This window comes from Hemicordylus capensis, chromosome 3 (genome assembly GCF_027244095.1).
Source record: "Hemicordylus capensis ecotype Gifberg chromosome 3, rHemCap1.1.pri, whole genome shotgun sequence".
Classification (NCBI taxonomy): Eukaryota; Metazoa; Chordata; class Lepidosauria; order Squamata; family Cordylidae; genus Hemicordylus; species Hemicordylus capensis.
In genome coordinates this window covers 302,185,432-302,473,789 of record NC_069659.1, presented here as the reverse complement: position 1 = coordinate 302,473,789, position 288,358 = coordinate 302,185,432, and the positions used below count along the sequence as shown (strand labels likewise).

At 43.2% G+C, this 288,358-nt stretch overlaps 2 protein-coding genes and 1 long non-coding RNA gene across 9 annotated transcripts; all 3 read left to right on the top strand.

Moving 5' to 3' along the window:
- Nucleotides 1–43,224: 43,224 nt before the first annotated feature.
- Nucleotides 43,225–47,074, top strand: FOXL2 (forkhead box L2). The gene has a single exon (XM_053304749.1). The coding sequence runs from the start codon at nucleotides 43,657–43,659 to the stop codon at nucleotides 44,851–44,853; it is 1,197 nt and encodes a 398-aa protein (XP_053160724.1). The 5' UTR covers nucleotides 43,225–43,656; the 3' UTR covers nucleotides 44,854–47,074.
- Nucleotides 47,075–121,925: 74,851 nt separating this feature from the next.
- On the top strand, nucleotides 121,926–122,478 carry LOC128349035 (uncharacterized). The gene is made up of 2 exons (XR_008318509.1): nucleotides 121,926–122,147; nucleotides 122,286–122,478. It is a non-coding gene; the product is annotated as an uncharacterized LOC128349035 (long non-coding RNA).
- A 38,341-nt stretch (nucleotides 122,479–160,819) lies between these two features.
- Nucleotides 160,820–287,368, top strand: PIK3CB (phosphatidylinositol-4,5-bisphosphate 3-kinase catalytic subunit beta). 7 transcript variants are annotated; one of them, XM_053309549.1, is made up of 24 exons: nucleotides 160,820–160,841; nucleotides 196,768–196,884; nucleotides 210,778–210,961; nucleotides 211,940–212,165; nucleotides 221,985–222,208; nucleotides 226,218–226,400; nucleotides 230,415–230,585; nucleotides 230,845–230,922; nucleotides 235,703–235,954; nucleotides 239,139–239,235; nucleotides 240,483–240,613; nucleotides 244,170–244,223; nucleotides 245,406–245,594; nucleotides 254,930–255,051; nucleotides 256,574–256,717; nucleotides 259,183–259,282; nucleotides 262,129–262,307; nucleotides 263,208–263,317; nucleotides 264,438–264,516; nucleotides 275,750–275,917; nucleotides 276,088–276,211; nucleotides 278,154–278,299; nucleotides 281,440–281,572; nucleotides 283,588–287,368. In XM_053309549.1, the coding sequence occupies exons 3-24, from the start codon at nucleotides 210,806–210,808 to the stop codon at nucleotides 283,723–283,725; spliced, it is 3,204 nt and encodes a 1,067-aa protein (XP_053165524.1). In that variant the 5' UTR covers nucleotides 160,820–160,841; nucleotides 196,768–196,884; nucleotides 210,778–210,805; the 3' UTR covers nucleotides 283,726–287,368. The 7 variants fall into 7 exon arrangements, with proteins under 7 accessions (XP_053165524.1, XP_053165521.1, XP_053165525.1 ...); XM_053309546.1 differs by lacking the exon at nucleotides 160,820–160,841 and adding an exon at nucleotides 160,855–161,117; XM_053309547.1 differs by lacking the exon at nucleotides 160,820–160,841 and adding an exon at nucleotides 161,224–161,293.
- Nucleotides 287,369–288,358: the final 990 nt, after the last annotated feature.

The window sequence follows — 288,358 nt, the reverse complement described above, 5'->3', positions numbered from 1 at the left end:
ACCAGCATCTCAAGTCTCCTAGCAAAAAGATATGACCAGCAGCATTGGTGCCTCTAGGTGAAGTGTGCCTCAACCAAAACATTTTCAACAGGAAAGGAACCACATCCATCACCTTGACTGAAATTTCTAATGGAAAAAAATATGACAGTACCTTGTCATAGTGTAGCAACACTATAGAAAAATTATACTTACAGTATGTATCACATGGCTCTGTGGTCGCCAGGAGTCAATACCGACTCGATGACACAACTTTACCTTTATGTATGTTTACTATTGTACTTCTTGTACAAGATGTCTGAACACTTACTATGATGAAGATGGAAAATAAAAACTTCCCTTAATTGCTCAGGCATTTAACCTTAATATTTGATACTTGAAAACACCAAACATTAATTTGCTTATGGGGGCACTCATAAGCCCTGTTCAGGCCTCATAGAAAGTGGAGGCACTGTACTCACATATAGCATCCCCAAGAGCCGTGATCATCACTATTTAACAAGCTGAAGCCACTTTGACAATAATAATTTTTAAAAAGTCTCTTCAATGTGAGAGCCATTTCCCACTGCATTCACCTCTGTACTGTGCTGTGCTTTCCCCAGTGGCAAACTGGGCCTTTAAAAGAAGTAGAGCCTTTTTGAGTCCCAACAACATCTGGAAATAAAGTGTAGTCCTTTGCATTACTTTCCCCACACAGCTCTATGGGGAAAGTGCTGGGCAAGACTATACTTATCAGCATTCCTTGCATGCCTTGCAAGATGGCACTGCAGCTTCAGAGGGCTCTGTTTCCCTGAAAGGAGCCCCATTGGATCTTGGCAAAGTTCAGCAGTGCACAGTGGTAACAGTCACCTCCATGTGGTGTCAGGGGAGCTGTGTGGAGTATTCAGCTTTGGCTGAGGCTTCACACAGACCTAAGAAACAATTGGTTGGGGAACCACACTTAGGGTCATTGGGGACTGTCAATAGCTTCTGGGCCTTGCAATGAAGAACACTGCCCAGGAGAAGCCCTTCCCATGCACTTATATGCTCCGAAACCCCATTCTTCTTGTTATTATAACACTGGGCTCTTCACATAAACACTGTAAGCATGAGGAGTTGAAGAAGTGGGGTCTCAGAATACACCAGTGTGGGGCTTCCAAGCTTGCTCTTGGAAGTAGGGGTGTGCAAACTGGCTTGAGCCATTTCACTATTGAACTGGGCCATCCTCGAGCCTGACCGGGCCCTGTTCAGCTTGATCTTGACACACACACACACACACACACACACACACACACGGGCTTGCTTGGAGCCAGTCTGGGGTTTGCAAAGTTAAAAATAATAATAATCACTCACTGCCGGGCCTGGGGTAATTATGCTGCCTTCGCAACATGCTGCCATAGCCACGGGGGTGTGTGTGTATCTGAAGCTTTCCCCCACCCCCCGCTGGCCTCCTCCCAGTTTTTTCGGGGCTGGTTCGGTGGGCACGCAAATAGCCCATGTGAATGTGTGGCAGCCTTCAAAATGGCCACAGTGAGCTGGGAGAGGGCCAGAAAGGCCCCAAAATGAGCCAGACTGGCCCAGAAAAGACATGGGGGAGGCCAGCAGCAGAAGGGGGAAGCTTCAGATAAGCACACCCTGGGGATGGGGCAGGACCCCACGAGAGGTGGCAAAATTACCCTGGGCCTGGCAGTGAGTTGTTGTTGTTGTTGTTGTTGTTGTTGTTGTTGTTGTTGTTGTTGTTATTATTATTATTATTATTATTATTCGCTTTTTGAACCTAGACTGGTTCGAACTTGAGCTGAACTGGGGGGGGGGCAGTTTGGGGGTACACAAGATTGAACATGCCCAGTCCGGTTCAAGTCCGGTTCAGACTCGAACTGAACCAGACAAGCTCGTTTTGTGCACACCCCTACTTGGAGGTGCTCTGTGTAAGTATAATATCCCCACTTCCTATCATGCCTGAACAGGGCTATGACAGTGGTTCTTTGGGTTCTTCTCCTGTAGTAGTATATCTGAGGTCATGCTGCTTGGCAAGCATTCTTCATATTCATTCAAGATTTTACAGCAATCTACATCCTTTTCAACTTATTGTAATAAGTATCATCAGATTATTTAACATATTTTCCTGCATGGCCTTTTCCTGATCATCCATGTCTATCACACCAACTTCACTGGTTAACTATAACCAGGGAGAGGAGAGCTGGTCTTGTGGTAGCAAGCATGACTTGTCCCCATAGCTAAGCAGGGTCTGCCCTGGTTGCATATGAATGGGAGACTTGATGTGTGAGCACTGCAAGATATTCCCCCCAGGGGATGGAGCCGCTCTGGGAAGAGCAGAAGGTTTCAAGTTCCCTCTCTGGCTTCTCCAAGATAGGGCTGAGAGAGATTTCTTCCTGCAACCTTGGAGAAGCTGCTGCCAGTCTATGAAGACAATACTGAGCTAGATAGACCAATGGTCTGACTCAGTATATGGCAGTTTCCTATGTTTCCTATGTTTCACAGAGCCTGGCCTTGCTCCTCTGCAATGCCAGGTGAGTTCAGAATAAGACTGAAATTGTCCACAATTTGATCATGGATGAGGGAGCTGACTTGGCATGTATAACTGAGACCTGGTTGCGGGAGGTGAGTGCTCCAGTGTGGGCTCACACACTGCTTCTCCCACCAGGTTACTCTGTCATGGAGCAGGCTAGGGGAAGTGGCAGTGGGGGTGGAGTGGCTGTGGTCATAAGAATACTATTTCCCTTACCAGGGCCCCTGTGAGACACTTGACTTATACTGAGTACATATTTTTGAAGTTGGGAACTAGGGATAGATTGGGGATTCTGTTGGTGTACCATCCACCCCGCTGCCCAACTGACTGCCTAACTGAGCCGACGGAGCTGGTTGCGGAGTTGATGTTGGACTCCTAGACTTTTGGTGCTGGGGGACTTCAATATCTACTTTGGGGCTGGCTTATCTGGTGCGGCTCAGGAGTTCATAGCAGCCATGACAACTATGGGCCTATCCCAATTAGTTTCTGAACCAACTCATGTTGCCGGCCACACACTCAATTTGGTCTTTTGTTTGGATCAGGGGGTGATCCGTGGGTGGGAGTTTCCCCATTGTCGTGGATGGACCACTACCTGGTTAAGGTTGGTTTCACAGCTGCAATCCACCCCTGCAGGGGTGATGGACCTATTAGGATGGTCCATCCAAAAAGGCTGCTGGACCCAGTAGGATTTCAAAAGGCCTTGGAGGATTTTGATGTTGGTGTGGCCAGTTATTTTGTTGATGCCCTGGTGGGAACCTTGAACAGGGAACTCATCAGGGCAGTAGACATGATTGCTCCTAAGCACCCTTCTGACCTGCTTCAAAAATGGCCCCTTGGTATACTGAGGAGTTGTGGGGGCTGAAGCAGTTGGGTAGGTGACTAGAGCGCAAGTGGAGGAGAACTTGGATCGAATTTGACAGGATGCAGTATGTGACTTATGCAATGGCCATGCATGAAGCGAAAAAGAGATTCTGGTCTGCGCACATTGCGACTGCAGGTTCACACTCAGCAGAGCTATCCCAGGTTGTGAGGAGTTTAGTTTCTGCTCCTTCTGCTTCAAATCAGTCCCCAGGGTCGTTCTGCTGTGATGCTTTTAATGGGTTCTTTGCGAACACGATCGCCTGTATTTGGGCCAACTTGGACTCTACTATTTCTGCAAGGTCTATGGAGGAGGTGTCCAGTGATCCCTCTTGCAGTATTAGATTGGATCAGTTTCAATCTGTGACTCCTGAGGATGTGGACAAGCTCCTTGGGACAGTGCAGCCTACCACCTGTTCTCTGGATCCTTGCCCGACATGGCTGCTTCTATCTAGCAGTGGGACATTGTTGGAGGTGGCCTAGTTAATATCATAAATGCATCGCTGAGGGAGGGTAGGGTGCTTCCTTGTCTGAAGGAGGCAATGGTTAGACCGCTTCTTAAGAAGCCTTTCCTGGCCCCCTTAGTGATGGATAATTACAGGCCAATCTCCCTTGGCTGGGCAAGGTGATTGAGAGGGTGGTGGCCAACCAGCTCCAGGCAGTCTTGGAGGAAACTGATTATCTAGACTCATTTCAAACTGGCTTTAGAGCGGGCTATGGGGTTGAGACAGCCTTGGTCAGCCTGATGGATTACCTTTACCAGGGAACCGACAGAGGGAGCGTGATTCTGCTGGTTCTTCTGGGTCTCTCGGCAGCATTCGATACCATCGACCAGGGTATCCTTCTGGATCGCCTGGGAGAGTTGGGGATAGGGGGCACTGCTTTGCAGTGGTTCTGCTCCTATCTCTTGGGTAGATTCCAGACAGTGGAGCTTGATGACAGTTGCTCCTCAAAACGGGAGCTGTTGTATGGAGTCCCTCAGGGCTCCATTCTGTCACCAATGCTTTTCAATATCTACATGAAACCGCTGGGTGAGGTCATCAGGAGATTTGATGGTGTGTGTTACCAGTATGCTTATGATACCCAAATCTACTTCTCCTTTTCATCTTCAGGAAATGGCACTCATTCTCTAAATGAATGCCTACAGGCAGTAATGGGCTGAATAAGAGATAACAAACTGAAGCAGAATCTAAACAAAACAGAGGTGCTCATTGTGGGGGCTCAGAATCTGAGGGGTGAGTTAGATCTTCTTGTGCTGGATGGGGTTAAACTCCCCTAGAAGGAGTAGGTGCACAGCCTGGGAGTACTCCTGGACCCAGGCCTCACCCTGGTATCTCAGGTGGAGGCCATGGCCAGGAGTGCTTTCTATCAGCTTCGGCTGATTCAACAGCTGCACCCATTCCTTGAAGAGAATGACCTCAAAACTGTGGTGCATCAATAGTCAAGCTAACCTCCTAGCTTGACTAATGCAATGCACTCTATGTGGGGCTGCCTTTGTATGCAGCTCAGAAACTTCAGTTAGTTCTAAATGTGGTAGCCAGACTGGTCTCTGGGGCAACCTGGAGAGACCATATTATGCCTGTTTTGAAACAGTTACACTGGCTGCCAATATGCTTCTGGGCAAAATACAAAGTGCTGGTTATTACTTTTTAAAGCCCTGAATGGCTTAGGTTTGAGTTGTTGTTGTTGTTGTTATTATTTCGATTTCTATACCGCCCTTCCAAAATAGCTCAGGGCTGTTTACACAGAGAAATAATAAATAAGTAAGATGGCTCCCTGTCCCCAAAGGGCTCTAAAACGAAACATAAGATAGACACGAAAACGAAACATAAGATAGACACCAGCAACAGTCACTGGAAGGACTGTGCTGGGGGTGGATAGGGCCAGTTGCTCCCCCCCCGCTAAATAAAGAGAATCACCACGGTAAAAGGTGCCTCTTTGCCCAGTTAGCAGGGGTCTTATCTTAGAGAGTGCCTCCTTCTGCATGATCCCCACCGCACGTTAAGGTCACCTGAGGAGGTCCATCTCCAGTTACCACCGGTTTGTCTGGTGGTGACTCAGAGGCTGGCCTTCTCTGTAGCTGCTCCTAGGCTATGGAATGCACTCCCAGCAGAAATCTGTAATTTGAGTTCATTAATATCCTTCAAGAGAGCCCTTAAAACATATCTGTTTGGCCTGGCCTTCCAGGGTTTTTAAACTACTGTAAACAGTCTTAAATTTTTTAAATGGTTGCCCTGGTTTTCCAGGGATTTTAGCTGTTTGAATGTTTAAACTGGTTTTATTCTGCTTTTATAGTTTTGATTTTAATTGTTAACTGGTTTAAATTGTTTTTATCTTGTTGTAAACTGCCCTGAACCATTTTGGAAGGGCAGTATATAAACTGAATTAATAAATAAAAATAATAACTAAATAACATAGTAGAGTACATTTTTTCCTTCTATATCAGAAACTTCAGCATCCTTCCTAACACATTTCCTGTGGACATTATTTTTCATTCAAACATTCTGTTGTTGGAAGACTTCTCATTTTGTGTATCCAGCTACCATATCTTTACAACCTAAGTGGATGTAATATTCTTCTGTACAATTGGACACTTCTCATATATGGACTCTCAAGTGTTAGTACTAATAGTCTATATAACTATCAGTGTCCCTCATTCTTCACTGGAAGCATTGGTTCCAGTCATACAGATGACTTGCTTCTGTAACACTTATATCTCTTCTGTAAAACAGTTGTACAGAAGCATCACTTCCACAAATATGCCTCAAAAGATTTCCTTTTTAATTATATAACTCCTGAGTCAACACACACTGAAGTCACACTGTAGTCCTTCCAAGATGTTAATAAGTCCAGTCTCAGCTTCCCGGAACATCCGAAATGTGTTTAGCAACTACTTATTTGCATATGATAATTCATTTGTAAGTGCATTTCACCGTTCCATAACAGTTAGATCAGACCGAAATAAAAAGAACCAGATGCATAGCAACACTTGTGAATGTTACTAGCAGAAGGGAAAGGGAAAATTGGATGGGATACATTGGCACATGTCCACCTAAGCTCTGGGGTTTCCAGAAGTGACAGGATAGTGTGGTAGCTAAGCAACCACTCCACGTGTTTTTTCAGTTTTTCCATATCCAGCTGGCATTCTCTGTATCAGCATGGAATTAGGAGAAACATTTTCTCTAATACATGTGTTCTAAAATCCAGGTGGACTGTGTGAGTGATGGAATACACAGGGTAAAAAGAATAGCAGGATGGTGGAAGGGACTTTGGTCCACTGGTAAAGCAGATAATTTGCCAAGTTAACATCCTCTGCCACTCTGCCAGTAGCAACAAGTCACTGTTGAGAAGTTTGTGTAAGTATAGTGACACAGTGATAAGCAGAGACTGAGGAGATCCTGATGCAAATTTCCACACATCCTTTTTCAAGCTGCTCCCTCTCAGTCACTCCTATTTCATTGGGCTGCTGTGAGAATGGAATGGAATAATCTTGGCCATCTACATGGAACAACATAGAGGAAGGATAAAGATGTAATAAACAAAATATAAGCATGGGGAGGGAACATGGGGGGACTTCACCAGCTAAATTTGCTCTCCTCTAAACACTTCTTTGTAGTCTTGGATCATGAGTGTGGGTACAAGCCTTGTACACATAGTGGCTTGTACACATAGCCACCAGGAATTGCTCTTCCACCATCTAGCAATTCACACTTGATTAACTAGGTGCAAACTCGCTTTCACCACCTTGCCTTGGTGAAATCTGACTGACTAAAATCCACTTCTGAGTATAACAGGAGCTAGTAATTTCCATTATGTGAAGAAGCAGAATGTGTCTGGAGTTGCTAAGCAGCAGTACCCATGAAAGGCAGAATAAATGCAGGAAGGGGTTGCATGGGCTTGGGAGGAGGAAGTCCACTGTGACTGACCCTATGGTGAAGGTGAGGTGCTGTTAGAGTGCTCACAATCGAAGCTTTTGAACACCAACCTAACTGGGTCATAGTTCAGTGGCTGAGCATCTGCTTTGCATGTAGAAGGTCCCAGGTTCAACAGGTAGGGCTGAAAAAGACTGAAACCTTGAAAACCCACTGACAGTCAGTGCAGACAATACTGAGCTACATGGACTTTGTATAAGGCCGCTCTCTATTTTCTACTGGGAACTTGAAAGTTTACTCAGATTTTATAGATCAAGTTGTTTCAATCTGGACTTTACAAATAATTTGCTCTGTCTAAACTATTTTTCTTCAGGTATGGGCCCTAACAAGTCTTGAAGCTTAGTGGAAGTTTCAGACCAATCTGAAACATGTTTTCTCAGAAATATTTCCCATTGGGTTCTGTAAAAGCACCCCACAAATATCCAATGGAACACTCTACAATCTCCCCACTGCCAATAATCTGTGTACCCCTCAGACACCTAATCACCCTTATGAATTCTACCATTGTGGAAGCTGGTATTTTGACAAAGGCATGGTACTGTCTCCAGAAATATTAAATGCTGCCGCTGCAACTACAAGCTATTGTTTATTAAGGGAATAATTAAAGAGACTAAAGATTTAAACAGGGTGATTTGAAATATTGGGAGGGTGAAGAAGAAGAAACAATAATTATTATTTCTTGTTTACACAGTCAGACAGGTGTTATTGACTGGTTTGTTTTATCCAGACATCAAGTCCTTCCCAAGGACCTGGGATGGCTGAATTTTATTGTCAATTGTTATAGATATCGTCGCAGAATATAGGCTGTTCCCAGTAAAGCTGCTTTTTGTAACTGGCATATGGTGATTTCTGTGGCCCCTATGGTATTGAGGTGCTCTTCAAGGTCTTTTGGAACTGCACCCAGGGCGCCAATTACCACTGGGATTATTTTGGTCTTTTTCTGCCACAGCCTTTCAATTTCAATTTGTAGATCTTTGTATTTGGTGATTTTTTCTATTTCTTTTTCTTCTATTCTGCTATCCCCTGGTATTGCTATGTCGATTATTTTCACTTGTTTTTCTTTCTTCTCGACTACAGTTATATCTGGTTTATTGTGTGGCAGATGTTTGTCTGTTTGTAGTCGGAAGTCCCATAATATTTTTACATCTTCATTTTCTTCAACTTTTTCAATTTTATGGTCCCACCAATTTTTGGCTACAGGTAGCTTGTATTTTTTGCAGATGTTCCAGTGTATCATCCCTGCTACTTGGTCATGCCTTTGTTTGTAGTCAGTCTGTGCGATCTTTTTACAACAGCTGATTAGGTGGTCCACGGTTTCATCTGCTTCTTTACAAAGGCGGCACTTGCTGTTTGTTGTTGACTTTTCTACTTTGGCTCTTATTGCATTTGTTCTTAGTGCCTGTTCTTGTGCAGCCAGTATTAAACCAGTATTAAATAGTGGTTTAACCAGTAGTGCAGCCAGTATTAAATTTCTTCAAGTTGCCATTCTTAAGCCATTGCCAGGTCTTGGTGATGTCTGATTTTCCACTTATATTGTGCAAATATTGACCATGCAGGGGCTTATTTCTCCATTTTTCTGCTTGGTTCTTGACTTGTTCTTTCTTGTAGGCCTGCTTTGTTTCATTGGTGTTGAATAGTTTCGCATTATTGACCATTTGAAGTGCATCTTCTTCACTGTCCTTGATATATTCTTCAAGGCCTCTTTTCTCCTCCTCTACTGTTTGATGCACTTGCAGCATTCCTCTTCCACCTGAGCTGCGAGGGAGGTATAGCCTATCGACATCACTGCGGGGGTGCAGAGGATGATTGATGGTCATGATTTTCCTGGTCTTACAATCTAGCGTCTCTAGCTCTGCCTGGGTCCAGTCTATTATTCCTGCAGTGTATCTGATAATAGGTATAGCCCAGGTGTTTATGTCTTGTATGGTGTTCCTGCCATTGAGTTTGGACTTGAGGATTTTTCTAACTCTCCTGATGTATTCACTTCCAATTTTTCTTTTAACTTCAGTTTGTGCGATGTTATCAGCCTGGAGAATGCCCAAGTATCTGTAATGTTCTTTCTCTTCCAGGTTCTTGATCTTGCTTCCATTGGGCAGTTCCATTCCTTCTGTTTTTCTTATTTTCCCTCTGTTCATTATTAATGCAGCACACTTGTCTAGTCCAGACTCCATTGCTATATCGCTACTGAATATACGGACAGTGTTTAGCAGTTATTCGATTTCTGACTGGGACTTTCCATACAACTTCAGATTGTCCATGTACAGCAGATGGTTGATTTTACTTGATGTTTTAGATGTTTGGTATCCAAGGCCTGTTTTGTTTAGTATTTGTAAAAGTGGGGTCATGGCGAATACAAACAACAGAGGGGATAGTGAGTCCCCTTGGAAAATACCTCTTCTAATGCTAACCTGTCCAAGTGTCTCGCCATTGATTGTTAACTGTGTACTCCACATGCTCATTGCTTTTTTAATAAATATCTGAATGTTTTTACTGACACCAGTTGTTGCTAAACATTTTATAATCCATGTGTGAGGCAATGAATCGAAGGCTTTCTTGTAGTCAATCCATGCAACACTTAGATTGGTTGTTCTTCTCTTGCAGTTTTCTAAAATCATTTTGTCAATCAGCAGCTGGTCTTTTGTGCCTCTGGTGTTCGGGCAATTTCCTTTCTGTTCAACTGGAAGCTGTTTGTTAGTTAATAAGTGTTGCATCACTTCATCTGCTATTATTCCAGTTAATAATTTGAACATGGTTGGCAGACAGGTTATCGGTCTATCATTACTTGGAACTGCACCTTTTGCTGGGTCTTTCCTGATGAGATGAGTTTTCCCAGTTGTTAGCCATTGTTCAATATCACCTCCTTGTAAAATGTGATTGAACTGTTTTGATAGTTGTTTATGAAGGCTTGTTAGGTGTTTAAGCCAAAAGCCATGCAGTTCATCGTCGCCTGGAGCAGTCCAATTTTTAATTTTCTTTGCTCTTTCACTTATTAATTCTGGTGTTATTATTAGATCTTGCATTTGTTGGTTACATTTTTTGACCTCTTTCATCCAGCCTGCTTTTTTATTATAGTCTATTGGATTGTCCCATAATTTTCCCCAGAATTTCACTGTTTCTTCTTTATTTGATGTTTCTATGTTTCTTGCAGTTTCTCCTTCTATGCTTTGGTAGAAACGTCTCTGATTCGACTGGAATTGGAGATTCTGCCTGTGTTGTGTAATTCTGGCTTCATACCTGCTAATCTTCTTTGACACTGCTGTTATTTGCTGCTTTATTATTTCCAGGACTTCTCTAATTTTCCTTGAATCTAGGTGGTATTTTTGGATCAGATACTGTTTGGTGTTTTCATTCTTCAGCTTCTTGTCTTTCATATCTTTCAGTTTACTAGCATCTGATCTAAGTCTGGAGATTTTATTTTCTAATCTAATCTTCCATTTAGGTGATGTACTACGTTCTTTTTTGTCAGGTCCACTGATCTTATATCCGAGCACTTGTGTTGTTATTGTTGCTGCACTGTACATTAGTTGGTTTGTTTCTTGCAAATTATTGGTTGTTATTTCTGCAAGTGCAGCACTGACATCTTTTAATACATGAGCAAGTTGTTTTTTGGCAACTGTTTTTAGAGCTGGAAGTCGAACCCTGGTGGTTGCTTGGTTCATGTGCTCAGTTATTTTTTGCTTTAGTTCTTGTTGCTTTTCTGTTAAATGGCATTTGGGTTTTTGAGGTGAAGGCAAAGGGAAGGTTGCCTGGTTTTGATTTTGAAACAGTTCAGCAATGGTGGTATCCTCTATTTCCAACACCTCCTCCACCTGCGCCTGAGCAACTGCTTCAGTTGGTGGTAATTCTTCTTCCATATCTTGAGCCTGTGTTGCTCTTTGCAGTTCTTCCAGCTCAACTTCTGTGAATACTTTATTTCTTATTATGAATCTTCTCTGGTCTGCTAGCCTTTTTTCTGTTATTTCTGTATCTGGATGCTTCTCTTTCCAAATTTGGTACATTCTTTTTAAATAACCTCTTCTAGTTGGACTAGACTTGTTATAGCAGATCATTATTTCCTTGTTGGCATTTTTCGTATATTTTTTTCGGTTAAGCGACATTTCTTCCAGTAACTTTGCTGTCTTCAGCCCTGGTTGCTCAACTGAAGATCCTGAGTCCTGTTGCCCACTTGCCACCAGATGTCCAGGGACTCCAGCACCTGGCGCGATCCTTGTTGACCTGGGCAACGACCGATCCGGTATAGATTTATTAAAGTTACGTCTCACCATATTGTTGATGGGAGAGGCACTCTTTGTCTGGCTCCTCTGATGAGACCTGTCCAGTATGGTTGGACCTCTGGCATAGCTCTCACCTTCCTCAGAGCACGCAAGCCCCACCACCACGCCAAGGTAGTGCCTCACTGGAGGCAATATTATTATTATTATTATTATTATTATTATTATTATTATTATTATTAAATCTTTTATACCACCCTTCCAAAAGGCTCAGGGTGGTTTACATTAAAACAACATTAAAATCAATTAATTAAAACAAAAATTATAAAACAGCATAAAACAATAATTAACAATTAAAAACATCATAAAACAACAATTAAATAATCAGAACAATTTAAAAACAAGTTTTAGAAAGCTGAGAAAGCTTGGTTGAAGAGATGTGTTTTCAGAAGTTTTTTAAAAGTTGCCAGAGATGGGGAGGCTCGTATCCTAGCAGGGAGCGCATTCCACAATCTCAGGGCAGCAACCGAGAAGGCCCGTCTCTGTGTAGCCATCATACGAGTTGGCGGCAACTGGAGACGGACCTCCTCAGATCACCTCAATGGGTGGAGGGGCTCATAATGAAGAAGACTCTCTCTTAAATACCCAGGGCCTAAGCCGTTTAGGGCTTTATAAGTTATAACTAGCACTTTGTATTTTGCCCGGAAACCTATCGGCAGCCAGTGTAGCTTCAACAACAGAGGAGTAATGTGATCTTTCCAAGATGACCCAGAGACCAACCTGGCTGCCGCATTCTGAACCAATTGAAGTTTCTGGACTATGTACAAAGGCAGCCCCATGTAGAGCGCATTACAGAAGTCTAGTCTGGAGGTTACCAACAAAAGTACCACTGTTTTGAGGTCATTAATCTCGAGAAATGGGCGCATCTGGTGTATCAGCCGAAGCTGATAGAAAGCACCACTGGCCACCTCCTCAACTTGAGAAACCAGGGAGAGGTGTGGATCCAGAAGTACTCCCAGACTGCAAACCTGTTCCTTTTGGGGAAGTGTGACCCCATCTAGAACAGGCAGATCAAAATCGTCTCTAGAGTTCTGACACCTCACAATAAGTACCTCCATCTTATCTGGGTTCAGCTTCAGTTTATTCTCCCTCATCCAGCCCATTACTGCTTCCAGGCAGGCATTTAGGGAGGATATGCCAACGCCTGAAGAAGCTGACATGGAGAAGTAGATCTGGGTGTCATCAGCATACTGGTAACACCCAGCTCCAAATCCCCTGATGATCTCTCCCAACAGTTTCATGTAGATGTTAAAAAGCATTGGAGAAAGTAGGGAGCCTTGAGGGACACCATACTTAAGCTCAGATTTTGAAGAGCAACAATCTCCAATCGACACCATCTGGAATCTGTCCGAGAGGTAGGAGCGGAACCACCATAAAACAGTGCCTCCCACCCCCAGCCCCCTCAGACATTCCAGAAGGATACTATGTTCAATAGTATCGAAAGCCGCTGAGAGATCCAAGAGGACCAACAGAGTCACACTTCCTCCATCAATTGCCAATTGGAGATCATCCATCAGGCCGAGCAAGGCAGTCTCCACCCCATGGCCCGCCCAAAAACCAGATAATCAATTTCTAGATAAATAGATAAATTTCTAGATAAATTTCTAGATAAAGTCTAGATAATCAATTTCCTCCAAGACCGTCTGGAGCTGAGAGGCAACCACCCTCTCAATTACCTTGCCCAGCCATGGGATTTTGGAAACTGGCCTATAATTGCTCAACTCTGAGGGATCTAATGCAGGCTTCTTTAGAAGAGGTCTAATAATTGCCTCCTTGAGACAAGGAGGCATCCTGCCTTCCCTCAGAGAAGCATTTATGATTTATACCAGGCCGCTTCCCTGCTAGATTGAACAAGCCATGTTGGACAAGGGTCAAGAGAACAAGTGGTAGGCCTCACTAATCCAAGCAGCTTGTCCACATCCTCAGGAGTCATAAACTGAAATTGATCCAGTTGAATTGTATAAGAGGAGTTGTTGGACACCTCCAGTTCAGACATCAAATTAATTGTGGAGTCTCCATCTAAGTCGGCCCGAATCCGAGAGATGATATTATTATTAAATCATCAGTTTTAATGTAAACTGCCGTGAGCCTTTTGGAAAGGCGGTATAAAAGTTTTAATAATAATAATAATAATAATAATAATAATAATAATAATAATTTTATATATATATATATATATAAATAATTATTATTATTATTATAATTATTATTTCTTGTTTACACAGTCAGACAGGTGTTATTGACTGGTTTGTTTTATCCAGACATCAAGTCCTTCCCAAGGACCTGGGATGCCAGAATTTTATTGTCAATGTTGTTGCTGTTGTTATAGATATTGTCACAGAATATAGGCTGTTCCCAGTAAAGCTGCTTTTTGTAATTGGCTGATGGTGATTTCTGTGGCCCCTATGGTGTTGAGGTGCTCTTCAAGGTCTTTTGGAACTGCACCCAGGGCACCAATTACCACTGGGATTATTTTGGTCTTTTTCTGCCACAGCCTTTCAATTTCAATTTGTAGATCTTTGTATTTTGTGGTTTTTTCTATTTCCTTTTCTCCTATTCTGCTATCCGCTGGTATTACTATGTCGATTATTTTGACTTGTTTTTCTTTCTTCTCGACTACAGTTATATCTGGTGTATTGTGTGGCAGATGTTTGTCTGTTTGTAGTCGGAAGTCCCATAATATTTTTACATCTTCATTTTCTTAAACTTTTTCAATTTTATGGTCCCACCAATTTAATAATAATAATAATAATAATAATAATAATAATAATAATAAACAACTTACCAGGGGACAGCAGAATAGAAGAAAAAGAAATAGAAAAAATCACCAAATACAAAGATCTACAAATTGAAATTGAAAGGCTGTTGCAGAAAAAGACCAAAATAATCCCAGTGGTAATTGGCGCCCTGGGTGCAGTTCCAAAAGACCTTGAAGAGCACCTCAACACCATAGGGGCCACAGAAATCACCATCAGCCAATTACAAAAAGCAACTTTACTGGGAACAGCCTATATTCTGCGACGATATCTATAACAATTGACAATAAAATTCAGCCATCCCAGGCCCCTGGGAACAACTCAATGTCTGGATAAAACAAACCGGTCAATAACACCTGTCTGACTGCGTAAACAAGAGATAATAATAATAATAAACTTAAATTAACTTAATAATAAACTTAACTTAACTGTTAAGTTAATGTTAACACATGCTCATTGCTTTTTTTTATAAATATCTGAATATTTTTGCTGACACCAGTTGTTTATTATTATTCTTGTTTACATAGTCAGTCAATAACACCTGTCTGATTGTGTAAACAATAATAATAATAAACAACTGGTGTCAGCAAAAACATTCAGATATTTATTTTAAAAAGCAATGAGCATGTGGAGTAGACAGTTAACAATCAATGATGAGACACTTGGACAGGTTAGCATTAAAAGAGGCATTTTCCAAGGGGACTCACTATCCCCTCTGTTGTTTGTAATCGCCATGAACCCACTTTCACAAATACTCAACAAAACAGTCCTCGGATACCAAACATCTAAAACATCAAGTAAAATCAACCATCTGCTGTAAAAATGGAAAAATAAGCCCCTGCATGGTCAATATTTGCACAATATGAGTGGAAAATCAGACATCACCAAGACCTGGCAATGGCTTAAGAATAATTAACTTGAAGAAAGAAACAGAGGGTTTAATACTGGCTGCGCAAGAACAGGCACTAAGAACAAATGCAATAAGAGCAAAAGTAGAAAAGTCAACAACAAACAGCAAGTGCCGCCTTTGTAAAGAAGCAGATGAAACAGTGGACCACCTAATCAGCTGTTGTAAAAAGATCACACAGACTGACTACAAACAAAGGCATGACAAGGTAGCAGGGATGATACACTGTGACATCTGCAAAAAACACAAGCTACCTGTAGCCAAAAATTGGTGGGACCATAAAATTGAAAAAGTGGTAGAAAATGAAGATGTAAAAATATTATGGGACTTCCAACTACAAACAGACAAACATCTGCCACACAATACACCAGATATAACTGTAGTCGAGAAGAAAGAAAAACAAGTGAAAATAATCGACATAGCAATACCAGGGGATAGCAGAATAGAAGAAAAAGAAATAGAAAAAATCACCAAATACAAAGATCTACAAATTGAAATTGAAAGGCTGTGGCAGAAAAAGACCAAAATAATCCCAGAAATTGGCGCCCTAGGTGCAATTCCAAAACAACTTGAAGAGTACCTCAACATCATAGGGGCCACAGAAATCACCATCAGCCAGTTACAAAAAGCAACTTTACTGGGAACAGCCTATATTCTCCGACGATATCTATAATAACAACAAGAAAAATACTGATAACAAAATTCAGCCATCCCAGGTCCTTGGAAAGGACTCGATGTCTGTATAAAACAAACCAGTCAATAACACCTGTCTGACTGTGTAAACCACAACAACAATAACAATAACAACAACAACCCACAAAGGCTGGAGAGTGTGTCTTATTAGCCCAAATTCCTACCAAAATCTTCTAGATTCCACCTGGTAACACAAAAACTGGGTGACACAAGCCTCAAAATGAAAGGGGCCGTTTTTCCTTCACTGGCCTCTGGTAGCTCTCAAGACAGTAGCCTTGAAATACTGGGTCGTAAGAGTCTCACAGCTGATATCCAACTCATCTTCTGGGTCTTTGCCTTGATTGTTGTCTGAGGCTCAAAGTTTTCAATATGCTCCTCCACTCTGTTGCTGGCCAGATAACTTTTTATCTGCTGGGCTAAGACTAGGTATCTTTTTTAGCCAGCTGTTACCTCAGCTGCTAAGCTCCCTTAATGTGCAGTAAATAACATAGGAAGGGTAGACCCTTGATACATCTAGTTCAGCATTGTCTACATTGACTGGCAGCAGTTCTTCAAGGTTTCAGGCAGGAATCTTTCCCAGCCCTCCTGGGAGATGCCAGGGATAGAACCTGGGCTGGGACCTTCTGCATGCAGAGCATATGACTGAGCTACAGTCCCAGCTTCCTTGGGTGAGTTGCTCAGGCCAGATACTCAGATCTTTGGAAGGTATCTAAGGCAAAAGAGATCTTGAGGAGCACATAGCTAGAAGTGTCAAGGGGAATAACAAAAACTTATTTAAATATATCAGAATCAGAAAACCTGTCAGCGAGGTGGTTGGACTCTTAGATGATGAGGGTGTGAAAGGGATTATTAAGGAAGGTAAGGAGATTACAGAGAAGCCGAATGAGTTCTTTGCAGCTGTTTTCATGGCGGAGGATACTGAACATATACCTGTTCTGGAACTGCGGTTCTCAGACTTGGAGGCTGAAGAACTGGGCCAATTTGAGGTGATGAGAGAGGATGTTCTAAACTGTCCTGCAAAACTAAAAATTAACAAATTGCCAAAGCCAGATGGCATCCACCCAAGAGTTCTGAAGGAACTCAGAAGTGAAATTGCTGGTCTGCTAGGGGAAAAAAACATGTAACTTATAACAATCTGGCTCTGTACCAGAGGACTTGAAAGTAGCTAATGTAATACTGATTTTCAAAAAGGGATCTAGTGGGGGTCTGAGAAACTACAGGCTGGTTATCTTAACTTCTGTGCTGGGTAAATTGATGGAAAGCATACCTAAAGGACAAAATTGTTAACATATAGTAGTAGTAGTAGTAGTAGTAGTAATTTATAATTGGTCTGAACAGCAAAAATTCAGATTAAACATATAGAAGAACAGGACTTGGTGAAGGAGAACCAGCATGGCTTCTGAAAGGGCAAGTCTTCCCTCACTAACCTTTTGGAGTTCTTTGAGGGTGTCAACAGGCATGTGGATAAAGGTGATCCGGTTGACATACAGGTGAAACTCGGAAAATTAGAATATCGTGCAAAAGTCCATTAATTTCAGTAATGCAAATTAAAAGGTGAAACTGATATATGAGACAGACGCATTACATGCAAAGCGAGATAAGTCAAGCCTTAATTTGTTATAATTGTGATGATCATGGTGTACAGCTCATGAAAACCCCAAATCCACAATCCCAGAAAATTAGAATATTACATGGAACCAAGAAGACAGGGATTGCAGAATAGAACAATATCGGACCTCTGAAAAGTATACAGTGTACTGTGCTTGATTGGCCAGCAAACTCGCCTGACCTGACCCCATAGAGAATCTATGGGGCATTGCCAAGAGAAGGATGAGAGACATGAGACCAAACAATGCAGAAGAGCTGAAGGGCGCTAATGAAGCATCCTGGTCTTCCATAACACCTCATCAGTGCCACAGGCTGATAGCATCCATGCCACGCCGCATTGAGGCAGTAATTGCTGCAAAAGAGGCCCAAACCAAGTACTGAATACATATGCATGCTTATACTTTTCAGAGGTCCGATATTGTTCTATTCTACAATCCCTGTCTTCTTGGTTCCATGTAATATTCTAATTTTCTGGGATTGTGGATTTGGGGTTTTCATGAGCTGTACGCCATGATCATCACAATTATAACAAATTAAGGCTTGACTTATCTCGCTTTGCATGTAATGCATCTGTCTCATATATCAGTTTCACCTTTTAATTTGCATTACTGAAATTAATGGACTTTTGCACGATATTCTAATTTTCCGAGTTTCACCTGTAGTATACTTGGACTTCTAAAAAGCTTTGGACAAAATTCCCCAACAAAGGCTCTTGTGTGAATTTAGCAATCATGGGATAAGGGGACAGGTTCATGTGTGGACTGGTAACTGCTTGAAGGACAGGAAACAGAAGGACAGGAATAAATTGACAGTTTTCACAATGAGGGAAGTAAGAAGTGGGGTCCCTCAGGAATCTGTACTGAGACCAGTGATCTTTAACTTGTTCATAAATGATCTAGAAGTTGGGGTAAGCAGCGATGTGGCCAAATTTGCAGATGACACAACAGATGGTGAGGAGCTCCAAATGGATCTCTCCAAACTGGGTGAGTGGGTGACACAATGGCAAATGCAGTTCAATGTAAGCAAGTGCAAAGTGAGGTGAATTGGTGCAAAAAATACCCCACACCAGTTTCACATATACACTGAAAGCGTGTGAGCTGTCAGTAACTGACCAGGAGCGAGATCTTGGGGTTCTGGGGGACAGTTCGTTGAATGTGTCCTCAGTGAGCGACAGCTGTGAAAAAGGCCAATTCCATGCTGGGGGTCATTAGGAAGGGGATTGAAAATAAGAATGAGAATATTATCATACCCTTATACACATCTATTGTGTGGCCACATTTGGAGTACTGTGTACAGTTCTGAACACTATATCTTAAGAAGGACAATGTAGAACTGGAAAAGGTACAGAAGAGGGCAACCAAGATTATCATGCTCCCGGAGCACCTTCATTGTGAGGAAAGGCTGTAGCATCTGGGGCTTTTTAGTTTGGAAAAGAGGCGACTATGGGAAGAGATGATAAAGGTGCATAAAATTATGCATGGAGTTGTGGACAGAAAGCCATTTTTTCCCCTCTCACAACACTAGAACCAGGGGTCACCCCATGAAACTGAAGGCCTGGAAATTAAGGACCAACAAAAGGAACTACTTTTTCACACAGCACATAATGATCTATGGAATTCTCTGCCACAGGATGTGGTGATGGCCACTAGCTTGGATGGCTATAAAAGGGGCTTAAATTCATAGAGGACAGGTCTATCAATGGATACTAATCTGAGGGCTATAGGCTACATTCAGCTTCATCCTCTAAGGAAAGCTGGTCTTGTGATAGCAAGCATAAATTGTCCCCTTTACTAAGCAGGATTCACTCTGGTTTGCATTTGAATGGGGGACCTCATGTGAGCACTGTAATATATTCCCCTCAGGTGATGGGGCCGCTTTGGGAAGAGTATCTGCATGCTTGCATGCAGAAAATTCAAAGTTCCCTACCTGGCATCTCCAAGACAGGGCTGAAAGAGACTCCTGCCTTCAACCTTGGAGAAGCCGTTGCCAATCTGTGTAGACAATAGGGATGTGCAAACTGGCTCGACGTCAAATGGGTTTGATGTCGAACTGGTTCACTTCGAAGATTCAGGGTTGAGCCAAACCACCCCCAGTTCAATTCAACCCCGGAATGGGGGGGTGGCAGCCATTCAGGGGGTTCATGAGTCATTTTGAATTTTAAAAATTACTTACCCCCTCTGAGGGGCTTCTTCAAGGCCATGGGGTGGGGGTCCATGGAGGTTCCCCCTCCCCCCACCAGCCTTCCTTATGCCAAAAACCACCACCCATTCCAGGCTTTCCCACATCATGGTGGCCATTTTGGAGGCTGCCGCACATGCACAATGGACCCCTGCATGGCCGGGTCATGATCCAGGCCACACAGAGGCCCATTGTGCATTCACAGCAGCCTCCAAAATGGCCACTGTGAGGGGGAAAGGCCCAGAATGGGACGAAGAATGCCCAAACTGAGCTGGTTTTGGCATAAAAGAAGGCTAGTGGGGGAGGGGAAACCTCCATGGACCCCTCCCCCAACGGCTTTGGAAAAGTTAAATTTTTTTAACTCAAAGTGGCTTACAAACCCTCCAAATGGCTGGGGGGTTTTCATTCAGGGGTCAAACCTCCACCGCCGCCCACCCCCATGGCCTCGGAGAAGACTCCCAGAGAGGGTAAGTACTAAAAAAAAATTTTTTTAACTCAAAATTGCTCGTGAGCACACACCCCAAAAAACTGAATCAGTGGGGTTCGATGGGGGGCAAAAGCAGACTGACCTGGTCCTGTTCGGATCCAGTTTGGACTTGAACTGAACCGGGCCAGCAGGTTTTGTGCACACCCCTAGTAGACAATACTGAGCTAGATGGGCCAATGGTCTGGCTTGCTATGAGGCCATGTTCTATGATTCCATATTCTTATGTAACAGTTACAGAGGAGCAACAGCAGGAGAGAGGGCATGCCCTCACCTCTTGCCTGTGGGCTTGTCAGAAGCATCTGGTGGGCCACTGTGTAAAACAGGATGCTGGACAAGGTAGGCCTTGGGCTTGATCCAGTAGAACTGTTCTTATGTTATTTCTCTCCTTCAAACTCCCTAGTGACCAGTTCTTCAGTGTCTTCCCTCCTTTTCTACTCCCTAGGCTGCCTTCTCTCTTTTCTCTTCAGCTTTTCCTACAGAATTCCCACATCTGACACGCCAATTAACTCTCTCTGTGACCCCTCTGTTTGTACTCTACCCCCCAGATTGTTCAGGTAGACTCTGCATTTCCCCTTTTAAATTTATTGGCCAAAACTTTCACCTACAGAGCTCTTACCACTTTAATTTGAGTTTTTAGGACCATCCTCTGTGGATCCCTTCTATGTGGACCATGTTTCAATGCCACCAAAACCTGTGAGCTTTATCAAACTACTCTTTACTACTGTAAAAAAAATTAGACAAAAGTAGAATCAGCCAATCAAGTTAAACTTCATTGTAACCTTCACTGGTTACGAAGTAACTACCTCAATGCACATCACTTATTCTAATACACACCAACATTGTTATATAAAACAAACAAAAACTGATTAATTATTTACAAGTTCGATATTATTTACTATTCAGAATTGCGGCCTGATTCTGCCATCCTAGGCATATCTGAAACACGGTCCATTGAAAGCAGTGGAACCTCAGCCCTAGGAAATATGCTCTAGAAAAACACAGCAAGCTTTGTGTGTGAGAATTTTGCGGGAGAACTTTGTTGGCAGACTGTAATGTGCACATTGACATTTCTATTTTGTCAGTCATTTGATTCTTAGACTGCTGGAATGTATATGTTTTAGAACTGCCTTCTGCGTTGGTAATTTCTTATAATGGAAGAGATTGGGTGTTTTGTTTTTAATTGATTTTAAGATAATGTTTTCATGTGAATTGCATTTTATTGCTTTGATTGTAAATCTCCTTAGGGATATGTTACTGAAAGTGGTGAAAATCTAAAAATACATCAGTCAATAGATAAAAGCTGATCATCCACGTTAGAGGTGTCTTTTGTATAACCTGTGCTGACTGCTTTTTTAAAAAAATATGCTGCTTTCACAGTTGTTTAGGATTCCTATAAATATCAGTGTTTTCTCATAATCAGAATTGGAGTGTTCTGTATAGCTGCCATGTTGTGATTTAATTTATTCCAAAATAATTGTTTGGTTCCACTGAGATTCTAATTTAACTTGCTCTAGTTAAATGAATCACATCAGTTTTTAAAACACACACACACAGAGAGTTGAAACTACATCAAATATGTAATGGCAACATTACAATTAGTCTTCCCCACCCCCACTTAAGCAATTTGGCTGTGTAAAAGGCCTTACTGTTTTCTTTCTTTGAAGTCTGAAAAAATCTGGCTTGTGTTTCTATACTTGGGGGAAGCGGGTTTTGCTGTGTGCAACAATTGTTCCCATAACACCATGGGACACTTAAGGCACATTGTGTTGTCCTAATCCAAACACTTAGCTCATGTATTGTTTTACACCAAGTACTACTCAGTTGAGGCCTGTAACATTTGCAAAGGAAACCAAAGGCACAGTTAATAAAGGATTGTCCCTTCTGTAGACCTACTGCTTTCCCAAAAGCTGTCTGCTTTATGTAATGCATTATAATTATATGACAGGAGACCAGTAGAGAATATGGCATACAATTTCCCATAGGTTTCCTTTTTCAGATAAGAAAGATAAACATTCTGCTTAACTTCACCACAACAATTTTTTTAAAGTCCGTCTGAAGTTTCCTGAGAAGCAATAGAATGCTAGATAATCTTTGTAGCTCTTGTCTTTTAAGCATTGAGACAATGATCTCTGTCATACGGGGGAACTGGATGCACAAAGTAAGGAAATCCCCTGCACTGAGGTGCATGTCCTATGCTTCCTGTCAATGCAGAGTTTTATCTGAGAAAGCTACCAGAGAAAGCTTCCTCGCCAATTTATCAGCAAAGATCAATGCAAAAAAAAAAAAGAGGGGAGATGGTGCTGCTATTGTTTTTGCTGACATCACTCTTCTGTGGAAATCAAGGAATGCTTCTTACTGAGGTTTCCACTGAAACCAGTGGTGATGCTGTTGGTTGGTTGGTTGGTTGGTTGGTTGGTTGGATAGCTGGTTGAGTTCAGGACTTGGCAAATCCCAAGTGCCAGGGAGCCATGGTGCCTAGAAATGTATTTGTGGTGCCTAGACATGTTGGAGATGCAGTTCTTGAGGGCATCGACTCTTAGCACCAGCAACCCTACTGACCACTAGGGGCATTAGGGATAGAGCTAAGAGTTGATGCCCTCAGGAGCTGCATCTACAGTACCCCTTCTCATCGTCCCGTGCACCAGTCTATGGCTCCCATCTTATCTAGAAGAATCTGGAACCGGTCTCTTGGTAGCGGCTTGGTCAGCCCATCTGCTATCATGTATGAGCTGGGTAATATTTCAGCTTAACCTACCCACTCTCTTGTGCCTCTTGAACATAGTGCTGCTTTGCATCTATGTGCTTCATTCAAGACATAGTCCTTTCCATCAGAGAGAATTGGATGGACCCTTGGTTACCCTAAAACATCTCACCAATTCCAAATTTGAACAGTAACTTGCACAGCCATGTGGCTTCTTGAAATGCTTGGCCAACTGATATGTACTCCGCTTCTGTGGATGAAAGTGCAATAGAGGCAGAGTTATTTAATAAAATATTTGTCTCAGGCAGCCCTGTTTCTGTTCTAATTATTTTTAAGGGGAGAAAAAGAAGCCCATTTACCCTCCATTAACAATATCAGTCACTAAGTCTGGTAATTTTGTCAAGTGTCCATTGTCTGGATCCTACATTTTGGAACTGTCTCCTAGATCCAAAGAACATTTGCCAAGGCCTGGTATATTTATTTAGTATGTTTTTAGACCAGCTTTCAAGAAGTTTCTCAAGTTGATTACAAGCGAAAGCATAAACCCATCATAACAATGTTAAAACAGAAGCAAAATTCAGATATTTATTATTATTAATAGTAGTAGTAGTAGTAGTAGTAGTAATTCGATTTCTATACCACCCTTCCAAAAATGGCTCAGGGCAGTTTACCCAGAGAAATAACAAACAAATAAGATGGATCCCTGTCCCCAAAGGGCTCACAATCTAAAAGAAACATCAGATAGACACCAGCAACAGTCACTAGAGGTACTGTGCTGGGGGTGGATAGGGCCAGTTACTCTCCCCCTGATAAATAAAGAGAATCACCACGTTAAAAGGTGCCTCTTTGCCAAGTTAGCAGGGGTTAAAAAGGCCTATTAAAAGGCCTGGAAGATCATTGCCTGGCACCAAAAGTTTGGCAGCACACAGGGCGTAGCAAGGTTGGAGTGGGCCCAGAGACAAGATTTTAAAATGTCCCCCCCCACACACACACACTGAAGCTCAGCTCATGCAGTAAAGAAATCTTAAGTGAGGCTGAATAGTAGTAACAAAAAGCAGAGCGAGAGAGAGAGAGAGAGAGATCTCCTATGTGCCACAATAGAACATCATCTTAAATTATTTTTTAAAGGGTTTTGTAAATTGTGGACGATGCAAGTCATTTAATGGTACTAGAGAAAGACATGCTGTTCTGGTAGCTCCAGGTCTTAACACTGACATCTATTTTGAAGGATGGATACAACTGCAGAAAGCCTGGGCGGGTGTGTGGCTGGGGGAGTCAGTCATGTGACTTGCCTTTGCAGGGGGGGCCAAGGCAGTGGGCCCCGAGACAACTGTCTCCCCTTGCCCTATTATAGTTATGCCCCTGGCAGCACAGGTGGCAGGCAAGTCTATCTGGGAAGGGATGCACAAATGGAGTGCCACAACTGAAAAGGCCTTCTCTCTATGTGCTGTTTCACCTCAGAGAGCAGGAGCATCCAGAGGAAAATATCCAAGGATGATTTTAATGTACAAAGAGTTTGATGTGGCAGCAGGCATTCAGGTTAAAGTGAGCAGGAAAACCAGCATAACGTTTAGCAGTGTGGTACAAAAACAGCACTATACGATATTTTGCTTTTAAAGTAACGTGTTCATGTGGGGGGGGGGGACATACCTTAAATATCCTTTTCATAAGATTTGTAGTTTCAGCCTTCCTCCTCACATATATTTAGTGCCACTCTTTGCCTAGCTACCACAAGAGCTGGTCTTGTGGCAGCAAACATGAATTGTCCTCTTTGCTGAGCAGGGTCTGTGTTGGTTTCCATTTGAATGGGAGACTACATGTGAGCACTGTAAGACATTCCACTTAGGGCAGAGGTTCCCAACCTGTGGTCCTCCAGTTGTGGCTGGAAATAAATTGTGGCTGGGGATGATGGGAGTTGTAGTCTGAAGGACCGCAGGTTGGGAACCCCTGCCTTAGGGGATGGGGCTGCTGTGGGAAGAGCATCTGCATGTTTGTATACAAAAGTTCCAAGTTCCCTCACTGGTATCTCCAAGATAGGGCTGAGAGACTCTCCTGTCTGCAACCTTGGAGAAGCCACTACCAGTCTGTGTAGACAATACTGAGCTACATGGGCCAAGGGTCAGTCTCCATATAAAGCAGCTTCCTGTGTTCCTATGACCTTCCTACTGATTTTGCACCCATTGCAAGAAGCATGAGGAGAGGAGAGGAGACTGCTAGCAACCTTCCTTCCTCCCCACCCACTTGAGCAACTTTCAAAGTTTGCAAGGGTCCATTTTGAAAAGGGGGCTGGCCTCCACTAGGGACGTGGGGCAAGGCAGCATTTGGCGCCTGCCCTCAGGTGCCACAGCACCTATGTCCACCCCACCTTCTCAGCTTCTGTAATGGTGACCAGATCAGCGAGCACTGATTGGGGGGAGGGTGGGAGGGAGCCTCTCTCACAGCCAAATGAGTCAGGAAGGAGGATGAAAAGACTTTGAAAACAGCCTGGCACCCCCTCCCATTGGCTATCCAAGGACACCAGATAGGGCTGGAAGAAGTTGGCTCCAACCCTGACACATGAGACGAGGCCTGTTTGCCTCACCTTCTCCTCAGCACTAGCCACAGGGCTAGATTAACCTATAGGCTGATGAAGCTCTAGCCTTAGGCCCTCACATACTTAGGCCCTACTTTAAACCTCTGTGCCTGAAATGTAGGCTCTCCGTTCTGTCCCTTCTCTTCCATTAGCTTTAAGACCAGTGTTCCCTGTAACAGGGATCAACGTTCCCTCTAAGGCATGTGCACGTGCACGCACTCACAAGTTTGCTGATGTCTGCTCAGTTAATTTTGGATCCCACTCAGGTTGAACCAGGGAGGCCCCACTCTGAATGCACACTGCCTTCACAATGCATACATGCTCAGTGCCTTGATATTGCTGCCCAGAACAAAACTCATTTCGCCCAAAGATGAAAAAAATTAGAGACATCACGGACAGGGATTCTCAGATGTTGTGGACTACAATTCCCATAATCCCCAGCCAAAGGCCATTGCCACTGGGGATTATGGGAGATGTAGCCAACAACATCTGGGAATTCCTTTTACTGCTTAAGACCTTCATAACCAGAGCTGCACAACATTGGCAGTCCAGCATTGGCAGTCCATCATTCCCAGCCAGAGTGGCCAATCATCAGACATGATGGGAGTTGTAGTTCAAGAGCAGCTGGAGTGCTGAAGTTGTTCCGCCCTGCTCATGACCTTAATCCAGCCCTGGCTGGCCACAATGCTGGCCCCCTCAGTCATTCAAGCAGAAATGGAGCATTATTCTCATTGAGGAAATATATAACTTGACACTGGATGATCCAGCTGTGCTTTACAACTGACATCCTAGTCAGGGAAGTATTTGCCTTAGGTTGGCTTCCCAATCTAGAGAGAGTATCTCTGGTTTCAGCAGGACAAAGAAAAAGTCATGCTACATACTGGCTTGTTCCCCTCTGTGAATTGCTTTTAATTATTGTGTGAATTGTGGCCAAGGGAAAAGGCTCTTTCATTAGATTCCTAAAAGGATATTCCAGTCCTTTAAAGATTGCCTGGGGAGAAATGTTACATTTTAGCTAGGCAATATTTCCACAAGGAGAGTTTGGAAAAGTAACTGAGGTGCAAGATTCCATATATTGAAAACACTTTAATGAGAGAGGCAGGTTTCCCATTACTGTCAGTGTATTGCAGTTGCCAGCATTTAACTTGTGTTATTGGTACTTTTCCATTTATAATCTATATATGACAGCCTCCCCAATATATGTAATGTACTGACATCTGCTGTGTGTTTGAACAATACAGTATTAAGATTAAAAAGTCCAAGTGAGCGTTGCTGGCTAAATGAAATAGGCATGTAAAATCAGGCTAGTAAACTGTCTATTACCAGCATATATTGAAGTGTTATTATTGCTTAGAATAGATAAAGCTTTAGAGAACAAATAAGAAACAGGTAACCAACTCGATGGCACACTTTACCTTTTACTCTGCCCCAAAGGATCTTACAGTCTAATTATGCATATTGTATTGAAAGAAACCACAATAATGTGGTTCACATTCTAGCGATGTATTTTACTGGATGAACAGAAGGAAAAGAGCATCTTTTAATTACATTTTCACTGTGCTTTACCATAAGCAACTGTTAGCTTACAAGCTGTATAATATAAACTGTTGTCTTAATGAGAAAGTTTATGGTCAGATAACAAGAACATACAGCAGAGTCAAACACATGCTTACTTAGAAGTTAGTTCCATTGAATTCAATCAGCCTTACTCTGAATGAGTGTGCACATGATTGCAACCAATGCCAAACATTGGTAGAATTGTATTATCTTGGTTAGTTATATAGGGAAAAATCACCCCATAAGAGCTATTCTGAAAACAAACATCAGTCTATAATTTAATAATAATCAATTACTTGGTGCTGTATTATTCATTCATTCATTCATTCATTCATTATCATCCTTATTGTTACTGATGTATAGGGATGTTAGTGAGCAAAGCATCCCTTCTTCTACAAATCTTATAATTTCATGCCAACTTTTCATTTACATTTATTGTTCACAGCAGCAATTGTGTATGTAGTTTTACCTGAAGAATTACAGTATATATTTGATCTAATCCATCACAATAATGACCTGACATCAACATGAAAGATCAATCACACGGCACTAGTATAACTTCCTATTTTAAATCTGTTGATATGTTTTTACCATTCCCCAAGGCATGGGGACAAACTAAATAGGACTGTAGAGTTATGCAATGATTCTGGAAGTGACCATAGCTATAAGGATTAGCTATTTCCTTGCATAAACAAGATGGACGGTAGAATTTCAAATTGTATCCATTATGACAATGGTCCCAGGTCTGCATCTGCTTCCTCTAACCTTCTGGGCAGAAAATAACTCTTATCACATGAATATCTCAGTAGCTTAGACACTACGTAGCCAAGAGACTGCTTCCCTCTGTACATTCTGACCATCAGCGCTAACATTAACAATGTGTTCCATGTTAAGTTAGCAAGACGCTCATGCTGGTTGCTTCATAGCTATGGAACTCCTTACTTACATGCCAGATTTCACATTCAAAAATATCACATGGCATAGTCCTTGTAGGATCATACCATGTCAGAACATGGGTCACAGGTTGTATGTTATAATGTTACCTTGTATCTGTTTTCTGTACATAGTTAATTCCCATGTTGCCTTTTCACAGATTTAGAAATCTATTTATTTTTTGCTAACACAACACAGAATATGTTATAGCTATTGTTTTATGTATGCATAGAAGATTCAGTTTGGTTCTGAATGTCATTAAATCCTACATTTCCAATGACTATATGGTGAGGCAGTATTTGTTGCGTTGATGCTGATAAATGAGAGGCATTATATAGTTCTTGAATATTTACATATCCTGAAAACATTCTCACTATACAGATTCTTTGTAAGATACAGGTTCAAAGCAACACTGGCATATATTATTTTAAACTTTTTTACTAGCTTATTCTGTTCATGGTCTTTCAGAAATTCTGCTACATTCAAATGAAGCTAGCATTTTCCTTTACTTAGATAATACTTCTAAGCATACTAACTTGCAAGTTCAACAAAATAAATGTAATTCCACTTACTTCCTTTTTATGGGAGTAAATTCATTTAGGAACTAAAGAAAACAAAAAATTGTTTTCTTTGCAGTATAGTTGTCACAACCCTAAATAATTTCTTCCCTGTGTAAACCAACATGGACTTTACTACACTAATTAAGATAACCTAAAGGTAAAGGTAAAGTGTGCCGTCAAATTGATTTCTACTCCTGGCAACCACAGAGCCCTGTGGTTTTCTTTGTTAGAATACAGGAGGGGGTTACCATTGCCTCCTCCCACACAGTATGAGATGATGCCCTTTGGCATCTTCCTATATCGCTGCTGGTATATATAGTACCAGCAGGGATTCGAACCGGCAACCTTCTGCTTGGAGCCATATTGCAGAACAAGCAGAATTTCAGCCTTGTAAAATATCTTTAAAATGTGTATTTGGAACAGTCTTTACCTAGCCCACCTCTTTGAATGTATGCATCATGACAGTATGTTAAATGACAGCATACTAAACATATGTAAGCTGTCGTTCATTGATACAAGTTTATAAAAGCTAAACAAAATGTTTTATATTACTTATCACTACTATTTGTAAACCAATTTTCAACAAAGTTTCCAAAGCAGTTTACAAAGAAAAATAAAGAATAAATAAATAAGATGGTTCCTTGTGCTCAAAGGCCTCACAATCTAAAAGAGAAATATAAGGTAAACACCAACAGCACCCACTGGATGAATGCTGTGCTTAGGTTGGATAGAGCTAATTGCTCTCCCCCTGCTAAGTATCAGAGAATCACGATGTTGAAAGGTGCCTCTTTGCTCAGTTAGCCGGGGTCATATAATCTATATATACATTTCTCTAAGGCATACCAGTCACCAATCTCATGCGTGGCGGCTCTCGCGAGGGTTCTCAAGTGAGCTGCCAGCAGGGGGAGAGGAAAGCGGCAATGCCAAACAGGCTTACGGGCCAGGTGGGGGGGAGAAACCGGCAGTGGCCTGGTGGGCAGAGGAAGAAAATGGTGGCGGCAGTGGTGGCAAATGGGTGGGTGGAAAAGAAAATGGTGGTGGTGGGCGGGCAGAAGAAAACATCAGTAGCAGCAGGGGAGCAGGGAGGGGAAATGGTGGCAGTGGGTGGGCAATGAAAACAGCAGCGGGGGCCCCGCCGAGTTGCCATATTTGGGGTTTTTAAAGCCAAATTCTGGGTTACAGCGCCTGTTTCACACGGGTATACCCCTCAGGTTCTGGCAACCGTGATTTTTTTTCCCCCTGTGCCTGGTCCAGCTAGTCTCATATAATCTGAATGGGAAACTTGGCCAAAGCTTTGCTCATTCCATCAAGATTATTTACCTCCTTTGGAATGCTGTAGGATAGATTACCACAGAACAGAACCTTCAGTTTTCTAAGGCTGCAGTCTTATGCACAGCGGCTAGGAAATAAGAGCAGATTGCAACTTACTTTGGAGTAAACATGTTTAGCTTAGCAGTACACAGGAAGTAGATAACACTGATACATTTTTTAAACTAACAGTTTGGGCTCTGAGGGCATATCTATGATATAAATCTTTATTGGTATCTATGCCCCTTAAACTATCATGGCTTCCTCCAAAGAACTCTGGCAACTGTAGCTTTGTTAGGGAGTGAGAATTCTTTAGAGTTCCTAATCTCTGCATCCAGAACCATCCCTCAAGTTCTCTGGCAAGAGAGAATGACTATTGAGCTGTTCTTTAGTGTAGATACTGTATATACCTTGAAAGTTATTTTTCTTTCTCTCTTAACCTTTCCTGTAGCATGTAGTTCAGTTCATTGTCTTGAGTAACCTGTGTTTGTTTTATTAAGCATATTCTACTGGCATCTCTCCCATGGGATGTCACAGCCGCCCATTCTCCTGCTAATGCCACACTAACATCTGGATGATCATAGGTTATTGCAATCTCTTCTCCCTTAGGGAAGATTACAGTGCTCTATGAATACTTTAAGCCATTGATAAGGTCATTCACACAATCAAAAACTGTGTTCTATCCAGGTTTGGGAGCTGTGTGTGCTCCCAATTTTCAGTTCTGTACACCTAATGGCACAGTGGGAAGTAACTTGCCTAGGAAGCAAGAGGTTACCAGTTCAAATCCCTGCTGGTATGTTTCTCAGACTATGGAAAACACCTATATCGGGCAGCAGTGATATAGGACGATGCTGAAAGGCATCATCTCATACTGTGCTGGAGATGGCAATGGTAAAACCCTCCTGTATTCTACCAAAGACAACCACAGGGCTCTGTGGTCTCCAGGAGTCAACACTGGCTCAATGGCACAACTTTAGAAGCTAGCTAGGAGAAAAACCTGGGTAGAAGTGATTGGGTGGAAGCAAGGAAAACCCAGGTTTTCCTCCTATTTTGCTTCCACACAACCAAATAATGGGTGAATGACCTCAATGTATCATTGAAAAGTGCTTGAAATCAAAGAGGAGAGAATTAATAGTTGTCAGAGTAGTCACTGAGTTCAACATCTGAATATAACTGACAAGTAGGATGCTGACATGGGCCATTATGGACCACCCTATTATTTTAATTCTAGAATGCTGCCAAATTTGAATGCATGTACAATTTCGTTCCAGCACATGATAGAAGAAGATGCCCTCAGCGGAGCTGAATTCCTGTTCATTGCCTTTGAACTGTCAGGCTGTCTTTGTTTACAGCTTCCTAAAGGGACATCATTCCTCTTTTGTTCCAAATGGGGAGGCCAGTTTGTTTGTTTTCCTTTGCAATGTTCAGTAGCCTTGCTGTAGGCCAGTGACGGTAGGATGGCGGTAACACAGGATTATCCTGCAGAGCTGTAACCAGCAAACCCATAACAGCCAACTGGACTGCCATCCAACACCACAAAAACACTGTTTACATTTTGTCACATGACCAATTGTGTAACTCCAGCCAAACTAGATGTTCAGATTAAAGCTTTCCCACTTCCCATCGTCTGTGATTTCAGTGAGAATAATTTCAAAAGTTTATTCTTTTACACTGAGGGATGGCAAATACACTTCTTCAGAATATCTACATTTTAATATGAATACAGAATCACGATATGTGTGTTGGAAACATGATGTGAAAATACGTCTGAAGCTTTGGAATTGTCATCATTATATTATTAAGGGGAAAGTAATCCTACTATAAGCCATCTAATGGCACAGTGGGGAAATGACTTGAATAGCAAGCCAGAGGTTGCCAGTTCGAATCCCCACTGGTATGTTTCCCAGACACCTATATCGGGCAGCAGCAATATAGGAAGATGCTGAAAGGCATCATCTCACACTGCATGGAATATGGCAATGCTAAACCCCGCCTGTATTCTACCAAAGAAAACAGGAGGCGACACTGACTCGATGGCACACTTTACCTTTAATCCTATCATAGATCACACATTCAACTTCTTCACTCTTTTCATGCCGGAGAGGACACTGTGATTAAGAATATTATATTAAACTAATATGCCTGTCTTTATTATATTTTTAGAAGTAAAAACAAACTCAAAGAATTATGTACAAATTGGCTAACTAATGGTCTATCTCAACGAGCACAGCAGGAGCTTAGAAAGGATTAGAGAGCTTTTTAATAAGATTTTGATGAATATCTTATTTGTTTGGGATACTGTGAGTTATTTTTTCTATGCTTATTCCTATGGGTTTGTTTGGGATACTGTGAGTTGTTATTCCTATGTTTATTTACTAGATTTCTATCCTGCTCTTCCTCCAGGGAGCTCAGAGCAGTGTCCATAGTTATATTTATCCTCACAACAACCCTGTAAGGGACAAGATCACAACTATATTATAGGTCAGGCAAATGGTATCATAGCTTAGTTTGTGGGGGTGGGGAGACAGCAACTGTTACCATACCACCGTAGGGAATTTGTCAAAAAGCGTGGGCTGTAGTGCACAACCCTTTGAAGTCAATAGCAAAACACTGATTTTAAAGGATCAGAGGCATAATATAACAGGAAACTCTTCTATGCAAAACCTAATGAATGGAATGGCTCTCACTTCAATCAGGTGTGCCTGGGGAAACTTTACACCTTACACCCCCAAGGTTGCAAACATTAGGATCTAATTCATGTAGGGGGTTTGAAATTCCCTCACACTGAAGTACTGTGATCTGCAGTCCAATTAAAAATCCAATTAAACCATGTTCTTAGACGACTTGAGACCATTTAAGTCTATTAAAAACTGAGAGTGGGGAATATCACATCCTAAGCATATATTTGTCTTATTCCAGTGATGATCAATCTGAGTTGCCACTGGATGCAACTGGCTGTTGATATGAGCATTTGGGATTCTAACTATCCCCATGTGACAAATTACTAGGACTGTATTGCAAGCAAATCCCACAGAAGCTGTCTGTACAGCTGCAGTCTGCAGCACATGTATATGGAAGAAAACTCTGTTAGAATCAATGGAACTAACTCCCTAGTAAATTGTAGGGTTTTAATAATCTAAAATGCATATATTTGGGTTTAGCTGTGATGTGGAATAGGCTATGTAGCTCTGATATAATTTTCTAGGCTTGAGGAATTTGAAAATAAATTTGTCCCTGTTCAAGTAATTTTTTTTTTAAGTTCAGCCAAAAATAGGACTATTATTAGGAGCCAGATCTGGTGAGTGATATGTGTTGGGCTTGTTCATAGATGATGCAAGTGCTAGAAAAGAATTATAGGCTCGCTATTTAAGGAAACCTTCAAGTTCTTTGTTTGTATTGTTTGTTCTTGTTCATTTGTTGGGGTGAGGAAGTTGTAAATAGACACTGTAATGAAGAAGTGATTCACTTGTACTGGATGAGCTATATTTATTAATTAACAGAGGTTCTGCAACAAGATTGATTGATTGATTGATTGATTGACTGATCGATTGATCCAACCCAAACTGGGACAGATAGCTAACTAGTTTGAGATGGCATAGTTCACTAACAACTCACTAACAACTCATTAACAACTCACACCCCCAAACATAGGACAAGTACAACCTGGCTCCATTCAGGGGATACCAAAACTACTACATGTCTAAGCCATACCTACTAAGATGCAGTGAAGGATTCTTGCCTTCCTCACCAACACCTGAGCAGGTGAGGAGAAGGCCAGTTTTCAGAGGATCCCAGTCCTATTTCTCCAAGTCCAATGACCCTGAAGGCGTCAAAGGAAACTCCTTCATCAGATAATGTCTGTGTCTGTCTACACTTATATAGACTCTACATGCACCTCTACTAGCTGTGGCCAAAGTCTGTCTCAGATTAAACAAGGGGTTTCTGGTTTTTGACCTATAAAACTCCAATCTCCTGAATAGGCAGTTCAGGGTAGGTGAAAAAACGCCAAGCCAATCTGAGCTGGCGGGGTGGGGGGGAGATCCTACTTGGCCGCTTAAAAGCAACCAGCTATGCCTGCACTGTCTCCTGGATAGGCAGGAAAGTGTAGCCTAGATGTGAAACCTTCTACACCATCCAGATCCCGCCCACAATTGGCCCTCTTATTGTACATGCTGTGTGCTTTACTTGGAGGAGCCACTGGCTCCTCTCAACGTCACCTTGCACCAGCCCAAGAACTTGTTGAGTGGTGCACAAAGATGCATACAGACCAAATCACATCAAGTTACTCAGAATTCCCTACCCCAAATGTGGGTAGAGAGAAGGAGCCAGTTGGTCTGTAAGCACCTCTTATGCAGCACGCCTGTTCTTTGCCTGTCCAGACACACTGAACATATGAAGTTGCCTTATACTATGTCAGAACATTGATCCAACATGGACCAGTATTTTCTGTGCTGACTTGCAGTGGCTCTCCAGGACTTCAGACTGGGGTTTTCCCCAACTCTTCTTAGGGATGGCGGGAGTTGAAACTAGGACCTTCTCCATGCAAAGCTTGGGCTCAAATTGCTGCTTAGATTGCATGGCTTGATCTTGGAGAGACTGTAAGAGCAGTAGGAGGTTTGTTGCAGTAGGAGGTTTGCTTGATTGGATTTTTATAACCATTTAGCCTCATACTCTGTGATTCTACGTGTGTGTATAATATGTGTGTGTATGTATGTATATATATTGTGTGTGTGTGTGTGTGTGTGTACACACACACACATACACACCCCACGACCATAGATAACTTACAGAATTGAAGTTGTCTACGGAACTGATCTGAAAACCCCTTTCTGATTGTAAGTCAGTTTTAAAGCATCCCCATTTCTTCCTTTAAAAAAAAAAAAGATTAAATAGATATGCCATCAGGTATAAGTATAAGTGCTGTATGAGTCAGGCTGCACTGATATATGTTTGGGATGCCCTCCATGCCTCTTTGGAATAATACATCCTAAATACAGATTATACATAGGATTCTCAACTGATTACAGATTTTAATCTGGTTAATTAACGTCACATATATTTCCATATTGAAAATCCCTTCTGAGACACCAGAAAGAGAACAGAATTGCTTTAGAATGAAATAATATACAATTTCAAACTGCTTGGTAGAAAAGAAAGAGCTATGTTTGAATAGTGCACCACCAAGCATACATTCAGAAACGGCTGTTCAGGGGGTGGCTTGCTGTGTCCCTGACTTCAGTGGAGCTTCCTCCCATTACAAGGGTGTAGTGGAGCGGGGGACGCGCAGGGACAGAGCGCCGGTACTTCTCGGCTTCTTTGGCTGTTGGGATGGCCATGGGGGCTGTCATGGAGAGCGCCGGCACTTCTGAATTCGCCATTACATCAAATTCAGCTACAAATTTGCAACTACATCAAATTCAACTACATCAAATTCGCACTGCTTCCAAGTAAGGGTGCACAGAACTGCAGCCTGAGCATAATATATGCAAGGTCTGTAACGAAATGTGCCCACCCGCCCAAACACTGTTTTCAGCATGCGGGCGCACACTCTGATTGTGTGCCCATACGCCCCTTCTATTTATCCCATAAACTACCCATTAGTCTCCTGCTATACATATACACATATATGCTGCTATTTTTCTGAGTTCATGTAACTAATTATATTCCGCTACACAGGATCCTCCATTCAAGGTGAGAGCACCCACTTGTATTACATCACCAAGCTCAGCTTTTTAGGAGAACCCCCCAGATCCTGCAAACAATCTAAACCTGATGCACATTCTCTCTCTCAGGAACAGCCACCCCGTGTATTTCCCACACTGTATTTCCTTTGTTCTCATTACTTTTGGAGTCAGGAACAGTGCCTAAAATGTGATGTTTATATGCACCGTGTGTATTTCCCCCGTTGTTATTGGAACAAATAATCCAGGGCTCTTAAAATAAAGCCTGGCAAATTTATAGGAGAAAGAAACAGAAGAACTCAATAAAGCCAATAAGCAGCCCATTCTCAACAAGCAGGCTGAAAATAGGAAGCGGAGGGAGGGGGCGAGGTGCCCCACCAACGGCTACCCCACGGCTTCTCTTCTTGGGAACGAAGGAGGCCACATTCTCTGTCTTTTCCTCTTGCTGGGGGTCAATCTGTGTAAGATTCGGTTCCTTCTTAGCCGAGCGAGGTAGGAAACAAGGGCTTTAGGTCGCTCTCCTTGCTTGGAATTGGTGTGAAATTGACAAGTTGCAAGAGAGCAGGCCTGAAAGTGGCAAGGACAGGAGAAGTAACTGATCGTCGGGTCTGCAAACAAGTTTCACTGAAAAACAGTTGCCCGGTAGTTGGTCGCTTCTCAACCCTACCTCACCTCTCCCCACCCCCCACCCCCTTCTGAAATTTACGGAGGAGATCTTGTGTTGTAATTTGTAACCACCCTTTCTCGGTCCTTCTCCAAAAAGGATGTGTTGTTGACCCTCCTGTGTGCCTGGGGAAAGTTAATGCTCCTCTTCTCTGCCTACCTTTGAGTCGGGACACTTGAGGACGACACAAATTCCTTAGGAGCGTCCCCAAAACTGAGCAAACAAACCGGTTTTAGAGTGGCCTCCCAAGCGAGTGGCGTAGCTTTCAAGGAGGTGTTCTCTGTGGATCCTTCTGAGATTATTTCGTTGGAGTCAGAATAACCTCTAAGTGGAATTTGGGGAGAACTGACTGGCCCAGAAACCCCTCACTTAGGGCAGACAAAAGCTGCAACCCCCACCATTCAAAGGTCACATTTGCACTGACTGTCTCTCTAGAAACCAAATGATGGTGGTGAGTATGATAAGGCGCAGAATTTACCAAATACCTTTTCATCTCGTTATATTTACCAATACTGGTAAATTCTGATTAAGATTTATTTTTAGAGCAACAATGATAATTTGTAGGACTGTTTTCTCTGTTTTGGTAAGTCCCATCTTCCGTTCTTATAGGGATAGCTTGAACTATAAGAACAAAAGGGGGAAATTCTTACGGCACCGTGAATATTATTAGATGATCCGATTGCCCAGCTGCTTGTTTTGGACTTTTCTTTTTTCTTTCGCCTCCTAACTATGAATCCCAGACTTGTCAAGTGCGTTCTGGAGGACTGAAGGCATCCGACAATATCTTTATTATATTCTCGGTGTCTGACAAATTGTACAATAAGTATACAAATTGTTACTAGAGGAGGGGGCTTTTTGCAGGGTTTTTTTTAAAAAGTCCTCGGTTGCTTTTCAGGCGAATCAATAATTAGATTTTACTATTTTACATGGCAGGGGATGCGCAGCTGTAATTTTAAGGTTGTGAAAAGAGATAGCTTCCTCCTTTTTCTCTTGTCACTGATTTCAGTATTTGCTTCGTGTTATATGAGCCACGATTCGCTCTGAATATTTGAATGAAAGACATGGGAGCGTTTGAAGAACTTGCGTGGTGCGCTAGTGGTCAAAGTGTGAGAAACTTAATCTGCATGGCCCAGATTCGTTTGTTACCTTGGGAGCCACCGTGAAAACTTTTCAAGACAATAGCCCCAGTCCAGCCGAAAATGGATTTGAATGGATTTCATGGACGCTTCATTGTGGGGTGTGTGTGTGTGTGTGTGTGTGTGTGTGTGTGTGTGTGTGTGTGTAGCCTTGAGGCAAGTTCTAGCCAAAGTTAAGCACATCTTCCATCATTCCATTATTGTTGATAGTGTTAATATGAACTAAACATATTTTTAAGACATGTATTGAAATCAGTGCAATTTATAAGTACCTAACACTCTCTGGATTGTGCCCAGAGGGTGATAGAGTTCCCCAGTTAATTAAATTAAGCAATAATTGGGCTCCTTTTAATTATTCGAAGAGTTGGTTTTAAAGTCCCCATTAAAATTGTTTATTTATTTAGGTCAGTTATATTTATTTTAAGGCTCTCTGCTAGTAAATAGCTTTCTTCCTTTTCCTAAATTTTGTTTCTGTGGATATCCCGTGACAACATAATGCTTAGTCATCACCTTGCGTCAATCTGCGTGATTGAAAGCAATTAATATTTCCTGAGCCAGGGTCATTTAAATGAAATGAAACTGATTTTCCCCTTTCGCTGCTTCCTGAATTGCCCAGGAACTTGGAGAATATCATTCCCGAGCCTTCACACCTGTATATTTATAATTGGAAGTGCCATTTCGCCTTTAGTAATACAATCATAATTAATCGGCAGGAGATTCGCTCTTGTTTTAGTAGGATGATCAGGAATGCAACCTTTCATACTAAAATATGATTCCCTTTAGACGGAAATTCCATATGAGGAGACTTATTCCCTGGGATAGTAATAAAGTCATAGCAGGTTTCCATCGCTTAGACAAAAAGATCTTCCAAAATATGGTTCCCCTGCTAGTCTGATTCCAGTTAAATCGCAGTACTAGTTGACAAGACAAGCCAGTCTGTTCATTTCGAGTGCTGGTATTTTGGGGGATGCCAAGCTGATTTCAAAAGAAATTCCTCAGGTCCATATTAAAAATATCCCAGCACTCAGTTCCATATAAACCTGCATATGTGAATTTAACTCGACTGGATCCTGGCACAACGATGGGTCGAATTCTATTATTTCAGATGAATCTGAATATTGGACAGGTTAGACCATCGCGACCATATCAACACCCGAATCTTCCGTGTGGATTTCAGTTGACCTGGGCTTAGAAGATATACCTTAGGAAACAGAATCCCCAAAGTAATAAAATGATAAATTTCTATTGGGATCAAGGAGATTGCTTCCAAGCATGTGTGCTTTAGAATTGATTGAGCTTAATTGATTAACTGACCTGGATTCCATTTTTACTGGTTTCACAACTCTTGCGTCCTTTGCCGATCAAGGAAATTACTGTATCTGAACAGTGCAAATATCTTTTGATCCTATTTTTATCGCTGTTTGGGGCAAAAGATAGGGACGTGGAATCCCTAGCCGCATCTACAAGAAATCGATTGTAGATTACTTGTAGATGCCCCTTTGCAACCCTGACTTCATTTTGTATATTTAAGAACTGACGCATAGAAAAAATAACTGAGAATATCCTCACATTTGAAGAATGGCTTCAAACTCCTTCTCATTCCATATGTATACGTATACATATGCATATGTATATGGTATGTATGTGTATGCGTGTGTGTGTGTGTGTGTGTGTGTGTGTGTATATATTCATATATATATATTCATATATATATTATATAAATATATATAAATTCGGAAGATGCTAAGGTTCTGCTAACTATACAGTGACTCTCCAGGGGGAGAAGATCTCGATTCCGGAATGCTAAAGATATATTGCTGGAAGCGCTGAGCCAAATGAGTCCTATCATGTTTGTATTGAAGATGCTTATGCGGGGTTGCCAAGCAGCCTCTGACCGATCGTGGGAGTGGAGACAGACGGAGGACCGAAAGGGGAATCGCCACAGCAGCCCAGCCACCCCCTCCAGCAACTGCGTGCCCGGCAGCCGTGCGCTCTAGGAAGCCCCCGGGTGCGCCCTCGTCTTCTCTGCCGCGCGCGCTGGCCTGCGTTTGATTTCGCTTGAAATCTCACTGGGGGAGACTGTCAGAAACCAGCCGCCGGTCTTGCGCGCTAGGCTTTGCCTTTCCCTCCACAGAAGGAGCCCTTGCGGCTCAGAGCTGCTGCTGCCGCCGCCGCTCGCTCTCCAGACTAGGGAAGGGAGGCATCTCAAGTTTGGCGGAGGTGATGACACACACAACAATGCTGCTACACCTGCGGAAGGAAATGCCTGCGAGGACGCGGGGGGGAGCAGCCCCGCGGCCAGCCTGGGTGGTCAGGGGAAGGAACTGGCGCTGACTCGCTAACGCCGCCACCGACCTCCAAGGAGCGGCGGCGGCTCCGGCTCCCAGCGGGCGCCTCCTTTGGTTTCCGTTGGGGCCAGAACCTGGGCACCTTCGGATCCAGGGGCAGGCCGGGACCGCAGCTGGAGGCCCCCTTTGATTAGCAAAGGGCGGCTCCTCCGTGAGGCCGAGGCTGCCACTGCCAGCCACCAGCTGCTTCCTCACTTCGCTGGCCCTCTCCCGATCCTGACTCGGAAGGGCGATCCAGCCACCCTGGTACTTACTTCTTAGTTTCTAGGAAGCGCACTTACGACGGCAGCCTCCGCTGAACTCCCAGTAAACAGCTCCCTTGGGCACGTTGAGCAGTGTACGAGTGTGGGCAAGTCCTCGCTTTGTGCTCCTATTGATTGCAGCTGAGGCGGGAAACTTCTTTGCCTGCATCTGCTCAGGAAGGCGCTAAGCGGAGACTGGAATCCAGACCCATAACCAAAGCAGTGCTGCTGATCGAGGGGCTTCACTGGGATGGTATAGGGGTTGCTTCTCAACATCTCGATTGTAAACGTTCTCTGACTTCTTGTGGCACCTTAAAGACTCACACATTTATTGTAGCACTGACTTTCATTGACCAAAGCCCACTTCATCAAGCCTCCCCGAAAGCATATGCTACAATTCTTATGGCTGTAAGGAGACAGAAGTCTCAGTGTTGGGTTGGCTGCAACAGAGTAGCGAGACTACCTTAGTGGAAGCTTCAGGTCTATATCTCTGGATAATGTGAACTGTGGTTTTCAACTTTAAAAAAAATTAAAACCGTTTTGTGTCTTTTATGTACATCTCCTTGAGAGCTTTTAGCTAAAAAGGCAACTCAAAGGTTTGGCAAATAAACAGATATTTACCAGTGAGTAAGTCATTCCGTTAAATAGAACTTTCAGCATAGTGTATTCTTAAAATACTTTTATTTCATGGCTTTAGGCCCAGGCATTGCTCAGGGGTACAAATCCCACCATCCCTCAAGCATCTGGGGAGTGGCCCCCTCACTGAACTCCCTCCGCAGCAAGCCTAATAACCCATATCTCCCCCCCCAAAAGTGTCTTTCCTCCTCCAATATATATATATATATATATATATATATATATATATATATATATGTATGTATGTATGTATATATATAAGCCATGCCTGCATCTCTGAGCGTGCTTTCTTGGAAGGAAATCATATTAAAATCAAAGGGCCTATTCTTTGTAAAGATTTCATACTCGAACTACACAAATCCTGAAATTGTTTTATATTCCTGTTAGGTAACTTCATATATCTGAATATGTAACTTTTTAAGGCTGAGATCAACAGTCACACTTACTGGAAAGCAAGTTTCATTGAACTGGATGTACTTGGAAGTAAACAGTCCGAGGTTTATCATTTTTATATCATACTAGCTCTTTAAAATCCTAATCCTCAACATATTTAATTTTGAAGTAAGCAAACACAACTGGTTTTATTGATCCCCACTAAGAGAATGCAAATATTGTCAGATGTATTTATCAGTATCTACAGTTCCGTATGTATCAAATATCCTGCAGTGAAAACGAAGTATCATATAGGCGCAGAACTATCATTCTTTTAAAAAAAACACGACTCAACTATTGTGCATAAAAACAAAAACAAAAAAGTCTCATAAATTATGCCAGAGAGAGGGGGGTGGGCTCAGACAAGGTGCAATTCTGACCCCATTGATATCAGTGGCGTTTTGTTGCTAAGTGATGTCAGTGACATTTCGGAGGTGTTGAGGAGCGTGGCCACGCTTCCAAGTACTGAGTTGATTGCTTTTATTTTCCAGTTTAAAAAACAACAAAAAACCGAACCTTTTGGGATACAGCCATATAAACAGTGCTAAAAAGACTAGTTTACTCTCTTTCAGGCCTTAAACTTCAAAAGCATTTTTCACATTTCATATTGTTAAAAGAGCCAACTGCATGACGAAAAGATTCATGGATGGGGTTATCGTGCAGCCGTTTTCAAGCCCGAAAATCATAAGCAGATTCCTTGTGAGTAAAGACTGCGCGCTGACAAACCCACTCTGGATTCGCATTTGGAAGCGGAAATGGGGAGCAAGGAAGGAATTAGCCGCTGCGAGAACTGTTCCGAGGCGTCCATTCCGCTTTCTCCCTTCCCTGCAGGGATCAGAACGCAAGTACAGGTAGATCTCATAGCTGATGTGTATTGCTTGTCTTTCATCAATAAAAGCCTCCACCTCAGGAACTGTGGTGATCAAGATGAGCAATTCTAATGGTCATGCAGGAACATGGAGATGAGATGACCCATCTAACTTTGCTGGGGAAACTTCAAAAAGTGGAGGCCCAGTAGCGACCTGGCTGATAGGCTTCAGTCCAATGCTTTGCAGAGTCCTCTGTCTCAAGGCCGCTCTTAGCGTGAGATTTCCCAGAAAGGACTTTAGCACCTGGAGGCTTGTGGGGGAGAGATACTGTCCTAGGAAGGCAGAACATCGCAGTTTACCCGGGTAAACAATGTCTTTGCCTAACCTCTGGGAGTTTGTTGGGGGTGTGTGTGTTTTTTCCAGAATTCTGGAAAACATTACAATTCTCCTCCCTTAATGTTATTTCTTTTGCTGATTGCCTTTTTATTCACACCTGTGAGGGCGTCTTTGAATTCTAGAAATCAGTGCTGCCTAGGTGGCATATTTTTAAAGATCTTGTCTGGGGCAAGGAACCGGGCAAAATGTTAGAGGGCTTTGGGAGAAGCTGTTGTTGAAATTCTGAGGTGAATGAGATTTCAAGGACAGAGCCAGGTCTTCCGCCTGGTTAGGGAACATTGTTTTGAGGGCGGGGCTTTGCTATGCAAAATAAAATACGTTAATTAAGCAGACGCCCCGAATCTATCGATCATGAGTGGAAATCGTGTCTGTACATTTATCAAGAATAAAAGGATTATCTGCCACTCCCCATCACACAAGTTATTTTGAAGGGTGACGTATAATGTTTGATTTGCCAGTGCAATGATGTACAAGGTTACAATGCAAGCAATTATTCTTCTGAAGAAACGTTCTGCAGGAAGATTGTGTGATCTCTTTTAGCTCTTGATACCCAGTGCAGTTACTCAACGCTCTGAGCAGTCCCAGTGGTTGACAGCCGGACTAACATACTGAATAATATTACTCAGGGACTGGTCTAAAGACCTACTTAGTTTCAACAGAGTTACTCAGGAGCAATTTAGTCTGGATGCCGGCTACTGCCTTTCCTGAGGCTGTTGTTGCCCAGTTCCAGAGGTGTCCCATTTAGCGATTATTTCTGGCTCCCCTTTGTAATCACCTTGCACAGTGAGGAACCCATACCTCCACAGATGAGCTCACAATCGCCACATGAAGTCGGTTGGCTGAGTGTCCCTCACCCCCCGCCCGCGGCCCTCACTGTTTCCTTCCTAGGTCGCCTCGTGCATTCGTTGTTGCATCGTGCATCGTTTCGCTGTGAAGAAGTTTGAATGTTTTGTTGGCTTGCCACCCCAAACTCCCACCCCTGCACTTCTCTTTGCTTCGGGACCCACCCACCAACCCTTTGGCTGAAGCATCTGATTTCCTCGCTGGGATGTACTTGTGCAATGTGACTTCGCCATGAACTCGCCCGTGCCCAGCTGGCTCCTAGGTTTGTTGTTGGGGCGGGGGGAGCGGCGGGGGGAGAGAAAGGGATCCTGACGAAAGCGGAACTCGGTGGAGCCCATACAAATCAGAAAAGGGCTAGTCCAGAAGAGCAGTGAGTGGATATCTGAGCCTGCTGATCAGAGACGACGCTGGGCTGGCTGCCTCTTGAAAGCGAGAGACGGAAAGGGGGGGACCACAAGCCCACCAGGCACAGGCAGGGCTTAAAGCAGGCAGGCGCGAGAGGCAGTTTGAGCAGATCCTCCTGCGAGATCTGGGGGAGCCACCGCTGGGATCCTGTGGGCGAGGGGGAGGGGAGGAGCTGATCCCCTCCAGCCAGCCGAGTCTTCGAAAGGAGCCGCAGCAGGTGGTGGCGGTGGCGCTGCCATGATGGCCACCAGCTACCCAGACCCCCCGCCCGAGGACACGGTGGCCCTGCTGCATCAGGCCAAGGAGCCGGGCATCGGCGGCGGCGAGGCGGGGGCCAAATGCGAGCTGAGCCCGGCTTCCAGCAAGACGGCGTCGTCGGCAGCGGCGGCGGCAGCGTCGTCGGAGAAGGGCGACCCGTCGCAGAAGCCGCCTTTCTCGTACGTGGCGCTGATCGCCATGGCCATCCGCGAGAGCGCCGAGAAGCGCCTGACGCTGTCGGGCATCTACCAGTACATCATCAGCAAGTTCCCCTTCTACGAGAAGAACAAGAAGGGCTGGCAGAACAGCATCCGCCACAACCTGAGCCTCAACGAGTGCTTCATCAAGGTGCCGCGAGAGGGCGGCGGCGAGCGCAAAGGCAACTACTGGACGCTCGACCCGGCCTGCGAGGACATGTTCGAGAAGGGCAACTACCGCCGCCGCCGCCGCATGAAGAGGCCCTTCCGCCCGCCGGCCGGCCACTTCCAGCCCGGGAAGAGCCTCTTCGGGGCCGCGGCCGAGGCGGCGGGCTACGGCTACCTCACGGCGCCGCCCGCCAAGTACCTGCAGGCGCCTTTCCTCAACGCCGCGGCCGCAGCCGCCGCCTCGTGGTCCCTGGCGCAGCCCGCGCCTCCGCCGCCGCCCCAGGCGCCCTCCGCGGGCTCCTACGCGGCCTGTCAGATGGCGGCCGTGGACGGAGGCGCGGGCGGCGCGGGCGGCGGAGGAGGCGGCGGCGGGAACGGCAGCGCCACGGGCGCCCTCAGCCCGGTCAGCGCCAAGGGAGTGGGACTCTCGGCCGGGCCCGGCGTGTCCGCGGCCGGCTCCGCCTACGGCCCTTACTCGCGCCTGCCCGCCATGGTGAACTCGTACAACGGCATGGGCCACCACCACCCGCACCACCACCCGCACGCCCACCACCACCACCCGCACGCCCACCACCATCACCACCACCACCACCACGCGGCGCAGCAGCTGGGCGCAGCTGCCGTGGCGGCCGCCGCCGCAGCCGCCGCCGCTGCCTCGGCGGGCAGCCCCACGCCCCAAGCGGCGCCCAACGGAGCCGGCGGCCTGCAGTTCGCCTGCGCGCGGCAGCCGCCGGAGCTGGCCATGATGCACTGCTCCTATTGGGACCACGACAGCAAACACAGCGCCTTGCACTCCAGGATAGACATCTGAGGGGCCCCGGCCAGCGAGCCTCGGGCTGGGAAGGGAGCCTCGGCCCTCCTCCCCTCCCCAAAAGCCTCTTGGATTTTCTCCTCGTCCCCGAGCCATAAAGTGACTTTTAGTGCCAAAACAAGAGAGCCCCGGCCAACAATCTCTCCCACCCCCACCCCCCCGCGCCCTCCTCTTTCTCTCTCTGAAACGATAACGCTCTGATCCGGGTGTGCGTGAAGGCAGCGTAAGTGCAGAGAAACTTTCGTCCTCACCCTTCTTGCTTCCGCAGCTTCGCCGCTCGTTTTCCCGGCTGTCACTGGCTTTTGGGATTTGCAGCTGTATCTTTGACAAAATGACAGTGCCTGTACACAAGCCCACGGACGGTGAAACATCTCACTTGGCGTTGTTTCTTTTCTGTGCGTTGTTTACACGGGTCACGATCCTAAATGCATTTCCTTGAAATTAGGACCCCTTCCTTAAACATTATTAGGCCAAAGTAAGTGTTGCTGGCTTACTTTTAGCTAATATGTTTGAGATCGGGATGTTGGTGTCATTCATTACTGTGGGATTTATTTTCCACCGAGAGTGTATAGGGTGAGGTTTGAAGTCACCGAAAAGGAGGGAAAATTCCAAATTTATGAAGATAAACTGAAGGAGGGCTAATGTACACTACACTTGGGAGAAAGTCCCACTGAAATCAGTGGAACGTTCTTCCATGGCTGCAGAAGAAATGGTAATTGGTACAGATAGATGAAAAGCAACGAAGCAATAACCTGATCTGCAGCCTCGTTAAACTACACCACTAAAATGTAATCCTTATGGGTGCCATCTAGGGAAAAAACCAAATACCTTTACTTCATAGACTATCCCGTTAAAATAAACCTGACTCGCTTTCCCCAAGTCCCAGTGAATTGACTGTAAATCCTATTGAAATGAATGGATGTTTTATCATGTAAGTCCCGAGCTGTTTACATCCCAATGATTTCAATAGCATTTATCTGCCCAGTTTGAGGTGCAAAGCTCAACCATCTCATTGATATCAATAGACTAGGACTGCATCTGTTGTCTGGAATGAAACTGTCCACCTTCAATTTAAAATGCAAATTTCAGGGGAATTTATTTCCAAGTAAATTGGAGGATCCCAAACACTCTTCTGTGGAGGTAAATTCAATTGAAAAGCGGCACAATTTAATTCTACAGGAGTGGTTTCTAGGGAGTTCGAAAGCTCAATGGATTGTCCGTTTCATTCTGATTCTAAATACACACGTACTTGGAAATTCAGTCCCATCAGTGTCAGTGAGATTTAGATCTATATATATTTAGGGTTGAAAGGGGAACCGGTTTCTTAGGAAATGAATTTAGGATGGGGTGTAAATGTAGAAGTGAAAATTAAAGCGCTTCGAATTAATAAAACTGTAAGTTCTAATCACTGAGAAAACTGCTATAAAACTATCTGTGTCTTGAAAGGATTGACTGATGCGTAATAAAATAAGCGAAAGGCGCTAGTTCTTTCCCAGCCTGTTTTCGGCATAGGCCTGTCCACTGTGATATCAGAAGATTTTTATGCGGGGGCGGGGGGAGAATTGCACTTCTTCTTCAAAGCTGTATGTTTCTGTCCAAACTAGTTCTTATTTGGACTGTTCTTTCTTATTTGGGGAGCAGCACCCATTTTAAGGGTGTCCGGTAGCCATATCGATTTGATCGTTGACACACGAAGGAGATTTGAGAACAATTTTGGGAGCAATAGGTATATATAGATATATATATATTATTTTTTAAAAATAGAAAATGTTCTCGTGAGATAGAGTAATTTTATGCAAGTCTAAATTTATATTTGGACGTAAGTCTGTTTCCCGAAATTATTATTAATAGTAATAATTGAGACTATTTTTTCCAAGTATATTATTATTATATTGTTTTTCAATTGATGTTAAGAGTGATTTATTTGTCATTTTCGACTCACATTATCTTGGCTCCAAACAAATCTTTATTAGGCTCTTCTCAGACTCTTTTTTTTTTTTTAAGCAAAGTTTTGATCCTCAGACCTTAGATAATATGGGAGGAAATGTGTTTATAAATTTGGGGGGGCAGTTCATGGCAATTTCCTAAATGCCTGTGTAAACGGATAGCTATTTTGGTATTGTACCATTCTGGGACCAACTTTTCTAGAATAACCTAGCACTTTTATTGTATATCGTAGCTTTGTATAGTCTCCAATAAAATGTTTTCTTTTCTCTTTTAATAGCGTTTGAATTTTTCCTTCAGTCCAGCATTACTAAAATACTGACCAGAGGGAAAGTTTATTTTTAATTAGCTTATCCTCTTGCTGAAATGTCTAAACGTGATGTTTTGGTAATTAACATGTGAAAGACTGTTAAGAGCATGCAAAATGTTTTTACAGGCATGTTTAGAATTCTTAGGCATGGTCGGCGAGGAGATTATTTCTGGGGGTCTTGTTTTTGGTTTTCTGTCATGTGGTCACCGTTCAAAAGCGACTGACTGGTAGAATAGGGAGACTTTAAAAACGGAACTTTTGGTTTTCTCTTTCTATTCTAAGTGGAAAGGTTAGCTGTTCCTTTTCTCATCGAGTGGATGCTATCTGTTTGTGGACTGGTGGCATTAAGGAGGTCTTAACAAAACTGCTTTATCTTAAACATCTTTATTTGGAGTATCACTAAAACTGGCCTCCAGGTAAGTTCCGCTGAAATCGATGGGATTCCTTCCCAAATACGGGGAGCAAATCTCATGGATTTCAGCGGGGCCTAAGCAAGCCTGTATGAAGCCTGCAGACGATTCTATGATAGGCCGTTTCTAACTCTGTCAAACCCCACTGAAATCAGTAGGGCCGAGGCAACGCGACTAGAGTAGACCTGCAGAAGCCCACTGACTGGCTTAGAGCAGTCAGCGCCGGGCAGCGCTCATCAAATCATGATGAGGGCTCCTCCAGAGGCGTTCCTCAGCCGAGCAGATTGGTTTGCCTGGATTCAGGGCGATTAAGCGCTCCGTTTGCTGCTGGCGCCGCAATAAGGCTCTTCGGGCTCCTGTATTAATGTGGGGCGGCAGTGGGGAGTGGAGAGGGCCTGTGGCATTTTAGAACCTAGCGATATGTTTGCGGCGTGAGCTTCGTTTCCCCCCCAACCCCGCCCATTTCTTAAAAGAAAACCGTGTTGCCTGCAGAATTGCAAATGGCTGGGATGTCTTCTTCCCGGCTTTGACTGCAGGCAGAGATGGTCTGGATCAGAAAGGGATGGTCACGGCCCCTGAGTATGAGCCTTAAAGGAAACGGAGATCTTCGCGTTGTTCCTTCCTTTTTATTTCGGGGGACCAAAACCATCCGGGGAAATGTCTTTTTTGCCTAAGCACGGCCCCTTGTTTTGCTGCTGAGTTGTTGTTGTTTTCCTTTTCCTTTTCAAAAATTTTCTCATATGCTGCGATTCCTGGACGCTTGCCACCCGGCGTATAGTACAGCCCGATCCTAAACATGTTTACTCGGAAGTAAATTCCAGTGAGTTCAGTGGGACTTACTTCCTGGTAAGTTTCCTAAAGAGTTCAATTTTTTAAAAGGCTGCTTAAGAGCTGTGGCCTTATTTGGAGGTAAATTCTACAGGGGTGACTAGGGCTCGCCGTGTTTCGGGCGGAGATGCGAACCACCCTGCTTCAGTCTCCTCTTTAGGGGAAGTTCTTGTTTTCTCTACCCCGGGTGATTTTTTTCTTTTTCTTAATTGTGCTACTTTTGTGGGCCCCTTCCCGCCTGGGTCTGCGTCACGACCACTTTCTCTGCTTCTTTGCCACAAGCCTTTCCTTACACCTCGATCCTAAGGGCATTTATTTGGTGCCAAGTCCCATTGAGCTCAGCTGGTTAGTGAATAAGCTTTGGAGCTCCCCAAAACGTTTTACCTTTTAGTTGGCCCTATAAAAGTGTTGCCCTACCGTACTTTTAGGACGTTCTTTTTACTCATGAACCAAGCCCGCTATTTTTGTTTTTATTTTAATCTCAAAGGAGTTTATTTTCAAGAAGGTGCATTTAAGATCAGAGGCAGAGGATTACAGGATCCTGAGAGAAGTTTACATGAGGAAGGGAAATGAAGGCTGCTTGCTTTTGTCAATGCTGACTGTTGTGAGGAAGAGTATTAAACTGACCAGTGTGGAGCAGTTTGTATCGGATCTGTTTGGACTTGCCAGTAGCACTCGGGGCATAAGGGAGAGCCCGAGAGACCGGCCGCCCGATCCTCGCTCAAATCAAGCCCAAGCCCTTGAATGGGTGCCATTCATTCATTTATCCATTCAGGTCCTTCGGAGCAAATACATTGTGGCTGTGTCAGTGCTGCGATCCTCAGGCCGCTTCACGCTGGCCCAGCCTGCGGGCCTACACAGGAGGAAGGAGACGGGGAGTGTTTTTCGCAGTCGTGATAAACTTTCTCCTAATAAAACTTTAAAAAAATATTTATTATATTACTAACAGCCCGACCCACAGTTAAGGTATGAAGCTTGCAAACAAGCCGGTTTATGGAGTGGGTTGTTACTCGCTCCCTTACAAGTCTGTCCCACTGAAGCACGCTGGCCTTCTGTGTGCCCAGGATCCGGGAGGTCACTGTCAACCGACTTCCATCTAAGAACTTTGATTTCACTGGCTGGCAGATATCGCTGGTTTCCCTTCCCTCTCCTCTTCCCACGTGCAGGGAGAGATGGCATCTGTAGAGTTGAGATATGTCAAGATCAGATTGAGAATGGCATCTCAATCTGTAGAAAATCCATAAAATGAATCGGTGCAAGAAAGGGAGAGTTGGCACTGAAAAGGAGCGGGGGGAGGGTTGCCTTGCCCGGGGCAGGATCCACCCCGAACAAGCACATTCATTACAATGAGACTTGCGCAGGAGCACTTCCGGCCATTGCTTGGCTATGAGGCCCAGTGAATTAAACTCAGCCGTTTCCATGTTCAGAGTGGGAGCTTATCCACCGTCTGCTAGCAGCCTGGTAGAATTACTCTGAGTAGGGAAATTCGGCTCCCGCTGCCCCAATCCACGAGGCTGTGAAATCAGCCTTCCCGCTGAGTGCCTGTTGTTGTTGTTTGTTTAAAATATAAAATGTTTCTCTGCCGTCCACGTTGTCCTTGGGCAGTCTGGGAGGTATCCCGCCTGCTTATTGAATTCTGTGCGACTTACTTCCGAGTAAATGTCTTCCCAACAGTTCGAGGCTCCTGAGGTTTACTCCGGAGTCAATTCGATAGGCATTACTCTCAGTAAGTGTGCTTGGGATTGTGCGTAGGACCAGTGGAAGAAGGGCCCCCTTCTTCCTCAACACAAATGCGAAAAGCAAGCAAAGTGGGTATTTAAGGGGGCAGCCGCTAGGAATAGCTGTTCCAGTTGTGTGAGGTGCGATAAGCAAGTGTAAGACTGGGCTAGACGTGCAATAGGTTTTGGTTTTCCCAATTGTTAGACTCGGTTCCACGGAAGATTAGGTTGTAGCAGGCAAGGCGCTGGCTTTGGGCATTCTTCTCTTAAGATCAAACCTGTTTGCATTTTGTTGTTGTTTGTTTGTTAATAATAATTCTGATTTTCAACAAAAAGTTCACAAAGTGGTCCAGGAATGAGAAAAAGAATGAGAACATAATAGGAGCCCCCCCCCCCCCTAAGAAGAGCTCACAATCTAAAAACAAACACAAGGGAGACACCAGCAACAACCACTGGAAAGATGTAGTGCTGAGTTCAATAGGGATACTTGTCCCTGTTACTAACTACAATGCAATAAATCCGTTTAACAGGTGCCTCTGGTTAGTAGTACTAACTAGTTAGTAGTACTAGTTAGTAACAGGAATCACAGAGCACTAGATTCTGTCCTGGTGATATAACAAAGAATATTGTGGCATCTTAAAGACGTAAGGGATTTACTGTAGCATAAGCTTTCCTGAATGATAGCTCGTCGGATTCATGCAAGGTAACCCTAAGTTGGCAGATATATAGGGGTATGAAAAAGAAAAATGTAAACAGGGTAAACTAGTCATAAAATGCCAAAGGCATCGTTTGTAACAATTCTGTGTATAGCTATGTGTAAAGCTTAAGGTCCCGTGGAAGTGAGTTTCGCCGAGAATTGTTTTGGATTCCTGATAGTTGCTTGAAGCAGAAGCTCTGGCTTTAGATGGATGGCTCGTTTTCCCAACCTTCATCATTGAGGGACAATTACTTGAGTCCCTGAAGGTCAATATCGCTCCCCGCCCGCCTTTCAAGAACAAAGGTCCAGAATCCAAGAACCCTTGGATTGTGCACAGAACGCACTGTGACCTCTGGTCCTTCTCAGCTTATACCATCACAATCAGTTAGTTTCTAAAGGTGCCACAAAGCTTTTTGTCAATAGAACAAGGTATAGAGAGGGGTGCTTCTGTGTATGGGGCACTCGGATTCTGGGCCCTTTTTCTTGATGAAAGAAAGCCCTAAAATTTGCCCGCCGAATTCTGTTCCTGTGGCTTTCTCCAGAAGAGGAAACCACTGCTTTTTAGTTCTGAGAACATCCTAAACCAGGACTGCCCAACTTCAGCCCTCCTGGAGATGTTGGACTACAACCCCCATAATCCCTAACTATTAAGCATTGTGGCTAGGGATGGTGGGAGTGAGAACTGTAGTCCAACAACAGCTGAGCTGGAGGGTCAAAGTTGTGCAGTCCTGCTGTCCTCAGCCCACTTTTAGGTTGTTGCGAGCCACGCTGAAGATAGTACAAATGCTTCCTTCCAAGAGGTCTGAAAATCTTAACCTGTGCAGTCAGTGGGGGATTCAGGTAAATGCATGGTGATGAAATGTGGGTTCAAAGGCCACTACCCTGATTTTAAACTACTCAGACGCGTAGCCCCCCGAATTTCCCCAGGCATGTCATGGCTAGCTGGATTGATTTCCTTCCTTGCCTTCCTAAAAATTCTGCCTTCAAGTACGGAGACTCTGGGGTTGATGAAGAAGGCGAGTGTGGGGGTTAAATTGTTGATATGGGGTTTGGGGACCTGATCTTGCAGCCCTTAAAATCAAGCAAAAGTGTAATGGATGTCAATTTGCCGGTCCACCTATTCCAGTGATGTTCTAAGGCGTCTGTATGGATCCAATAAGGAAGTTCTCGCTGTTGTGTGAGGAAGATCCGGGTGTGTGTTTGTGTGTGTGTGTTGTAAACCCGCTGACGAATTATGATGGATTGCCCAGGGAGGACTCATCACACGGTCCTAAATGCCTGGGGAAGTCAATATACTTCTCCTACATGTCAGTGGGAGTCGGGGACAACAGAAAGGGAAATTTTCCTGGCGTTCCATGTGTAGAAAACTCTTGGCGTTTTCCAAGTCTGACCTAATAAATTGTTCACCCTGCTGACTGCTCTCCAGGTTGCAAATAACCTTGCTCTCACTCATGAAGGAGGACCAAACATTCCCCTATCAAGGGCTTTGGAGGGTCGGGGGTGGGGGAGAGGAGCGGCTGCGGCACTGATCCCGGTAGTTGCGTTTTAAAAATCAGCATCCCTGGAAGACTTTAAAAATGCAACTCTTGTTATTTAGGTTATTTATATGCCGTTTCCAGCAACAACAAGTTCTGAAAGCAATTTACATAGCAAAGTTTACACGTTGCCCACTGTCCAGCCGAAGTCAAATTAAGCTGGAATCGATGAAAGAATTGAGCATGCCTGCCTAAATAATTCTCAGTGAAATCCACAGGAACTTCAACGACTTAACCTTGGCTAAACTTGGCCCTTTAAAAAAAAGTCTTTATTTCTCTCATTCTACCCAATATATATGATAATGCAGTAGGGCTAGATTTGTAAAATGTTTGTTTAAAACAATAATAATCAGAAAAGCAAAACGCCTTTTCCACTGAGAAGAATTCAGACTGGAGCCCAGCTCCGTTTAAAAGAAGCTGGGTAGTAATCGAACTGAGTTAGACGGTGGTAACAGAAGGAGAAGGATAAAGGCGTTCCACAGATGGATAAAGGCACTGGCTGACATGATGTGGAAAATTATTCCAAGTAGCCCCATTGAAATTAAAAGGACAAGTTAGTTGTTGCCTGATTTGTCCTTTTTATTTCAGTGAGACTACTTAGGGTGGTTTTCCTTATGTGTCAGCCACTTAGGCGAGGAGGCAAATAAACGCGAGTGATTCTTCCTAGTACCCCACTGCATATGCATTTGAAAAGGCTCTCTAACATTCATAAATGTAAAAGGCAATTTTGAAATAGACTGGATTCTTTTTGGCCGTGTTGATTTAAAAAACAAACAAACCCCTTTTCCTTTTCCTGAGTCCATTCCAAGTCGACTGCCACACAGGCCGCCCCATCCTCCGCATGTTTACTCGTAAGTAAATCTCATTGTGTTCAGTGAGGTTCCAGCCCCCAGGAACTTACATCTAGGCTGCACCTCCCGGTGATTTCCGTGGGAAATCTAAGCACATGCTTAAGACTGCAACTGGATTTGAAATAAAGCTAAATGCTCTAACACCAGAGCCACAACCAAGCATGAAGTTAAGCCTGATGTCAAACCCATGGCATTGTGGCCAAAAATCCTCAACACCGGGGTGACTTATCAATAATATTTCTAGATGCGTGAAAACATCTGGCAGCGAGGGAGGTGGTGCGGGTATAGATAAGCACACGACGTGCTTGTGGATCTTACTTCATTTGTTTATTTTTATTTAGTACATTTCTATACCGCCCCATTAAAAAAAATTAAAAATCCCTGGCTGGAAGTAAATCATTCACACTGCCTTGACGCTGGTACTAGTAGCATATGCTGCTGTCAGTCTGATCTATGGAAAGGCGGTTAAGCAAGGTGTGTGCGTGTGTAGGGATAGGGATAGATATACATATAATTTAAAAAAACCAAAAAAAGCTGAGATGAGAACGTGTGTTTCCCTCTCATAGCAAGCCTCCTTTTTAAACAAGAAAACCAAAAAGCAAAATCTGGAAGATAGACCCACCCAGTTTAATGTTCCTAAATCCGCAGGGACAGCCGCTTTGAGGGCCATGATAGAACATTCAGACAATATATTTAGATATATCTTTATTAATTATTATTACTTGTATGCTTCCCGCTAGCTGTATTATTCTTTTTGTTGTTGTTATACAACCGCACCATTTTACTCAGGATTAAAATCGCCCTGGTGTGCATATAATTGTGCATTGCAAGTTTAGGGAGAAATCCGCCTTTTCGAAGATAGTGGGTTAAAATATGTGACAGAAGAAGCAACATTTTGCGCATGCGCCACTAGCACCGGTGTCAAAGCAGGTATAGAGCCACAGGCCTTACAGCATGCCTGACCTGCGGTTCTCCTGCTTTGGGATTTCTCAGACTTTGTAGTTCATATAAGATTTTTTTAAAAAAAAAGTTCAGGGCACTTCTTTCTTGTGTTGTCAGGAAGGACTTATTATGAGCTTGTTAAAGTAGCCAATGCAAACCTGTTGGCATTTATTAACCCGAGTTTCCCCCCTTCCCAAAGAGGAGATGAAGCCCTCTTCGAGATTCAAGATTTATTTTCCTGTTGAGATCAGGATTAATTTCAGAATAAACATGCATACTAGGATGGAGCTGCGCAACTTGTTTCTTTCTTCTGATTCCAGACCATTTGAGCCTCCATTCCAGAAATAATTGCATTGACACCCTAAAATCAAAATGAGTGGATATTTCGTGTGCCAGTACTAGTTGCACTTATATCCACTCCAGTGTGGTTTTGGATCACAGCTTTCAGAACCTGTCAGTTTTACTGAACTCATTGAGACCCAGGTTGCAATCCCAGGCATACTTGCTTGGGGGTAAGTCCCTTTGATCTCAGTGGGATTTCTTTCCAAGTCACATAATATGGGACTGGGGTGCAGATCAATTTAAAGGCAAGGCATTCGGTTCCACTGCGTTATGGATCTAGCTGTCAGCTTTTCTGATGACAAACGGACTTCTCGCCTTATTGCCATATATTGACCCGAAAGGAAATCCCATTGAAATCGATTTGTTCTTCCTAAGCATATGTTGCCGCTTTGATCTGGGTGGGACTCGATTCGGCGGAAGTGCTTTTAGGTCGGGGTGTCCAGATTAAGTCCAGATCTTTTTGAATTGTGTTGTGTGGATAGGTTTGGAAAGGACACAGGAGCATTTACTTCCCTAAAGGGAAAAAAATTCTTTCCTCCAGAGAGATTTAAGTTGGGGAAAAGATACAAGCAAGAGACCAATTGTTTCTTCCTTGTCTTAACGTGTGAAGCGCAGTGCTGCTCTAAATCAGATGCTTTCAATCCTCCTTATTGTTTATTTTTGAACGGGAGTTTTCCGGTGGTTTCCTCGTCCCCCCACCTCTCAGGTCACATCGTGACTTCAGTGTGTACACAAAGAGTCCCCAATTAACCAAGCTGAGATTCTGGAGCTGTTTGCCGGACACGAGAATGGCGCTGGCCACTAGTATTCTAAAACAAAACGAGCGGGGCGGGAATGATGGATAAACCAGGCTCCGTGAGGGCAGCATCTGATCAGCTCTGGCCATAATATGACCTCAGGCTTTATCTCACAATTACTGGGAGATACGGCAACTGAACTCAGTAAGCATTTGTATGTATTTCAGACGCATCGCTGACCAATTCACCTACACAGAGCTCTCAGGGTGGCTTTCACTTCCCAGTCGCCATGTCTAAAGTTGCAACCCTCTTCACACTTTCTTGGGAGTAAGCTCTGTGGGATGTACTTTCGAGTGGGATGTGCTTTCAGATAGGGATATAAAAGCTGGCATTGCACGTCCACAACAGTCCAATTGTGCTTTTACTATTACGTACTGATTGTTGTTATTAATAATGATGATGATGATGATGATGATGATGTCGCTTTTCAGCAAATAAATAATTAAACCTCAAAGCGATTTGCTTAGCAAAAGGGAGGAGAATTTGCTTTCTGGTCCCAAAGGGTTCTCACTCTTAAAGGAGACACCCGCAGCACTCGCTGGAGAGTGCTAGGACTGGATAGGGACTCTGGCTCTCCCCCTGCTGAATATAAGGCGGTTATCATTTTACCAGGTGTCTCTTTGCTCATTTAGCACGGGTTTCGGCGTCCTAATCTGGGTAGGCGTCTCTGAAATGAAGAGGGTTGGGGGAACATGCTGCAAAGCACCAGTCTTCAATTTACAAGTGCCTTCTGGTGCCGAAGAGTTAGTTACGCCTGTTGCCTTGGGTGTCTCGTGGACTTTAATGGGCTGTGCTTCCCAAATCCCTGCCTGCAGGCAGCTGCCTTCTGCTTTGCTTTAAAGGGTGCGGGGGCGGTGCGGTGGAGAGAGAAATGCCCTGCCCAGCTGATATCCTCTTGGTGGCATCTCTCTCTGTCGTCTGGCTTCCTTGCGTGATAACTGTGGGACAGATTACTCTGGGGTAGAATCAAACGGCTGATCTGTTCCTGAGCATTGCATCGATGCTGTGAACCGTAATGTCCTTTTATATTTAAATTCCCTCCATCTGCTTTCTGTATTCCTCTCTTCTGCAGTGGAGCCAGAATTGGAGCAATGCAAGGAAGACCGCCTGTATTATGCATTCTGGGGCATTTATTATTAAAACACGGCGGGCGCATCAGGAAAAAGGCTTGATATGGCTCCAAAATGTTCCAGCGAGGCTTCAGCTGGTCCCAATCAGGTCTTCGCTCGATCCTCTCCATCATGCCTGATGGTTCCTTTTGAAATATGTCAATGCGATTACCGATGTGAAAACAACAATCGAATGCCTATTTGAAGGGGAACAAGCTTCACCATGCCCATATAATTCTCCTGGGTATTTCTAGGATGCCACAGAACTGGCTGGTTGCAAAACGCTGGGAAAAGTCAGGAGATCAAGGCTTCAAGTCCCGAGTAATGTAGGAAGGAAAAGTAAACCCCACTGAAAGCAATGGGATTGTTGGGTAGACGTGATTAGTACTCCTCAGAGAGTACTCCTCAAACGCTTGGGGTGGTGGTGGTGGTGGTGGGATCTGCAGAGATATGGAAGGAAGGTTGTTAGTGCGGATTAAATCCAAGTACCTACACACACAAGGCAGCAGAAAGAGCAGGCGGACACATTTCTGTGAGACATTAATTTTCGGAGCTAGCAGAGCCTTCGGGCGCTTTGCAAAAGAAAAGAAAACAAACCCGCCTCCTTCTTTTCTCAGAAGCCTGAAATTCTCCGCGCCAGGTTTGTTTTTATTTATAGAAAGGCTGGCCAGGGAAAGAAGAGAAAACCTGCCTGCTTTGTCAGTTTTCTGAGTAAACCAAGGGTTCTTCTGATCCTTTTAAAGCGATACATTCATAACTAGGTAAAGTGGTTCGGGGGGCGGTTTGGGGAAAAGAGACACTCCTAACGTCATTTGGGGTATTTTTGCTCAGAGTTCCAAGAGCCGTGATAACGTCTGCCCAGGGCAAAGGGATGCAGATTTCCCCCGCCCCCAGCTTTTGAGGAGTTCCCCCTTTATTTTACTTAACCCCTAACCTAATAATTCATAACTGGGGTGCTGCGGCGGGTGCGGCCTCCCCAAACTGCCCCCCCCTAAATTTTTGCAAGTCTGTGTCCCAGCCCGGAAGCTGTCTCTCCCCGCCCTACTTTTTTGTGGTCCCCCGAACTTTTAGAATGGCTAAACTGGCTTATGGGCCTGTTCCCCCCCTCAAAAAAGTGAGGAACTTGCTCCTCCAATCTTTCGCTCTGGCTGCACCTTTCTCAAGGCGCCTGTGAAATTGACAAACTCAGATTTCCAGCCCGATCTCAAGCCTCCGCAAACCTAAATCCCATATAGTTCCATGGGATTGACCAAGTAAGTGTGTATAGCGTTAAAGCATTAGAGTAGAAGGGCAAAGACAACCGGCATTCCAGACGTGGTTACTCAGAAGCAAGTCCTACAGAGATATTTCCCAAGTAAAGTGGTATGTTTGCCGTGAATCCTAGACAGGTGCGCGCAACTAAGTCTCACTATTCTCGACTCCCTGGCTAAGTGTACATAGGATTGCAGACTCTTAGTCAGGACTGTCCTCCGTTTAAACTTTCTAACCTCGAAGCTGGGAGGCTTCCTCATCATGGTGTTCCACAGAACGGAAGTTTTAGGTGGGGCTGTGTGTGGATTTGGGCAGGCAGAGGTTGCTTCCTATGAATTGTACAAGCCAGAGCGCTTGGATCTTCTGGGGCGAAGTATTGACGGGATGGAGTGACTGGCGATCTCCAGCCATTAAACATTATTAACATCAACATCAGCAGTCACTGACATAAAACATCAACTAGGCAAGGAATTGGGGTTTATGGGTTATATTAGTCACGGTTGCAAAAACTCTCCTTCCTCATACATGAATTAGGAAATGGGTTTCTTTGCCACGAATTGGGATTTACTTTAGAGTAGCACTGAGGTGCCTGTTTAACCAAAGTAGTTCCTTTGGGATCCTCAAAGCAAACTGACAATTCAAACGGGGCAAATTCAAAGATCATCTGTGACTTTCAGTGCGAGGAGCAGATGAGCGGGCCTCTGAACATGTGCAGAGAATGTTTCGCAAATCATTGATCAGCTGTCCCAGCCCATGTAGAATTAGGGCGATATTAGGTCAAAGGGCAGGACTTGGAAGCAGGAGCCCCAACACCGTTTGGAAATTAAGCACAGATAGGTAAAGGAGCTCCAGTCACTCTTCACTGCTGCTGTGAAGGATGTGAGGAAAGAGACAGGCTGGGATTCTTGCTGCCCAGTGCCCTGATCCTCAAGTGGGGACGTCCCAATGATTTCAATTTAGTTATACGTTTGCCGAAAACAAGGATTCCCAAAAGTGACTCCCTTTGGACTACAACTCCCATCATCCTTTTGGATTGGCTAGGGATGATGGGAGTAGTAGTCCAACAACATCTGGCAGAACTGCAGACAGAGGGAAAGCTTGAGGAGAACTTCTCATTCAAATTTTTTTCGGGGGGTCGGGGAGGAAAGACACGTTTTGGGGGGGGGAAGGAGATACGGATTATTAGGACTGGCGGGGGGGGGGGAGGAGAAATACCCTTGTTGGGTGTGACAAGAGTTATTAGGTTTGGCGGGAGAAAAAAGACACAGCGGTGGGGGAGAGCTAGGTGTTCTTAGGTTGGGGAAACTCTTTTGGGGGCTAGATATGCTTATTAGATTGTATTTTATTTTTCCGTGTAGGGGGCGGTATTTAGGTATGACAGGAGGCTGGCAAAGGGCTGGCAAGCCAAGAAACCCACCCAAAGCCCAACCTCGGACGGTTCAGCTGGGCGAAGCAAAATGAGCGAGGAACTCCTCACAAATCTTTGGGGAGATTTGCACCCCTGACATGATCGATCAGGAGTTCAGGACTTGGATGGAAGCTGCCGGGAGGCTCGCAGCCCGGCGTCGGCCCATCCAAAGCCCAACCTCGCTTCCAGGCGTGATATCGTAGCCCTTGAAAGCGGATCTCTCCCACGGGGTGCGTGGACGCGGCTTGCGCTCGGCGCAGGGAAGCAGCCCGGGCTGAACTGCTGCGGTCCGTGGTAAACCAGGAGGTCAGCCCAGCAGGAGCGTAATCCTGGCTCCTGCCGGCGCTGGGCAGCCGCGATCTCTCTCCCCAGCCGCCCAGTGAGGGCTCGGCGGCCCATTTCCCAGGGCGTCTTTATTCCAGAACACCCACAGGACAGTCATGCATTTTCTCCCTAACGCTGCCAAGAAAGTTGGGGTTCGTTTATTTGCCCGTTTCGGAACTCCTTCTACGTCGTCGTCGTTGTTTGTTGTTGTTAATTAATGACCCACACAATAATACAGGCTTTAAAAAACACACCCAGCTGAGCCACGTGATATTAAAGCTTGCAAAATAATCAAGAAGCCCGGAAACGGCAAGGCGAGCTTGACGCCGTGCCCCTAATCGGGCTGCTTTTGTAGGCTAAAGGGGGGGGGGGGGAGAGAGAGAGAGCCTCAGCTTCGCCCTCTGGGCTCCTGGAAAGCCAACTCTGCTCGGTGCAGCTCCGGCTTCTCTTTTTGTGTTGCATCCCGGAGATGCCACCGCAGCGCGGGCCCCATCTGCAGCGAATTAAGATAAGCCGTGGCAGGGGCTTTGCTCTGGGGGGAGCGGGGGGGGCCTGCAAGCTTAGCTTCCGTAATTAAAAGGGGGGGGGGAGTGAGGTGCGGGGAAGTCCCCGGCTAATGATTTCCGCCTTTGGAAGCGATCTCAAACTGTTTTCACACTTAAATCACACATCTTTGCTCCTCCTCTTCTTTTCTCAGCAGAAGAATGGGGGAAGGGCTGTGTGCATCGATGCAGAGCCATGTTGCTCTCGGTCCAGTCCTAATGTGGGTTTGGGGTGCAGATCCCCCCCTAAGGATCTGAGGAGTTCCCCCTATTTTACTGAATCCCCCCAAGCCTAATAACTCTCTAATATCCTAATAATCCTCTAAAGTTTTTTAATCCCCCACTCCCGTCAAATCTAGTAATACATTTCTCCCCCAACGTTTTTCTAGTAACATTTTTCTCCCATTTTTAAAACAGTGAAGCGTTGGTCCTCACGCTTTCTCCCTGCCTGCTGTTCTATACTGGGAACTACGCCTATTGGTTTCAGTGGGATTCCCTTCCTAGAGAGCAAGCGTAGAATTGGAGCCCCAAAACCACTAAGTTCGAATCCGAACCAGTTTCACAGGAGATCCCTTCTGTGGGGCGAGCCCTCTCCATTTCCAGAGACTACTAGATCGCCTCTTTGAAGCCAGATCCTGTGCGTGTTTACTCGGGAGGAAGTCCCGCTGAGTTCGATAGGGACTTACTCCCAGGTGAGTGTGCATAAGATTCCAGCCTTAAGGCTAAATCTGCAACCCCTTGCAGCCCTTGTTTGGGAGCGAATTTAATTAAATTCAGTGTGGGGTTTACTTCTGAGTAAATTCGCCGAGGAGCGGACAGGGAGTCTCTACCCTTAGCCGATCTAGTGCTTGGATTGTGAACCTTCTAGGTTCTCATTCGCATCAAACAGATGAAGCGACAGGGAAGGGAAGGCTTCACCCGTTGAACTTCTGCGCGGGTCCAGGAACCCCTCCAGGGAAACTGAAACAGAGGCAACTCGAAGGCTTCTGCTCCGCTTACACTCCAGTAGGATGTTTTCACTATCGTTTTCGCTATTTTATAAACAGAGGCTACAGCTGAATGTAAACGTTTTCTTCCAGTATATAACAGACTGGCGAGGTTGCTGTTTATTTGGACAGCACTTTTCGTGTTCATGGCAGCCGTTTAACTTGTCAGAAAGAGCATTCTCCCTCCCCACGCCCCTCATCTCCTGTGCCGACAGAAAACAACGTCCAGAAAGGTAGCCCTTTTGGTCTGATGCGGCACAGCCCCGGAAGGGTCTTGTGGCAGCTTGAAAGCCTGACAAAATATCGTTACTTTCTCGCAAGCTTTCCTAGGCTGATAAAACGGACTCCAGTCCACGAAATATGCTCGTTTTAAAGGATGTCTATAAGACTCGGGGGGGGGGGGGTGTTTCTCAGGGATTCCCAACTTGTGGTACTCCAGAAGTTACTGAACTACAACTCTCATCAGCACCAGCTACAATTTATCAACCCCGGCCCTGACAGCTAGGGTTTCTCAACCCCAAGTTCCCAGATGTTGATGGACTATAACTCCCATCACCCACAGCCTTTAGCCATTGTGGCTGGGGTGATGGGGGTGTAGTTCAACAATATCTGCGGACGCAGGAGAATCCCCTGGCCTAGCTGACTTTAAGAGACGGATCAACAATCCTTTAAAGTTTATTTAACACAATATCCTCAAAACACTTCCTTGAGTCTGACCGATGTGCAACCGGACCTCTCCAAAGCACCAAAACCTCCCTGCCGCTTTGTTGTTGTTGTTGTCGTCGTCGTCGTTTTTCTTTGTCAGCTGCGATGTTGCTGCTGGGGTCTAGAAAGCAGAAAGAGGCACGGGGGGGGGGCTATACAACGTGAATGCAAAACGTACCGTGCATGTATTACAGTGGGCATGTAATAATATTATTAGGAATGGCTATCTGAAGTGTGTCTGTTACAGATACAGATACATATATACTACTAACATCCATTGCCATCAGAATAAACCCATTCTTTGGGCTCATTGATTGACAGCAAATCACAAGACCAAGGGCTTCTAAAGAACAAATCACTAACACAACAATTTTCTAATTATAACCCCTGCAGTAGTGTGCAATCCTAAACACCCAAGCTTGATGAAGTACATTCCATATATATATGGGAGAAGTTATAAGATGGGATCCATAGGAATAAGAGGAATATACGTTTCTTTCTTAGCTGCTTATCAGAAACTTAACCCCTAGGGGAACCAAGTTCTATCTGAATCTCCAAAAACACACACGCTATTCAGACATGATTCAGTAAGTGCGTTCAGGTGTCTATACACATGTGCGTGTGTTTGAATGAATGGCTGTAAAAGTGCCTGCATCTAATAAGTGAACTTGGGTACAGGACCATGCAGGCTACAGATAGGAAGCGAACTGCCGTGCCTGCGTTCTGCATTACGTGTCAAGAACTGCATTAGATGTACCTATAAATAGATTTATAGGTACAAGATTTATTTGTACCTATAAATCTAGGTACAGATTTATACATGAGTTCACTGTACACAGATTGTACTTGTGTTTAATATAAGATATGAATAGGATTGCACACACGGACATTCATCTGAAATATATCTGTCTGTTGAAATAAAAGATATTTCCAGATCATTCTTTAGAACTGGTAGGGACCCACTGCACTTACATGCCAATTATCCAGTTTAACATGGGTTCGGATTCTTAAACCATCTGGATAAATATAGTTGTGTATGCATTGACTGATTGATTGATTACATCCCCGAGTTGAGTTCAGGGTGTTGCACATGGTTCTTCTTCCCTCCCCAGGGGCGTGGGTGGGGGCTGTTCTCCCCTCTTCCCAGCCATCCCGTGTGGAGTGAGGGAGTTAATGAAGAAAATAGGGAGGAGTGGAGCTGGGGGCCCCTCAGGAGCTGGGGGGCTGGGTTCTTTGAACCCATCCTCTCAATTATAGCTACAATCGTCCCTCCCACTTAACCTCACAACAAGCCTGTGAGGCTGTCTGCTAGGTTGCTTAGGCTGTAACTGGTCCCAAGTCACCTAAAAGGAATGGAAATCGGGAATCAGGAATCCGATCTGCGACGAGAAAGTAAACACCGCTAAAACTGTTTAATCTCGCCGAATCTGGGCCTCTTCTGTCCGACTTTCCTAATCTATCTGCCTGGACAAGCCTTTTCCCTGCAGCCCAGGCTGTCTGTAATTGCCCTGCTGGGAATGCCTTTCCAGCGTGATGTTTTTCTTCAACAGCATTTGTGCAGATCTGCCAGGATCTTGTTTTGTAACGTCGGGGACTGTGAGTGACAGCAATTTACACACGTGAGTTACGCGGTATTTGTAAACAGTCGGGCTGCTAGGGCGGCGCCTCTTGTTTGTCAAGTTCACTGTGTCAGGTTCGAACTGCTACCTGTAGCCCCAGGCCGAACTAATTTCACTGGAGAAGGAGAAGAAGGGAAAAAATAACACAAAACCATCTTTTTTCCTTCTAGCTATGGTATTTCAAGTGGGTCACGCTACAGCAGGGTTAAAAAAAAAAAAAAAGCCAGCCAAGGACTAGCCAAGATCAGCTCTCCCTTTGACTAAAGACAAATTACATTTTCATTCAGATCTTGAAAGAATTAAAATACAGATCCAAAAATGTCTTTTCATAGTCTTGAAAAGAAATTAGCAGGACGACTTTTGACCTACAGATTGCAAATCTCCGCCTCAGTCATCTGTTGGCCTCAGTCATCTCTTATTTATTGGAGAATGCCTCATCAAAACACCGTTTTCTCTAAGAAAAGGTCAAGAAAGGAAAGCCCAAGCAGGGCTAGTAAGGGTTGTGATCCTGAAACGACTTACTCCAGAGTCAGCCCATTGATGCTTAGCTTATGACCATCACTGAAGCCAATGGAGCTAGCTGAGAAGTGCCTCGTTGAAAGCAGGGCCCAGCCCACTCCTGCAGGGTTCCCTCACTGTCAATGACCTCACCAATGCTTCTCCTCTTAAACAGTCTGTGTGGGTGGGTCTTTTCCTTCTACTGAAGATTCTTGTGGGCAGTCTGCATGGTGCAGGTTAATGATGGATAACCAAAATGGGGACCTTTTATTTGTGATTGATGAATCTGAAATAGTTACTCATGAGAACATAAGAGCCCTGCCGGACCAGGCCAAATGCCAACCTAGTCCAGCATCCTATTTCCCACAGTGGCCCACCAGATGCATCTGGCAAGCTCACAGGCATGAGGTGAAAACATGTCCCTTCTCCTGATGTTGCTCCACTGCAACTGCTATTCAATAGGGATGTGCACGAAATGGATTTTGCATTTTGTCTCGAGCTTGAAACAAAATGCAAATGACTGCAATGTTTCTTCAAAATACTGTTTGAACCAGGTTTTTTGGCAGAACAAAACTCGAAAGGTTTTGAGTGTTCTGGCCATAGGGAACAAAGGGAGAATATGTAACACCCCATTGTTCCTCATGAGTAGCTCCTAGGGACACCAAAGTGGGTTGGGTGGTAGAGCATGATGGATGCTATCTACCACCCAAACCACAAAAGAAATGGGAAAGCAGACAATTTTAAACAAATTTGACCTTCCCCTATGGGGCTTTGGGTGGAAGGTTAACAATTTGTTGTTAACAATAAAAATCACCCATTTGCCCATTTCTTTTGTGGGCTGGGTAGGTAGTACCCATCATGCCCTACCACACAACCCACTTTGTTGTCCCTAGGAGCTACCCATGGGGAACAATGGGGTGTTTCAAGTTCCGCATTGTTCCCTTTGCCCAGAGCAAGCTGCGCTCACAGAGTGCACACAAGTTTTGCATTGCAATTTGCAATGCATTTTGCAACCTTGCCTTGAAAAACACTGCAGAAGCACACAGTAAAAGGGAACCTGTCCCTCTAAACACAGAACACACATTTCAAACACAGTCCAAAAATGACCAAAAATGATTCACTGATACAGAATCCACTGCTAGCCTGCACTGCAGTAACATCACTGGCACAAGCTGCTCTCTCACACACAATTATGACTTCTTGCATTACTTCCTAGCATTGCAACAGCTGCCATAGCAGCACCCTTACTTAGCAGCAAGCTTTGCCATAAGGTCAACTAGAGCAACTTCATCTTGCAATGCAGATTGCAGAGCAAACCAGAGCAGTGAACAAAGCACAAGTTAATCTCAAGGCCAGACATGGAGCTCATCACTGCAATCACCAAGAACTATCACACACACACACACACACACACACACACACACACACAGCTGCCACTGTCCATTTCTCACCACAACACTATCTCACAAACAAAACAAACCACAGTTCAAGGCAGGGAGGCACCCAAGTTCTGCCTTTGTCAATCTGAGATCCAGCAAAGCCAGAAAATTATAGCAGCAATAGCAGAGCACATTATACTCAGTGCTGAGAAAACCACAAAATCCTTCCATGCTTCCCACTACAGAGAGACAGGAGGACAGAGCAGTCACGGCCTGGGCAGCTCAGCTCTGACTCAGCTGTCTGAAGACTCTGAACAGGATGGAAGGAGCAGGAAGAAATGTGAGCACTAGCAGCTCTTTAAGATATTTCCCCTGGGGGATGGGGCCGCTCTGGGAAATGCATCTGCATGCTTCCGTGGGTACAGAAGGTTACAGGTTCCCTCCCTGGCATCTCCAGATATAAAGCTGAGGGAGAGACTCCTGCTTGTAACCTGGGTGAAGTTTGTGTACTGCAGACAATACTGACCTAGGTGGACCAATGGTCTGACAAGAAACAAAGTTTCTAGACTCTTACCATGAGAAGAACTATTCTTTCTCCTCTTCTTCTCCAGCATATATCCTGTGACAATGCTGCCTGCCTGCCTGTGTCTGGATAACACCATGGCCTCAGATTGGTGTTGGGCCCCAGCTGACATCCTGACACATGGATCAAGGCACCAGTCTATCATCTAATCATCGACCATGGCAGTGGTGTGTGTGGGTGTCTGTGTGTGTCAGTATCACTAATGGGCAGACTGTGATACATCGGGGTTGGGGTTTGGCCAAGGTGTGAGCTGCCAGTGGTGTTGCAGTAGGTGAGGATGACCATGAGTTACTCACCCTCCATGGCCAACGGGGGGAGGTTGACCTTCATGAAGATCAGCTGCTCCACCAAGTCAGCATCCAAGTGTGAGCAATGGGGTGTCACCACATCCCCAGCCATGGAGAACACTCTTTCACTCTGGATGCTGCTTGGCAGGCACATGAGGAACCATCTGGCAACTGCCGCAAAGTCCAGTTAGACTTGATGATGCGTTGCTCAAAACTGGATCTGCTCCATTTCCCGGCCTTCCACTGGCTCCTGCTGGTACTGCAGAACACACTGCTCAGCACTGCTGCAGGGCATGGATGGGCTCCTCCTGTCCCCCAGCGAGGCACCAAGGAAGCCTTCCATAAACCACCAGGTGGACCATGGAGGCAGAACTGCTGGCTCACTTGGCCCTGCTAGGGACACCATGCTGTTGGGCTGGGAAGCGGGGGTGTTGTTGCTGCTGCTAGGGGTGGACTGCTCACTAGTAGTAGATGCTCCAGCACCTTCCTCCTGTTTGTGCCCCTGACTCCTCTCCTGGGCTTGCCTAACCTCTTTAACCAGGAGGGCCCTCTACCTGGGAAGCTGGTCACAGGTGACAGCTTTGCCCTTCATCCTTGGGTCACACAGGCAGGAAAAAACATGCTCTGCAGTGCCAATGCACCCAAGGGTGTGTCCTCAACTGATGATGGGTCCTTCCCCCTGCTGACCTTTGCCCTACAGTTGGTGGAGGCAGCTTGGGTTGGGTTGCCATGGTGAAGCTCAAAGTAGCCCCATTCCATGCTGCCTTCGGATCTGGTCTGGCCACGTTTTGGTGGGGCTGCTAGTTCCTTCGGGGGCCCACCACCACTGCCCTCGGTCTGAGAAGATCCAGGAACTGGAATGACTTCCTGCTCCTCTTCAGTCTCAGACTGGAGTGTCACACTGCCAAGGGGGATTGGAGAGAATGGTGAGACTGATCTGGCTGGGCTAGCAGCCAACACAATCACCTCCTCCTCTGCTGCCACAGAAAGAGCTTCTTCCCTGTCAGGGGAGAACCTCCCCACTAATGTTATCTTAGCTGCCACTGGTGGCTGTACTGCAGGACCACACACCTCAGGTAACAACTCAGGGAGAAGGCCCCTCTTGTCATCACCCACCCTCTGACTGCATCACCCCTCCAGCATCACTCCTCCCTCTGACTGCCACTCTGCTCCTTGCACCCTCCTGGACATATTGAGTTTGGTGTTGTTTTTCATTCGAGCCCTAAATGTGATGGTGGGGGTGGGGGAGAGAAGAAGTGTCTTTAAGGTGGGTATTTTTAAAAGGGATGTGGGTTTGGGGTCGTCTGTTCATGCACTGTGTGCCACACACAGTGCTATCTATAGCATGGTAGTGTACTCAGGGAAACTAGAAAAATTAAATCCCCCCAAATACTCTGCTGGAGTCTGGCCAGGTGCTGCTTTCAGAGGCACTTGGGCCAAGCAGACACAGGGACAACAGTTGGGGGGCAGGGCAGGTGGGTGCTGGGCAGGCACCCATCTACCCAAAAAAGAAAAGAAAGAAAGAGAATGCTGAAGCGGGGCTGGGGGGTGACACCAGAGAAAGAGAGAGAGCTCAACAGGCTGGGTACCAGACAGAAGTCACAGAATACACCAGTCTACAAAAACAAGTTTTTCTGGTAAGAACTAATCTGCTACTTTCTTTTCACTATGATCTTAAGTGATAATTGCCACCTTCACAAGTTAGCCAGATTCATCCTTAAACATTCACATGTCTGCCATCTTGAACTAGAGTGGAGGCCATCATCACAAACTATGCTCTTGAGGTGTCCCTATGTGTCACTCACCACAACTGCACAAAAATTGGTTCTAATTGGTAAGGCAGTCCACAAGTTAGCCCATGTGCCTCAACCATTCATGTGTCCACCATCTTGAATCAGAGTGGATGACATCATTACAAACTACACCCTTGAACCATCCCTATGTGTCCCAACACCTATCCTAAATTTGGTTCAAAGCAGTTAGGCAATTCACAAGTTAGCCCACTTACACCTGAAACATTCATGCATCCTCCACCTTGAATGGGGTGGATGACATCATCACAAACTATGACACTGAGGTGGCCCTAAGTGCATACAACTGTTCCAAATTTCGTTCAAATCAGTTAGATGGTCTACAAGTTAGCCCACTTGCACCTCAAATGTTTACACATCTGCCATCTTGAATTGGGGTGGATGACATCATCACAAGCTATGCCGCTGAGGTGTCCCTATGTGTAACTCACTACAACTGTACCAAGTTTGGTCAAATTGGTTAGATGGTCTACAAGCTACTCCACTTGCACCTCAAATGTTCATGCATCTGCCACCTTGAACTGTGGTGGATGACATCAATACAAACTACACCACTGAGGCATCCCTATGTGTCCCTATAGCAGTAGCAAATTTGGTTCAAATCATTTAGGAAGCTCACAAGTTAGCCCACATGCACCTCAAACATTTATGTGTCTGCCATCTTGAAATGGGGTGGATGACATCATCACAAACTATGCCATTGAGGCATCCCTATGTGTCCCTACAGCTATACCAAATTTGGTTCAAATTGGTTAGATGGTCCACAAATTAGGCCACTTGGACCTCAAATGTTCACGCATTTGCCATCTTGAACTGGGGTGGATGACATCACTACAGACTAAACCACTGAGGCATCCCTATGTGTCCCTATAGCAATAGCTAATTTGGTTCAAATCGGACATACACACACACACACACACACACACACACTGCTGGGGGATCTCATAAGGTTACTTTCCTTAAGGAAAGTAGGCTAAAAAAATGAAGTCAAATCCAGGCACAAAGCAGCAGCTTGGGGCTGCAAAAGAAAAAGAAAAAAACAGCACAGCATCCCAGTTATTAAAGTCACTGGGGACTGGATATGAGAAGAAGAAGAAATCCACAGAAGAAGAAGAAAACCACCACTGTGGCTACTGGTGCAATTAAAAAATTAAAAGGCAGAGAGCAGCTGTTTGACACTAAAAAATGGGGGCGGGGGGAGAAAGATATGCCAGCAGACACTCTCTGTCTCTCCCTCCGCTGGAGCAGGCAGGCCTCAGCCACTGCCACTAGTCTGCTTTCTGCTGAAATCTCTGATCCTCCTCCTCTCCTAATTTATCCTCTTCAAGAGAGGCATACTATGAGGGCTCTCTCTGACTCCCAGTCCCTTTAAATATAACTAGCAACTCCCTCCTTTGCACTCCACCCTGCCCCCAAGCCAATGGGGGCACAGTTGCTCATGACAATACTTGATTTGTATGATAGGCAATCAAGCAAGGCAATGACAAGCCAGTTGGAAGCCAGTGCCAGAAAACCAATCCTCAAGATACTGTAAACACAGGCCTCCAAAATGGTGCTTGAAATGTCAAAATGTTTCAAATTGAAATGGGGTTGTTTTGTTCTGAGCTCAAAACAGGCCCTTTATTTAAAGGTCATTTAGTTTCAAGCTCGAAACACTTGAAATGGCCCATTTCGAGCCGAAAGGTTTCGACGTTGGAATGTTTTGCACATCCCTAGTTTTTTGGAGGCATCCTGCCTTGGAACCTGAGGTAGCTATAGCCAAAGGCTGTAAGATTGCTAGCCATTGATAGACCTGTTCTCCATACATTTGTCTAAGCTCCTTTTTAAGCCATCCAAGCTGATGGCCATCACCACATCCTGCGGCAGAGAATTCCATTGACTAAGTATTCAGTGTGTGGGGAAATATGTCCTTTTACCAGTCCTAAATTTCCTGGCAACCAGTTTCATGGGATATGAACACGTCTTGCTGGATCAGGCCAAAGGAAGGGTGTGCACAAAGCTAATTTTCCTGGTTCAGCTCAAATCAAACCAGATTCGAACTGGACCAGACCAACATAGTTTTGCCCCTCCGACCCAGCCCCCCAGTTCAGTTCAAATTTGAACCAGTTCGGGCCAGCTCGAAGCCCTACAAGCAAAGGGGAATCCAGAGAGGATTTCTCTTTACCGGTAAAGGGGCAGCAGGAGCGGGGGATGGGGCTTTTCTAACTGTTTAAGTTATTAAAATTAAGAACTCGCAATGGCACTGGCAGTGCCAGCAGCTGCTGCTGAGGTGTTGGCGAAGCTGCTCCCCCGACTCCTGCTGGCCTCCCCCTGAGTCTCCTGGGCTGGTGGCAGAATGGTTTGGGCCATTTCAGGCTTTCTGCGCATGTGTGGGAGCCATTTTTTTTAACCTCCTCGCAAGCGCATGGGCCATTTGTGTGTCCACACATTTGCATGGTCAGGTAAACCTGAGAGATGGGAGAAAAAAAGTCTCTCTCTTACACACACACACACACACACACACACACACACACACACGTTGATTTTTTAAAAAAAAGAAATCATTGGAAGCTTCAAAATATGATAGACAGTTTCAAGTAAGTTTAGATAGATGGAAAGATCTGACAATAAAGATCTGACAATTCAAACATTGTGAGGGAGTATATAAAGGATCAGAAAAGGAGATGTGAAATGTATGGAAACATGCTTGGCTGCTTTACTACAATTTGGCGGAAATCCAGCTAGGTCCACTTATGTCTTTAGTCTGAAATCAGGGAATCAAAATTCTGATGGGGAATTGAAATATTTGTGAACTCCTATCCAGAATTTTATTTGGCAGAAGCCAGAAATGCAGATTCATACACAAAAGATTCAGATATTGCCTGTCTTTCTTTTTGATAAACTGAGAAAACATGCAGATGCTAGCTTTATAACTTGTGCCTTGCAGCCTGGAAAGAGCAGTTCTAGATGGGGAATCCCTTTTAACCCCCCACCCCACCCCCTTTTTAGAATGTTAAGCCAGCTGAGGAAAGGCATTTCTAGATCACTGAGATATTGGGCCTACTGTATAAATAGCTCAATTGGAGATGGTTTTTGTAACCAAAGGATTATTTGTTTTTGTAACATTTGGAGGCTGTAAATGAGAGATCCCAATCTCATTGTATTTTTTAAACTTGACTTGAAATGTTGTTTTGATAAGCTGTACATTGTTTTGTTCCTGTTATTACTATTCCTTCACAGTGGAGTGGTCTGTGTGCGCGCGCACAGATTTCACCTTCTCTTCATGTACCTTTGTGTGTGGAGCAGAGATCCCAGTCCATGTTACAAGTTTGCCTATGGATACAGAAACAGGAGGTGTTAATTGTTTTGGATTAAAACATAGCCCTATTCACACATTATGTTCAAAGCATGTACAAAGCATGTCTGTGAACAGTACACACATGTACAGATCTCTTTGCATGTACAGTTATCCATACATTACATTTAATGCATGTACAGCAGTACACTTCCTATTTGTATCCTGTATTTCAGGGGGCCTGTACCCAGGTCCAGTTTTTAAATGAACCTATGTACAGTCATCACACACAAACCTATGTGTATGCAGAGACACCCGAATGTACATATTACACAATGTCCGAATAGGGCTAAGACAAAGTGCCATTCTGAATTAATCCAGCATTCTTAAAAAGGGTGATCTGGTGCCTGAATTCTAGTTGTGGCTTTCACTTTTCATGAAAGAGATAGTTTTACACCAAATATCTCTAAACTGCCATTGAGACCTGTGGGGATTGGTGGTTATCACCTTTTTATGGATAGAGGCTCTGCATCCTGAACAATCCACCCAAAAGAAAGAAATCAACAGGTGAAGCTTTCCCAGCCTGAAGGCTCATGAACAAGAAAGGTTTTACCTGCATCATCAACAGCGAGGGGCTTCCGTCAGTTTACAAAAATTGCCAACCATTAGGGGTGGTATGGTGGTGTTGAGAACTCATGGCAGTGGGAGTGGGGGGAGACTAGATAAATCCTTGTAAATATGGAGGGTCAAACTATATATGACTTTAAACATGTTATGTCATGCATGGAGTGTGTGTGTGTGTGTGTGTGTGTGTGTGTGTGTGTGTTGCTAAATAGAAGTTCTAAGGAACTCTGATATGGATTGGGTTTGTGGTGTAATGTAACCTTTTTCTCCCAGGGTGGTTTTGATCAATATTGGGGAGCCCCATTTCTTCCCCCTGCCATTGTCTTTGACTAGGGTATAAGAGTGCTGAATTACAATTAATCATAGCTTATTAATCATAGAATAAATTTAATATAGCAATTTCATTCTAGTGATGGAATGTTGCCTGTATTGAAATAGGTGGGAAACAGATGTGTTGGTTGCTTGCCTTTCTGCGTGCAAAGCTTTGGGGAGCATAGAACTGGAGCCCCACATGGGCTGAACAACAGAGCAGCTTACAGAATGCAAGAAACTCATGTGTGTTGGCCGCTGGTCAATTCCTGTTTGTTTATATTCACTAACTTGAAATTTTCTCCGTTGACCTCCTCTCCTTCTTGATAGTTCAGTGAACTTTTAAGTGACTTGTACAAGAATGAAAGCCGAAAGTACAGCAACAGAACCGGCGAACCCTGCAGCTACATGAGGAAGAGAAACATTGAGAGTGTGCTTGCCATGGGGCCAGAGCATCAGCACCAAGACTGTCAAGGCTGCTACCTTGGCCTCAAAGGGAGTTGGTGGACAGATGTGCTTTTAGAAGTATCGATGTGGCAGAGTTCAAGGTGTAAGGGCCGTGACTCTATTTCTGGCACAGTTCTGAGGTTTTTATTTGATGTATGCCAGCAAAAATTTAAAAGGTGCATTTTTTTCCTCCATTACATCTCCAAAACAGGAAGAGGTACTACCTGCTGAACTTCTGTCTGTCATGTAGCTGCTAAAACCTTCTGGAGGAAAATGGCAGCCTTCTGGAGGGGGAAAAAAAGGAACATTCTTAGAAAGGCATATTTTGCAGTTAAGTGAAAGTCTCCAGGTATGGAAATCTCTTTTTCCTTATCTGCCTGGCTTCAAAGCTTGATAATTGTCTCTGCTCAATGGTCTCGGTAAGATTAGTCCAATCTCTTTGCATGTCCAACTAAATGAATAAACCACAGATAAAGCTAAGATGCAGAAGCAGTATTCCCCCGGTTGGGTAAAACTGCAGAACAAGTAAGGCTGGTATCCTAACAGCAGTATGTCTCAGTGGATCTCCTGCCACACACGTGCAGCATTTATGAAGAGTCATTGATTGCATTGCCATCTATGTGATAAGCCTTCTGCTCCTGAATTTATTAAGCCCAGTAAAATCACTGGCTGACATCCAGCCAGAGCAAGGAACCTGTGCTAGTGCAAGAGGGTGGCTTGGTTGTACTAAAATCGGTGGCTGCCATACTGTGCAGAGAAACATGGATGGAAGAGAGAGGCACCCACGATGCACTCTAAAGCAAGTCCACACTGCTGCAGAGGTGGGCTGCTCTGGGCTTACTAAGCATTGCATAATTGCAGTTATGATACTACTCTCATTGGGAATGATGGGAGCCGTGTTGCAGCTGCACAGAGGCACAGCTAATGGTGGGGGCGGGAGATATCCCTGGACCCATCAACTGGGGAAGAGGGAAGGGGCCCCACTGATTGGGCAACAGCTCATACTTCACTCTCCCTGAAGCACTGTTGACATTGTATTAACATATGATATTATTGTAGTTGGTGTATGTGTTGTTGTTTTTTAAAACACAACACCACATATAATCCTGCTAAATGAACAGACACCAATTAAAGTGGTGATTCTCTTATATTTATCAGGGGGAGAGCAACTGGCCCTATCCAGCCTCAGCACAGCATCCCTCCAGTGGCTGTGGCTGCCTTATGTTTCTTTTAAGAATGTGAACCTTTTGGGGACAGGGGACCATCTTATTTATGTATTGTTTGTTTTTCTATGGAAATCACTTTGAGAATGTTGGTTGAAGAGTGGTATATAAATATATTTCTTTTTATATTGCCAGCCCTTTGGGGACAGGGGACTGTCTTATCTATGTATTGTTTATTTTTCTGTGTAACCCACTTTGAGAGCTCTGGTTGAAGAGCGGTATATAATTATCCATAGTAGTACTAGTAGTAGTTTCTGAGCCAGGGGAATGTGTGTGTGTAAATGTGTGTGTGAAACTGTCTGTGTGCATGGGAAGTCTGTGATATTATTTGCAAAGGAATGAAAGGGTGTGCCAATAATGTTTTCTGTTGCACCATGACAGTATGATTCTTCCGCAGCAAAGACAGCAAGAGTACAGGGGAGAGGAGAAAGGGGATGGGGGGGAGGGCAGGGCCCCATCTTGCCTTCTTGTCCTAGGACCCTCTCCAACCTTGCTGCGCCCCTGAAACTGCAATTAAGCAACACTTCCTAGGCACGGAGCAGCCCACCTTCACAGAAGCATGGGTGTGCTTTAGAATATATCCCAATAGCATAGACCCCACCCTCTTGCACCAGTGGTTCCTTCCGTGGTGCATCAGCTGACAGTTGTGCAAAAGTGTTATTGCACAATAATGCTTTTGCACAAAGGTTCCCACTGAAATAAATGAGACATGTATTTTGCTTGCAGTAACACAACACTAGTCCAGAATGCAAGCCAGACGACTAGCTAGCGCAACAGTTTTGCACTAGAGCAGAGGTTCCCGATCTGTGGTCCTTCAGATGTTGCTGAACTGCAGTCCCCATCATGATGTAAAGTCCTTCCACAAGCGGTTTGCTGCTCTGGAGGTCAGTTACTAAAGGTAACTTGGAGCGAAGGAACAGAAGAGGATTCCTGCTGCTTTAATTTAAGCTAATGGATTGCTACAAGAAAAGCCTTTTGATTCCAAATGTGAAAAGCTTTCATACAATTTAATCTCGAATATCACCATGCATTGCAAATTAAAAGCAGCCTTTTATTAGCCACACTATCACACCAGTGTTTGATTGACAACTATGGTTGCCAATAGAGTGACAATGACAATGTAGATTTTATGTATGGTTTCCGTATTGAAAGTTTGGAATCAGGCTTTTGTTATGGTGATACAGCTCGAACACCTAAATTAAAGAAGTGTTTTTTTCAAATATGCTTTAATAAGCCAGAAATGCTTATTTCATAGTATGCAGACTGGAAAGACAAAGTATTTGAAGGGCAGTCCTGTTTCCCAAATAATTTGGGAGCCATATGCTACAGGCTTCTACTGGAAATGATCACTTGCTGCTTATGTAAGCATCTTCGGTATATTTACATAAGCATGGCTGGCAAACTGCACAATAACAGCCTAGTAACGTGGTGTGCACACAAATTGTATCACACAAGAGTAAGCCCATGATTCTCAATGAGTTTAGTCTTATGTGATTCAATTTGCTTGATTCTTGCATTTGCACAATTTGTGTGCATGACACATTACTACACTCGAGTATCGTCCACAATATGTCAGCCATTGTCACAAGGTAAATGATGCACAGTCTTGAATTCAGCCTGAATTGACAATTTCCTGACTAGACGGTTCCCATCCATGCAACAGATTGTCGCATCCAGGTGCCCATTAGTTTCTTCCTTCTGAATCAAGAGCTGCTCCACTTAAGTTGGTTATAGTGGAATATTTCACAGATTGAGAGGCTTCAGGTGATCCTCATCAAGTCAGTAAGCTTGGAACCAGAGGTGTGTGCTTCTGGAGGACGTGCGTGCATCTCGCAAGTGTGTGTTTATAAAAATATAAGAACTCCCTTGTTGGATCAGGCTCAAGGGCCATCTAGTCCAGCATCCTGTTTCGCACAGTGGCCCACCAGATGCCGCTGGAAGCCTCAGGCAGGAGTTGAGGGCATGCCCTCTCTCCTGCTGTTACTTCCCTGCAACTGGTACTCAGAGGCATCCTGTGCTTCCGGCAGGTGTGCTGTGTGAGCCCCCTAACCAGCCATTCCTGACCCATCTGCCTGAGATTCCATTGACTTCCTCTGTCTGCCTGAAAATAAGGTATGAAGTTGAGTGGAGGAGGGTGGTAGAATTTCTGGCAAATGGGTCAGGATCTCTGCCAGTTGGTGAGTTCACATAACATCCCCACTGGGAATCAGAGGTCAGGTTCCTGGCTTACTGACTTGGTGGAGAACATGTGAAGCTGCCCATTATAATGTTCTCTATATGGAGGTGATCTTTTTACAGAGGAAAGTACTTCACAGTGCTTCTGCCTATGGTCCATAGAATCATACGTTCATAGAGTTTAAAGGGACCTTGGAGATCTTCTAGTCCAGCGACCTGCTCAATGCAGAAAACTGCTACAGCATCTTGGACACATGACTGTCCAGCCTCTGGTTGAAATACCTCCAACAAAGGAGAGCCTACCACTGCCCAAGGCAGACTTTGATTGGGTAGCCACTGCTCATATCAGCATACACATGGCAAGAATAATGCTCACATGCCATAGGGCTGAGGCTGGACCATATAGGGCTGAGACATACCATATGCTCTGCATGTATACAATGCTGGGTACAGTCAATGACATCTCCAGTTAAAAGAAGCCAGTGTTAGAATGCTAGAAAGTTCCTTGCCTTAGATAAGTCCTCAGACATTATGGAATTAGATAGGCTATTGGACTGATTCAGTATATGACAGCTCTTTATGTTACTTTTCAAACAGACAGGGATAGGCTATTTTTTTCAACATGGAAATTACCTGCTTGAAGAGAGAGGAGATCTGGTCTTGTGGTAGCAGACATGACTTGTCCCCTTAGCTAAGCAGGGTCTGCTCTGGTTGCATATGAATGGGAGACTAGAAGTGTGAGCACTGTAAGATATTCTACTTAGAGGATGGAGCCGCTCTGGGAAGAGCAGAAGGTTTCAAGTTCCCTCACTAGCTTCTCCAAGATAGGACAAGTTTTTTAAAAAAAAATAGGACAAGATTTTTTTATTGAACCAACAAACTACCAAAGCATACAGTACATTACCAAAGCACAATTATATACAAAGTGGTTGTTTGCACATCATATATCTACAAAGATTTACGAACAAGGATTTGGTAACCCACAGGGTTATAAAGTATATGCACGCAGTACTGTAACTCAGGGAGGGGGACAGATTACAAGGCACATCAGGTAATCAGTCCAACATCCATTTCCATAATTTGTCCCATTGCTGTTTAGAAGAGATACACTTGTCTTTTTTCACATAACCATACAAACTTTTCCAGAAGAAATTTACTGTTTCATCCACGTGAACCTCTTGGTCGCGTTTTCCCTCCCTATTCCTATGCAGGAGCATTGCATAAATGACATACAGGTTTACTAACCTGATTACGAGAAGGGGAACCATTCCAATTCCCTAGTATAAGGGCACCCGTTCCGTCCCATTTCCTTGAAGGTTTCTTTCTGGAACCTCGAAAAGAGGTTCTATCACTCAAACCCGAGGTTAGTTCTTCCCAAGTCTGTTTTTCCAAATCAGGCCACTCAACAACTTGCTTACTCCCTGCCACACTCTTTTGGCCCACACACTCTTTTAAGAAATGTGAATGGGTTTCCCTGAATGTTTTGCCTAGCTCACTAGCTTTCTGTTTGCAGGTGATTTTAGGATACTCTTGCTTGTCCTCTGGGAGCCATGGCTTAGCCTAGTTAAGCAGCAGTACTTGGTGGTATAAACGCCACCTCATTTCCCATAAATGAAAAGGGACCTTTTTCTCCTTAAAGAGAGCGATAGGGTGATTGGATTGCAACAAGTACTGTGAAGTGTGGCGTTTGTAGTATTTACGTTCTAAATCAGGTTTAAAAAACCCACTTCTAGAATCTCTCCATAAATTGTTTTCCTTAGCCGCTTAACTGAGGAGGATCCTTTAAATAGATCTGATTCAACCTTCCATTCTTTTAGTGTGAATAACAAATCTCTCAAGTAGTCCGGGTGTTCTCTTTTTAATACTTGTGTGATATTACCACTGAAAGATCCTTTCCCCCACCATGCTATGCCCCATGCTGACTTTCGCCACCGTAGAGCGAAAAGCGAAACCCAGGTTTTTTGCAGGAGGTTGGACATGTTATGGACATTCACGAAAATCCAGTTTCCAAAACTGTAGGACATGAATTCAGTTACAAAATAGGGTCTGAGAGAGATTTCTGCCTGCACCTTTGGAGAAGCCGCTGCCAGTCTGTGAAGATAATACTGAGCTAGATAGACCAATGGTCTGACTCAGTATATGACAGCTTCCTATGTTCCTATGAATGATAAATAAAATATGTCAGAACATCCTTTGTATTGCAAAGAGTTCTCCTAGGTCAGGGATCACTTCCTCTCCTGTTTGTCCCAGACCCAACATACAAAGGACACCAAAGCATCAATCAAGGTGCTGAACACCTTTTTCTTGGCCATTGTTGATGGTTTCACCCAGTGTGATTCCTGGCATTCTTGTTTGTGTTTTAAGTGTCAAAAAGTAATTTCCAATTCCATGCTCTGGGTTTCACCGTGACCTCACTGAAAAGAGAGTGTGGGGTCAGTTGTGTTTATAATACAGCCCATTAAAACAGGAAAATAAGGAAAGCCTTCATTCATTGAAATCCGGCTATTGTTAGGCCAAAAATGATATTTTTGTTTCTAAAATTAAAAAAAGGACATTTGTTGCTTTGCGGAATTTTTGCTGTGCCTCTATTTGTACCTCTTGGACTTTGTTTCATACTTTGTATGTGTGTGGATAACAATGTAGTCACTGAACTCAGAATTACTCAAAGAGCACGGCATGGAGCCTCACAGATCCAAGTGTTGTTGTTATTCTTATACCCTCGCCTATTCATTGGCCCTAAATACTGGAACTCATTAGACTTCACATACACCGTTCTCAGAACTCCTATTATTCCTCAACAAACGTTCCACAAAGAGAAGACCAGGAGTGGCTGAAAACTGTGCTTGGAAGTTGGCTCATCACTACCAAGCTTCTCCTGCTATTTGAAGCTGTGGGAGAGCATTGGAACGTGAGGGTATGCTTGAGGTTATGCTGCACGGGCTTCTCGCCTCTTTGCTGAGCAGCCTGTTTCCAGCCTTCCTTCATACAGCTGCTCAGCAGAGAGGCGAGAGGCTCAGGCAGTCACTTGGGAGGGGAGCTGGGAGGAGCTCGCCTCCCCCATCCCGGTAAAAGGGGGAAATCTCCCCTCCTCAACCCCCGACCTCCCTGAAGCCTCTGCTGCACCCCATCCCACCCTCCCTACCTGGGTAAATATAAATAAGTCTTTGGTAAAGGGGATCTCTCCCCTCCTCACCCTTGCTCCCCTCACACTCCCCGCAGCTACTGCCACGCAGTGATTTTTAAAAAAAAATTAAAAGGGGAACTTTCTCCTCACACACACCCATCACTGCAGCCGCCCCTCCCCCCCAGAAAGGGGCAGCAGAATTTGAGGAGTGGCAATTTGTCACTGCTCAGATTTTACCGCCGTAGGCAAATGCCTTCCCTGCCTCTGTGTTAAACCACCACTGGTCCTATCCATCCCCAGCACAGCATCGCTCTAGTGGCTGTTGCTATCTTATGTTTCCTTTTAAGATTGTGAGCCCTTTGGGGACAGGAAGCCATGTTATGTATTTGTTATATCTATGCAAACCACTTTTGGAACAATGCATTCATGCTGCTGCTGCTGCTGCTGCTACTACTACTACTACTACTACTACTCTGGTCCTATCTCACTGGGTGATTCCAGTCGGTATCAGTTGGGGGCGAGTGTTCTGCACCCTGGCCCCTTTCTTGTGAGATTCCACAGGGCTCGGTCCTTGCTTCCATTCTCTTTAACATCTACATGAAGCTGCTGGGCCTGGTCATTGGTCGGTTTAGGGTATGTTTTCATCACTATGCTGATGATAGTTTTATATCTCTACCCCTGGCCGAACAGGTGATGCTGTCCATGTGCTGGCTCAGTGCCTAGAGGCTGTAAGGACCTGGATGGGCCAAAACAAACTCAGGCTCAATCCCTCCAAGACCGAGTTGCTCTTGTTCTGTTTGCGATCTGGCCAATTGTTGTGTGTGTTTGTCTCTTGATGGGATTGTGCTTCCCTTGAGAGAGATGGTTCATGATCTGGGGGTCCTTCTGGACTCTCGGCTCCTGCTTGAACAGCAGGTGGAGGCCGTGGCCAGGGGTGCCTTAGCCCAGCTTTGGCGGGTTCGCCAGTTATGCCCGTTTCTCGACCAGCAGGCCCTGGCAACAGTAACTCATGCCTTTGTTACCTCCCGCTTGGATTACTGTAACGCGCTCTACTTAGGGTTGCCTCTGAAAACAATTCAGAAGCTTCAACTAGTCCAGAAGGCAATGGCCCGCCTCCTCATGGGTGGCCTTAGATTTGATAGTGTTACACCTCTTTTACGGTCACTGCACCGGTTGCCTGTTTGCTTCTGGGTCTTATTTAAAACGCTGGTTCTCACATACAAAACCCTTATGGGTTTAGCGCCTGTATATCTCCAGGATCGCCTCTCTTGACCAGTCATATCCCATCCTGTGAGGTCTTCTCAGTTGGCCCTCCTTAGTGTCCTGGGCTCTGGTGTAGCGTGTGGTGCCTCGGCCCATAGGAAGGCTTTCTCTGTGGTCACCCTTCTTCTTTTGAACACCCTTCTGCCCCCCAGATTCGTTCAGCCCCCTCCTTAGTGGCTTTCAAGGCCCTTCACAAGACCGACCTTTTTCACCAGGCTTTTGCCCTTTGATTTTTAAAAAATTGTTGCTATTGTTATTGTTCACTGCTTAGAGTCTTTGAAGGAGGCAGTATAAAAGAATAAATAAATAAATAAATAAAGACCACCACCATTTATTCTTTCACATGTTCTGAGATTTAATCCTAACACTCAAAATAAATTCAGCTCGATTGAGTCCTGGGGTATCCTATCTCAAATGAAGTCCTTCTAATAAGTGCCATGCTAAGATGAAATGAATTATGCTAGGAATTCAGCAGGCAGACTCTCAGAATGAGTTGAAGGTACCCTTGCAAGACTCTTTCAGAGGGCTGGTCCACAAGTTTTTGTCATTCCTCATGACCACAACAGCAAGTGATAACTTTTGAGTGTGAATGGGTTGTGTGAAGATCAGACACTCCAGCCAGAATTATACCTCATATCACCTCAAGCACAATGCTTTTCCATAGAAACAATTCACACATTCCGCCTGAAACATACCACATGCTGCTGAATCAACTCAAGGACATCTACTCAATTCTGTTATTTGGTGGCTGTAAAAATGTTTGTTGTGTGTGCAAGGGTGGTTGTCAGAAGCTATGCTGTGTCATCTTGATTCTGCATCTCTTGAATTCAATTACATGGGTGATTGTGTCTCACAGTGGCTTCTTCCAACTATGTATATTGATTCTGGCATGCTTCTGCAGAAATTCATATCTGAGGGATTTTGTCTGTCCAAAGCAATCAGCATTCAACAGCTACTCTAGGAAGCCTCAATGCACTAAACATACACAGAAGCACAAGGGGAGGGGTGTGGCACTGTGGTAGGTGCTTTGCATGCAGAAGATCCTTGGCATTCCAGGTAGGGCTGGGAAAGACCCTTGCCTGAAACTCTGGAGAGACGCTGCTGGCCAGTATAAACAATCCTGAGCTAGATGGATAGATGGTTTGACTCAGTACAAGGCAACTTCATATGGTCATCGTGGAGGTGTTTCCTGCTATCACTGCTGGGTGAATAGACCACCCAGATGCAGGGATGGTGAAGTGGCTTACCAGCCAGTCAACCTTGCCTTTCCACTTCGAGCTGTGGAGAGGTGAAGCCTAGCCTTCTATTTAGAAGAGAGGTCTCAAACTGTTGCCCTTCTGCAAATGTTGATCTGCAACTTCCATCATCCCTAGCTACTGGCTCTTGTGAGTGGGGTTGTAGTCCAGCAACAGCTAGAGGGACCCCAATTTAGAAAAACAAAACGAAACCCAAGGGCATCTATACACATCAGAGCAATATAAGTGGCGGTTAATGCATAAGCATAACCCCTGCTAACTGAGCAAAGAGACACCTAGTTTTAACTACAACATCTACAACAGATATTTATATACCGCTTTTCGACAAAGTTTCCAATGCAGTTTACACAGAGAATCAATCAATCAATCAATCAATCAAGGCACTTTCCAGATTAGCCACTCCATAGGGGCATCATGCTTCCATTCAGGCAAATCGCATTCAAAACATAAATCGCAAAGCACCCAGCAGGGGGAGCAGTCTTATGAAAACTAACAACCCCCTAAAACAGCAACTTTTTTACGCTGGATATACAATGTTATAGCACTATATCACGGCGATTAAATTCAAAACAAGGCATTGGAAATATGAACGGCATCCTGCTGTCAGTGTAGGGACTGCGATTTCACAACACAGGAAGTGCGGAAGCACACTTCAGAGATATGTTGCGACCCTGTTGCAGGGTCTAATCTGGAAAGCGCCCAGAGGGCTCACAATCTGAAAAGAAACGCAAGGTAGATAGCAGCAACAGTCACTGGAGGGGTACTGTGCTGGGGGTGGAGAGGGCCATTTGTTCTCCCTCTGCGAAATAGGGGTGTACACGGAACCGGCTGGCTCGGTTCGGTTCGGGTGCAAACTGCACCCATACCTGACTGGGCCAGTTTGGTCTGGCACCCCCCGAAACCCACCCACCCCCGGTTCAGTTCGGGCCTCACAGAGGCCATTTGAGCATGCGCGGTAGCCATTTTGTTTTCGGTGGCATTAAAAAATAATTTAATTTAAAAAGTGGCCACCGTGCTTGCTCAAAATGTCCCTGCAAGGCCCTAGGCCTTGCCAGGCCTCACAGAGGCCATTTGTGCATGTGCAGTGGCCTTCAAAATGGGTGTCGCACTGATTTTTGCAGGCTGAATATCAGCCCTGGATGAGCTGTGGCAGTGACTTAAGAGGCCGTTAGGGGGAGGGGGAACCTTTGCAGACCCTCCCCCCCCGCGGCCTTTAGGAAGCCTCCCCCCCGAAGGGGATACATGTAAAAAACATTTTTTTTAAATTAAAAAAAATTGGGAACTGGGGAGGGGGGTTTGGTCTGGTACGGCCAGACCGGGGGGGGGGGTGTCAGTTCTAACCCAAACCCCCAAACCCTCAAACCCTGAACCCCCAAACCAGTTTGCACATCACTACTGCTAAATAAAGAGAATCAGCACTTTAAAAAGGTTCCTCTTTGCCCAGTTAGCAGGGACCACTTTTTGGTGATTCGGTGTGGGGGAGCAACTGGCCCTATCCAACCCCAGCACAGCATCCCTCCATTGGCTGCAGCTGGTATCTGCCTTATGTTTCTTTTTAGATTGTAAGCCTTTTAGGGACAGTGGACCATCTTATTTATGTATTATTTATATTTCTATTAGATTTCTTTGAGAACTTTGGTTGAAGAGCAGTATATAAATATTTGTTGTAGTAGTAGTAGTAAGAATCATATCGCACTCCTGCCTGTACATTGTGGATGGATTGTTAATTCTTGACAAGAAAACTCAATCTTTGCATGGCTTCAGCTAGTGCACTAGCTGCGTCCCTTTCTCGAGAAGGCAGATCTGGCCACAGTTACCCATGCCTTAGTCACGTCACAGCTGGATTACTGTAATGTGCTCTTCGTGGGGTTGCCCTTGAAGAATATCCGGAAACTGCAGCTTGTGCAAAATGCAGCAGCAAGGGTTCTATCTGGAGCTGCCAAGTGTGATCACATCACACCTATTTTGAAAGAGCTGCACTGGTTACCAGTGTTTGTTTTTGGGTCCAATTCAAGGTGCTGGTTTTGACCTTTAAAGCCCTTAATGGTTTGGGCCTGGGATACCTGAGGGACCGACTGCTCCCAAGGATTGCTGCTCGCTTGACAAGGTCATCTGAGGGGGCTCTGCTCCGGGTGCCGACAATGAGGGAGGCTCGGTTGTCGTGCAGGCAGGACAGGGCCTTCTCTGTTGCTGCCCCCAGACTTTGGAATGCTCTCCCAGTGGTCATTTGCTCCTCAGACTCCATCACAGTTAAATCTTGGCTTTTTATCCAGGCCTATACATGATTGTTCTATTGCTGCTTCTGTGTGTTTTTATCCATGTATAGTTTTTGTTTGTATTTTATATATTTTAAAACAGATTTGTTTTATATTTTTAGCTAAATACTTTTAACTGTTATTTTTATTATATGTTATTTAATGTTTGTAAAGGCTGAAGTTCATCCATCATAGTTTGGCCACTGTGACTAGGAATGACAGGAGTTGTGCACCAACATCTGGGGACCAAAGTTTGAGAACCCCTGCAGTAAGTGATTTGATGACCCTCAGGCAGAAATCTTCAAAATACTTTTCATGGCAATGAAGTATGGCCTGTTTTCACTCCTTTATTAGAGTCAAGGCTACACAACTTTGCCCCCTGCTACTGTTAGACTACAACTCCCATCATCCCCAGCCAAAGTAGCCAATAGTCACTGTCAGGGATTATGACAGTTGTAGTCCAACAGCTTCAAGAGGGCTGAAGATGTGCTGCTCTGATTTAAGGGCATAACTTCTAAGAAGATAAATTCTGGGATTTAGCTTGCATTGGGATTTCGCAAGCCATAGTGCCCCCAACAAAGAAACCCTGTTCTCCAGTTATGGATGGTGAGATGTTATTATAGAACCAGAAGGGAAAAGATCCTCTGCACATGTTCATTATTTTCTTCATTATTTATTTTATTATATTTGATTTATACAGGTGAAACTCGGAAAATTAGAATATCGTGCAAAAGTCCATTAATTTCAGTAATGCAAATTAAAAGGTGAAACTGATATATGAGACAGACGCATTACATGCAAAGCGAGATAAGTCAAGCCTTAATTTGTTATAATTGTGATGATCATGGCGTACAGCTCATGAAAACCCCAAATCCACAATCCCAGAAAATTAGAATATTACATGGAACCAAGAAGACAAGGATTGAAGAATAGAACAGTATCAGACCTCTGAAAAGTATAAGCATGCATATGTATTCAGTACTTGGTTTGGGCCCCTTTTGCAGCAATTACTGCCTCAATGTGGCGTGGCATGGATGCTATCAGCCTGTGGCACTGATGAGGTGTTATGGAAGACCAGGATGCTTCATTAGCGGCCTTCAGCTCTTCTGCATTGTTTGGTCTCATGTCTCTCATCCTTCTCTTGGCAATGCCCCATAGATTCTCTATGGGGTCAGGTCAGGAGAGTTTGCTGGCCAATCAAGCACAGTACACTGTATACTTTTGCATGATATTCTGTAGTCCACTGTATGGACTTTTGCATGATATTCTAATTTTCCGAGTTTCACCTGTATACCACCCTTCCTAAAGTGGCTTAAGGTGGTTTACATCAAAATTAAAAAACACACATAATAGAACAATTAAAATTTTTTTTAAAAATTCCTTTGCATCCTAGAATTCAGAACAAATTCTAAAGGTCAGCTAATCATAATATGTACATCTTATTTATATTTGTATTATCTTCATCTTTATATCTGCATGTGTTAGAGCTTACTGTGGCTGGTGGGAAAGGGTTAAGATAAAAATAACCTCACCACACTGTGAAGAAATCACTGACACATTTTCCTTGAGGCTGTCCAGCTCAACATGTACATAAGATCTCTTCTAGGAAATCTCATTATTGGGGATTTTACACTTAAGTTAATTTCTTCTGCTGCCTACAGACAACTTTTAGCCCCTTGCATAGTCCTTCACTTTGGCCCCATAGGAAGGAAAAAAGTATCTTCAAATGTCCAGAGAAGTCAGCCAAAGTTTGTTACAAGAAAATAACTACAAGTAATGAACAAAAATGCACTTACAAAACAGCCATGAAAGCAGCACAATATTCTGTTGTTTGATGCAAGGATATTCACCCTAGAAATCAGAGGACAATGGAGGGTCATTACATACACTTGGGACACAATTCACTGGGAAGTTTTCCTCCACAAGCCCTACTGAAATGAGTGGGTTCTGGGCAACCACATACTGATCTCATTCATTTCAATGAAGCTTAGGGAGGAGCACTTCCCAGTAGACTGTTCCCTTAACTGAATTTATTCATGTTCTGATCTCTATCCATTATCCAGCTGCATATGGCTGGATTCAATACAAATATTCTAGAGCCTTAATAAAAAATTACATGCTTATTCAATGTAATTATAAAGAAACCAGATGCTTTGTTTTCCTTTTAAGCTCAGTATTTTTCTAATGTAAGCTGACCTTAATTAAATTATATCAGGACAGTGCTAAAACTTTACCAGAAGTTAAGAAGTATACTTTATAGAAGTGGCATTTCCGGTCCCCAAGTTTTGCTGTCAGTATATGTTAACTCTGTCCACCAGCAGTGGGCAGGGGAAAGTGTCAACCTTATTGAAGCTCAGGTGCCCAGAAGACCCGAGTTGCAAAAAGGTAGCCTTGAATTTCCATGAAAGAGATCCTTGGAGGTATTCTCAGAGAAAGGGGACTGACCAAGAGAGCAGTGTGGATCTCTGGTCAGTGTTAATATTTATGTGATTGTGAATGCTGCTTTTGACATCTTGGTTAGTAGTACCTGTTAAGAAAACCATAGCATGGGGACAAACAATAGGAGGGAGTCATCAGTTTCTTACCTGGCTTGTGGGCTCTCAGAAAACTACCTCTGAAATCAGAAAGCTAGACTAGATGGATCCTGATACAGGGGCATATCTAGGGTAGGGCAGGCAGGGCACGTGCCCGGGTGCCACTTGAGGGGGGGGCGCCACTTTTCAAAATTAAAAAAAAAAATTAAAATGGCTGCCAAAAACAAAATGGTCACCGTGCATGCTCAAATGGCCTCTGTGAGGCCCTAGGCCATGCCAGGCCTCACAGAGGCCATTTGAACATGCGCGGTGGCCATTTTGTTTTTAGTGGCCATTAAAAAAAATATTTAAAGAAATTGCCACTGCACATGCTCAAATGATCCCTGTGAGGCCCTAGAGGCCAGCGGGGGGACACATTTGCAGGAACCCCCCCCCCCACGGCTTTTAGGAAGCCCCCCGAAGGGGCTACAGGTAACTTTAAAAAAATTAATATAAGTCACTGTACACATATTCAGATATGTGACTTGTATGTGACCTTCAGACTTGTAGTTTTCAGCTGATATTATGGTAAAGTTATCTGAAAGATGGGTGTCAGGGGGCTCAATTTCAGTGCTTGCCCTAGGCGCTATTTTCCCTAGATACGCCTCTGTCCTGATATGACCAAGTAAGGCCGTTCCTAACTGTTAAGAGCTAAAAACCTTAAGCTGCATTTTAGACACATACTGTTGTATGTATGTTAGTAAAGCAGATTGAAATCGATGTGATTTTAAACAAGGACATGCAGCTGTGTGATATTCCTTTTTCTTCTTTTAAACTAAGGTGTCTGTTATAATTGCTACTCTCCTTCTTCAAGATTTCCCAGTATCCCATCTGCACTGCTCTATGTCAGTTCCTAGCCTCCCCACCTCTGCTTCTATAGTGGATTAAAGCCTTTGTCTCAGAGCTAGCTCACACGAGGAAAAGAAAATGCCAAGTCTTTCCTGCTGAGCTGCCTGAGTGGGCTTCTCATCAAACTATTCTGTATTACCGGTAGAGTCAAAATGCTGCCACAACCATTCCCTTTGTCTACCGAAACTCTCTGGGCTAGGGGTGTGATAACCCAGATAAAACACTCTTAATTTTGCTATTGGACAAGTACAAAAATCTTCCAAGTGTACACCTACATGTGGTGAGAAAACTGATAGCTGCTGAGCTCCTGAGGATGTGTTTGCACCAAAGTAATTCCCCTTCTTCTACTGAGCTAAAAACCCACTCCGAGAGGCTTGTAAAAAGTAGGGGGGGGCCACAAAAAAACAGAAACAGAAAACTTATTCAAAAGGCTACAATAATAGGTTGTCTCAAGCTTCAGTAATCGGTTGCATTTAAGAATGCTTAAATAGTTACAGAGTCTTTTTCAGTTACTACAGACTAGATCTGTCTGAAGCTGTCTCAGCTTTTAGAAACAATTAAAAATATTCCCCTCATGGAACCACTCTGGGAAGAGCAGAAGGTTTCAAGATCCCTCCCTGGCTTCTCCAAGATAGGGCTGAAAGAGATTCCTGTCTGCAAGCTTGGGGAAGCCGCTGCCAGTCTGTGAAGACAATACTGAGCTAGATAGATGAATGGTCTGACTCAGTACATGGCAGCTTCCTATGTTCCTATACTTAGTAAGTTACAAAAATAGGATGTCTTTATGCACGCTTAAATGTCTACAGAGGCTTTAGATGGGTTGAGCGTAAGGTAGTGTACCTTATTTTAATTACATTGCAGGGAAACCATAATAGAACAGTATCAGGAATATGCAAAACGCACACACCCAAAGAAAAATTCCTAATGTGCAGTCTGACTAAACAAACTGTTCCCTATGCTGAATTCCCTTTTCCTTGAAAACTCACTCAACACCTGATGAGAATCAAGCTTCCTGCAATCCTATCTCTCAAGGATCTGCAGTTATTCCATGTGAGAAGCCTCCATGCTGGCTTTGACCATGAGGGAGCAAAAACTCCATGCCCCTCACTAAGCCTTTCCTCACACACTTCCCCCCAACAAAGACCACCCTTCTTGTTCCCAGAATTTCCAGTAACCACTCTCTAGGTTCCACCCACCTGGTGTACTAATTGGCTGCCCTGGAGTTCACTAGTTCACTAGTTGAGACAAGGGTTCACTCCCTGTTAACTCTTTAGAGGGAGGAGGCCGATCACTACAGCTTCCTTATCAAGTTACTTCATTTTGCAGGCAGGGACTGTGGCACTTCTATGTTTTGAGCAGTGTATGACATGTTGTTGACATTAAAGGCTTTGGGCACAGTCCTCCAGGAAAGCTTTTTCTGGGGCCTCATTGAAATTATGGGAGCAGAACAGGAGTGGCAGAGCACTTGTGTAGCTCCCATTCTTCTTCACGGGGTTTTAGCAGAAGAACTTCCCGGTGGATTGTGCCATAGTAATAGTCTATCACAATCTAGAATCAGCCCATTTATATGGCCACATGACATGGAAAAAATCAGCACATGTTGACTTTCACTCCACAGCAAGCCAATCATGGGCATCCAGCCACTATATTGGGAACCTTGCATGCTACAACATTACAAATATTACTTTTGCTCTGACATGCCAAAACAGTTGGCTTGTTCACACAATCATTTGAATCTAGGTTTCATGTGTGTTACCAATGTTGACCTGACTGTAAACCCATGCCAAGATGGGAATCTTAGGCCATAAACCACCTTGGCAGGGATTCACTTCAATAGTGTTAACCCATGTTAAACCTAAATTAAAATGACTGTGTGAACAGGCCTGCTGAATCTTATGTATAGCAGCCAATGCACAAGTGGCTAGCCATGGGCTACAAATCAAACACATGCAGGCTCTCCAGCCCTTTACTTGTAGTAATCAGAGTGGATAGAGATAATTTTTTCTCCCTCTCTCACAACTCTAGAACCAGGGGCCATCCCATGGAACTGAAGGTCAGGAAATTTAGGACCTACAAGAGGAAGTTCTTTTTCACACAGTGCATAATTAATCTATGGAATTCTTTGTCATGGGATGTGGTGATAGCTGCTAGCTTGGATGGCTTTAACAAATTCATGGGTTTAGACAAATTCATGGAGGACAGGTCCAGGGGTGGAGCCACCATTGTGTGAACGGGTTCAAAGAAACCGGGCCACCAGTGAAAAGGGCCACTGAAGCCATAGGGGTGTGTGGCTCGGGCTCCAGAAGAGCCCCTAGTGAACTCCCCACGCCCATGTCCAGGCTCCGGAGAGCCCTGGGTGAGCTCTCCCCTGTCCTTTTCAGGCAGCACTTGCTGCTTGACAGCATGTATTTCTACTCCCCTCCCTTGCTGGAGGGGCTGCCAAGTGGAGCTGGTCACAGGCCACCGTTTGGCTGGCTTAGCACCTGGACAGTTCTATCAATGACTACTAATCTGGTAGCTGTGGGCCACTTCCAGTCACAGAGTCACTATGCCTCTCAATACCAGTTGCAGGGGAGCTACAGCAGGAGAGAGGGCATGCCCTCACCTCTTACCAGTGGGCTCCCCAGAGGCATCTGGTGTGCCATTGTGTGAAACAGGATGCTGGACTAGCTAGGCCTTGGTCCTGATCCAGCAGGGCTGTCCTTTATATATATTTACATGACTAATGGTTGTGTGAATGAATTGAAGGAAAAATAAAGAGCAGCACAATTAAAGCATTTGTTTCCTAACAGGCAGTCTTTGCCCTTCTAATATACCTTAATCTTGGGAAGTAATGGGGATAGGGGATTCCTTAACTATTTACCTTGGAGAAGTCCCACTGATGTCAATTGCCTTAATCCAAAGGGCCGGATTAAGTGATAGTGAGCTTCATGTGTGCAGAGGAGCTATTGAACCTCCTCTCCTCTCCTCCCCCACCGCCTTTTCTGGAAGCCACAACTTGTACCGCACAAGCCACCCTCGAAACATGGAGCAATATCAGGAGCAACCTCAACAAAGTTCAGTGAAGAACTACCAGTATTAAATATAGAGGAAATCCCATAGCACACATGCAGTTTCTCACATATGCTTGAGGGGGCTCTTGGATGGTGGACAACTGACTTCACTGATTGGCCTCTGAATTGTGACTTTCTAAGATGTGCCATTTGCCCGTACCTTTCCATTTCCATTTATCTATTCCCTTTGCCTTATTTGAGGAAGTCTGCAAGTTGTCATCTGTTATACGCTACTGCTTAATATGAACCAAAAGGTGCTTGGGATGCCACAAGATGGGATGCCATGAGATGAAATGGAAACGTGAACCATTTGTTTAAACTCTTTAGGCCCCCAAATATTTTCTTCAATGTGGAGTTTTGGGACACAATGAAAGCAGATGGCACAATAGAAGGTTTGGATTCTCTGAGCACCATTAAAAAAAATCTCCCCCCCCCCCCATTAGTTTTCCCATTTCTTGAGGAACAAGTTTTGAGTATCTGAGTCAAAGAACCTTTTAGCATCCCTTTTTAACGATGCATTATCCTAGCCTTTCCCATGTTTTCATTTCAAAATTGACAGATCTGGTAGAAGCCTCAACTGTTTCCCATTAGAGGGAGAAAGTTCACCAACATGTCTTTCTGATGTTCCCTGTTACACATTCTGGAGCTTAAAACAGCAATACGCACTAACTAGTTACAGTTGGCCCTAAGTGTGAAGTCCTTATTTCTTTATCTTTCTGAGATCAGTAAGGAAAGAAGATTCTATACACTGCCAAGGTTGTTGTTGTTTTAATTGCACCTTCTTCCATCTTCCAATTACTGAGACAAATTTTGCTTTCTCCTTAATTCTAAACCGTTAACTTACCTTTCAATTGCTCTTACTGACAGATTTTCTAAATTTCCCCTTAAGTGAAGGGTCCCCCCCCCAACAACTCTACCTATATCAAGTCATAAGCAGTAAATGAAAATCCAGATGTGCAGTCCTAAGAACATTTTACTTGCAAACAACATTTGGGGAAATCAATGAGATCTGGGGCCAATTCAGTTTCAGAAAATACAATTGCAATCAAATGCCAAAACTCCATCCCTACAGAGTCCAGCAGGTGGCACTGGCTTTTTAAGACTACAAGTTTGCTATGTGCTGCAACGATCATGTAGACAGGCCACATTTTAAAGTAACAGTTTGATTCAATGCAGAATTAGGTCTAGAGGGACTTAAAAATACACATTTAAAATAAAATTTAAAAGACTAGCTACTGTAAACACAAACTACCATTCTCAATGTGTTTTTCTATTCAGGTATGCTTTGCATGAAATGCAGCTCCCTTGAATTCAACTGTGAAAGGTGACTTCTGTTGGTGATTGTTAGAAGATGTCACCAATGCATTTAATACATTGAACTTTGGAGGCACTGAGAGAGATCATCAGGGGATTTGGAGCTGGGCATTACCAGTACGCTGATGACACCCAGATCTACTTCTCCATGTCAACTTCTTCAGGTGATGGCATATCCTCCCTAAATGCCTGCCTGGAATCAGTAATGGGCTGAATGAGGGAGAATAAACTGAAGCTGAACCCAGATAAGACGGAGGTACTTTTTGTGAGCGGTCAGAACTCCAGAGACTATTTTGATCTACCTGTTCTGGATGGGGTCACACTTCCCCAAAAGGAACAGGTTCGCAGTCTGAGAGTACTCCTGGATCCACATCTCTTTGGGTATGCGCTGCCAGGAACAGGGTGGAAACCTCTCCTTGGTTTCTCATGTTGAGATGGTGGCCAGGGATGCTTTCTATCAGCTCCGGCTGATACGCCAGCTGCGTCCATTTCTCGAGATCAATGACCTCAAAACAGTGGTACATTTGTTGGTAACTTCCAGACTTGACTTCTGTAATGCGCTCTACATGGGGCTGCCTTTGTACGTAGTCTGGAAACTTCAGTTGGTTCAGAATGTGGCAGCCAGGTTGGTCTCTGGGTCATCTCGGAGAGACCTTATTACTCCTTTGCTAATGGAGTTACAGTGGCTGCCGATAGGTTTCTGGACAAAATACAAAGTGCTAGTTATAAAGCCCCAAACAGCTTAGGTCCTGGGTATTTAAGAGAGCATCTTCTTCGCTAGGAACCCCACCGCCCATTGAGGTCATGTGAGGAGGTCCGTCTCCAGTTACTGCCAACTCATTTGGTGGTCACACAGAGACGGGCCTTCTCGGCTGCTGCCCCGAGATTGTGGAATGTGCTCCCTGCTGAGTTATGATCCTCCCCATCTCTGGCTATTTTTAAAAAAAACATTTGAAACCCCCCCTTTTTTTTAACCCAGGTCTTCTCGGGTTTTTAATTAAAAAATACTGTTTGTTAATTTTAGGGTTTTTAAATTATTGTATTGTTTTAACTTTTATATGTGTTTTAATTGTTGTTAGCTGCCCAGAGACGTAAGTTTGGGTGGGGTATAAATTTTAATAATAATAATAATAATAATAATAATAATAATAATAATAATAATAATAATAAATAATTCAATTTCTATACCGCCCTTCCAAAAATGGCTCAGGGCAGTTTACAAAAAGAAATAACAAACAAATAAGATGGCTCCCTGTCCCCAAAGGGCTCACATTCTAAAAAGAAACATAAGACAGACACCAGCAACAGTCACTGGAAGTACTGTGCTGGGGGTGAATAGGGCCAGTTACTCTCCCCCTGCTAAATAAAGAGAATCACCACGGTAAAAGGTGCCTCTTTGCCCAGTTAGCAGGGGTAGATAAATAAATAAACAGGGGGTAAATAAACAAACAAACAAACAAATAAATATTAGCTTCAAAGTTTGGATTCCAATTCTGTAGGAATACACACACACTTAAGTTGCAATCTTACACACAGTGAGGCGAGTCTCAAGATCAGTGAGACTTACCTGAATGGGGTTTGTGGGGAGCTGGGCAGCTGATTAGCTGCCCACACGATTGCTGGCTCCGTCACGGAGCCGGCGGAGGCTGTGGGGATCGGGGGCCGCACAGCCCCCGGAAGTTCCAGGATGTCCTTTGTGAGCACGCAGGGCATCCTGGAGAACTTGTTTCAGCCTCCCGGTGGGGGTCTCCTCATGTGTTGCCACAGCGCGGAGCCGCACCGCAGCAATACATGATCAGATTGATGGGGTTAGCAGGGCGTTCGCTCCGCTAACCTCGTCTAAGGGGAGGGGGATTCGAAGGGTTTGCGGCCGGGAGCTGCACAGCTCCTGTGGCAGCACACAATCCTCGAAAAGCAGACTAGGCTCCCTTAGCTTGCTTTAGGTGGACCGTGAGAATCTCCTCAGTGACTGATATCCTGTGTAAGTTACTCAATAGTAGTACTCAGGAGTTATGCTAAATACTGCATTTCGATTGGACTTCCTCTAGTAAATGTAGACAGGTTGTTAGCCACTGACTTAGGAGTAAAGTCAATTCAGTGGGAATTAATTCTCATGGTAATCAAAAACATATGATTACCTCCAATATCCCGTCATCATCAGTTTTCAATGAATAACTTCATTACAGTCTTCAGCCAGCCAACTTCATCAGTTTTATTGTTTAGCAAAATGCTATAACAAAATACACTGGAAAAAGGCAAACAAAATTTTACAACGGAGTAATACATTTAGTTCTTAATTTCCTGGTCACTAAAGCAAATAAAGACACAGGCAAGGTTACAAAATTTTCAGTATCAGATAACAGAAAATAGAAAAATTACTTAGCATAACAAGGTTTTTCTTAATGTTGAACTCTAGCAGAAATTTGTCTCACAGTTCCTTATACAAAGAACATTGCAAACACAATGGAGCGATTCACACAGCAATGTGGGTGGGTGGGCGGGCATGTTGGTGGTTGGGTGGGCAGTTGGGCAGGTGGGTGGTTGGGCAAGCTGGGCGGGGGGGAATCAGGGTTCAACCTACCTTCTCCTATATGAGCATTCTGAGTTCCTTTGGTGCGCGAGCCACCTGCCCACATGACCTACACTGCCAGGAGCAGAGCAAAGCACTATCCACCCTGCTCCTGGCAGCGCATACCCAAAGAGGCTGAGACTTGTTTTCCCGGCCTCTGCATTTCCCACAAGGCACAGTGTGATGAGCGCAGTGACTTGTGGGATCCTGCCATCAGATGGGTGTCCAAGGTGCCTGTTTCTGTATCTCCTCAAGCTCCATAGAGCCTGGGGAGACATATGAGCCCAGCAACTGGGTTAAAAGAGCACTGGCTCCCTTAACCTCGGCTTATAGACAGGCTTAAGTGTGGGGTTAGGCCATGCGGACCCTGGCACTCCACACGAGCTAGGCTGCCCTAGCTTGAGCAAGGCTGCTCATGAGAACAGACTCAGTAAATCATATCCTCAACCATGGTGCTACTTGGCAAAGAGGCAGCTTTTAATGTGGTGATTCTCTTTTATTTAGCAGGGGGAGAGTAACTGGCCCTATCCACCCCCAGCACAGTACCTCCAGTGACTGTTGCTAGTGTCTATCTTATGTTTCTTTTTAGAGTGTGAGCCCTTTGGGGACAGGGGGCCATCTTATTTATTTATTATTTCTCTGTGTAAACTGCCCTGAGCCATTTTTGGAAGGGCGGTATAAAAATCAAATACATACATACATACATACATACATACATACATACATACAAAAACAAAAACAAAAACAACCCCCCAAATATGCCTAGAAGAATCTGGCTATATGGTTCCAAGTTGATGCACACTTACATAGTATTTGAAATAAGTGGAATTTACTTCTAAGTACATTCATTTATAGTGGTTAGAGGGTTGGACTAGGACTGGGGAGACACGAGTTCCAATCCCCACTCACCCATGAAACTCACTAGGTGACTGGAGCAGTCACATATCTCTCAGCCTAACCTATCTCACAGGGTTGTTGTGATGATAAACATAACCATGTATGGCACTCTGGGCTCCTTGGAGGAATAGCAGGATAAGAAATGTAAAAATAAATAAATGAATAGTTTCTTTATTAAAATTATACTCTCCTTTTCTTCAAAGAAGCCAAAGCAGCTTACAAGTGAAGAACGCCCCTTTAAAAAAATTATTTAACATATTTCTACACCACCCTGTATGGTTTTATACACCACCCTGGGCAGTTTTTATCCAGGGTTTTGCTCTTTTTAAACTTTTAACTGCAATTGTCCTCTTTTTATGTTTATATTGAATCATCTTGTTTTAATCTTGTTGTTAACCTCCTTGGGGTATTTTGATGAAGGGTGGTATATAAATATCAATCAATCAATCCAGTGGCAGAGCCAGCCTAAAAGTGTCCTGTGTCCACCCTGCCAGTTGTACCATGACTGACGCCCTGTGCTCATGATGCCACACCAGGGGTGTAGCTATAATTGAGTGGGAGGGTTCAAATAACCCAGGCCTCCTCAGCTCCTGAGGTGTCCTCCAGCTCCACCCCTCCCTATTTTCTTCATTATATCCCTCACTCCAAGGGACCACCAGGGAGAGGGGTGAACATGGGCCCCCTCTCCCCCAGGCTACGCCCCTGTGCCACACACATGGAGGTGTGGCCTGGGCTCAAGACAGACTGCCCCTGCCCTCTCTAACCCTGACCATGCTCCCATGTGCGTGACATCATGCACAAAGGGGGCACTGGGCTTGGGATAGCCTGTGTGAGTTCTCCGAGCTCATTCCCAGCCAGCTTTTGCTGCCTGGATGTGTTTATTTCCCTTTCACTCCCTTGCTGGATGGAGAGAAAGGGAAATAAACACAGCCAAGCAACAAACACTGGCTGGAAATGAGATTGGGAGGGTTGAGGCAGGCCCTCTGGTGATCGGACCCTGCCCCCTTTGTGCGTGACATCTCATGAAAAGGGCTCCTGCGGCCCTTTTCATTGGTGTCCCGAGTTCTTTGAACCCATTCGCTCAGTGGTGAAGATTGATTCTGCCTCTGAATCAATCAATACAATGAAATCACAACACAATAACGAAAAATAATAACACCTAAAACAGTAATGCAGAAAGTATTGGATTGTAGATGTCACAATGGATGATGTTGTAGTCACGCAGCCCTTGGCAATTATTTCCATTTCCACATGCTTATTCATCATTTGAGAATGGCATTATCAAATAGTTACTGGGCTGTGCCATCAGAGCTCAAGCATCACGGGCCTTTCATATCATCTCAAACAAAGCCACTTCCCAGTGGACTCACATTACACATTCAGTCGCAACTCAGCCATCCAGTAGTTGCACCACCAGTTATGAGAAATCAAGCGATATGCAGAGTGTGTGCAGAGGCTTGCAGGCCTCATCTCCTGGAATGGTGGGCAAGTGGGTGGCGTCGGCGGCTGCCTGAGAGAGTGAGTGCATCATCTGTCTGCAATGAAATGAGCACGCCTGTGCACCAGCAGACCCGACACACTGTGAGAACTATTTTTTTCTATATCACTTACATTATAGCAGGAATGAAAAATGAACTCCATGTGGCAGCAGCCAATTGGGGGGGGGGGGTACGAAGCGCTCTCCCCAAAGTTTCAGTTATCCCTCGGAGCGATATGACAACATATACTAGCCTAATTGAAACAGTATGAGACCTCCCCCTCCCCACTCCCCATTCAAATCAGTGCAAGTCCCTGTCCGTTTCCCCTGGAACAAAGGGACACTGGCTGCCACCCTTGTTATATAATATCCTTGCCAATATTTAAAAAGGAAGTGCTTTTTCTCCTTGCCCTCTTCCATTCTCCACACCATTAGCAGAGGCTGCCCATTTCCCACTGGAGGCATGGACACTTGATACAGAAGGAGATGGACGGATGGGTTTCTGGGCTTTGGGAGCTTCAGTAGTTTCGAATCCTGCTGCTTCATCACAGTTCTTGGTTGACTTGAATCACAGTGAGGTGGTCAGAGGGACTAAAGACTCTATATACGCTTTTCTGGCTGGGAGTAAGTCCCACATAATTCATTTGGTCTAATTCTAAATGGCTATACAGAGTTTTACAGATTGTACTATATGACTGCAATCTTACGCACAGATTGGGAGTAAGTTCCACTGAACACAGTGGAACTTAATTCCAAGTAAACATGCATAGACTTAGTTTGCAAGTATTCTTAACAGTATTCAGCCTGATAAGAACCTGAAAAGTTCTGGAGTCCTTTAAGCAGTTTGCAAGAGCCGGTGATGGTTGTTGAGCCATCAGAAGTACTTTAATCATGCAAAAGATCCCAAATTTTACAGTAAAATGGTCTGCCGTGTACTGTTTCTTTAAGAGCAAAGTTCAAAAGGCCTCTCGATATACAGGCCATGTGAGAAAACAATTTCACTTTTGCAACAATGAGCTATGCATGTGGTTGAGTCTGTATATTAATCTAAGGGGCTGACCAGTCCCAGGGCCCAGATAAACCAGTAACCAGAGACAGTGGCTGACATAACATGCAAGGATATGCCAGCCCAGTAATGTTGCATGCACACCTGTTGCACAAGTTACACAAATTGCACAAACACAAAAATTGTAGAAATGGCACTACACATCCTGCAGAAGTTCATGCAGAAGAAAGCTCTAAGTTAAGGCATGACCTAGTAACATCCTTGCTGGATAGTATCTGAGGCACAGGTAGCAGCAATTCAGAACAAGAGGTCTAGCCCAGAAGCATGGTCAGGTGCAGGTGCAATTAATGCAATAGTCCAAGAGTGACAGAGGAAAGGAGAAGAGATGCTGGAATGAGAACCAAGAACAAGATGTGCCATTCAACAATAGCCTATTGCCTAGGCTAGGATTGACAGTTGCCCTAGAAATTTATAGCTGGTCAGGATCAATAAGTTTCAATCAGACTCCAGAGGTAGACTGGCTTATGGATCAGACCACTGAGTTGCAGCCAAAACAACAATTTTGTAGGAGAAAGTCCATTCCATCAGATGCATCAGATCTAATCAGCTTCTCGGAATGAATAGATTACGTTGTCTTCAGTGTGACATCAGCATTTGTGTGACAATTAGGGATGTGTGAAACATTTCGGCATCGAAACATTTCAACTCGAAATAGGCTGTTTCGAGTGTTTTGATCTTAAAACAAAACACCCTCTAAATAAAGGACCTGTTTTGAGCTCAGAACAAGACAACCATTTTTCAATTAGAAATATTTTAATGTTTTGAGTGCCATTTTGGAGGCCTGTTTTTTCCCTTGCTGATTGGTTTTCTGGCAGTAGCTTCCATTTGATTTGCGATTTCCTTGCTTCTTGGTTGGCTTGTTATCATGCAAATCAAGTGTTGTCATGAGCAACTATGCCCCCAGTGTCTGGGAGGAAGGAGGGAGGGGGAGGGGAACACAAAAGGAGTGAGTTTTAAAATGTATTCAAAGGGACTGGGATACAGAGAGAGCCCATATAGTATGCCTCTCCTGAGAGGAGAAAGGAATCAAGAAAGTTTTGATTTTGTGATTTTCTCAGCACTGAGTATAATATGCTGTGCTATTGCTGCTATAACTATCTGGTTTTGCTGGATCTCAGAATGACAAAGGCAGAACTTGGGTGCCTCACTTCACTGAGTTGTGCTTTGATTTATTTGTGAGATAGTGTTGTGGTGAGAAATGTATAGTAACAGCTCTCTCTCTCTCTCGTGTATAATATTTCGTTCATTCATTCATTCATTCATTTTCTATACCGCCCTTCCACAAAATGGCTCAGTGCAGTTTACACAGAGAAATAATAAATAAATAATATGGATCCCTGTCCCCAAAGGGCTCACACTCTAAAAAGAAACATAAGACACCAGCAATAGTCACTGGAGGTACTGTGCTGGGGGTAGATAGGGCCAGTTACTCTCCCCTGCTAAATAAAGAGAATCACCACATTAAAAGGTGCCTCTTTGCCAAGTTAGCGGGGGTAATATTTCTGGGTGATTGCTGTGATGAGTTCCATGTCTCGCCTTGAGACTAACTTGTGCTTCACTCACTGCTCTGGTCTGCTCTCCAATCTGCATTACAAGGCATACTCAATCAAAATGTGGGTGAAGTTGCTCTCAGGCGTGAATCTCAGCTCACCTCGCCCCCCGCTTCTGATGTCAGACATGGGATTAGCCATGCCCCCATGACTGACGTGAGATGCGGGGGGCGTGGTCTCACAGGGCGTGGTCTGGCTCTCAAGGGAGATGTAGTCCAACTCCCGAAGGGGCCTCTGAGAGCTAAATGAAGGCTGGTGTTCACAGCTCAGCCAGGAGAGGCTTTTCCCTGGGAAGAGCTGCTCCTGGTCATGCTGCAAACACAGTGCCGGCCATTTAACTCCTGAAGGGGCTGTGTGGCCCCTTCAGGAGCTACCTAGGCTGGCGCTGTGTTCGCAGCACAACCAGGAGTGGCTCTTCCCTGCCTTTTAGGCTCTTCCCTGCCATTTAACTCCTGAAGGGGCCATGCAGCCCCTTCAGGAGCTACTTAGGCTGGCGCTGCATTTGCAGCGCAGCCAGGAGTGGCTCTTCCCTGCCATAAAGGCAGGGAAGAGCCGCTCCTGGCCACGCCATGAATGCAGCAGCCATTTAACTCCTGAACAGGGGCCACACAGCCCCCGCTTGGGAGCTAAACCAGCACCCCTGCATCTGATGTCAGATGCAGGGGACGTGTCAGGGCCATGAGGCGCGGCTCCTGATTGGACGTGGCCCGGGTTCTTTGAACCCGTTCTCCCAATAGTAGCTTCGCCCCTGGTTGCTCTAGTTTAACTTATGGCTATGCTTGCTGCTGCTAAGGGTGCTGCTGTGGCAGCTGTTGCAATGCTAGGAAGTAACGTAAGGAGGCATAATTGTGTGTGTGAGAGAGCCACTTACACTAATGATATTACTGCAGAGTAGGCACTGTGGCTGGCAGTGGATTCTGGGTCAGTGATTCTTTTTTGGCCATTTTTGGACTGTCTAAACAACCAGTTCAACTGCTGTTTCAATTAAACTTTTTGGCCATCTGCATTTTGCTTTGAGCTTGAAACAAAACACAAAATCCATTTCATGCACATCCCTAGTGACAACCACTCATCTTTCCACCCAGCTTATAGTGTGTTCATGTTAATTCAGTGGAGCTCATGAGAACACAATGTGTCAATATATATTTTAGGCAGCAATATTTTCTTTTGCCTTCCATTCCTTTAAGTAGGCCAAATGCAGGAGTGAATTGTACCCTAAAGGCATTACGATTTCTGAGCTCTGCTACCCCTCCCACCCCATTACATTTACACAATAACTAAAGCCTCTAGTAATCCTCACTTTGTACAAATTTGAAATATAACCAGTTTAGCTCCACTGACTTCATTGGGAACAAACCAGCTTAAATCTAAATTCCTGAATTAGCCTGGCCTATAGATCAGGCCATTCTGAATAAAAAAGAATATCTGATCCAATTATGTATCAAATGCCCTTTTTATTCAGGAGCACATAATTAGATCACATAAAATAACTGTCTGAACCCAAATTTGATATGTAATAACAAGGAGGAAAACCAAAATTCCTGTTCCTTTACATAAAATAATTCATTAGTTAAAAGAACAGATAACTGTTATATTAAATGAAAGGACTCAAGATAGATTATGAAGTCTTTGAACATGAGGGCCGTATGTCATTCTCTGAAAGGTTTAGGTATATCTAGAAGAACAACTGAAATCAGTTTGTCAGGGAACAGCCTTAGCCCTAACAGGTTTCAAGTGAAGGGTGCATTAGAAAGAAACAAAAGGAACGATGGGTGTGGATCAGTAATAAAACTAGGCATTTCTGAGCCCAGGGCAAATTCTTGGTTCTCCCACCACCTCTCCTTTCCTGGGTCCTAGCACTAGACAAATTCAGAGGACTATTCCAACATTTGGAAGATTGCATAGGGTCCTCATGAGGAATCACAAGGATGTGACAAACTATAAGGAAAGTCCTCCTTTCTGTTGTGCATGCTACTAGTGCTCTGTGCTTCACTCTGCCCTGAACCTGGACAGTAGAGCTCTATTCCTCTATAGTGCGACAGCGGTTAGTTTTAGGTTTAGGTTCAGGGCTGGGTAAGGAGCTTGCTCAAACCGGAGTAGTGCAGCACCATAACAAAATAGTGCTAAGGCACTCAGGGTTGAAGCTGAAGGGTTGAAGCTGAAAGACCAAGTGACTTACGCTGCCACAAACCTAAGAGGGTCATGCTTCCGTGCTATAATGCTATAATGCTCAGGTTCAGAGCCTAAGTGTGGAGCTTTCTCCTCACCCAGTGCCAAGTCTGAGCTGCAGTTTGTAGGATGAAGGTTGCGGAAAAAGTCTCCAAATCCCACCCACCCCTGAAACGGTAATTTGTCCCCAAAGTGGCAATTTGTGGCAAAGTACCACTTGGGGGACAAAATCACTATTTGTGAGTACCGGGGGTGGTTAGCACAAAAACAGGCTAAAAGAAAAGTATTAAGTCTCCCACACATGCATCACACTTCTGGTCCAGATCAGTGGCGCCTGTGACTAATGTTTAAAGATAAAAGGACCACCAAATCCACTTCCAATTTCAAAAGCTAGGTTTAACATCCTATGTAGTTTGGCCCTCAGTTGGGTTCAGCCAGGACCAAACTGAAAGCCGGTGAAGAGCTTGGAATCCTTGAAAAATAGGTTCCCTACAGCACAATTTTGAACCAGGTGAAGTTTCCAAATGTCTTTCAAAGGCCATGGATAACATGATGCAGTAATCAAGCCTGGCTGTTACCAAAGCATTAATGACTGAGGCACAATTGTCTCTTTCCATATAAGGAGGACAATTTGTGGGAATAAGATTCAGAATTCATATCCTTGTGTTTCCTGGCAAAGGAAACACTTTTGGAAGGACAATGCAGATCAGCAGGGGACCAGCAGAGACTGAGCATAAAAGCAGTGGGAAACTAAATACATGCATCACACACTCACACACATGCGTATGTGTACACACACCCCCTAAGCAAACACATCCTGTGCCCACATCACTGGATTAACCTTCTGTGAGAATCTGCTTTTATTAATGTGGAATCATATTTTGTTTTCTGAAAGTATCTCTGGTTGATTCAGCAGATGTGCTGCTGATCCATAGCATTTATGGCTCGGCTCAGCTCTCTAGCCACAACTCACAACAAAAACAATATTCGCATTTGAAATCTGCCTTACCTCACCTTGTGGAAAGGCCACCCTTGAGGCCTTGAGGCCCAAGAGTAACGAAAGAGAGTCCTCAGATAAGCTGCACTTGTCACTTACCTAAATTTTTCTTCTCTAGACGTTTGCAGGGAAGTGTAAGCAATAAATAGATGGCTTATTAGAAGAAGTCGAGTGTATGCTGCTGTTCTCACAAATTCAATAATCCCTCCCACTTTCCTTGAATTGCTTAACATTTCCTACCAATGACTCTGACTAAATGTGGAAATCAAAACATCAAGTTATTCTTGGAAAAGGAGATAGAAGGGGGGTATCTTTTGTAAACAAACCAGAAGGAAGTGCTGGGTGCAATGTGTCTACTAAAAATCTATCTTAAGTATTTGCTTAAGGTAGAGCTTGGCACAGAAAAAAACAGCCCTTACTTTCCTAAAGACCTGAACATTTTAGCAGATGGGCACTTCCAACTGCTCAGCGCAACCTATATGATTCTCTCCCCATCCATTTCATCCTCACAAGTACCCTTAGGCTGAGAAAGAATGGCTGGCACACAGCGAATTTCATGGTATGAATGAGGATTTGAACTTGTTTCTCCCCAGAACGAAGTTCAACACTCACCTTTCTGCCATTGCAGTAGTGCAAATCAGGAATCAGTTACTCTTTAAAATAATGTGATTTCAGCTAAATCAAATTTAGCACTGTTTAGTCTTGATGTTTACCCCAGAGTAGCAGCTCCATCAATCAAAGTTGTGGACTCAGTCATTCTGGGGTATCCAAGCCCTGGTAACTTGTACCTCATGAATTAACCCAAGCTACCTCTCTTCTAGGGGAGCGACCTAATGGTGCAGCAAGGAAATGACTTGACTAGCAAGCCAGAGGTTGCCATGTTGAATCCTCGCTGGTATGTTTCCCAAACTATGGGAAGCAGTGATATAGGAAGGTGCTGAAAGGCATCATCTCATACTGCGAGGTTGATGGCAATGGAAAACCCCTCCTGTATTCTACCAAAGACAACCACAGGGCTCTGGGGTTGCCAGGAGTCGACATCGACTCAGTGGCACACTTTACCTTCACTCCTCTTCTAAGGTGTAGGAGGAAGTTGGAGACAGGAACTATTTTTGGTCCTCCTGGCTCACAGAGGTGTCTTGGGGACAATAGAAACATCCATAAGAAAAACAGCAGCTGCAAAAATGCATTTGAGGCTGCAGCCTCTCCCAAACTTGCATACCACAATTACATCACACTATCTAATCTTCAAATGGGTTGTCTGGTGCCGAAGTGCGGTGGACTTCATCATAGTGTTGATGACATCATAGCTGGTGTCAAATTGCAGTGCAGCTCCAGAAGAGGGGCCACCATGCCCAGCATAGGACAGGCCCACATCTCGGGCAGCTGGACCGACTCACACACCGGGATGATGCCACAGGTGCCTGGGGATGACGTCAGGCAACTGGCACCATATGATGACAGGGGTGGAGAGGATGGAACCATGGAACGGGAAGTTGGGTTGGACAGGGGAGAAAGGGAAGGTGAAAAGGACCAAGTGGCACAGGAAAGGTTAATAAAGGCAAGGGGGGAGGGGCCGGGGCTAGGGGAGACCGGATATCAAGCGACTCTGGCCTGTACAGTGACCTTTAGAAGTGGGCAGGCCGATGATGAGAGCAGAGTTGTGTGGATGGGAGGGTTGTGGTTCACCACAGTAGTAGTAGTAGTGAACATAGTAGGAGGAGGACATGGGTGAATCAAACCGCCTCCCCTGCCTATGAGGCCTGACCTGAGCAGTAGGTGAGCCCTAAGTGGCCACCAAGGGGCCCCCCAGGCTGATTTATGAGGGCCATGAAGATGCCAAACTGTGAGTGACACATGCACAAAAAAGGGGGACAGGATGTCGGATCAAGCAACCAACCCTATGGGCATGTCAGAGTTTGGACAGTGGTTAGCAGACAGGTAAGAACAGCTTGTCAGAAACCTGATTGGCTGCAAAGTCTGATTTAGTGAAAGAACTGTGTGATGATATTGCGGCCAGGCATACTGTGCCTATCATAGTCGGGGCAGGTGGGGGAAAAGGAGGCATAGCCCCAATCTTTTGGATTACTAAATTGGGACTGGAAGACGATATAGAGGTGTTCCTCACAACTTTCTAGAGGACAGCAATCGCTGTCAACTGGCCTTGGCCACAGTGGCTCATATCCTGGGCCCTACCTTTCAAGCCCAGCGCAGGCCATAGTGCAGTCCTTCCTCTACTGGCAGGGAGAGCTGGAGCACATCCTCTGCAGCAACAGGATCCCCGGTAGTTTTGGCTTAGAGGAACATAAGAAGCCTAATATCTCTTTGTCTTTCTTTGATTAAAACACCTCCATCTATTTCCTCTTCTGCCTGTGTGTGTTTCTCTGTCTTGGCACCAGGAAGGGACTGTTCCCTGGCACATCACTTCCCAATGTAGGAAGCCACAGATTACGGCAAAGTCAAAACAGCCATTTTAGCCCACTTTGAGATAACTGATGAGGCATATTGACAAAGATTCAGAGCACTATGTTTCCAGAAGGGGCCCTGAGCCTTCGTAGCTGAGTTAAGAGAGGCGGCTCTGTGATGGCTCCAACCAGGTTCAGTGGAGGAGACCAGGATAGTTGAGAAAATTGTCTTAGAACAGATTATTCAAGGTATACCCGCAGACAGGTATACAAGAGAGGGCTAAGTCTGAACCGGCTCCAGGGGAAACCCAAAATAGCAGAGGTTGTAATGGGTGACCTAAATCAGGGGGACCTGGGTGGGCCTAGGTAGCACAGAAACACCTGGTACCAGCTCCCGCGCCGCTGCCCCCCCCCCCGTAACAATGGCTGTTTTTGGCTCCTGATCCTGACCTCCCAGAGTCTCGTTTAGGTGAGAGAAGGACAGCCCCGAACCACTCCTGTGGTCCATGTTTCACATGTGGCCAAATGGGACACTATAAAAGAGAATGCCCCTATATGGAGTAGGATTTATGTGAAAAAGGATTGTCAGAGGAGGATGCAAAAAGGCCCCTTCTGATCCCTGTAAGAGTCCAGGGGGCACCAACAGAGGCCATATTGGATACAGGCAGTTCTGTGTCCATGGCCCGAGCACACCTGGCCCAAATAGGGAATTTGATGGGAATATCACATGGCAGTTGCATGTGTGCACCAACTTGCTTGGGACCCACCAGTCAGGGCCTTGCTACTGGATCTGCCTGTGGGTCCTCAGTGGGTGAGAGTGCTCATAGTAGAATCACTCCCCTATGTCCTTCTTTGGGGCTGTCATTGCCCAGGATTTGGGCAATGGTCCAGGAAGCCACAGTGGTCCAACAGGACAGAGAACAAGCATGTTATGCTATCACTGATGAAGATCACGGAGAAGGTTCTGCCCCAAAGAGTGGAGAGGAGCCACACACCCCAACCCAAACACAGTGGACAGGGGACCCACATTTTTGGCAAGCCCAAAAGAAGGACACAACTTTGAAAGCCCTATGGGAAGGAGCGGGAGGATCTACCAATCCGGTGAGAAAGGGGAGCCGAGATGAGAGTTAGCTCAGTTTGAGGTACGACAAAGGGGTCTTACGGAGGGTGACCTGGGATGAGGAAAAGCCTGGTGTTCAGCTAGTGATACCCCCCAAATACTGAACCACTGCACTGGAGGCCACCCATGACTCCCTGTGGGCTGGACACCAAGGAAGTCACAAGACCTTCCTGCAAATAAAAGAACATTTCTTTTGACCAATGATGGGAGCTGACATTCAGGCCTATTGCAAGTTATGTCCCCAGTGCCAATGCCATAACACCCTGGTCCCTTCACCTGCCTGATTACAGCTCCTAGCACCCATGGCCTTGCCCTTCAAAAGGATAGGACTTGACTTTATAGAACCATTGCTTTGTTCACCAAGGGGAAATCACTGTGCCCTGGTAGTTGTGGGCTACATTTCCCGTTGTCCTGAGGTGGTATCCCTCTGGTCCATGCACACTAGGGGAGTAGTCCAAGCCTTAATGCACTTATTTGTACAAGTGGGACTGCCCCACGAGGTAGTCCCAGACCAAGGTCCAACTTTTGCATCTTGGTCCATGAAACAAGTATGTCAGAGCTTAGATATTTCCCAGAAGTTAGCTTGCATGTGCCATCCACAGACCAATGGACTCATAGAGTGGTACAACCAAACCATTAAAGCCATGTTTAGAAGATTGGCAGGATGGCATCGTGGGCCATGGGACCTGTTGGTGGATACTATCCTTTTTGCTATTAGAGAGATAACCCCCCCAGGCATCCACAGTATATGCCCCTTTTGAACTGATCAATGGGAGACGTCCCCAGGGAATACTGTAAGTCATTGGGGAGGGGTGGGTGGCCCCTCAAGGGCCACCTGTGCCCCCTTTAGAGGAGTACCTACAACAATGGAATGGAACACTGTAGAGAAACCAGGAAGCAATGAAGGCCAATCTGGTAAAAGCCCAGAATATCCAAAAGGCCTACTACAATCAGAAAGCCAGGGCCCAACATTTCCAGATGGGGAACCAGGTCCTAGTAAAGGGGCAGATGTTGCCCACCCAAAAGGGAGAACCTTGAAGAGGGTCATTTGGGATTGTAAGGCCACTGTGCCCTTAGATATACAAGGTCCAATGAGGGAAAATTCATGAAAGGAATGTAAGAAGTTACACGTGAACCTCCTGAAATGCTGTCAGACACAACCGGAGATCCTCACCACCTCCCTGTGGGGGCAGACACCAAAGCATGGCTGTTCGAAGAGTACCTCCCATGGACTGGCCAGGGAGAAGCCTGGGTAGTGGACAATGTGTCTGAAGCTTGGAAGGAAATGTTGGAAGAGGTGATAAATGAGTATGCTCATTTATTCTCTATGCAGCCAGGACAAGCAAGAGGACTACAACATGTCATCAAGACTCTCCTTGAAGCAATGGTGCAGACACCCTGGAGACCAGTGCCACATAAGAGGTGGGAAGCTGTTGTGCAGGATGTAGAAGACATGCTCAGTCTTGGTGTGATCGAACCCTTTGATAGTGAATGGTAGAACCTAATCATGTTAGTACCAAAGCTCAATGGTACTGAAAGGTTTTGCATTGATTTTAGGGAGGTGAATAAAATATCAAAGTTTGAGGCCTATCCTATGCCCCAGACAGAAGTACTCCTAGGGCAATCAGGAGAAGCTCTAGTACTGGTCTCTTTGGACCTTACAAAGGGGTATTGGCAAATCCCCCTCCATCACAGAGACTGAGAAAAGATGGCCTTTGCAGCCCATCAAAGGTTGTTCCACTTTACCACTATGCCTTTCAGATTGCATGGGGCAACGATCACCTTCCAACATCTAGTAGATTGAGTGTTAGCTCAGTGAATGCCTTTACAGTACCTTTCATAGATGATATCACTGTATATAGCAGGATGTGGAATAAACATCTAGAACATCTAGCTGCCTTGGGATATTCTTAATGAAAGGTGGGGTATAATTTTAACAATAAATAAATAAATAAATAAACATATGTGAGAAGCCTTCAGAGCACAGGAGGTAGCTGGGCTACATGTCCGGGCTGCGCAACACAGGTGTTTGCAGAAGCTTGTCTTTTATAGTCTGGAAAGACCATCATCCTTCCGCTGTCTAATAAAAGGGAGAGGAGAGCTGGTCTTGTGGTAGCAAGCATAACTTGTCCCCTTAGCTAAGCAGGGACTGCCCTGGTTGCATATAAATGGGAGACGAGAAGTGTGAACACTGTAATATATTCCCCTCAGGGGATGGAGCCACTCTGGGAAGAGCACCTAGGTTCCAAGTTCCTTCCCTGGCTTCTCCAAGATAGGGCTGAGAAAGATTCTTGCCTGCAACCTTGGAGAAGCCCCTGCCAGTTTGTGTAGACAATACTGAGCTAGATAGACCAATGGTCTGACTCAGTATATGGCAGCTTCCTGGGTTCCTATGTTCCTATAATGACTCTGGCATCTTAATCCTAAGCATGTCTGACAGTGGACTGGTCAAAGTGGCGTAATGACTGATTGATTGATTGATTAAGTACTGTCAAGTTGGTGTTGACTCTTAGTGACCACATAGATAGATTGTCTCCAGGATGATCTGTCTTCAACTTGGCCTTTAAGGTCTCTCAGTGGTGCATTCATTGCTGTTGTAATTGAGTCCATCCACCTTGCTGCTGGTAGCCCTCTTCTTCTCTTTCCTTCAACTTTCCCAAGTATTATGGACCTCTCAAGGGAGTTGGATCTTGGCATAATGTGTCTGAAGTATGATAGTTTGAGCCTGGTCATTTGTGCCTCAAGTGAAAATTCTGGATTGATTTGTTCTATGATCCATTTGTTTGTTTTCCTGGATGTCCATGGTATCCTCAAAAGTTTTCTCCAGCACCAAAGTTCAAAAGTGTCAATGCTTTTTCTATCTTGCTTCTTTAAAGTCCCGCTTTTGCATCCATAGAGTGTCTCAGGAATAACCATGGTCCAAATGATTCTAATCTTTATAGGTGTAGACACGTCATGGCATCTAAATACCCTTTCCAAGACCTTCATTGCTACCCTGCCAAGTGCTAGTCTGTGGCGTGTTTCTTGACTGCTGGATCCTTTAGTGTTGATGGTTGATCCTAAAAGGCAGAAGCTATCCACCACTTCAATGTCTTCATAAATGTCAAGAGAAAAAGAAGCGCCATAAACACGATGCTTCTTTTTCTCTTGACATTTATGAAGACATAAGTTCAGAAGCTTTAGCCTATAAAGTTCAGAAGCTTTACCCTATAATGATCACCTTCCTTAGATAAATAATAACTTCCTTAAGCTGCTACCCCTTTGAGCACCCTGCAGTGCTTATAATCATAGTGATGCTCAAAAATTTAGCATCCTGAATGGGCAGATCAAGGCAGATCAAATCAATGGAATTTGGAATACTATGGCTTTGGGGAAAGAGCACCAGCTAATTTTTCTAAACAGATATTTTCATAATTTTAAAATGTCTTCATTCTTTAAATGGGAGCCGCCATCTCACAAAATAAAATAAAAAGCACCTTGTGTTTTAAAATATTATTTGCTGAGCAAATCACTTTGTAAGGAGGCAATGCACACACTGGTCCAATCTAGATAGAACCCTGAACATTAGCAACATCTTAACTCCAGTAAGATAGAAAGAACCATTCAGCTCCACTGCTTGGGAAAGGAGAGGAGAGCTGGTCTTAGGGTAGCAAGCATAAATTGTCCCCTTTGCTAAGCAGGGTCTGCCCTGGTTTGCAGTTGAATGGGAGACTACATGTGTGAGCACTGTAAGATTGTCCCCTTAAGGGATGGAGCCTCTCTGGGAAGAGCACCTGTATGCTTGCATGCAGAAGGTTCCAAGTTCCCTCCCTGGCATCTCCAAGATAAAGGTGAGAGAAATTCCTGCCTACAACCTTGGAGAAGTCACTGCCAGTTTGTGAAGACAATACTGAGCTAGATGGACCAGTGGACTGACTCAGTATATGGCAGCTTCCTATGTTCCTAAATAAATTGTTTGAGTTCAGTACAGCTTTAGGAGCCTCCTGAGGTCATACAATATGGTGCCAAAGGGCTTCCCATCAGTGGCAGCATATGCTGTGATTGCTGCATTGAATTTGTGGGCAAGGGATATCTACTGGCCCGTCAGGCTGATGCTTTGTTGATGCTTGTAAGGAATAAAAGGACATTTTGCAGTATCAATTTAATACTGAAAGACTACAAGGAAATCATGACCTAGAGCTAAACACAATATTTTATTAGGGATGAAAGATTTAATCAGATTAATTGATTAACTTTTTCGATTCATTAAAAAGGTGCCCACAATCAATGAGGCAGGCAGCAGTTTTCTAACAATAGAACCCCTTTTGTTTTTATTGGCTGACATCCAGAGTCACACTATGCTGGTACAGCAGTGCCTGACATCCAGACAATGGTGCTCTGTTGTACTAAGAGAAAGGGTGATTTTCAGCAACCTCCCCATTTTTCTGAAGCCCACTGTGCTTCCCAAAAATATGTCCGAGGGCTGTGCAACCCTCAGGTACTTGTTTTTGGGAGGCACAGTGGGCTTCAGAGGGAAGGGTAAATGAGTGAAAATCACCCCTTCCCCTTGTGTGATGGTGCACTGTTAGTCTGGATGTCATTCACTGCTTCACCAGCACAGTGCTAATTTGGATGTCAGCCATTATTTTTAATGTTATGTACTTACAAATCCATGGGTGGAAGAGGCATCCCTCACAAGCAGAAGAGAGGGCATGCCTCTTTCAGGATGGTGCCTGCTATGACACATATCACCTAAAAACAAAGCAATCGTGTTTTCCCCCCTTCAAAACTGCTTTGAAACTCATATGCAAATAACATGTAGACATGAATGAATGAATGAAATCAATTAAAATGCACACAATTAATCAACTAACATTTCCTTAATAGAGCTGCAGTTCTAGTTTTTATTAGATTTGTATTTGTTAGTGTTTTGTGTTACTTGGCAAATGTTCTGAACATATCAGAAATAAAGAGAGATTTCCCCAAATAAGACTTGCCCTTTCAGTCCTTTGGCTTTATGCTTGGCTTTATGCTTTTTATGTTCACATCCACACACCCTGCTACTGGCCTCCGCTGCCTTGTATGATTATCCTCTGTGTGCTCCTTCTGCTTTGCTCATGTGCTTCTTGGAGAGGCTATGGACTTACTTGACCCTTTGCTTGCAGAGCTTCTAGTACCTCTTTGCTTTCCTTTGCTTGGTTAAGATTCTTGGGCTGTAGAGGCACTGGGAAGTAAGCTGATTTGATATCAAGGATATCAACTTCTTGAGCAAAGGTGTTTCGGAACTAAGTGTTAAGCAGTTCTTGTAAGGCTTCTGTGAACTTTGTCACTGTGAATCTAGAAGGCGCATAAACTCCTTATAGGATCTGGACCTTGAGTTCTGCCATAGCACCGGGCATCTTTTACTAGTCACATCCCTCCACTTCCAAACAGACACTTGCTGAGTCTGAGTTTGGAAGTTTCACGCTAGCTTGTTCAGGTAATTATTACGTGGATATTTCTTTTAAACTCTTTCTGCCTGCCTGGTTTTCTGGGGCTGCCAAGCATCATGGCCAAGGATGGAATCAGTGTTGCTTTGAAGTTATGTTGTTACTCCCCTTTAGGCAGAGCTTCAAAGGAAAATTCACTGCAATGCTCAATAGCACCAGGAAGCAACTGGGATTGACTGAAAACTGAACTTTATCACAGAGACTTAGGCACTTACTTTGCAGCACACAGAGCAACATTGCAAGACAAAAGCCAGTGAAAGTGTATGTGCATAGTTAAGAATGTTTCTACAAATGAAAATCAAAATATCAGCATGGATTTTACAAAGGGAAGTCTTACCTCACTGATACCTTCTAGATCAGGGCTTCTCAACTTCAGCCCTCCAGCTAGTGTTGGACTATAAGGAGAGCTGGTCTTGTGGCAGCAAGCATGACTTGACCCCATAGCTAAGTAGGATCCACTCTGGTTGCATATGAATGGGAGACTTGATGTGTGAGCACTGCAAGATATTCCCCTCAGGGGATGAAGCCGCTCTGGGAAGAGCAGAAGGTTCCAAGTTCCCTCCCTGGCTTCTCCAAGATAGGGCTGAGAGAGATTCCTGCCTGCAACCTTGGAGAAGCTACTGACAGTCTGTGAAGACAAAACTGAGCTAGATAGACCAATGGTCTGACTCAGTATATGGCAGCTTCCTATGTTCCTATGTAACTTCTGTCATCCCTGATTGTTGGCCACTGTGGTTGGGGATGATGGGAGTTGTAGGACCGAACATCAGCTGGAGGACCAAGTTGTGCACTCCTAGATAAATATCATCAAGCATGTAGGTAGGAATGAGCATGTAGACAATGTATGCTTGGATCTTTAAACTCATTTTAACTCACCCAGGGTTGCTAAGGAAACATATTCATCACAGGATAAGAGGATGTGTCAATTAGTCATTAGTTAGCCAGGGTGAGGTGGAAGCCTCAGGCAAGGTTAGGGGCACAAGGGCACCAGCCTGCTGTCCAATGCAGTACAGACCTTCCTAACCTCACTGGGGCACAACGTAAATTTTTCCCTCCTTGCCCCACTGAGGCGCACATCTCCTCCTCCCCCTCCTCCCCATTGGAGCGAATGCCCCTGCCAACGCTGCCTGACATGGTCGGCATTGTCTGAGAGTGCTTGTGTGTCATCAGCAGCATGGCCTCAGCAGCATGGCCTGAGAATACCATGGGGAGCCCCCGGATGGAAGGGGAGCCATTATATTGTCCTTTGTCTCAGGCAGCAAAATGTCTTGGACCACCCCTGAATTCACTGAAGGAACGAATGGGTGTAAAAAGAGATCATTTCAACAATGGAGAGAGAAGCAGTGGATGTCTCAGGGGATCAGTACTACTGAATAAATATTAGATATTATGGATATCAGATAACATTAAAAAAGTTTTAGAGTCAAGTTAAATAGTAAAGTAGTCACATGTGTGGATTAAAGACAAGGGTTCAGGATGGCAACATCCCCAATGGGTCCTAAAGAGTGCAAAAATATCTCTCAAATGGAAGACAGAGTTGCAAAACTGAACACATTTTGTACAGAAAAGCTGCACATCCTAATTTAAAAAGAGGTGACATCAGGGGAAGTAACCTGGGCAGCATCTTTTGTGCTCTTCCAGTGTAGCATGTAAAGAGGAAACTAGCATATGCTCCCTGTAGTGAAATGCATGTGCTTCATATGTATCTGCTGCCTCCAGGATTTTCCTAACAAAGGTTCTGACAGAGATTAATTGAGGTATCCAATCACACAAATATTATTTTCCTGTGGCAGACAACCCTGCAGGGAACAGCATAGCAGAAATAAAGCACAACCTATGCAAAACTCAACTGAAATGAATAAGAGTTGTACAATATCATAAATGTCTCCTTAGTAAACCAGAATGATATATGTATCGTCTATATACGGCATTCTGCTCTTAAGCACCATAGGAATTCAGCTTTAGCCACTAGGTGGGGCTAGTAACTCTTATTAGGAATCAGGCTAGGGATGTGCACGAAATGGATTTTACATTTTGTTTTGAGCTTGAAACAAAGTACAGACAGCCAAAACGTTTCATTCAAACATTTCAGTCAACCCAGTTGTTTTGACAAGACAAAACTTGAAACATTTCAAGTGTTTTGGCCATAGGGAACAATTGGGAAACTCAAAAGTCCCCATTGTTCCCTATAGGTAGCTCCTAGGGACACCAAAGTGGGCTATATGGTTGGGCATGATGGGTGCTACCTACCACCCAAACCCACAAAAGAAATGGGCAAGCAAATTCAAACACATTTGTAACCTTACCCATAACTCCCATAGGATCGGGAGCCAGAGCCAGAAAACCAATAAGCAAGGGCCTCCAAAACTGGCCTCCAAAATGGCGCTCAAAATGTTAAAACATTTTTAATCAAAACAGGGTTGTTTTGTACCAAGCTCAAAATAGGCCCTTTATTTAAAGAGGGGTTTTTTTCCAAGCTCGAAACACTTGGAAATGCCCATTTCGAGTCAAAACGTTTCAAAGTCAAAACGTTTTCCACATCCCTAAATCAGGCTACCGAAATAATGTAGTGATGTCTATATTGGGAATATTGCACTGGAAGAGAGAGAGAGCTTGTTTAAAACAAAACAAAACAAAACAAAACAAAACAAAACAAAACAAAACAAAACAAAACAGGAAAATAGCTTCCCTTATACATTTCAGAGATAACTCATAGTTGTGTATAGTGAACCACTGTAATTTCACCACTGCTGCCACCGCCGAATCCACACTCCCAGCCAGTGAGTGCTTTGCTTGCAGCTGGGTGTGGCATGGGAAGCTGACCTTCTCACAAGCTGCGCTGTTGCGGTGGGCGCGTGTGGGCTGCAGCTGATCGGTGGGGCCAGAAGGAGTGTAGCAGGCTGCTTAGCTTGCAGCTTGAGTTAAGCAGGAGAAGAAGAGGGTGAGGTAGGCAGGGTGACTCATGGGCAAGGGGGGCAAGGGGGAGCTGGCCTTGGGGCCTTTGGGGGCTTCTCTGACCCTGTGGGCCCAGGTGTAATTGCCCTCCCTTGTCCAATAGTCCCTACGCCCCTCCATGCAGGATTAGATCCAAATAATCAAAGTAGTCTGTAAAGCATCCATTCCTCATCTTACACCGAAGCAACTTTCTGTTTTTTCAGAAATGTTACTCACATTGGCACTCTTTCATCCTCACTGTTGCTCATGGCATTCTGTAAAGCACTGCATGCAGCAAGAAGAAAATAGCTTTGGATGTTTTGAACACGTTTTGACATGTTCAGTAAGGTTTGGAGATCTTGTTTTATGTTTTGAGCAGAAAAGTGGGATACAAGAGGCTTAACATAAATAGTAGTAATGACTAGAAATGCTGAATACAGCAGATCTTCCTGCGTAATGGTTACACACTATTGCGGTATGAACATGACATCATTAAAAAAATTGTTTATTAACCAAATGTACCTTTTCCTATTCAGCTCTTTTCTTTTTGTAGTGACTCAAACCAACAATTAGTCTAGTTCAATAAAAGCATGCTGTGATGTGCTGGGGGTGGGGGAGTATCTCATTTATCAGACCCAACACTGGCCTGCTTTCAAGGTCACGGACATTTATGTCAGAAGGTAAACAGCAGCACCTCATGTAGCCTTGTTCTGCCATTCGTTCTTTTATAAGGCTCCATCCTGAGTGTTTGCTCTTACTAGTCTTCTCTTGAGCATGAAACTGTTCCAGATTGCCCAGTTTCTCTTTCTCACATAAGTGCAGCCCTTCTTTGCATCTAGTTGTTCTACTACTACGAATATTTGTATACCATATTTAGATACTGCTCTTCAACCAAAGTTCTCAAAGTGGTTTATTATTTATTTATTTATTTATTAGATTTATATACTGTCCTTCCAAAATGTCTCAGGGCGGTTCACAGCATGATAAAAACAATTAAAACAAATTAACAATTAAAAACTATTAAAACACAATAAAACCAATAAAACAGCTAAAAGCCCTGAAAATCAGGGCAACAATTTAAAACAATTTAAAACAGTTAATCATTTAAAACCCTGGTTTACATAGATATAAATACATACATACATAAGATGGCACCCTGTCCCCAAAGGGCTCACAATCTTAAAAACAAAACAAAAAACAAACCACATCAAGGTAGACACCAGCAACAGCCCCTGGAGGGATGCTGAGCTGTGGTTGGATAGAGACAGTTGCTCTCCTCCTGCTAAATGTAAGAGAATCACCACTTTTTAAAAGGTGTCTCTTTGCTCAGTTAGCAGGGGTTCTGCTGCTATTCACATAGCAGCAGAATTCACATTCACATAAACTATAACAAATTCACTTTCAAATTAATATAAACTATAACAAAAATCTCATTTGGAGATTTAGAGATCCACCCACTTCTGCATGATATGGCAGAGGGGGAATGACTTAACGAAGCATGCTCAGGGTCCATAGCATGGTCTAAAGATGCATGGTGCAGCTAACTTTCTGAAGCTAAGCAGGTCTTGGTGTGGTCAGTGCCTCAGTGGAGACCCATGTACACTACATTTGGGGATGAAGCTGCAGCTCAGTGAGCATCTGCTCTTCATGCAGAAGGTCCCAGGTTCAATCCCTGGCATTTCCAGGGAGGGCTGGGAAAGACTCCAGTCTGAAATCTTAGAGAAGCCACTGCCAGTCAGTGTAGACAATACTAAGCTGTGTGGACCAATGGTCTGACTCAGTATGAGACAGCTTCCGATACGGATGTGCTAGTCGGCTCGCTTTGAGCCGGGCTCGACATCAAGCCGGCCTGGTTTTGGCAGTCCAAACCAGTCTAGTCACCCAAAGGGGAGTGCCAGTCCAAACTGGACCGACCCCCATTTCAAAGAAGCAGCTCACGTGCTGGCTTGGGCAGGGGGTATAATTGTAAAAGGGAATCTGGTGAGGATTCCTCTTTACAAGTAAAGAGCATTCCCTAGATTAAATGCAGTGGGGGTGAGAAAAAATGTATTTTTAACGTTTAAAATTCAGGCGCAGTGGGTGGCGGGGATGGCGGATGCAGAGGTGGCGGCGGCCACATCACGGCAGATACATTGGAGGCAGCGGCAGGGACTCCTGCAATATCCCCCCGCCACTGGCCACCAAATGACAGCTGGGGGGCGCAGCAGGCGGTTCAGGCTTCTGCGCATGCACAGAGGCCTGTTTTCATGACCTCTGTGCAAGTATAGAGGCCATTTGTGAAAACAGGTGCATGGTGACACAAATGGCCTCTGCACATGCACGGAGGTCATGAAAACAGCCTGAACCATTGAAAACAGAACCACGAAAACAGAACCTGAACCATGAAAACAGCCTGAGCCAGCCCACTGCCCACTGAACCAGGCTGACCTGCTTCTATTGGCCCGCACTGTTCTCTAAGGGTGATTAATCACCTGGTGTTCCAGTCTGCCATGCCTTGTGTAATAGTTAACAAAGTTGTGGCCCTTTTCTTCCATACTAAGTCTACGTGTCTTCTTGAGCCGGGGTCTGGGGACAATGTTTAATTTTTGTTTTAAAATGTTTTAAAATTGTTAGCTGTTGTGTTATTGTTTTAATTTGTTTTAGCTTTTCATTGTTTTATAAGTTTGTTTTAATTGTAAACCGCCCTGAGCCATTTTGGAAGGGCGGTATATAAATCAAATAAATAAATAAATAAATAAATAAATAAATAAATAAATAAATAAATAAATAAATAAATTTGGGAGCCAGTGGGATGGTTGGAGGAGATGCCACTGCCACCTCTGATGTCTCCACCGCTGCTGCAGCCACTGCCACCATCTCCAAGTGCATGCCGCCTGAATTTTAAAGGTAAAAACTGCCTTTTCTCTCCCCCACCCCTTCAACTAATCTACGGCAGGGCTGCTCAACTCTGGCCCTCCTGCAGATGTTGGCCTACAAATCCCATAAAACCTGGCTACTGGCCACTGTGGCTGGGGATTAAGGGAGTTGTAGTCCAAAAAAAGGGGGGGGGCTGTTGAGCAGGCCTGCTAAAGGGAATGCCCTTTACTTATGAAGTGGAATCCTCGCCAGATTCCCCTTTACAAGTATACCTCCCCCCCACCCCCGAGCTGGCCCATGAGCCATTTCAGCCCAGTTTGGCCAAGCCTGGATCGGGTTGGTTTAGTTCGATCCAAATTCGAACTGAACCAGTATCATGGCAGGCTCACACATCTCAATGTTCCTATGACATCCAATGTTCCTATGACCCACTGATGCATGCAGCACTTTTTCTACTGCATGCTACCTGGAATTATCTCCTAGGACACACGTATGGGGAAGAAATTCAGTCTGAAATAACTATACGTGGTTACAATTGAGAGGAGAGCTGGTGTTGTGGTAGTAAGCATGAAGTGTCCCCTCTGCTAAGCAGGGTCTGCCCAGCTTTGCATCTGAATTGGAGATTTCACGTGTGAGCACTCAGCACTGTAAAATATTGCCCTTGGGGGATGGGGCCACTCTGGGAAGACTGTCTGCATACTTGCATGCAGAAAGTTCCAAGTTCCCTCCCTGGCATCTCCAGATAGGGCTGAGAGAGACTTCTGCCTGCAACCTTGGAGAAGCCGCAGCCAGTCCTAGACAATTCTGAGCTATATGGTCTGACTCGGTGTAAGGCAGCTTCCTATGTTCCAGTTGTGGCAGTTCCCATGACCACAACAACTGAGAAAGGTGCCGCCACAACTGTGGAAAGTGTGTTACAATATATTCTATTTTCCAGCATGTCCATGTAGAATACAAATTACTATTTCAATGAAGTGGAAAACTTGTGTCTTGCCTGCTGTACAATTTCACACAATGTGATGCTCCTTCATTAAAAAAAAACAAAAAGTCCTGGTGTGAAAAAACGTGAGAGTCCTGTCCTCATATTCAGATATTATGATGTACATGCACACAGATGTCTACAATTGTTCATGTTTCTGTGTAGCCCTATTCAGTCTGTATGTGTGTTCAGGTATCTGTACCTGAATCAAATCGCCCCTGATTTGTTCTGGGTCTGAATCTGGCCAGCTAGCACAAGGCGATTATTTTTGTCCACAAATCTCCCCGAACAGGTAGATTTGGGTACAAATCATTTTGTACCCAAATTGATTTGCTCAGACAGCAGGTGCAAGCAGTGATTCTCTCAGCAGCAGGGATGGAAGAATTCTATTCTCTTTTCCTCAGTCAGGAAAGCTGGAACAAAAAGCAGAGAATCCACTCCAGGCAGCAGGCAGGCAAGGCAAGGCAAAGCAAAGCTCCTCTCGCTCTCTCTCGCTCTTCTCCCGTGAGGCAGAAAGGCAGAATGGTGGCTGCCTGCCTCCTACATTTGAAAATGCCTCCTTCAAACTCCCACTCTTGTCCCTTCTTTGACCCTTCCCCCAGCCAATGTGGGGTCAGTCTCCCCAGCAACACAAGATTTGAATGGAAATGAGCATCTGGGATCAGGGGAGAATTGCCAGCCAATTGTTGCACACTGTAAATCACCAATCTGAAGCTTAGGAGGGCGGGATTTTCAAAAATATTTCCTGACGCAAGATGGAGACAGCAAGAGAGATCACCACAAAATGGAGGTCCAAATCTACAAATTTTTCAGATCCAAAATCTGGGTGATTTGATTTGGACCTGAATCTGGCCAGCTAGCACAGGGGTGATTTGTCTTGTCCACAATTCGCCCCAAACAGGTAGATTTGGGTACAAATCGTTTTGTACCCGAATAAATTTGCACATCCCTAATCTGTACACAGGTACATTTTTGTGTGTGAATGACTGTACATTCATTTATTTTCAAAGTGAACCTGTGTACTGGTCTCTCAAATGTGTGAGAAGAAGTTTACTTCTGTATGTGCATTCAACATAATGTATGAATAACTACATACATACGTGTGTACATACTGTAAACGGATGGTACATGCATTAACATAGTATGTGAATAGGGCTTGGATGTCAGGGGAAAGGCTTCTAGTCTACACCTTTATGACATGCTAGTTTTCTATATGTAAGATGTCTTTTTTAAATGTGCCAAATTACATAAGGTGAGCTCCCATCTGCAGTATGGAACACCTGCTGTAGGTAGATAGATTCTGCTCAGCATATGGACAAGTAATATATGCACACCAGGGATATACTGTAAACATTTTGTTGCAGGTCCATACTTGTGTGTGCATCATACATACACATGCACTGACTACAAGCCTAGCTACCACACCTATTGTTATTTATCACATTATCTTTTCTCCATTAGCTACTTGGAACTTCTCAGGTTATTGCTAAATGAGCAATAATTTCTTATGCACAATACCATTGAGCAAGAAATGCAGGTATCTCGATGCAGGTAGACATGATGTCAGCCAAACATGATGCAAGGGTGCAGGTAGACATGTGAGCCACTAATGCATGTAGACATGATGTCAGCTACTCAGGGTAGCTACCCTGGGGATAAGGATAGGAAACCATGATGTGCACAGCTTGAAATTAATGCATCATGCAATATGTTACAAAAGGAAAATGATATGGGGTTTAAAATGTTACAATTGACAAGTCTGTGGTGAGATACAATTTTAGTGCTATGCGATTTTCCTTATTTATTTTCTCATGATGTTGTTAGTGCACATATAAAAGTATAATACATAGTTGCATTGCCCTATAGGATTTGGTCAACATGAAAGAAGGAGCCATTGGTTTTAATGTTTGATTGATTTTAAGGTTTTCAATGTAACTTTTATGGAATTTCATTGTATTTTAACTTTTGTAAACTGCCTTGAGATGCATAATGAAAGGTAAGTTGAACGATAAAAATTGAACGATCAATCAATCCATCAATCAACCAACAGCAGAGTGGTAATTTTAAACCAAGTTGAAATCCAATGTGCTATTTCCTGTTTGTTTGTTTGTTTACTAGAGAAATTTACCAGTGGCCTTCTGCCTCCACTCCAACTTCAGTGAATATTCACACTAAACTCAAATGCACTTAAGGGCTGCATTCACATGTAATACGGAACCACAGGTCCATTGGACCTGTTGTCCAATGCCCCTCCCCCCCCTTCTGAATTCAGATGTTTAGAAGAACTGCCTCTCTGAAGTCAGCAAGGTTGCAGAGAGGCGGGGTAGCTGGCTGTGTGGGCTTCTTTCTTGACAGAAGGACAGCCCACACAGCCAATTGGGCCAGAGTTGAGGGAGGAGCTTCCTCCAGAGTTCCCCTGCCTTTTGGCATCCAAATTGCCAGCACAATCCCTTTAGAAACTAGGGCTTCCACAGCCCACATGAAGATATCGGGGAGGAGTGCCGGGATTATGGAAATGGCGGCGAGTGAGAGGAGGAGCAGGTATGTGCCTGCTCTTCTCCTTGTTCAAGGGGCTGTGGAAGCTCTCGTTTTTAAAGGGATTGTGCCTGTGATTCAGAAGCCAAATTGCATTCCAGCACATCCCTGGTTAGGCTGAGAGATAAGTGGCTGACCCAGAATCACCCAGTGAATTCCATGGCTGAATGTGAAATTGAACTTGGGGCTCCCCAAGCCTATTCCAGCACTCTATCCACTATACCACACTAGCCCAGCCAGTTTGTAGAGCTCAGTTGTATAGCTACAATCCTGAGCTTGCTTACTTCTAATCAATAGCACATAGGATGGCAGCCACATAATCTCACTCTTTGCATACTAACTTGGAAAGATACATCACAGGGGCATATAGATTTTGGACACTGCCTCGGGGCAAGATTTGAGGCAGCCCCTGAAGTGGCCCCAGCTGCTGCTTGCCTTGGCGGGGGCCACCACCCACCCACTGCTTACACTGTTCCACCACCACACATCTGCTGCTCATGCTGCCACTCCCACCACCGACACTGTCAGTGTGGTCTAATGATATCACCATGCTAATGTGAGCACGCCGCCCCATCCCAGCAAGAACAGCCATGATGTCATTAGAACAGGTGTGATGTCATTAGAACAGCCATGATATCATTAGACCACGTCAGCAAAGGCAAGATGGGCAGTGTGAGCAGCGGGTGAATGGCGGGGGCTGCAAAGGCAGGTGGGCCCCGTGCCCATGGGGGGATGGGACGGTGCAGCAGGGCACACCCAGGCACCTCCGCACTCCCAATAGCTATGTGCCTGTAAACATTGCATAGAATCATGCTGCATGAAGCTTTCTGCTTTGCCTGACAAGTATGTGCACCCTCAAATAGAGCTGTTGCTAACTGGTAAGTTGTGAGCCATGAAACATGCAATAAGACTGAACCCTAAGAGCTTCTCTGTTAGTATAAGAGCACCACTTCCAGGGTGATTCACTAGCAGACACCCAGGAGTGAGTCAAAATGTGGTATTCAGTTTGAGAACCTTCTGCTCTTTCACTCAAACACACTTTTTCCATTAATGGCCCTTGCCCATGAGTAAGCATACAATAATCAGTGGTTTATTTCCAGAGGTCCTGGGCTGAATGTTTTATTTTTAGATTGCCTGTTTTTAGTTTAAAGTAAAGCTGCACTTTGCTCTTTGCCCTTGGGGCAATCCTTCCATCGGTGATTGCACAGATGAGATTTACGTATATCATTCAGTCTCAAACTATTCACTCAGCATTTTTATTTTTCTACTTATCCAAGCAGGAGTCCTCTAAATTATTGTTCTCCTTTTCCTTCTTAATGTCCACCTCCTGCTAGGGAAAGAGGTGGAGTTTCCTTATTCCCTTCCGGTCTCTAGTGGAAAACTAGGGCTTTTAATACATATTTCTGAATACTGCCAGTGTTTGGAATCAGAGTGTTGGATCCCTTAACAGCTTTCATGCATCCATTTGGGACAACCCATCTTATAAAGGTTTTTCTCTGTGGTTCAGAAAGTAGACAGTGCTGAAGTACAAACATAACCTAGGAGGAAGAATGAACTCTGTATTGGTGGTTTACCTGTGCTGATGCAAACCTGGCCAGAGAAGATCCAAGAAACAGGAAAAAGGATTACACAGGATCAGCTTTTGAACCCTGAAGAGGTAGGAGCATACATTTGTTTTTATGTCTCCGCTGGCAAAATAGAGCAATTTCATAATGATTGTTCCTGTCTTTTCAAAGTATTGGCATCATCTATTGAAGATATTTGCCTTCCTTGACTCTTGTAACTTTTCTTCCAGAAATTATAACCTACTTGGAAGATACTTCGAAAAAGAGGGACACATGCAAAGAAGAGAAATGGGGGAAAGTATAGGCAAAGATAACAATATTACTTTGAGTTTGGGAGTGCAACCTGAAGAAGAAGAAAACTTGGAGAGGCATGTCTGGAAGAGAACTTTTTGGCAAAAGGCTAATAAAATAAAATAAAATGGTTGTAGGTCCTTAGACTGAGAGATTTATTGTGGCATATGTTTTTGTGAACTAGAGCCTGCTTTCAGTTACATGAAGTGTTATTCTCAGTAGGGATGTGCATAAACCGAGGTTCATGCACTGGCACGGTGCTGTGGGGAGGGGAGTGGCGAGTGGGATCTTTGCTGCATGTTGCTTCCTGCTGCGGCAGCGCTCATCTCCCAAGAACCTGTGTGTGATGCCAGCAGCACACACATGGTGTCCAGCACACAGCATGGTGTTCTGACCATGCAAATGCTGCCTGAGCATGCACAGACCCCATGTGCATGCCGGCGCCATGGGTGTCTTGGTCATGTCAAATGGCAGTATATAAAAGCAACAAATAAGACATTGTCAAGTGGTCCATGAAGCCACAAATCACAGCTTACCTTCTTTGTGTCATTATGATACCATTTCTTAGCAAGGGCAGGAGTGAGGTCCTGTAGCAAAACTAGCAGGAAGCCATTCTTCTCATCCTGTTCATCTGCTATAACTGCCGCAAGCATCTCCAAACAGGGACACACACAGGCAGTCATCAGTGACTGCCGTGACTGCCCATGACTCCATCTTGCACTGCTAGCTGCAGCAACCAGGGATACCCCTTCCATATGATCCGGATGCCTACGCTGTAAAATTGGATTAAAGTCTAGAAAAACAGAATCTGTTGAAAGAACTAAGGCATGGGCCAAAGTGAAAGACACAAGAGACTGCTGTGAGCGAGATATTAAATTAAGGAGAACTGAGAAAAGCCACATTCTTTTTTTTTTTTTTGTCCTTATAAAAGTTAATAATTTAAAATACTTTTAAAATGCATGACCATTATTTGATATTTGATTGGTCAATTGACCAAATCAAATACCCAGCCTATAAAATACAACTCTCACACAGAGGGGGGAAATGTAAGGAGTGGGGCTGAAAAGCCAAAAATGAAGAGGCACTGACATTTCTGTCCCAAAGGCTGTTCCTGATCAATCATTAACCTGCATCCTCACGGAAAAATTGTTAAAAGTTGGAGATAATTTAAGGTCTGAGTGAGCCATTAGCTCTTTAGCAGCTAAGGCTGCTGTTCTACATAGGTAGCTTTGAGTAAAGGCCAATGGAAACCCTGGGATTTATTTCCAAGTAAACATGCAGAGGACTGGGCTGAAGGTTATTCTTGGTTTAGAAGGGTGAATATTTAGGAGGAGGAGACACTGATTCTCTTCAGTTTCCTTTTTTCCTATGCATGTCTACCAGAAGCCATTATTTAATAGATGTATGGCCTGGTACTTGAACCACTAATTCTGCTTTTTGCTAAACTTGCTGTACAAGATCCTCTGGATAATTCAAGTAGGTTCTGCCTTTGCTAGAGTTAAAATATGTTCTGGTGGATATAGATGTCAGTGACTCTCTTAGGGGCTCCAAGTTCAGGCACACCAAACCTCTTCAAATGAAGATTTCTGTCTGAAATAAATCAGAATTGATTCAGTCTGAATTTAAAATGAACTTAGGTGCTGCTTAGAAACAAAGTGACATTATCTAGCTCAGTATTGTCTACACAGACTGGCAGTGGCTTCTCCAAAGTTGCAGGCAGGAGTCTCTCTCAGCCGTATTTTGGAGATGCCAGGGAGGGAACTTGGAATGTAGAAACTCTTCCCAGAGTGGCCCCATTCCCCAAGCGGAATATCTTACAGTGCTCACACATGTGGCCCCTCCCATTCAAATGCAAAGCAGGGCAGATCCTGCTGAGCAAAGGGGACAATTCATGCTTGCTGCCACAAAACCAGCGTGCTGTGGGAGCTGCTTATGTTTGGTTTCACCCCATGCTGCTGCCATGGTGTTTTGTGATTAAAGCTCTGATGTCACACAGGTGGCGCAGCCAGTGGCTTGGATCTTCCCCATGTAGTTGCTCCCAACCTAAGATCAAATGCCACAACTGCCTGGAAAGGACCTGCATACCTCAGCCATACACTGCTGGGCTTTGTAAGGTAACAGCAGCAGCGTAGGATGAAACCTTGGAAAAGTGACTCCTTTGCCACTGCTGTAGTACATGAAGGGCACCTAATGAAGCTGCCAAGCTGTGGGTGTGCTCTAGCCATGGGCACCAGTTTAGGGTGCAGTGAGGGAGAAGGAAAAAGAGTCACAGCAACATCCAAAGACCTGCTCTTGGGGATAAACGTCAGGATAAAACTGTGAGAAAAGGAGTGCATCTTAAAAACATTTGCTTTGCTCTTTTAATACCTCAAAATAGCTAGAGATAAATATGCACCTGAGGAATAATCACATGTGGTCACATCAGGGTGGGGGTGGGGAGAGGATAGTGCTTATTAAATGACATTCCTATGCAAGTCCATGGAAATGTCATTGGAAACTGAAATGCAAGTGATGATAGCAGGAAAAATGTATGGGATCAAAACTCCATCTAGGTTCTGTGTGTTGAGGGCAGGGCTGACTCCAAAGGTTAGCAAGGGGGGGGGGTGTACCAAAATACCTCCCACTCTCTCTTTTGCTCCCCCATCCACCAGACTAGAACTTTACAGAAAAGTATCAGATAATACAGTGATCAGCCACTGATCAGCCACCCCAATAGATAGATAGATAGATAGATAGATAGATAGATAAGGATTTGACCAGAAGTGAACCCTGTCCTAACTGATAGGCTGGTGAACTCCAGCGCTCAGCCAATCAGCACATGAGGTGGGTGAGACCTAGAAGGCCATTGGAGAGGATCTTTGTTAGAAGAAGCTGGCTAGGACTTGGAGTGCAGAGGAGGACATGCGGCCATAAAAGCTGCAGGAGAATGTCTTTTCAGCAGGTCCCGGGGAAGCCAGGAGGGCAGAAAGCTTGAATTCTCATCCTGGATATGATGAGTTCAAGACAAAGGAAGACAGGGGCTTTTGGCTTCAGGAAGCAGTCTAGGGAAGAGTTTGTTTAGTCAGACTTGGTGTTAGACTTCTGTTTTCTTCTGTGTGCTTTGCATATCCCTGAAACTGTTCTAGGATTGTTTACCTTTAACATAACTAAGTAAAGAAATGCTAGCCTTTGCTCATCTAGCCATGGCATTGCAAAAGACTCTGCAAGCTTTTAAAGGTGCTTTTGTAATTTTCTACATCCCTGTTCTTTGCAACTGGGGTGCTTTATGAAGTATTCTTGCAGCCACTGAGTATTTTCACCTGTAACTAAAAGCTGAGGGAGCCTCAGACCAAAGCAATCTGTGGCATTTGAATAAGGCTTTTTCTTTCTTTTTGTTATTTGCATTTTACAAGTCTCTCTGAGTGAATCCTTTGGCTCAGGAGAAAGGGGGGGGGTTAAAGGGTCCCACCCCCCACCCCCGGTGCAAACACGCCTCAGGCTGGGTCATCAGCTACCAGTTTTTTCACCATATGTAGGCTTGCACGTGGAGGATTTTTAAGTATTTTTCCCATAGCAAAAGAAGGAGAGTTTCCCTGGGATTTCCACCCCAAGCCCAGGGAGGGACAAACTCTGAGATAAAGGGGGGGGGGGTGGCAGCCTTTTTTGAAACTATCTGAAACACAGGAAAATTTAAGGAAAAGCCTTGCTCAGAAAGCATAGAGGGGATGATTCAGCATTTTTCTTCCCCTCGCATGGGCTTCTCTGAGACAAAGGCTTTTAATCTGCTGCAACAGTCATAGCATATTATGGTCCCATCACATGAATTAATTATTTTAAAAGGCCTTCATTGTTTAAAGGAGCCTCATTCACCCACTCCTCTACCCCAAACAAGCAGCAGAAGCCACTGTAGCCAGGTAGGTAGGAGAGTTATTAATACCATCCCTCTATAAGTATTTAATGTGTAGCAAAACCCTCACTCCTCTAATAACACATACCTGCCAACATGTCCTTATTTTCCCATTCAGCTGAATGGTAAAATAGGGACATGTTGGAAGGTATGATAATGTCCTTTGCTCCCCCAGACAAGTTGTCCAAGAGTTGCTTCTGATTGGGGGTGAAGGGATAAAACCAAATAATGGACAAGCAACACATTATATTAAGCCTATAATTAGTGCTGATGAGTTTTTCTTTTTAAAATAGTAGCCATGTCTCTTCCCCAAGGATGGAAACTAGGGGGTGCAGGTATTGGCAACCCTACCCCTGCCCCAGTCTAGATTGGGATCTTCTGAGGCTGCTATTTCCCATGGTAGGGAAGCTGCAATTGGTGGCAATAGTAGCTTTTTCTCTTGGCAGATGGCAGCTGTGGGGGCCCAATTCAAACTGGACCATGGTGGGAAATAAGTTAAATCCCCCCTTCGTGGTACTGATGTGTGGCAAAGCCTGACCCGGCTGCTATTTTTAAAAGGGAAAAAAACACCACAGTTCAAAGAGGTGAATCTGTGGAGATGTTGTTGTGTTCCATTAAGAGCAGAGCCCGATGAGTCAGGGCAAAATCCCTGGAAAATACTCTGCATGACCCAACCCAGATTACAACTGAAAACAGGAAGAAGCCCAGCAGATAACTACAGAACATGAAGACAAGCTTCAGACAGTTGAGTCAGATGTACGCAGTCAGTCAGTATCTCTCTCTCTCTCTCTCTCTCTCTCTCTCTCTCTCTCTCTCTCTCTCACACACACACACACACACACACACGCCTCACCATTAAAACTGGACAAAAATGCAAATCCTGCTAAAGTCATAATAAATCAGATGTGTGATGAATTCGGGGCTCTTATTCATTTGTGGGGTCTTTTCTTTTTAATTTTGGCTTCAAGATTCAGCTAGGGTAGATTTCCCATTGAAACTAATGGGAGATGCAGCCTCTTTTGCCCTGAAAGCTTGCTGTGGAGAAGCTTAATTTTTGGTGTCCTAGCAAATTCAAAGCATAGCCCCTCCTCTCTCCTAAAGAGTTGACTGGAAATGAACCCTGTCCTGACTGGCAGGCTAGTGTCCTCCAGGGCTCCTTGCGTTAGAAAATTATATTTCTTTTGTGTGTTTTGCTTATCCTTGAAACCATTCTATCGTTGTTTACCTGTCATGTAACTAAGCTAATCCTGTGCCCATCCAGCTAAGGTGTTGCAAAGACTCTAAGGTTTTTAAATGTGCTTTTGTATTTTCCTACATCCATGTTCTTTGCAACTGGGTAACCACAATTTTTAAAGTGTGCTGACCCAACATCATCTGGGGTGCTTCTTAAAGTATTCTTGTAGTCACTGAGTATTTCTTTTACCTGTAACTAAAAGCTGAGAGAGCCTCATTCAGAAGATGTCTGTAGTATTTTGAATAACGTTTTTTTCTTTATGTCCTGTGCATTTTGGAAGCCTCTCTGAGTGGATTTTTAACTCCGGAAAGGGAGAGGCGAGAAGGGGGTTTCTCTGGTGCAACATGCCTCCTTTGTTCAGCAATTCTACCAGTTTTCTCACCACTTGTAAGCTTGCACGGGGAAGGTTTTTGTATACTTTTCCTGTAGGAAAAATGAGTGTTTCCCTGTGATTTCCACTCAAGCCCAGGGGGAGATTTAAACTCTGTCAATAATTGGGTGGTGGTGGCAGCCTACATCCTACCAGGATTATTGGAAAGTTTTGGGAGAAGCCTTTGCTCGGAAAGCATAGAGGAGATGATTCAGCATTTGTCTTCCCTTGGTGGGCTTGCTCTGAGACAAAGGCTGGTAATCTGCTACAATCACGTACTGAACCTCCTGGTAAATGCCAGATTACCTGAGGCCGTTATAAACCTTTTAACAGAAATAATGGGCTTCAATTAACATCTGGTTTCTCCCTTGTTGGCCTTATTGTAGATGGAAATGAAGATACTTGTACTCAAACCCAATTTCTGGGGGTTTGCACCATTGTTTTCCCAATATTTTCAAGCCACTTGCTCCACAGTAGTAGGAATTAGTAGTAGTAGTAATCAGTAAGAGGAGGAGGACAGAAGTAAATGGAACTCTGGAACACATGTGGTGCAGAAATGAACTTTTTCAGGTGAATACAAATACAACAAATATTTATATACCACTCTTCAACAAAAGTTCTCAAAGCATGGTGTGTGTGTGTGTGATATAAATAAAATGGCTCCCTGCCTCCAAAGGCTCACAATCTAAAAAAGAAACTTTTGACAAAGTTCCTCATCAAAGACTCTTGAGAAAACATAGCAGTCATGGGATAAGGGGACAAGTACATGTGTGGATTGCTAATTGGTTGAAGAACAGGAAACAGAGAGTAGGTATAAATGGAGAGTTTTCACAATGGAGCAAAGTAAAAAGTGGGATCCCCCCAGGGATCTGTACTCGGACCAGTGCTTTTTAATTTATTCATAAATTATCTAGAAGTTGGAGCAAGCAGCTCGGTGGCCAAATTTGCAGATGATACCAAACTATTTAAGGTAGTTAAATCCAAAATGGATTGTGAGTAACTCCAAAAGGATCTCTCCAAACTGGGTGAGTGGGCGACAAAATGGCAAATATGGTTCAGTGTTGGCAAGTTTAAAGTGATGCACATTGGGATGAAAAACTCCAACTTCAAGTATATGTTGATGGGATCTGAGTTGTCAGTGACTGACCAGGAGAGGGATCTTGGGTTCATGGTGGACAGCTTGTTGATAGTGTCAACTTGATGTGTGGCAGCTGTGAAAAAGGCCAATTCCATGCTAGGGATCATTAGGAAGAGGACTGAAAATAAAACTGCTAATATTATAATGCCCTTATACAAAACTATGGTGCGGCCAACCTGCATACAATTCTTGTCACCACATCTAAAAAAGGACATTGTTGAATTGGAAAAGGCGCAGAAGAGAGCATTCAAGATGATCAGGGGCCTAGAACACCTTCCTTATGAGGCAAGGCTACAAGACATGGGGCTTTTTAGTTTAGAAAAAAAATGACTGCAGGGAGACGTGATAGAGGTCTATAAAATCATGCATGATGTAGAGAAAGTGGATAGAAAGAGAGAAATGTTTCTTTCACACACATAACACTAGAACCAGGGGTCATCCCATGAAATTGGTTGCCAAGAAATTTAGGACCAACAAACAGAAGTACTTTTTCACACAACACATAATCAACTTGTGGAATTCTCTGCCACAAGATGTGGTGCTGGCTACTAGTTTGGATGGCTTTAAGAGGGCTTTGGATAACTTCATGGAGGAGAGGTCTATCAATGGCTACTAGACAGAGGGCTATAGCCATCTCCAGTCTCAGAGGCAGGATGCCTCTGAATACCAGTTGCAGGGGAGTAACAACAGGAAAGAGGGCATGCCCTCAACTGTAGGCCTGTAGGCTTCCAGCAGCATCTGGTGGGCCACTGTCAGGGGTGTATCTATGGTACGGCAGGCAGGGCACGTGCCCCAGGTGCCACTTGAAGGGGGCGCCATTTTAAAAAATTAAAAAATTTTTTGAAATGGCTGATGAAAACAAAATGTCCACCATGCATGCTCAAATGGCCTCTGTGAGGCCCTAGGCCATGCCAGGCCTCACAGAGGCCATTTGAGCATGTGTGGTGGCCATTTTGTTTTCAGCAGCCATTTTTTAAAAACCCATTATTTTTAAAAATGGCCACTGCACATGCTAAAATGGTCCCTGAGAGGCCCTAGAGGCCAGAGGGGGAACCTCTGCAGACACCCCCCATGGCCTTTAGGAAGCCCCCTGAAGGGGCTACAGGTAAATATACAGGTAAATACAGGTGAACCGCCCAGAGACACAAGTGTGGGGTGGTATAAAAGTGTAATAAATTAATTAAATATATAAATATTTTAAAAATAATATAATATAAAGCACTGTACACATATTTAGTTTGATACTATGTACAGAGAATCAGGGCTTGTGAATACTGAGCTGAAGCTTATGAGCTAGGATTGTATTCATTGGCTGTTACTTTGCTTCTTGTGATAAGTGAGTTAAATGTGATGTCTTAATAATATGGCTATTAATGGTGAGTTTGTCTTTGAATCAGTGTGAAATCCTTAGTATTAAGGCCCACTGGGAGTTTCTTGCTCTCTTTCTCTCATTTTAAATGTCTTTCTGAAATATTAGAATATATTCCAAGCAGTGACACAGTTTACTCTGCATATCCTTTAATTATTTTCAGAGTATCTGGGAAAAGTCAAATTCTCCATTGATTTTTAAAACTTATGTAATAGTGATGCTACAATGCATAGTAGAGAATTAGACAGGCACTTCTGTTTAGTTTTCCAAGTGCATCTCCACATAGTATTTGAGTATTTCATGAGCCACAACATACTGAAATTTGTAGTTTTCCAGCATTTTTTGGTCTGGCTACATCTACTGTTAAATAGTTTTTGAAATATTAAAAGATTAACAAGCTTGACTTGTATTTTTGAGCTGATATTATGGTAAAGTTATCTGAAAGATGGGTGTCAGATGTTTGGACAGGGGGCGCAATTTCAGTGCTTGTCCTAGGTGCTATTTTCCCTAGATACGCCTCTGGCCACTGTGTGAAACAGGATGCTGGACTAGATGGGCCTTGGGCCTTATCCAGCAGTGCCATTCTTATGTTCTAAGTTAGACACCAGCAACAGCCACTCAAGGGATGCTGTGCTGGGAATGGGTAGGTCCAGTTGCCCTCCCCCTGCTATTTTTTTTTAAAGAGACCCACCACTTTAAAAGGTACTTCTTTGCTCAGTTAGCAGGGGAGATATGAGACATCCTTTCAAGTTACCTTTTTTGAAGTCTTCGTGATTCTTAGCATTAAAGTATTCCCTAGCTACATCCATACAGACACAACACAGATATTCACATTCCCAAATGGTAATCACTCATCTGAAAAGGATAGTGTTTGTCCTCACCATTTAAAACAGTAGTAGGAAAGAATATTCAGAGGTAACACACCTCCTGAAAGCTCTACCTAGATGTGTCAACAAGTACATATTATCTCTACTACATCATTTTCTGTGTGGGAAGCAAGTGTGACACACATCCCTGTATTTCCTGGCAAGACTTTCTTCCTGAGAATGGGACAGTCCACACCTACAGAGAGCTGGGAAGTGCACACATTTATCAACTCTGCTTCAAAAGACTTCTTCTTGCCAGCCTCCTCTCCTACTTTCCCCAGCACAGAGATAGCAAATATAAAGGCAGAAGAATCTCTGGTGTGTTATAAGTATGAAGGGCAGCCCAAAATATAACATTTGGAGTCAGGGCACATCAGCATAAATTTCTTCTTATCACTTTGCCCATTCCATCTTTGAATGGGAAGTTGCATATTTTAAGCTTAAAAATACTTAGAATGAGTCTATTCCTTAACAAGCATTTGCATATTACTCTTATAAGGGGTTGGCACTCGGTTCATTGATATTTCATCGATAATACTAAACTGCTTGGAATGCCCCTTATTGCAGGGTATCTTCTATCTTGCATGAAGACAAAGCTGGTTCTCAAAAGACATTTAATCTTGAGTACAGACAGCTGAAGTACAAAATACATGCCTACAGTATCAGGTATAAATAGCATGATTTACAGGTTAATGTAAATCTACTATGTCCACATTTCAATTTCATATTTTACTGTCTGACATAAAGGAAACTATATTCTGTTAGGCCTTTTGAAGTCTGAGCTCTGAAATCTTCAGGTCTTCTACAAATGTGACCCCATTCAACATTTTGCTGTACTGCAAGTTTTTCTGCAGGGTGGGTTTTTTAAAAAAATTGAAACTAACCTCATTTAAATTGAAATTTCTGTACACGACCTCTTTCAATTATATGTAGTAAAATCTTTGTCATCCTTTGATGTCCTAAAGCCAATTTTCAGTGCTTTTACTCCAGAGCAGTGTCACCAAATCCCTTGGGATAACTTTGGAATAAGTTGAGGACTGAAACCCTAAAGAACCTGGCAGTTTTACCCTGGGAGTAAAAGAAAAAAAGAAAATGGGGGGAAATGCTGACTCTTAAGGTTGTAACAAATAAATGTGCTCCCATTTCAATACTCTGACCATCCTTTTCCACTTATTATCTAGCACTGCAGGCCTTCAACTATAAGCAGAAACCAGGATTTGTTTTTGTTTTTACCACTCTCTACGTTTTCTCACTTGTGTGCTCATAAACACACAAAGATCTTTCTGGTGTGATCCCGCCTGCCCCCCCCCCGCCCCACAAAGTATTTGATGATATTGTGTGTCCTTCTTATGACCTCTGTGGCTTTAACAAATAACACAGTGTGTAGACTTTACTACAACATGCCAATTACGTTGAATGCCCAGATTAGAGAGTAACTTGATGATGTTAGCCCATGACTGGATTTCCTCCGGGCACAGAGTTAATGTGAAATGGAACAGCGTACAGTTCTAAGCATATTCATTCCCAGTATGTTATAAAGATAATGCACACTTCCTCATACAATATTGTGCGAAAACCCTTTTACAAGCAGGTCAAGTATTATTAACAATCACATATTGAGACATCCAACTTCTCTCTCTCCTTCCAATGTCCCAGGATCTTTCCCCCTCTACCCCACTTTTACTCCAGTTGAGCACAGATAGCAGAAGAGAACAAGAACATAAATAACTGTCTGGCACTGACGTGCCTCATGTATTCATCATATAGTACAGGGCAGCTTTAGGGAAAGGAATGCACAAGGGAGTCTGTGTTCCCACCCACCAGGGGTGTAGCGAGGTTCCCGGCGGCCAGGGGAGAAAGCTAGGCAGGGTGCCCTGAGTGCCAAAACCATGCCCCCTTCATCTGCAAGGCCCCCCACTAATTACCTCTGGGGGTGGGGGGCTGCACCATTGCCAATACTTCACAGGAGAGCAGCAGCGGTGAGCGGGCTTCTCCCTGGCTTCCCCCCACTCTACTACCGGCTGGCGTGCAAGCTTCCCTTCTTCCATACAGCGCTTCTGTATGGAGACTGTTGCGTGCTGTGATGTCATGGCATGCGATGGTCTCCATACTCAAACAGCACAGGCGTGCTATTTGGAGGAAGGGAAGCCTGCGCATTGGCAGTAGTAGAGTGGGGGGGACAAGGGGAGACTGCCCTGGGGGCCCTTGGGGGCATCTCAAACCATGTGGGCCCAGGTGCAACTGTCCCCCCTTGTCCAATGGAAGCTATGCCCCATGCCACCCATTTCTACTTAATAGACAATGCTGGGGCCTCCCTGGCTGACAAATTGACTAATGAAGCACCAGTGCAATGGGAGAAGCACCCGTGCTTCTGAAAAGTCCAACTGATTTAGTTGCACCCTAAATTGGCTCGGTAATGGGAGCAAATTTTGACAACCGTTCCTTCCTTAGGAAGTGCTCTCTGCCACCCAAAAATATGTCCTGAGGGCTGTGCAGCCCTCAGTGACTTCTTTTCAGGTGATAAAGGGCTTTGGGGGAGGGGAGGAATGGTGGAGGTCACTTAAAAAACAACAACAACCCACCAATTAAACACACTAGCACTGGTTTGATAGTCTGGAATTCTTCAGAAACCCTGGTGCTACACCATTGCTTCTCCCACTGCACTGGTGCCTCATTAGTCAGGATGTCAGCACCTATTTTTATAGCAACTCCCTATTTTTTCAGGTTATCTGCAGGGCTGTCTCCTATATGTCACTACAGATGCATGTGTTCTTGCTCCTTTGCTTTTCCATGGTTTGCCTTTCTTTTTGCTGAGACTGACAAAACGTGGGTGCTGTGGACAGCAAAATTACAGCTGGAAAAACTCAACCATTGGTTTTCTCTCAACTTCAGAAAGAGTCTGTTGACAGCATTTCGACCGCCTTAGCAAAAATAATAAAGTTCATGTTAAGTGAAAATCGGTTGGGTGTCTTGTTAGTTTTGCATCACTGAATTATTCTGTGCTTTGGAATAGCTGCACTCCTGCCTAATATTGACAGTAACCACTTAATAAGTTTGCAACTGGAAGATTAAATGGCAGAATATGTTTGCAACATTAGCCAACCACCGAATGCTGGTCTAATTATCCTGGGATCCATTACAGGTATGTATACTGATATGATTAGGGCCTGAGGTAAATTTCTAGTAGCATTTTAAGAATCTGTCTTACTGTGTGAACAATAAATTTTGCATTATAAGGTCAAAATAATTTAAGAAAAATAATTACAGACAGACGATTATAGGGCATGTTTGGTTCCAAATAAATACAGTATCTGTTCCTTTCACATCCCATATATTTGAAGTGAAATAAATTCTCTGGGCAGCATCAAGACTAAGTTAGTCATGGCTAAGTCCCATTAAACGTAATGTTAGTCATGACTAACGTCTCATTGATTTCAGTGGTGCTTAATCATGACTAACTAGTCTGGATACATTCCACTGAACTTCGTGAAATTTAATGTTGTCATTGATTAAAGGGAAGTACTGCTTCTCTCTCTCTCTCTCTCTCTCACACACACACACACACACACACACACACTCACTCATGTTGTATTTCTAAGGTCATAAGAAGGGCAAAGTTGGTGAAAGTTTAAAATGTAACATTTTAATGTGGGGTTAAACAGTAACATGTCTCTTACAAAGTATGTAGTGTTAGTAAGAAAAGCATAGTTTGGGACAGTTTCTGTTCTGCTTTGGTGGAGTTACGTCAGTGTTTCAGTCTAGCAACTCTGTATTGGTTATAGAGTGGAATGTTGTAGCTTTGAACAGGCTTGTCCTACTTCTCAGCTGACATTACTGTATTCAACATGTGCATACCAAGAACCCACAATGTGCAATAAACTAGGGTTGTGGAAAATGTTTCGATGTCAGAACACTTTGACTCGAATCAGGCCATTTCAAGTATTTCAAGCTAGAAACAACACACCTTTTTAGAAAAGGGCCTGTTTGGTGCTTGGAACAAAACAACCCTGTTTCAATTTGAAACATTTCAAACTTTCGACAACCATTTCCCTCTTGCTCAGAGGCGTATCTAGGGAAAATAGCGCCTAGGGCAAGCACTGAAATTGCGCCCCCCTGTCCAAGCATCTGACACCCATCTTTCAGATAACTTTACCATAATATCAGCTGAAAAATACAAGTCAAGCGCGTTAATCTTTTAATATTTCAAAAACTATTTAGCAGTGGACTTAGCCAGACCAAAAAATGCTGGGAAACTACAAATTTCAGTATGCTGGGGCTCGTGAAATACCCAAATACTATGTGGAGGTGTACTTGGAAAACTAAACAGAAGTGCCTGTCTAATTCCCTACTATGCATTGTAGCATCACCATTACACAAGTTTTTAAAATCAATGGAGAATTTGACTTTTCCCAGATATGCTGAAAATAATTAAAGGATATGCAGAGTAAACTGTGTCACTGCTTGGAATATATTCTAGTATTTCAGAAAGGCAGTTAAAATGAGAGAAAGAGAGCAAGAAACTCCCACTGGGCCTTAATATTAAGGATTTCACACTGATTCAAAGACAAACTCACCATTAATAGCCATATTATTAAGACATCACGTTTAACTCACTTATCACAAGAAGCAAAGTAAGAGCAAATGAATACAATCCTAGCTCATAAGCTTCAGCACAGTATTCACAAGCCTTGATTCTCTGTACATAGTGCCAATCTGAATATGTGTACAGTGTCTTATATTATATTAATTTTTTATTTTTTTTTTACCTGTAGTCCCTTTGGTGGGGCTTCCTAAAGGCTGTGGGGGGTGGTTGCAAAGGTTCCCCCTCCCACCACTGGCCTCTACCATTTGAGCATGTACGGTGGTCATTTTAAAAAATAATCTTTTTTTTTTTTTAAATGACCACTGAAAACAAAATGGCCACCGCACGTGCTCAAATGGCCTCTGCAATGCCTGGCAAGATCTAGGGCCTCACAGAGGCCATTTGAGCATGCACGGTGGCCATTTTGTTATTGGCAGCCATTTTTTTAAAAAAAATTACAAAATGGCGCCCCCCTTCAAGTGGCGCCCGGGGCACGTGCCCTGCCTGCCCTACCCCTAGATATGCCTCTGCCATTGCTGATTGGTTTTCTGACAGTGGCTTCTGATTGGCTTGTGATCTCCTTGCTTCTTGATTGGCTTGTTATCATACAAATCAAGTGTTGTCATGGGCAACTGTGCCCCCATTGGCTTGAGGAAAGGGAGGAGGGAGTGAGGGGAGTGGGGAATACAAAAGGAGGGAGTTTCAAAATGTATTCAACGGGACTGGGAGGCAGAGAGAGCCCTTATAGTCTACCTCTCTTGGATACACCAGGAGAAGAGGAAGGAAGGTTTGATTTTGTGGTTTTCTCAGCACCAAGTATAAGATGCTGTCTTTTTGCTTCTGCAACTATCCGGTTTTGCTGGATTTCAAATGGACAAAGGCAGAACTTGGGTGCCTTCCTTCCTTGTGGTTTAGTTTGTTTGTGAGATAATGCAGTGGGGAGAAATGGACAGTGGCAGTGCCCTCTCTCTCTACCAATATTTCTTGGTGATTGCTGTGATGAGCTCCATATCTAGCCTTGAGACTAACTTGTGCTTCACTCACTGCTCTGCAATCTGCATTCTGTATTGCAAGGGGTACTAAGTCAAAATGTGGCTGAAGTTGCTCTAGCTGAGCTTATGGCTATGCTTGCTTGTAAACATGCTGCTGTGGCGGCAGCTGCAATGCTTGGAAGTAAAGTAAGGAGTCATAATTTTGTATAAGAGCAACTTGTGCCAATGTTATTGCAGTGCGGGCACTATGGCTGGCCGTGGATTCTGGGTCAGTGATTCTCTTTTGGCCATTTCTGGATGGCGTTTGAAAAAAATATGTGTTTTAATACGTTGGGAGGGACAGATTCCCTACTGTATGCTTCTGCAGTGTTTTTCAAGGCAGGGTTACAAAATGCATTGCAAATTGCAATGCAAAATTTATATGCATGTACTCTGTGAGTGCAGATTGTTCTGGCCATAGGGAACAAAGGTGAAACTCACCCAATTGTTTCCCTTGGGTTGGCACTAGTGTCACCAAAGTGGGTTGTGTGGTAGGTCATGATGTGTGCTACCTACAACCCAAACCACAAAAGAAATGAGCAAGCAGGCAATTTTAAACATTTTTTTAACCTTTCCCCAAAACCTCTATAGGATCCTAAGGGAGGATTTGTTTCTGACCACTCCACACAGATGTATATTATAGGCATTGTGAACTTTAATTATGGGTGCCTTAATCATAGTAGTCCCTGATCATGGGCAGGTGAGTGCAGGCATGCGAGATTCCCCACAATAGCATCACTGGTGAACAACCAGAGACACCATGCTAGTGAAAAGGAGGGGGGGGGCTTTATAGAACAATCTCTCAGGAGTATGTGGGCCACAGGCAAACTTCCTTTAAGGTAGTCAATTTTATGGCTTGAAGAGCTCAAGCAGATAAACATTTGTGTTGTTCTCAGGCCCCCCTTTGAAAGGGGGAGGCAGTGATTACAAGGTGACTTCTGCCTCAGCCAAAGATTGTCATCCACACACTCTAGGCTGATTGATGTTGCAGATAAATGTTTAAAGTTTGAGTAATAAAGTTGTAGTCTAGTTTTAATTGATACTGCCTCATTCCTTATTCAGGGATCCAGGTGAAAACTTTTGCCTCAGTTTCTGAGGCAATTTTCAGCCCCACATTTCTGAAAGGAGGACATGCACGAACAAAGTTTTACTGGTATAAACCTCACCTCTAACACAGGCTGCAGGTGCTCCAGGCAGAACACCTAGCAATGCTCTTTAAAATTCATTTTTTAAAATTCATCCACTATTGCCCCACCCCTCTTTGTTACAAAGGAATGAAGTATTTATTATTTATCAAATTATATTATATTATTTATTTATTAACAACATATTCAATTTCCAGATTTCCTGTGCAATGACTGGCTGTGTACTAAATCCCCAGGCATAGCTGCTTGGATAAGATGTAATATGGTGAAAATGTTGTGTTTAGAGCAACTCCATATCTACACTGAAACTGTAATCTAGTTCTCAGTCAATGTTTTGATTGATCTAGGTTTCAGAATTTTATATTCCCAGTCTTTGGGGGAGTAGCTTTATTCATCTTGAGATTTAGCTCATTGGTCAGTGATTGCACAAGAAATTTGGAAATTTAGCTCATGCCTTAATCATGCCACCTCTTGGATGGCTATCACAAATAAACAGCAGTAAACACACACATACTGTTGTTCCTCCTACATATACAGATACTATGACTCTGAACAGATGTGATGTGTGGGAGAGTGGTGTCATTACATAATACTCTGCAAGTCAGAACAGCAAAATAGACTATTTAAAAACTCAACAGGAACTTGGCGCCTAACAGAGCACTCCTACAGAAAATAAAATGGGAGGCAACAAATTCCACTGGAAACCTGTATCCTGCAATCTTAATTGGTTTTGTTCTTCAATACCCTTTGAAAAAACAACTATTGCAACATCAGACACCTTATAAATAAATACAGATAACCATGATTAAGCACTCATCACAAGTGCTGAACCACAGGATGCTTACTAGAGCTATGCAGCCGTATCGGTCCGTCAGGCAGGTCGGAGCTGATATGCCCAGTCGGGAAGTTGCAGAATGAATTCTGCAAGACAGTACCAACTAAAATCCCTCCTTCCAATGTGCCTGTTGGAACTCCCCCACACGCCCTGTCCTTGGTCTCTCTTTTCCTATCTCCCTCTTTTACTTGGGACTCTGTGGCCAGGGACAGCAGGCATGATGTCCTCTTCACTCCTATGGAGCACTGCAGCCAGCTGTCTGGTGAATGGCCCTTGCTTGAGCTTCTATCCAAAAGGCACATTTCCCCCCTTTAAGCTCTTCAGGACCCTGGTGCAGTGCACTGTGGGGTGTGTTTCTGTTGCATAGAGCTAGTATTTATGTCTATTAATGACCAGACAAATCACAAGCATTGGAGCAAACCAAACAACCCTGAACAACACATGAGAGGGGGTATGAATTGCCCTTGTTTATCACTTAGTTTACACAGGAATTGTGTAAGTGATGGGTTGGGAAGAATGGGGTTAGCTCAGTTTCATAGTTCTGCATCTCCATCAACTGAATGAACTGCAGTTGGGTAAATCACCTGTTAGGCTGTTTGTTTTGTTAGTAAAGCTCCTGTAAAAGCAGTCACAAACTGAGACGTCCAAATGCTCTCATATAGATCACCAAAGAGAGTGGGTGAGAGTGCTCCTGAGTTTAATGAGACTAATCAGTAACTGAAAATAACAGGAGCTTTAAAAAATAGAAATTGGCAGGAAAGTGGCAAAAGAAGTAGCAACATTTTAGAATGTATCACACTTTTTTCCCACAGGAGAATACGTTTTCCTTCTGGTTGAAGCTACTACATACATTTTGTAGTGCTACATAGCCCAACACTGAAATTAGACATTTGAAGAGTTCAGCACCAAAGTCCAGATGGTAGAAGTTATTAGTTAGAACATTTAAAAGTAGAAGAACCAGCCTAACATTCCAAACTTTCAGTTGCCTCTGTCTAATTCATATGATCCCAAATGTGGTTTGAGTGAGTCCTTGATTGCAGGGTAGTGGATGAGTGACTACAAAACTTTAAATCCTGACATTTTACCACCACTACCCCTCCAGTCCCAAAGGCATCCAAGAGGCTGGCAGTGAAAGTGTGTATTAATGTCAGCTTCCACTGATAGTTCATGGACAATTCAGCTTATACCCAAAAGATGAATGAACCAGCACTTGTTCAGCACTCAGTGCACTTTTAGGGTTATAAGAATCTGGCTTTACACAAGTTTTCTGTGTATTCTCCCTTGTGGTTGTGTATGAGGTTCTAAAATGCAGTTGTTTAGGAGTAGTCGATCTATGTAACACAGGGTTGAGTCATATGAAACAACCAGAGAGGTTCAGTGTTTCTAATGCAGGACAACTGCTTTTCTTCAGTTACATTTAAGGAAATGTACGTGTCTAAAAATACACAGTAAGCAAGTGCTCTTTGGGAATGACAGCACAGCTTCTAGGTGTTTGTTATGTGGTTTCAGATCCATAAATAACCTTCCAACATTACAGAACATGTTTGATTGATCTGTGGTGCAAATGTGAAGACCTAACTTTAAAAAAATAAAAATAAAGCATGAAGCAGCACTTCGACTAAGAAAACCTAATGTTCTTTCGCAGTCAAGAACAAAGATTACAAAGCACTTATAGCTCAACACAGATTTTTTTAAAAAAATACACAACAAATCAATAACTGTGTATACAAAAATATGGGGAAAGATCATGCATTTACAAAAGTATTTATTTATTGAGGACACTTAATACCTCATTATTCAGCTGACCCAGCTTCCAGAGGGGCTTGCAAAGGAGAGTTTTGAAAAATAGAATCACATTACATACAGACATAAAAACAGATTTCAGAGAGCAGATGAACACCAGTGTTAAGACCAACTACAAGACCAACTACGACTAAAACGCTGGGGAGAGGGGAGGAAAGGTCTTCAACCAGTACTGAAAAGAAAGCATGTTCAGTGCTGGGCTAGCCTTCCTAGGGAGACAATTCCAGAATTCAAAAAATGGAGCACCATAACCAAAAAGGACCATCTGATTTATGATCACCATCTGCTTCACTTCTAATGGTAGGAAAACCTGGAGAAAGGTCTCTGAAAATGTCTTAAAACTCAGGCAGGCTTATGTCCTTATCATACTATTGGTGATAGAAACATGGCAGAGTTGTGGAAGATTCCCAAGAAAAAGAAGTGATCTTTGTTCAGGTTTTCCTTGGTAAATAGACATTTAATAAGATGAGTATACCTATAGTAGTTGTAAGTTAATCTGTATCTTTCTCTCCTCTCTCCCATTAGCTTTGAATATTTTGCTTGTCAGATAAGTTGTTTATAAGGCAGAATCTATATGTTATATTTCAAGAGCATCTAGGCTCCAAGTTCCTTCCCTGGCATCTCCAAGATAGGGCTGAGAGAGATTCCTGCCTGCAACCTTGGAGAAGCCCCTGCCAGTCTGTGTAGACAATACTTAGCGAGATGGACCTATGGTCTGACTCAGTATATGGCAGCTTCCAATGTTCCTATGTATGTTTCCTCTGAAGAGATGCATATTTGAAGATGTAAATGACATGCCCAGGGGATGAGTTTTAGAGGTACAAACTCAGCATTTATGTGATTGATAGGGATATGAATGAGAGACTTTGTTGCCTTTTCCAGCGTGCTTCTAGCTTTGTAGAAAGGCATAAACAAGCAAGAAGACCATGCTTATTCTGTTAATTAAGGCTCTAGTACTTCACACACTCACCTTTGCATGAGAATATGATTATTGATTATCCTTTGGAATGAATGAACTCAGGGGCGTAACTATTATAGGGCAAGGGGAGACAGTTGTCTGGGGGCCCACTACCTTCGGGGGGCCCCCAGAGGCAAGTCACATGACTGACTCCCCTAGCCACGCACCCGCCCGGGCTTCCTTCAGTTGTATTCATCCTCCGAAATTGATGTGAGTGTTGACCTGGAGCTACCAGAACAGCATGTCTTTTACTATACTTTTTGTTACCACTATTCAGCCTCATTTAAGATTTCTTTACTTCATAAGCTGAGCTTCAGTTGGGGGGGCGGCATTTTAAAATCTTGTCTCTGGGCCCACTACAACCTTGCTACGCCTCTGAATGAACTATAAAATATCTGTGATATGTGCATTTCCACAAATAGTGATATCAGTCTATCACATTGTCCAATGACTGTTACATTAGCCTATATGGTATACAATTTATCAGCCCCTGAAAGTGGCTTTACTGAATACTTTAGGTGGAAAAGAAAAATATGTAGGGAGTATGGGAAACATACTCATCTAGCTTTCACTATTGACTTTCTGTTTACTCTTTCTCTGCTTGTGAAGCACAGCAATAAGCCATTAATTTAGAGTTGTCTGTCTCAATGGAACAATGTACTTTGGCAATAGATACCTTTGTGGTTTAGCTACATCAGTTTTGCTTCCCTTTCCTTGCAGGTGGTTTAAACAGCAGATGTGTTGACTGATTCAACAAATAGGGTCTTTCACAATGGGACAACTTTGACAAATACCTGTGGAAGAATAGATGTGTTACACTGGGATGCAAAATCCATTCTTTGTAAGGAAGAACAGGAATCCAATTTACTGTTACAATGGACAACACTCCAAGGATGAATAGGAATAATGGCTGGTATTCAGAGCCAGAAGGGACCAGTGGAGCAAAAGGAACAGCCTAACAACATTTACAGACTAACTGCACCGGGGAAGGGGCACTTTTTTTATTGTCTCCCTTCCGCAGAAGCCTTCTATGGAATATGTACCTGAGGGTTGTGCAGCCCTTGAGGATGTATTTTTGGATGGCAAAGAGGGCTTCTTGCAGAAGGGAGATCATCAAAAAAAGTGTCCCTTCCCTTGTGCAGTTAGCCTGGAAGTGCTGTTAGACTGTCATCTCACTGCACCAGTGCTTCCCTGATCTAAATATCAGCCACTGGTGATAGTAGGTTACTTATTGGTGATCATATTACAAAACGGCTGGATACCAGCAAGGAGTTTAATAATTCCAAGATGGTATGGGGTCCAACAGAGCAGGAACATTTGTATCACTGGTTAGGAAACAGGATTTGTATCAGTAGTTAGGAAACTACTGAAAGAAGCTAATTGCTCCCTAGTGGTTGATTTGATTTTTGAATCAATATAACACAATTATCATTGATCCTGCTTCTCCACCTACCTAACCTTAACTTACTGACAGCTCAAAGCAGATGAGGCAGGAGCAGTGGAAGTAAATGAGCAACGGCTTTCACTGGTCAGTAAGATGGAGATTCTTGGACGAAAACCAATGCAAAGTTATAACTGATGGTTAATAGATCAAAACAATTTTTTTTAAAAAGATTAAAATTCTTGCTAAGTGTGGGATGCTCTGATTATGAGTGTCCCAGTGCATGGTCTAAGCACACATGATACAGCCACCTTGCTGAAGCTAAGCAGGTCTTAGTGCAGTCAATGTCTGAATAGGAGACCCATGTGTGCCAACTTTGTGGATGGGGTGTAGCATTTGCTTTGCATGCAGGAGGTCCCAGGTTTACTCTCTGGCATCTCCAAGTAGGGCAGGGAAAGACTTTTGCCTGGAACCTTGGCAAAGCTTCTGCTAGACAGTGTGCCGTAGACAATACTGAGCTAGATGGACCAATGGTCTGACTCGGCATAAGGCAACTTCCTATGTTCCTAAGCTGACTGCTAATTTAAAACCAATTTTTGCTTATGCATAGGATACAACTTTGTACTCCGATGTTGTGTTAACATAATTTTTGTTCTGAATTTTGGAATTATTTGTGGAAGGAAATAATTGCTATTAATCCCGACTGGCATCATCTGACATCACTAATCAAATTCTGCAATCTGTTTGTCTGACACCTGCACTTACAGTCTGGTACCAATGTCAGTCGGGCCATTCTTTGCCAGAGCCCCTCTCCTTCCGCCGTGCCTATCACAAGGAACAAAGGGAAGTTCATCACAAAGAAGCAAGCAGGAAAAGACCATAACAACAGAACAGCTGCATTAAACACCTTCTCAATAGGCAATTCCTCTCCTTGCTCCAGCCACAACAAAGCACTCAGTGTACTGCCACATTATAATTTTAGCTCTCTCTCTTGGGAGATAATGGTTTGTGGTCAGCTCTGGTATCATGAGACAGTAGCTCACAGGATCATATGCTTCATTCCCAGATCACAGGACTGAGTACACTACGGTGCTAGTGTAAGAGCATGATCGGCATCCTACAAGCCAGCCTTGTTATCTTACAGAGACACTGAGAAAGAACATCAGTGTTTTTAAACAGAAAATCTTTGGAACACATACCCCAAGCAGAACTCCAATAGTGGAAAAGCAGGCAACGTTAGGGATGTGGGGCAGAAGGAGTAGGGCTTGAATGGAATTCTCTGCTTTCTCGGGATCCAAACCTTCCTCAGTGATGGAATGACATTACATTACATCTGCAAAGGAGGTGCTGTGCATAAAAACATTCCCACTGGATGTGCTGGAGAGACCCAGATGACTGATCCCTGGATGCCCATGTGCATTGAGGAGGAACATTGGTATATCATGGGTTAGGCCCTTGGGAGCAGATGGGTCCAAAGAACCCAGCTGCTCAGCTCCAGGGAACTGCCTGGCTTGCCCCTCACTCCAGCCAGCCTCATTCCCAGCCGGCTTCCTTGCTGGCTGCGTATTTTCTTCATTCTCTCCAGAGAATGAAGAAAACACTCAGCCCACTTTGTTGTTGGCTGGGAAATGAGCTGCGGCCCCTGCATGTGACATTACTGGGGAGAAGGGCAAACAGGAGCCCACTCTTCCCTAGTGACGGGCTGGCTTGGGAGACTACAAAGTGTGCATCATAATTTTTTTCTTCTGCCCATCCTTTGATAGTGTGACTAGAGTTTTGCTCTGAGAAGTGGGAGGCCAGGGTTCTAGTCCACACCCCACACCCCACTTTCCATCTAAGTTATTGTTGCTATCAGAACTCCTAAAAGGTTATATCTGCCTTAGTGCACTTTTAATGGTATATTCTTTTACTTTGTGAGCCACCCAGATAACAACTATTATGGGATGGCCAACAATTTTTTTTTTAAAAAAAGATTTGCCTTGGGGAGCCCACATTCATTTCTCTTTCCAGAACTCGGAACCCATGTCATTTTACATTGACATTACCCACCAAGCTAGTCTCCTGTTGGTTATAGTATTGCCTTATATGAGCTTGCAGTTATATTGTGCATTTTACACTGACCAAGTGGCTCCTTACCTTCTCCCTTGCAAAAGGACTTTTCCCCATCACACAGATAAGAAATGAAGATGGTGTTATAAGCATTATCTGTGCATGCATCCCTGTTGCCACAGCAGACCTCAAACGCTTTTCTTATGAGGCCTATGGGTTCTTCTGCCTGCAGGGAGCTACTTCCTGGGAAAAGGAATGGACTGGCTATACGGACTTTCTTTCTTACCTGGTCCTGGTTCTATCAAAAGCTTTGAGTTAGGTTTGAACCCATTAATCTAAGGGGAGCTCTGGAGGTTGTGGTTACATGTTTCAGGTACTGTTCTCTTCACCTCTGGGCCATGGGAGACTCTGACAAGGGAAAGCAATGTGGGTGTTTAATGGAAGCATGTTTTTGCATTAAGTATGGTGGGATGGGTTCCATTATGTTCATGTGGCATTTCCACCATCACTGTACAATTAATCTGATACCTTTCCATTTGCTCCATGGATACTGTGGGGGCATCATTGAAGGAAGTTGTGGGAGTAACTATTGCTGTTATGGCATTATTTCCCATGGGATTGTTTTACTGTCTCCTTTGCTGCTGGGAGCATGCAAGACTGTGACAACTTTATGCCAGCACTTTTAGCCATGGCATAGTCCATTGGACTCGGCTGCCCATTACTCATATTTTGCTTTTAGCCAGCTATAGAAAGATAGCAAAACTGCTTTGCTTTTGTTTGGTCAAAAGACAATGGTGACTGGAATGAATGAGGACAAAAATCTCCATTGACTGGTGAGACTAAAATCAGAATAAGGAAAGATGTGGTCAAATAATATCTGACTACCTTGCATTCCAGCCAAAAGATCTCAGACTATTGATTGATTGATTAAGTGCCGTCAAGTCAGTGTTGACTCTTAGCAACCACATAGATAGATTCTCTCCAGGATGATCTGTCTTCAACTTGGCCTTTTAAGGTCTCTCAGTGGTGTATTCATTGCTGTCATAATCGAGACCATCCACCTTGCTGCTGGTCATCCTCTTCTTCTCTTTCCTTCAACTTTCCCCAGCATTATGGACTTCTCAAGGGAGCTGGGTTTTCGCATAATGTGTCTGAAGTATAGTAAGATTACAGTAAAATTAAAAAATGCATTCAGTGCCAAGTTTGAGAAAAGAGAAATAATTTAAACTAACAATACCCTTAGGCAAAGATGGCATCAGCTGCAGAAATCTCAGAGCCCTTAGCTATCCTCTCTGGTGAAATCTTGGAAGACAGATGAGATTGTTGTAGATTGACAAGACACTGGCCTCAATCTAGAGATGTGTATTGACAAAGTCAAGAGCACCAGCATCTGTTCAGTATGAAGCAGGCTGCCTGCTCCCAACCTGAAATCAGAAACTCAATGCAAAAGGTCAGGTTCTGGTTGCAGAACTCCAGTGCTAAAAACTGTGGGTGCAGCACCCTTTTGCACATGAACTTTTCCCCAGTCTAACAGAAAGTGTGCATTTACTGCTTATGTGTATGCGCAGCATTACTCATTTTTGTGTAGATACTGGCCTTGTGGGGCAGGCAACTGTCGTCTTTCAAAAATGTGAGTCTCAGGACAACAATAAGCTTGCCACTTCCAATTTTGCACCAGAACACTACGAGGACCAATTATCAGCCAACCAATTTGCCGAGCTGCCAACTGATCAATTTAATCAGTGTTAATCAACTAAAATTTTAATTACAGATTTGTGTTCAAAGCTAACAGAAATTTTGCATTTCAGGATGATACCACTATAATGTCCTAGCTTTTAACAGAAACAACAGGCAACTTAAGTTGACAGTTCTCCGCTGAAATGAATATCAGTGTCTCTGCCTCTTTCATAATATTGATGAGGTTGGAATTTGTTCATTTTTTAGCCATCACTGACTCTATACACTACTGTAGCAAGATTAAGACAGTTCTCATCCCCAGGTTTTTAAAGAAACAAAATAGCAAATAATAACAAAAACAAAATAATAAAGCCCTCTCTGTTGTGGCATGCTGTTTAGAATATCCTTCCCCAACGGACAGAAAAAGCATCAACACTCTTAGTATTTAGAAGACCTTTCTGTTCTCTGTGGCTTTTAATTGCTTTCATAATTTTTTATTGCACCTTGCTGCAGTTGATGCTGTCTGACATTCAGACTGACACAGTGCTGCTGCTGCAGGAGAGGGGCAATTTTCATCTGAAGCCCACTGTGCCTGCTGAAATGTCTCCCCAAGGGTCACACAGCCCTTGGGGACATATTTTTGTCAGGCACAGTAGGCTTCACAGAGAAGGGAAGTGATGGAAATCACCCTAACCCTTGTAGCACCAGGACAGTGTTATTCTGGCTGTCAGTCACTAATGTTTGTAATTGTTTTCTGGTTTTATATATTAAGATCTTGTTCTACTTCCTGTTCTTTTATTATTATTTATTTCATTATAAGCTGCTTTGGATTATGTTTTAACAGAAAACAGCTAAGAAATATTTTATAGTTCCATCTGAATGGTAACTCTGGTTAAATATTGAGCAAAACATATGTCCTTCCTTCAGTATCTTCGGTGAGCTTATACAGAGCTTGTTGTGATGTGCAAATAAAAACCGGATAATGGATCAAGTAAAAAGTCTTTACAGGGTTAACAAAGCCCTACTATTTTGTAATTGTAATACAATTACAATCTAGTAATTAAATCTAATAAATTACAAGAATGCAACATGGGCAACTCTGTTAAACCAATCTAACCAGTCTGGGGGTTTTCTGAGAGAACTGGATTTGTCAATAGATAGAATGCAAAATATAGAAGACTTAGACTTGAGTAAGATGTTCCATATGACCGTTTAATAATATATAAATTGCAGAAGTAGGAAGATAGTGCGCTACTGGATAGGAAACTAGTAATGCTTCAGTTTCAAACTGGCAAGCAATAACAGGGGGGTTGTGCTTATCTTATGTTTAGCTAGCTACTAAACAATTTAACTGTTGGGATGCAAGAGTGTGATATGATGTCTGAATTATTTTTTTAAATGGGAGAAACTACAGATGGAAAGATCAACAAACATGAATGTACTACATGTTGGAACGGGGGCAGGGGAGAATCCTTAGCTCCAGTTCTTGTATTTGGGTTAACAGGATTGTGGGCTGGGCAGAACGTCTTATTTTTAGAAGGATTACCTTTGTTGACAGATAGTCCATGCATGTAGGGTGTGAACGCTAATGTGCTTTTCCTGGGGCATTCAATAAATCTTCCAACCAAACTGTCATTTCTGACATTAAGAGAAAAAGCAGAACACCTCCTACAAAAACAGAGAAGAGGAATTGCTTGTTTTTTTTTTTTTTGGAGAAGCGTGCATCCTTTATAAAGAAAGTTCCTTAGTGTGTAGTATATCATATATGCCAAATTTCTAAAATGAGATTTTGATTATTATATAAAATCAACACTTACACTTACTTTCTTCTCCTCTTTAAGACCCTTCAGCAAACTCACACGAAATGTATCCCCACTACCCCTTTACTATCTCCTCTCCAAACTGCGATCTTTATGACTCATTCCTAAATGCTAGATGTCTCCCTCCAGGGAGTCTTGTCTCCAGTGGTGTAAGAAGGGCATAGGTAGCCCATGTTTGGGCTGCCCAACCCCCTGCAACCCCGTGGCAGCGCCCCCCCATGGCACCCCTTTTCTCCCCACCGTGGCAGTAGCAGCTGAGAAGCACGGGCAGGGCAGCCTACTACCTTGGGCTGCTCCCTCAGGGAGGCCACCGCTGTGCACACGTGCATGGTGGGGAGAAAATGGGCACCTCACATGCAGTGGGGAGGAAAGGGGCACGGGTTGCTGCTGGGTGCCAGTTAGAGAGAGTAGCGGCCCTGAGGGCAGCTGTTTGTGGGTTCTTGGCACCCGTGTGCACAATGACAGCTCCACCTCTCTGCAGATAAGCAAGCCCTTTAGACCAGGGGTTCCTAATCTTGAGTCCTCAGATGTTGCTGGGCAACCACTCCCATTATCCCCAGCCACAGTGCTCTTTGGATAACATGAGGAGACCCAAAGTTGGGAACCCCTGGTCTAGACAAAGATTATGTCTCCTCTATGTTTAGTACCAGTTATAGAGAGTAGCAGCCCTGAGGGCAGCTGTTCATGGGTTCTTGGAACCCGTGTGCACAATTACAGCTCCACCCTGCTTGTCTCTGCAGATAAGCAAACCCTTTAGACCAGTCTAGACAAAGATTATGTCTCCTCTGTGTTTTGCACAGATCTGAACACACTATTGGTACCAAAGGGATGATAACAGTGGTAATACTGTTTTGCAAAGGTTGTTCGTTTTTTTAAAAAAAGCTGTTTGCACAGCCATTTCGAATTGACCTCCTCCACTGTAGCTAAACGTATGTGGTGAGTATTATGTATTGTTTCCCAGGTTTCTGGATTGAAGTCATACACAACACAGGTCTGGATCCTTGCTTGTCTTTGTGTAGCAGCTACTACTGTAAGGGCCAGTTCAGACATAACACGGAATTAGGATTAGATCTTGGTTCCACTTCCACATCATGCCCCCTTAGCCTCAGGAGTTCATACTTTCTGCATGTTCTGCAAGGGTCTACTTCCAGTCCTGGTTTAGAACAAGTCAGTATTGTTAATGAAACTGCCCTGGGGTGATTGGTGAACACCCCTAAACTTGCATTCGGGCTTGCGTGGGGAAAATTAGCACAGAAAGGACAGTTTCAGTTCAGATTTAATTTGTGCAAAGTGTGGACACAGGAAATGACTGGATTGAGGCAAGATTTACATTTCAAAATCAAGTATTTATTGTAGGGAGGGGTACAGTAGGAATGTCCATGGAATAACACAGCCATTCTAAAGGCCTCCGGACCAGTTTGGACCTGGGGCCGGTTCAGTGATTCGATGCCGGGGGTGGTGGACCTTTAAGGGTGGGGGAGGGTGTACTTACCCCTCCTGCGGCTTTCTCCCCTCCAGTGCTCCCATTTTATAAAGCATTTATAAAGCATTTACCTCCCTGATGCCCCTTCCCCCATTCCTCGGCAAAAGACTTCAAAAGCCTGGCTGAGCATGCACACGTCACGCGTGCATGTCACATCTATGTGTCGCGTGCGTGCATGCGTACGTAACACGCGCATGCACGTCTGATGCATGCACGCGCGTGATGCATGGACGTGATGCGCACACGATGTGCGCACACGCAGTCAGACTTTTGAAGCCTTTTGCCGAGGAACGGGGGAAGGGGTGGCAGGGAGGTACACTGCCGCCCCAAATGCTTTATAAAACGGGAGCGCTCGAGGGGGGAAAGTGGCAGGAGGGGTAAGTACACCCTCCCCTGCCCTTAAGGAGCCCGCCTTTCCAGTGCTGGACCGCAGAGGTGTGGTTCCATGCACACCACTAGGGTACAGCAGAAAGAAATGTGTGGTTAAAGCAATATTATGATCATATGTTTAACTGCAATTAGGTGTTTTAGCTTCAAATCCTAATTGTATAAGTTTCCAGGCGGGCAAGAGAAAGAGGCTTTTTAGAGAAGGAGGCAGCTGAATTTAAGAAAGGGAAGTAGGAATAGAGTTAGGTCCAGCGAGGGGCAAACGTTCATATCACCTGATCTGGACGAAGAGACCTATGGGCTCCTGGAACAACCGAAGGACCTCGTTCCTCAGAGACAGGACAGCTCAGTTAAAGGAGGGGGCAAGAAGGTTGGAGGGGTTAGTTGATAAGGGTGAATCCATGAGGGTGCTTCCTCCGTGGGACCAACTTCCAATGTTAGCAAGAAAGACTGGGCAGATCAGGCTGGGCAAGAAAGCTGATCCGAAGGGTGGTGCAAAGAACTGAACACAGCTTTGCGTGGTGGCCTGTGAACAGTAAATCGCCCAAGCAGCCGCTAGTAACTCCAAGGTAGTTGGTATGCAAAAAGCACATTGGATCATGAAATTGGGGCTTGTTATACCACAAAACATATCATGGGGGCACATTCCAATTGACCTTTTTTGTTGAATAGGTGTGTTGGGTGGAACTGGCAAGGATTCCATTGTTGCTGATCGCTCTTCTTGAGTGTAACAATGTGGGAATTGCTGAGGCATGCCAAGGCTCTTTTTCATGAAAAGAGAGTGCATAGATGTGAGAAGAGGAAATCGGCATGGATGGAAGGTCCAATAATCCAATCAGTACTTTTAATGGGTACATCTCCAGGTCCTTATCGCTGACTCAACCTCTTTTGCGAGGGGGGAGATTTACCTCTGCAAGCCTTATCTGCATTCTTCCTGCTGAGTTAATTGGCATATTAGCTTGCTGCTATCCTTTGCAAAAAGAGGGGAGGAGCCGAGGCAGGTTCACTCTGAGTGCAGAGTGGCCTTGGCTGGAAGTTAACTTTGGTTTAGCTAACTCCTGGTGCTTAGGGTATCCCATCACAGGGAGGGCATGCATCTGCTCCCCTTTCCAATTTGCTTGTTAGGAGTCAAATCTAGGGGCGACTGGCCCACTGTCAACTAAGTGACCTGCCCCCATGTGCCACAAATGAAGAGCTCACGATGTGCTGAGGCTCCTGAGCATGTCAAGAGTGGGATCTCCAAAGCTGGAAACTCAAAACGAGGGGGCTCCTGGGAGCCAGCAGAAAAGCATTGCTAATAACAGCCTAACATATGAAATGAGTAATCCTGACTTATTCTAGCTACTGCTTAAAAATAAACCAGGATCTTAAACAGACTCTGCATTGTGCCTGAACTGGTCCAGAACACTGACAGTTCTTATAATAAACTGGTTAGTAATGTAAGCTTCAACCATCTGAAGTTTTCTATGAATTAGGTCTTGCATGCATCCCACAATGAAGGCTCCAATTCAATAATGTTTCTTCACTGTTTCCTAAAAGATAATTGTCCCTTCCATTCTATTATAATATTCTGAGAATAAAAGTCAGGAGGAATTTGTCTGAAGTATTATTGCACACTGGGCAGGCCGAAAATACTGAGATATTTATATAATAGAAGGGTAATGAATAATTCAGGGTAATGACTAATGCTTTTACTAGAAAAGGGAACTCCCACCAGCAGTACTTGCAAAGTTCCACTTTCTGGATTCTTGTAACGTATTTTTTCCCAAGCACATTATTGTCTTCCTTATACTGGAACTAGCTCCTATCCCTCCACAGTCAGGTATCAATGAATGAAGCCTTTCCCATGAGTGATCTCCATGCTAAGTACAGCTTCACCTATTGAATTCTGCCTGCAATGAAATTCTTAGGCACAGAGCCCCTGTTCATAAAAGAGGATGCAATTTTTAAAAGTTCAGGCAGGTTCTATATGAGAAATGTACCTATTATTCTTTAAAAGTTTACAACTGGGGAGGCTGAATTCTGAAAGTCTCAAGTACAGTGTTTGAGACATAAGAAATAAATGTAGTGTGAATATGCAGTTTCACCCTGTGCTCAAAGATCAGTCCTGTAGTATACAACCTGAACCATGGGCTCTCTCTCAAGGGAAGGCAAATCCTTTTTTATAGTTAAGAGGCTCTGTGCCTACAAACTTCATCTCAGGCAGAAATCAGTACGTGAAGCTGTTCTTAGCATGTGATCTTTTTCTCAAAGGCTCTCCCACTGTGAATGCAGGAAAGCAAGCATGAGGACTGCATGAATCATGTTGTGTCCAGACAATTGATATGATCCAAGAAGACCCTGAGTATGGTGAAGCACGCATGCATGAGCTGCAGGAATTGGGAGCGCTAAACCAGTGCCCCTCACTTCCTTGAAATAAAAGCCACCTGAACAAGCCCTGGGGAAGCATGTTCCATAGGTATGTCGTATGATTAAGATTGCTGCATGGTGTCTTAAATACTAATTAGACTGTGATATAGGTTCTCAAAGGCAACAGTAAGAGCATCTGTGTTATTCAGAACACTTTGCTATGATGTCAGCCGAATTGAAATAAATGGGCTGCTTTTATATGTTGTACTCAGGCAGGCAGCCTCCGTACCTTGAAAACATTAAGTGATTAACTACAAGATATTAGAGTTGCAACTGACAACATCTTGTGCTGCATCCTGAGTCATCAGTGCAGTCTGTCCCATCCAGTACACTTTTGCACCAGCAAATCAATGCAGTAAGAGGGTCAGGTTCTATTTCAAGACAAATGGAACAAATCCGGGGAGAGAACTGAACTACTCACTTTCAGGAGCATGATGTTCCCAAACAATTTCAGCCATTTTCTCATCACACTAAATCCAAAAAGGAGAGATGCTTTAAGATTCCAGCCCACTGAGCTGCCATGAGAGATGGAGCTGTGAGTATTCAGGAGCAGGCATCCTCCTATTGCTGGTGCATCCTGGCCTTTTCTTAGCTTCTCTAGAAGGAGGGAAGCCAGCTGGAGGAGACTGGCTCATCTTACGGATGCATTTAATTCAGTTTCAATATCCCACCCCTTGAGTTTTCCCTGGAGGGGGGGACAAAGACCAAAACAAGAGTGAGAGAAGCTGCTTCCTCCAAGGCACAGGACATCTGGCTTCCTGCTTTCTTTCTGAAGATGAAGAGGAAGCTAAACAGACCAGAGCATATGAAAAAGGAGGAGGAGCTTTGCTTTTGCTCTCTCTGACTTTTCACCTGCAGTATGGTACAGTGGGGAAGTAACTTGCCTAGGGAGCAAGAGGTTGCCAGTTCAAATCCCCGCTGGTATGTTTCCCAGAGTATGGGAAACACCTATATCGGGCAGCAGCAATATAGGAAGATGCTGACAGGCATCTTCTCATACTGTGCAGGAAATGGCAATGGTCAACCCCTTCTGTATTCTACCAAAGACAACCACAGGACTCTGTGGTCACCAGGAATCGACACCAACTCAACAGCACAACTTTACCTTTACTTGCAGAAGGGACTTGGGAAGCCAGAGAAAATTATTTATTTATTTATTTATTTGATTTCTTTATTGCCTTCCCAAAAATGGCTCAGAGCGGTTTACACAGAGAAATAATAAATAAGATTTATCCCTGTCCCCAAAGGGCTCACACTCTAAAAAGAAACATAAGATAGACACCAGCAACACTCACTGGAGGTACTACTGTGCTGTGGGTGGATAGGGCCAGTTAATAGACTATGCTCACCCTTGCTTGCACACCTGAGCTCCTTTCCATCAAGCCTAAAGTTTCAAGAGTTAACTTTAAAAGAACGGCTCATCAATTTGTGTAACTTGATACAGTAATCACTTCAGATTTTTGTGTGGGTTTAAACCCACCCACACACCTGAAGAGCTTAAATGTGTCAAACCTTTTCCCCACCCCAAGTCACAACAGTATGAAATGGCTGATGAGAAAACTAAAGAGTTCTAGACACTTCCCCCCCACAAAAGCAGAGGGAGTTGTGACTGTCAAGGGAGTATTCTTCAAGCTGAGAAGCTTCCAGATCCTTTTGTTCAAGGCCTTCCCCTGCCCCCCCCACCACCACTGAGTTCCATTACTTCTGCCCACCTGGCTGTCTGTTAAATGCCCTTGAACATTCCGCTCTGTTGAGTTACATTGGGGTAGTTTGGGGGATCTTTGCCCCCCTTCAGTTTTTCCCCTCCAGATTTTTGTGAAAATGATGTGTCTGTGGGTTACTCCAAGTCTTCCAATACCTTCTTCTTGCCCACAGGTGCTCCAGTGATGTGCCCATATTTATCATAACATTTCCAACTTGTTCAGAAATAGATTAAGTAATCCAAAACCCTTCGGTTTAAAATGAGAGTTAAGCTGCTTTACATTTTCACTCGTGCTCTAAAAATAGCAATAGCAATAGCACTTACATTTATATACCGCTCTATAGCTGGAAGCTCTCTAAGCGGTTTACAATGATTTAGCATATTGCCCCCCAACATTCTGGGTACTAGAATGTATAGAATGTAAAGAATAGAAATTGCAAGTTAAGAGGCCTATCTTAACTTCTGTGCTGTATAAGCTGTAAATACTTTATACAGTCTGGTATATGATGGCTTTAGAAATGAGGCTCCGTGCACCCACACTTTGCCTTGGTCTTTCAGTTGGACATGGGGCTGGGAAGGGATGCATCTAGGCAGACATTTAACAGGTGCGCTTTCCCTAATCACTTCCTAGAGATGCCCCTGATGAATTTCTTCCTGATGCATCTTTGATCAAGGCAAAGTGTGGACAGCCGTGTCCAAAACTACAGATTATCTTCCCAGAAATTTCCCATAAACCTCACAGTTATCCTGCTTGGTTTAATTTCCTTCTGGATGGTGTTATCAGCAAAACAGTGTAAAAGTTGTACACAAGAGACATAGCCATTCTCACACACAGGTGCAGGCACACGCCCCCACAGGCACACACCCCCAATCACTTTAGGGCTCCAGTGCTGGCCCAATGTAGCTGTGGCCTTCTTGTCCTCTCCGTTCTGCCCCTCCAGATGGTCTGCTCCTGGAGCTCAGATGGTGCCCCATGTTCTGCCTGCTGCCCTCCACCCATTCCACCATGTGCCTTGCCCTGGTCCCCTGGCCCTGGCAAGCCAGCATTCCCTACCAGATGCCCTGGCCTCTGCCCCCTGGGCTCTCATGGCCTCCATACCCTGGGGCAAGGCGCGCACCAGAACAGGTGAGGGGCATGAACGGAACAGGTGAAGGGAGTGGTGGGCAGAAGCAGCGGCAGCAGGTATTACATGGGACACCATCTGAGTGCCAGCTGGACAGGCAGAGTGGTGAGGACAAGGAAGCCACAGCTACACTGGGCCAGCACTGGAGCACAGTGCTGAGGCCCTGAAGAGACTGAGTGGCCATCGGGCCAGAGGAGCAGGGTCAGAGCAGTGAGTCAGCAACCATGTTTATTGTGGGCAGCGCGGTGGGCACTGTAACCTCAAACTTCCTACTGCACAGAATCTGCTGGAATGGAAATTGCATTTTTCTGCCTCTTAATACCCAACTTTGAGGATCAATTGTAAAACAACAATCAGTTTGGTCCCAGGGCGATATTCAAAAGGCACTTTTCTGGCGACATTTTCTGGAATGCAGTTTAAAGGCTGAAACTATGCAAATGGACTACAAAATAATTTAAATGGCACTTTCTCAGTCTGAAAAAAATGTCGCCAACACTTAAAACCCAGTTCAAAAAAGAAAAACGTTAAACTGCTCCCCTAAGCCATTTGCAGGGGAGGTGTCCCTTTTCACCCAGTGAATGTCTGCTAGTGGCCAAGCAGATTGGACAAATAAATGGTTTTGATTTAATAAGCAATAGAATGTTTAGGGCTTATAATGATGGAACTTTGAAAAAACTCTCCAGCTTAATTATATGGGCACAATCATGTCAGTATAATGCAAGATACTGGCTAACATCTAAACTAAGTTACTAATGAGTAGTTCAACTGAAATTAATGTGAAGAGTTAACTATGACTAGCTTGCACAATTAATTTCAATGGGGCTACTTATGAATGACTTTGTCCAGATGTCAGCCACTATATTTACAATGTCCGTAACTATCATGAGGCTGTATTAGTGCTTCTAGGAAGTATTTTTTATATGTTAAGATATAGGTATAATTGCAGAACAAAATAATTGCTTGCTTCCATTGAGGTCAGTGGCTCTGCTTGTTTTTTACGTTACTCTACTGGAAACAGGAAATTGGCAGCCTTCCTCTATTTGGCTGCTAGTAGTTTAAAAATAGGCATTGATTTTTGAAGCCTTCGTGCTGAAATTGACAGATGCTTCAACAGTGAGGTTTGGGTTTTTTTTAAAACAATTACGTAAGACTCAGGATTTATTGAAGAAAAATTTCTTCTAGAACAAAGGGGTTGCCACAATCAACCTTCCCTCGATGAAGGATCACCTTCCCCCAATTAAAGCTGCTTGTAGTTTAAGGTCATCTTTAGTATCCCCTTTCCAGGTTCCCTCCATCTGCAGAGGTCAGGTGGGGGAGGCGCAGAGGGAGATGGCCTTTGCAGTGGCACTCTGCCTCTTGAATGCTCTCTCCGGAGTAGCTCACTTGGCACTAACTCGTGTTTTTTTTTTAGACCAGGTGAAAATTTCATTTTCCCAGGCTTTTTTTTAAATCAGATCTTGATAATTTTTCTTTGGATGTAGGGACCAGCCCAAAAATTTAGGAGCCAGACAATAGACACCTGACAAAATGACTGGACAGCAAAGGACATTGTGGAGGAGGACAGTAAATAGATTTCTCTTTATCCCCTTTATGAGTAACAGCAGAAACAGGACTGTCTGGGGTATATAAATATTTTATTAAATAACAGTACTCAGAATATCCTAGTCTAGGTGTCATGGTCATATTTTTAAGTGCTGTGGGTTCCTGGCATCTGGGATTTGTCAAGTCCTGTTTTGAACATTGGTTTAATCTGGTTTTATTCTGTTGCTATGATTTTATGCTTTTTACTGCTCTGCTGTTTTATTGGTTGAGATCTATTTTTAGTGTGTTAAATTGTGTTTCTGCTTTGTTAGAAGATCTTAGAGCAGCAGTGCTTAATGGTTGGGTATAAATGTTCCAAATACATAAAGGCTGTTCTCTGAAGCAATGGGAGCAACAGCTACTGGCAGACTCCACTGGAGAGTCTTGCTGCTAGTCTATTGACAGCAAAGTTGAGGATCTGAGAACTGAGAGGAAGGGGGTACCAGATACTACAGAAACAGAATGGACAGTAGTCTGAGAAAATATCTCCGAGGGAAACAAGCGGAGAAAGAGAGCCAAGCTACTGCTATGTTAAGGAAGCATTTAGAACTGATGTGCTTGATTTTTATGATCTTAATAGCTGATTGGAGGACAATCCAGACTGGGACCATGGCAAAGGGGAAGGGCCTTAATTTTTTTCTCCATTATGGCGTAAATCTAGACTGGGTTGCCCGCATCCGTTTTTTGTCCTAGGACAGAAGCTCCTGGGTGCCAGTGGCACCTCATCTCCCAGGACAAAACAGTTTAGCAGGGGTAAAGGGTTAAAGCAGGCATCTCCAAATTGTGGCCCTCCAGATGCTGCTGAGCTACAACTCCCAGCATCCCTAGACACAATTTTTTGTGGCTGGGTATGCTGGAAGTTGTAGTTCAGCAACATCTGGAGGGCCGCAGTTTGGGGATGCCTGGGTTAAAGCATCTGCTGTCATGATCCCAATCCAGATCTGTCCCTCACTGCCACTATTTTAATGAAAACATGGCAGAATCAAGCACATAATTAGACTATTCTCACGACTGCAGGAGAGCAGGCTATGGGAGCCCAGCCTGCTTTCCTGCAGTCGTAGGAACCACCAGGAGCTGGTGGTTAGCCCGCAAGCCCCCCCCCACCCTTAAACAAGGTTAGTGGAGCAAGCGCTCTGCTAACCGCGTTTTACTGAGCGTGTGCTGCTGCAGGGCAGCTCTGTGCCACAGCGACACATGAGCAGACCCCGAACTGGGAGGCTACAAGGAGCACTTGCGCAGGGCATCCTGGGACTTCCGGGGGCCAAGTGGCCCCCGATCGCTGCTGCCCCTACCGGCTCCATTACAGAGCTGGTAGTTGTGTGGGTGGCTAAGCCCGTGCTCCCTGCAGAGCCTGGTAAGGCTCTCCACACTGCTCACCTGTTTAGTTTGGCCCAGAGTAGTGGCCACATGTAATATTTAGTTTGGCCAGAGTAAAAGGAGGCAGAAGCAAGCAAAGAAGTTGAGATGAGGTGCCAGTTAGATGAGGCAGTGTTTCCCAATCTCTTTCATGTAAGGCACAATTTGGTTAAAAACAAGATTTCCTTTACAACAGCTTTCTTCTGCTCTCCTCCCTCGTTTTCATAAAGGAATTCACTTCTTCCTCCCCTGCCCCCCATTATTTTCATAAAGTAAACGTCTTGTTTTCCCTCAGCATCAAGCAGCTCATCATCATATCAGCTCCAAAAGATGGAGTTTGAACTGCATTTGGAGCAGAATTTGCTCTCTTCTGCACTCATCTGGGCCAGCTCCCCTTCTTTAGTCCATCCTGGATGGTGTGGTCACCCCTGGCCCACACTGTGCTGGGTGGTCCCAAAGCCCACCAACTAGAGACAGGTGGAAAATAGTGGCATGGAAGAGGGAAAGGAAGAGACACACTTAAAATTAAGAAATAGGGTGCCTCCAAGCATTTGCTCAGTCTAAGGATTTTCATTTTGAAAAAGGAACTAAGAGTCACACAAACTATATTCCTTAATGGGGTCACAATCTTATTTATTTATTTATTTGATTTGTATACCGCCCTTCCAAAATGGCTCAGGGCGGTTTACAATTAAAACAAACCACTAAAACAGTAAAGAACTAAAACAAATTAAAAAACAATATAACAATTAACAATTTAAAAACATTTAAAAACAACAATTAAACAATAACAGTGATTAAAATCCCATAATCGGGTTTTTAATTTTAAAATAAAGCAGATATTAAACCCCCCCAAATTTAGGAAGCTGAGAAAGCTTGGGTGAAAAGATGGGTTTTCAGGTGTTTTTTGAAAATTGCCAGAGATGGGGAGGATCATATCTCAGCAGGGAGCACATTCCACAATCTCGGGGCAGCAACCAAGAAGGCCCATCTCTGTGTAGCCACCAAATGAGTTGGTGGTAACTGGAGATGGACCTCCTCAGATGACCTCAATGGGCAGTGGGGCTCATAATGAAGAAGATGCTCTCTTAGATACTACAAACCAAACGACTGGTTTGTAGCTCATCCAGCAACGTTAAGAGTTATTTCAGTCTATGCATTTTGTCTCTCACCACTGAGTAGCTACAACCAACTTCCAAAAGATCTGAGATAAGGGGGGAAACCTTCCAGTCAGACCATAACATTTCAAGGTGGTCTTCAGTTCAAGTAACTTATTTTAAAGAACAACTGAATAGTAGTCATCCAAGTAAGATCTTTGCTGCTACTTAAATCAGGAGAAACTATCACTCCTACTTCCATTATCACTGTCTGATCCAGAAGCTTGCATTAAAATTGTATGTAGGGGAAATCACTCTTGATATAGTATACAGAGAATTTATAAACCGCCTTTCAGCAGAGTGAACAAGAAGAACAAAAAGTAATCCACTAGAATGAACCGTTAAAAGGAACAGTGAGCTGAGAGACCACACAGCAAGCCAAATCACCAAATAATATGAGATTTGGCACAGCATGGGTCTTTCAAAACCTGTTTAAAAGGGACCAGGACGCCGAATTTGGCAGACAGCTGATTCTATAAACTGGAAAGCCACCACTGAGAAAGGCCTCTCTGCAGTGCCCGCCCGCCACCCCCAGTCTAGACGATGGCACTACCTAGAAGTTCTCTCAATCGGATCTGGATGGTAAAGTTTAAGGCTGGAGTCCTACGCAAACTTGCTTCGAAGTAAGCCCCACTGAACACTATAGGGCGTAGTTCGAGCAGCCATGAGGTAGGGGGAGCTTGAGCTGGTGTCGCTCCACAACGGTCACTGAAACGCCACCAGCTCTGCCTGCAATACGAGCGCTGCCTTGCCCCTATGGTTCTTCCTGTCACCTCGCCACTCCACCGTACAACCCCAAGCTATCCCTCCTATCTGAACTCTTTAACGCACAGGGACCCGCCCGCACCTATCTTCTTCTTCTTCTTCTCATCATCTTCTTCCTCCTCCTCCTCCTGCTGCTGACAGCACCCTCGCCACACAACCTAGCATTACATCACCACGCGAGGCACTTCTGGTGTGCGGCTCCTTCCAACCAAGCGAGACTCCAACCTCTCGTTCCCAAATCTGGAGAGAGCACGGATCAAAATGAAACTATTGTTGCAGGGATCTTTTTTTAATTGGCTCTTCCGTCACGAGCTCCCACGAGATTGGCTGAACGAATCAGAGGGCGGAAAGGAGTATAGGGAAGGAGGGAGGGAAGCTGTTGCCTAGGTAATGCTCGCTCTCTGGTCCCCCCCGCCCGCGTTAGAGAGGGGAAAACGCGGGTTATCCTTTAGCCGAGCGCACTCGCTGCCAGGGGGCGGGTGTAGTAGTCGCGCGCGACCTGGGGCCCAGTAGGTAACGCATGAGTTGCCCGTGAGCGGGTGGTGGCAGGGCAGGCGCCGCCGTCGCTGCGCTGGCTGCAAAGAACCGAGGCAGCAGAAGGAGGAAGAGGAGGAGACTCTGGCCCCTCAGGTATAGCAGGTGCGGCCGCCCCAGCCTGGGCAGGTGAGTGCGCATGAAACCCAGATTCGTTTTTACTGGGGAGGAGACGCATTGGCGAGGACACTTGCGCAGTCTCTCTGCTGTCTCCTTGCCCTGCCGTTCCCATTGGCTTGAGAGGACGCCGGGCGGGGGGCGCTGCTGCTGCTGCGGAACCTGTCGACGAGGCAGCGAGTTGCCAGGTTGGAACCTCCTGCTGGGGATTTCGGGGTAGAAGCCGGCGGATTCGGAATCGCTTCTCAGAGCCTTGGCTGGCGGCGCCTGCGCCTGCGCGTGTCCTGCTGCCAAGCCCGTCTTCTCCTTGGCGGACTTTGTCCGTGAAGCATGTTTACGTGGACCCGTTCCTCCCTACTCGGAGTTCGGTGGACGTCTCTCTTACTCTCTCACTACTGCTGCTACTACCACCGCCGCTGTAAACTGAACTCGGGATGGTGCCTTAAAAAGCGACGTTGGTGCCATCCCAAATTCAGACTTGTTTTCCCTCTTTCCCTCCGAGGAGGCTATTTCAGTCTCGCGTGGGACATGGCATTCGCTCTGCCAGCTAATTGGCGTTTTCGCCCCCAGTCGCAGTGGAAGTAGTAAAGGCATTTGAGTCTTTAAAAAGAGAATTACAGCACGGGCTTGCTCAACAGGCGTCCAAGTCAGACGTCTGCTGTCTTCCTCTAAGTGGTCATGTGAAGTTTAGTCACATTTTCGCTCTCTTTAGCTAGGGGTGGGTAAGAAGGCTGCGGTGAGATCGCTGTAGGGATGCTTCCTAAGATGACGGATAAGAGCTTGAATGCTATGAGTGTTTGCCCAAAGAATTGTTATCAGCACTTTCTGTCATGCAGTTTACATGCAAAGTGTTGTTGAATAATAATCTTGCCTGATCACACAGTGAAGTCGGCTGCTGTTTTTCCTGTTACAGATTGAGAACTGAGAGTACAAGATTGATTTGAAGACTGTGGCTAATGTGGGGCTGCTTATACATTTAAGCAAAGCTCTTGTTTTATGTATAAACTTTTAGAGTCATGCCTGAGCTGATCTTACAAAAACACATGAGACTTCAGCCATTTCCTTTCACTCAATGTTCTGAGTCTCTTTTCCTTTAAAATAAAAAAATAAAAACCAGACATTAAGAATCTCCCAAACCTCACCTGTTTGAAAATGTATGTTATGTGTGCCTTTTCCTGGAGTCCCTGGTTCATTCAGTGTTGTAATACTGGCTTTTTAGAGTTCTTGCTGTGTCGAACTGTATAACTGACTTAGCACCTGGTCCTTCCTGTTGACAGACTTTGGGATCTGTTTTCATATTGGATTCTTATTTCTAAGCAAAATCGTCTGTTTCAGGCTTTTAAATGAGGAAGAGGAAGTTGTTTGAGCCAATTTTGTTTTTGTTTTCAAGTCCTCTTAGGAGCTTTGTTATGAGACGTCTCATAACATAATAGCTTTGAATAAAACATTTCCAATAGCCATTTTATGTTGTCCTGTTGCTGATCTTGATAATTTGATTGGGTTGGAGCTCACTAAGATGTCTGTAGTGCATGTTGCATATAGTCATTGCTGGGCTCCCCTTGTATATAGGCCCATATAGATGGGTGCGGTTAGTATATGCATGTGATTGTGCAGTTCAACAGCAGACAAGCAGTGCAAATGGATACATGATTGCAAATGCTCAAATTTTCTATCATCTGAAGTGTTACCTTATTAGCGGTGGGGGTGGCGGCTGACTGCTCACCATCCACAAGGTGATACTACCGGTTTGGTTTCCATCAACTTTCTATCTCGCACACCACCTCAAATGAATCTCCACCTTTTCTAATACAAAGACAAACACATTTCTCTTTTACTTCTGTTCTCTACCTTCCAAGGGGATTGTGTGCTTTTGTTAGCAGTGGGGAAAGGACAGAGTAACTGCTAGATTTCTAAATATGGAGGGACAACCATTATTGTCTTTTCCTCATCCCAGAAATCCTGGTGCAGCCTGAGATCAGCATCTAGCACCTAGTGAAGCTAATCAGCATAGTCTGCTTAACTGCTCCTGTATTTCATCTAAAGCTCTTGTTAACTGCAGGTTTTAGACATTGTATACTATGGGACAGTTTGGACAGTATGTCCTACTGGCCTCACCCACCACGTTTATGTGTTCCTCCCTACTGGTATTTCTGCTTTAGCTTCTTGAGTGAGAGAGGGCCATCTGAACTGCCCCACATGTGATTTTAATATTTATATTAAAGTAGTATTTAAATTGCCTGTGAGGCTGCAGGACATATTCTGAACCTGCAGGATGGGACACTGGATGGGACATGACCATGTGTGTCCCCCATCACTCGTGAATGGGGTCAGTCAGATATAAAATCCTAACTGGTCCCTTTCCCAGCTTCCCACACACATGCACAATTTGCTTTTATTAATATCCAAGCTGGGAGAGTTTTGAAGGACTTGAATTGGCTTCTGTTGGCCCTAGTAAAGGCATTACAAGATTGTGGCTTTTGGATTTAAATTTTGCATGGAAACTAACAGATGGAGAATTTTTGGGACTGATTGTGTTGCAGATAGAGAAGAACCTATTGCGAACTGGCAAGAAGAATGATGGGTTAATAGGAGAAAAGCTGGTATAATTCTAGCTGTAAATGTCAGCTATAGTCAAGGACTTCTGTCCAGTGGCTTCATTGCTGGTGTGATTATGTGAATGTGTCATAAGAAATAATAGCAGTTTCCCCAAAATGTGGCTTCTGCACATATTCTGCTGCCTGTAAGTTCTGAGTTCACAGGAATCTCATCTTACGTTGAATTTGAAGATTCTATGGGCATGGAATCTTGGACTGTAGCAGCAAAACTGATGAAGACACTTTTTGGCACTTTAAAGACTCACACATCTATGGTAGCATAAGCACTGGTGGGTTAGAGTCCACTTTGTCAGATATATGGATCTCAAATATATGGGGACACACACAGAAGGTGATTGGCCCAGCAGTGCAAGAGAGAATGTGTCCCATTACTATGTAATGGAGCTGTTTGAAGGTGCAACTCATGCTGGCAACTGATAAGTGATATTCTTAGAATTACAGTTTACCACTCCTTCTTGATCATTTTTCTTTGATGTAGGAGGACGAAAGATATGGAGTTAAAGCTCTTAATTTTTCACCTCATTATGTAAAGCTGAGTCGACTGCGTAGTGTGTGGCTAGAACTCTGCTCAGTCCAACTAAGAATCCTAGCTGCCGCAGATGCAAAACGTTCGTATGAAGTTAGTTTGAAAGGGAGAGAGAGAGTGACCTAATCACAAGATATTTTAACACTTGAAACACAATTCGTAAACATAGCAGGGTCTCCTGGAATGGCCAGTGAGTCTCTGAAGTCTTGTGGATCAAAGTGTGTTGTAATTGCAAAGTGAGTGAAGTGTTTTTAGTGGTAATTGATCTTGCTCTAGATGTACCCAAGATCAAAGCAATTTTAATGGAAGGAAATTCTGTTGAAATCAGTTGGTTTGACAGTCTGGTAAACTTTGTTTCTGTTGGTTTGGATTATCTTGCCCAAGTACAGATGTGTTGAGTGGCTTACAATAAATATATACATAATAAACATACAACAGAAACCCCAGAGTACACCCCTTGCTCCATCCTGGCTTCCACAATTTTCTTTCTTATCTACTCTTGCTCTCATTTGTGTCTGAGTGGCCTTTCCCTAATCCAAACACAAGCAAGTTATAGTAGATAAAACATTACATTTTAACATAGTTTCAGATTGTGGTGATGGCTTACCATTTTCTTGAATAAAGGGGTCTAACTGGCTGGAGTCTTTGCGTATTTCTGCTTCAACAGAAGTTTGTCCAAAGAGAGCATGTTAACTGTGTTATAACTTTTGACCATTGTTGATTCTTCCCTATGAAAGGGAGAAAACTATTATATTATTTTTGCATTGAATTTTCTTTGATAGGTGATAGTTCTTAATATATTTGTGAGCTAGATTCCTTTTTAAAGAAAATAGTAAAAATGACTTGTTAAGACACATGAGGCTTGTTCACACGATTACCAGCAGGGTAGGAGAAGCACCCAGTCTGGGTAGGAGAGCCGGGCGCACTCCCAATCTTTAGTCGTGTGCTTGAAAACATTAATATAGGAGGTGGGAAGAATGATCGTGTGCGAGGTGGCAGCTGGGTAGGATCCTCCTACCTCAGGTAAAATACTGGGGATAGAATCTGGGTAGGGCGTGATCATCCTACCCAGCTGCTGTCTTGCACATGATCATTCTCCACACCTCCTACCTTAATGTTTGCAACCACACAACCAAAAATCGGGAAGACGCCTGGTTCTCCTACCTAGGCTGGGTGCTTCTCCTACCCTGTCGGCATTCATGTGAACAAATTTGTGGTGTGTTACAGACTGGGGGAGGGGGAGGACTGCTTCAGTACTATAGGGATAGAGGTTGGATGGTCATGCTGCTGTTTGCAGCTACTAAAGTTTTAATAGTCAAAATTCAAGCTCCAAATACATGCTCCTAAATTGCTTTGATTTTTCTTTAAGTAAGTCTAACAATCCTCACACTTCTCAGAGCCTTATGTATGCCACTGTACTTACTGAAACTTGCATCTTCGTAGCAGGGGATAGGCTCTTGAACTGCATGAAAAATGTAGTTTATTTTTCAAACTGATTCCTAGAAGGTCAAGGTTGCCCTCTGGGCTGAAACAGTCTCATTTATATGCTCTGAACTGCACTGGTGCTAAATCAGTGTTTAGCAGCAGTGGTAACTTGAGCTGGAAGTGTGAGAAAATATATTGCTTTAAAGTAGTTAAAATGTGACATCCTGAATAAATCTTCAGGATGTGCAAAGTTGGCAATGGAGAAAAGAGTATTGTGTAGCTATTAGAGGAGAGGGGCTTCAGAGTTGTTTGTTTTTGTTGTGGGGCTTTTCCTCTGCTTGAATGAATGTGTGTTGGTGTAGGTGTGCACACAACTATTACTGAACAATGTGAGTTTGTAGGCAACAGGATTCAGGATACCAGACAGGCCTGGAGATCCAGCTGCTATCATGTACCATCACAAAACCCTGCATGGCAATGATAGCTAGTAGAAGTGAAACTCAACAACTTTATATAGCTTACTGTGTAAGATACTGGAACATCCTTTCTTTGATGGCATTTTTTGTTACTTTCAGTATGAAGAGGTGCATAAGGCATTATGGAGAAAGTGATGTTAATAACTTGTATAAGTTTTATGAAAGAGAATATCTGTTAGTGTTCTTCTATCCCATCAAATTTAAGATACAAGTTCATTTCATCTCGTAGCAGGTGAGAGGATGTGGGCAGGGAGATGGGGTGGCTGTGGTCTATAGGAATACAATCTCCCATACCAGCATCCCTGTCAGGGATTTGATCTATACTGAATGTGTATACCTAAGCACAGGGACCAGGGATAGACTGGGACTTCTGCTGGTGTACCAGTCACCCCGCTGCCCAGTGGAGTCCCTAATTGAGCTGATGGACCTGGTTGCTGAATTGACATTGGAGTCGCCCAGGTTGTTGTTGGTTGAGATCTTTAATGTTCATTTTTGGATCAGGTTAGGAACATAGGATGCTGCCATATACTGAGTCAGACCACTGGTCTATCTAGCCCAGTACTGTCTTCACAGACTGGCAGTGGCTTCTCCAAAGTTGCAGGCAGGAATCTCTTTCAGCCCTATCTTGGAGAAGCCAGGGAGGGAACTTGAAACCTTCTGTTCTTCCCCAAGCGGCTCCATCCTCTGAGGGGAATATCTTACAGTGCTCACACATCAAGTCTCCCATTCATATGCAACCAGGGCAGACCCTGCTTAGCTAAGGGGACAAGTCATGCTTGCTACCACAAGACCAGCTCTCCTCCACATGGTTGTTGGGAGTGGCATGAGTTCATAGCAAGGACTGTGGGCCTATCCAATTTGGTCTGTGGTCTGACACAAGATGCTGGTCACACACTCTGTTTGGTCTTTTGCTCTGATCAGGGTGGTGTTCCATGGGTGGGGACTCCTGTCATCTCCTCATTGTCATGGACGGATCACCATCTGGTTAAGTTAGAACTTACAGCCATGGCCCACCTCTGCAGGGGTGAAGGTCCTATTGGATTAGAATAGGAATGGTTATTGGATCCAATAGGATTCCAAGAAGCTTTGGAAGGGTTTGGGGTTGGTTCTGCTAATGATTCCGTCGATGCTCTGGTACAACGATGGAATAATGAGCTCACTAGAGCAGTAGACACAATAGCTGCTAAGCATCCTCTCCAACTTGCTTTAAAAACAGCCCTGTGGTATTCGGGTGAGTTATGGGAGCTGAAGTGGTGAGGTAGATGATTAGAGTGCAAGTAGAGGAGGACTTGGCGTGAGTCTGATCAGGCACAACACAGAGCACATTTGAAGACTTGTGCCCTGGCAATGCGGGTGGCAAAGAAGCAGTTCTTTTCTGCCTGCATTGCTTCAGCAAATTCACGTCCAGCTGAGGTCTAGGGTTGTGAGGGGGCTAGTATGTACCCCTCCCCCTTGAATTTAATCTTGGAATCATCGTCACTCACTGTGACGATTTAATGACTTTTTTGTGGATAAAATCTCTCAGATTTGGGCTGAGCTGGATTCCACAGTTACTGCAGAGGCTACTGTGGAGGTTTCCAGCAACTCCTCTTATGAGATTAGATTGGATCATTTTCAGTTTGTGACTCCTGAGGAAGTAGACAAACTGTTTCAGACTGTGCATCCTACAACCTCTTCTCTTGACCCTTGCCCAACTTGGTTTATCTCATCTGATAATTATATTATCAGAGAGGGTCTGGCAAATATTATAAATGCTTCTCTGATGGGGGGCAGGATGCCTCCTTGTCTTAAGGAGGCTATTATTAGACCACTTTTGAAGAAAGTTACATTGGATCCCTCAGAGTTAGCTAATTACAGACCTGTTTCTAATCTACCATGGTTCAGCAGCTGGTGGCCTCTCAGCTCCAGACAGTTTTGGATGATGCAGATTATCTAGACTCATTTCAAACTAGCTTTCATGTGGGCTATGGGGTTGAAACTGCCTTGGTTGGCCTGATGGATGATCTCCAACTGGCTATCGACAGAGGGAGTGTGACTCTGCTGATCCTTTTGGATCTTTCTGCAGCTTTTGATACCATCAACCATGGTATCCTTCTGGACTGCCTGAGGGAGGTGGGATTGGGTGGCACTGTTTTACAGCGATTCTGCTCCTAGTTCTCTGGTAGATTCCAGATGGTGTTGCTTGGAGACTCTTGTTCTGCTAAGCGAGAACTGAAGTGTGGAGTCCCATACTGTCTCCATACTGTCTCCAATGCTTTTTAACACATGAAATCCCTGGAAGAGATCATCAGGAGATTTGGTGCTGGGTGTTAGCAATATGCTAATGACACCCAGATCTACTTATCCGTGCCGACCTCATTGGGAAATGGCACATCTTTCCTTAAAAGCCTGCCTGGAGGCAGTAATGGGCTGAATGAGGGATAACAAACTGAAGTTGAATCCAAATAAGATGGAGGTACTGACTGTGGGGGACCACGACCCGATAGATTTTTTAGATCTGCCTCTTCTGGATGGGGTTACACTCCCTCTGAAAGATCAGGTAAGTAGCTTGGGAGTGCTCCTGGACCCTTAACTCTCCGTGGTTCCTCAGGTTGAGGCGGTGACCAGGAGTGATTTTTATCGGCTTTGGCTGATACATCATCAGCTACATCCATTTCTAGAGGTGAATGACCTTAAAACAGTGGTACATATGCTGGTAACCTCCAGGCTTGACTACTATAATGCACTCTATGTGGGGCTGCCATTCTACATAGTCCAGAAACTACAATTGGTACAGAATGTGGCAGCCAGATTGGTCTTTGAGACAACACAAGGGGACCACATAACACCAATTTTAAAAGAACTGCAATGACTGACAAAATGTTTCCAGGTGAAATACAAAGTGCTGGTAATTACCTATAAAGCCCTTAACAGCCTGGGTCCAGGTTGTTTAAGAGAGCACCTCCTTTGTCATGAACTCTGCCGCCTGTTACGATCTTCTGGAGTTATGGTTGTTACCGGCTCGTCTGGCAGCAACCCAGGACCGGGCTTCCTCTGTGGCTGCCCCAGGGCTTTGGAATATGCTCCCTGCTGAAATAAGAGCATCTCCTTCTCTGTTTGTTATTTCAGGAAGAACCTCCAGACTCTCCAGTTTTCACAGGCATTTAAATTAGAATTAATTTCAATAATTTTAAGAACTTGTTTTAATAACTATTTTATTCTGTTTTTATTGTCATGTATTTTAATCTGTGACTTGTAAATATTTTAAATTTTGTACACTGCCTATAGAAGTACATATCAGGTGGTATTAAATATGATAAATAAATATGGCTAAAAGAAGTTGTTCGGGTAAGAACTAATCTGCCTATTTTCCTTTCACTATAATCTTGATAATTACCATCCTCACCAGTTAGCACACTTCATCCTTAAACGTTCACACATCCACCATCTTGAATTGGGGTGTACGACATCACAAACGACACCATTTAGCCATCCCCATATGTCCCGACAGCTGTACCAAATTTGGTTCAAATCGTTTAGGCAGTTCACAAGTTAGCCCACTTGCACCTCAAACATTTATGCTTCCGCAATCTTGAATCGAGGTGGATGATGACATTGCAAACTATGCTGTTTAGATGTCCCTACAACTGTACCTGATTTGGTTGATATTGGTCCTGGCATTGCAAAGTTGATAACGGGGGAGGGGGGTAGAGTGGGGACACACATGGACAGAATGCCAGGTGATTTCATCAGCTTACTTTCCTTAAGGAAAGTAAGCTAAAAAGTAGTTCCAGATGAACCCAAGACAAATCTGGAGCAAATGCACAAACTGCTCTATAGCCCAGTTAAATCACAATGCTTAGACTGAAAGCTGTTGTTGCCAGGGCTAGTAAATCTGTTCAAACGCAGCTGGCTTTTTCTTTTCATCTTGGACAACAATCCCCAATCAATTTCTCTGCAGGCCAGATCATAAACTGCTGTTTAAGCACTGGGGAGTTTAAGCTGTGCTCTACATTAGTATGTACTTAATGGGTTTAGTAGATTGTGGCTATTGAGACCAAATTGACTGAAGTCCCAAGTAGTTTAGTTTAATTGAATTTTGAATTGGCTTATAAATGTCTTTCCAACCTTTATTGTGTTGAGTTGATCTGGAGCTATAATAGTGATTAGCATTTTATAGTCAAAAACCAAACTTGGCTTCTTAGCCATCCATATGTCCAGTGTATAAAGCATATACTCTGAACTAAACCAGGGTTCCTGAACTTTTAAAAAAAAATTTAAGTGTACCCCTTCTGTCGCAAACCTTCAGCTCGGGTACCCCATAGAGATTGAGTGTGTGTGTGTGTGTGTACCCATACACACACATTTAAATGATATTGTGGCTCAGGCTACTACAGTCAATGACTCACATCCACACTAAGTTACTCAAATGCAGTCTTATTGAAATTAATGGGACAAGTTTACTTGTCTTAATAATTTCAGTGGGAGTACTCTGCTGCTTTTCTGAAGCCTCTGTCAGCCTGAAGGGAGGGGTAGACTGTCTGCATGAAGCCAACCAATCAGGAGGCGAGGAGGATCTTCACCCTCCTGCCTCCCTTTCTGCAGCAGACACTTTGCTGAGCACGTGCTTCAAGCTGTCAATCCTCAGATGGGAAACAAATAGCACAGCTGCTGCATGGGGAGGCAAGAGGGCTCTGAGTACCCCCTGAGAGCCCAAGTACCCCTAGTGGTCACTAATGCCTCTGAAGTAGACCTTGGCTGGTATTGGTAAACTCATATATTCAAAAATCATTGCATAAAGAAAAGAAGGCACTACAGGTTTCCTGAGTGATTATTTGAAAGTGAGTGTTGTCTGACTTCCTGCAGCGAACGAATGTTTGACAGAAGGCTTCAGAACTGCTCCATCAGCTTGCATCAAGGAGTAGGCATTCAAAAGTCCAAAATATATGGGCATTGCTTTAAGAGGTTTAATGAACTTAATGTTCAAGAGGTTTTTGACTTTGACATCTTGAGTTCCCTCTAGTAGTCCTCCCTCCCCACTCAAGCCTGCACAGCTCCTCTGCGATGTCTGCTAATCCAATAGCAGCTAGTCTGCCTGTCTGCCCAGCTCAATTGTGGCAGAGCAGATCAGCCATTCACTGGAGCACTTGCCACACCTGGGCAACTTACCGTAGTACAAGGCAGCTAAGAACTATGGTGGACCAGGGAGCTGTGCATGAGCTGTTTGAAAAATTAATGAATTGCCTAGAGGCTAGAGAATTTCGACTAGCACTCAAAATTATTGATGTGTTTTCAGACCATTATAATTAATAAGGAGATGTCTCGTTTTTGGCCTCAGAGAGGCAGAATTTGCTGTTCATGCATGTGACAGTATTTATGCAGTCTCTTGTGCACTAATTAAGAAGATTCATACCTTCAAGGGGCTGCCATTATGAAGTGTCTTTGCATTAATTGTTTAAAGCAAATGCTCCCTTGATTCTGCTTTCTTGTCTTCAGTATAACTCTATGCTTGGAGTACCGGCTTTCCAGGGCTCCTCTGATGGAGGAGTGGCAAGCTCTGGCTGCTCAGGGTCTAATTTCTGCCAAAGGGCTCAGATTTCTGCAGAAGCATACTAACCCTCTACCTCTGCGAAGAACTCCAAGTCAGAGTCTGGATGGGCCACTGCAGAGTTTTAGGTATAAAAGGCAGCAGGGGAAATGGTGGAAAACCTTTTATGGAGAAGGAGACATTTGGATGACTGAGGACACAGATGGAGGAGCACAGGTCATGGTTCAGGGAGATAGTAGCATTATGAATTTTGGCTGTAAATGGACCTTTTACTGGGCAGTGAATGAGTAGCAATAGCACTTACATTTATATACCGCTTTATAGCCGGAGCTCTCTAAGCGGTTTACAATGATTTAGCATATTGCGCCCAACATTCTGGGTACTCATTTTACCGACCTCGGAAGGATGGAAGGCTGAGTCAACCTTGAGCCCCTGGTCAGGATCGAACTTGTAACCTTCTGGTTTGGAGTAGTTTGGAGTTTGGAGTAGTTTGGAGTCTGGAGTAGTTTGGAGTTTGACAAAACACTGTTGTTCTTTAATGGTTGAGAATGCCCCCACCCCACCATATTCTTGAAAATATCTCCAATCTTTGGAAATTGATTATATATTATCCATTATCATTTTTGTATAAAAAATTAAACCATGTGGTTACATGGTTCTTTCCCCTCTTTTTATCTTCACAATAACCCCCTGAAGCAAGTTTGGCTGAGAGAGAATTACTAGCCCATGGTACCCCAGTAAGCTTTATTGCTGAGAGTGGATCTGAACTTGGGGTTTCCTGGCTAGAGTCTAACACTCTAACCACAGTGCCACTTTGGTTTAAGGATTAGCAGTAAGGCTGTCTTCTGCAGGAGTCTGTTTGCTTCCCAAAGTGTTCTGTTTGTAAATAAACAAGTATTACAAGACACTGTAAGTCCCTGGTGAGTGCTCATCCAATCCCTGTAGTGCTGACCCTGACTTCTCAGATCTTGGAAAGTGGGAAGCACTTAATAGGAAACAAATAGAATGTATTTTTATTTTAGGTTAGGAGCAAAGCCACAGAGAGTTTTAAAAGTAAAGAGGACAAGGAGTCAGTGCTAGATGCAGAAGGGGATGGAGTTTGAGAAGGAGCATCATCTGGGCTGAAAAATGAAAATGATTTTTGAAGGTTTGGATAGTTGGGAAAGAGATGTAGGGTGGAAAATATATTAAAACATCCAGAACATGTTCCACTGCTATAATTCTCAGTGAAAATTTTCCCATTTCTTATAATACACATTTAATTGTATGTATGTAACCTTGCAATAAAATAAATGGATACAAATACAATTTTGGGCAAATGGAACAGTTTCAGTGCTCTAATTAACATTTTTCCAAGTAGTTATTCCTAGGGGGAGTGTGAGATCTTTATTTATAAAATACACACAATCAAAACAAAGACAACTTATGAATTCACCTGTTTGGTTGTGCATTGCAAGTCAACTCAAAACCAAAGCTTAAATTCTTATTACACCTTGGATTTGAAATGAAAACAAAGCAAGTTGTGGTGAGCTTTGGTTTCATTCAAGCAAACACACAGAGCCATGTACCATTTCTTTCGTTGAGTTGGAGACATCAGAAATGTCACATTTTAATAAACATGCTTATTTGATGAGAAAATTAAAACATCAAACCAATTTAAAACAATGTTAAATGCTATAAGTCTAATTAAAAGCCTGGGTGAACTATTTATTTTATTTAACATGTTTACATGACTTTTAGGAAAACTTTTGATATATTTATATGGCACATAACATTAATATGCCAGGCTTTTTTGTCTGCTACCCAAAATATACTAACTGGGCAATGTAGGATGTCCCATCCCCCTGCTCCCACCCTTTAGGATTACCTCTAAGGGTGTTGGACTGTATGGATTGTATCCTCAGTCCATATGCCACCAGCACTCAGGAAACCACTGATTTTTCTGAGAAATCTGCAATCCATTGACAATCTCCCAGGGTACACCATCCCAACAACAATGGATGTAGAGACCCCAAACACCAGCCTTTCTCACAAAGATGAAATACAGTTTGTCAGGAATACCATCCTTGATGATACCACCATAGCACATTTGGCTATGAAGCACTGCCCATTTTCTCCTCAACTGCAATTATTTCAGATTTGGGGACAACTTCCATCTTCAGGTCAACAGTACAGCTGTGAGCACTAGCATGGTTCTACAATATATTCATGGCTGACTCGGAACAATCCTTCCTGAGTTCCTGTTCTCGAAGTCCTCTTCTCTATTTAAGAAGGGATTTTCATCATCTGCACTTATGGGTGGGAAGCCCTTGAGAAATTCCACCAGGACTCCAACATTCATCCTACCATCAGCCCGAGCTTGGGCAAGTCAACAGACCAGGTTCACTTTCTGTGGAATTACAATACTGTGGAATTTCACTTCTGTGAAATTACATTATGAAGCACCTCCTTATACTGGAAACCCCTCAGCTGCCACACACGTCTAGCTTCCACCTAGAATACACCACATAATCCATTATTTACAGCCAAGTCCTATGATACAACCGCATTTGTTCCAGCTTATCAGACAGGACTCTCATCTGGAAGATTTACAGCACTATCCTAAAATATCAGTACTTCCCTAATGAAGTGAAAATACAGATTAATAAGGCTGGATGGATGCCCAGTAATAGCCTACCTATCCTGAAGAAAAAGTGACAAAAGATTACTTGTTACAGCTCCCAACTAAAACCACACCAACATCTCACCAGTGACTTGCAGTCCATTCTGGACAATGACCCTTCTCCTCACAGGTGCTGGGTGGTAGGCTTGACCTTGCTTACAGGTAGCTCCTCCAGCTTGAATCAGCTACTAAATAGCATCAAGGTGCCATGTGACAGACACACAAGGACAGGAACCACAGCTGTATACAGGTGCTAACTCTGTCCAATTATTTACTCAAACTTTATTACAGAGCTAAATAACATCAACTGTAACAGCAGGGCCATTCATTTGCTAATCCTCCAATGTGATACTTTACAGTATATTCTGTTGCCTGCCAAAAATGCCCTCTTTGTGTCTGCATAGGACAAATGGGTCAATATCTATGTAAAAAGGACAGAAATATGACATTAAAAATGGCAGTGAAACTACTGCATTAGAATTTGTCAAGAGGTTTGATTTTATTTGTTTGTGCTTCAACAACAAAAAAGTGGGGATTTCCGGTCTCACTGTTTGTGTTAAGTACTTACAGTGTAATCCTGTATATGTTTGCTCAGAAGTAAGCCCCATTGTGTTCAGTGGGCCTCATTCCCTAGTGAGTGTGTTTAAGATTACAGATTTCGTTCAGCCAAGAAGATTGTATAGCAGCTGTTGTTGCTGATGTAAATTATCCCTGTGCTTATCTTGCACATTTGTTTCACAGTCCTCTTCTGTACCTCTCACATTTCACAGCCATTGGTCTCATTGTCCGAAGGTCTGGATCCACCCCTTAAGCTCTGTTAGGAAACTCCTGCCTTGCTTCTACTGCTAATTTAATGTGCATAGTCAGGAAGACTGCTGTGAGTTGTCACTGTACTTCTAGGCTTTTGTAAAAGTGGTCTTGGACCCCTTTCACCCCAGTATTCTCCCCTGCCCCGCCTGCTTTCTCTAGCCTGTGCACTCATGTGTTAGTAAAAGAGAGAGACATTTTTGGAGGGTTACACTTCCTGCATCTGATGAAGTAGGTTCTAGTTCACAAGAGCTTATCAAAAGGAAATAAACAGGGTGTCTTACATTTCTTTGTGTTTAAGGTGCCAGTTTAGACACTGCTAATCTACAGAGCAAGAATCTTTATAGTATTATTATTATTATTTTACATTTTATATCCCACTCTTCCTCCAAGGAGCCTAGAGCGGCGTTCTACATACTTAGGTTTCTCCTCACAACAACCCTGTGAAGTAGGTTAGGCTGAGAGAGAAGTGACTGGCCCAGAATCACCCAGCTAGTATCATGGCTGAATGGGGATTTGAACTCGGGTCTCCCCGATCCTAGTCCAGCACTCTAACCACTACACCACGCTGGCCATAATCTTATAAAGATTAAGGGGAAAGATCACAGAGAATGCTAGTGCTTGTACCTTATTTTTGGTTTGTACCATTAATGGGGTGAGTGATTTTGTCAGATACAGAGAATCATCAAAATAATTAAGGCTTGAGAGAAAAGATGAGCACTTCAGTGTTTAAATGTATTGAGTTTCAAAAGACAATTACCTCCAAGTAGAAACAGCAGAATATGAGGCAGCTGAAGATTCAGTGTTGAGTGGTAGGTGAAAGGTCCTAATAGATAAATGTTTTTTTCTTAAAGGAAAATATATTAAAAAATAGAATAACCTAGATTCAGAATCCTCTATACAATGGGCTAAACACTGGATGTCTCCTCTCGCTGTAAATCATCTATCTGAAGTCATTGGATACGCATTAACGAGGTCACAAATATCCCAACTACTTGCTGTTTTGTTGTGTTCTTAGTGTTTATTGTTTTTAACCCCCTGGTTAGGACTTGGTTTTGAAAATTTTTGAACATGAATATGCTGCTGAAGTAATAGTATCTTAATAAAACATTGAAGTTTTGTGAAAGAAATGGCAAAAGGTTCATTCACAGTACATTCCTGTTCAAGTTTACTTGTAAGTAAATTCCATTGGCGGAAATCCAGACTAAATCATTCCTGAGTGGTCCTATTGAAATCAAGGTGAAATTAGTACTACTCTGAGTAGTACTATTCAGTAAGTTAGCCTGGAGGCTGACATAATGAAAATTACTCATAGTAGTTCAACTAAAATTAAAAGGAAATTTTAATTTCAGTGGAATTGTTTTGAGTAATTTTCTTCATCATGTCAGCCATTAGACTCTGGAATGCTCTCCCAGTGGCCATTCGTTCCTCGGACTCCATCATGGCTTTTAGAAAGCTTGTAAAGACTTGGCTTTTTACCCAGGCTTTTACATAATCGTTTTTACTGCTGCTTCTGGGTGTTTTTATTTATTTGTTGTATTGTTTTATGCCTGTTTTTATATGTTTTTATACTCTTAGCATGTTGTTTTTATTGTGTTTTTATTGTATGTTTTTAACTTTTGTAAACCGCCTTGGGGCTATATTTTAACGAAAGGCGGTATAAAAACGCATAAATAAATAAATAAATAAATTAGTCTTTAATTTGTCTCTCTCCACGTCCTCCACACAATACTTACTTCTATGAACTTCGATCATGTCCCACTTGGTTGTGTTTTACTTAACTAAGAAGGCCCATATGCTCTATCCTGTCCTTGCAGAGAAGGTAAATTATTTGGGTTGCCCAGCCAGTACTGTGTACTGTCTTCCAAAAGCTATACAATAGATTATGCATACTACTACTTCTGCTTATATACTGCTACTACTACTTATATACTGCTTTTCAACAAATGTTTCCAAAGCGGTTTACATGGAGAAATAATTAATAAATAAGATGGATCTTTGTCCCCAAAGAGCTGACTCACAATTTAAAAAGAAACGTAAGATAGAAACATAAGAAGAAACATAAGACACCAGCAACAGTCACTGGAGGGATACTGTTCTGGAGGTGGATAGGGCCAGTTGCTCCTGGCCGGCTCTTTAAAAGTGATAGGTGAGAATCATTGGACAGTTGTAATTAGATCCCTTGCTTCTGGTTTTCTTTTAATCTCCTCTCCTTTGAACTCCTAAGATCACAAAGGCCACAGTATCTGCTGTCTCTGCAGCCTTGACTATGGTGTGCTTCCTCCTGCATTCTGTTGTCCATGCCTTTCCCCAACTTGCTAGGCTAGGGGTAGTGCTGTTTGCAAAGCTATATGCTGTTGCTGGTTGCAACAGAAGTCATTGCACACACAAGGAATATTACAGTTCACTCCTGGGTTGTTGTCAAAAGAGATAATTGCTATATTTACCTTTTTAAATAGCAGCAAGCCCTTATCTACAGTAGTAGACTTTGTGTTAAGATTAATCAAATACTTTATTGTGCATATGTTCTTACACACCGTGTGAGACCTGTGGCACTTAAGAATGTGTAAACATAGGATCAACATGGGATTTGTAGAATTCATGGTTGGGTTTATAATTGTTTATGTAATATTGATATGAAAGATGCTACTGAAGGATTTGATGGGATTCCAGGTGATTGACTGATTGCAAAAGGGGATTCATAGATCTCAAAAAGACTATTGCAACAATATAGAAAGATGCTTGAAAGGTCCTTGATGAATATGCAGTAGATTGAGCGCAGATATAAATAAGCCTGCAACTAGATTTGCAGTGCTTTTTTTTTTTTTTTTTTTTTTGAGATGACAGAATTATATTGCTGTTTGAATTTTGGCGGAAACACTAGTATTGTTTTGTTGCCATGGGTGACTAGGCAGCAGGAATTATAAATGCCTCTTTTATCTGACAGGTTAAAGATTGAAGGTCAGGAACTCCTGCTGTCCTTTTGGTTAGTTTCAGGGTTATTTTCATTATTTGTATAAAACATCTGCTTGTGCTGAATTGCTAATGTAGATAGAGTAATTTTGTGCACAGTCTTCATTGATGTCTATTTTCTGTGCCCTCTTGATGTCTATTTTCTGTGCCCTCTTAGTTGTTAAAATTAAAAGAGCATGGCCAGCCATTAAATGTAGCCCTTTTTAGGGGAATTAGCCCTAATTATGGGGGGTCCCACACCGTGTTCCCTCTAACAGGGATTCCCAGATGTTGACTAAAACTTGCAAAATCCCCAGCCAAAGGTCATTGCAGCTGAGGATCCTGGGAGTTGTAGTGAACAACATCTGGGAATCCCTGTTAGAGGGACACTGGTCCCACATTATAAACACAAACTGGTGGCATGATTACTCTTGCTTTTTTTAATGTGTGCCCACTTTAAGATACTTTCTTACTGGACCCAGATCTCCTCAGTAATAGACAGGAATAAAGACTTGCTGCTTTCTGTTTCTTCTGCCTTTTCCTTGCCTGTCTCTTTCTTTCTGCCTTCTCTTTTCTTTCCTTCTCTTTTCTTCTCTTTGTATCTCTCCTCCTCCTCAGGTCTCCTTAATGCTGTCATCCTCTTTTCTCCCTTCTTTTTAACTGGCTCCTGCCCTCTTGAGCATTCTATTTGATCTGGAGCATTTATTTGTTTGGTTGCAGTCCCTTCCGCTCTGGTTTTTCTTTTTTGTCCCGCCCCCCAAAACCAGGTACACTGGCAAAAGCCAAGCATCCTGGCTACATCAACCAAATAAAACAAAAAGAGAAACTAGCACTAATAAACATTCTTTGAGATGGTTTAACATCTTCTGTTATCTGTAAAAGTGTAGCAAAGTTATAAACTTGGCCCATATTTTTTCTCACTTCATCCCATAGGACTTTATTGTCTGATCCATAGGAATACTTTAATTTTTTATTAGTAATTTTTCAGACAAGTTGGAAAATTTGAACAAACATAAATTAAGCCAAACAAACAAAAAGATTTTAAAAATCCATCTTTCAGCTTAATAAATATTTCCCTCTTTCAGCTTTATATATAGTATATAAATAGTCGTCCCATTTCTCAAAACCTTCCCCTTTTAAATAAACAAATATAAAATAAAAACAATGTAGTGAAAAACAAACAAGTTTCTAGTAAGAGAATTGCTCTGACTACTAATTTCTACAAAAACGTATTTCACAGTGTACATATTCTAAATTACCTGGAACTTATGCCATGAGCTTCCTTCTTAAAATAAGCATTTTTCACACAAGCACCCCAAAGCAGTAAATGGGAAATTCACTCTTCTTTCTCAGGAGTCCCCTTAAATTTCCATTTCTGAAGTATAAGGTGTTTAGCCATAATTAGTGCTCACAATAACCATAGATTTTCCTCTAGATAAATACTTTAAATAATTTACAGTGCAGTCCTGTGCATATTTACTCAGTAGTAAATACTAATATGCCCCAGTGTGGCTTACTGTGCATTTAATATTGCAGCCTTAGTGTGAGTTTGCTTGTGAGTGCACAGAAGTATATTTTGCAGTCTGTGAGCCTTCTAGGGCTGCCACTACTCATTTCGTGGTTCCAGCATAGACTGGACAGGACAACACATGGTTCTAGTAGGTGGCAGAGGCAGGAGAGCTTGCATACTATTGGATAAAATGACACTGCATATCTGCTTACAAGTAATAAAAAGGCAGTGAACTAATTCCTATCACAATTGTATAGTTATACAAGGTTTCTGAAGAGCCATCTTCTCCTACATGGATCTCCCTGCCCTAAAAGAACCTGGAGGGGAGGCTTCCAGCATGTGCTGTAGCCAGAGATCTTCTGGCAGCCATGCAGGAAAGGGCCTTTTCAGAGGTAGCCCCTCTTCTTTGTAATTTTCTCTTCCAGAAGATTTCACTGGTCCTGTTTGCTGATATTCTGTCACTTCTTAAAAACTTCTCAGCACCCTTAATTGTAGGGGTTTGCATAGTGTTGTAAGTTTTCTTTTTATTCTGGTACATGCTTTTCATATTGTTGCAAATTAATTTTATTGTTGTTTTCCTTCTTTGTAAGTCACATTGACACTAAATAGTGAAAGGCAGAATATTTAAAATTTTAAATAAAATAAATACACCAAATGCAGACTACATAAACACCATTAGTTTGACACCTATGTTTAAATTCATTATGATTGTCTAAGTAGCCATCTAGCTGAAGTATTAAATTTATGAAGAGTAGCTGCATTTAGTCTTGGGCAGCATGAATCTAAAAAACGTTATTGCATCTTGGAGTTTAATAACTTCAAGATCCTGTGCATGTTGACTGAAAAGTAAGTCCAAGAACATTTCTTCCCAGATTAAGCATGCACAGCACTGCAGGCTTAGCTGTGTTATTGCGTGATGTCTGAATTGAGCCTAAGGCTGCAATCTTAAGACACATGATTACCTAGGAATAAGGGCCGCTGACTCAGTAGGACTGAGATCACCCGCTGGGCTAATATCCTGGTCTCACAGAGCCAGGATATTAAAGCTTGGCTTCAAGCTGTTTCTCTTGCCCTCAATAATGTGTGTCCTGCTTGCAATAGCATCACAAGCATCCTACTTCTGATTGTGGTTAGAAATAAACCAGGAATAGTCATGACATCTGAACTGACTGACCCTGGCTTATGCTATCCAAAATTTCAGAATAAACCACTATCTGAACCCATGTTGCAACTTGAGTAGAATAACCCAGGGGTCAGTCAATTCAGACATCACAGGCATACTGGCTTGTTTCTAACCACAATCAGAGTAGAATGCCTCTGATGCTCTTGTGGATGGGAGCAGGGAGCACACATTCCAGAGGCTGAATGGTGGTGCAGAAAGCCAAAGTTTAATGTTGGCTCCATGTAACCTCTGAACTGGCGCTTTTAGGCATCCCCTCAAACTATGGCTAAGGAAGTTTAACTATGGTTTGGTGTGATGTCTGAATTGACAAATCATGGTTTTTCAGTCAAGCAGGAGGCTTCTGGCACAGAAATACATGCCCAATAATTGAGCTGTCAATCATTCAAACTGAGTCTGCAGCCCATTTCTTCCCCTTTAAAGAAAGCTAGTTTCATGCTGGGAAATGTGCTGCAAATTGGACTCTGAGTCTCCACCTAGCCTGAGATAATTTCTAGTGACCAGGCAATGTTGATGACAAGCCTGACTTAAAAAACCAAGACTCAAGCCATAAGAAGCAACTTAATTGTTAAAATGTCTTCATTTCCTGTTGATGCATTAACAAGGCATGGAGAGGCAAGAGATTTTGTAGAGCTCCTCATACCATGAAGAAGAGAAATAATGTGGCATTGGATACCCCATGCTACAGACTGCACTGTTTTTTCACTGGAGTGCTACCACTTCTTGGGAGATATTGGCGATTCCTTCGGGGCTATATGGCAGGTCAGCGAAATGGCATTAATGAAGAATGCTCTAGGATGTTATAGCTTTTCTAGTTTAAATACTATCTTTCTGAATCAGAAGATGGATCAAATGCCTTCACTACTAATGCTAACTTACTCCTAACATTCCTGATCCTTAAACACAAAGATGAATGAAAAATATTATTTATCACATCAAAGCATGCTAAGTGTATTGCAGTATATGCAATATATATACATTGAGCAAAATATCTGGCACTTATTTATTTATTTATCTATTTATTTAACTTGTATACCGCCCAAACTTTTGTCTCTGGGTGGTTAACAATGACATAAAAACAATTAAAACAGATATAAAAGGTAAAAACAGTTTAGCAATTTAAAAACAGCATAAAATTAAAACCTACAAATTAAAAAAGCTGAAAAAGCTTGGGTGAAGAGTTGAGTCTTCAGACGTTTTTAAAAAATAGTCAGAGATGGGGAGGATCATATCATCAGGGAGCACATTCCACAGTCTCAGGGCAGCAATCGAGAATGCCTGTCTCCGTGTGACCACCAGATGAGCTGACGTTAACTGGTGATGGACCTCCTCAAGTGACCTCAGTGGTCGGTGGGGCACATAACGAAGAAGACGTTCTCTTAAATCCCCAGGGCCTAAGCCATTTAGGGCTTTATAAGTTATAACTAGCACTTTGTATTCTGCCCAGAAACCTATTGGCAGCCAGCGTAGCTCAACCAACAAGGGAGTAATGTGGTCTCTCCGAGATGACCCGGAGACCAACCTGGCAGCCGCATTCTGAACCAACTGAAGTTTCCGGACTATGTACAAAGGCAGCCCCACGTAGAGTGCATTACAGAAGTCCAGTCTGGAGGTTACCAACAAATGTACCACTGTTTTGAGGTCATTGATCTCGAGAAATGGGTGCAGCTGGCATAAGAAGGAGAGCAAGAGATAAAAGGAATAGAAAAGCAGTGGGTGAACAAATTGGAACATGAGAAGCATGCTATGGTCCTATGTAAGATGGCAAGGATTGTTACATTAACAAATATATATTTTAATTCATCTTTGAAATATACAATAAAGAGTAAAATAAGAGAAATAAGTCACTACTTCATATTCTTAAAAGAAAGAGTAGCACAGTGGAATCCAGATATGTTCAAGAATATGTTCCAGACATGGGTGAAAGGAAGAGAACAATGATGAGGATGTTGGACAGAACAAGAGACCTTTTGGTCTAACACAAAGTAAGGGAGTTGGTTCAATGAAGAGCCCAACCTTCTAACACAATGAGAAATCAAAGCAGAGAGGGAAGGAAGGTTCAGACTATTGATATCCCAAAAGGGTTGTTTAATCTGAACAGAAAATACAAGCAGGAGCCAGTGTGAGAGAAAAATAAAGAAGAGTAATGGTGAGTCAGTTGTTAAATAGGTTATTGTATCCATCTTTGTGGACCCATAAAGGTGGGACAAGGTGACAATTGGATGACGTGTTGCTAGGCATATATTATTTAGGAGAATGTATTGAACATGTTTGAAGCCTCACCTGCAACCCTTGCCTTTAAGGCTTGTCTTGCTCTTTATGTTCTTGCACAAAGGGCAGAGCTTGAACATATTCATTTTTGTCTAAGAAAGGTGAAGTTGTTGTAGTTCTCTCTTACACACACACCACTAATAGAAATTAGTTGTAACACACAGTTCAGTGTATTTGCTCAGAATGAGTGGTAATCACAAAAACACTGCAGGCTTTCTTGTTTCCTTTGCTTGCTGTGTGCTAGCTCATTGCAGTTCGCAATACCATTTCAGAACCACCCACTAAGTATGGTGAACTTCCTTGATGTCTGTCTTGCATATGGATAACTGTTATAAGTCTTGTTTTGGTTTTTAGGTTTTCTGCAAGTACATTTTCTTCATAAGCAAAAATATTCAAGGAGAAAGTTTGTATAAAAGTGATTCATTCACTAAAGACGGAGGTACTGACTTGGGTGGGTGGGTGGGTTGGGATCCGGGAGATGGTTTAGATCTGCCTGTTCGAGGTGTAGTTATATGCCCCATGAAAGATCAGCTACATAGCTTGGGAATGCTGCTGGTCCCAAAATTCTCTCTGGTTTCTCATGTTGAGGCATTGGCCAGGAGCTGTTCTTATCAGCTTTGGCTGATACATTGGCTATGCCCATTTCTGGAGGTAAATGACTTTCAAACAATGATGCGTGTGTTGGTAACCTCCAGTATCAACAACTGTAATGAACTCTACGTGGAACTGTCTCAGTTCGGAGTTCGGAAATTGCAATTGGTACAGAATGTGGCAGCCAGACTGGTCTCTGGGACAACATGAAAGGACCATATAAGACCAATTTTAAAAGAATTGCACTGGCTGCCGATATGTGTTCTGAGTGAAATACAAAGTGCTGGTTATTGCCTATAAAGCCCTCAATGGCTTGGGTCCAGGGTGCTTAAGAGAGCACCTTCTTTGTCATGAACCCAGCCGCATACTGAGATCATCTGGAGATGTCTGGTTATGGTTATCTCTGGCTTGTTTGGTGGCGATTCAGGACTGGGCCTTCTCTGTGGCTGCCACAGGGCTTTGGAATGTGCTCCATGTCAAAATAAGAGCATCTCCATCTCTGACAGCTTTTAAAGACTCTTAAGTTGCACCTGTTTTCTCAGGCTTTTAACTGAAATTAATTTTAAACTGTTTAATAGTTTTTATCTTATGAAATTGTTTTAACTGTGTATTGTTTTTACTGTTTTATATTGTTTTAAATTGTGTACACCACCAAGAGATTCACATATCAGGTGGTATATACATATGAGTAAATAAATAAACTAACCACAATCCTCCTTACTGAAAGGGAGTTGCATACAAACTCCCACAAAAATAATTGTGTGAACATTGCTGCAGTTTTATGTATTTATTAAATTTCTATACCACCCCATCCTAAAGCTCCGGGCAGTTTTGTTTTGTAAACGTACTTTAGAGTCTCAGCTTTTATTCAGTAAAGCTCTCTGCACTTGCCCTTTATTGATCACTTTCTAGTCTCTTTAACTCTTCCCATGTCTGTCTTCTGAAAAGTGATTCCTAAGCTAATTTCAAATACAGGAGGACCTCATTATCCACAGGTGTTCCGTTTTCGCAGATTACCACAGATAATGATACCGTGAATAACAAGTAATTGAGTCTATGGGAACGCAGGGATTGGGTTCCCAGACTTGGGGAAAACACTAAAAAACTACAGACACCGTCCCTCACCAAAATGGGCCAAATAAAGTGCTCTACTGTGCTCTGTGGGTTTCCTGGTGTCCAGCAATGTCCCCCAAATGCCCCCACCAAGTCCAAAATGGTCCCCAAAATGGTGCATTTATTCTTTTTTCTTTTTTGCTGAAATGAGCCACAAAATTACTCCTGTTGACAAAATGGTGGCCAGAAATGACCTATGCGGTCATTTCTGGCCTTCTGGGAACCGTGAATATGTGGGTTTTAACCCTTTCATATCAGGTCAGGTGTCTGTTTGACACCTGTGGAGTTCTGTGTATAATGAGCTTTGCCTGTACTTTGAATTTCAAGGATATATTTTTGGGAGGCACGGGTGATGGCAGAGGGAAGGTGGGAATTACCAACAAATTGATGCTCTGTGTGTGCGCAGAAGCATTCCCTCACTCTTCATTTAGATGTAGGCTGTTGTCTTTAGTCTCTCAAGAATCCTTGCTGTATAACTATATACTTTTTCTTGCATCTTGCTATTTCTAATAATATAGGAGGAGGAGACACAATCTTCTGTGGATCTTTCCTTTATTCTGTTTATCTGTAAGCCAATTGCAAAGACTTCTGATCATTAGACTGTGAGGCTTTAATAGGGCTCCCTCTTTTTGTGTGTTGTCACAAATAACCTGTTTACTGTATGTCATACTGGCTTATCGTCCTGTCAAATGCTAAGGATAATTTTATCATACATGGCTTTCTATAGTTTAATTAATTAATTAATTAATTAATTAATTAATTAAATTTATATACCACCCAAAACTCAAGTCTCTGGGCAGTATATGGATTTCCTTTAGGTTACACTGAGCATTTAGGCTAGAGTGGGGTGCAATAAAGATGAATATAAGCAAGATGTAGCCAAATGATGCAGCTCATACTCACCTAGTTAGTCATATAATTTTTAAACAAAACAGTTGCCGCTTGAGTTTTGGAATACCTGGATATAAAATTATTCCTCATCAAAAATTATATGTTAAATCTCCCAGTTCTATCATTTCTGTACTTCGTAGGGTTTTTAAAAAAAGTTGTCTAGCTATATTCTGTTTTATATTTCTCTAAAGTTTAAGCTTAAATTTTACAGAGATTTGTAGAAAGGGCATTCACAATCTTCCAGCTTTTACAAAGTGCTAAAAGAGAGTTCTAAAGATTGTTTGTTTAATGCCTTAAGGATGGAAATTTACTAAATTACCCTGCAAAAACATAAGCAATCACTAGTTCTGCTGAAATTCATGAGTTTTATAAGGATACTCCAAGACGCGTTGCTTTGATAAAGAGGTTATAGTTTGTGGGAAAGCATGGAAAGGATGGCTGCAGTTCCAGAAGGCTTATGCCTCATGACACAATATTTATTTATTTTATTTTAAAATGTTCTGCCTTTCATTTGCTAAATTCAAGGCAGCTTACAGAATCCAGCTGCTCGCTGCCCTTGCTTGCCCCAGCCCCCATTGCCATCAGCCCCCATTGGCATCAGGGGCTTGGCCTTGATTGGCTCCCTCTCGGCTTGGGGGCGGGAGTTAAAAATTCAGTAAATGGTGGCCCTTTATTTTAGCAAACGAACGTATCTTGTGTCTCCTTGGGGTGTGGGTGCAAATACAATTTCAAAACAATATACACAACATTTTTAAAATACCACCAGATCACAAGAACAACTAAGCCCGGATTATTAAGCAAGCTTGGGATAAATGGGTTTTCTCTAGCCTCCAAAATATCTCCAGAGTTTGTCAGATCTCTCAAGGGAGGCCCACAATCCACAAGATGGGAGCAACCACTAAGAAGGTCATTTCTCACATGGTCACCAGATGAACTTCTGCAGGAGGAGGCACACCCAAAAGGAATGTTCTCACAGGACAGGCCAATTTACATGGAAAGAGACAGTCCTTCAAGTGCCTTGGTTTGAAACCTCTAACAGAAAGGCTAACCACAGCACCTTGAATTAGTTCAGAAACTGGTGACCAGTGCAGTTGGAGGAAAATGTGTACTGTGTTCCCAGGGCCTCTTACAAATTGCAGAATGCATTTCAGTGGCATTCTGGACTAGTTGGATTTTACAAAGAGTCTTCAAGAGCAGCCCTACACAGAACACAATTCAGTAATTCAGTTGAGATGTATGTTAATGAAGGCATAGATAACCATGGCCAGATCTGATTGACAGAAATGATTGCAGCCCATGATGGGCAAAAGCTCCCTAGGCTATGAGTCATACTGATGTAGAACCATGCCCAGAAGAACTTCCATGCTGTGAACCTGCTCATTCAAGGAGAGTGCAAGCCCATCAGATTTATGGACCATCTCCAAATATGTAGAACTAGGAGAACCTCCATCTTGCCCAGATTTAATTTCATCTTGTTAGCCCATCTTTTTACCATTTCCAGACACTTACTTAGATTTAGGACATCAACAGCATTTCAGCTGGGGAAGGCACAGATATATAAAGCTCGGGTGTCATTTGCATATTGGTGACACCCAGCACCAAACTCCTGAATGATTTCCCCCCAGTGGTTTCATGTTGATATTGAAAAAGCAGAGGGAACAAAATGGATCCTGTGGGACACAATAAGTGAATGGCCAAAGTGTCAAGCAGGAGCCCCCGTGTACCACCTTCTGCAATGGACACTGCAAGAAACAGCAGAACCATTGCAATAAAGTGCCTTCCAGCCCCATCTCTGTAAGGCATTCCAGAAGGACATCATAGCTGATGGTATCACAAGTTGCTGAGGCGTTCAGCAGAACCAGTAGGTCTTGTCCAATTCCTTGCAGAGGTTATACCCCTAAACCAGGGCTGTACAACTTCAACCCTTCAGCTGTTCTTGGTCTACATCTCCCACTATCACCAGTGGACAATAGGCAGGGATCATGGGAATTTCAGGCCAATATCTGCTTACAGTATCTGCAACCAACTTTCTTTGGAAGCAAAAGTTGTTTATTCAGCCCTGCCCTAGGGTGAGAGACTACTCAAGGGTAACCCACTTTGCCATATTTCCCATATACTAACCAAAGCTCTGGTTGTAACTTGCTTGTCAATCCTATTCATTTTCCTATTCCTGCCCCCTTTCTTTGCTTTAGTCTCTTGATTTCTCTGTTGTTAAATGTTTAAACATTCTTTTTTTAAAGAACCAGTGTGGTCCAATATTGTAGAATTTGAACCCTGGGAAATCTAGATTCAAGTTTCACCTCTTCCATGCACTCTTTGTGTGTTTCTAGAATAGAGCTGCACAACTTCAACCCTCCTCCAGATGTTGGACTACAACTACATCAATATGGAATGATGGTTTTCTGTCCTGGTGGCCCTGTTTTCTTATATTGATTGCACAGCCCAGATTCCTAAGGATTGGGGAGTAGCGATTGTTGTTCCAATTTATTAAAAAAAAGGAATAAAGAACCATCTGGGAAATTTCTGACCTATTAGCCTCATAAGTGTTATAGGCAAGTTATATGCCAGACACTTACTTGTCCGTCTTGAGCAGGCCTGCTCAACTTAGGCCCCCCAGCTGTTTTTGGACTACAACTCCCATAATTCTCAGACACAGCAGCCAATAGCCAGGGATTATGGGAATTGTAGGCCAACATCTGCAGGAGGGCCGAAGTTGAGCAGGCCTGGTCTTGAGGAATGGATGGAAGTGAATCAAATCCTGGTTGAGGAACAGAATGGTTTCAGAGCAGGTAGGTCAACTACGGATTCTGTAATTGTCCTACAGCATTTAGCGGAAAAGTACACGAGGACTTCCAAAGAGGCCCTATTTACTGCATTTATAGATCTAAAGTACGCATTTGACCTTATCTCTAGAGATAAGTTGTGGGAAAAGCTTGCCCTGTCTTCTATAGATAGGAGACTTCTTTACCTCCTGTTTAAGTTACATGAGGATACGTCACTTAAGGTGAGATTAAATCACAAGGGCCAAGTAACTAGTTTGATCCCCACGAGGAAAGGAGTAAGGCAAGGGTGCATTTTGGTGCCCACGCTCTTTAACTATTATATTAACAGCGTAGTCCCTTATATGAGGAAGCTGGAGTTCCATCCCCCGAAGCTCGCAGGTAAACATGTAAATATTCTTTTCTATGCGGATGATGCCGCTCTGGTTTCGAGGACTCAGATTGGCCTTAAGAGAGCTTTGTGGGCATTAGTAGAATACTGTGAGACACAAGACCTTACTTTAAACTATGATAAAACTAAAATCATGGTATTTTCAAACAGACCTAAAATCTTTTCCTGGACTCTTAATGGCCATAAATTAGAACAGGTTATGCAATTTAAATATCTTGGTACAGTCCTTCAGGCAAATAAGACCAATAATGCCCATAGGGATTATATAACGCAAAACGCCCAAAAAGTAGTTTCGGCACTCTATTATTTACATCTTAGGAAACGAGCACAATCAGTACAGGTGGTTTTTGAATTGTTCAGAGCTAAGGCCATTGCCCTGTTGCTGGTTGGGGCACAGTTGGGCCCTTATGCGGATATATGGAAGGTAGAAGCGGTTCAATCTAAATTCCTTAGGGGTATGTTGAGGGTAGTTCGTTCGGCTCCCAAAGCTTGTCTTAGATTAGAAGTGGGATGGCTTCCTGTCGAAGCCAGAATCTGGAAAGCCATTTTTGGCTATTGGCTTAAATTGGGTTTTTTTTCCAGCTGGCCTCGCCCCACTGGTTCTGCTGGATGATTATAAGACCAGATGGAAAAATGCAATTGACAGGAAATTAAGCTGGTTGGGGTTTTCACTTCCGACAATAAGGGAGTTAAGGTTTACCAAGGCCAGAGATATTATAAACCAGCGTATAAGTGACATAGCCAGACAGAGCGATATCAGTAAAGTGGGGTATGGAGTACGGATGGGTACCCAAATAAATAGACAATGTTTGGCACGATTCTTACGAAAGATAACTTATGTGGAGCATCATAGGGCCTTAACAGCGGCTAGGCTGAATGTGTTGCAGTCGGCAGTGATGGAAGGGTGATTTCATAAGGTTCCCTATAACCAGAGATTATGTCCATGTTTGGCAGGAGAAGTGGAATCTACCGAGCATATATTGTTGAAATGTAGTGTCTATAGGGATCTCAGAGAAGAATTAATTACCCCTGTATTAAGTCAGTTTGGGTCAGCTTCAGAGCAAGTGAAAGTAGATTTTTTATTGGAGGATTTGAACGATTCTATTTCCTTGAGAGCTGCAAAGTTCTGCTTTATAGCAGGCAAACTACGGCAGAGGAGGGTCGAAAGGAGTGATGCAGGGTTTGAGTAGCAGAAAATTGGTGAAGGTTTACTGTATTAGTATTTGCTTTCTTTTTGTTTTATTGTATTATTATCTGCTTTTACTCTGTAACCTGATTGTATTATTCTGTAGTTGTTTTCTTTTATTTGGCCGTTGGCCGTAATAAAGTGGATGGATGGAAATACTAAAGCATCCTAGAACCAGTTATATTTCCTGTGGTATTAGCAGAAAATTCACCATCAAGTCTCTAAGCGCCGGACCTTGTTTCAGATCTGCTGACTGAAATGAAGTTGTTACTCTGGCTTCTCTGGTTGACTGCTACACTCCACGCTCGTGTGTGCCTCTGGGTGAATAAAGACATCCGTAATGTAACTAACAGGAGGCTGATACAATTGTCCCTTCTATATGGCACATGGTTCCTCTCATGGTCATTTGTCCACTGCTGTAAGTTAGGGTGGTAAATGATCATCTGTATTCAGTCTGTGCATGTGCAACTTCATATTAGTGTGACTGTATAGCCACACTATATTGCAGAATCTAATTAATGTGTGTCTAGGGTCCTCCCAAGTTTATCTTAAGGGGGGGGAAGCAATGTGCAGTAGTGCGGGAAAGAAATAGGGAACTATAGAAAATTGCGTTGCCCACAAACTATTTCAAAACATTAACAGAAATGTAGCAGCAGGAAATTAAGGCTGTAAGAAAGAACTTGCAGAAAACAGAAAGTAGGTGTGTTTTATTCTGAAGATGTTATTCTCCTTAATCATCCTTGCACAGAACAATTGAACACTAAACTAGTTCAAGAAGCCGGGTAGAAGAACACTTTGACTCTTTCTTAGATAATATGCTGTGCTTTTTTCCCCTGTAGTGACAAATGTTTCGTTTGTCTACTTAATAATCAGTAAAGGAATATTAAAAGGTGGTTGTGTTTCCATGGCGTGTTTAAATGGGCTGTAATGGGGCAAAACAAATTCTGTCATTAGTTAATGTGAACCAGAAAGAACCTCCGTAGTCTTTTGGAATGCAGTTAGAGCGTGTACTGCAGTCAGATAGAAAGCTGGATATCCCTTCCTTTTTAAATTTGTGGGTTATTTTTCTTAATAGAAACATTCTAGACATACTTGAAATAGTTGTTTCTAAATGTCCCCATTTTAACTGTTACTCAATTTTTTCATGTTCTTGTGAAATGTTTATTGTTACTTAGAAAAGTTAACTGCTTCATATTCTAATTATGTGGATTCATTGGCTGGTAAGGAGATACATTTCTGGGAACATGTTGTTGTTTTTCTTTCTTTTTTAAACTGTAGCTGCTAAATAGCTTGAGTTTCAGCCCTTATCTCCACTAGATTTTGAGTTATGTAAGCCCTGTGGAAATCTGCAGGGCTTCTGCTGAGAGGTAGAACTGCAGTCCTTAATGCTTAGCTCCTCATCTCCCCTGGCTCTTTTAGATTTATTTTCATTTTAACTTTCAGGATGGTTTTGTAAGGCAGAAAAGAGACTGCAGTCCTTGCTTCTCTGGCAAGGATGCTGGCTGTGAATTCATCTGCTCTGTTGGATTGCAGCAGAACCTATTTGTGAAAGCTTTGCTGCACTAGTCTGAAAGAGTCTTTTATGGACTGGCAGCCTTTTGGCACCTCAAAAGGTAATGCAAATAATACTGATGTGTTAGATTTCAGTGGTGTTAGCATTTTATTCTGTAGCACAAATGTAAATTAATAGTATGCTCATGTGTTCCAAGACCTGGGGGATCTGGGATTTGTTTTTGTGTGGCTTTTGTTTTTTCCTTGATATCTGGTAGAGCAAGAACCAGTTAAATGGTAGGTGTGTGTTTCCTTTTTTGTACTGGAAAAAAATCCAACTTACTGGTCTGTCATGATTTGACTTGGTTGCAGAGAGAAAACATGTAGGTATTTAAGTTTCTCCTTTAGAGCAAAAGTGTGCGAGTGCGTGTGCGCGCGCGTGTGTGTGTGCGCGCGCGCATGCACGCACATGTATGAAATATATGTTTCTGAACAAATCACTAAGGCATCTGTAGCTTTTCTTGGTCATGGTCTATATTTGAAATCTTATGACACATAATAAGTGTTAAATATTGAGCTTTTTTAGCAGTGGCATCTGGAGAAGGTGGCAATGGGAACTGTATACCACTCCTCTTCAGCCTGTATTCGTTAATAATCTACCCATTAGGCTGCTCTGCACTCATACAAATCTATAGTGCTTCATATTAACTATGTGCAGATGCACTGCCAACCTGTGTGATCTGCACTATTCTTGCAGGCCAGTACAAAACTGACATGCTGTCTGTGTTGCAAATGGGTACAACTGCAGGTACAAGCATAGTATTAGAGTCTACAATACAGTCTGTTCAGATTGCTGTTGGTCTGATGCCACATATTTCCTCTCTGTATGGGTCTGATCTGCCATGGGCCTGATCTTGCAGACACAGACACAAGTGGGGATGAAGCCTTGGCACCTATTTATGTAAGAGTAGGTAAGAGTTCTAGCGGGGGGGGTGGCGATTATAATTGTATATATTTGGTAGGAAGTGACCTCAGCTGGTCACTATGCTATTCAGTTGAGTCTGCCCACTTATCCCCTTTTTGTTTCTAATTCTTGTAATTCGAGGTGCTGATGGTGACAGTAAAAAGTGGGGTCAGAGTAATTAGATTGTATGAGGAAGCAGGCAGATAGCAAGGCTTACAATTCATACACTAGTTCTTGTGAATTTGGTCATTACATCTTCAGACTGGGGTGTTTTTTTTGGAGCCCATCTACCTAAGAGGGCTAGGAGCATGCCCCCCACTGCCGGCCCAGTCTCTGATCTTGCATAATACTTTGTTTGCTGTATTGATTGGCTTAGGGTATAAGCTCATAGGGAAGTTAAACATCTGTCTGGTGTTTTTCTTCTGATGTTTGACTTCATATAAAACTGTAATTGTGTACACAAAGTTATTTGAAGCTGGTATGTTAATGATTCTGTCAGGCTGGTGGTAGTAGTAGTAGTAGTAGTAGTAGTAGTAGTTGTTTATTTATTTATTTATTTTTACATTTATATCCTGCTCTTCTTCCAAGGAGCCCAGAGTGGTGTACTACATATTTGAGTTTCTCTTTCACAACAACCCTGTGAAGTAGGTTAGGCTGAGAGAGAAGTGACTGGCCCAGAGTCACCCAGCTAGTTTCATGGCTGAATGGGGATTTGAACTCGCGTCTCCCCAGTCCTAGTCCAGCACTCTAACCACTACACCACGCTGGCCACCAACCTAAGGCAAGGTACTGTTCCTTCCTAGGATTGCAAGGACTTTGCCCACATGCACGGTCTATACTTTCAAATGCTCCAAGAGGGGATGCACTCCTTTTTCCTCCACTGGTCTGCTTGCCTATCTCACTTTGGACTGCTGTGAATCTTGCTGGCCACAGTGAAAGGCAGGAAGCATAGTTGCTGAATATTATCTTTGTGCCTTGGAACATTTAAAGGTATGGGTGCTAGCAAGACTCTGGCAACCCTCGCTCTTTAGGTGTGTAGTGTACCAGTCCGTCACTCAAGCCCTCTTGCAGCACATAGTTATGTTGGCAGGGAGTAGCTAGCTGCAGTGCCAGAGCATATTGAATTTGTGTTGCTTTGTTTTTATTCTAGTTTCTTGATGATGTGTAAATAGTATCAGGCAAGAACATATTTGCTTTTTAAGCTTTCTGAAAGGAAAGCTGTATGGAGAAGTTTGTGTGACCCAACTGAGCTACATGACTTGCATTCCTGAGCACTCTTGCTTGTAACTAAGAAAATTCAGTTGAAACCTTCTTTCCAGGTAAATATTCTTGAAATCGGTGCCAGTGATTTTTGTTTCACCTGAGCATGATAATCTGCAGGTTCTGTTTTGACCTGCTCTTAACTTTCTATGATAGTGTGTGTGGCTGAAAGAACTTGCAAATACATGCTTGTCATTTTTTTAAAAAGATATGAAGAAAGGTTCTATAGAGTTCTCGAGTATAACGTTACATATCTTAATTTGACCATAATAATTATACTGAACATGAATCTATAGTTTTATTATTGGTATTGAAAATGCAAGACTCTTGCTCCCCACTTTTGATTTATCATAGTTTATTTTAAAAAGTCAAAACCGTATCAATACATCTAGGGCATTTATATTTGTCCACTGTTTAGATTCTTAAAGCTATTTCTACAGTATAACAGTGATCGTTTGACTGTTTAGGAATACAGGTATTTATTACCTTATGAAATATTTATTCTTACAAATTACATAATAAGAATCAAAAGCAGAGTTGCAATTCCTGTTCAGATCCTTTTGGTTCTGAATGCAGCTTTCTTGCTATGCATCTTTTAGTGTGTTTTTCTTTTCTTTGCCAACTTGTCTATAGCCAAAAACTTATTTCTGTATATAAAATGAAAACCTAATACCTTTGACAAGTGGTGCCTTGTATTAAATCGAGTGTGAGTGAGAGATATATGGAGGACTGGTTTAAACTGTAGTATATTTATGTGGTCAGCCTGATAATGCTCTTTGAGTGGCTGGTTTCACTGAGTTTTAATTCCTGTCTTGCGCATTAGAACAATAGCAAGTTATACAGAACTTAAAGAGCTGACTTGCAATATCTTTCCCAACAAAGAAGTTGTATAATCAGCAGTAGCCTAATTCAGGCACGTATTTCTGGCTACGTACTCCATAGCTGAAAGTACATATGTGAATATTATCAGAGGAAATTCTTATAAAGGTAAAATGTTGAGCAGTAAGCAGTGCTTCTTGTTTGGCCTGGGAGCCTCAGGACTTTGGGACAGAAATTTCCCATATGCAGTTATGTGCCAATTGAGGTCTTTATAGTTTACTGAGGCTTTACTGTTTGTTCCATCCTTGTGAGCAGTTCAGATGGCAGAGAAGTTGTGTTTTGGGTGGTATAGAAATATGTTAAATACATAAATAAATAATAAACTGGTAGGAACTGGGTTTTCACAATAATTATTTTATTTATTTTATCATGTTTATATCCCTACCACTTGATATGGAGGAGAGCTGATCTTGTGGTAGCAAGCATGACTTGTCCCCTTAGCTAAGCAGGGCCCACCATGGTTACATATGAATGGGAGACTAGAAGTGTGAGCACTGTAAGATATTCCCCTCAGGGGATGGAGCTGCTCTGGGAAGAGCATCTAGGCTCCAAGTTCCTTCCTTGGCATCTCCAAGATAGGGCTGAGAGAGATTCCTGCCTGCAACCTTGGAGAAGCCTTTGTCAGTCTGTGTAGACAATACTGAGCTACTAGATAGACCAATGGTCCGACTCAGTATATGACAGCTTCCTATGTACCCTGTGTACCTATATGTGTATCCCTAGCTGGCATACATAATTTAAAATGCAACAAATATAAAAACAGAATAAAAAACAAAATAATTGCTCTAAAGTTGTGGAATCTCCTGCCTGAAGGGGATAGGAGAGCTCCCTTGTTCTTGGCTTTTTGGACGGTGTATGAGATATTTGCTTTTGATTTAGAGATTGATTTACTGAAGTGGTTTTGCACTGCAGTAGTGCTGATGTTGGTTTGCCCCAAGATCTGGGCAAAGAAATCACTTGCCTTAACTACCATTATTCCTGGAATATGAACAGTCTGCCACTGGGGATGCTAACACTGCACCCACTTCTGTCTCTTCCAGAATATCCTAACCAGGATTGTTACATGCATGCTGGAAGGAAGCATCACTGTTCACACTGAGTGGTGGGTAGTGGGGGAAGTGGCATGGGAGAAGCTTTGTACAAAACCTGTGAAGAGTGAAGGAAAGGGGTGCATATTGCATGCCTTTGTGATTTTTTTAAGGTGCTGTGCAACTTCCAGACTAGTTAACTATGACTAAGCACTGTTGAAATCAGTGAGACAAGTTAATCCTAACCAGGGCTGCACTTTAGCCTTCCAGCTGTTGTTGGACTACAACTCCTATCATCTCCAGAAACAGTGGCTAATAGGGATGATAGGAGTTGTAGTCCAACAGTACCTGGAGAGCTAAAGTTGTATAGCCCTAGTCGTGACTAACTGAAGTCCCATTGGTTCTGTTTGGCTTAGTCATGACTAATGTAATCTGGATGATGCCTCCTGAGTATATTTGTACAACTGTGCAATGATTTTAATTTACTTCTATGGAGTATACCTTTTTACTGCTGATCGGGCCTAGCTGGCCACTAGTTTTTCAGCAATGAGCCAGTGGGTCATATGGAGAGGCCTGGTTATTCTCACCTTCTTCCAGGTGGTGTCTTGACAAATCCAAGCCCTGCTTTCTTCCTCTACATGATCCCCCTTTGCTAGTATTGTCAAATCTGCTTGGCTTCTTTCCTGGCTTTTCACTGGAGAAAGCAATAAGACCAATAAAGGTGCACCAGTGAAGAAGGTTCCTTCACCTCATTTGTGTGCTTATATCTTCCATTCTCCAAGCTGTTTCACAAACTCCAGGGGGTAGGGAAAGAAGAGACTAGTAAACAGCACCCATCCAGACCAGGCTGAGCCCGGGGGCTGCCAGTTGCCAACTCCCATGGCATGGTATCTTTTATGTTGCTATTGTTAGTTCAGTCATATGAGACCTGAAGTTGGTGAGTATTGGGTAGAAAGAATTATTATTTACTAGATTACAGTATGTAGAATTGACACTATAGTAATTTGGAATGTGAAAGGAAAAGAGTTAATGCCTGGGTAGCTTGTGTGTGTTCATTGAGGGCTAATGGCAGTAATTGCAGATATGATTCAATTTACTTAATTTTGTTAAAAGCATTACCCTCCTCTCTTCTTACAGGTCACATTTGGGTCATCTGGTGAAACCTTCCAAGAAACCAAGTTGAAAAGATGGTTTGCACGAATAAGCTTGGGCAGTCAGAATGAAATTAGGATAACTCTGCAGAAAAATAAAAATGTAAGTTCCCTTCTTTGAAAGATTCAGTTCCATATGATAGCTATTTTTAAACTGTTTTTATCACCTAATAACAGGAAAACAGGCTTACAGGAAAAACACAGACAGCTGTCAACACTGTATAGATTATCTCTTTATCAACATGTCTATAGAGCAACTCTGTGCCGTAAGAGCAGGGACGTGGTCTTATTAGAAATTTACTGGAGACTTTGGATTTAGGCATAATTATTGGTAGCCTATATTCCAAATATCTTCCAAGGAGCTGAGTGGATTTTAACCTTACAAATAACACTGGTAGCATTCAGACATAGGCTAACCGCAGTTAATTGTGGCTGGGGTTCCAATTCTTGACTCCAATTCGCGCCACAGACATTCACCAAACTGTGGCCAAACTCCAGTTGTGGGAGAGGGTAGCCCCTCCCTGCTGTTCGACCTCTGAGGCCAATACCAACCAAGGCTTGACTGTGGACAAAGCATCAGTGGCTTGGCCACAATCTAGAAGGGGTATGCCTAGCGTGATCATGCATTTCCAGAGTGCTCCGTCCACCCTCGACAGAGAAAGGGCATTGAAATCCCTTTAAATGCCCTGCAATGCCAGCTCTTCTTATGCTATCCATGGCACTGCCGCCCTCCCCCCCCCCCAAGTAGCCCCACATCCCCAAAGCACCACATGAGCACAAATTCCCCATTGGTTTTGGGCCAGGGGATGGGGTTGAATTCTGCTTTCATTGCGGGAGGGGAGGAGAAAATCCACATTTGCTAGATTGGGGTATGTAGATGGCAAAGGATGCTGGAGGGGAGGGCACCCATGGCCTGACATTCTTGTGAGTGGACATAGTCCATGTGGGCTATCACAGAGGAAGAATTGCTCAAAAAAACCAGAATGATTCTTATCCTACTGGCCCTGCTCATGAGTAAGCCAAGCTTGTAAACCACCCCCTTCCTCAGGTAAGTGTCTGGGCCCACTTCCCCACCCTTTCTTTGTAATTTTTTAAAAAAAGACTAGATTCCCTCTTAAACCTCCCCACCCTCTTCCCCAGTGCAGATTTTCATGCACCCAAAGGCCATCTAGACACTCCCTTTGTCCTTGCACGTGCATCAAGCAGAGGGAGGGGTTGATATCAGGACAGATCTATAGACTCATTCAAAATTCCCGGGTCGTTGTCTGTCCTTGCACCATATGCAGATATCCCACCACGGGGGTACTCAGGAGAGGAGAACCCCCGTTCCCCAGGCATCACGGGATATCATTTTGGGGGGTGCTGGCAGGGGCGCACATGTACACATGGGTGGGCTGGCAGGCGGAATGGCTTTCCAGCAGCTTGCCCGCAGCCCCCAAGACAAGGAAAGGAGTCTCTGAGGTAGCCCCCCCCCCCGTGGCTCACCTGCACACAGCAACCTGGCTCTGTTCAGAGCCCCCATGGCCTGACACTCATGTGAGGGAGGGGGAGTTAGGGGGAAAGGGATGTATTGCCCTTCTGTTATGGGTTGTCTGGGCATTTCTCTCCCCCACCCACACTTTACAATGGTCCCCATGGCCTTTCCCTCTCATGCCTGGCCATTGAACTCTGGGTCGGGTGGATGGATTCTTGAAGAAGGATTTCAGTTTACCCAAAACTGACCCTGGTGACCGGCCTTAATCATGAATAAGCCTGGGGGGCACAACCCCCCAAAAGGGGAAGGGGGTGGCCAATCTCTCCATGAAAAAGATAGAACTTGGCTGGTAGGGAATCCCTCCTGGGGGGGCTGCCTTTCAAATCCTGCCAATAGTACCCCCACCCAAAACATTTGCATGGCCGATGCAGACAAGGGGCTGCGGCATGGATCCTTAAACCCATTCAAAATTCCTGGGTCCAGCCCGTTGTGACGCTGTATGCAGATATCCAGGTGCAGTGATTCCTGGGAGTAGAGAACCCTGGTTTCCAGCTTCCTTGAGACGGCTGTGTTGCCCATGGGGAGCATGGGCAGGGGTGCGCATCTCCACTCAGACTGGCTGGCTGGCAGGGGGCATATTTTTGCACTATCTTCTTTGATGGTCTTCTTCATGAGTTGTCTGGGGGTGTCCCTGTGGCCTGGCACTCGCTTGAGCTGAAGGTTTTGGCGCAGGTTTTGGTGCAGGCACCAATGGTGAAGCATTGCCACTCCAGATGTCCAGTCCTGTTCCCCACTTCCCCAGTCTACGTGTGAAAAAAGTAGAACTTTGCTGTGCCTGAATCCCTGCTTGTGGCAGTCCTGCAAAGGCAGACAGGACCACTGCCCCCCTGGAAATATTTGCTCCCTGGCTGGAGAGGGGATGCCCTGCACTTTCTGGCTATCCCTGCCATGAGGGGATAGCACATGCACATCCCTAGTGCTGACTTCCTGCATTTGGAGCTGTCCATGGTCAATGACTCTGCCATTCTGTCCTTGGTAAAGACTTTGGCTTAGCCGAGAACCGGATGGTTTGCTGCTTTCACATGCAGCAGCAGTAGCTGCCACCACCACCAGAAAACTGGGATTGATGTGGGGACTGCTGCCATCTCATCGCCCCAACCCTTCCTGTCAACTAGAACCGCTGCAGTATGATAGACCAGAGTCACTTCTAGATCTGTGGCTCAGTGAAGCAGAAATCTGTCCCTCTTCAACTATCATCAGTGTTTTGGTTTTGTTTTGTTGCTGACAGTCATTTTGAATGACACACTGCAGGAGGTGAATAGCAAATAAATCTGAATAAAAATACCAATATGGTGAATTTTTATATACTTTTTTTCAACAAAAGTTCCCAAAACAGTTTACATAGTTATAACTAACTGAATAAATAAATAGAATGGCTTTCTGTCCCCAAAGGGCTCACAATCTAAAAAAGAAACATAAGATAGACACCAGCAACAGCCACTGGAGGGATGCTGTGCTGGGGATGAAGAAGGCTAGTTGTTCTCCCTCTGCTCATATTTGGAAGAGCTGTCAGTGAGAGGGAAGGCTAATTTATAATACCAGTTCTTTTTAAATTCATTGTGAGCCAACTTATATGTGTGGAAAGTTGCAATACAAATGCTTCAGATAGGTGTCTGTCTATCTAAATGAGTAGACTGAAGCAAGTTTAATCTTTTTAGTATCTCCTATAAATGTTTGTCATCAACAGTAGTTCCCCCCCCCCTTTTGGGGTGATTGATTCCAATACTTTAAAAAGTTAAAAAGAATGATGATACGTAAGTACTTAAATCTTGCTTAGTGAAACTCCTAATTTCTAAATGTAATTTAAAAAACAACAACACTCTTAGTAGTCACTTTAACATCACCAAACTTTGTATTTGTGCAGTTCTTCAGTATAATAAATACATTCTGAAGGAAGAATCATCCTGTCCAAATATTACAAGTCTTGAAAAAATATACTTTTGGTGCAGCTTCTACCATGTTTTGCTCCTGAGCCAGGTTTCATATATCACAGAAGCTTTGAGTGAAGGAGAAAAGTTAGACTGAGCAGCGACAGACATCCAAACAATGATTTCTTGCCAGTTAGCTCCACTGCTAGCCAGGAAGGGGAAATTGAGCCATTCCACTGAAAGACCCAGAAGGACCTGTAAATTGTGGTCTTTCATAGCTCAGGAAAGCAAACATACTCTTATCTTGACTACAGGAGCTTTGTTGAACAGTTCAGTGATTGGATTGAGGCTGCAGTCTTATGCACATTTTCTTGGGACTAAGCCCATTGCACTTGGCGGGACCTAACTTCTGAGTAAATAAGCATAGGATCAGGTTTGTGGCAGTATTCAGGCTCTGACCACAAACATCACACCATGTCATTGTTCTAGGCAGCTGTATAAAGCTTGCATAGTGCAGTAGCAGTGAAGATATTTCATTTAAAATCTTGAATTTACATACTACTTTTGTTACTCTGCTTCGTGTTTGCTTCTGTAGAGTGTGAGTTCTTGTGCGTATTTCCCTTGAATCCATGGGCTCTTCAGAGTGGGGTGTCATCAAGGCTACCAGTTACTGACAATAGGGATGTGCACGGAACTGGCTCCCTTCGAGCCGATGATGGAGCGGGGGTGGCTTTAAGGATGGGGGAGGGTGCACTTACACCACCACCCCACTGCACTTCCCCCTCCAGTGCTCTGTGGAGAAAAAGTCCTGCAGGGCACCAGCATACCTGCTTCCTGCCCCATTGTTGCAGTGCCTGGAAGTCACTGGAAGTGGTGTGTGCGCGTTGTGGGCGCGCGCACGGATGCACAATGTGCGTGCATGCATCCACAACGTGTGCACAGCACTTCCAGTGAGTTCCAGTCACTGCAACAATCGGGCAGCAAGGAGGTATGCTGCCACCCTGCGGGACTATTTCTACACTGAGCACCGGAGGAGGAAGCGTGGTAGGGGTGTGTGTGTGTGTAAATACACTCTCCCCTGTCCTTAAAGCCACACTCGTATTTGAATGTGGGGGTTCCGAACCTGTTCGGCATCCTAAGAATAGAATGCTGAACAGGTTCGTGTGCATCCCTAACTGACAACACGTGTTATGACCATGACAAAAGGAAAGCTTCATGTATATCTTTGTGAAACAAGTACTGTATAAGAAATTGAATAGATCAGTGCTTACTGAAAGGATATTTTTTGGGGTAGTTATTGCTTGCCCAGATGTATAACTAAAGGAAAATGCATTGTTCAAGGCAGCTCATTAGCAAAATGAACTGTAGAACATTTTGTTAAAGTTCATGACGGGTTCGCAGGGATTCATAAATTGTTGGTAGTTTGACTATACAAAACCAACCTAGAGAAGACAAATCTTGAAACTTCCTGGTCTCTACGTTTTTAATGGATTATTGTTTGGGTTTAATTTAATGATCTCTTACACTAGCAAACCTATTCTAAACATCTTCAAGAATGCCCTGACAATTTTAATAAGTCACATGAGGCTGCTACATTGTTAAAGTGATGCAAGTCTCAGCGCAGTCAGTTTCTGGATGAGAGGGTCCCTTGAAAGCTCTCCGAGCTTCCTGAAGAACAAAGGTGCGATATAAATGTAATGAAAGAACAAGTGCATACCTGAGATACATGGGACGGCACTTAATAAGTGGACTTATGACTGCAGTTATTGTATCACAGTATCTATAGCTCATATATACTGTTACTTTTAGACATTCAGTTTAAACCCTTTGAGGCTGTTCTCACGAGTTCCTAACAATATTTTTTATTGTTAATGGATACATTTTGCTAACATTTAAGCAGAAACCTGATGTTTTGAATCATTCCTTTAAGTGGTACAACTGTCCTGAAAAGTGTCTTCTAATAATTTGCCATTTACAGTCTTGATTATTGTTTGAATGATTGGAATTTCAGCCTTTTATCTTTAGTAGGGATGAGCTGATTTCAATAGTTACACCTCTTTATTCCGTGATTCTGTTATATTTTGAATTAAATTGTTAAATTGTTCTAAGTTTTTGTATATAATTTACTGTTTTATGCTATTGTTAACTGCCCAGATACGAAAGTTTGGGGCGGTGTACAAATTTGATTTAAAAATAAATAAAATTAATTAATCAGAAGCGTGATGTGGATGGTGAGAGAGTCTAAACTGCTAATTGAAATTGGGTTGCTGTGTTCTTGCACTGTAAGGGTGCCCCAGAAAAATATCAACCAATATTTACAATAGAGTGTATGAACTTTTAAGTAGCACAAGTTCTATGTAGCTAGGATTTGCATTGTAAACATAGACTGACAACTTGCTACATAGAAAGATGTTACTCTGTTGACCTTCTAAACTGTAGCTGACCCATGGAGATATAAACTATCCATATGCTATTTCAAAGCATATCCCCCCCCCGCCTCTTCTGTTTATGTTAGTGCAAATGAGAAGCTCTCCTTAGTACTTGGCATATCATGCACAGTCTTAATAGGATAATTGGGAAGCAAATGAAGAACAGCATAAAAAGGCTTTACAGAACAAAGGAAGGCACTTCCGTTCAATCTAAGCTATTGTGCCTTCAATTATTTATATGCCCTTCAGAGAGAGAGGGTGTGTGTGTGTTCCAGTATGAAATTAATAATGTCTTCTGGTAATCCATGGGGCTATGCTGGACTATTGGAAACAAATCCCACTGAATTCAATAGCTTCCTAGAACATACACTCATGATTGAGCCTTGGAGCCACACAACTGGTAGGGATCAAAGACTTCTGAGTCCAGTTTTTAAGACTGAGCTTCCCTCTCCATTCCTAACTAACGGTATATAAATCAAATAAATAACTCCTCTCTGCTCTGAAGTCGTGCCCAGCACATGAGCTCTTGCTGCCCTCTACCTTCTTCTAGCCCAGGCTATTTGGAGAGTTAATGCATGTGCATGTGTGCAATGGGCAGCATCAGCAGCTCCTTGTGGACTGAGCAGTTCCTAGAACTGAGAGGTGCTAGAGAGGGAGAACAGTCACTGAAGGGATCTTCCGTAATCTTTGCACTCGGGAGGGCTATGCAGATAATCCCCCACCCTTCCCCTAAACCTGGAATTGGGGAGAGATCCCTATTGTTCCTTCCTCTCAACCCATATTTGATGCACTTGTAGCCACCTTTTCTGTTTACTACCCTTAGGCTGATGTGAACTGCCACCATAGTCTACTATGTCGTGCACTGAGGACACACACACCCCTTCACACATGCCTATAATACCACCTGTGTGTCGTCTCAGGCTATTGGGCCCACAGAGAACTGTTCTGAATCTCATTCTTCCCCAGGCTGTATGGAACTACCTTTTCCTCAATACATGCCAAATTCTCAAAGTAGTTTAAAAGATGCTATTTGGAGGCTGTAGTTTGAGGCAGTCAGCTATGGTAGGGTTATTAGCAAATGTGCGTTAGAAATGTTCTCAGTGAATGTCTGCTTGTCTGTCTAAAGCTGCTTGAGACACTCACTCACTCACTCACTCACTCACATGAAATTCCCAAACCATCAAAGATAGAAACATGCCATTTTCACAAGCAGGTTCCAGACTTTGCCCAGACCACCAGAAAAATCAAAAATCCCAGGAGAGAAAAATATTAATTTGTTGGAAAATTAGAAAGAACTCTCCCATTGGAAAGTCGATGAGAATGATACCTTCCAACAAACTAACCTGGGCACTTTTCAAGGCAGAAAATCCAGACTTGTACTTAATTATGAAGTAACTATTTTTTCCAGTTCACTGCAGTTCAATCAGGACACATTTTCGTGAAAATCACTTAAGAAATCGAAGAACACGAGAAAGCTGAAGTGCTGAAGATATGAATGCATTCTTTTAATTGCACAAACTCTTCTGCCCATCAGCTAGCAATGAGTGAAGGGAGGGTGTGTGGTCATTTGTGGTCCAGGAGAAATGCTTGCAACTGCAAACCTATTTTATTAGTGTATATAGAAATATATCCCCCCCTTGACTTAATTAACAGGACTTAATTAAAACAGGATGAAATCTTATAAATCTGCATAGTTCCTGGGGTTACAAATATGTTATCTGCTTTAAAGTTGCATTTCAGCTTCTAATATCAAAGAATTAAAAAATTCTCTCCCTCCCTCTTCCCCCACCCCACATCCTCAAATGTTATTTTGCTTCTTGCAGAATGATCTACTGCTGTAAAATATTGATTAAAATATTTTCCTATCATATAAAGATATGGTACACTTTCAATATGTTTGGATCTTCTGAAGAGTACATCTCTTTTCAAAAGAGTCTGCTATTAGGAAATGCTGTGATTGCATATTAAAATAACCCTTTAGTGGGCTAATGAACATGCCAAGTGTGAATGCTGGTTTAATTGCCTCTGTCTCTTATGTAGAGGAAGTTGTTTTTGCAGTAACAAGAGGTATAAATAGTTGCTTGAAATAGCACTTTTTCCCTCTTTGCTGTGGGCTGTTTAAAATTCCTCTCCTGTTACTATTTGCCATGCAGATGACTTCTTGGCACTGTTTCAGTTGCTGGATGTGAGGGTGTTGGTTAGTCACTCACCAGCATTGCCTTGCACTATACAGTTTGGCCTGTGATTCATTCTCTCAGCAGTCTCATGGCTGTGACAAAGTGGCATTTTCTGTATAAATGCTTGCACTGACCTTTATGCTGTCAGCAAGTGGTAGGAACGAGAATGGTGATTGGATGCCATTTCTGAAAGAAGCTAATCTGTTTCATTGATGAACAAAATGCTAACTCATCTTCTGCTGTACAGTCAGTCTTTGTGTCTTGAAATGCTGGTTGGTCGAATACTTGCAAACTGATCTTCCCTTGGGACACATTCTATGAGTAGCTTCCTATGCTTTGCTTGCAAAATACAGTAGTAAGTTGGAAGTGTAGAAAGTGGTATCCACAAAAAAAGTGGTACAAACTGGTGCAGTACTTTAGTCCTCTCTAGGTCCATGCCTCTTGTCCTCCATGGCTCCACTAGTTCACAAATCTGTAACTTTGACTACTGGAGGACTTCGTCTGCGTATTGGATCAGTGTGCCTGATGCTTGAGACATCCTTAACTGCAGAAACAATTTCCCCAAATCATACATTTTGTACAGCTGAAAGAGACACCAGATGTCAGTTGGTAAGAGCAAGACTGCTAACTGAGCAAAGAGGCACCTATTTAAAAAGTGGCGATTCTCTTTATTTAGCAGGGGGAGAGCAACTGGCCCTATCCATCCCCAGCACAGCATCCTTCCAGTGTCTGTTGCTGTTGTCTATCTTATGTTTCTTTTTTAGTGTGAGAGCCCTGTGGGAACAAGGAGCCATTTTATTTACATATGTGTTTGATTGTTTATATCTCTGTAAACTGCTTTGGGAACTTTTGTTGAAAAGCAGTATATAAATATTTGTCCTATTCGTAAGACTTCTGATAGGCTTGTGTCAGATTTACACATACAATTGGGGCATGATAGCCACTTGAAATATGCCATTGAATGGAAAAGGATCCAAGTGCCATGTACATGTTAACAGCTTTCCCATGCAGTTTCAGTTGTTTGCCCCACGTCACTGGGACAGTGATGAACTTGCTCGCATGACTGCCTTGCCATACAACCAGCTTATCTCTCTGCAGCATTTTAAAGCCACTTTCTAGCCCCTGAGTTCATCTGTGAACTGAGCTTTAAGCTGCTCCTGTAACACATTGCCCAACTATTGTGTGTCTATTGCTCTTAGACCCCTTTGCTTTTGTCCTTGGTCTCTGGTACACCAGTTGCTGTACTGCTCCTTTTCAGCCTTTTAAACAATTAACCTTTTAGTCATTTGAAAGTTGCTGTTATGTTCTCCCTTTTCCAAACTAAATAGAATTGCTGATTTATTTATTTTTTGGTGTGTTTTGCCTTGCTTTTCCTTACATTTCGAGCAAGTATGTGTCCAAGGGGACTTGGCTGTGCTTGGACAGCAGCCCCCTCCACATACCATGCCATGTACAGAACAGCTTTTCTTGGAAGTGGGGAAACTTTCAGCAGTAGCCTGTAATTGCAGGTCTAGCACCCGCCATTTCGCGTATCTGCAGTCAGGTAATGGACACTCAACCTTGGTATACACCGTGGGCGGGGGGGATGGGGCAAGGGGTTAAACCTGCATATCCGCGGGTCGGGGATGGCTGGAAATGACTCAGAGGTCATTTCCGGCTGCTATTTTGTGTTCGGGGGCCATTTTATGGCTCACTTGTTGTTTGTTTTTAAAAGGAGGGGAAACGGCAATTTCCGGCCGACTTTCAGAGCAGTTTTCATTCGTGGGTGATTTTGAAACATGGTAGGGCACTTTATTTGTCCCATTTATTGGGACAAAAATTGCTGTTTTAAAATGTTTTTAAATTGTTGATGGTTGTTATATTGTTTTTAATTTGTTTTAGCTTTTTATTGTTTTAGTGGTTTGTTTTAATTGTAAACCGCCCTGAGCCATTTTGGAAGGGCGGTATATAAATCAAATAAACAGATAGATAGATAAATAAATATTTACTGCTTGGGGGTGATTTGGGGGCAATTTTGGGCAGTCCGGAAACCTAACCCCGATTCCCATAGCCCTACGGCTCCATTACCCACAGATTCACTATCCACATGTCCGCACACCCCCAGAAATGGAACCCCCAAGAATAACGGGATTCTCCTGTATTTGGCATGGAGCCTCCAGTTCAAAGAGAATAAGTCAGATTCCACTAGACATGTCCAAGCCCTTCGGAATATCTAAATTAGCTCTTTGGATCACATCTTCTGTGCTCTTTATAACTTGCTGGCCTCTTGATAGTCCTCCATTTGTGAATATAAAATAATATGAGGAAAAACTGGATATAATACTCCAGCTGCCTATTTGGCAGAGACAAATCTTGTCTTTCAAGATTTACATGTATGCAGAAGCATATGTCAAAAGAAACACATATGTGGGAAATCCCAAAAGAGAAGTCAATCACTTTTCCCTTCTTTAATTCTAGTACACATACCTATATAATTCAACAGTAATATTGGATTAATAGGGCTAAAAGTAGGGTATTTTGTCATATGAAAAAAATGAATATATTGCCAATAATAGATCAATAATTGTTGTACCATAATATGGTAGTGTTGTATAATATGGAGGCTAGCAGATGTGTTCTAATAACCACAACTCTGCATTTTATTTAAAATATCTGACATCCCTGCCTTCAGTTGAAACCAAAATGTCCACTGTTTCTCACAATTTAAAAATAAAAGAACAAAATTTCAGTTACAAAATAACACAAACAGCAAACAACCTTTAAAAAGCACAATTATTTATATACCACTTTTCAACAAAAGTTTCCAAAGCGGTTTACATAGAGAAATAATAAATAAATAAGATGGCTCCCTGTCCCCAAAGGGCGCTCAATCTAAAAAGAAACATAAAACAGACACCAGCAACAGTCACTTGAAGTACTGTGCTGGAGGTGGATAAGACCAGTTACTCTCCCCCTGCTAAATAAAGAGAATCACCAAGTTAAAAAGGTGACTCTTTGCCCAGTTAGCAGGGGTAAAAAGCAGCATTAAATGGACCTAGGGGCAAATTCTTATGTTCTCTCATTTGCTGGTCAATGACCGAATAAACTTATAACTAACTTATGTTCGTTCTCTCTCTCTCTCTCTCTCTCTCTCTCTCTCTCTCTCTCTCTCTCTCTCTCTCTGTCTCAACCTCCACCCACAACTGGTAAATAAAAATCTTTGCCTATTGCTTAAAAGATCCCAGCCTTGGTGTTAAAGTGAACCTCCTACTTAGGAAAAGAATTCCACAAATGGGGATCATCATGAAAAAGACCCTTTCTCCACTTGCTACATGTCTCACTTCTGAAAACAAAGGACACCTAGAGATGGGCCTCTGGAGATTATCTCAACACCTGAGCAGGTTCATGTGGGAGTAGGCAGTGCCTTAATTACCTGCCTCCCAAATTTAAAAGTTATACACGTTAAATTTGAATTATGGTCTGACAAGGACCATTTAATAAGTACTGGCAAGAATGTGAACTGTTGGCTGATCCTGGCCAATAATATAGCATCTGTCATTTGAACCAGTTGCAGGTTTTGAGAAGGCAGCCCCACATACAATTGCAGTGGCCTAATCTGAAGACTAACAGATTTTGCATTACTTGCATTAACTAGTGGGGAATGATGAATTTGTGAGGCTTTAGCCTGAATTATAAAGAAATGTGTATGTGGTGTTTTATGGAACCAGGCAATAATTGCTTTAGGATAAATGCAAAGTGATAGTATGGTGGTGTTTCTTTTGACTCTGTCTTTGACCTCATTTTATGGTATACATAACAACTGACAAAAGTCAAGGCCATAGGTTTAATTGTGGAAAATAGTCCATAACAAAGGTATGGACTTCTAGGATTATTGTTTACTATTTCCATATTGTCTCCTGTGACTTTTCAGCTTTATTCAGAATGATGTTAGTGTTGTGGTCCACTTTGATTGTATTGTCTATTCAGTTGAGCAAAATGGAAACAGGTGCGACCTACTACCTGTTCTCTTGACCTTTGCCCAACATGGCTAATACCATCTGGCAGGGAGGTTGTTGTAGAAGTTCTAGTAGAGATCATAAATGTTTCTCTGAGGGAGGGCAGGATGCCTCCTTGTCTTAAGGAGGCAATTTTTAGACCACTTCTGAAGAAGCCTGTCTTGGACTCCTCAGAGTTGAGCAACTATAGGCCTGTCTCCAACCTTTCATGGTGAGGCAAGGTAACTGAGAGTGTGATGGCCTCCCAGATCCAGGCAGTGTCTTGGATGAAACTGATTATCTAGACCCATTTCAGACCGGCTTTCAGGTGGGCTACGGGGTGGAGACTGCCTTGGTCGGCCTGATGGATGATCTCCAATTGGGAATTGACAGAGGAAGTGTGACTCTGTTGGTCCTTTTGGACCACTCGGCAGCTTTCGATACCATCGACCATAGTATCCTTCTGGAGCGTCTGAGGGGGTTGGGGGTGGGAGGCACTGCTTTGCAGTGGTTCCACTTCTACCTCTCAGGCAGATTCCAGATGGTGTCCCTCGGGGACTCTTGTTCTTCAAAAACAGAACTTCGGTATGGTGTCCCTCAGGGCTCCGTATTGTCTCTGATATTGTTTAACATCTACATGAAACCACTGGGAGAAATCATCAGAAGATTTGGTGCATGGTATTTTCATGACACCCAAATCTTTTTCTACATGTCAGCATCATCAGGAGAAGGCATAACCTCCCTAAATGCCTGCCTGGAGGCAGTGATGGGCTGAATGAGAGGTAAGCTGAGGCTGAATCCAGATAGGACGGAGGTACTTATTGTATGGGGTCGGAACTTGGGAGATGATTTTGATATGCCAGTTCTGGATGGGGTCACACTTCCCCGGATGGAACAGGTACACAGTCTAGGGGTGCTTCTGGACACAAGCCTCTCCCCGGTGTCCCAGGTTAAGGCAGTGGCCAGAGGTGCCTTTTATCAGCTTTGGCTGATATGCCAGCTGCATCCATTTCTTGAGATAAATGGCCTCAGAACAGTAGTACATCTGCTGGTCACCTCCAGACTTGACTACTGCAATGCACTCTATGTGGATCTACCTTTGTGTGTAGTCCAGAAACTGCAGTTGGTCCAGGATGCGGCAACCAGGTTGATCTCTTGGTCGTCTTGGAGAGACCATATCACTCCATCTTAAAAGATCTACACTGGTTGCTGATAAGTTTCTGGGCAAAATACAAGGTGTTGGTTATAACCTATAAAGACCTAAACAGCTTGGGCTCTGGGTATTTATTTAAGAAAATGCTTCCTTCGCTATGAACCACACCACCCATTGAGATAATCAGGAAAGGTTTGTCTGCAGCTGCCACCGGCTCATCTGGTGGCTACTCAGGGACAGTCCTTCTCCGTTGCTGCCCAGAGGCTTTGGAATACACTTCCTGCTGAAATAAGAGCCTCCCCATCTCTTACAACTTTTAAAAAGGCAGTCCATATGCATTTGTTCACTCAGGCTTTTAATGAGATATTGTTTTAATTGTGTTTTAAATAGTTTTAATGTTTTAGATTTTAATTGTTGTAATATTTTAATCTTTTGCTTTCTGAAGCATGCATCTGCTCTTGATTTCAGTCTGACAGCCTCTCCATTATAAAGATTTTTAATCGCAACTGCAATCTATTATGGATATACGGTTTTTTGTGGGGGCGGGTTGCTTTCCAGAGTTGCTGGTTCCAAAATAACTACTAGCTTTTAAAATATGGAGATTGTCCCCTTTCAATTTATTGCTTACTTAGCCTTTTGCTCCTTTGCCATCTATTCCTTATAATGCTTGTTTGTTCCATATTCTTCCTACTTTTAGAAAAATCCAAGTGAACATTTGACCAGAATTTATACCTAAAAGAGTAATCTTCATAAAATTCATTTTCCAGAGTTGATTTTGTGTGTGGAATGATAATTTGATTCTGATTGTAGAAGCAAACTTGGCAAATTCCTAGATTATTGAATCTTAATTTTTCTCCCTAGGAACACATGGTTATGATATTTAAAATCCATGATGCCGCCTGCCATGGCAGATGCTCTGGACATCTGGGCAGTAGATTCACAGATAGCAACTGATGGCTCAATATCTGTGGACTGCCTTCTTCCTACTGGAATTTACATCAATCTGAATGTCCCTCGTGATGCCACTATTTGTCATATCAAACAGGTAAAATTGACTTTCTATTAAATTATCTGTTAATTTCCATTGCTTTTTGTTTACCATGTAACTTCAGTATTTAAAATGAGGACTTTGGGCTGTCCAACCCAAGTTCACTTTAGAGGCATGACTTAAGGGTGTCTTAAAGGTTGAGATTCTTACGGAGCATTGGATTCTATGGGAGCATCATCCCATTGTCTCCATGAAACTGCACACACATGTTTTAGTTTCTCTTCATTGTGTAAGTTGCAAAAGTGCAATATTATAACAATGTGTTCAAACTGGTCATCTCTCTGGACTCTTCAGGAAGGATTTACAAGCAGGTTGTTATGGGGGATCCCAAGAATCCTGGGGTCTGCCTGCTCTGTCAGCTTCCTCCTGATCTTGCAATCATGAACAAACTCCACACATCTCCCTTTACCAGCAAACATGGAAGGTGGCTAGGCAGATTCCCTTGAACTAAGATGCCAATTATTACTGGCAGGTTGCCTGATAGTCCCAGATGTTCTAGTGGCCAGAGACTGCACCAAGCCTAGGGGTTGCTGTTTTCTCAGCAGTGGCACGGCCAAACCCCTATAAACAATTGCACCAGAATAACAGAAAGGAAGAACCAACTCTGAAGAGAAGTCTCCTAACATTTTCTTTCACTAGAACATAAATAAAGATTTTGACAGGTGTACCTTTTATTCCTGACTGCTTGTTCTGTAACTGTCCTTAGAGCAGAATGCTAGCTCTCTTTCAGACTCACTGTTCTTTGCTTTAAAAAAAACAATAGCCATATTCATCTAAATTAGATGCATGACCTACCACAGTTTCTGGAGACTTGATTCAGCTGGTTTTGATTTAAGCATGTTTGTTTAAAGCACGGTAAGAGACTAGAAGAGTAATACCAAAACTCCCACCTATGATGTGTGCAATGTTGCTTCCTAGTGAGTGGGTTTTGTGAACAAAAGCATTCTAGCTCCAGAGTCTGTGCTTATTTTGCAGCTATTATGGAAGCAAGCACACAGCTACCCGCTGTTCCATCTACTTATGGAGATCGATTCCTATATGTTTTCCTGTGTGAACCAAACAGCTGTACGTGAGGAACTGGAGGATGAGACACGGAGACTCTGTGATATTAGGCCGTTTCTTCCTGTGCTTCAACTCATTACAAGGAGCTGTGACCCTGGGGAAAAATTGGACTCCAAAATAGGTGTTCTCATAGGAAAAGGTAAAAAGCAGTATTTGAATTTCGGAGGGGGGTGAGTGATGGCACAAACAGTATTAATAAGCAATAGATTGATATTTTCCCTGCCTTTCAATCCCAGAAGAGACCACTCCTCCAGCAGCTAACAAAGTTTTTAAAAGTCAAAACCAGTTTATGATAAAAGTGATATAGCGAAACACAATAACAATTCCCCCCCCCAAAGTAACAATTTTTACTAGTGATAAGTAACAAAAGTCAGTATAGGCCTTTTCTGTTTTACTGTTTCATTGCTCTAATCAACACCATGAAAAAAAATGAAAATTTTAATAGCTTGCAACATTGAAATAATTGAAATTTTGTTTATTAATAAACAGCACAATAAACATGAAAAATGCATTCCAAATTCACTTTATCTTATTAGCCTAAGCTAGCCTAGCTAAATGTCATAGACACTCCCATTTAGAATGTTTATACTCAGTAACACCTTGACTATATTCACATTGAATAGAGATGTTGTTATCCTTGATGTCACTTGTACATGCTCAATATGGCTGCTGCACATGAGTAGCACCGTTTGGAATAATTCAACTAGAAATATAAAAGTAAAGAACTTCCTGTGGTTGGAGATGTTTGTTTTTTAAAAGCACACCCTACCGAGCTTATAACTATTCTTTGTTTAACTTGAAGCTTAGTGAGAAGGCTAAACAGACATCGAGATTCAAAATAGGAATATGTTAATGTATATAGGTCTCAAACTGCAACCTAAAAAGTTGTGACTTGTTTTACAGAAGTGAGAAGTAAGATGTGGAATTGTCATCCTGGCTGTAATTGCAAGAACATCTATGCTTTTCACTTGTTTTGGGAACTGTCATCACTGATTGATGTTTGTTTTTATTGATCTAAATTCCGTGGCTGACATCCAGAGCAACGGTTGCTGGAGGCTGTTCTTAACAGAGCCAAAGGCTTCCCCAGCAGTGCAATGCACTTGAGAAGGGGGAATCTCTCTCCTACCTTCAGTAGTGCTTTGTGCTTTCCAGGAATAGTGCTTTGTGCTTTCCCTGAGGGTCACACAGCTTTTGGGGACACATTTCTGGAAGGCATATAGAGCGCTTCTGGAGGCAGGAGGGATAAATGAGAATGACTCCCCCACCACCACCCTGCTCATGTATGCTCCGCAGGTAGGAAAGCCTTTGGCTGGGAGGATGCAGCCTCTCACTGCTCGGCCTGTTGCCCTGGCTGTCAGCCATCACAGTGAAATGTTCACAGAAAGGTGGGAGTTGACTCTTTTTCGTATATACCGGGTTCCACAGAGCTTCTGCTCAACTTGCAATGTAAAATAAGTAGCCATAAAAGTTGTTGGTGAAGCCTTCTCAGCTGGAGCTGTGGAACGCATGAATAGGCCCATGCTGTGTGCCCACTACTCCTCACCAGTTACTGATTGTGTGTTACAAGGTTTCTACATCCAAGTGTACAATGGCAGTGATGGTTTTTTGTGTCTATCTCCCTATAAGGAGCAACTCCTTGCAACTGCCAAGTACTTTAGGCTTAGAAAGTCCTGGGTCTCAACAGAGGTGACGGTGATGGTGCCCTCTGTTCATGTCTTCCTGAAGAGAAGGGTGAGCCCAGAGAGTAATACTGTGCAATTGCCACCACTACCAGCAGACTACAGGTTGCTGGCGGGGTCCCAGGCAAATGGTGGCAATTATGACACCTAATAATAAATCCAGTGCACCTATGTATATTTGTGATAATGGAAATGTTGTATAGTTTTGATGTAGGGATGTACTGAACGTTTTGAACTCCAAACAAAATGTCCTTCAAATGCCCTGTTCCAAGTTGGAATGTTACAAGTTGATTTGTACAATGATAAGCCCGACCAAGCAGCAAGGAGATTGCAAGCCAGTCGAAAGCCAGTGCCAGCTGAAAGCCAGTGCCAAAACCAGCCAGCAAGGGGAAAACACACCTCCGCAATGGCACTTGGAACTTTTGAGCTCGTTCTGTCGGAATAACTGGCTCAACCAGTTGTTCCAACAGAACATTCCTGGTATTTGCATTTTGTTCCAAGCTTGGAATGGAATACAAATCCTGTTCTGTGCACATCCCTAGTTTGATGCAGTGCATGCCTTCTAACAGTTAAGCTAAAGGTGCCTTGCCATATACCAGGCAGCACCCAGACAAGTCATGACTAAGCACCTTTGAAATCAATTAGACAAGTTAGTCATGACTAACATATATTCTTTTAATTTCAATAAGACTAACATAGCCTGGATGCTGCCCACAGTTAGGTAACTGTTTCTAACTGGGCAAAGAAGCACATTTTTAAAATAGTAGTTCTCCTAGACTTAGCAGCATCCAAGGTGCTGGTTTTGACCTTTAAAGTCCTTAATGATATGGGCCCTGGATATCTGAAGGACCACCTGCTTCCAAGGATTTCTGCCCACTTGACAAGGAGGGGCTCTACTCCACATGCTGACAGTGAGAGAGACTCAGTTGTTGAGAACACAGGACAGCGCCTTCTTAGACTTTGCCCCCAGACTTTGGATTTCTCTCCCAGCTGGCATCCGCTCCTAGTCTCCTAGACAGGGTTTTTTGGGGGGGTGGGGGGGAGTTCAAAAGTGACTCTTCACTCAGACTTTTAAATGAATGTATTGTTTTTACTACTGCTGCTTTGTGTTTTATGTATTATTGTTTTTAATGGGCTATTAAATTTTTAAATAGAGATATTATTTTTATATATCTGTACTTTTGTATTTTAATTATGCATTGTTTTAATTATATTGTAAACCGCTTTGAGATTATTTTAATGAACAGCGCTATATAAATTGAACAATAAATAAATTATCCCTATTCATCCTAGACTCATTCTTACAACCATGTTAACCTGGTTAAATGGGGTTGACCAACATTAGTGTGATGATGTGAACCTGAGTGTGGCAGTAATCCTAGCTAAGTTCAGAATTAACTCAGACTCAGAATTAACCAGGATATTTAATATAGGATCAGATCTGGATGAGTCATTCACCAGAACACCCTGCCCAGGATCCACTGATTGTGAGAACCTGCACCCCGTTATATCCCAGTGGCTGTTTGCTGGGAATAATCTTTTTCATTTCTTTTGCTATGTGAACTGCATTGCTAACTCTTTTATTGAAAAGTGGTATAGAAATATTCTTAAAGGTGACAATTGATATAGAACCCAGAAACTGTACCATAAAACAATTGCTGTTGGATTGTTTTGAAAACAGATTTTTTTTTCATGCGTAAATGTAATATTTACTTGCAATTGTTCATTGGAATTAAAAATAGCTGCTCCAGAGGCTATGCCTCTCATCAAAACAATGAGCAGTTGTTAGTCCTGGCACAAAGACTGTAAGGTTTTGTGTTTTGTTTTGTTTTGTTTTAGACTTCAACAGCAAGCTAACTGGTCTATACTGACAATAGCTTCTACTGACGCAAATAATCCTCTCTGTTTTTAGATTTTTAAAAAACTGATTATTGAAAAAGGGAATGAATGAGCATCACTCCCTCTCCTCACTCTTTTAAAACCAGAAAAATCTCTGGTTCTTTTTTGTGAGTAGGAAAATGTTGCCTTTCAGCCCTATGTGATTCACACTTTGTACTGTTTTTCTCCAATCAGTGCTGTAAAGTTGTAAGACAAATACAGCACTGGTAACAGCTTCAGTAAACTCTGTCAGAACATTAAAGGAAATACAGAACACTAGTCTCTTCAACACTTCACTGTATTTTGTATATGTAGGTTGGAATGCATTTTTTTCAATGAACAGTTTATATGGATATTGTGGTTTCTCTTCTTATGTAGAACAGTTGAAGCATGCATTAAAGTAGTTGGGGAAAAGATCATTTTTAGTATACGTGGCAGGCAAGATAATTATATTAGAGCTGTGATTTGCAGTGTTCTTCGACAGGGTCTCTGTCTTCTACACATATGGGCTATGCTCCTGCGCAGAGACCACGTCAGAATCTAACAAGCTCGATTTCTCCTGCTTTGGGCGGGAATCCCGCCCCCAGCCACTCTATGCGGCTGCACCACTCCTCATCCCCTCAGTCTTTCTTCATCCGCGCTTCAGCGAACATCGTGGTGTCGTTCAGCTCAGCAACTCGTTGGCTCTGTAGTCTGGTTGTTTTTCTCCTGTTTTCTTCTGCTTTCTCTAGTTTTCCTTTGTTTTTCTCTTCGCTCAGTTGCGTTTTTTCACCTTTGTGTTTTTCTTTGAACAGTCTTTCCTTCGAGCTCCAGTCCCGGCTGGATGGAGCATGGTGGCCTGCCAGCCCTCAGCGTGTCTGCCGGGTACAAAGAACCTTTAAAAGTGTATCCGCTGTGGATCAAAGCTTCCCTCCCCCGATACACACGTGGAATGTCTCTTGTGTTTGCGGGAGTCCCACATTGTCGAGACTTGCCCACATTGCCAGAAGTTTACTAAACAGGCTCGCAGGAATAGGGCTGCTCGCTTGCGCGCTGCCCTGTGCAATCTGGCTCTCCATTCTTTGGAAGCCTTAAAAGTTAACCAGTCTCTGAAAACGGCTGCTTCGATGTCGGCAGACCAATCGGCTGTTGATACTATGGAGGACCAGGTCCCGGTATCGGGATCATTGCACTCAGATGCTCGGCCTTTGGCAGCATCAAGCCCGGGCGAAGCAGGATGCATCGATACCAAGAGTTTTTGCACTGAGCGGAGCAACACCGTCTTGGCCTTCTTAGAGGTCAGGCCCAACAATCCCTTGGCGTCTGTCGATCCCTTCCGCTTAGGGGCCTGAGTTCGATCTTGATCCGTTGGGGAGTGCTTCTGAGTCAGATTTCTGAGTGCCCGTTGCACTCATGCTCGGCCTTTGGCGGCATCAAGTGATAGGGCACGGTTGGAGGAGCTCCCCCTTTACCATTCTCAGGAACCTTCTGCGATCCTCCCCGAATTCATCTGGGGTAAAGACAAAGAAGAAGAAATCTGACTCAGAAGCACTCCCCAACGGATCAAGATCGAACTCAGGCCCCTAAGCGGAAGGGATCGACAGATGCCAAGGAATCGTTGGGCCCGACCTCTAAGAAGGCCAAGACGGTGTTGCTCCGCTCAGTGCAAAAACTCTTGGTATCGATGCATCCTGCTTCGCCCGTGCCATCAGGGGGTTTGGACTCGGTTGCGGTGGGGGAACCCAACTGTGCTTCAGCTGAGTAAGAAGCCTACGCTCCACCTGAGTTTGATCCCAGCGCTTCGTGGATTCCTAGACGTAGGTCGCCCCCACGTCAATACCAAGAAGAGTGATCCTCAGCATATCGGCAGGATCTGCCTTGGGATTATCGGGATCGTTATCACACCATGGAGTATTGTTCCCCTCTTTTGGAATCGGAGCATGTCTACAGCTCCTGGCTTCGGGACCCTGGTTCCTATGATCGCTTCCAGATGTACAGCAGCTCGGGCTGCTCAGACAATGTTCGATCACGTTATGGGTCTCGCCATCCAGAAGGCCTTGAGTATCGGCCGCCTTCAGTACCGAGGACTGTCCGGATGCCCCCCACGCATGCGGAGGGGCGACTGTGTTCCCGCTCTCTGCTTCATTCACCTTGGGACCGGGAGGATTGCGCTGGGGAGTTCCTGTCAGTATCAAAGCCGCACCAAGAGACAGTTCCAGATCGGTGGTTGCTGCCGGAACCTTCAGTCCCAGCGCTGGCCCACCCAGATGATATGCCCCGTTCCCCATCAGGTTTGACCCCTGTGCCTCAGGACCAGTGGGTCCCAGGGGACCCTACGTCGGATAGTGAGAATAGTTTGCAGGAATCGGAGGCTGTCTCCCTAGGTTTGTCTCTGCTTGATCTCCACTCGGATTCAAAGCCAGTTTCTCCATCAGAGGACCTGAAAATGTATACTGCCTATGTGACCCGTATGGCCGTGGCTCTGGGGGTGAATCTTGGTACCCTTCAAGAAGGGGAGCTGGACCCCCTGTTCAGCCTGATTGACTTGGAGGCCAAGGTGCCTGCTGCCTCGCCCTTCAACCCGGCCTTGTTGAAAGTGGTGAAAGCCCACTGGAAGAAGCCTAATATGCTCTCTCAGCCGAATAGGTGCCTGGAGAACGTCTACAGTGTTCAATTCCAGGAGGATACAGCCTTTTTGAAAAGTCACCATACCCCGAACTCTGTCATTGTAGAGGCCTCTTTACAGAGGTCCAGGGGTCATAGCCAGTTGAACCCAGGTGATAAAGAAGGCAAGATATTGGACTCCTTTGGGAGAAGACTTTATTCTGCTGCTACCTTGCACTCATGTGTGGCAAACTATCAAGCATATAATGCTAGATATAATCACTTCTTGTGGGAGAAAGTGGGTCCTTTCTTGCATCTCCTTCCTCAGGATAAGTGAGATCCTGCGAAGTCCTTTCTGAAGGAGGCTACACAAGTCTCCAAACAGGAACTGTATTCTGCCTGTCACTTCGAGGAATGTGCTGCTAAAGTGATGGCCACGTCTGTGGCACTTCGACGCCACACTTGGCTTAGGTCATCTGGCCTTCACTATGAGGCTCGCACCAGGGTGGAGGACTTGACCTTGGAGGGCTCTAGCCTGTTCTCGGAACAAATCGATGACACGCTTCAGAAAGTGCAAAAGTTGTGGAACACCACACAATCCATGTCCTATAGCTCTCTATCACCGAAGCTACAGAGAACTTCCAAATGGTTGCCTCATCAGATGCAGAGAGCACCGGCTCACCACCAGTCACCTTCCGAATGGTTCTTTCGGAGCAACAAGTTCCCCCTCAGACACAAATTGGGGGGACAACACAATAAGCCGGCCTTTCAGAAACCTCGCTATAGCGTCCCGCCAAAGAAACAATGACTTGGGGCACCTTGTCACCCGTCTGCATCCGTTTGCGGTGAGTTGGGACAAGGTGGCTGTGAACTGGTGGGTCCTTACAGTAGTATGTTTGGGCTATGCCCTGGAGTTTTGCGGTCTGCGACTGGTATCCGGGATGGTGGTGACCCCTCGTATCCCAGATTTGGACCAGGAGATGGCGAGTACAGAACCGGTTGCCTTGGAGGCCCTCAAGATTGTGATCGATACCCTCCAGGAGTTGGGGGTGGAACAGATGGAACCTACTCAACGGATTCAGTTCATTGGACTGATATTCAACACGGCCTTAGAAAAGGGCCTCCTGCAGGCCCGTATCACAACTCTTCAGAGACTGGCGGCAGTCTTCTCAGCCAAAGGCCCGCAAACCTTGCACTCTGTACGCCTTTTGAGCCATATGGCATCCAGCACTTACGTTCTACCTCATGCATGTCTTTGGATGCGCCTCCTTCAGAGGTGGTTTTTGGATGTCTTCGATCCTCTTCGGGATCCGGGTCATCATTAGTGTTCACTCCCTCTCGGGGTACGAGCGGCGGTCCACTGGTGGACAGAGATCCGGCATCTAAGTGTTGGTGCCCCTTTCCAGGCGCCTCCTCCCTCCCGAGTGGTCATGACGGACGCTTTGGAGCTTGGCTGGGGAGCTCACCTGGATGGCCTTCATCCGAGTGGCCACTGGTCTCCAGAGGAATGGATTCAACACATAAACTATCTGGAGCTGTTGGCGATTTTCAACGCGCTCAAAGGTTTTCTGTCCCTGTTGGGGGGCCAGTCGGTGCTAATTCAGACCGACAATATGACAGCGAAGGCCTACCTCAATCGCCAGGGTGGCACTTCCTCAAGGAGCCTTCTGTCTCTAGCCATGGATCTGTGGCATTGCTGCCTGGACAACGGGGTGTTGCCCCAGGCGGTACATATCCAGGGTGTCCTAAATGTTCAGGCAGATGCCCTGAGCATGTCGACCATGGTCTCCCACAAGTGGATACTGCATCAGGGTGTTTTGAGGGATATCTTTGTGGATTGGGGAGTTCCAAGTCTGGACCTGTTTGCTTCCCAGGGAACTGCACAATGTCCCCTCTACTGCTCTGGAGGGGGAGTGGGTGACAGCTCTGTGGAAGATGCCTTTGTCTGGTCCTGGGCAGGGCCTCTCCTGTACATGTTCCTCCCGTTCCTGCTTCTTTCCAGAGTCCTGCGCAAGCTGCGGGTGGATCAAGCCAAGGCTATCCTGATCGCCCCGTGATGGCCCAGGAGGCCTTGGTTTCTGGCCTAGCCAGTCCTGTTGTCTCAGGAACGGGGCGGGTGCTACACCTGGATGTTCAGTCCCTCCACTTGACTCCATGGCGGGTTCTTCTGACTTCCCCTTGAGACTGCAAGATGTGTTGGTGGCTGCTAGGAAGCCATCTACACTGAAGTCTTATAATCACAAGTGGACTTGCTTTGTGTCCTTTGCCACCCTGCATGGGTTTGATGCCTGTAATCTGTTGTCCCTTAAGGAATCTGGGTTGAAACTTGCCTCCCTTAAGGTATATTTGGCTGCCATTGTGGCCCGTTCTCCCTCTGACTGGATTTCATGATTCAAAGATCCGGTGGTTAAAAGTTTCCTGTAAGGTCTGCAACACTTGTTTCCAGATGATCTGGTCATGTCACCGGCCTGGGATCTTTCTGTGGTTCTGGCTGGTCTGCTAAGGCCCCCTTTGAGCCTTTGGCTTCTGTTGACCCACGTCTCCTGACATAGAAGGTCGCTTTTTTGGTGGCTGTTACCTCCGCCAGGAAGGTTAGTGAGTTGCGGGCCCTGCGGGCTGACCAACTGTACCTGCAGTTCCATAAGGACAAGGTAGTACTCAGGACGGATGTCAATTTCCTGCCCAAGGTGGTGTCCATGTTTCACCGCTTGTCCCCACTCACTTTGCCCATGTTCTTTCCAAATCCTTCATCGGATGCGGAGAGGCGGTTGCACTGTTTGGATGTACATAGGGCTCTGTCCTTTTACATGCAGAGATCTGCCGAATGGAGGAAGTCCCCTTCTTTGTTTGTTTTTTACGATGGGCCGCGGAAAGGACTTCAGGTCTTGGCCCAATCCATGTCCCGGTGGAGTGTCTCCTCTATTGAATTGTGTTATCAACTGGCCCTTAAGCAGTTGCCTGCCCCTGTGAAGGCTTACACTGTTAGGTCCGTGGCGGCCTCTGTGGCCTTTGATAGGGCGGTCCCATTGGACGCTATTTGTCAGGCAGCTACTTGGGCTTCACCCCATTCGTTTATTCAGCATTATGCTATCGATGTTAGAGCTCGTAATGATGCTGTATTTGGCAGGAGTGTCCTGCAGTCGATTTTCATCTGAGCTGCTTGCCTTGAAAGAAGTTCTTTATGGTTGTTTACCTGTTGCCTCTGTTTTTTCCCTCCTCCTTGGGTACTTGCTTGTTATGCGCCCATATGTGTAGAAGACAGAGACCACGTCGAAGAACTACAGGTTACTCATCTTTAACGTTGGTTCTTCTAGTGGTCATCTGTACTTCTACATGCCCTCCCATCCTCCCCGCAAGGGTTGCTGAAGCTTGACTCTGTGACTGAGGGGATGTGGATTGGCGCAGCCGCATGTAGCGGCTGGGGGCTGGGTTTCCTCCCAAAGCAGGAGGAATTGAGCTTGTTAGATTCCAGCATGGTCTCTGCGCAGGCGCATAACCCATATGTGTAGAAGTACAGATTTATTTATTTATTTATTTAATACATTTCTATACCACCCAAAACGCAAGCAACCACTAGAAGAACCAACGTTACAGGTGAGTAATCTGAAGTTACTTTTCGGATAATAATATTCTATTGAAAAGTGCCTTCTATGAGGGCGTGTCTTGAATGTTCATAGATTCTCAAGAGACCTCTGGTTTTATGAAATATGTAATATTAATGTATGTAATATTACCTCTGGAAGTAGTGACAATATTTTATGTGATGTAGGACAACACACTTATTTCAAGTACATATTATTTTTATCAAACCTTTTCAGGTCTTCATGAGTTTGATGCCCTGCAGGACCCAGAAATAAACGAATTCCGGATTAAGATGCGGCGAATCAGTGAAGAGAAGTTGCAGTCTCATGTGGGGTTATCTTGGCTGGACTGGTTAAAGCTCACTTATCCACCAGAACAAGAACCAGCAATTCAAGAAAACCTCCAAGATAAACTCTATGGTGGCAATTTAGTTGTGGCTGTTCATTTTGATAACTGTCAGGTAGGAATGATTTTTAGCTATTCTTATTGAACATTCCCATGTCTCTCAAATAATGCCCAATTTTTCTTCTCATGCAAACTGCAAAATGCACTTTCTCTGGATTATTCTTCTTCACCCCTGTGGAAGTGGCCTTTTAACTAGTGGCCTTTTAAATGGATGGATGCAGCCCTTCCATATGGGACTTTCCATAAGGTATGTAGGCAGGTATAGGAACTACACTGATGAACTGAAGGTTATTTAAAACATTTCACAATTCATTTTAGTACTGAGTGACTCACATCATGTGCAAGGCAGTGCCGGCATTCTCAATCAGCTTGTTTATTAAACTATCATGTCCACACTTGCCTTGTCATTCATTCATTATTTCCAGTGGATGTAGTGCTGTCAAGTGTGAACGCGGAGTTTTAAGTAGTTGCACAACTGTGCTCTTGCAACACTGCCAGTACTGGCTTACACATGTCCAGCAGCATTGGTTGATCAGGAATGCTGGGGTTCCCTTGCATATCATGTGGGCCATTCTTCCCAGGATTCATTACTGAAGGCCAAAGTGATGTGATCCAGTTCATCTCATACTGAACTTGTATAGTAGGGATGTCGAATTGCCACTGTGCATGCGTGGCAGCCATGTGTGTGGTCAGCAACACCATGCTCATTGCGCACATGCATTGTCTGCTGGGTGCAGCCACGCATGGACTTCTGAGCAGTGCAGCACTGCGCCGCACCCGGAAAAGTGGAGGAGCAGGTAAGGACCTGCTTTACTCATTCTTAAAGGTACCACTCTCTGCCCTGCTGAACGGTTTGGCAGGCTATGCCAAATCAATTCGTGCACATCCCTATTGTATCATTTCTGAGGGTTTCTAAAGCACAGTGAGGGGAAGGCAGAAGCTCGCCAGTTCTTTCCAGCTGTTTGTTTCCAGTCTTGGAGCCCCGCTTCAGGAGAAACAGCTGGGACGAAGTATTTCTGGGACTGGGACTGAGGGTTTGAATCTACCTATCTGTGCTTGAAATACATCCTCTTCCCTGCTTTCTGTTGTTTCAGCAACCAACATATTGCACATCTGTTGCCATAATGTCTAATTTGACTGTTAATCATAGAGGGAGAGCGCGGCTGCTGTACCAGTAGTTGTGTCAGCATCTCTGACACAAGATATTGCTGCATCAAAGCTCCACCTGTTTTGTTTTCAGTCTGTGTGATCTTTTGCCTCTAGGGATGTGCACAAACCGAGGTTCATGCACTGGTTTGACGCCAGAGCGGTTCAGACGAGGTCTGAACCAGTTCAGCACCACAGTGAGGGGAGTGAGGAGTGGGATCTTTTAAAAACGAATAAATAAAAAGGAGAGCAGACCCTTACCTGCTCTCTGCTGCCACATGCAGCTTCCTGCTGTGGCTGTGCTTGCGCTAAGAAGCCACATGCTGCAGTGGCACACACATGGCATCCTCGCATGCGTGGGCATCATTTGAGTGGTCAGCAACACCATTCTGACCACACAAATGGTATCCGTACATGTTTGATGCCATGTGTGCCCCAGTGCCACACGCCACGAGGATTCTTGGGACAAGCCTTGCTGCAGCGGGAAACTGCATGTGGCGACGTAGAGCAGGTAAGGGTCTGCTCTCCTTTTTATTTTATTTTTCTTTAAGAGCCCACTCCTCACTCTCCTCCCTGCGATGCCGAACCAGTGCAGAAAACTTTGGTTCCTGCACATCCTTAGCCTCTGCCTTGTTTGTCCAAAGTGTTACTGCATTATTGCTGGTAGTGATTTATTCCTCTGTTAAGCTGTGAAATGGTAAAAGTGCAGAAGAGACAAAACTGTAGAGGGCACTACACAAAGGAGTTAGTGATTTAAGTCTGTGTGGAACTCTTCTGAGCGTTTCTTATTCACGAGTGTTTGAAAATTCAAAAAATGTCCTTAGAGCTACATAGAAACAGATGTTTCCAAGTAACATAAACTGTAGACCCAAACCTGAGTTTGTGACTTTAAAGAAGTGAAGACTTGCCTTTTTGGAATTAGGTCCTATGAGGGCTTCAGTGTCTGGCAGGAACTTCAGGGAAAGTAGCTGTTTTGAAACAAATATGTTTTGAAATTAAGAAAATATTGAATTGATTTTGACTGACTACTTCATTATGGTTATGATTTTCCATTTGCGAGACTTGGCCTGTTACCAGGAGGCTCCTAAATAAATATGTCTCTAGAAAAATAATAATATTAAAATGAAATGAATGCTAGGCCATGATTTACATTTGTAAATAATTGCTTTTGAACGATTACATCTTCCTAGAGTATTTTAAAAATGAAAGCTTGAATTATGCTCTTACAAAAGCATTTCTACACAACATAATAAGAACCGTGAGGAGGATTCAAGCAAAGAAAAATACTTTCCTTGCACAATTATATATTAAACAGTGGTATGGATACACACGTCTGCTGGTCCTGAGATGGCAGGACAGTATGCACCTGAAATGTTCTTTTAAAAATGCTTTAACATTTTCTCTTGCATAGAACCAGAGTGCCTTCTAAAAAACACAATATTGGCTAAAGCAAATTGCTTTTGTGATTTCATTTCATTGCAATGGTGCTTCCATGCAGCACCATTTTCTTTGGGCATTTGCCTACTGATTTTCTTCTCGACTGTCTCCGAGCAGCTTCACAGCACTAATTCCATTACAGCAGAGCTAGATGGCTGTCTGGCAAAGTGCTGTTCAGGTCCTATAGCTTCAGTCCCTCTAGAGGACAGAACATTGTCCATGTTGTTTAGGCACCTACAAATCTGGTTGGCAGTAGCAAGTACCCCCAGGCTTCTGGCAAGCAGCACCCTCAGCACCACACCAGAGGTCTCCCTACCATTCTTACCTTGAGAAGGTAAGAAACAGCAGGAATCCTTTCTGAGCAGTCGGAGAGAGCTCCCACTCTTTCTTCCATCTCCATCTCCCAGGGCAAATGACACAAGACCCGCTTCTCTCCCAAGACCTCTGCCTGTGTCTTGGGAAGATTGGAGGGAAGGGAGGGGATTGGTGGTGACCATAAACAAGGCTGGCTAAGCCTAAATTTATGGGTCCCTACATTTTCCCCTTTGCTGTGTGGTGTAAAGCACTACCTTCACTTCCTGCTGCAGTGACCACAATGAGGTGTAGACAAAACCTTATTTAGTGTATTCTTTATTTTTTAAAAAATCTAGTGTCAGCTTACTTTTAGAAACAACCAAATTGGCAATTATTTCTGGAAAAGAGAATAATAAACCACAAGTTACTATTAATATAGGAGCTTTATTGAGACATGTGTGCTAGTCTATAATATGTGCCACTTCCATTATGCATACTGGTTTAGACTAATGGCCATTTCTACCTATCTTCCCTCTGAATTGTGTACATACTAATTGTCACAACATGCTAAGATTTGCCTAATGCACTACTGTTATTTACCACTGCTTCACTGCTTGGACAACAATAGCTATTCCATTGCAGACTATCAGGCCTGATTCAGATGATATAAAACCACACTGCTATAGCCATGTACAGTGGCACAACAGGGGAGGAAGTCCCACCTCAGCTGCCTCAATCACCCATGTGCCTCACTACTCCCTCTTATAGTGGGGCTTGTCTGAAGAAGGAAGGGCCCTACTTGTGATGGTGGATGCTTCCCAGATTGCTTGTCAGATACAGGAAGAGCCCGAAGCATGATGGCAGGCACTTCCATGATTGTGAGGCTGGATCAATCCAGTTTCATAATCACAGAGGTGCCCACCATCATGGGTAGGGCTCTTCCCTCTTCGGACAAGCCCCACTGTAAGCATGAGTGACAGAGGGTGAGAGTCATTGACACAGCGGGGATGGGACTTCCTCCCCTTTCACCCTGCTGTACATGGCTACAGATTTTATAATGTCTAAATTGGGCAACAATGTTGCCTGAATCTTTTTTAGCCATAGTGCATAAGCAGAATAGGTAGATAATATAAATCTTTTTCAACACTTGTCTTGACAGTAATAGTGACTGTCTCTTCTTTTAATAGGACGTGTTTAGTTTTCAGGTGTCCCCTAATATAAACCCAACCAAGTTGAATGCACTGGCAATCCGGAAACGTTTGACTATCCATGGAAGAGAAGATGAAGAAGTTGACCCTTCTGACTATGTGTTGCAAGTCAGTGGAAGACTGGAATATGTGTTTGGGGATCATCCATTAATTCAATTCCAGGTATTCACTCTTTGGAATAGCTTGAAGCTGTGACTTTAAAAACTAAGCCACATTTTTAATGAAAAAATATTAGTGGGTCACATCCTAATGAAGCACCAGTTCTTCTGAAAAGTTCAACGAAGTTACACTGCTGCCTCAGCCATGGGGGCAAATTTGATGGCCTCCTCTTCCCCAGGAAATGATCTGTGCCACCCAAAAATATGTCCCTGTTGGTTACACAGCCTCAGGGACATATTGTCAGGTGACACAGAGGGATTCCAGAGGAAGGAGGGGTCACTGAAATTCTTCTTTTCCACCCATCACATGCACTGGTGCAGCTGAAACTCTGCCAGATGCACTTGGGCTACACTGGTGCTTCTCCTGTTGCACTCGTGCTTTGTCAAGATGGTCAGTGTGGTACTCTACTTAAAAATAATAATACTATTGCCCTAAGGACATTTGTTGTTTTCTTAACTAGTATAGAAAAACTACAGTTACTGAAGTTGTGGGATGGACCACATCTAGGATCTATACATCAAGAACACAAACATGTTTGTTCTAGGAGTGGGGGAATGTTTGGCTTCCAGTGAAGTAATGTTCTCTCATATCACCTTTCATTTCAACCATTGAATTCAATGGCTGCATTCACAGCAACAAGAGAAAATAAGCAACTGTGTTCAGGACACAATTGTTCATACTTGCGACAGGAAATACTCTCCAGTCAAACCATGACCCCAAGTACAGCCATGGACATGATACAATGGGAGTGCCATTTGTACCATCTATTTTATTAATTCTCCAAGACAGGCCATGTATGGGGATGTGGTAGAAAGGAGGCGATTGGCTGATAGAGTTTGCAAGCAGAAGCACCTGACTGGGCAGGGGGGATTCCATATGCAGATATGGAGAAGGAGCCTGTGAGAGCAGAAGCACCACTGTGATTGGGCAGTGGGGATTCCATATGCAGATAGGGAGGGGAAGCCTGTGGCACTGTGGTGATTGGGCAGTGGGGATTCCCTATGTAGATAAGGAGGAGGAGCCTATGATGGTTAAGGTCAGTTGGAATGCAACTGTTACTGGTTGGAAGATGTTCTTGATTTTAGATGAGAGGAATATATATATATATATGGATAGCGACGGGTCGTGAGGGAGAGAGGAGCCCCTTCAGGAGAAGGAGGATGCCGTTGTGTGAATTAAATGAGGAAACAAGATGAACAAAATCTGTTAACTTAGGGAGGGAGAGAAAAAACATGAAGGGAGAGGGAAGAAAGAGTGGGGAAGAGCGAGTGGAGGAGAGAGAAAGAAAAAGAAGAGAGGGAGAAGAGAGACAGAAGGAAGGGCAAGGGATGGGCCTGAGCCTGTCAGCAGCCTGAGGGGAATGAGCGGCCATGGCAGCACTAGCAGCAAGGAAGGGCCCAGTCAACCACTGCTGCTGTTTGTGGCTACTGAGGCCATTGTCAGAGGGAAGGAGGCAGGCAGGCAAGGGATGGGCCCGTGCCTATCAGCGGCCTGAGGGGAACAAGCGGCCATGGTAGTGGCAGCAGCGAGGAACAGCCCAGTAAACCGCTGCTGCTGCTGCTCCTGGGAGTAGGAGCAAGAGGGGCTCAGGTGAGGGTAGGGAGGTCTCTGGGGATAGGGGGCTGCAGCCACGACCAAGAAGGGTGAGGGGGATGGAGTAAAGGGATGGAGGAGGAGCAGGAGTGCAGCTCAGGTGAGGGTGGGAAGATCTCTGAGGTGAGGGGAGCAATCAAGTACTAACATGCAGATGCTCCAGAGCGTGCAAGAGTTCCAGCATTGAAGTGGAGATAAATAATGGCGGCGGTCAGGATGCAGAGGTTGAGGGCTGGCAGGCAAAGCCCCTCCGGCCAGAAGAGGTGGGTGGATGGCGAGCAAAGCCCCGCCGGCCAGGAAAAGGAGGCAGGGGCGGGGAGAAATAATGGCGGCAGTGAGGAGGTGGGCAGACAGCGGGCAAAGCCCTACCAGCCGGGAGAAGGAGGAGGGAGGCGGCGGCGGCAGGATGGCCTGGCCCTGGCCTGCCCGATGGGGAAAGCTTCGGGGGGGGAGAGCGTGCGAGCAAGCAAAAGAACTGCGGGGGGGATGCCACAGGCTCAGTGCAGAACTGCACAGATGCTCTGTGCAGAGTCAGCTAGTATAACCATTAAAGTATAGCTTCTTAATTTTACCATATGTGCTGTGATCTTGTACTGCCAATAACATGTTCTTGGCATCTGATGTATGCACATATCCATTTATAAATTGTACACTCAGGGATGCTCACTGCAAGCCAAATCCGCAGGTTTGCAATAAAGAACACCAAATGTTGCGAGTTTATTATGAGCAGAATAATTGAAACCACTAATAATGTTCCAGATTGTGCTATCTATTGGCCTGCAGAGATAATTTTGTCCAAACTCTGGCTGGGGAAGATATAGATGGAAGTAGGAGTCCTATCCTTTACAAGAGTTAGGATCAAAGTTAAGGTGTACCATTCAACATTAAGTTTGAATTGGGCTGATCACCATCTTAGTTGGATGTTCTAGAATTTGTCCGTCAAATTCTGTATAGTGCACAGAATCCTACACTAAGAATCCTATTTACCATAAAAATTATGGGGCAGTGGAGAGCTGTGGCATACACATATAGGGACACTTCATAAATGCATGTACCTTGTGGCACTACGGGCTATATTGATTTGATGGCTGCTGTTACTATGACTGAGGTCAGGGAAAGTTCAGGTCTGGTTTATGACCACTGGCAAACACTTCTGCTTCATCTTTAACTTTTCCCCCCTTAGAACATAAAAATGTTCTCTAAAAGTAGGTTCTCAGGAACTAAAACGAATATAATTCTTTTAGCACTAGAAGCCAAATTTGTTCAGCAGCAGACAGTGAGTACTGCTCTGTTGGGGGCAGGACAGGGAATACCAGTTTAAACAGGGACAAACTTACCCACTGCCCATACCTGAAATGCTGTACAGGATGGAAGCACCTAACGCGGCATCCCACAGGCAGGCTGCCCTCTCTCGCTGCTCAGTTTCCTTTCTGCATGCGTGAAGACCATTTTGAGGGGTTTGTACCATACTAACTCCTCGAATAGTCTACTTGCATGTAGACTATTCATCCAATAGTCTACATTTGCATGTAGGCCAGCTGAGCAGCAGGGGCAGGGCAGCCTACCCAAGTTGGGTGCCTTCATCCCATAGAGCATTTTGGATACAGGAAGCAGGTAGGTTTGCCAGTGTTCAAAGCAGTATTTTCCTGTCCTCATTGACTCCTCCCAGCGCCATTTGGCTAACCCTGTGTGTGGCAGCTCTCGCAGCGGCCGGAATGAGGGGGAGAGAAAGCGGTAGCGGCTGCGGGGGAGAATGGGGGGAGAGCTGAGAACGAGGGTGGGAAGGAGCAGGGAGAAAAAAGGGAGAACTAGAGGCCCAGATGCTCTGTGCCCAGGCCAGCTAGTTATTCCTATTTCCAGACGTTTAAGAATCCTTGTTGTCCAGAACTACAAGCAAGAAATCTGAAGTTGTAGGCAAGACCTACCCATCATTTAAACTTTGAACCTGGATTGTGGGTAAAAAAAATCTTGCATTAGGAGAGTTGACTTGTTAAGTGTGGTGTGTGTGTGTGTGTGTGTGTGTGTGTGTTTTACAATCATATGGTTTGTTGCTTAAGAAGTATAAATTAATCCTAATGATTTCTTTCTTTCCTTATTTGGAGTTTATATATGGATCTATCTAAAACGTGACCCAATTATGGACTCTGGGATAAATTTGGAGAAAGCATTCCACACATGCAAGGGGCAGGGAGCTTGGCTTTTGCCAACTTTCTCTCTCCACTGATAGCCCCTGCCCCATATCTCAAACTATCCCCAAGGATCCTCCAAGCCCCAAGCTTGGCATTTCAGGGGACTGACAAGCTTCCACACAGAGGAGGGAGCAGGATAGTCATGTTCTGCAAGTGCAATACAGTTCATGGTTCTCCAGGATCAACCTTCCATGTTTAATTTTCAACATGTGAATGTTCCCTCTTTCCTTCACAGTATATCCATAGCTGTGTAATGAACAGAACGCTTCCTCAGCTGACTCTTGTTGAATGCAGCACCATAAAGAAAATGTGTGAACAGGAAATGATTGCTATAGAAGCTGCCATTAACAGAAAACCACACAACCTTCCTCTTCCTCTACCACCCAAAAAATCACGAACAGTAGCTGTGAGTTGTTGTTTGTTTAGACTTATTTTGGAGGGGTGATTGGTTTTTTAAGAACATATTTTGTATGTCACAGGCACAAGCCTGTGTTGCCTGAGAAATGCAATGTAAAATGACCATTTCTCGCAACATTCATACATGAGAAAAGGGAGACATACTGCAGGATTTTAAAAATAATAATAATACATGACTTTAGTCTTGGTGTTTATACACCTTTCAAGAAGACTTTGGACCTCATGTCGCTCTTTCCTTTGTCTAACAGAGCGTTTGGGATATTAGCAGCCCTTTCAAGGTTGTGCTGGTAGATGGCAACAAATTGAACACAGAAGAAACTGCCAAAGTAAGTAAATTTCTTCAAAGCATAAGAGATGCTGCTACTAGTCATTTTAACAAGCCTTCCCAGCAATTTTTGTGTGTTGGCTCAAAGGTCACACTTAATTTGGTTATTTAAACAAATGCAGAACCTAAATGAGAATAGCCACATTGATTTTCTCAGAGTTCCTCAAAAGAGTAAAATTGGACACTTGGTGAAGTTTCTTGTTTTACTTTAACTAAAACCTCTTGCACGTTGCTGAATGTTATCAAAGATGTTTGTACAGACAGATTTATTGTAACATGAAGCAGATATGTGAAAACGCTGATAGCAAATTCATGTGAAAGATAAGCTCTTACTAAGAATTTGATGCAACTGTACATTAATGTTTTTCTCCTCATGAATCTTCTGCTTACAGTGGTTCAGAGTCTAGGTCTGGTCCTACTATGCATTCTCCTCTGCATATAGTTTATAAAACATGTTGCACGGTGATGCAAATGCAATAGCATTTCCTGTAAGACTGAATTTTAGACCCAAATTTTAGTATATAAGAACTTACTGCACAATTGCATAAAGCCCTTACTAGGCACTTTGCCTCTGAAATAGAACAGCATGCATTTTCTTTATTATGTTTGGCAAAGAATTAAGTGAATGACTTAATTTCCATGTAGAGAAGAGAAAAAAATGAATTAGTTCATGGTGTTTACTAGTGCAATGTTAAAATGCAGACCCCTAGAGACAATTGCTTTGACCAAAATCTGTTCAAGTTTCTATATACTGAAAATGATACAAATAGAGAAATTACCATGTAGAAGTAGTTTCTTATATTAAAAATACCATGACACTATATTTAGGAACTGTGTGTTGAGTGTCTTAAGTGGATGTTATAGAAAATATGCATCTCTGTAAGTATATAACCCTAATATACACTTTTTTTAAAAAAGGAAAAAAGATTGCACTGCACTGTGATTCTGAAAATGTCAATGGAAGTTTGTTGGAGGGAGGAAGTCATAGAGCCTCCTCCTGAGAAAGATGAATAGGATACATTTTCCTTATACCAGGGCTCCATGCTGCATTGCAAGCTGCTATTTAAACTATCCTGAGCACAATCCCAAAAAGGTTTGTCATGACTAAGCCCCACTGAAATTCAGACCAGTTGACATTAATTGTGACTAAAATCTGTTCTGTTGGGTTCAGTAGGTCCTAGTTGGGATTGACAGTTTATCTATTGTGCCTTCCTGAGCTTTAAAGGTACCTTGTTTTACTCTGCTGGGAACTGCTTTTTCAGCACAGCTACCACAGCTGACAAAAAGAAGGTTCACTAATTCACTGGGGTGGGTGGGGAGAATTGTATTAGAGAACTAATTATGTAGAAACCACTATATAAAACTAGTAAAAGAATTATTGCATTAGGGCATCATATACATGTCTGTAATGTGTATGACATAGCCGCATGTATACTCACTTTTAATGCGCAGTCAAATTAGTTTCTGTAGTGCAACAGTTTCCTCGGAAGTGTCAAATTAATTCTTATTCTGGAAAACGTAGGTTGGATCCTGGAAGAAAGCTTACTCGAGGGAACCTTCTCATCCTCTTCTCCCCACTGCAGCCTCCTGAACCCCTTAGATAACTACTTCAGAGCCTTGGGGGCCAGAGATGTGTAAATTTTTCCACTGAAATTTTTGGTATACTTTTTTTCCATGAAGATGAAAATTTTAAATTTTTGAAAATTCATTGGCCAACATTTCGAGTAGCACTGGACACAAACATACAACAGTGTGGGTTCCAAACGTCCACTGCTCTGTTACTTGAACAGTGGAAGGGATTGTTTCCACCTATATCCTCTTCCCTCTTAAGTCTACCATATATCACCAAATATGTCCCTGAGGCTTGTTTAACTCTTAATGTTGTGTACCAACTGTGTCCTTACCAGGAGACAGCAAATATGGCTTCAATCACATTGAGGTCTGAGTACTGCACATTGAGGCTTTACTGCAACAAGCTTTATGTGGGGCTGCCACTGAGAAGTGTTCAGAATATGGGAGCTAGACCTCTTAGGGGTTGGCTTCTTCCATATGTGCCTTCTTGGTCACTGAGATCATTCTGGGAGAGGGGGGTCCCACCCTTCCCTGTGGTGTGATTTGGAGTGACCCATGATAGGGCCTTGTCAGTGATGGTGCCTATATTTTGGAATTCCCTGTCCTGTGTGGTTTGCCACACCCTACTTCATCGTCCTTTCACAAACTAGTTAAGATTCTGCTATTCTAGAATATTCCTAGTATTTTTCTGCACATGTGATTTCTGTTGTGGTTGGTTGTGTATTGCTAGTTTTAAATTGTTTGGTTATTTTATCTTTTGTGATTGTATTTTTAATTGCTCATTTCTATTGTACACTGCTTGAGCTGCAGTATATACATCAAATAAACAAGATACAATTCTAAAATGGCTTAATTAGTTCATTCTACTGCAGACCAGTAAATTGAGAGGAAAAGTTGCATATGAGAAGGAGTCTGTCTGTCTTGTTTGTCTTTCTCTCTCATCTTTTGAACTCTGTGGTTTTGGAATATTGGTAGTGTTAAATGAATGTGTGGCTATTTTCATATGCATTTATCACATTTGGTGTGTCCTGCAGATATATACTGTGCCCTAGTTCTATAAATTGACTTTTCAAAATTAGCTCTTTAAGACTCTATTTTATGCCACCAAGCATCATTTCTTTTTTCCCCCAAAACAAAATGTATGCGCTTATTTTTCAATGAATTGAAAAGCCATTTTTACAAATCAAAAATACCTTGCAATTTAGACACACATACTCAAATCTGTTTTACACAAGAGCTTTCTGGATCTGGGCCATTTTGGAAAAATGCTGCTTTTCCCTGTGGGGAGGGGGGAGTTGCACTTTTTGTACAGAGAAAAGGAAAGCTTGATAAATCAAATGTTAGTATTGTGAAATGTGTTAACCTATGGACAATGTTGATAATTTTAGAAGTTTGGGAGCTTCTTAAATGCAAAATCTAAGTTGCAATCAAGCCTAAAAGTTGAACTACACTTTCAGAAATATAAAGTGCATCCCTCCTGAGACACTGTAAGAATTTAAGTGGCGATTTAATGGTTAAATGCTCCCCTGTGTGAAAATGCCCCTACTACACTCAGATAAGTAGTACATCAGCATGGAGGCTTCTAGCCTGGTCTTACTATTATTAGAAAATGTAAAACTTCATATTAAGTAATCATATTATCAAATTATAATATGAATGATAAATAATAAGCAAGAAAGGGGGGAAGTGATCCCCCAATCAGGGCAGGGGTTTTGCTGTTACTGACATTCAGATTAAATTACTCATGAGTAGTCCTGTTGAAATGGATGGGACAAGATGGTCATGACTAATTTAGCCCATTAATTTCAGTGGGACTAATCATGAGTAATTTATGTTGGATGTTAGTCACTGTGTAGAGCATCATGCATGTTTATGGTTCTGTGTTGATGATGATGATGATGACATTAGTAATCGTAGATGATTTGAGATTTTAAAATATTTATTTAATTATTTATTTATTTTATTCAATTTCTATACCGCCCTTCCAAAAATGGCTCAAGGTAGTTAATACAGAGAAATAATAAATAAATAAGATGGATCCCTGTCCCCAAAGGGCTCATAATCTAAAAAGATACATAAGATAGACACCAGCAACAGTCACTGGAAGTACTGTCCTGGGGGTGGGGAGACCCGAGTTCAGCTCCCCATTCAGCCATGATGCTAGCTGGATGACTCTGGGCCAGTCACTTCTCTCTCAGCCTAACCTACTTCACAGGGTTGTTGTGAGGAGAAACTTCAGTATGTAGTACACCGCTCTGGGCTCCTTGGAGGAAGAGCAAGATATAAAATGTAAATAATTATAATTATTATAATTAATAATAAAGAGAATCACCACGTTAAAAGGTGCCTCTTTGCCAAGTTAGCAGGGGTAAATATATATTGACTGGAATTCAGAAAGTCATATCAAGAACTCCAGGGAGCACTGCACTGCTGAACAAACAATTGTTAGAGGACTTTTGTGGGTGGCTGTCTCCATCGCAGAAGAAGGAGCTGGGATTGCAATAGGGAATTAAAGAGGTGCTTCAGCACACAAATAGAGCACTTTTGGTACTACAGATTCTTGTGGTGGTAGTTATGCTTCCAGAGATAATACTACATTTGATGTCTAATCATCAGTAGCCTATAATTGCGGCAGGAAATCCTCAGTGATCTACAGTGCATATTAATAAGACAGAATAATAACGATAAGAGTATATCTTAAGTCCAATATTGATGCTGAACATTTTAAAGATATTCCAAGGAAGTATTTCAGAGAGAAATAGAGGGGGAGAGGTGTGTGTGTGTGTGTGTGTGTGTGTGTGTGTGTTGGTTTGGCTCTTTGCAAGACTGATTTCTAAAAGGGAAGCTACTGAAATTTGTAATCATTGTACCTTATCTCTTATTTCCATTCCTGGAAATAAACTGAAAGATGCTAAAATTAGCTTTAAAAAAATTATAGTGTAGTTAATTATGTTTTCCATCAGCATCACTTGTAACTGACAAATGTCAAACTTCGTGCTTACTCCTGAGCAGCAAAAATTAATCACTAGTAAAAATTCTTCGTGATAAACACAGCTCCAATGATGAATATAGCAAATGTTCCATTATATATTGGCATGTGCATGGTGGTTTTTTTAACCAGAAAACTGTTTTAGGTTAACAATCCTTACTCTTATTTGTCGGTTCTGTAAAATGTGTTTGGATACTTCCTAGTCGTGTCTCTTTTGCAGGTTCATGTCAGGGCTGGTCTCTTCCATGGAACTGAGCTCCTTTGTGAGCCTATCGTAAGCTCAGAAATATCTGGGAGAAATGACCATGTTTGGAATGAACCCTTGGAATTTGATATCAACATCTGCGATTTGCCAAGAATGGCTAGGCTGTGCTTTGTGGTTTATGCCGTGATGGATAAAATGAAAAATAAAAAGTCAGCCAAGACACTTAATACTTCCAAATACCAGACCATTAGAAAAGCTGGGAAAGTGGTAATGATTTCATTTCATTTCTTCTTTACATTCCTGTTAGTTGTACTGGGAAGTCTCAGAGTCTCTCTCTCTGTAGATACTTAAAAAAAAAATCTCTGTACCTCCTAAAAATTAAACTGCAAACTATGTGTCAGAATTGTACAAAGTATTTTTCTTTTTAAAGCCATTGATATTTCACACACACACACACACCAATTTCAAACAATAGTTTGCTTTTATAGAATGCTCTTCAAGTTTTCAAAGAGCTTATTTTTGTTATCTCAGTACAGCAGCCCTGAAAGATAGACATATTTTCTCTATGTTGCCAGTGGGAAGGCTGGGACTGATAGTGGCTTGCCTAAAGCCACCTACTGAGTTTATGGGATAGGTGAAATATGAACCTAAGATTTCCCATGACATTACACTACTTCTAGGAGTAAAACTGAGATAAAATTACTCCCCACCCCATATTAATGAAGTGGGGAGGGTTGAGCTTGTATATATGCTGGGTGCAAAGACTGGACCAGAGCAGAATGAAGAGGTCCAGCATACTGCAGGGGGAAAGATATCCAGGAAAACTTACCTTTAAAAAATTCCTGCTGCCCTTCACACCTGAAAGGATTAAGAGTAGGGAACATGCATGCATGCATGCATTCATTCAAAGATTTAATATACTGCCCAATCCACAGACTCAGGGCAGTGTACAAGGCAAGAACAGCATCTGAGATTTTTTAAAAAGAGAGAGAGATTTAAAGGGCAAACGCCTGGTGGAAAAGAAAAGAATAGGTAAGAGTGGGCACATAGCCTTCCAGAGCTGGCAGTTAGCTGAAGGATAAGTGACCTCTGCTTGCTTGCCATCAGCCAGGGACCAAATAGGGGGAGGAAACTGACCTTGGGTATTGTGTGTGTTCGGAACCAAATTCTCTCCCTCCTCCATAGGATCCTTCAACCAGGTTGAAGGATCAACCTGTGAAGGACACTGCCCCCACACAGCTTAGAGGATTGGGAGTAAATGGCATCAGATGAGAATAAGCAGCTCATTTAGCATCAGGCAATATAATCAATTTAGTTTGATTATAGTTTGGGGCGGTATACAAATTTGATAGCTAGCTAGCTAGCTAAATAAATAAATAAAGAATCAATCAATCATCACTGGAAGTGTCTCCAGTAGCTATCCTCTTATCTGTTGGTTTTGTGGCGATGCCAAGTAGGTTTGGGGGGGGGGTGTCTTCCAGGTGGCTGCCAGTGGATAGGTGGAGCCTGTAGGGCAGGAAGAGAACCTCCTGAGATAGCAGCTGCAGTACAAGGCAAGATGTGGGGTGGGGGGAAGGTTAATGGGAGAGGGAGGAAGTGAGGAAGTGCAGAGGACAGTTTGAGGATGAGAGGAGGCAAGAAAGGGTGGGGTTGAGGGGGAGGATAATAATAAAGAACTGTGCTTGCAGCAAGGACCCCCTTGCAGCATGAAGGAATTGTCAGCAGGGAGTGTGTGTGTGTTAGAGGGATGGAGGATGGATGGATAGATATAAAATCTCTTATTGGAGGGTTGGGTTTCCCCCACCATATCATGGAACACCCACACCGAATCTTTTTCACCTATTCTCACTTTTTTTTTTTTTTTTTTGCTCAAGCAAAGGGGCATCAGCAGAGTCACTTCCATGGAACTGGAAAGTGAGGGAGGGTGAAAAGAAAGGGGGAAATGAGGGAAGAAATCTCCTTCTGGCCCTGCACTTCCACCATCTGAGGAACCTTTTTGTTTTGTTTTTGTTTTGCTGGTCTACACTAATGTTTAATAAAAGAAAGGGAGTGGTGGTGGTGGTGTGGTATACCACCTCTGTACGATATAGGGAGATGCTGAAAGGCATCATCTCATACTGCGTGGGAAGAGGCAATGGTAAATTCCTTCTTCTACCAAAGAAAACCACAGGGCTCTGTCAGCGCCAGGAGTCGAAATTGACTCGACAGCACATTATACCTTTACGTGACACTTCACAAAGAAGGCCAAAAGGGCTAACAGTTTAGAGAAGGGTACAAGGGAATCAGAGGAAGGGCTAAATGGGAAGATTTCCAGATTATTGTCGTGACAGTAGGTTGTGGGGACTAAGGGTTTGTGCCAAGGCTTCATCAGAAATGAAGGCATATGGTTAATATAAACAAACACATTTATCTCTGCATGAAGATGAAAACAGTCCCTCAGAAAAAACAATCTTTTTAAAAATTTTGCTGTTCAACTGGCATTCCAGATTGACAGTTCATGTTAATTCTTGGAGCAGGCTGGCAGGTTTGCGATGGCTACAGTTTTGTTCCCTATGGCAAATATGATTGCCCTCAGCATTTTTATCTCCATTGTGTGCAACAAAATGTGCTCAAGGTCCCTAAATGAGAAAAATACACCTCATTTTATGCACCCTACTGCTCAAACTAGGTAGGCAGGTAAATACTATACCTGCTGAATATATATAAATTATGTGAATATATTCACCATCACAGTATGTGTGTTTGGTCCACAGACCTTTCTACAAACACAACAGAATACAGAAAAATTACAAAAAGAAAACGATTACAATTGTATAGTTAATAGTTTGGACATTAGATAAAACTCCTAATATACACAAATATTTAAATTACATAGTAAGTCTCCCAATAGTCTGAGCATTTGGGAAACAAAAATCTTCCAATATTTCACAAAACATAAACCCAATTTTTTTTAATATTACCTTTTAACTCTAAATCATTAGAACACTATTTGTTAACCACTTGAGATCTTATTTTGATATTAATATTTGACTCTTACAAAAATTCAGCTTCAGGAATCATTTAAGCTAGCAGCTTCCCTTTTGTAGAGAATACTTTGTATAACATTTAGATTGCCCCCTCCCCATTAGCAGCTGCCATCTAGATGAATTGTGCTGAATAAAATTTGTGCACATAATTTTACATTTACACATAATGGCAGAGGGGCTATTTTCACCAGTCCCCTTTCCTTAGCAACCCTCCGTGCCTCTCCAAGATAAGTCCCTGAGGATCACAACCCTCAAAGGCATATTTTTGGGAGGCAAAGAGTCATGCAAAGGGAAGGGGGATAGATGAAGATCATCCCTCTCCCATTGCATGTGCTGTTCTCCCACTGAATGTGTATTGTTTTACTGCCTTGCAGCTTTGGATACGTTCTGGATTTGCCTTAACACAGTGTGGTTTTTCATTGCAGCACTATCCTGTCGCATGGGTCAATACCATGGTGTTTGATTTTAAAGGACAGTTGAGAACCGGAGACCTTGCGCTGCACTGTTGGTCATCATTTCCTGGTAAGGTTTCGCTTGTAATCCAGAAGCTGGTTGCACAACCTGCCATCTAATTCAGCTTGCTGTGCAGCCTTTATTTTGCAATGACTAGCTGACTGTCTCGTCCCACAAAATGAATCAATGACGGTTTCCCCGGTATTTGCACTGAATGGGTTGCAGTTCTCTTGGGTATTGCAGAATGCAGTGTGCTTGGAACCCATGAAGACAAAGATTAGTTAACTTTGCTTATAAATGAAGAACAATGCTAATTCAAAGTGATAGCACACAGAACATCAGTGGGAATTATGGCTAGCTTCCATATCCCTGATGGAGAGATCAGCAGCTCTACATTTCCCTGTGATGGCCACTCCATGTGAGGCATGTAGCGTACATTTAGAAACACTTTCTCAGTTTCATTTCCCGAAATTTGTGATGCCTTTTTAGTAGCACTCATTTCTTGCTGGCGCTGATGTGGTGGAGAGACTCGATTTGATTTTGGTAACTATGTTGTAAGCAGTCTATAGGAAGTATTTCTCCATCTTGCATTGTATCACATGGCATTGCCACCATAGGGAAGCATTTCCTAGCAGCATCCATGTAATTCCAGTAACAGGTAAACAAATCTTCATTCTGAACAAGAGTTTGAATGTTTCTTGGGCCACTTTGATACCTGATTGAGCTTCCTCTACATAAGAACAGCCCCGCTGGATCAGGCCCAAGGCCCGTCTAGTCCAGCATCCTGTTTCGCACAGTGGCCCGCCAGATGCCCCTGGGAGCCACAGGCAGGAGTTGAGGGCATGCCCTCTACCTGTTGCTTTGTTAGGCTAGCAGCAATTATTTCCAAGCTGGCATCTAAAGCCAGCTTTTGGGAGTGAACATGCAGTGTGTTCTGTCACAGAGTGAACCCTTCAGAATTCAATTGCATGTAATCTTTTGAGTTCTGCATCTTTTAGAAGTCACCATATTTTTATTGTAAATATTGATTTTGCTATCCTGCCCTGTAGAAAGGAGATGCGATTTCAAGGCAGAATAAAGAACACAGCCTATGTTTCAATAACCCTCTCATCTTGGTGTCCTTTTAAAATTAGCATTATACAGGAAGTAACTTCCTATATTATACTATATTATACAGGAAGTAACTTCCCTTTAGTTCCCTTCCATTAGTCCCTATTATGACTTTGGAGGTTTTTAAATGGCCAACCTATACTTAATGAAGGATTGTGTGATCATAAATATAAACAACAAAAAACCCTGTTATTTTGGTTGCCTAGATGAACTTGAAGAAATGTTGAATCCAATGGGAACAGTACAGACCAATCCATACACTGAAAATGCAACAGCTTTGCACATCAGATTTCAAGAGTATTCGAAACTTCCTATTTATTACCCTCCCTTTGATAAGGTAAGATAATCAGGAGTGCACGCATTTACATTTTTATTTTTATTTTTGCTTTCTGTGCAGTAGCAGCGATGGGATGTACACCTGCACAGAGTCTTGATAGAAACTTTATAGAGCTCTGCTTCATGAATTTTGGCATGAGCCACGCCTCTGTGGAACAAACACATGCCCGAATGGATGTGGCCTATGCCTCCCCACTCAATCCTTCTTCGATCTTTGCAGTGTTAGCATAGCAAAGAATTTTGGCTTGACTCTCACTAAAACCAAATGAATTTGGCCTCCCCACTTTGTTTAAAAAATTTTTTGTTTGTTTGTTTCTTTTGTGCTTCTTGCGGCTTGTTTCCTTGCTTCTTATGGTGCTGTGAGATTTGCAAGGATCAGCTCTACCACCAACGGTCATGAATGCTGCCTTCCATGTTTTGTTTTGGTGAAGAGCACCCAATTGCATCCTGCATCCCCTGTTAGCTCTCTGTGAAGTAGGCAAGACTCTCTTGATCTACCAGGCTTCATGCCACATTGTTGCAGGGGAGAGAAAGTGCTTCAAGCCTCCTATTCTTTGATCTAGCTTCCAGAATACAGGCACCAAACTGTTTTGTTCAGCTTCAGCCATACCTGCTGATGACCTTGTGCCTTCCGAGTCCAACTGTGGCTACTCCCTTAGTGACACTCGGAGATGGAAGTGCCTCGTATCCCTATTTCTAAAGATTCTGTGACTGCTTCATCCTCTGAACTGATTCAAGTCACATCCTTCTCCTCTGCCTCAGTTCCTTCCTTGTTGGCATTGCAGCTGGAGTTGACCCTGGCTACTGCAACCCTGAGTCCTTGGTTCCTAATAAACAGATGGGAGTGGGAGAGAGGAGTGCTCATTCTCTAGCCAAGCCAAAGAATCAGGCTTTGCCTATCTCTAAGCAGGGGCGTAGCAAGGTTGGAGTGGGCCCAGAGACAAGATTTTAAAATGGGGCCCCCCGACTCAAAGTCCAGGGCCTCCGCACACCCCAGGCCCCCAAGGATTTAAGTCTGATATTCCAAAATAAGTATGCTGCCTGCAAATACATTTCACTGAATACACACACGCACACGTCACAATATATAGTGATATACATTGAGTACTATACATTTGTTTTACTTTTAATGCCTAGAACACAATAGAAAGATGAATGATTAAAATGGGCCCCTCGCTGCAGATTAGCAAAGGAGACTTTCAACCATGCAGGGTGAGCCTATGTTTGTTTTCTCAGAATTCTGAACAAATTCAGTCAAGTTTGATTGCAGGAGGTTTTTCACAGGAGGCTTTTAAAGCCCTTTAACACACATCTCCTCTGGAATGGAGGTGCTGCATTCACATGTTGGCCAGATTTACCCTGAAGTCCCTGCAAGTTATTGGGGAGCAGTTCACACAGAAGAAAAATAAAATAAAATAAAAGCACCACACATGCTTCACAGTTCTCACTCAGACCTTCTGGGTTGCAAAATAACTTGAACATAAGTGCATTTATAAATATATGAATGAATGAATAAAATAAATATAATACTGTTTCTTCCAGAAGTTTTTGTAATTTTCTGCCATGAAACAAGCCACTTATAGGACTTTTTAGATAGTTTTTTTTAAGCCAGCAAATTTTCCAAGCTGTTTAAAAATAAATATTCAGAGACTTCTCAGTCCCTCCCCCCCATATCAAAGCCCTATGGCAAGCAGATGCCTATATATCCGGGGGAGGGGGAGAAGGTAAGCACAAAAAGGAGTTCACACTCTACCTGGCAGCAAGGGGTCTTCTGCTGCAGAGAACAGTGGAGGCCTCTCTGGCTGCCTCTTCCTTCCTGGCTGGCTTGGGCCCTACTGGAGTTCAGGCTTCACAGAGGCCTACACGGAGGCCTCCGTGGAAGCCCCGCCCACCCGCCGATCAGCTGAGAGGCGGGAGAAAAGGAGCTCTTTGCAGCTTGTCTGCTGCCTCGATTGCGGGCCAGCAGAACAAGCTGGAGAGACGGCGAACAGGGCAAGGGGCTGAGGGGCCTTGGGGCTGGGCAGGGGGCAATGGGGAGTCACGTGAGGTGCCTCTGGGGGGCCCCTCCAGGCAGTGGGGCCCCCAGACAACTGTCTCCCCTTGCCCTATCGTTGTTACGCGCCTGTCTCTAAGCCATTTCCTGAACATCATAAATCTGTCCCTGTCCCCAGCTTGCTCCCTGATCCTCAACTCTTGCTCCTTGACTCTCAACTCTTGCAGCCCTTGTCTTCTGTCCATATAGCATCCTCTCAATGTATTCTCTCAAAACTTCCAACAGATTTTTCTACTGCAGCTGCCCAGTGCTGCTAAGCTAATTTCCAAGGTTCAGTGTATTCACTCTGGTCTAGAACATCGTTTTGGGTCAGTTTCAGTGAAGTAAAACAGCCGTGAATAGCCGTAATGAGCTAAAGGGCACCATTGGATCCAATCCCTATTTCCATTCCATAGTGGAATGTTTCTAAATTGCAAGGTTTTGAAGATGGGTCCCGTGGATCTGTTGAAAGAATATTGGCACTTTCTTGAAGATGGATAGAAAGGGTGGGTTAGATATGTATCAGAGCCAGGATTGTTTGTTTGTTTTTCAACAGCAGATAACAAAGTACACCTGTACAGTAAATTCAGGCAGAGGGTCACCTTTATAATTTTGAGTACAAATGCTCTGCTACTATTAAAACCTTACACCAGTTGCAAAGTTGTGGCCATGTTTAGCTCAAGAAATTAGAAACTGAACCCTGACCCAACTTGAATTTGGACCATCTGACACCCACATTTATTCTTTTCGTTCTGCTGCCTAACTCTGCTAGGCACAGCAAGAGAGATACATCAAGGATATTGAGCCCATCTGAGATTTTAGATTAAGGATCTATCAAAAATTGTAAAGTATAATAGAAACCTGCTTCCCTGATTAGCTGCAGTGCATATGACTCTAGCCAGTGTAAATTATGGATGTGTACGAACGAGTTCGGCACCTCCTTTGGGAAACCCAAACCTGCTCGGGCACCTTCAGCTGAATTGGTTCAGCGGGGCGGGGAGCAGTTCCCTTTTAAAAGCAGGTAATGCTGTTGCCCTGCTGCTTTTCTGGGCATGGCGCTCGCTCTGCCAAAGGCCATACACAACTGCGGTGCTGTTTCCTGCAGCCTGCGCACGGCGTCGGCATGCACAGGGCTGCTGTGCATGTGTGGCCACCATTTGCATGGTCAGCAACACCATGCATTCTTCTAGGTTTTGCTTAGGGCAAGCTCTCTCAGTACCTGAAACAGTCTACCGGTCTGTGTTACCATTAGTTCACAATATTTTCTAAAGCACAATCTGTTGAATTATGCATTCTGTTTATATTAGAGTGGTCTGGAGCATAAGCCTTAATGGCTTAATGTAAGGCACTTATATACTGCCCTTACTCTTACTTTTGTATCTATTTCTAATAATTTTTGCATGACCTTTCAAGTCATAAAGATCAGTTAATACCACTACATTATGCTGAATTCCAGCATATTCCATTGTTGTCAGATTTCTCTCTTATTTATGTCATATGCTTTATTATTGTTTTCCATTCACAGATACTTGAAAAGGCAGCTGAAATAGCAAGAAATAGCGATAGCTCTAGCATGTCAGTAAGTATCGTAAGGTGAAAGAATACCACTCTTTCCCCATTAAACGCTTACACCACTTTTTTGTAATGCTATGTTTCCGTTTCGTCTGGAGGAAAGAATAAAAAACAAAATTTGTGCAGTCCCCCCCCCCGCCTGCAATTCACTGCTTACTCTGTAGCCAGCTCAGTGTCATGGAGACTAGAATGCATTGTGGTCATATTAAAAGAATAAATTTGGCCAAGTGGCAGCCCATGTAAATGTTAAATGTTTGCTTGTATTGGCATATCATTTTAACTTTTAAAAATTATTACCAAATTATTCAGCATAATGCATGAATGATGCTACACGAATGTACAAAGCAGCCAGAATTTAAAGCTGCCTTGGATGCTTATTAAGCAGAAAAGTGGGATGAAACAGTTCTTTTTAAAAAAATCAGTATCAGTAAAGAATTTTTTCCTACCAAAATATTTGTGGGTACAGTACTATACTGTACTTTTAGAAGCATCTATATGCGGCTTGCATATGGAGATAAATCCTCTTGCTAACAATGTCTTGTGTGAAAAATATATTATATATCATATTATAAACAAAGAGCATTTTCATTCATGATAGATAAAACTCTTTTATTCCTCACTGGAACATCTTCTGGATATGTGTGAATATTCATGTTTAGAAAGTGGGAAGACAAATTCAAATTGAATATATGTGCTAAACAGTGTTTGGTGGGGTGGGGATTGTTTTTGTTTTGTTTTACTCCTTTGAATTACAGATCCTAGAAATGCCAAATAAATAAATAAATAAATAAGGTATCACTTGTACTAAAAACCTGCTTTAGTTTAGCAGGTTGCTAAATTGCTCCCCAGTGATCAAAATTCTGCCATTTTTTGACTTCCGATGGTGTTCCCCATAATTTGTTAAAAACAAACAATAGTTTGTGCATTAGTCTTTGCATGTTATGCATCTAAATGAGTCTATCGACCCCATGAGGCAAAAACAAAACACCCTCCCCTCCTCCGTCTGAGTAGAAATTACCCAAATCAAATGGAAAAACAATATTGCCCCCTAGTGGTGTTAAATGTAACATCTATAGACATCTTGAAGTTCAGTACAGTATTAGCTTCATGGTGCTATATATACATAAGAATAAGAAAATCTGTTCAGTTTTATAAATGGTGATTCTTTTACAAAACTTTGCCTTTTTAGGGGCGTGGGGGCAAAAAGATCTACATTGAGCTAAGGGAGATCATGGAAAGAGACCCCTTGTCTCAGCTATGTGAAAACGAAATGGATCTTATTTGGATTTTGCGATATGACTGTCGTGAGAATTTTCCACAATCCTTGCCAAAGCTACTGCTCTCTGTGAAGTGGAACAAGCTTGAAGATGTTGCTCAGGTAAAACCAATAGCATACCGGCAATTGTCTGAGTAATTTTATTTCCGTAGTAATGAGAGGTTGTGGCTTGATAGATGTTGATTGTTTGTCAGTTAAACAAACTGCTGTCACAGTGTGCTGATCACATACATTCTGTTTTTTTCAGCAGTATTTACTACAAAAAAGGCTGTGTGTGGCTGTGGTGTTACTACTTAGGAACATAGGAAGCTGCCAAATACTGAGTCAGACCATTGGTCTATCTAGCTCAGTATTGTCTTCACAGACTGGCAGCGGCTTCTCCAAGGTTGCAGGCAGGAATCTCTCTCAGCCCTATCTTGGAGATGCCAGAAAGGGAACTTGGAACCTAGATGCTCTTCCCAGAGCAGATCCATCCCCTAAGGGGAATACTTTACAGTGTTCACATGTAGTCTCCCATTCATATGCAACCAGGGCAGACTCTGCTTAGCTAAGGGGACAAATCATGCTTGCTACCACAAGACCAGCATTGTAAAACTGTTTACTTGATAACCTGGTTACCTAGTAAGGCTGTGCAAGCAAATCAGCTGAAACCTATTACCACTTATCTGTACTTCTCCTAACTTGAGAACACATTAGCCCCTGTTGGAGGAGAAAAGTTCATATCCATTTCTGGGTACTTCATGCGGCACCAACATTTTGTTCCTTCTTATTTGGTTTTCCCATAACTAGTACAACTTACATTTTACCTACTAGTGTGTGTTGTATGTGTCCAAAGTGTCACATTTTGTGAATCTGGCATTTCTTCATGTAATATGCCACTTTATACAGAACAGAAAGCTGTGCACATACAAATGACCATTTCCTGCTTATCACTGCAGTCCGAAAGGCCCTGGATCTCTCTTACACTGATCAAGACAGATAAAGAGTTTTAGTGGTTATGGGTTACTTATTTATTATGAAGTAGATCTGTTTATCCTTCCGTTGAAATGGGATAGTCTCCCTTCTTATTCACAGTTCTAAACAATCTCCAATTCCTCTTGGTACACTTTTATAAAAGAACCCAGTGCTGATTCCAAATGGGTGATGCATATTTGCTTCAGCAACTCAGCTCACTTCTATGCCAGGGAGTGGTGTCAGGGAGGGGAAGGAAAGAGGAATGCGTCCCTGTCGCTGAGCCAGCCAGAACGACGCTTCCTCTCTCTGTTGACTAGCTGTGTTGACTAGCAGAATGTGAATGAGGTTCAGGGTGTGCATTCAGTTGCATATTGTGGAATGAGCATTTCCTTGAAAGTAATACAGTGTTGATGGAGTGCATCCATATGAGCATCCAACTGTGAATAGCATCTGTCTGCCGTGCACTACTTTCAATGGAATTGTACATGGGATGTGGATGTCATCAATCCATGCTGCATTAATTTTTTTAAATGGAATATGTAACTGCATATTCCATTAAATATGGAATATGTAGTAAATATGGAATATATGTTGCTACAGGAGAAATGCTTTTGTGGTAGCAATCATGAATTGCCCCCTTTGCTAAGCAGGCTCCACCCAGGTTTGCATTTGAATGGGAGACTACTTGTGTGAGCACTGTAAGATATTCCCCTTATGGGATGTGCCCTCTCTGGGAAGAACACTTGCATGCAGAAGGTTACAAGTTTCCTCCCTGGCATCTCCAAGATAGGGCTGAGAGTGACTCTTGCCTGTAACCTTGGAGAAGTCGCTGCCATTCTGTGTAAACAATACTGAGCTAGGGGGACCAATGATCTGACTCGGTATGAGGCAGCTTCCAATGTACATGGCAAATCTGCTTGCCTATGTAGTGTTCTGGCAGCATCATGTTCATTATGTGATCTCTGATTGGGATCATGATCACATAATGAGCATGGTGCTGCCAAAAGCAATCAGGTTTGGCCACATGGCAATGTATGTGGATGAGGCTGCAACTTTGATCTTCTTGTTAATGATGCTGAAGCTATTACAAAGGTACAAGAAAACAAAGGTTTTTGTTTTTATGCCCATAAATACAGGAACTTTTGCAGTGAAACCTGAGCCCCACTTGCAAATACGAGTTCAAAAAATAAAATCTTTCTGCATTGTGTTTTGATTTCCCCCCAGTTCTGTGACATCATCTGTGGACCTTGTGATTTATGTATTATGTACAGTTCTAGCAAACCGGAAACCCAACCAGAGAACCAGTTGCTTGCCACAATAAAGTGCTTTTTAATTTGCTTGTACTGTTACTATTTTATTATTTATTTTATTTATTTTATTTCTATACCGCCCTTCCAAAAATGGCTCAGGGCAGTTTACACAGAGAAATAATAAATAAATAAGATGGATGCCTGTCCCCAAAGGGCTCACAATCTAAAAAGAAACATAAGATAGACACCAGCAACAGACACTGGAAGTACTGTGCTGGAGGTTAAAACGTGCCTCTTTGCCAAGTTAGCAGGGGTTGTTGAGCATCTTCCACAGTAGAGATGACCCCTACCAAAACTTCTGAAGCACCATATTTTGGACAGGTTCACAAAAAACCCCTACTCTGCTAAATGTATCGAGGCTATGAAGTCAATCATGGATTTTACCTCTTTGATTAATCAAATTCCTAGAGAATCCTAGAAGGGCTGAAATGGTCTGTCTGACTGCACTGTATACAGTATATTCAATCATTTATTATATACATTTTAACCTAAGAAAATGAGAGGGAGTAGGAGGAGTGATTTATGATTGACAGCCAGATTAAATTACTCATGAGTATTCCCATTGAAATTTAATTGGACAAGTTAGTTATGACTTCATGAGTAACTTAGTCTGGATGTCAGCTAATATTTATATGCTACTTTTCAACAACAACAAAACCTAGAGTTCTTAAAGCAGTTTTCATATCAAAGGTATAAGAATAAGAAAATGGTTCCCTGTTCCAAAGAGGTTCACCATCTAAAAAGAAATAAAAGAAACACCGACAACCACCACTGAAGGGTAGCTGTGCTGGGGTTGCTCTCCACCTGCTAAATATAAATATAAGAAAAAGTTGCTCTCCTGCTGCTAAATATAAGTACTTTAAAAGGTGCTGCTTCTTCAACTATCAAGCAGGGTTCCCTCTCTTCCTAACATACTGTGATTGGAGGATGGTAAAAGAGCAAGTTCAGATGAGTTGAAGAGTGATTAATTGATAACGAAAAAAGACCTTTTGCATGCCTTGTAATACTCTTGCATTTATAATAACTACTGTATCTCTCTAAGATTTCCATTGACTTAAAATATCTGGGAAGCATTGTCCTGATTGTTCTGAAGAGTTGCTGTTTTGGTTTTGGCTTAAGAAAGGAAAGCTTTCTGCCCAGATGTGACAAGTCCCCTTATTGGCCTCTGACCGTCAGCCAGTACCCACCTGGGATGTTGATGTAGCTGGCCAGCATTTCCCTCCTAATTTGGGCTCAGAGGAGGAATGTAAACAAGAACAGGCTATATTTTTGGAATATTCTTGGCTCCTTCGCAGGTCATTGAGCTCTTGTTTCCTCTAAGGTCATATCGCTTAACACTTCCTTGTTGCCTCTGCCTCTAGTTTTAAAAGTTTAAAGTGGGTGTGGTCAGAGTGGCGACCCAACACATACTGCACATCTGGATACGCACTAGGGGGGCAGACTTTTCATTCTCATTTGCCCATAACAATTAATTAAATATCCAATATTTCTTGCAAGATCCGCATATAACTGGGTCATCTCAGTGTTTCTTGCACAAGACACAAGCAGGCCAGGCAGCCATCACAAATTAACACTTCTGTTCCCAAACTCTTATTATCTGAATCTCCTTCTAAGAGGTTTTCTTGGGTGGCCTTTTTTGGCATCCCACCTGATTTGTCTTGCCCAAAATACCTTCCATGTAGCAGAGTGTAAGAGAGCAGAAACTGAGGTTTGTTTAGTTTATTGAACAAAGTTACTAAGGTTTATTGTTTAACTACTACCAAATCATAAACAGGCCTACTCTAAGTGAAAGATCATCCTGAAAGAAAAATAAGTCTCAAGCGTCCAGTAAGAAATACAAACTGACCAATCAGTCTGCAGAACTGGGGATTGACACTAGAGTGTTTGTGTCAATCACCAGTCTACTCTACCACAAGCCTATACACAGATATACATACAATACATCAGTGGCAAGAACAAAGACAATGTATAGATACACACAAATCCCAACATTCCACTCACTTGCCCATTTTTCATCTGAATATAAAAACAGAAGAAGGGTCCCACTGGATCAGGCCAAAGGGCCATCTAGACTAGCCTCCTGCTTTCCACAGTGGCCAAATGCCTCTGGGAAGCTGAGAAACAGGACCAGGAGGGAAATAGCCTTCTCCCACTCCTGCTTCCTGGCAAGTGGTGTTCAGAGAGGCATATTACCTTTGAACCTGGAGGATGCATATAGTCATCCTGACCAGCAGCTATTAATAGACTTGTCCTCCACAAATTTGTCTAAGGTAGTGGCAGTTCATCACATTATTTGGCAGTAAATTCAAAATTATTAAGTTCCATTTTGGTTGCCTTGTTCTGCTCCCTTTACAGCTCTGCAATATACTTTTGAGATGTGATGATCATATGTACACCATATTCTAAGTATGGTTGAACTATAGATTTGTATGATGGCATTACACTATTGTAATGCCACTACAATATTCACAGTCTGTCTCTGGATCCCTTTACTTACGTAGGATCCCTTTACTATCCACTACTGTCCACTATGGCCCCAAGGTCTGGCTAGTCACCACCAGTTCAGAACCCGGCAGCATATATGTGGAATCAGATTTTTGAATTTTTTTATTATGATTATGATTATGATTATGATTTCTTGTTTACACAGTCAGACAGGTGTTATTGACTGGTTTGTTTTATCCAGACATCGAGTCCTTCCCAAGGACCTGGGATGGCTGAATTTTATCATCAATACTGTTGGTTATTATAGATATCGTCGCAAAATATAGGCTGTTCCCAGTAAAGCTGCTTTTTGTAATTGGCTGATGGTGATTTCTGTGGCCCCTATGGTGTTGAGGTGCTCTTCAAGGTCTTTTGGAACTGCACCCAGGGCGCCAGTGACCACTGGGATTATTTTGGTCTTTTTCTGCCACAGCCTTTCAATTTCAATTTGTAGATCATTGTATTTGGTGATTTTTTTCTATTTCTTTTTCTTCTATTCTGCTATCCCCTGGTATTGCTATGTCGATTATTTTGACTTGTTTTTCTTTCTTCTCGACTACAGTGATATCTGGTGAATTGTGTGACAGATGTTTGTCTATTTGTAGTCGGAAGTCCCATAATATTTTCACATCTTCATTTTCTTCAACGTTTTCAATTTTATGGTCCCACCAATTCTTGGCTACAGGTAGCTTGTATTTTTTGCAGATGTTCCAGTGTATCATCCCTGCTACCTTGTCATGCCTTTGTTTGTAGTCAGTCTGTGCGATCTTCTTACAACAGCTGATCAGGTGGTCCACTGTTTCATCTGCTTCTTTACAAAGGCGGCACTTGCTGTTTGTTGTGGATTTTTCTACTTTTGCTCTTATTGCATTTGTTCTTAGTGCCTGTTCTTGTGCAGCCAGTATTAAACCCTCTGTTTCTTTCTTCAAGTTGCCATTCTTAAGCCATTGCCAGGTCTTGGTGATGTCTGATTTTCCACTTATATTGCGCAAATATTGACCATGCAGGGGCTTATTTCTCCACTTTTCTGCTCGGTTCTTGACTTGTTCTTTCTTGTAGGCCTGCTTTGTTTCATTGGTGTTGAATAGTTTCGCAATATTGACCATTTGAAGTGCATCTTCTTCACTGTCCTTGATATATTCTTCAAGGCCTCTTTTCTCTTCCTCTACTGTTTGATTGACTTGTAGCATTCCTCTTCCACCTGAGCTGCGAGGGAGGTATAACCTATCTACATCACTGCGGGGGTGCAGAGCATGATTGATGGTCATGATTTCCCTGGTCTTACGATCTAGCGTCTCTAGCTCTGACTGGGTCCAGTCTATTATTCCTGCAGTGTATCTGATAACAGGTATAGCCCAGGTGTTTATGGTTTGTATGGTGTTCCCGCTATTGAGTTTGGACTTGAGGATTTTTCTAACTCTCCTGATGTATTCACTTCCAATTTTTCTTTTAACTTCAGTGTGTGCGATGTTATCAGCCTGGAGAATGCCCAAGTATTTGTAATGTTCTTTCTCTTCCAGGTTCTTGATCTTGCTTCCATTGGGCAGTTCTATGCCTTCTGTTTTTGTTATTTTTCCTCTTTTCATTATTAATGCAGCACACTTGTCTAGTCCAAACTCCATTGCTATATCGCTACTGAATATACGGACAGTGTTTAGCAGTGATTTGATTTCTGACTGGGACTTTCCATACAACTTCAGATTGTCCATGTACAGCAGATGGTTGATTTTACTTGATGTTTTAGATGTTTGGTATCCGAGGCCTGTTTTGTTTAGTATTTGTGAAAGTGGGGTCATGGCGATTACAAACAACAGAAGGGATAGTGAGTCCCCTTGGAAAATGCCTCTTCTAATGCTAACCTGTCCAAGTGCCTCGCCATTGATTGTTAACTGTGTACTCCACATGCTCATCGCTTTTTTAATAAATATCTGAATGTTTTTGCTGACACCAGTTGTTTCTAAACATTTTAGTATCCATGTGTGAGGCAATGAATCGAAGGCTTTCTTGTAGTCAATCCATGCAACACTTATTATTATTATTATTATTATTATTATTATTGGTTTTGCTTCAGTGGGCATCACTTTTCATTTACTTACATTGAACTGCACTTCACTGGTCATTTTGTTGCCCATTCACCTAGTTTGGAGGTGAATGGGCAACCTTTTTGAAGATTTGAATGGGCAGTGAATGGGCAACCTTTTTTGGAGGTGAATGGGCAACCTTTTTGAAGATTTGCAACATATTTTGGATTTCATCGCCCTAATAACTTGATGTGATACACAAATTTGGCCATTTTACTGCTCCCCAACTCCAGGCTATTAATATGCAAGTTTAAAAACACCAGTCCCAATACAGGACCTTGAGGGACCTTCTTCTTGTTTTGCTGTTTTGCGAGAACTGTGCACTTATTCCTATTTGTTAGCTGCTTACCAGTCCATAAGAGAGTTCACCCTTTTATCCCGTGACTGCCAGTTTATTCAGGAGCTTTTGATGATGGATGCTGTAAAAAGCTTTTTGAAAGTCCAAGTATACAGTGACCACTGGGTCGCTCCCTTCCACATGCTTGTTGACACTCTCAAAGAACTCTGTAAGGTTAGTGAAGTAGTGCTTTCCTTGGCAGAGTCGTAAGTTTTGGGCGGTATAAAAATATGTTCGTTAAATAAAAAAATAAAATGTTGATTCTTCTTCAGCACAACTTATTCTTCCTTTGCTTGATCATGTTATTCTTAATGCTTTGTATCAATTTGCCAGGAGCAGAAGGAACTTTTTTTTCATATGTGGTGGTCATGTGGGAAGGCAAAGGCTTTTTGAGATATCATATATAATGAGCTGAAGAAAAAAAATTTAATGACATTTCCTAAGAGGCCAGAATCCTTCCTGCTGGGAATAACTCAAGGAGAGTTCTCCAGAAGAAATTTAACATTTTTTATGTATGCAACCACGGCAGCTAGAATAGTATATGCGCAGAAATGGAAAGACAATAAAATGCCCTCAAAAGAAGACTGGTTGATAAAAAATTTGGAATATGCTGAGATGGCAAAACTTACAGCACTTATAAGGGTTGAAAAACTGGAATGTTTCAAAGAAGATTGGGAATCATTTTTACTTTACTTAAAGAATTATTTTTATAATATGGACCTTTCAGCAGGGCTTGAAATATAGTAATAACAGCAGGTTGGGTTGGGTAAAATCGAGTAGCAATGTGGAGTATGTATGTTTTGAATTATTATAGCAATGGTTTTATATGTATAGTTAACGTGAACTGCGCAGACAGGTAAGCGGGAAGTCAATATTTAAAGCTATTGTAAAAGCCAATAAAAATTTAAAATGCAAAAAAAAAAAAAATGCCTGGAGCAGACTTAACTGTTAATGTAAGTGGCCTGATATTCCCTGGATCCCCTTTTTTTAAAATGGCTAATTTTTAGTCCCCCAGTTGATTCTACAGATAAGTATTTTTTAGAAGCCTTGCAATTGCTTCTTTTGAATTTTTTAAGAGCTCTAGATAACATTCCAGGATAACATTCCAGGTTAATTTGTGTTTAAGCCCTGGGATTTTGTCTTTGTCATCCTAGTTTGATTTGATTCATGAGATTCCCCTCCTCCTAAAAAGTCTTTTCAGGCCCAGGTATCTGCCCTATATTGTCTACAGTGAAGACACATGCAAATAATTCATTTGGCTTTTCTGGGATCTCCCTGTTATATATTATTACACCTTTCACACCCTTGGAATCTAACAGACCAAACCACCTCCCTAGCTGGATTACTGCTTCTGATATACTTTTTGTTGTTGGTATTAATATTTTTGGCATTATGCTTTTCGACTTGTTTTTTGCATCCCTCATTGTTAGCTTACATTTCCTTTGCCAGAGTCTCTGTTCCTTTTTGTTCTCCTTGTTTGGGCAGGCTTCTATTTTCTCAAGGAAGCCTTCTTGCTTTTATAGCTTCCTCAATTCTACATATTAACCACGCTGGCATCCTCTTGGACTGGATGGTACTTTTACTAATCTGAGGCATACATTCTTGCTGTTCTTCTGTTGTGGTGGTTTTAAATAACCTCCAAGTCTTTAGGACAGATTTGACCCGTTTGATTTTCCCTCTTGGCTTCCTTTTTACAATTCTACTCTTTTAAATAAAATAGGTAGAAACTTCCTCTTCTGAAGACAAATATAACCATATTGGAGGCAGAGGCGTAGCTCGGGTTCTTTGAACCCCTTTGATCAATTATAGCTACACCCCTGATTGGAGACTCTTGGCATGTTCCTACTTCCGTGTAGGTGCATATCTGACATTAGCTTATTCCGTTCCATTTACTAACAGGTCTGCTCTGCCCTCTAGTGGGTAGTTGAGCTGCTGTGAGAGAGAAGCTCTCACTCTATATTTCTATTTTTCATCAAAAGAAAAAATTAATTTTGTCCTCTCCAGCTGGTTGATAATTGAAATGTTTGAGAAGAGCAGAATAGTTTGCACTGTCTGTCTTCCTCCTGGTTTTGGCTATATTGGAGGCAGGAAAATGATATGCTGTCTGGTGGCTGAGTCTGGAACAGGAGACTGCCTATGATTCTTATTACAACCTGTGCCATATGCTTTACCTTGCTTCCCCAGGAAGAGGTTAAAGTCTGTCCATGAATAGTCACAAGCTTGCATTTGTCTGATGACTGACTTATTTATTTTCTTTTTCTCCCTTAACAGCTACAGGCTCTTCTTCAGATATGGTCCAAACTGCCTCCCAGAGAAGCATTAGAATTGTTGGATTTCAATTATCCAGATCAATATGTAAGAGAATATGCAGTGGAATGTTTAAGACAAATGAGGTGAGTCATATGGTCATTTTATTTCTGCAGTTAACCCCAAAGCTAAAACAAAACAAAACCCCAATTACTTTTATCCCAAATGAAATAAATCCTCAAATTCTGGAAGTAAGTTGCTCTTCAAATGTCTCATCTGTGATCCAGGCTCGGATCCCATTTTAGTTATGGTATCTGTGGGATCAGAGTGGGTGGTCCTCCTTTGGGAAGTGTCTAGTTCAGACAGTGGAAGCCTTCCATTGCTATCTGGGACAAATGTGAAGATGTTAAGAAGAGGAGAAACACAATATAGGGGTCTGGAAAAAAATGGGGGGCTTCAAAGGGTCTACCTAGAATATGGTGCATACCACTAACATTCTGTATGTATGATTTGATAGTGGGTATTTAATTCAGGATGCTCTGATGTAGTTTCTCTTGCTTTTAATTCTCTCATTAAAGCATTGATTTATATTTAATGCCATTTTTGGTCCAGCAAAGAGTTGCCTGTTATCAGTTGCAACACTGCTACGTTCCCAATGCCCTTGACTTCTCAAGAGCACTCCATGTGATGAATAGCATTTTTATTTTCAAGGCTAGATTGTTAACAAAATGTTTTTACTTCCTCAAAGTATAAACAGTACAGTTGCTCTGCTGATCCTGGGTTAGCCTAGTATCATTGAACTTTTATTTCTGGTGCAATTGTTTTGTTTTTATATTTCTTTGAATTCATTCTAGGCATATACATGATTTAAGTCTTAGCTAGAGCCAAATAATGTAAAGCCTACATGATTTCCTTGGGGGCTTTTTGTTTGACATACTACTTTAAGTGAGGGGTTTTTTAAGTTGGCATAACATATTCTTATTTTTGTGATATATATTTTTGCTGAACTGTATATAGAAGAGACAATCCTTTAAATAATGGTGTGTATATAACATTTCAACATTTTGTTTTTATTTATAATAAGTTCATCTTTTTACAGTGACAATACAAAGAATAGATTAAGTATCAAATAGTGATTATGAATAATCACTATTTGTACTTTCCATTTGATTCAAAATATCAGGATGCTGATAGTTTTAGGGATGCTATAAGTACAGAGAAACAGAATGATGGAGTTACTGATCTTGTCCAATGATCTTTAAGCCAAATTCTTTACATTAATGCTTTTTGAACTTCTCTCAAATATCTGCTGTGAATGACACAATATGTTCAGAAGTTTTCCAGTATTTGCTGGTTCTATCTTCAGTTTTTTATCCATAATGTTTATCTTCCTTTGTCTTGTAAATCAAAAACTTGTCTAATTTGATACATCATCCCTGCGGCTAGTGTTGGTGTCTCCCTTTGAGTTTCCCTTTAGCCTTTGGGACAGGAGCTGTTCTTATTCTCTTTTGCTTTGTAAACCACTATGAGAACTTTCAGTTTTATTGTTGAAAAGCAGTATATACATATTTTTTCATAATAATTTCATGCTGCAATTTTTATTCTCTTTCACTTAATGTATTTTCCACAATTAAGTGAGTAACCTAGGTTCTCTTTATCTTCTTTCAGTGATGAAGAACTTGCTCAGTATCTTCTGCAGCTTGTGCAAGTACTGAAATATGAACCTTTTCTCGACTGTGCCCTCTCCAGGTTCCTGCTAGAGAAAGCACTGGCAAACAGGAGGATAGGACAGATGCTATTTTGGCATCTGAGGTAAGACTCAGGAATATGACCTCCCACCACCAAAAAAAGTTGATGTTCGTTCTTGCGCAAAAAGTCCTGCAACAGGACAAATCACTGATTTGGTTATATGAGGTTAGTTCCCATGAAACCAACACCATTCTCACTTCTTACCTGTGGAAAACACAGAATTTCCTGATTAAGACCATAGCTCTAATAGATGTGAAGAAATTCTCCAGTGAATAAACAAATGTCCTTGGATGCCAGATGGAATCCAGGCGGAGCTTCCAATTAAGGTGTGGGACTCCCCCCACCCCCATCTCATCATACCATCCAGTAACGGTTCCTACACTAGTACTAGTCACTAGCATCCTTTTTTCCAGAACCTCTTTGCTCTGCTCTGTTAGCAGGTGACCAAGAACCCTACGTATAGCTCCTACTTATGGCTGAGGGCAAACCTGCACATCCAGGCCTGATCTATTGGCATTCATAGAACCTGGCCATTCCTTATTCCCAGGTCTTCGTGCAGGTGTGTGTGTGCATGCGCTCATACACACACTCACACTCTTCTGCCTGCCTGCCTGCCTGCCTACCTGCAGGAGCTCCTGTACAGTGGCATTCATACAGGGCCTGTATACAGTATTTCCCATTCTGTAAGAGCTTACTTGTGCGGGGGGGTGGATTCTGGGGCTGGGGCCACAGAGCAGGAGAGGAAGACTAGACTCCCCCCTCCCCCATGCCACAGCCCTGATCAAGTGATCAGGTGTCTCACAGAGTTGCTAAGAGCAAAAGAATTGCAGGTTAGGAATGCATCCTTGCATCTCGTTCATCATGTTTCATTTGGCCATTTTGAGATTCTGGTTAAGAGGTTCCCCTGTTCTCATTGTTCCGCAGAACTAGTGGGCATGGGGAAGCATCCCAACAGGGGGTACTAGTGTCCCTAGGAGCACTTGATGGGCTCCCTGGGGGTACCCAGAGATCTCTTGCCTCCCCATGCTGAAGCTGCACTGTTTGCTCTGAGGACCAGTGCCTGGAGGCTTGAAACTCAGCGATATATGTGCTGAAGGACGGAGGAGAGTGAAGAACTCTGCTCCCGATTGGCTGGCCACATTCTGAAGCTCAATATACCTCTCCCCTCAGCCTGACGGACAGGTTTCAGAAGATTAGCACTCCCATTGGAATTTATAGGACCCGTTAGTTTTTCCCATTACTTTCAGTGAGAGTACTTATGAGTAACTTAGTCTCGATGTAAAGCAGTAACTGGTGTAGCCTGTCTCATAACATAAAGATTTACAAGTGTGTGTGTGTGCTCATGCGTGTGCGCACACTCGCTCTAAAAATCTCAGTGAGGTACCTGAGCTGAAGGTTTATAAGAGAAAGAAACACTTGATTAAAAAGATTGGGAACCCCTGTTCTAAAGTATGGTTTTGGAGGTGGCGCTCTCCCCAAGCTGCCTTCTGTACTGTCTTCAAGAAGAACAGAAATTCACAGGTAAGGCAGAATATCCTTTTCTCAAATAGTTTCCTGTATTTTTTGGACAAAGGGATCATGAAATATGTCTGCACACTTATATTCTTTTTTAGAGGACAGATGATTTGAGAGTCAGGGTGCTTAGCTTGGAGAGCGGAAACATCTGTTTTGCATAGGAGTTGAAGACACAAATGTATAATGTTATTGCATGCATACTTAGATTTGCATTTATTTCATCTTATTTTTAAGCAATGGTAATATGACTTGTGTTAAATGTAAGCACGGTTATATCCATTGAACAATTCCTTATACAACTAGTAGGTGAGGTCCATCATTGACTGAGTACAGTTATCTTGTGTAGATAACAAGTTCAAGAAATGAAATCCAGGAGGCCGTCTAATATCACGGGAGTGACTTTTGCAAAAACTGCAATATTGGAGTGTCTGGACTAACCCCAGAAGTGGGGTTAAGTTCCTCTCATGGCAAGAGCGAATGGAGCAGCCTGCGTGGAGAAAGTGGCTATTTAGAAATTGCTATTCAAGGGCCGCTTGTATATGTCATAGAATTTTTTATTAATGTACTTGCAAAAGGGAAGTAAAAGAACAGTTTGACATTTGTAGGATTTCAACTTCAAACATCATTCATTTCATTGAATAATTACCACATATGGTAAATTTGAATCTGAGAGATATCTTCTGCTTTTCTAGGGTACAATGTAATTTTGGAATTATTGATTTGATTATTGAGTATTAAAAATCTGTTGAACAATAGCATACGGTATATGTTAACATATTGTATAATAGAATAATATTCAGATTTTTTTCTAAAAAATACAAAATGAAGAAACCTTTCCCTGAACATATTTTGGTATAAACAGTAATGCATTCAGCTAATTTTAGTGGCAGGATTGTGTATGCAAAATTTGGTATCTGTAGGTCATCAGGAAGTATGACTTTATTTAGCACCAACCAACCAACTCATTCTTCAAAATATATGATAGATGGAGGGATTTTTATTTCTTCTTCTAGATCAGAAGTGCACATACCTGCATTTGCAGTGCAGTTTGGTGTGATACTTGAAGCTTACTGCCGGGGCAGCGTTGGTCACATGAAAGTGCTATCCAAACAGGTATTCCTTTCTTAAAGCCTTGTCTTCAGGTTATGCTGGTAATTAATGAAATTGCTTTTTAGGCCCACATGATGCATGATGCTTTTCTGTATTCAGGTCCCCTTCTTATGTCCTCCTGGCAGCCTGGAGGTTCCTTTGCATAATGCCTTACTGTACTGCTGGAGCTGATGTGTAAATATGCTTAAGGACTACTCTCTCCCTGCCCAAAAACCTCCCCTAGTAATTATCATCCTCAGAAGTATGTGTCTTCCCAACACCCACCCTCCCCCAAATCAAATTCGAAAGAGAAAATAGTGATTATACTTTTTGCTTTTGGCATAACCCAGGCTCTGGATTATTATTTTTTGCCTGATGCCAAATCTGATGTTCTTTTGTCATTGGGCAAAGACCCTTTCATTTTGCTCAAGTCTTTTCAGATATTTCGGACCTGTTATGGCTTTTCATCTGTGTTGGTTTTATGCTGATTGTGCTGATGATGATCTTACTCATTCTGAAATGATACGATTTGTGGTGTTGCTGAATTATGTAAGTTGCTCTAGAAGCCTCTGGGCTGAAGAACAGCCCATTGAATCCCCCCAATTTAAACATACTGATTTAATTCAGTAGCTCAATGGAATGTGTCTATGACTCAAGTTGTATAATTATTAAAAACTGCCTCTTGCAAATGTGCTGTTCGGTACTGGAGGGAACTCTTAAAAAGGAATGGCTGTCTATTTCAGCAATAGGCTTGGAGAGCTGTGAAACTGTGCACTTTTGAGGAAGTGCATGTCAGTGCAATCAAAGAAAGGGCAAAAAAATTCCCAACTGTGCAAACACGGAAGAAATTCAAAGTAGAAATACTTCAAAAAGTTCCTGTTTGTACAGCACAGGTTGCATTTTGTTCCCTTGTCACTGATGTTTGCACAGCTCCTGGAACTGTGGAAATGCAGGGAGTTTGGGGTTTTGACAGATGGCTGACCTGGCAGGTCTCCACTGCCTCACTTCCATAATCAAACTCTCTACAGCTTTCACAGCATCCTGCCTGGCATGAATCAGCTCATTTGTAAGAAAGCTTGAGCCTTTGCTTTAACTAATGAGAAGGGAATCAGTATATAGTGGAGCTGAAGAGAGGCCTATGACATCCTTGTGGTTTTTTAAAAGATATCTCAGCTGCTTAATCGCCCTTCCTCACAAAATTCCAACAGAAAGGAAATATCTAAAGGAGATACTGGAAGGAATTGCCAGAGCAAAAGGTTCGCTGAGATTTGCCTTAAGTGGCCAGTATTTGCCCAAAAGGTTTTTGTTCTTTGGGGGTGGGATTTAGCATGCAACTTTCATCTGAATTGTAAAGATGTGAGGATGGGGAAATGTCTGAACATGTGAGTTGTGTTCATATCATACAAGCCATGTCTAACTAATGGAATGAGCAGAGCTTGTGTCTGACTATCCAAAATGTCAGCTGCTTCTCTCTGTTGTTGCAGAGAAGCTTGCATTTTTTGAATGAAAAGGTAGGTGGATGTCCTTTAGAAATAAAAGAAACAGTTTGGAAGCCACTTTCCCACAGCTTCATCCCATGGTATTACTGTAGCCTTTTAAAATCCTGTCTCCACATGGGCAGGGCAATCATGATGGTCCTTGCCATGCGGTTGTTGCTCAGTCAGAATCAGGGACCAATATTGAATAGGAAAGAGCTACGTTGTTATCGCCCACATAGATAGTACTGAGCCTTTAAATATGACTGCAGTGCTGTGGGAGGGAGCCAAGGAAATCCGCTTCCATGCCACTGCTGTAATGCTCCCATGCCACTGCTGTTTTGCTGATATGAGTGATGATGACACTGTCTTAGGGAACACTAACAGAGCTAGGAGACAGGAAGCTGTGAGTTCAAATGTTTGCTCCATTGATTGTGGTTCATATCTGTTTTAACCTTTTTCACATAAAGGACTGCATGCTGCTGCTAATTGAATTGTTTAAATAAGTTACTATTTCGGATATGCAAGGCAGCAGAGAGAATTAGCAATTAGCATTGAGGATCCCAACGCTTAGAAACACAGTATCACCACTGCAGCACACTCAAACTGCTGTTTTACTTGAGAAGTGAAGATTCCACCTAGTGTCTTGACCAGAAGTAAGGGGATCAGTTCCTTTGGTAGTTCATGTGGCTGAATTTGAAAATCTAGTCTGCATCTGGGGTTCATTTCCCTTCTGTGTGCCCATTTCCGTTCTGTTTGCTGGAGGAAGAGGATTTTGGGGATAGCATTTATTTGATTGATTGACTGACTGACTGATTGATTGATTTTTATACCACCCTTCCAAAATGGCTCAGGGCAGTTTACAATTAAAACAAACCATTAAAACAGTAAAGAGCTAAAACAAAAATTTAAAACAATATAACAACAATTAACAATTTAAAAACATTTTAAAACAGCAATGAAACAGTTGCAGTAATTAAAAACCCTAAACCAGGTTAAAATATTAAAACCAATTAAAAAACCCTGGAAAGCCAGGCCAAACAGATACGTTTTAAGGGCTTTCCCGAAGGTTAATAGAGAATTCAAATTACGGGTTTCTGCAGGGATCACATTCCACAGCCCCGGAGCAGCTATAGAGAAGGTACAGTACAGTACAGTACAGTATAGTAGGTACAGTATATTTAGTCATGGGCATTGGGGGTTTTCCCACAATTACTCAAGCGTGAAATGTGTTCTACTATTTTTAGCAATGTCAGAGACCAGGGACTGTTATAAAAACATGAAAACTAACTTTTCAACTTAGGACCTGCAATTTTGTTTAGTCATCAACATAGATGTTGACATACTAACATTTAGAAGTGTAATTGCTTATACAGATATAAATATTAATTTCAGGTTGAAGCACTGAATAAGATGAAAACTCTGAATAGTCTCATAAAGTTGAACGCCGTGAAGCAAAGCAGAGCCAAAGGAAAAGACACAATGCACACCTGTCTAAAACAAAGAGCATACAAAGACGCCCTTTCCGATATCCAGTCTCCTCTGAATCCTTCTGTTTTACTCTCAGAGCTGTAGTAAGTGATGTGGACTTCTGCTTTAATGTGTGCCGTAGCTGCTGTGTGGAAACAGGCAGGCAGAAGGCTCTTGCTCTTTGACTCCTGTTGGCTGTATTACTCGGCAGCCGTGCTGGTACACGAGATAGCATTGCTTCGTGTGGCCGGCACACCCTCCTGCTTTGACCTGGCTATGTAATCAAAGGCTTGCCTTCCTAAGGTTAAGATGTCAGTTTTGCTTTGGACTGAAGATTTTTGCGATAAACCTCAAAACTGAAAATGTGCCCTCAAAAGATCTCCAATAATAACAAACAGCATAAAGCTTGCCATCATTGTCTGACTTGTTTTGTTAAATTTATTAAGATGTACAAGTGTAAGAAGAATCCAATATGGCAACATATTTCATGATAAGTGTGCTGTGGTCTGATGATAATTTTTACAGACAACACTAGAAAAATTTGAGGATTATAAATAGCCGATCGAACCAAATCCAGCCCAGTTCGGGCGAACAGGTTCGGCAATGAACAGGGTGGGCGGTGAGAGAAGTAGTTAGTTGCTTACCTGGCCATCGCCACTGCTCGCCATTGCTGGTGCAGCCCTAAGCGCATGCTCTACCTTCACCCACATGGGCAGCTTCCTAAAGAGTTCGGCAGCATGCGGTTCAGCTCAAATTTGATTCGAATTCAAGCCGAACTGCGATTTTTGGTTCATGCACACCCCTAGTTGGCTATGGCATTTGTGCCCATATGTGGCATATGCACCCATATCTGTAAGTGCAACTGATACTGTAGTAGCAAAATGAAAGGCATTTGTCCAAGTTGTAGAGTTTTATTATGGAATTACCTGCTTTTATCCTGTTACATTTTTGAGGCCCGTTAATCTCTACTTAGCTTGTCAAATATATATTATACTTTTTTCTAGTGTGGAGAAATGTAAATACATGGACTCTAAAATGAAGCCTTTGTGGATAGTATATAACAACAAAGTGTTTGGTGGAGATTTGGTGGGGATCATCTTTAAAAATGGAGATGGTAAGTAAGCACAATTTTATTTTCTTAAACTTCTTGAATCCACATTCTCGTCATTTTTATAAGCAAAAAGTATTATTCCAGTGTAATTTGTACTGTAACGCAGTCTGGGAAGAAATGTAATTTTTTCTTTTTCTTTTAAAAAAGTTTTTTAATTTAAAGATTTAGAAAAACACCATAAGAAAATTACATCATCATCTCTTATAGCTTCCAAATTCCAGCAGTTATATATGCCATATTACAGATAGCATTCCAAGGTTCCACTTCTACCACATGACAAGAATTGCAAACAAATATGAATAATACACAAGCCAACCCCCATGTTAGGAAAAGCCAAACCTTGGATGTAGGTACAAACCTTGTGCTAGGTTAAAATTTATAAAAGGTTCCCAAGTTAACAGAAATGTTTCCACTGAATTAGTCCACAAATAAACTGTCACTTTAGCAATCGAGGCATATTCCCATAATTTTAGTAGCCATTCATCCAAAGTCGGGGTTACCTGTGACCTCCAATTGGCAGCATAAAGAATCCTGGCAGCTGTAATCATGTATATAGATAACTCCATGTATTTAGTAGGTATGCTAGGTTTAATCATATTTAACAGAAAAGGCTCACGTGAATAGGGAAAATTTATATTTAAGATTTGCTGCACCTTAAGGTGGATTTTTTTCCAGAACTGTTGCACCGTACCACAAGTCCAGCACATGTGATAAAATGTCCCCGAGTGGTGATTGCATTGGAAATGTAATTTCTTTCTGGCTCCATTTGGCCATAACTCAGTGGCAAAGCATCTTCTTTACATGCAGAAGTTCCAGGCTTCCATTCCTGGCATCTCTAGGTAGGGCTGGGAAGAACTCCCACCTGAAAGCTTGGACAGCCACTGCCAGTTAGTGTAGATGATACTGAGTTAGATGGACCAGTGGTCTGACTCTAATAAGGCAGCTTTCTATGTTCTATTTCTTTGAGTAGTGTAAGACAAAACAGATGTACAGACTACAGTAACTCAAGCTATTCCAATTTGTTTTAATTGTGTTGTAAACTGTATGGTCTCAAGGTGTCTATAATTTAAATTATTTCATTCTAATTATTCAGTAAAATCATCTCTTCCTATCTTGTTTACAGATCTGCGGCAAGATATGCTGACACTTCAGATGTTACGCCTGATGGATTTACTTTGGAAAGAGGCTGGTCTAGATCTTCGGTAAGAGTGCCTGCACCTGCCAGATTTCCTATACTCTTGGCAATCTCTTCTTAGGATCATAGGATCTTCATAGGAAACTGCCACATACTGAGTCAGACCATTGGTCTATCTAGTTCAGTATTGTCTTCACAGACTGGCAGTGGCTTCTCCAAGGTTGCAGGCAGGAATCTCTCTCAGCCCTCTCTTGGAGATGCCAGGGAGGGAACTTGAAACTTTCTGCTCTTCCCAGAGCAGCTTCATCCCCTGAGGGGAATACCTTACAGTGTTCACACATCAAGTTCATATGCAACCAGGGTGGACCCTGCTTAGCTAAGGGGACAAGTAATGCTTGCTATCACAAGACCAGCTCTCCCCTCCCCTCCTCTCTTTTAATTTTTCCCTCCAGATAGGTATAATTAGGCAGTTAAGACTTGGGATTCTACAAACAAATTACAAAGGGTTGTAAAGTTGTCTTCAGATTATTGGTTTGCTATAGTACCTGTTTCAGATAATTAGTGTGATTGTAAACGAATTAGTGTAATATAACCTACATTCGTCAGCTTTAGTGCCTGATCCGTGTTAGTTCTGGCTGCACAAAGTAATGGCCTGCATCACTGCAGCTAAAGTTGTGTCCTGAGCAGAATATGGCTTTACTCTAGAGGAAACCCATTACAGGATGCTTTACTATAGAAAGCTATGACCTGCCTCCCTTTCTCTCTCTTGGCTGCTAGGATATTGTGTATTGGGCCTGTCCATGACCTTTCCCCTTCCCTAGCCCATGCCTTGCAGGTGCTCATGTGTGATACCATTATTCATGATGTTACTTGACAATTAACTAAATGGCTGCTGTGGTTGGGGGAGGCTTACCTATTGCGAGGACATCTGGGAACACTGCATTTCTGTGTACAAGGATGCAGAGGTGGAGGGCAAAAAAAAGTGAATGAGAAATTCACTTTTCTCATCAAAGTGAATGATAACCATTTACTCATATGGCAGAAACCAAAGGTGAGAGGTGTACCTGGTGACATTACTGTGGTCAGGGGCTAAACCTCTTCCCCTGGTATATCCAGCCACTGTGACTCAAGACTGTTCCAGCTGGCAGAGTCCTGTTCTGGATTTAGTTTCTTAGAATCTGATTGGTTGTTGGAGATATTTCCAATTTTCTACAGAGTTTGAACACAATGTATGCCTACATGTACGCATACCCCGAACTGGGTCAATTTACTGGGGTTCTTTTCACACAGGCATGAAGTCATTCCCTCTCCAGATCTTCTTATTCAAATATTCTATGCCTTAGAATATTTGTCAGTAACAAATGCAGTTAAGATTCCCAGGATGTGTGTTTATCCATTTATGCAAACCTTTAAGAACAGTTTCTGGCTCTGTTAATTGCATGAACAGATTATTTTGCAGCCCTCAGTTAAATGGGGAAGTTGCTGCTTTATTCTTGGATGTGAAGGGATGAGTTTAAGGCTAATCCATTTTGTTTTGCTTGCTTAACTGAAAGAAGAAGAAAACTGTAGCTTCCAAGTGCAACCTCTCATTGTTTCTAGTGAAATACGGAGCTCATTCAGGAATGAATACAGCTGAGAAAGCCCAAAGCACTGCGGAGTTAAGGAAAATGTGAATCATACCGACATTATTTGAGACTGTTTTAATAAGCCTAATTGGTTTGATATAAGGAAGATATGAGTGGAGACAGTGCACGGATAGAGGTGTGGCAACATTAAACTCTCATTAACTGGATGTGACTTATGCAAAGCCTTGTACAGTCCACTGATGTTGAATCACTACAGTGTCTGGGTGTCTCATCATATGGGGTGTCACACAGAGAGCCAATGTGGTATTACCAAATCCTTGACTCAGCTATGAAGCTCACAACAATCCTGTGAGGTTGGTTAGGCTGAGAGAAGATGATGGGTCCAACATCCCCCAATCACCATCTCTCAGCCTAACCAACAAAATAGTTTGTGAGCGGAGAGAACCCTGTATGCTGTCGTGAGCCCCTTGGAGGAAGAGCAGAATATAAATAAAGTAGAAGAAAGAGAAGAATATAACACTGTTATAACACAAATAAATTAACTTTCATTGTTGCAACTGCCTTGCATTCAGGCAGCCCCATCTGACCACAATGTGCAAGAAGATATGTGGAGGGTTAATTGCAATTCACGTTAGTTGTACAGATCCAGCATCTTCATAGCTGCCTTTCCCGCCCTGATATTATGCCCAAGGCATGCTACTAGAAATAACTATCATTAACACTTCCATCTTTCCAACTGTGTTCCTGGCGAGAAGTGCCAGACATAAAAGTGAAGGTGTAAATCCACTCTTAATCATTTCCCTGGGTTGCTTATTCCATTCCAGAACTTCTTTCAAGATATTTCCAGATGCTTACTGGAATGTCTGGCCTACATTCAAACTAGCATTGAGCTAGTATGGTGTGTTTTTTAAAAAAGATACAGCCACCTCAAAGAGTAGCGCACAGAAGGAGCAGGATATAAATATTTAAAATAAATTTAACAATAAATGAATAAATAAAAAGATAATATCTCTTAAGTGGTTTGTGCTGCTCCATGATGTTGTATAATTGCTAGCTGAAGACTTTCTCTCACATACAAGTTGGTTCCAAAATTTTGTGTCAGCATTTGCTAACACAAGAACTAATCTGGAGCAGAGGTTTCTTTCTTTGTACAACATCATTGTGTTCCATCCTTACATTTAGCACAACACTAGTCGGGATCCACATCCGAGTCCTGGACTGAATGAGCAATCCTTAATACAGTTTTCATATATTGTGATCTTAATGATAGCCTTTGGTTTTAAACAAATTGAACTAAACTGAACATTCTCTATTGTAGTATTGCGATAGGCATCTCATTTTCCAGATTGTTAAAATGCTTCCATGTGTATCTGCATAAAACTGCCTTGTGTTGTGATGTGAATCCTTGTACTGCTAGCCACACTGGTCAATTGTGAAATTGGCTGTCAGTCCCCCAGTCTCTGCCTGAAGTCCTTTCTCCATCCCCTGCTTGCATTAGACACAAAGTAGCTATACTTGAAGCTGCTTTGTAGTTGAGGGTTGTGTGACCTTAAGAACAGCCCTGCTGGATCAGGCCCAAGGCCTATCTAGTCCAGCATCCTGTTCCACACAGTGGCCCACCAGATGGAAGCCCACAGACAACAGATGAGGGCATGCCCTCTCTCTTGCTGTTGCTCCTCTTCAACTGGTATTTAGAGGCATCTTGGCTCTGAGGCTGGAGGCGGCCTATAGCTGCAGACTAGTAGCCATTGATAGACCTGTCCTCCAATGAGGCAATGGTGCATTTGGCACTACATTGTTAGCCAGCGTGGTGTAGTGATTAGAGTGCTGGACTAGGACCGGGGAGACCCGAGTTCAAATCCCCATTCAGCCATGATACTAGCTGGGTGACTCTGGGCCAGTCACTTCTCTCTCAGCCTAACCTACTTAGGAACATAGGAAACTGCCATATACTGAATCAGACCCCACTGGTCTATCTAGCTCAGTATTGTCTTCACAGACTGGCAGTGGCTTCTCCAAGGTTGCAGGCAGGAATCTCTCTCAGCCCTATCTTGGAGAAGCCAGGGAGGGAACTTGAAACCTTCTGCTCTTCCCAGAGCGGCTCCATCCCCTGGGGGGGGGGGAGATCTTGCAGTGCTCACACATCAGGTCTCCCATTCATATGCAACCAGGGCAGACCCTGCTTAGCTAAGGGGACAAGTCATGCTTGCTACCACAAGACCAGCTCTCCTCTCACATGGTTGTTGTGAGGAGAAACTCAAGTATGTAGTGCACCGCTCTGGGCTCCTTGGAGGAAGAGCAGGATATAAATGTGAAATTATTATTATTATTATTATTATTATTATTATTATTATTATTATATCATATATCATATCATATCATATCATATCTATGGTGGCCTGTACATCTCAGCGTGCATTTTTGTATTTTAAAAGGGAAACTGGAAGGAATGAAAGTGAAGATGAAGGCCTTCCATAGTGCCTGTAGCAGCAGTCCTAAAACAGCTGGTTATTTAGTATCACAAGCTTATTCTGCTCATTTTGTTTTCCACTTTAATTTCTAAATGCTCTCAAGTACTGCCTTTTGTTCAGCTGTTTGTCTCTCATCCTGTGCTTTGCCTCTTGTTCACAGTACCCTATGCAAGAATAATACTGTATCATAATATAATATGTCTCAATTTGGAAACTTTTAAATGGCACAGAAACTTTAGAAACTTTGACTGGCAGTAAAACATGCACTTGTAGAGAAGTTTGGCTTTTTCAGAACTACTGTGACTTCTCCATTTCATAGTCTTTATTGTATGCTGCTTTGGGAATGTGAGTTTAGAAGTGGTCTATAATCTCTATAAGACAGTAAACATCATTATAGCCTTCTTTCTTTCACTTATCTGTCATTGTTCAATCCATAATTCACAAGAGCTGGAACTTTAGTTGCCACTGTGCACATTATTTTATAAGGGGAGAAATTGTATTTCTGACATGATGGCGATCTTGAGCTCATCTCTTAAATTTTATTTTTTGTAGTAATTTAACTTACAGAATGAACTTCAGACAATAGCCCACACAGATAAGAGAGACATTATAAATAAGTTACTCATCAGGAAATGTGCTACTCAGTGAGAAGGTTCCCTTTAATCTCTGATATCAGAAGAATTTAGAGAGAGAGAGAGAGACATTCTTTGGGGTAAATGAATGATTGTTTATTTCTGAAATTAAAGGTGGATACACCTTCTTTTTGGAAACAGAAAACACACGTTTTATTTTACATAAAGGTGGCTTATGCTTACTGCCAATAGCCGGGGAAGTGTTTCCCTCTCTGGCAGCTGTCAGTTGATTGGGAGTTCTATATTTCCTGCTTCCCTAGTGAAGGATGGAACCGATGAATCCAGCCCACACACCTCGCTGGCAATAAGCAGTGAGCTTGGGAGGCTTATTAGAAATGCATTCTCTGACTTGCTCTTATCTGAGGTTGCCTTAAGGAAATGGAAGAGGAGGATGAGGCTGTGCAAAGGTTGCTTTCAACATCTCTCAGGAAATGATGGGACCACAGTGAAGAAAAGGAATTGATTTCGGCTCACTTGGAGATTCTTGTGCATATTTTTATACATCCTTTTGGCTTCAACATAAGGAACCTAAAGTCAGCCAAAACTTGTAGGGATAATTAGATAGGTTGTTTTCTCCAAGCTGAGAAAAAGGGTGCTATGGATGTCTGTGTAGGCTGTTCCTACCCATTCTGATGTCACTGAACCACAAAGTGAGGAGGGAAATTAACATTGGAAGCTGCCTTACATACTGAGTCAGGCCATTGGTCCATCTAGCCCAGGATTGTCAGCACAAACTGGCAGTGGCTTTTCCAAGGTTTCAGGCAGGAGTCTCTCTCAGCCCTATCTTGGAGATGTCAGGGAGGGAACTTGGAACCTGCAGATGCTATTCCTAGAACGGCCCCATCCCCTGAGTGCTCACACATGTCTCCCATTCAAATGAAAACCAGGGCAGACTCTGCTTAGCAGGGGGGGATACATGCTTGCAATGAAGAGACATATAGGCCGGGTTCACACATCGCAGGGAGCCTGCAGTTCCCCCAAGTCAAGTTATTGAGAGAACTTGAAGTTGGCGCTGCAGACAGTCACATAGCTCAGTTTGTTGGAAGGAGTTAGCTTGAGCCAGAGATAAACACCTATGCCTCCCAGCAAGGCTGCAGATGCTGTCCTAGCCAGCCTTGCACAGGCAAGCCTTCTCTACATCAGCTACCTCGCAGCTACTGGTCCCAATTGCAGAGGGGGCTGTCTCACCTGGAATGAACCAGAGATTCATGAAGAGCATGGGTTCAGATGAAGCACACACTTCAGGGAGAGCAGCACTTGGTTGGGCAAGCCAACTTCAAGCCTTGGTTAAACATCTCTGTTTGACACCCCAAGTCAACTGACGGTTCTTGCCTTGGCATAGATTCAGACAGTCACAGGCAAATCCAGGAATGTAGCTATAATTGAACAAGGAAGGACAAATGTCCTTGGGCCCCTGAGGAAGATGGTGGTGGTATTGGCTGGGTGACAGATCGCTCTTCTCTTTCCACCTCTCCTACTCACTGGCATGTTGTTGGCTCCTGAGAGAGGACTCATCTTGACTTCAAAAAAGTCGAGCCCTCTCCAGGAGGCATATAAGTAAGTAAAGGTAAAGTTGTGCCATCAAGTCGGTATCAACTCCTGGCAACCACAGAGCCGTGTGGTTGTCCTTGGTAGAATACAGGAGGGGTTTACCATTGCCATCTCCTGCACAGTACAAGATGATGCCTTTCAGCACCTTCCTATATTGCTGCTTCCCGATATAGGTGGGATTCAAACCAGCAACCTCTTGCTCCCTAGGCAAGTCACTTAGTAGGCATAAATGTTTCTTTAAAAACCATTTATGACCCAAGGGGTGTGTGTGTGTGTGTGTGTGTGTGTGTGTGTGTGTGTGTGTGTGTGTGTGTGTAAGCTTCTATGTGCATGGAGTGTGTGTGATGGTGTTATTTGCATAGAAGTGAGAGACAAAGCGTGCAGAGAATGTTTTGTTTTTCACCATGCCTTACACTTCTGTTGCTGCTAAGTCGTGGTGTGTGTAGAGGCAATCTTTACTTTTATCTCAGGGCCCACCTTCCTGTGCCCCTGGACAAGTCAGTTACCAGCTTTGCAAGTAGATTCCACATTACGTGTGAGCCTACTGTTCTCTCCTAACAGTGGAAGGATTTCTTAATATTTTGACTAACCCAACAGCTACTTATCCAAACTCCTCTTAAATAAATCTTCCAATGACATTCCTCTCCTGCTGCCCAGCAAGTTCTGGGTTTTTTTAAACCACACTAAAAGCCAAATGATGCTGAAATTGTCCTTAGTCTTAGACAGACACTGAATCTAGGCCCACTCTCATCATTAACAGAGTGAGGTGTGCAAACCATCCTGTGGTTATTGTAATGCTATAGTTTTATAATCCACTGCAAAAGTAGCATTCTCTACCTGGGGAATACTTTAGAAATGCTTTGGTGGTATTTTTCAAGGAAGGGTCACATTTTGAAGCTAAAGATGCTGACTATTGTCTCCCTCAGTAAGAGTTTTGTTCAGCATCTTGATAGTGATAGTTTGCTGCACCACCAAAAAGTCAAAGTAACGAGAAAGAAAGTCCTTGCGGTCAGTGCTCCAAAGTGAGCACCTCCTGTATCTCCAAGGAAACATGTGGGTGCCTTGAGCAAAAACATCACGCGTGGCTTGAAGATGGTAGTGGAGGTGGCACATGGCATGAGATGAGTGGAGCAGTAGATGATCTTTCTGGCCTTCCATGCCAATCTTGAGAGTGAAGTAATTGCAGGTCTGCAAGATTCATCTGAGTAGCTCTAGGGTCACTACTTGTTTAGTTGCTTATGGGGGCTCTGATTTCAACAGTTGCACAAGAGGCAGAAATGCCGCTGTCTTTGGTTGACCAATGTCTTTGACCAATGTCTTTGACCAATGTCTTTGGTTGCTGGTGCTGACATAAAGAGCTGTGCAAAGCACAGGATGAGGAAAGGACAGTGGTACATAGCGTCTTAGGCATTCCGATAGCCAGGACCTGGGGGTATGCAAATCCATTCAACTCTATGTATAAATAATTCGCAGTTTGACTGACTCTGCCCTACCAGTTGCAGGGGAGCAATAGCAAGAGATAAGACATGCTCTTGCCTGTGGGCTTCCCAGAGGCATCTGGTGGGCCTCTGTGTGAAACAGGATGCTGGACTAGATATGCCTTGGGCCTGATCCAGCAGGGCTGGTCTTGAGGTAGCAAGCATGATTTGTCTCCTTAGCTAAGCAGGGTACACCCTGGTTGCATATAAATGGGAGACTAGAAGTGTGAGCACTGGAAGATATTCCTCTCCAGGGATGGAGCTGCTCTGGGAAGAGCAGAAAGTTTCAAGTTCCCTCCCTGGCAGCATCTCCCAGATAGGGCTGAGAGAGATTCCTGCCTGCAACCTTGGAGAAGCCGCTGCCAGTCTGTGTAGACAATATGGAGCGAGATGGACCTATGGTCTGACTCAGTATATGGCAGCTTCCTATGTTCCCTTCCATTCCCCTGCCCCAGTACCATGAAGGCAAGCATGAGCTGATGTCTTGTGGAGACTAATAAACCAAAACAGCAATCCTGAAAACCAAAATATGGCTTTTTTCAGCCTGTGGAGTGTCTGTCTCTTTGTAAAGGAGGATTCCCCTGTTAACTGGGCTATGACACCTTTCAGAGTGGTGGTTCTTCTGTATTTAGCAGTGGGAGAGCAACTGACCCTGTTCAACCACAGCACAGCATCCCTCCAGTGGCTGCTTCTGGTGTCTACCTTGTGTGTTGTTGTTTTAAAACTCTGAGTCCTTTGGGGACAAGGGACGATCTTATTCTTCTTTTTCTGTGTAAACTGCTTTAAGAATTTTTTAATTGAAAAGCAGTATATAAATAATCTGTTAATTCGGCAAGTATGTATTCTGACTTACCAAAAAAACTCCACCCCATGCTTTTATTTAGAAAAGGGAAAGGTGAAATCATTGCTAGGTGGAATCCTTATTAACCTATAGGGATGTCACAGAAGTTATACACATGGGGCAGGGGAAATAGCATTTATTTCTCAGGGTAGCTTATAGATCTGGCACTAGTTGTCTTTTTATAGTTCTCTTATAAGGACAAAAGAATCCCACTGACAGATGTTCCAGGCAAGGGTGAGGTGGACAGGGCCCTGAGGATTTGTCCCTAGCTTGACTTCTGTCAAAGTGTCTTTCTGACAAGGATGTTTTTTCCTCCGGTTGTGAGTGAACAGTCCTCAGGGAGCTGAGCAGCTTTCATCATTGCCTGCTTTTGAAGGGGAAGTTGTTGGAAGTGTGCCCAGTGAAAACTGCAAGTAAGGGTGGGATGAAATGTCATGAAGTACAGAAGCATTGCACTTTAACCTAGCAAAACTTGCCTTGAGATTGTCATGTCATGATTAGAACCCCAAAGCACTTCCTTACGTCGTGAGGCAGGGATTTCAGAAGTGTAGCTGCTGTGCGATCTCCTGGATTTGGGTGTGGAATTTGATATTTTTAATTGCCTGGGAAAGCTTGAATTAAGCAGTATAAAAAGCCTTAAAAGGGCGTGGCAGAGCATATGGGGGAAAGGGTAATGCACTAGACTTCTTATCTCAGTACTTGGGAATCTGGAAGATAATTTCGCTTTGCTGCTCTCAGCTTAACCCTGAGATTCTTGGGTGATGCAAAATATCTGACTATGTGGCTTTGCAGCAACTATTGGTTTTAAGCCAATTGAACTGAACCTTGCCTGGCTTTATGGGGTTTTGTTGGTTTTTGTGCATTTGAGGTCCACAGTATCTTGTTACATCTATAGGAGACAGTTATTCCCTAGAATGTGCGAAGAGGTTGGCGGGGGGGGGGGGCGGGGTGGAGGTTGGTGTGATTCTCTTACATTGATTATCTGATCCTCTACAAAAGGAGGATCAGATCTGAAGGACCGCCTGCTTCCAAGGGTTTCTGTCCGTCCAACAAGATCAGCAGGGGGCCTTTGCACCATGTGCTGACGTTGAGAGAGGCTAGATTGTTGTTCACATGGGACAGAGCCTTCTCTGTTGTTGCCCCCAAACCCTGGAATGCTCTCCCAGTGGACATTTGCTTTGTGACAGCTGTGGCTGCTTTAAAAAAAAAACAACTAATGACCTTTTAATTTACTTAGGTTTTTATCTCCTAGAGGCTGCCAGGTTTCTCAGCTTTCTTGCTGCTTTTTCTTTTTAATTGTTTCTTAGTGTTTTATGGTTTAAATGTTTAATTTTAAGGTTTTAAGTGTAACTTTTGAGGAATTTTATTGTGTATTAACTTTTGTAAGCCACCTTGAGATGTATGATGAAAGGCGGTATAAAAATTGAACAATAAAATAAAGGAAATTAAAAGTCACTTAGTTTAGGTTATTGCCCTACTCTGTCACATAAGCTCAGGATGGCTTCTTTTTAAAAATTACCTCCCACTTCAAGCAAGGCACTGCCACCTTTTTTCCACCTCCTCCTAATCCTCCTTAAACCTGAAGATATATACAACACAGATAAAATTCATACAAAAAATCCCCCACACACATCCCTTCTGAGATCATCCCAGACATGGAACCACCCAGTCTCGGAAATAAAAGCTTCCTCCTTCAGTTTTTCCATCTTGTCTTCCCCATATTCCTGCAACCAAGTCACTTATTCAACCCCATTGCTCATCTATCCCCAATGCCGCTCAATTCTTTCCTTGTTAAACTCTTCTCCCCTCCCCCCACAACAGCATTGCTTTCCCAATCGGCTGCCAAATAGCTAGCATTCTGGAAGCTGGTTGTGCCCTGTTTGTTGTCAGCAGGGGATCTCTTTCGGACAGTTGAAAGGATAGCTTGCTTTTGATGTGCATCACTACCAGGCTGTGTATTGTATTGTTTAAGGACTTTCTTGGCTTTACATTCAGTGCATACCTACTTCGAAGTAAGCCCCAATGGTTTCAATCAGATCTTCTCTCAAATAAGTGTATACAGAATTGCAGCCTTAATTAAAAATTTGTGCATTTTTGTTGTTGTTCTGTTGCTGCTGTTAATATTTCAAGGAAAATGGTCAGGCAAAGATAACTTTCCCAACTATTGTTGGTAGTTATCTACAGCAAATACAAATCAACTGGAAAGTGCAGCTGCTAATTTGCATATACAAAATTATTTTCATGCCAATTTACATAATATGCAAATTGGGCACCTGGATTTAGAAAGCCAGAATATGGCAACCCTAGATATGACAAAGTTTTAGCATGCACAGGCCTAGTAAATAGTTCATGGGCATTTAAATGCCTGGGTTTTCCCTTGGAATATAGTTGCAGCCTGGTAAGGATCGGGTCCCTCTTTTTGTGTATGTTGTAGTAAATCTCATTAATGGAGGTGCGTGTATAGCCTTATTTTTCTTGTTTTGCCAGTGTACTTTTTTTTTTTTTTTTAGCTACTTGAAGGCATAGTTTACAAATAAAAGGAAACAGCACCCTCTGTTGTCAGAACAGTAGAGATGCAAGACATTGCTCTGTAATATGAAATACTGAGCTCTGGCAATATGCTGATTTATTAACTCTTGATAACCTATTCATCATTTAATCTTATGTGTTTGTGCCTAAATATCTTCAAACATTGGACGTACGTTTCTGAGTTGCTTATAATTTGTCTCCTCTTTCCCCAGAATTTTGCCTTATGGTTGTCTAGCAACTGGAGATCATTCTGGCTTAATTGAGGTTGTCTCTGCATCTGAGACCATTGCAGACATTCAGCTAAATAGTAGTAATGTTGCTGCCGCTGCTGCATTCAACAAAGATGCTCTCTTAAATTGGATTAAAGAATACAATTCAGGGTAAGCTGTGAACTGTTAATTTGCTGTTAACTTTGATTTTTAACAAGCCTTCTCAGTGTCCATACAATGGCTTTTACAGTGTGTTGTATAAGAGGAATCTCAAATTGCATGAGTATGTGTGGCGTAGGGAGGTCTGTGCCTTAAATGAGCATCTGTTTTCTGCCATTTAGAGATGACCTGGACCGAGCCATTGAAGCATTCACTCTGTCCTGTGCTGGCTACTGTGTAGCTACTTACGTGCTGGGCATAGGAGACAGGCATAGTGACAATATCATGGTCAGGAAGAATGGTCAGGTAAGAGACAAAGCATACACTTATCTTCCTGGAAAACGCTTCCGTGGGAATCTTCCACTAGTGGCATTGGCTTCTGATTGTCCTACCAGTAAGCCTGTGCACATCAGAGTAATTGGAATTCTGGCGTTGGAATTCCCTACCCCCACCACCAGGAGGGCCCTCAGGAGCTGCAGGGGAGGAGCCAGGTTCTTTGAACCCATCCGCTCAGTTATCCCTATGCCCCTGGCGGGTGGGCTTCCCAGGCAGCAGGTCCACATTCCCTGCCCACACCTGTCCCGAACTCCCGATCATCTCTGTGCCGCCCAGCCACCTCCGTGCCAGAGCTGGGCAGTGATTTTAAAGGGCCCTCACCACCAAGATGCTACCTGGGGCTTTTGACCTGCAGGTTAATGCTTCCTGATGCGGGGGACGGAGTCAGAATTCCAATTATTTATTTAACACACTTCTATACCGCCCCAAACTCACATCTCTGGGCGCTTTACAGCAAGCAAACAATAAGTTAAAACATTAGTTAAAATAAATGACCAAAAAAAAAAAACTTAAAACACTAGTTAAAACAAAACAAATGGCACAGTAAAAGTTAAAAGGTTACAACAATTTAAATTTTAAACCAACGTTTTAAAACGATGTTAAAACAATATTTAATTAAAAGACTGGGTGAATAGGTGCGTCTTTAAGGACCTTTTAAAAGTTGGCAGCGATGGGGAGGCTCTTATTTCAGCAGGGAGCTCATTCCAGAGCTCTGGGGAAGCAGCAGAGAAGGCCCATCCCCGAGTAGCCACCAAACGAGCCGGTGGCAACTGCAGACGGACCTCTCCTGATAATCTCAATGGGCGGTGGGGTTCATAACGAAGAAGACGTACTCTTAAATACCCAGGGCCCAAGCCATTTAGGGCTTTATTGGTTATAACCAGCACCTTGTATTTTGCCTGGAAATTTATTGGCAGCCAGTGTAGATCTTTCAGTACGGGAGTAATATGATCTCTCTGAGATGACCCAGAGACCAACCTGGCTGCTGCTTTCTGAACCCGCTGTAGTTTCCAGACTACACACAAGGGCAGCCCCATATAGAATGTATTGCAGTAATCCAGTCTGGAGGTTATTACCATATGTACCACTGTTCTGAGGTTGTTTATCTCAAGAAACGGACGCAGCTGGCATATCAGCCGAAGCTGATAGAAGGCACTTCTGGCCACTGCCTCAACCTGGGAGACCAGGGAGAGGCTTGGATCCAGAAGCAACCCCAGACTTTGTACCTGTTCCCTCTGGGGAAGTGTGACCCCATCCAGAACAGGCAGATAAAACTCATCTCCCGAGTTTCAACCCTGCACAATGAGTACCTCCATCTTACCTGGATTCAGTCTCAGTTTGTTATCCCTGACATGTTATTGTTCTGTTATTATTCTGACATGCACAGGCCTAATAGCCAGTAATTAATATAAGGGTTTTCAATGCATGATAAAGCCAAATGTTCTTTTCTGAAAACAGTAGTTTGCACACAATATAACACACACATCTTTTAATCCATTATAAGGATACTAAAGGCCACTTCCTACATGACATTTCTACCTAAATAGTACTTCTGTAAATGGGGGGCGGCAGGGGGTGGGGTGTGTGGAAGCCACACTAAACATTTTTCCCCCTTAGGAGGCTTTTAAACATACAGAATTTGTGTTTGTACCTTGGAAGCATGCATTACGCTTCTCTGTGGACATCATTGCTATATTCATGAACTAAAACCATACACCTGATATTGTGCTGATTGAGCTTTTAAAAAAATTAAATTTGCAAATGATTGCTATTAGAGGATGAGTTTGGGGAGGAAATGCATATACAAATTCATATACATATGAAGTACATATATTTTAATGTTCAAGACTTTAGAAGTATAAAATAATTGTTTTCCCAGGGACACTAATTATGTTCCTACTTCTTTTTCCAGCTCTTTCATATAGACTTTGGCCATATTCTTGGAAACTTCAAGGCCAAATTTGGAATTAAAAGAGAGCGAGTGCCTTTCATTCTTACCTATGATTTTATCCATGTCATTCAGCAGGGGAAAACTGAAAATCCAGAAAAATTTGGCCGGTGAGTACTGAACTTGTCAAAATAATTTCATAAGTGGTAGCCCGTGGTCTTAAGAGTAGTTTGGCATGAACTGAAATTTTAGAAAGCCATAGTTGTGAACCAAATTGCACTGCAACTACTACTACACCAAGGCTGAAATAGTTTTGTGTTGACCTTTTGTCAAGAGTTTCTCAGAGAATAAGATTGAGGTCAGGGCACAGGAGCATTGGCACAGGAAGACGCTGTCCTTGTAAGGTACTCAGAGCTAGCCTTGTTTTCTGGCACAGAAGGAGAAGACACTGGTTCACAACAAAGCAGGAGCGTTCATCATCCCTTGCTTCTCATCACCTTCCTTACGAGGCAAGGCTACAACACTTGGGGCTTTTTAGTTCAGAAAAAAGGTGACTGAGGGGAGACATGATAGAGGTATATAAAATCATGCATGGTGTGGAGAAAGTGGATAGAGAGAATTTCCCCTCCCTCTCTCATAATACTAGAACCAGGGGTCATCCCATGAAATTAATTGCCAGAAAATTTAGGACCTACAAAAAGAAGTACTCTTTCACACAATGGATAATCAACCTATGGAATTCTCTGTCACAAGATGTTGTGGCAGCCACCAGCCTGGATGGCTATAAGATGGGTTTAGATTAATTCATGGAGGACAGGTCTATCAATGGCTACTAGTCTGAGGGCTATGGGCTACCTCCAGCCTCAGAGGCAAGATGCCTCCAAATACCAGTTGCAGGGGGTACAGCAGGAGAGAGGACATTCCTTCTGCTCTTGCCTGTGAGCTTCCCAGAAGCATCTGGCATGAAACAGGGTGCTGGACTAGATGGGTCTTGGGCCTGATCCTGCAGGAATGTTTTTATGCTCATCCTGTGACTCACAGAGTGAGCCGACAGGTTTTAGCATTGGAAGACTTTCACTGTTGCCTACAAGAAAGGTTTTCCCACTTGCTTTTAGAGACAGACTGCTTGCCTTCTACAGACTGACCATATGAAGCTGCTGTATACTGAGTTAGATGGACAAAGGGTTGACTCAGTATGTCTGCGCTGACTGGCAGCAGCTCTCCAAGGTTTCCTGAAGGGGCCTTTCCCCAAGCCTGGAGATGCCAGGGAACGAACTTGAGACTTCCATCGACAAAGCACCTGCTCTTCCTCTGAGCTCTGGCTTTTCCTTGCTGTGGTACTACAGTCTTGCAAAAGGAAATAGTACTGGGATAGAGGAGGGCAGTTTTTGTTGATTGCCATTGAAAAGAGTGCACTTTAGATATCGGGCCCAGAGCTGGTGAGCAACGCCAGTCTTAAGCACCTTTGAGTTAGTCATGAGTACCTCAAGTCCTGTTGATTTCAATGGGACTTAGTCCTGACTAATTTAGTCTGGAAGCTGCCCAGTACTTGTTTGTGAAAGAGAATTTGCAGATGTGGCGAGAATTTGTGAGAAATTGCAGCTTTTCAAATTCTGTTCTCTTGTCAGGTTAGTGGGGAGCAAAAACTAGTTTATGCCATAAAATCTAGCTGCCTCTTAAGAATAAGATGCATTTTCTATGGGAAGAACTATTCTTTGAAGATACATAGTTACTACTTTTTGTACATATCATTAGGGGTGTGCACGGAACTGGCTGGTCCAGTTCGGTTCGAGTCTGAACTGGACCCAAACTGGACCAGGCCAGTTCAGTCCAGCACCCCCTCGACCCCCCCCATTCGGTTTGGCCCAGGGAGGGGTTCGTGAGGTTTTTTTGGGGGGTAGGGGTTTCCCCCCCCCACTTACTTCCTCCGGGGGAGGAGTTCAAGGCAGTGGGGGCAGGGGGTCAGCCTCCCCTAAGCCATTATTTGCCCACTCTTTGGCCTTCCCCCCTTGGCACAGCTGCCATTTTGGAGGCTGCCACGACTGTGCAATGGGCCTCTGCGTGGCCTGGGTCATTCTGCCACACCGAGGGGGGAAGGCCAACAAGCGCACACTGCTTGCTTATGTTTAAAAACAGAAATCCCTACTCACATTGTAACATTCCTAATTTCTCAGCATTCTTTCCAACTGTTATTAAAGGCAAGTGGGAGAAGACACCCATCACTGGGGGAAATGCATATGCATACTTTCAGATGCACACAGAATACATATGAAAAATTGTCAAATTGGAACAAGTATTTCTGTTCAAGGGGTAGTTCGGTTATCTGTGGTTCTAATAGCCTACACCCAGTGGTGTCCAGTCTTGGTATTGTCCACACTGTAACTGTTGTTTAGCTTATTACGCAGAGATGCACAGATTTGGGCTTGGCTCTCTGGTCAGCTGTTAGTTATGGTTGCCACCAATCCTCTCTCTTCCTTCACATCCTTTTCTGGCATAAAGTGAAACAGGCCTTCTGTCACTTGCACTGGGATATGAAGACAGTAAGAAACAGTGGGAGCCCTCTCCTACTGCTTAGAAAGGATTCCTGCTGCTTCTTACCCTTCTAAAAAAATGGCAATGAAAATGAGACCTCTGGTGAGGAGATCTTTGTTAGTACTGGGTCCCACCAGAGGGTTGGGTTCACTCGCCACTAGTGAGCTGGGAAGTAGATTTTTAGATCCCTGTTAATAAGAGTTTCCACTCCAGTCACACAGCCCTGATACTGTAGGATCATTGCCTTGTTATCTTGCTGTGGCAACACCACCACATTTCCCCCTCCACCTGCTCTAGTTAGTCATGTGCTTTCATGTGGGCTGGAGCACTTATAAAACCCTTTTTTCTTCCCCTTTCATGCCACAGTGGGAAATTGAAAAATATAAGGTCAATTACCTACCCTGTCCCTTGGCTACATTAATTTGCTTTAGGGCTCCAGTTTGGACTTCTATATTTGGCTTCCTTCCTTCTAGCAACTAGAGCTGAATGCCCCTTTAATTGCCTGTTGCTGTGTGGGATGAAAAACAAGCAATTTGCAAGTGAGTCTCTTTCACCTGAAGAATAAACTGCCTGCAGTCTTTGTTTTTTCCATGCATATTTGCAAAGAGGTGTGAAATGGAAGCAGGCAATGGGTTTAAAAGTTCAGCTACTTCAAATAACAGTAGTGAGTCAAGGCCAGTTGTGTGCAAGCAAATAGGGACTGAACCAGATCAGACTGCCTGGGGTCTGGCCCACATTTTGTTGCCCTGTTTCACAGTGTGCGTTCTTTGTGTTTAAGGTTCCGCCAATGTTGTGAAGAAGCATACCTGATTCTGCGAAAACATGGGAACCTATTTATCACTCTCTTTGCACTGATGTTAACAGCTGGGCTTCCAGAGCTAACCTCTGTCAAAGACATCCAGTATCTAAAGGTAAGACTCTGATATTTACCTCAGAGTGAGGCATTCTTTCTTAATTATTTCCAAGGTCCTTTTCATGGAGATGTAGCAAAATATATTAATTACCACATTCCTCACCTGATTCGAATGTGTGAAACTGCCGTAGTGAGTCAAACATTGGGTCCATCTAGTCTAGTACTATCTGACGTTATTGACAATTGTTCTCAGTTGTTGCTCAAGTATATACCTTTTGCCAGCCTTGTCACCTAACTGGGACCTTCTCCATGCAAAACGTACACATATGACTAAGCAAGCTTATATCATATAGAAATAGATCTGCCAAATTAGAAAATCAGTGGCTGACATCCAGAGTATATGATTCATGAATAGTCCCATTTAAATTAATGTGACAGGTTACTCAAGGCTAGCTTGCCCCATTAATTCTAATGGGACTATTCATGAGTCCAGATGTCGGCCGGTATAGGACATCCTCTAGATAGGAACACATGCCTCTAAAGTCAGTTGAGCACAGAGGCCTGATGGTGCTTGTTTGAGCAGTGCAGGGCTGGCGGCATGGATTGGCATCACTGAGCAGCTGCTGATTCCTGAGAGCACCTCTGTGCTTAGCCTTCGTGTGATGATGGAGAAATGACTCTTTCGGGGCCCACCCTGGTAGGAAGGGGCTAATGGAGAGTGGTTCCAGAGGGCCGCTGATACCTGGACCAGTACTGGCACAATGGATCCATGAGTTCTGTTCTTCCAGCATATCATTTGTGCTGTTGCTCACCCCCGGTTTCATGGACTCCTCCAACCTGCCTTCTGTTGGCTCCTTCCTACCTAAGTGGTCCCTGTGAAAGTCAATTCACCGCCATCACATGAAGCCAGCACAAAAGGTGGTGTCAGAGGTTAGGCCTGGGCCTTCAGCAGATGCCCAGTGATGTTAAGAACATAGCACAGCCTGCTGGATCAGCCCCAAGGTCTATCTCAGCATCCTGTTTCACACAGTGGCCCACCAGATACCTCTGAGAAGCCCACAGGCAAGAGGTGAGGGCATGCACTCTTTCTTGCTATTGCTCCCCTGCAACTAGTAATATTTACTAGTCTTGCCTCTGATGCTGGAGCTGGCCTATAGCCACCAGACTAGTAGTAGCCCTTGATGGACCTGTCCTCCATGAATTTGTCAAAGCCCCATTAATCTTTCTAAGCCCCTTTTAAAGCCATCCAAGCTAGTGGCCATCACCACATCCCATGGTATCATATGTTAAACCATATGATACCAAACTGCTTTATGTCAGAATCCTATAACTCTTACAGAATAAGAAGTGTATTTCTCTCAGTTTTACTTCATGTGAATATCCCTGTATTGTGCATCAGTCTATTTACCAGCAAAATGTATTCTTCTATTAAACCACTACCAGATCATTGTACAGCAGGAAGCTCTTTGTTGCCTTGAAGGCCGGATGGAGCAATTATTTTCCATTTCTTTAATGTTGTAATGATCATTGCTCTTGTGAGCAATAGATGCTGTAAAGTCCAGAAATATAGATGAATCTTGGCATTCTATATATGAAAGAGAGAGATAATTTCAAATTATTTGGTTATTCAAATTTCTCTCAAGCCTCTGGGCATTCATTTGTTCTTCAGATCATATCCTATTTTACTCTTTGGACTTTCTGAATCCGAAAGCCTGGAATGGACTGTAGAATAATCCATTATCATGTCTTCATTCTCAAGCATGGGCACCCTGAACAAATGAGGTCTTGTTTGGTTAGTCAGTTAGTTCTTCTCTTTAAGGGACACTTAAGTGCAAATTAATATCATGGTATTAATTTGAACTATTTGTCGTGGCAGGTATTGCTGTCCATAGGGAGTAACAAGTCTTTCATTTTTCTTTTTTTGTTAAAGTAATTTTTACTTCGTGTTTTAGACTTACAAAGTGACAGAAATAAGTGTCCGTTCTAAGCAAATAAGGATATCTGAAAGCATTGAAGTATTGTATGTGTTTGCTGGGGGACATCAGTCTTTTAAATGCTACTTTTTGTTCTCAGGACTCACTTGCCTTAGGGAAGAGTGATGAAGAGGCACTCAAGCAGTTTAAGCAGAAATTTGACGAAGCACTCAGAGAAAGCTGGACTACTAAAGTGAACTGGATGGCACACACGGTTCGGAAGGATTACCGAGCCTAGGCGTTGGATGAATTTGCACTAAGCTTCATGTACCCTTACAATAAAGTGTTAACAGGGAGATAACAGACTCTTTCTGAAAACTAAAAACAAAAACAGACCCAAGGAAATTGCCTGAATGATTCCTGATTGTTTTGCACTCTGCTTCAGAATGCTTCGACAAGATTTTGTAAAATTAGCAGATGTCCTCAATAATCACTTCTGCTGACTTTGCACGCTGAAAGCTACTAAGCTTTTATATTATTATTATTTTGATACATCGGGATTCTGTAAATATTTGGGATTTTTTTATGTTGATGACACTCTGATGCATTCTTGGAGACTTCGTACAGAACTGATTGTTAAACAAAATATCAGAGATGTTTTTGACATCTTAATTTTGCTTTACGTGAGTGTGTGTGTGTGTGTGTGTGTGTGTGTGTGTGTGTGTGTGTACACGTACATTTTTTACGGGCATAAATGTATTGGTTCTTCTGTAAATAACTGCCAGACCATTGTACAGTGAAAAGCTGCTTATTGTCTTGAACTGCTGCCAGAAGAAGAGATTTCTACACTTACTAATGAGAAAATTATTTTAAAGAGATGAACCTTTTCACCCAGGTGCTCACTGTTTTTGATGTAAACCACACTGATGAATACTTCAGTGGGGCATATGTTTTGGACAACTGTGAGCTTTTGAAAAATTGGTGTGCCACCTTGAAGTTGACTGCCTTTCTGAGTTTTTATCAAACCTCCATGTCTTAGGTCTCTAATGACTGAGCTTTTGCATAAGCTTCAAGAAAAGAGTTGGCCTCAGTCTTCCAGTGACATCCATAAAAACTGTAATGTCCACATACATCTTGTAATATATATGGAAAGCCTAAGCATAATATACATATGCACTCAAACATAAGTGTGTCAAAACCAAGAGGTTTGTGGGGTTTGTTTGAGTTTTGTTTTTGTTTTTTTGTTTTGTTTTTTGCGGGGGGGGGGGGGGAAGCATGCTACAATGCAGCATTTTTAAATGAAACTCCAAAGTGTCATCAGACCTAGCCTTTACTGAGTCTTTAAATGCCTGCAGTAGTGCTCATTGTCTTGTCCAAGATGTTTGTATTCAATTTAAGATGATTGAGGGAAACACTGGATTTATTTTTAATTTATAAATGAGGTACCAAGTTTTAAGGTGCTTAATAGAGGAGCAATTCAGAATAAAAGTGCAATAGGATTGGCTGGTTTAAAGGTGTATCTGTGTCTTGAAATAGCGGTGAAATGGACTTTTAGCTACTGCTTGCTCACCAAAAATACTGGTAGCTCTTAGTTTTGGTGGCGATTGAATGAAAGTAATTATATATATAATGATACCTTTGGATCAAAACATTGATTTATAAATAGGAATTGCATTAAAGACTATTTTACTTTGTCAGAATTATGTATGTTCTGCTCGAAAGAATACTGTATACAATTGGATATTTGTGGTGTTGTTTTGTTTTGTTTTGTTTTGTTTTTTAGAAACCTGCTATGTTGTGGGTTCACAATTTGTGATAAAGTTGTGTCAGGCTTGTTGGGGGAATATGCCTAAATATGAAATGAACTGCAATAATTTCACACACTTGCATACACTCTGTGTAGTGATAAAATAGTGCTTCTGCGTGGAATGTGTGTCTATCCATATGCTGCCTGTGCTGGGTGAGGAGGAGGCCCAGCCTTTCAGTATGAAATTGTCATGAATGCTTGTTGAAGGCCTTTTAAACAATCTAGACACCACTGCTCATTGGCAAGTGCTGCTGGGACTGGCCTTTCAGTATGACTACGATGAGTATCTATATACCGCTTTTCAACAAAAGTGCGCAAAGCAGTTTACATAGATATAAACAAATAAAATGGGGAAAATGCTTGACTAACAAGCAGAAGGTTGCCAGTTCGACTCCCTGCTGGTATGCTTCCCAGACTATAGGAAACACCTATATCGGGCAGTAGCGATGTGGGAAGATGCTGAAAGCCATCATCTCGTACTGCGTGGGAGGCGGTAATGGTAACCCTCTCCTGTATTCTACCAAAAGAAAACCACATGGCTCTGTGGGCACCAGGAGTTGAAATAGACTTGAAGGAACACTTTACCTTTACCTTTATACCCAAAGGGCTCGCAATCTAAAAAAGAAATGTAAGATAGACACCAGCAACAGCCACTCGAGGGATGCTGTGCTGGGATGCTGCTCAGTAGAAGTCGTGGTGAGGCAATTGCCTCAAAGGACAGGCAAAGAGGGCAGCAAGCACCACCACCTGCTGCTGCTGCTGCAGGTGCCACCCATCTCTCCTCTTCCTGCTGCCTTCTCTCCATACCCAAGCAGGATGTACATCCCCTCCTCTTCCACCCTCCCAGGCCAGATACCCAATATTGTTGTTGCAGCCAGATCTTGCATGGTCTCCTCTTCCAGAAGGAGAGGTTGTTTGCCTTCAACAACCAAAGACAACTTGGGCCACTCCTGAGTGCTGACTTAGGTAGACTGGATTGGATCCAAAGAACTGGAACTGAATGGAAAAATGGCATAGCCCTGTTCATCAAATGCTTGTGAAAGAGTCCACACAGTCCTGTGAATAGGCTGTATGGTGGCTGCTCAGCACCAGCATTTTCCTCACTGCTGAGCCTGTCAGTCAGACTGAGGGAGGGCAGAGCTGAGCCTGAGCAAACCAGGAGAAGAAAGGAAATTTTGTGATTTAAAAAGCCTTTAGTTAAAGATGAGAGTGAAGGTGCTTTTCAAGTTTTCACTCATGCTCTAAAGTGTTTGGAAATTGCAAGTCAAGGTGCCCTCTTAACTTTCATGCCGTATAAGCTGTAAAGACTTATAGTCACGTATATTATGCTAATTTAACAAATGAGTCTCCATACACTCATACCTTTTCTTGGTCTTTCTGCTGGACATTGGGCTGGAGAAGGATACAGATAAGCAGAAATAAAACAGGTACAGCTTTCCCAATCACTTGCTAGAAATGCCCCCAGTGGATTTCTGCCTAGTGCACAATACTTTCCAAAAATATTAGCTAACGAGTACATGTTCAGGCAGAAATACAACAGATCCCCACTCTAGCCACAATCTCTTCCTCCCCTGTCTACTTCTTAGGGTAGTAGTACTTCATAGGGTACTAGTACTTCATAGGGTAAAATAAATGGAAATTGGTCATGACCAATCTTGGCTTATTCTAATTTACTTCATTCAGATAACCCAAGGATTGAAATGAGTTACAGATCTCAGGTTATCTCAAGCAAGTAGATTAGAATAAGCCACAATTGGCTGGTTTGGACAACATGGCCAATCGACACATATTTAAACCTAGATGGCCATTTGTTTAGATGAGCATTAGTAATAAATATTTAGGCCTTATTATTCCAAGGGATATTAGAATAACAGTTAAACTTAACCTTGACACATTATTATCAAAAATAAATTTGGACTAAACACATTGGGCTTCATTGCTGTTTAGTCTTGGTGAGAAGGTAAACATGTCAAAGTCATATGTAATGCCAAAACTGATTTATGTTTTAGGAGGCCTACCACTCTACATTTCTCAGATATATTTTGCAAAGCTTGCTAAAATGATTTGGTCTGTTTTTATGGGAGGAAAAACTATTTCCTTGTATATTTGTAAATAAAATGCAGCTTCCAGTTTATTATGTATTTATTTGATTTGATTTTTATACCACCCTTCCAAAAATCGCTCAGGGCGGTTTACATAAAAATTAAAATCAATTAATTAAAATCAAAACTATAAAAAGCAAAAAACTAATTAAAACATTTAAAAACCCTGGAGGACCAGGCCAAACAAATAAGTTTTAAGGACTCTCCTGAAGGCCAGCAATGAATCCAGATTACGACTAAAGGAGGATTTAATATCACTAACCTGAAAGCTTACCACAATTCCCTAATAGCTCAATCTTGCTTTTGGAAAGACTTGGCTACTTTGCAACATCACCTAACATGAGCTCAATTGGCACTGAAAGTGACCCTAGGCGCAAAGTATATTAAGTATAAGGATTGGTATGTGTGCCTACAATTATGGCAACTAAAGCAGTGTGGGCTAATAGGCTATCTTTTGTTAGATGATTCATATCAACATAGTGAGCTTACACTTGGGGGTAACCCACATGATAAAACTGCTGGAAGCTCATTACTTCCAGCAGAAGCCTAGAAGAAGATGGACTTCAGGGGGCATATTTACACAACCAGCTCAAGGATTCTCTACACAACTTCTTTTCAGTTGTTCAGGATTGATTTAGTTTACCTCCAAATGTTGTGTTAAAACACAGCTTGTATCAGTGGTTTGCCCCAGATGCCTTCCTGAACATCTCAAGTGGCATCACATGTTCCTGGACTTTTGAGATTCTAGAGAACAGTTACTTGCACAAATTTAGCAAACTGCTTCATGCCTATAAACTTGGTGTCCCACATCACTGGATACTGAAAGGGATAAATACAGTAATGACTTAAATAGAAATTTATTGCCAGTTTATTGGTCCAGGGCATTATCAAACATTAGGAGGTCAACACTGGATTTTCAATTAAGACTAATCCAGCAAAATAAATTAATATCAGTTTTGCCTTTCAAATACTAAGAAGAGTTGGTGGTGTAATACAGAAGATGTCGGATTAGCTCCATCGTT

What these genes read in the sequence shown, in the direction of transcription:
- FOXL2 (XM_053304749.1), top strand. Translation starts at nt 43,657, where the DNA reads ATGATGGCCACCAGCTACCCAGACCCCCCGCCCGAGGACACGGTGGCC.
- PIK3CB (XM_053309549.1), top strand. Translation starts at nt 210,806, where the DNA reads ATGATGCCGCCTGCCATGGCAGATGCTCTGGACATCTGGGCAGTAGAT. An exon ending in TTCATTTTGATAACTGTCAG is followed by an intron (nt 222,209 to 226,217) that starts GTAGGAATGATT and finishes TTCTTTTAATAG; the next exon opens with GACGTGTTTAGTTTTCAGGT. An exon ending in GAGGCTGGTCTAGATCTTCG is followed by an intron (nt 264,517 to 275,749) that starts GTAAGAGTGCCT and finishes CTCTTTCCCCAG; the next exon opens with AATTTTGCCTTATGGTTGTC.